General features: G+C 55.2%; 18 protein-coding genes and 2 long non-coding RNA genes across 59 annotated transcripts in view; 10 read left to right on the top strand and 10 right to left on the bottom strand.

Annotated features, from left to right (window-relative positions):
* Positions 1-1,618, bottom strand: part of MUS81 (MUS81 structure-specific endonuclease subunit) — a 6,589-nt gene extending 4,971 nt beyond the window's left edge. Inside the window, exons 1-2 of the mRNA XM_044761925.2 lie at positions 335-1,618; positions 111-240 (exon numbers count right to left, since the gene is read on the bottom strand). Coding sequence (XP_044617860.2) covers positions 111-240; positions 335-469 — 265 coding nt within the window. The 5' untranslated portion in view covers positions 470-1,618. The remainder of the gene's footprint in view (positions 1-110; positions 241-334) is intronic.
* A 1,188-nt stretch (positions 1,619-2,806) lies between these two features.
* Positions 2,807-6,885, top strand: CFL1 (cofilin 1). Of its 2 annotated transcripts, none has more exons than XM_014844819.3 (4): positions 2,807-3,084; positions 5,499-5,806; positions 6,088-6,164; positions 6,394-6,885. In XM_014844819.3, the coding sequence occupies exons 1-4, from the start codon at positions 3,082-3,084 to the stop codon at positions 6,504-6,506; spliced, it is 501 nt and encodes a 166-aa protein (XP_014700305.1). In that variant the 5' UTR covers positions 2,807-3,081; the 3' UTR covers positions 6,507-6,885. The 2 variants fall into 2 exon arrangements, with proteins under 2 accessions (XP_014700305.1, XP_070344297.1); XM_070488196.1 differs by lacking the exon at positions 2,807-3,084 and adding an exon at positions 3,942-4,372.
* A 535-nt stretch (positions 6,886-7,420) lies between these two features.
* On the bottom strand, positions 7,421-19,902 carry SNX32 (sorting nexin 32). 5 transcript variants are annotated; one of them, XM_044761931.2, is made up of 14 exons: positions 19,416-19,592; positions 12,262-12,366; positions 11,777-11,887; positions 11,519-11,640; positions 11,210-11,333; positions 10,950-11,054; positions 10,651-10,756; positions 10,402-10,477; positions 10,131-10,170; positions 9,288-9,374; positions 9,015-9,174; positions 8,838-8,923; positions 7,987-8,109; positions 7,421-7,595 (listed from the first exon to the last, which is right to left on the bottom strand). In XM_044761931.2, exons 1-14 carry the CDS (start codon positions 19,449-19,451, stop codon positions 7,566-7,568), a joined length of 1,311 nt encoding a protein of 436 aa, XP_044617866.1. In that variant the 5' UTR covers positions 19,452-19,592; the 3' UTR covers positions 7,421-7,565. The 5 variants fall into 5 exon arrangements, with proteins under 5 accessions (XP_044617866.1, XP_070344289.1, XP_014700304.1 ...); XM_070488188.1 differs by lacking the exon at positions 7,421-7,595 and adding an exon at positions 19,105-19,217 and having other exon boundaries at positions 7,715-8,529; positions 19,416-19,877; XM_044761930.2 differs by lacking the exon at positions 7,421-7,595 and adding an exon at positions 19,105-19,217 and having other exon boundaries at positions 7,757-8,109; positions 19,416-19,877.
* Positions 19,903-19,996: 94 nt separating this feature from the next.
* On the top strand, positions 19,997-58,098 carry LOC106833561 (golgin subfamily A member 6-like protein 22). Of its 8 annotated transcripts, XR_011495171.1 has the most exons (8): positions 21,559-21,869; positions 23,139-23,194; positions 27,403-27,692; positions 49,173-49,328; positions 49,949-50,061; positions 54,758-54,848; positions 55,993-56,342; positions 57,714-58,098. XR_011495171.1 is itself a non-coding variant. In XM_070488189.1 (7 exons), exon 1 carries the CDS (start codon positions 20,109-20,111, stop codon positions 21,294-21,296), a length of 1,188 nt encoding a protein of 395 aa, XP_070344290.1. In that variant the 5' UTR covers positions 19,997-20,108; the 3' UTR covers positions 21,297-21,869; positions 27,403-27,692; positions 49,173-49,328; positions 49,949-50,061; positions 54,758-54,848; positions 55,993-56,342; positions 57,714-58,098. The 8 variants fall into 8 exon arrangements, 7 of the variants coding, with proteins under 7 accessions (XP_070344290.1, XP_070344293.1, XP_070344291.1 ...); XM_070488189.1 differs by lacking the exon at positions 23,139-23,194 and having other exon boundaries at positions 19,997-21,869; XM_070488192.1 differs by lacking the exons at positions 23,139-23,194; positions 49,949-50,061 and adding an exon at positions 41,363-41,459 and having other exon boundaries at positions 19,997-21,869.
* OVOL1 (ovo like transcriptional repressor 1) lies at positions 48,542-59,880 on the bottom strand. Its single transcript, XM_044762418.2, has 4 exons — positions 59,747-59,880; positions 52,843-53,060; positions 50,908-51,097; positions 48,542-50,618 (listed from the first exon to the last, which is right to left on the bottom strand). Exons 1-4 carry the CDS (start codon positions 59,844-59,846, stop codon positions 50,323-50,325), a joined length of 804 nt encoding a protein of 267 aa, XP_044618353.1. The 5' UTR covers positions 59,847-59,880; the 3' UTR covers positions 48,542-50,322.
* Positions 59,881-59,961: 81 nt separating this feature from the next.
* On the top strand, positions 59,962-71,475 carry AP5B1 (adaptor related protein complex 5 subunit beta 1). 2 transcript variants are annotated; one of them, XM_044762406.2, is made up of 3 exons: positions 59,962-60,096; positions 68,589-68,756; positions 68,860-71,475. In XM_044762406.2, the coding sequence occupies exons 2-3, from the start codon at positions 68,607-68,609 to the stop codon at positions 71,350-71,352; spliced, it is 2,643 nt and encodes an 880-aa protein (XP_044618341.2). In that variant the 5' UTR covers positions 59,962-60,096; positions 68,589-68,606; the 3' UTR covers positions 71,353-71,475. The 2 variants fall into 2 exon arrangements, with proteins under 2 accessions (XP_044618341.2, XP_044618340.2); XM_044762405.2 differs by lacking the exon at positions 59,962-60,096 and adding an exon at positions 68,080-68,187.
* Positions 71,476-90,686: 19,211 nt separating this feature from the next.
* On the top strand, positions 90,687-91,832 carry RNASEH2C (ribonuclease H2 subunit C). Its single transcript, XM_014844830.3, has 4 exons — positions 90,687-90,858; positions 91,048-91,229; positions 91,307-91,426; positions 91,740-91,832. The coding sequence occupies exons 1-4, from the start codon at positions 90,687-90,689 to the stop codon at positions 91,764-91,766; spliced, it is 501 nt and encodes a 166-aa protein (XP_014700316.1). The 3' UTR covers positions 91,767-91,832.
* A 72-nt stretch (positions 91,833-91,904) lies between these two features.
* KAT5 (lysine acetyltransferase 5) lies at positions 91,905-99,116 on the bottom strand. Of its 4 annotated transcripts, XM_014844828.3 has the most exons (14): positions 98,839-99,116; positions 98,673-98,739; positions 98,282-98,350; positions 98,054-98,190; positions 97,609-97,764; positions 97,445-97,519; positions 97,262-97,336; positions 96,693-96,941; positions 96,526-96,615; positions 95,063-95,203; positions 94,891-94,984; positions 92,808-92,967; positions 92,597-92,678; positions 91,944-92,503 (listed from the first exon to the last, which is right to left on the bottom strand). In XM_014844828.3, exons 1-14 carry the CDS (start codon positions 98,848-98,850, stop codon positions 92,369-92,371), a joined length of 1,542 nt encoding a protein of 513 aa, XP_014700314.1. In that variant the 5' UTR covers positions 98,851-99,116; the 3' UTR covers positions 91,944-92,368. The 4 variants fall into 4 exon arrangements, with proteins under 4 accessions (XP_014700315.1, XP_044618343.1, XP_014700314.1 ...); XM_014844829.3 differs by lacking the exon at positions 97,609-97,764 and having other exon boundaries at positions 91,905-92,503; positions 98,839-99,096; XM_044762407.2 differs by having other exon boundaries at positions 98,673-98,865.
* LOC123282078 (uncharacterized) lies at positions 99,069-105,801 on the top strand. Its single transcript, XR_006522004.2, has 3 exons — positions 99,069-99,204; positions 103,910-104,051; positions 105,355-105,801. It is a non-coding gene; the product is annotated as an uncharacterized lncRNA (long non-coding RNA).
* Positions 105,802-118,947: 13,146 nt separating this feature from the next.
* Positions 118,948-122,849, top strand: LOC139040482 (uncharacterized). Its single transcript, XR_011494986.1, has 3 exons — positions 118,948-119,095; positions 119,460-119,640; positions 120,867-122,849. It is a non-coding gene; the product is annotated as an uncharacterized lncRNA (long non-coding RNA).
* An 8,706-nt stretch (positions 122,850-131,555) lies between these two features.
* On the top strand, positions 131,556-141,673 carry RELA (RELA proto-oncogene, NF-kB subunit). The gene is made up of 11 exons (XM_014844831.3): positions 131,556-132,573; positions 133,166-133,192; positions 133,293-133,444; positions 133,604-133,752; positions 135,087-135,178; positions 135,549-135,680; positions 136,541-136,645; positions 136,840-137,052; positions 139,233-139,313; positions 139,403-139,477; positions 140,279-141,673. Exons 1-11 carry the CDS (start codon positions 132,567-132,569, stop codon positions 140,899-140,901), a joined length of 1,656 nt encoding a protein of 551 aa, XP_014700317.1. The 5' UTR covers positions 131,556-132,566; the 3' UTR covers positions 140,902-141,673.
* A 2,869-nt stretch (positions 141,674-144,542) lies between these two features.
* SIPA1 (signal-induced proliferation-associated 1) lies at positions 144,543-155,709 on the bottom strand. Of its 2 annotated transcripts, none has more exons than XM_070488173.1 (16): positions 155,576-155,709; positions 152,460-153,213; positions 151,707-151,834; positions 151,442-151,618; positions 149,465-149,639; positions 148,679-148,782; positions 148,254-148,411; positions 147,555-148,164; positions 147,006-147,280; positions 146,089-146,307; positions 145,861-145,972; positions 145,658-145,766; positions 145,470-145,571; positions 145,324-145,378; positions 145,026-145,104; positions 144,543-144,935 (listed from the first exon to the last, which is right to left on the bottom strand). In XM_070488173.1, exons 2-16 carry the CDS (start codon positions 153,127-153,129, stop codon positions 144,789-144,791), a joined length of 3,120 nt encoding a protein of 1,039 aa, XP_070344274.1. In that variant the 5' UTR covers positions 153,130-153,213; positions 155,576-155,709; the 3' UTR covers positions 144,543-144,788. The 2 variants fall into 2 exon arrangements, with proteins under 2 accessions (XP_070344274.1, XP_070344273.1); XM_070488172.1 differs by having other exon boundaries at positions 152,460-153,208; positions 155,576-155,684.
* A 610-nt stretch (positions 155,710-156,319) lies between these two features.
* Positions 156,320-177,556, bottom strand: PCNX3 (pecanex 3). 3 transcript variants are annotated; one of them, XM_014844834.3, is made up of 35 exons: positions 177,263-177,556; positions 176,709-176,896; positions 176,370-176,469; positions 176,208-176,247; positions 176,013-176,108; positions 174,671-175,798; positions 174,041-174,164; positions 173,778-173,956; positions 173,207-173,297; positions 172,683-172,818; positions 171,263-171,423; positions 170,313-170,466; positions 170,041-170,073; positions 169,586-169,757; positions 169,371-169,481; positions 168,947-169,038; positions 168,681-168,790; positions 168,386-168,491; positions 168,185-168,277; positions 167,882-168,032; positions 166,610-166,754; positions 166,083-166,260; positions 164,987-165,095; positions 164,703-164,832; positions 164,223-164,281; positions 163,904-164,119; positions 162,970-163,223; positions 159,350-159,580; positions 159,091-159,194; positions 158,632-158,779; positions 158,303-158,533; positions 157,951-158,225; positions 157,428-157,561; positions 157,046-157,344; positions 156,320-156,969 (listed from the first exon to the last, which is right to left on the bottom strand). In XM_014844834.3, the coding sequence occupies exons 1-35, from the start codon at positions 177,413-177,415 to the stop codon at positions 156,775-156,777; spliced, it is 6,126 nt and encodes a 2,041-aa protein (XP_014700320.3). In that variant the 5' UTR covers positions 177,416-177,556; the 3' UTR covers positions 156,320-156,774. The 3 variants fall into 3 exon arrangements, with proteins under 3 accessions (XP_014700320.3, XP_014700322.3, XP_044618539.2); XM_014844836.3 differs by having other exon boundaries at positions 171,263-171,384; XM_044762604.2 differs by having other exon boundaries at positions 173,778-173,953.
* Positions 177,557-179,058: 1,502 nt separating this feature from the next.
* MAP3K11 (mitogen-activated protein kinase kinase kinase 11) lies at positions 179,059-194,006 on the top strand. Of its 5 annotated transcripts, none has more exons than XM_044762610.2 (10): positions 179,059-180,358; positions 184,696-184,876; positions 185,057-185,205; positions 185,323-185,498; positions 185,638-185,881; positions 186,406-186,519; positions 187,169-187,304; positions 187,393-187,484; positions 192,112-192,516; positions 193,140-194,006. In XM_044762610.2, exons 1-10 carry the CDS (start codon positions 179,617-179,619, stop codon positions 193,475-193,477), a joined length of 2,577 nt encoding a protein of 858 aa, XP_044618545.2. In that variant the 5' UTR covers positions 179,059-179,616; the 3' UTR covers positions 193,478-194,006. The 5 variants fall into 5 exon arrangements, with proteins under 5 accessions (XP_044618545.2, XP_044618543.2, XP_070344277.1 ...); XM_044762608.2 differs by having other exon boundaries at positions 179,119-180,358; positions 184,654-184,876; XM_070488176.1 differs by having other exon boundaries at positions 179,124-180,358; positions 193,164-194,006.
* A 100-nt stretch (positions 194,007-194,106) lies between these two features.
* KCNK7 (potassium two pore domain channel subfamily K member 7) lies at positions 194,107-198,424 on the top strand. The gene is made up of 3 exons (XM_014844837.3): positions 194,107-195,725; positions 197,376-197,774; positions 198,046-198,424. Exons 1-3 carry the CDS (start codon positions 195,407-195,409, stop codon positions 198,261-198,263), a joined length of 936 nt encoding a protein of 311 aa, XP_014700323.1. The 5' UTR covers positions 194,107-195,406; the 3' UTR covers positions 198,264-198,424.
* A 215-nt stretch (positions 198,425-198,639) lies between these two features.
* Positions 198,640-214,803, bottom strand: EHBP1L1 (EH domain binding protein 1 like 1). 5 transcript variants are annotated; one of them, XM_070488164.1, is made up of 21 exons: positions 214,567-214,803; positions 211,943-212,000; positions 211,630-211,725; positions 211,214-211,267; positions 210,942-211,120; positions 210,723-210,865; positions 210,223-210,258; positions 210,072-210,140; positions 209,824-209,986; positions 208,948-209,692; positions 207,187-207,369; positions 206,585-206,742; positions 206,432-206,480; positions 205,373-206,038; positions 201,400-201,469; positions 201,226-201,281; positions 201,000-201,123; positions 200,616-200,715; positions 199,463-199,536; positions 199,265-199,379; positions 198,640-199,128 (listed from the first exon to the last, which is right to left on the bottom strand). In XM_070488164.1, exons 1-21 carry the CDS (start codon positions 214,668-214,670, stop codon positions 199,029-199,031), a joined length of 3,342 nt encoding a protein of 1,113 aa, XP_070344265.1. In that variant the 5' UTR covers positions 214,671-214,803; the 3' UTR covers positions 198,640-199,028. The 5 variants fall into 5 exon arrangements, with proteins under 5 accessions (XP_070344265.1, XP_070344266.1, XP_070344264.1 ...); XM_070488165.1 differs by having other exon boundaries at positions 207,187-207,363; XM_070488163.1 differs by having other exon boundaries at positions 207,187-209,692.
* A 2,052-nt stretch (positions 214,804-216,855) lies between these two features.
* On the bottom strand, positions 216,856-219,119 carry FAM89B (family with sequence similarity 89 member B). The gene is made up of 2 exons (XM_014844840.3): positions 218,086-219,119; positions 216,856-217,679 (listed from the first exon to the last, which is right to left on the bottom strand). Exons 1-2 carry the CDS (start codon positions 218,383-218,385, stop codon positions 217,401-217,403), a joined length of 579 nt encoding a protein of 192 aa, XP_014700326.2. The 5' UTR covers positions 218,386-219,119; the 3' UTR covers positions 216,856-217,400.
* Positions 219,120-219,146: 27 nt separating this feature from the next.
* ZNRD2 (zinc ribbon domain containing 2) lies at positions 219,147-233,316 on the bottom strand. Of its 3 annotated transcripts, XM_070488184.1 has the most exons (5): positions 233,136-233,216; positions 228,821-228,870; positions 220,153-220,304; positions 219,936-220,020; positions 219,147-219,538 (listed from the first exon to the last, which is right to left on the bottom strand). In XM_070488184.1, exons 3-5 carry the CDS (start codon positions 220,210-220,212, stop codon positions 219,195-219,197), a joined length of 489 nt encoding a protein of 162 aa, XP_070344285.1. In that variant the 5' UTR covers positions 220,213-220,304; positions 228,821-228,870; positions 233,136-233,216; the 3' UTR covers positions 219,147-219,194. The 3 variants fall into 3 exon arrangements, with proteins under 3 accessions (XP_070344285.1, XP_070344286.1, XP_014700324.1); XM_070488185.1 differs by lacking the exon at positions 228,821-228,870 and having other exon boundaries at positions 233,136-233,316; XM_014844838.3 differs by lacking the exons at positions 228,821-228,870; positions 233,136-233,216 and adding an exon at positions 220,401-221,076.
* A 145-nt stretch (positions 233,317-233,461) lies between these two features.
* On the top strand, positions 233,462-251,334 carry LTBP3 (latent transforming growth factor beta binding protein 3). 5 transcript variants are annotated; one of them, XM_070488167.1, is made up of 28 exons: positions 233,462-234,288; positions 237,224-237,553; positions 237,701-237,903; positions 238,088-238,193; positions 238,415-238,507; positions 238,683-238,805; positions 239,277-239,432; positions 239,520-239,705; positions 240,261-240,277; positions 240,354-240,426; positions 240,591-240,689; positions 242,585-242,710; positions 242,795-242,926; positions 243,045-243,173; positions 243,412-243,534; positions 243,801-243,923; positions 246,735-246,857; positions 247,100-247,219; positions 248,066-248,194; positions 248,502-248,669; positions 248,858-248,941; positions 249,208-249,336; positions 249,426-249,563; positions 249,661-249,801; positions 249,948-250,109; positions 250,207-250,287; positions 250,374-250,505; positions 250,657-251,072. In XM_070488167.1, exons 1-28 carry the CDS (start codon positions 233,964-233,966, stop codon positions 250,806-250,808), a joined length of 3,903 nt encoding a protein of 1,300 aa, XP_070344268.1. In that variant the 5' UTR covers positions 233,462-233,963; the 3' UTR covers positions 250,809-251,072. The 5 variants fall into 5 exon arrangements, with proteins under 5 accessions (XP_070344268.1, XP_044618542.2, XP_070344272.1 ...); XM_044762607.2 differs by having other exon boundaries at positions 239,274-239,432; XM_070488171.1 differs by lacking the exon at positions 249,661-249,801 and having other exon boundaries at positions 239,274-239,432; positions 250,657-251,334.
* SCYL1 (SCY1 like pseudokinase 1) lies at positions 251,184-263,979 on the bottom strand. 7 transcript variants are annotated; one of them, XM_014844841.3, is made up of 18 exons: positions 263,769-263,978; positions 263,270-263,410; positions 262,941-263,063; positions 262,636-262,862; positions 262,134-262,224; positions 261,902-262,057; positions 258,697-258,855; positions 257,654-257,761; positions 256,808-256,921; positions 254,487-254,642; positions 253,774-253,962; positions 253,591-253,666; positions 253,144-253,308; positions 252,784-252,926; positions 252,021-252,092; positions 251,716-251,928; positions 251,571-251,625; positions 251,184-251,451 (listed from the first exon to the last, which is right to left on the bottom strand). In XM_014844841.3, the coding sequence occupies exons 1-18, from the start codon at positions 263,877-263,879 to the stop codon at positions 251,327-251,329; spliced, it is 2,424 nt and encodes an 807-aa protein (XP_014700327.1). In that variant the 5' UTR covers positions 263,880-263,978; the 3' UTR covers positions 251,184-251,326. The 7 variants fall into 7 exon arrangements, with proteins under 7 accessions (XP_014700327.1, XP_014700328.1, XP_070344283.1 ...); XM_014844842.3 differs by having other exon boundaries at positions 252,021-252,089; XM_070488182.1 differs by having other exon boundaries at positions 262,936-263,063; positions 263,769-263,961.
* Between the last annotated feature and the right edge of the window lie 3,619 nt (positions 263,980-267,598).

The raw sequence follows: 267,598 nt of genomic DNA, 5'->3' as shown, positions 1-267,598 counted from the left end.
CAACTTGGGGACAGGAGTGCGGAGCCTGAAGCCAGGGGATCCCAGGTAGTTACGGAGGCTGCACCTGGGGGAAGCTCAGGTGACTACCGACCGCTGCCCGCAGCGCTCACCGCCCGATGCTCGGTGCTGCTGCAGCCGGTGGTCCAGCATCCGGCAAAGCCCGTCTCCGAAGTGCTGGAGGATCTTAGCTTCCTTGCCGCTGCGCAGGGGCAGTGGGTACCGCCGGAGGGAGCGCAGCGCCTGGCGAGGGTAGCGGGTAGGAAACTGGGTCAGGGCGGGCCTGGTCGTCTGACTTGGCCAGCACCTGTCCCCATCAGGCCGGGCCGGGACCCACCTTCTGAAACACGAACTGCGTGCGGCGACCCCTGCTGGCTGCCTCGTCCCGCCACTCGGTCAGCCAGCGTACGAAGAGCGGGTTGGGGCAAGCCGGCAGCGGGCGTTTCCGGCCCAGGCGGACCGGCGCCGCCATGAGCCCCAGGGCGGGTCCTTTGGCGCCTCACACCGGCGGGTCTGAGACGCCGCCAGTTTCGGAGACGGGATTCGAACACCTGGCTCGGGAGGTGAGGGCGGGACCTCTCCAACCACGTGGTCCTACGCTTGGCGCTAACTAGAGGATAGCCTCCTGCTGCCCTCCCCGCCCCTGCGCTACTCTAAGTGGTTGGTGCCGACAGCCGTCTCTACGGCCCTTCGCCTCCCCCCGCCCCTCCCGGCCAGACAAGTTTTTTGGGCGCGCCCCACCCAGGCCCCCGGAGCCTTGACCCGCCTCTTCCTCCCACCCCAGATTCGAGAGCGGGGGTCCTCTTTGTGCAGGCGAGAGGAGGGCGGACAGCGCCCCCTGTGGTTGGGAGGGCTGGCTGGGGCGGTGCTTAGCCAAGTAACCTGAGGCTGTCAGTTTCTGCCTCACCCTTGCGGAGAAGGCTAGAGGAAGACTGGGGTTGTGAAGAGCCTGAGAGGTGGGGGGTGGGAGGAAAGTGGCTGCAGGTACCTGTGCAGGAGGGACATCTAGGATAGGGTACAGGGGATAAAGACACAAAGGTAACACAGGAGGAGCTGGAGGACCCTCCGAGGAAATGGTGTCCCGAGCTGGGTGGGGAAGGGTGGGGCGGGGCACCACTGGGCACTGGGGGAGGGGCGCAAAGTCGGGGACGTGCAGGGAAGACCGAAGCTAGGAGGACGGCGAGGGGGGAGGGGGAGGGAGGGACAGAAGACAAGTAGAAGGGGGTACAAATAGGTGCTGGGCATCAGGGCAGGTGGGGGGAGGCTGAGATGGGCACGTGGTTGGATTCGGGGGAGCAGGCTGGGTGTAAGAAGCCCAGACAAGAGTGGAAGGGGAGAACACTTCGCCGTTTTTGTAGCTCATTGGGGGTGAGGGACCCTCTGGGACATTTAAAATGGAAACTATGCAAAGGGGTCTCAGGTTGAGGGACACGAGGGTCTCAAGGGCATTGGAGCAACCCCCAGCTGTTATACGAGAAGTCGCGAGGTGCTTGTCTGGGGCCTTCGAGAAGCGGAGAGGCGGGCGCCGGAGCTCCAGGCCCGCCCCTTCAGACTCCACCTAGCCGCGATCCCGCACCCCCCAGCCAGCTCCGAACTCCCGCCTCCCGCCCGACGCTGCCTTATAAGGAGCCTCCAGCCGGCGTTTGGGCTGGCCCCGCCCCCTCTAGTCTCTTGTCCTAATAAGGACATCTAGGGCATCCCGCGGCTAGGGGCGGGCGAGAGCGCGTCTCCAGGGTAACTGCGAAGTCCTCCTCCCCTTCTCGTTGCTCTTGGAAACCCCGAGGCTCGAAAACGGTGGAGCCAGCCTCTTCTGTCAGGGTCGCTTGCGGGAAGCGGGGGTCGAGCTGCGGCCTCCACCTGGGGCTCTTGGGAGCTCTGTTGGTGGGCGGTGCGGCGGCATGTCCCCAACTACAACCCCCAGCATGCTCTGCGAGGTGCCCTACTCCCGGGGATCGCTCCCCAGGTGGTGAAGACCCGGCTTTCAGCTCTTCATTTGTACCCTTTATTCCGCTTATGGGATCAATGCCCCCGGTTCCCTTGTTTGCGACCCTGTCTTCTCTTCCTGCGGGGTGTGAGGCCATGGTCATTGTTCGAGGTCAACGAAATCTTCCCGGAGTCCCCCACCTCAGCTTATTTTTTTGAAGCTTATCCTCCCACATAGCTTGTGTCTCACTTTGTGAGGGTATTAAATTTAACACGTGCCTGGCTATGAACTAGAGAACGAGATTTAAGTCTGGTTTAATATCTATTTCCTCTTCTCACTGTCAAGTAAAAAGCGTATAATCCTTGAACTGAATGCACAAACCTCTGCCCTTCCTCATTGTCTCGTGAATTTGCCAAACATCTTTAAAACAAGGGCAAAGCTCTATTTTCAAAGATTTCCTCGTAGCCCTTCCCTTGTGCTTTTTTCTCTTATTCTTATTTTATTGACGTTGCATATGGCTTTTTCTCAGGAGACAAGAGTGGCTTTGCACATGGAGGGTGCTCGGTGAATATTGGATTGAAGGGGCATTATACTTGCGATTCTCCTTGTTCTAGGACTGGATTCCAGGCCAATGAATAGTTGCTTGAATTCAGAAAAACAAAATATTAACTCATTCGACATTTTCAGACCCAGGGAACCAGAAACTGCCAAGATAGATCTTAGGAAAACTCTTTCGCTATGGGGTAAAGAGCCGTGAAGTCAGGGCTCATTTTCGGGTCACACTATCCAGCTCGGCGGCCTTTGCTCAGCTCAGAGCGTTTCCTGGAAAATTCGACCAATGGGTGCGCTCTTCATGCCATAGCCCCGCCCCTCTCGGCTGATGCGGACTACATTTCCCGGCACGCAATGTGGCGCTCAGAGGCCCGCTAACTAAAAAGACTCTATTACCCAGCGAGCCCGAGGACGGCGCAGGACCCTCGGACTTCATTTCCCGTCGGCCCGCGCGGGGAGCGCCGGAAGCCCGCCCCGCCCCTCATTGTGCGGCTCATACTAAACGGAAGGGGCCGGGAGAGGCCGCGTTCAGTCGGATTCCGGCAGCAGTTGCAGCCGCTCTCGTCCTTTCTGCCTGTCCGTGCTATCTCCTTTTCGCTTCCGGAAACATGGTGAGCGGCAGGTCGCGGCACCTGAAAGGAGGCGGCTGCGAGTTGGTCGTCTGCACGCGCGGGAGGGAGCAGGCGAGCGACGTCGGCACCCCCTCCCCCAGCGCCCCGGGCGGGATGAGGGTCTCGTGCTGAGGGGCGGGCGGTGCCAGGACGCGCGTGCGCGCCCGCGGGCGCCGTGAGGGCCGGCTCGGACGTCGCTCGCGCGCCCCCTGGACTCCCTTCCCCTCCCCCACTCGCTGGTGCGCCCGCGCGCTCACGGGCCGTGGGGGAGGGGTCCGAGGCGCGCGCGCGCCTGCCCCTCGCGGTGCTGCCTGTGTCGCGCGCCGCGGCGGGGCCGAAGCGAGTTGGTTCACGGGGGCGCGCGCTCGACGGGAGCACGCGGCATCCAAACCGGGCCCGGGGGCGGCGAAGGAAAAGCGCGCGATTGGTCTTGGCGCGCGCGCCCCACCCAAGGGCTGTTCCTGTCTCCGCGTCACCCTCCCTCGGCAGGCGGCTCTGTGTCGAGAGCAGGTGGCAGAGATGTCTGCGCCCGGGAAGGGCGGGGGCGGCGGGGTCCGAGCGCAGGCGCCTGGGATTAGGAGTTTGCACCGCGCGGCACGGAGCGGACACCGCCGAGGCCACGGCCCCCACGAAGCAAGCTGCCTTCTCCGCCTTCTGCCCCCGGCGCGGGCCGGAACGGCGCCGTCGGCCGGCGCGTGCGCACCACTCCGGTCTGGCCGCTGGGCCCGAAGCCCTGGCCGAGCGGGGTCGGCGGCTTTCCCGGATGGGGTCTGAGGGTGGAGCCGAGTTTAGGGAAGTGACCCAGGCGGGCACCGCCCGGAAACCACCCCGCCTTCTGTGTCGGGCCCGAGGGCTGCGAGAGGCGAAGGTTGTGTAACTTGCCCAGGCTCCGGCCCGCAGCCGAGGGGCCAAAAAGCCGGTCGGGGAAGGCTATTCTTTGGAGTTGAGGCCTTGGAGGTGCCGCTGCCTCCGGGTACGAGTTTCTTTCGCCCAGGGGGCCAGGCCTAGCAGATCGCCTTTCCCCGCCCACTCCGGAAGCGGCGGCGTCACGTGGCCGGCTTCCTCTGCAGTTCCGGGAGGGGGGACGCGGCCGCTGTTTTCGTGGATGGTCGCTCCCTCTTCTGGCTAGGTGTCCCCCAACACGACCCAGGGTAGAAGTTTAAAGAACTCTCAAGGGACCCGCCCGGTGGTGCAGCGGTTAAGTTCGCACGTTCTGCTTCGGCGGCCCGGCGTTCACCGGTTCCGATCCCGGGTGTGGACATGGCACCAATTCGCAAGCCATGCTGTGGTAGGCGTCCCACGTATAAAGAAGGGAAAGATGGGCACGGATGTTAGCTCAGGACCTGTCTTCCTCAGCAAAAAGAGGAGGATTGGCAGCAGTTAGCTCAGAGCTAATCTTCCTCAAATAAGAAAAAAAAAAGAACTCTCAAGGACTGTGGGCACTTGAGTTTGGTCTGATAACGTGTGTCAGCCACTTTTGGGGCCTGCACTTTTCCCGGAGGACAGGGAGTTGTCTAGTCGAGCCTTAATTAGGGGTTATGGTTCCTTGGTTGAGGAAGACCCCAGCGGAGAAGAGGATAGTTTCTGTAATAACTGCATTGAGCGGTCGTGATGGACTTGCTAGAACTGTTGAGCATATTGGTGTCCCATCCAGCACTGTTGGGTCCCGGTTGTCTCTTTCCAGGAGAGATGACTGTGATTTGGGTGTATGGGTTTTGATTTAATGTCTGTAAAGTTCTGGGTCAGTATTTTTATCCAAAAAGTTAAGATTGATTTTTATTTTATTTTTTTAAAGATTTTATTTTTTTTCTTTGTTTCTCTCCAAAGCCCCCCAGTACATAGTTGTATATTCTTCGTTGTCGGTCCTTCTAGTTGTGGCATGTGGGACGCTGCCTCAGCGTGGCTTGATGAGCAGTGCCATGTCCGCGCCCAGGATTCGAACCAACGAAACACTAGGCCGCCTGCCTGCAGCAGAGCGCAAGAACTTAACCACTCGGCCACAGGGCCAGCCTCCAAGATTGATTTTTATCCACAAAGTTAAGGGAATGAGTCTGGTACCCTGTGGATTCTTTTAATTCTGGGATCACATGTGAGGCAAGGATCTGCTTCTCACAAGTGTTCCATTTCTAGCCTGTAAAATGGGGTGGGCAGGAATGGTGTTGAGTTAGATCACCGGAGGTCTCTTCTGTGGCTGCCACTCTAGGGTCATGTCCTAGGTGGTCCTTTGACACCTTGGTTTGCTTGGGAAAATAGTGATTCTTGCCTTGGAAAGGGGATTAATGATCTCTTGGAGCTGTGGACTGTGCGTGTTGGCATCCAGATGGATCTCCTAAGATAGCAAAGGAGGGACTATCAGGCAGAGTCCCAGAAACCTTTTCCTTATGAGGTGTGTCTGTGTGTGGCTTGTCCCCCAGGCCTCTGGTGTGGCTGTCTCTGATGGCGTCATCAAAGTGTTCAATGACATGAAGGTGCGTAAGTCGTCAACACCAGAGGAGGTAAAGAAGCGCAAGAAGGCAGTGCTCTTCTGCCTGAGCGAGGACAAGAAGAACATCATCCTCGAGGAGGGCAAGGAGATCCTGGTAGGTGATGTGGGCCAGACCGTAGACGACCCCTACGCCACCTTTGTCAAGATGCTGCCAGACAAGGACTGCCGCTATGCCCTCTATGACGCAACCTACGAGACCAAGGAGAGCAAGAAGGAGGACCTGGTGTTTATCTTCTGGTGAGTTCCTGTGCAGGCATTTCTTCTGTCACCTGCCTTAGCTCTGCCCCACCCCCCTTTCTCAGGATGAGAACATCTGTGGCTCCTGGTTACCCAGAGCTGTGTTTGGGGGGGGCGGGGAGGGTGTTGTAACAAAACACTTGTCAATGAGGAACTTGATAGAAACTTGAATGCTAGAGGCCAGCTCAGGAGTTTCTGGAAGTCATCTCTTGCCTGAGGGCACGTGCTAGACTTGGAGGAGGGGGCTTTGCTGCAAGTTGTCTGCCTGTGTTTTCCTCCAGGGCCCCTGAGTCTGCACCCCTTAAGAGCAAAATGATCTACGCCAGCTCCAAGGACGCCATCAAGAAGAAGCTGACGGGTAAGGGCCAGCATTGGTGGTGCCACATGTCTTTTTGCTTAGGCCTTGGCTGCAGGGTGGGGTGAATGGCCTGGCAGAGGAGGCCCCCTCCCTCTTCTTCCTTGCCTGCTGGAAGGTAACCTTCTCCCTTCCATCTGTTCTGATTGGCTCCTTCCCAGCCACAGATTCCCCCCCCCCCCCCCGACCCCAGTGCTTCCTGCTCACAGATGCCCCCTCTTTTTCCCCACAGGGATCAAGCATGAATTACAAGCAAACTGCTACGAGGAGGTCAAGGACCGTTGCACTCTGGCAGAGAAGCTGGGGGGCAGCGCCGTCATCTCCCTGGAGGGCAAGCCTTTGTGAGCCCCCTCCAGCCCCCTGCCTGGAGCATCTGGCAGCCCCAGACCTGCCCACAGGGGTTGCAGGCTGCCCCCTTCCTGCCAGACCGGAGGGGCTTGGGGGATCCCAGCAGGGGGAGGGCAATCCCTTCACCCCAGTTGCCAAACAGCCCCCCCGCCCCCTGGACCTTCTTCCTCCTCCATTCCTGACGGTTCTGGCCTTCCCAAACTGCTTTTGATCTTCTGATTCCTCTTGGGTTGAAGCAGACCAAGTTCCCCCCGGGCACCCCAGTTTGGGGGGGGCCTGTATTTTTTTTAACGACACCCCAGTTTCCCACCTGTTCCTCCCCATTCCCATGCTGCCAACTTCTAACCGCAATAGTGACTCTGTGCTTGTCTGTTTAGTTCTGTGTATAAATGGAATGTTGTGGAGATGACCCCTCCCTGCGCCGCCTGGTTCCCCTCCCCTTTTCCCCTGGTCGTGGACCACACACAACCATAAAAAGGCTCACTAATGAGACGTTTGTTTCAGGGTTGGGGACCTTGCAGGGGAGGTAGGCTGGGAGAATGAGCAGCATCTTTTCTGTACCCTGCCTCCAGCCAGCCCTACACCTTCATCTGGCCCCAGGGACTGGTCGAGCCTCCCTTCTGACAGCTGCCACTCTTAGATTCTACAGGTGGTGCCACAGTTGGCCCCAGACTGGCTGTATAGGAGGTGGCTGAGCCGGGGCATCTGCTGCTGGCTTCAGGGGGCCTGCGAGCAGAAGGGACTTCCTGGCTGAACTGCTTTCTTCTGTAGCCTTGACCCAAGTGGGCAGCACGGCAGTGAGGCCCATTTTCTGATTCCCTGCTCAGTCCTGCCCAATGTGGGCTGTGAGGTTGCAAGTCACAGATTGCGCCCTGAGCTACTTTTTCCACCTTCCAGGTTCTCTGTGGTCTTTTCTGCCTTTTTTCCTGGATGGCTGACTCATTTATGAGGGCCAGGTCCAGTGGCTGCCGTGAATCAGAAGCTAAGTTGAGCCTTTGGCCTTCTGCACATGTGGCTGGAGTCCAGGGTGGGGCCAACCAGGTGGAGCCCAGGACTTCAGACCCAGGTGTCTTGGCCTCCACCTCCCTGTGTTTAACCAAGAGGGTGTTGGCTGGGGCCTGAGCCTTTTGCCAGCACTGCTTTGGACACTCCAGTTAGTACTTTGGGCTTTCAGCTGCCGAGCAGCTGCCTAGAAGTCTCATTCTAGGGTAGGCAGGATTTATTAACCCCCCCCCCCCACCCCACCCCCCCAGTCAACTGAACTACAAAAGCCTCCTGGAATTAGAGCTGGTTCCTTAGTTCCTTGGAGCTTGGCAGTATCTGAGAGGGAGGCAGGACAGGGTAGTTCCATTTTACTGGTTAGGAAATGGGTGTAGAGGATTTGTGATCAGCCTTGTGTGGGGTCTGTACCAGGGTTTATGGGGGTTGTGGCACGCCTTGAAGACTGCTCCTGGGTTCCAAGTTCTGGGTCTTGCACCTTCCCATGGAGAGCCTGCTGGCACTGGAAAATGGCCAAGGATGCTGCAAGGGTGCCTCCTTTGTTGCCCCAGGATCTGGTCTCCATAGCACCCTGACAGGGTGTGCCTGGTGGACCTTGGAGCTGTGGGAAGTAAGGACAAGCAGACTTACTCGCTATAAAATGTGCTTTATTTGTGAACAGGCTGGGGACAAATGAACTCAGGGACCAGAGGGCCGCCCCTCAGCCCCGTGGGGAGGGAGGTCAGGGCCCCTGGGCTCCCCCATTGGGGCTCTGTTTACATGTGGCCAAGTATGGTGCCCATGCTGCCCTATCTCCCTCTTGCAGGGCCTGGCACCTTTGGGTGGGGCTGGGGCTTGGGCTTGGGCTTGCCCTGGGGGGTCACGGGGCATGGACAGTGGCTGCTGTGGTGGGGAAGGAGGCATCTTGTTAGGGTGGGAGGTCTGGGGGACTTTGTCACTAGAGGTCCCAGCGCAGGCTCTGGCTGCTCTAAGGCTCCCCCTTGAGGGCAACAAGGGTGTTCCGGAGAAGCAGTGTGCTGGCCTGTAGAGGAGAGAAGTCCTTGATGTCCCCTGTTCCCTGAGACAGGGTGCTGCTCTTCCTGTACCTCAGAACTCGGGTCTCTTCCCCACCCACATCCCTGTCCTCAGCAATAACAGTTGCCATCTGAGGGCTTACTGCTGATGGGGAAAAGGGAAGGGTTCTGGCCGAGACGGGGAAACGCGGCCCTGAACTTCAGCTGGGGCTGCTCACAGCTGCCTTTCCCCTTACCCCCAACACACAGTAGCTAAGAATCTGCAGGCCTGGGGGTCGGGGGCAGCAAGAGGGCTCAGTGAGGCGGGAGGGCTCACCTTGGCATGTTTGAGCTCCAGCTCCGCCAACTCGATGAGGTTCTTGCGGAAAGAGGAGACACGGCGGGACTTGAAGTCCATGAGCTCTGGAGAGGAGAGGGGAGAGGAGTGGGAGCCTTGGGAGCCTTGGCAGGGTAGGTAGCCCAGTGGCAGGGGCTCCAGGGCTGTAGGGCTTACCCTGCTTGGCTGAATCGGAGAGGCGTTCAAAGCGCTGGCAGCACAGTTGCTGGTGGCTCTCGGCGGTCCGCACCTCCCGGTTCCTGGTGCGCGCCTTGTCCAGCGCCTTGTTGGCGTTCTCATAGTCAGCCAGTGCCCGCAGCCGCCGGTACAGCAGGTCCTGGGGCCAGCAGGGGCACAAGATCACTTAGCAGCAGCCCTCGCCAGCCTGCCCTCGCCAGTTGCTCCAGTCCCACTGGCGTCTAGCCTTGAGATCTTGGGGCCACCTCTCACCTTGGCTGCCTGCGAGTCTCGCATGTAGTACCTTAGCATGTCCGACAGCTTCAGGTCCTCGTCAGAGGCCATGCGGCCCTCCAGCTTCTGAATCAGGAAAGGGGGGAGGTCTGAGGAGGGAGCTTGCAGAGGGGAAGCTAGGGGCTGGGGGGCTGCTGCTCACCCAGCAGAGTCACTTGGTAACTACTCTAGGTGAAGCCTGATTTTCAGGGGAGCAGGTCAGAGAAGGCTTCAGAGGAGGTGGCATCTGATGTGGATCTTGGGGGTTGAATAGGAGTCAGACAATAGACAAAGGTTTTCAGGTTTGCAAGCCTGGTGTGTGTTCAGGGAACCCTAAGTTCAGTGGGGGGCACTTGGACAGCAGTAGCCAGATTACAAAAGGCCTAAAATGTAAGCTGAGGACTTTGGGCTTTGTGTCTTGGACACTTTCTGGAAGGGGCGGGTCACAGAGGGGCCTTGAGCAGAGATGAGATGTGGTTCAACAGACGTTTTAGGAAGATTGACACACTCCGCTGACTTTATTGGAGAAGAGTTGAGGAAGTGTGCATCTGGGGCAGGAGGCTGGCAGCACAGTTTAGCTGCCAGAGGCACGTGGCACATCCTTCTAAGTGCCTCTCCAAGCCCGGTTCCTACCCACTCCCACATCACCACACACACACATAAGGCTGGATCCCTGTCTCTGCTCCACCTCTTTTAAACTAGTCTGGAGGGTGAGTCCAGGGTGTCACTGGGCCCAAATTATCACTGAACATTCCAAAATGGTCCTGGAGCTACGCCCTCTCCCAAGACTCTTCCCTGTGAAGGATCATTGGGTGGCCTTTCAACACAGAAGGTAATACTCACCCTTAGTCGTTCAAAGAGCTCTGCCAATTTGAGGAAGCTCCTAGGAGGCAGCAGGAAGAGTTAGGGCAGGGGGCTTAGGGGGGTGCTTGAAGCCTGCCTCCCATTAGCCCCCAGCTTGGGGAAATCACCCACTCGTCTCTCTCTCCCAAATCCCAGAAGGAGCTTCTGCACCTCCCATCTAGAGCTGATAGCAGGCTTCTACAGTGACCCCTCATGGGCAGATATGGTATTACAGGCATAGATGGCAGGAGGGGCAAGTGGGAGTCCTCACGTCTTTAGCTGGTTGACTTCCTGTGTTCCCAGACTGCTCAGTGCAGCCGAGATTGGGATATAGTCATCTGCCAGGCCTGTTGGGGAACAGCCCTCCATCAGAGCCCCTTGGTTTGCAGGTCAAGCCCCACCCCTGGTGTTTGTGGCCATGGACAGACACAGGGCAGTCCCTGCTCTCTTCTCTCCCATGGGGAGTAGGACCGCTGGGGAGAGGGGGCAGGGAATCCAGGGCCCCTGGGACTCTGCATACACTTGTGGGAGTGCATGACTCGGTCTGCCCGCAGGCAGGCATCCCTGATGCGGGTGTGGTACTCCAGCAGGAAGGTCCTCTCATGCTCAAAGAAGTCATCCACCTCCTAAGGGAGCCAGACAGGACCCACTTATGCCCAGTCACCAGGAGCATGGCAGCCACGAACGCCCATGGGTGGCACAATCTCCCTCGAGGCCAGGCCCCCCCAGGGGCTTCCCTCCCGCAGCCATCCTGGGCCTCAATCTTTGCTGTGAACTTGAGACCCTGGGTTGAATCCAGAGAGGGACCTCAAGGCTCACCTTGAGCCCTGACATGCCAGTGATGAGGGCTTCATCTGCAGACTTCACGATATTCCTCAGAAAGCCCCCAAGGAGCTCCTTCCGGTTCTTTCCTCGGACACTCAGCTGAGACACAGGTGGGGAGGGTGTGATGTTGGGTAGGCATGTGCACCGCCTACCCCAGGCACATGCCACTCGACAAGCTGATGAGACAGAGGCTTGAGCCCATCTAGAGCCCTGCCCCCACCCCCGGGGTTGACCCCAGCCCTGGTCCAGCTCACATCCTGGCCATATTCCAAAAAGACAAAGAAATTGTGGTCTCGACGCAGGGTGGGGTGGGCTGCCAGGCGCTGCAGAAAGACTTCGTGCATCGCAACTGTCTTCTTAAAGATAGCCAGGTACTCCCTGCATAGAATGGCAGGCAGCTCGAGGGCCCTCCTTGGCTCTGATCATCCAGCCCCCTTTCCTGTGGCAGCCCTGGGGTCAGAGGTCAGAGTCCCTAAAATCCATAGGGGATAATGAGAGAAATCTTGGGGCTCACAGGAGAGGCTGGGGCTTTGTCATAGACAAGGAAAGGAGGTGGCACTCACGCTTCTAGCTCCTGCTTCATTTTGGCAAACTCTTCCCGTGTGATGGAGCTGTCCCCCTCACCCAGCTTCTGCAGCTTTTCTCTTGAAGCTTCAAAGTCTGGCCTTGGAGGGGCTGGGGGGATCTGCTCAAAGGAGGACAGAGCTGAGAAGCCTCTCATTGCTGAGAAGGCCATCACCTGCACCTGGAAGCCTGGCCCGGCCTCACCCAAGCACCCAGGCCTGCCCCTTGCAGCCCCAGCCTGCCCGGCCCCTCCTCACGATGAGGCCGGCGTACTCCTCATTTTCCACGTAGGCATCATGTAGCCAAATGAACTCCTCGTGCTGCCGCACGACTGAGAACTCGGTCTGGGCGAAGTGAGGGAGGCAGCTCTGGAAGCAGGAAGCCCATCTCAGGTCTCTCCTCCCCTCCGCAAACCCTGCACCCATCAAGCTTCCCAGGCACCCACTTTTAGGCCTCCCCAATCCATATGCCAGGTCAGGTCCAAGTTGGGACTCCAGTGTCCATGATGTCACTCAGGATGGGGGCCAGGGGATGGTTAGGACACGGGGCCTTAGGCAAAGGCGATCAGAGACAAGATGCCTGCTTTCTCAGAGGGGCAGGGGGCAGGAGCCAAGTTGGGGAACAGGGCCCAAAGGCTACGCGGGCATCTGCCCACCACCCCCAGGTGAGCAGAGGCTGAGGGAAGCTCTTGAAACCTGCAGCGGCAGCCCTCCAAACCGCCCTGTGCCCCCTGCAGCCTCACCTTGGTTTGAACGGTGAATTTCACCTTGTCACGCTCGCTCACGGCGTCAGAGATCTCCACCTGTAAGGAGCTGTCCCCGTGCAGGTCCACTGCTGTGGAGGAGGGCTGTGGGGGAGGGGATGTCCCTGACATGATTGACCATGGCCCCCGGGCCCATCCTCGCCGGAGGCTTCTGGTCCTCCTGCAGAGCCCACCTCAGCAGCATTGCTTCCCCGCTGCCCCGGCATCACCGGCTGGCCCCAGAAGGATCCTGGTAAGTCACTGCTCAGGGCTTTACAATTAGCACAACACTTTCCCACCCTCCCATCCTCTGAAGCAGGCAGAATTCTCCCCATCTTACGGGGTGGAAGCTGAGCCCACCTGAGAGGCAAAATAAAGTGTCCGAGATCACACAGCTGCAAAGTGGCAGGGCCAGATTTGAACCCAGTTTCTGGATTCCAAACACCACGCACTTTCTCAGCTACCTGCCCACCCCTTCCCCAGCTCGGGTACCCTTTCGTCAGGGCCTAGAGTGAGGTGGATAAGTTTCCACCTCCTGAGAACATTCCATTCACTACTTTCAGTGCCAAGAGGCACTGGCTTGTAGTAAAGGCTGTGTATTTCTCTAAGTGAAAAGATCCGTGGGGCACCAGGCTACCAGTCTGTTCTTGCATTGAGCTATTTGACAAGCATTTCCTAAACACCCACTATGTCCCCGCTATCGTGCCTAAGAAGGGAAGAGGCTTAAAAGCCACTCTACCTTCAAGCATTGCTCACCAGTATTTAAAGTGTCCCCTGCCCACCTGCCACACCCAGAGGCCTCACGCTCTCCTCTCACAGGTTGTGGCACACATTTGGCACATGTTGGGGACCCCCATTCTGACTTCTATCACATTGATTAATTTTACCTGGTCTTGAACTTCATATAATGCAACTATACACTCTATACTCTTTTGTGTCTGTGTTCCTTAGTGAGATCCATCTCTGTTGCTGAGTGCAGCACTAGTCCTTTTTCATCGCTGTGTAGTAGTCCATGGCATGAATATATATATATAGAGAGAGAGAGAGAGAGAGCTTATGTATCCATTCCACTGTTGGTGGTCATTTGGATTATTTCAAGTTTGGGGCTATTATGAATAAAGCTGCCATGAATATATATATATATATATTTTTTTTTTTTTTTGAGGAGGATTAGGTCTGAGCTAACATCTGCTGCCAATCCTCCTCTTTTTGCTGAGGAAGACTGGCCCTGAGCTAACATCCATGCCCATCTTCCTCTACTTTATATGTGGGACGCCTGTCACAGCGTGGCTTACCAAGTGGTGCCATGTCCACACCTGGGATCCAAACTGGTGAATCCCTGGGCTGCTGAAGCGGAACATGCGAACTTAACCTCTGTGCCACCGGGCCAGCCCCTGCCATGAATATTTTTGCATATGTCTTTTGAGGGACCTAAGTACTCAGTTCTGTTGGGCATGAGAAATGCTTGGTCATAAGGTGGGCTTGTGTTTAAAATGCTTTCATAGATATTGCCAAACAGTTTTCCAAGGTGGTTGGACCAATTTATACTCCTCCTAGCATCGTATGCAAGTTCCAGTTGCACTGCATCCTTGTCAATACTTAGAATTGTCAGTCCTTTTTATTTTAGCCATACTGGTGGAGGTATGGTAATAGCACATTGTGGCTTCAACTCGTATTCCCTGGTGAGGAATGATGTTGAACACCATTTGATGTACCTATTGGCCATTTGGATATCTTCTTTTGTAAAGCACCTCTTCAGTCTTTTGCTCCTCCTCTGCTCTCCTCTTTTTAAAATCAGACTATCTTTTTCTTATTGATTTGTAGGAACTCTTTATATACCCTGGAGACAAGCCCCTTGTTGGTTATGTGTGTTGCCAATATCTCCTACTCTATGGGTTGCTGTTCACTCTCTTATTGGCTTATTTTTTTTTAAGATTCTTTTTTTTTTTAAAGATTTTATTTTCCCTTTTTCTCCCAAAGCCCCTGGTACATAGTTGTATATTTTTAGTTGTGGGTCCTTCTAGTTGTGGCATGTTGGATGCCGCCTCAGCATGGCTTGAGGAGCAGTACCATGTCCGCACCCAGGATTCCAACCGGCGAAACTCGCACCCAGGATTCCAACCGGCGAAACCCTGGGCCACCGAAGCAGAGCGTGGGAACTTAAGCATTCCGCCACGGGGTGGGCCCAATGGCTTATAATTTTACAAGCTCAATATATCAGTCTTGTCTTTTATGGTTAAGGATTTTTGTGTAGTCTTGGAGAAACTTTTGCCTACCTCAGGGTCATGAAGATATTATCTTTGTTCTTCTTCTAGAAATTAATAGTTTTAGCTTTTATATTTAGGTCTATTATACATTTTCAATTCATTTTGTATCCAGTATATGGCATGGGTTATAATTCATTTTTTGCCATATAAATAGCCAGTTATTTTAGCACTATTTGTTAAAAAAAAAGACTATCTTTTCACTATTGATTTGTTTGGGGCACACCTTGGTAGAAAATCAATTGACCCCATAAGTGTGATCAGTTCTTTACTCTCTATTCTGTTCCACTGATCTATATGGCCATACCTTTGATAATATCACCCTGTCTTGATTACTGTAATTAATAAGTAACCTTGAAATCAGATGGAATTAACTTTGTTTTTCTTTTTCAAAATCATTTTGGCTATTATAGGTCCTTTTGCATTTCTGCATAAATTTTCAAATCAGATTGTTTCCACCCAAAAAAACGCGCTGGGATTTTGATTGAGATTACACTGAGTCTATAAATCAATTTGGGAAGGATAGATATTTTTACAATATTGAATCTTCCATCCCATAAACATGGAATATCTTTCCAATTATTTAGGTCTTCTTTAATTCTTTTCAGTAACGTTTTGTAGTTTTCTCTGTAGAGATTTTGCACATCTTTTGTTAGATTTAGTCCTAGGTATTTGATGATTTTTGTTGTTCTTGTTCCTATTTTAAATAATATTTAAAAAAATTTCATCTTTGGGGCCGGCCCGGTGGTGCAGCAGTTAAGTTTGCACGTTCTGCTCCTTGGCGGCCCGGGGTTCACCGGTTCAGATCCGGGTGCAGACATGGCACTGCCTGGCAAAAGCCATGCTGTGGTAGGCGTCCTACATATAGAGTAGAGGAAGATGGGCACGGATGTTAGCTCAGGGCCGGTCTTCCTCAGCAAAAAGAGGAGGATTGGCAGTAGTTAGCTCAGGTCTAATCTTCCTCAAAAAAATAAATAAAAGTAAAATTTAAAAAAAATTTCACCTTCTAATTGTTTGTTGCTAGTATACAGAAACACACAATCAATTTTTATATATTTACTTTGTGTCCAGGAACCTTGCTAAATTTACTTACTACTTGTAACAGTTTATAGATCTTCGGATTTCCTACATATACAATCCTATAATCTAAAATAATGACATTTTTAGTTCTTCCTTTCCAAACTTTACACCTTTTATCTCTTTTTCTTGCCTTATTGCACTTACTGGGACCTCTAGTACAATGCAGAAGTGGTGATATAAAGGAAATACTTGACTTGTTCCTGATCTCACAGGGAACGCATTCAACATTTAATCCTGAAGGTGTTTTTTAGGTACTCTATCAGATTAATGAAGTTCCCTTCCATGCCTAGTTTGACAAGAGCGTTGATTTTTATCATTTTTTTCTCCCTTTCTTGAGATATCAGATGGATTTTCCTGTTATTCCGCATATGTGCTGAATTTCTTTGATTGATTTTCAAATGTTAAACCACCTTGCATTCCTGTAAGAAGGCCTTCACCATGAAAGACTATCTTTTTATATATTGCTTATTCAACTTAATCTTTTGTTTGTGATTTTTGCATCTGGGTTCACAAGACATTTTAAACTGCACTGTCCTTTTCTTGTAATGTTCTTGACTGTTTTTTTGTGGTAAAATATATATAACATAAAACTTACCATCGTAACCACTTCTAAGTGTACAGTTAAGTGGCATTACGTATATTCACTTGTGCAACCATCGCATCATCCATCTCCTCTTGACAGGGTTTTGTATCAAGGTGATGTTGTCCTCCTACAATAAGTGGGAATTTTGCCCTCTGTTTCTGGTGTTGGAATAATTTATGTAAGAATGATTCTAGTTTTCCTTTAATGCTTCAAAGAATTCACATGTGAAGTTATCTGTGCTTAGAGAGGTATTTTTGGAAAAGTTTCTAATTACAGCTTTAGTTCCTATAATAGGCATAGACAACTCAGATTTTCTACTTCTTTCTGTTTCAGGTTTGGTAAGTTGCATTTTTCAAGGAGTTTGTCCATTTCATCTAAATTCTCTAATTTGTTGGCATATACTCGTTCTTAAATACTCTTATCTTTTTAATGACTGAAACATCTCTAGAGATGGCCCCTTTATCATTCCTGATATTGGGAATATTTCCTGCCTTCCTCCCTCTTAGTCTCCCTTCTGCTCTCTCTCTCTTTTATCAGTCTTGCTAGAGGTTTATCAATTTTATTAGTATTTTCAAAAAACTATTTTTGGCATTATTGATTTTCTCTATTTGTATATTTATCTTGTATTTACTGATTTCTGTTCTATATTATTTCCTTCCTTTATTTTCTTGGGGTTTAATTTGCTCTTCTTTTTTTAGCTTCTTGAGATTGAAATTTAGATCATTGATTTTCAGCCTTTCTTCTTTTCTAAAATATGCATTTGGAGGTATAAATTTCCCTCTGGACACTGCTTTAGCTGCATCTCATGAGTTTTGATATGTCATATTTCCAAAATAATTTTTTTTCAAGGAATATTAGCCCTGAGCTAACATCTGCTGCCAATCCTCTTTTTTTTGCTGAGGAAGACTGGCCCTGAGCTAACATCCGTGCCCATCTTCCTCTACTTTATATGTGAGATGCCTGCCACAGCATGGCTTGACAAGCAGTGCATAGGTCCGTACCTGGGATCCAAACCGACGAACCACGGGCTGCCTAAGCAGAACATGCAAACTTAACCACTGTGCCACCAGGCGGGCCCAGACTTCAATATTTTAAAATTTGTTGATACTTGTTTTATAGCCCAACATATAATGTATTTTGGTAAATGTTTCATGTGCACTTGAAAAGAATGTGTTTTCTACAGTTTTTGGGTATAGAGCTCTACATAAATCAATTAGATCAAGTTGATTAATCATGTTATTTTAAATCTTCCAAATCCTTACTGATTTTTTTGTCTGCTTGTACTAACACTTATTGAGAGAGTTGTGTTAAACCTCTAACTGTAATTGTGGGTTTGTCTGTTTCTCCTTTTAATTCTGTGATCTTTTGCTTTGCTTATTTTGAAGCTGCGTTATTAGGCGCATATAAATTTAGGGCTTTTATCTTCCTGTTGGATTGACTCTTTAATCATTGTAAGACGTCCCTCTTTATTTCTAGTAATGCTTCTTGTCTTACAGTCTACTCTGTCTGAAATTAATAGAGCAACGCCAGCTTTCTTTTGGTTGGTGTGTTCATGATGTATATTTTTCCATCCTTTTTTCCCAATCTTTCTGTGTCATTATATTTAAAGCATGTCTCTTTTAACAGAATAGTTGTCTTTTGAAAGTCCAATCCGGAAATGTTTGTTTTTTAATTGGAGTCTTTTGTCCATTCATAATATTGTAATCACTGATATCGTAGGCTATAAACCTGCCATCTTGATTTTTGTTTTCTCTTTGACCCATCTGTTTCTTGTTCCTTTATTCTTTCTTTCTTGCCTTCTGTTAGATTAGTCAAGTATTTTATATCATTTCATTTTCTCCTCTATTATATTTTTACTTACATATTCACTTATTAGTATTATTTTTCTAAAGATTTTATTTTTCCTTTTTCTCCCCAAAGCCTCCCATTACCTAGTTGTGTATATTTTAGCTGTGGGTCCTTCCAGCTGTGGCACATGGGACGCTGCCTCAGCATAGCCTGATGAGTGGTACCATGTCCGAGCCCAGGATTCGATCTGGTGAAACCCTGGGCCACCGAAGCGGAGCGTGTGAACTTAACCACTCCGCCACAGGGCCAGCCCCACTTATTATTCTTTTCATTTCTCTATATTTGAGGGGGACTCTTAGAGAAGGCAATGCTTACTCTAGGGAGCAAGGTCTAATAGTGGACTTTCAGAGAGTCTGGCACCTACAAAGGTTGGGGATGCACCCATCAGTTTGATAACCCAGTACGTCTTCAGAACACATAGCATCCCATATGATAACAGTAATAGTAACAATAACAACAACAATAATATAATAGCTAACACTTATATTTGCTCTTCCTATATGCCAGGCACTGCCCTAAGTATTTTATATATGTTAACTAATTTAATCATGAATATGAACATAGATAAATATTGAAAGTTCTTACTTTGTGTCTCTCAGCCCCTCTCACCTCTCCAAACTCCACTTGAACCCCATTCCTCACTTCTTGGTTTCTCTGACACCCCAGGGCAGGCTTTGCCTCTGTCCAACTGTCTCCCCCACCCCCAAGAAAACGCAATCTGGCTCATTGGTGCAGTAGGCCCCCAAATGTCCTGTCTCCTTCCTGCTGCCTTAGTATCTCTGCTCTGACCTGCGCCACTTGCTAACTGCTTGAGAGAGGTGTTACTTCAAGGTTGGAGTACAGCTCCTCCATCCTTATCCTCAGCCAAGGCCACTATGCACATGCCTCCGACCCCCCAAAAGTGAGCACCTCTGTGTGCCCAGCCCCTAACCATCCTTGGGGCAAGGATGCTCAATAACTATTTGTTGAATGAAATCAAAAGGAAAGAATGAAGAATGAATGCTCTCATGATTAGATGAACCCAGATACACAAGTGAAGCCATTAGTGCTGAGCAGGATTCCCCTCACCTTGGGAAAGGTGAAGTCAATCCCTAACATCCTTCCCACTTCTATTTCCCCTTCAAGCCAGCATGAGTCGGTCCTGGGGAGCGGAGGAGTGACAGTGACTGGTTCCTTTCCATCTGTCAGGGCAAAAAATGTAAACCCTACCTCCTTTGGCATCCTCACCAGTCCCCATGCAGGTGCCACCCCCTCGTTCAGGTCTCTCCTCTCTCTAGCTCACGCGTGTGCGCGAACACACACTTTACTGCCCGATTGGGCATCACTGGGTATCATGGAGTGAGGTGGAGGTTGGGAGAGCGTTTGCATCCTTTCTTTACCTTCCCCTCCTTCCCAGCCTCTTGATGCTCCTCCATCACTCTCCTTCTCGGCTGCAGCACACAAGGATTCCGCAGCTGGCCACTGCCCGCGCGCTCCCGCAGCTTCGTCCCCGTTAACTCGCCCGGATGAGCAGACCGGGTGGGGATCTTATCAGGTGACGGAGACACCTTCCCCTCCCTGCCAAGGAGTCACCTGGAGTCGGGCGTGGTTCCCACCCGGCTCCCTCGCAGCCGCGCCTTTTGATTGGGTACCAGGTTTATCGTGCGCGACGCCATTGGCTGCAACACCTGTCAGTCCTGTGCCCAGGCTCCAGCTTTTAAGGGGCAGCGAGTAACCGAAAGGGCCAGGAACAGCGGACAGCGTGGGGCAGGGGTCGGGGGCTCTGGGGTCGCAGAGGTCTCGCGCCGAGTCAGCCTCCGCCCGCAAGTTGGCTGCTCCCGCCCACCGCCGCTCCGGGTCGCGCCTTCCAACGGCCTCGCGAGGTCTGCGCGTGCGCACCAGCCCAGTTTGGAACCTCCAAGCGGTGGGCGGGGCTGCCGGCAGAGTGGGAGGGTGGGGTGGGGTGAGGTGAGGTGGGGTGGGAGTAGGCTGGGGGGGAATGGGGAGCAGGGGTGGGGGTGGTGGATTAGGGGCGAGGGCAGGGGGTAATATCTGTGGAGAAAGGGGTTCCGTTTGGACTTCCGCTCTGCGGCATGAGGGAGCGGCGGGGTCACCGGCGCAGGGGGGTAAGGGGGCGCCGCAAAGCCCGCGGCCAGGGCGCCCAAGGCCAGGCCGGGGTCCGCGGGTGGCCGCAACTGGAGCCGGCAAGCAGAGGGACACAGCTGCTGCGAGAAAAACTATGGGTGCCCTGGAACGGGCTCATTGTGATCGGGAAGAAAATGGAGCTCCTGGGTAGAAACACGCAAAAGCCTAGGATCTGGGACCAGAAGCTTGAGTCTGAGTCCTGGAGACTGGAAGATGTGGAAAAGACGGTGTTGAAAGGGAAGTCAGGCCGGAGTCGGGAAGGGATGGATGTGAAGCTGCTGCACAGTGTAGCAAATGCATTACAGGGTTCAGAAGGTTTGGGGAAAGACAGCCCAAAGGAGGTGTGGGGAAAGCAGCAAGTCAGACGCCAAATAGGGGCTGAATCAGAGAGGGCAGAGACTACAGCAGAGGCTGGGAGGGGGTCTGGGTTGAAAGAGAGTTTGAAGTTTACTGGGGTAGGGACCAGTGGAGAGGACTTGAGAGCCAGAGGATATAAACCAGGGCAGAATGAGGAGGAGCGGAGGTTGAGTGGAGAGAAACTGAGGTCGAGTGCAGAGAAGCTGAGTGGAGAGAAACTGAGGTCAAGTGGACAAAAGCTGAGGGCAAGTGGAGAGAAGCTGAGGTCCAGTGCAGAGAAGCTGAGTGAAGAGAAACCGAGGTTGAGTGCAGAGAAGCTGAGGTCGAGTAAAGAGAAGCTGAGGTCAAGTAGAGAGAAGCTGGGGTCAAGTAGAGAGAAGCTGGGGACCAGTGGAGAGGATTTGAGATCCACTGGAGATAAACTGCAGTCAAGTGCAGAGAAACTGGGATCCAGTGGGGAGAAGCTGGGCACCAGTGGAGAGGAGCTGGAGACTAGTGGAGAGAAGTTGGAGGGTTCAAGAATGGAAAGCATAAATGAAGAGAATGTTGAAAGAATGGTAGAAGTTACTGGTGGTGAAAGATTGTTAGAAGTTACTGATGCTGAGATGGAAATTCCTTTTGGAAGAGTGGAAGGGAGTGATGAAGAGCTGGAAGGGACTGAGAAAGGGGTAGCAGGTGAGGAAGATGTCTTGAGTGGGGCGAATGCTATTACTGATGAATCTGTTTCTATGGAGGAGAAAGAGGTTATAGATGAAGAACCCAGTGATGGAGGCAGATGAAGGACTGAAGCTAAAGAAGGAAAGAGAAGCAGATAGGGGAAGTCCTGCAAGTCAACCAGGAGAAATTAGGACCAAGCAGAACGTTGTTGACCCTGAAGGGGTAAATGTGAAAGAGGAAAGGAGAGCGCCTGAGCCTAAGAGAGGGAGAGAGTGGGAATGAAATGCTGCTGGGGATGGAGGCGGAGATCAGGACAAAGGAAGTGAAGAAGAGTGAGAATGAGGGACATGAGAACATTTTGAGAGAAGGAAAAGGTTTGATAATGTGTTGATAGGTAGAGGAAAAGTGGATATTCGTTTCTTGGAGAAGAGCTATTACCAAGGAGCTTGTAGGGGAATGTTTGAGAAATGGATTTGAGATGGGTTAGAAGGATTTAATTTAACACATGATTGGGTTTATGAGTTGTGAGAGAAGGCAGAATGAGCAAAATGGAAAATTACAGCAAGAGAAAGGAGAGATAATGAAAGTTCTGGAAGAAGATGCAGGCTGGAGCGAGGATCCTGGAGAAGAATGTGGAGCTCCAGAGTGACAAAAGCAAGAGAAGAGATCAGAAAATAAAGAAGTGGAGAAAAAAAGTAAGAAGCCAAATCTCATAATAGTGATTATGTTTGTTGGGTTTTAAAGTTATTTCCTTCGCTACGTCTCTACTCTCCTCTCCCATGTAGCCAACTTTACAGTCTAACGGGACAGGCCTCTCACAGGGCCCTGTATGTCTGGACCAAGCCGGTCCTCACTGATCTTCCCTCTAACTAGCCCCAAAACCATATTCAGAATAATTGCTGGGCCCCACTATTTTAATCACTTTACCATGATCACCATTTCCATGGGTTCCCCTCACCTCCACATCAAATTTGAATTGCTCATGTTTCATTTGAATTCATCTCAATTATTTGTATTATTATTGTGTCCATCTTTGACTTTTAATTATTCGTCTGATCACATGGACTTTTTCCCTTGTGTCTGTCTCCTTTGGGGCTTTCTTTTATATCTTCCACATGCCATCCACCATCCACTGTCATCCCAGGGAAGAGAGGGGACGCCCTGTGGGCCTAGCGTCAAGACTTCAGTGTCAAGACTTCGGCTCTTAGATCCTGTTTGTTTCTTGGATAGGAATGTAAGAGGTGGCGAAAAGCATCATGGATCGTTGGGATGACAGGAATACTTTTCAAAGTCTGTAAAATTTCTAAGGAGTAGAAACTTCATCATATCATAACATAACGCAAGTATCCTAACAAATTTATGATAGCCTCATGGGTTTTTTTTAATTTTGTTTTGTTTTTTTAAAGATTGGCACCTGAGCTAACAACTGTTGCCAATCTTCTTTTTTTTTTTTTCTGCTGTTTCTCCCCGACTTCCCCCAGTACATAGTTGTATATTTTTTTTTAGTTGTGGGTCCTTCTAGTTGTGGCATGTGGGATGCCGCCTCAGCATGGCCTGGTGAGCGGTGACATATCTCGCCCAGGATCCGAACCAGCGAAACCCTGGGCCGCCAAAGCAGAGTGTGTGAACTTAACCACTCGGCCAAGGGGCCGGCCCCCTTCATGTTTTTTAATTACGTTTTCTACATACCCTTTGCTAGTTTTCCCCCAAGGGCTCCAAGGGATCTGTAAATCCCATATTTTTGTTCATATGGTCAAACCTAGCAGATAATCTATCAACTCCATTTTTCCCCTAGAAATTTCCTTCTTGGAGTCCTTCGTCCTCTGGGTCTGATGTCGAGTGGCTGTGTTCTAGGCTGGCTCCATAGCTGCCGTCCTGGGCTTCTTACCGCCTCTCTTGGTTCTTCTGAGTTGGGTCTCCGTCTGTCTGGATCTTAGATCTTCTTCCTCTTTCTTGTTTTACAGCCTCATTTCGGTCAACCACGTCATCTAATAGCTTCCAGATAAAGTGACCCTGGGAGGTAAACTTGTGACACCTTATCTGTCTGAAAATATTGATTCTTCTCTCATATCTGACTGAGAGTTCAGCTGGGTATAGGATCCTAGGTTGGAAATATTTTCCCCTTAGAATTTTAAAGGTAAGGACCCAGTATCTTCTAACTTCCAAGTGTTGCTGTTTATGAGTGCAGTTTTGTTCTTTTTTTTTTTTATTCTATAGATATGACCTGCTTTTTTTCCCTATGTACATTACATGTTTCCCACCACTCCGTGGCTCAGCCTGCACACTCATCCCATTTTCTGTGGTCCTTCATCAGGATGGTGGATCCTGAATTATAGCTCTTATCTTTTTTCTACTTTTGGCCCTCTCTTTTTGTTCTACTCTCTGGACAATTTCATTAACTTTATCTTCTTATCCTTCTATTAAATTTTTTTTATTTTAACTCTCTTGTTCACTGATTGCTTCTTTTTTTTAATATATGGCATTCCTGTTTTTGTTTGATTTACATATTCTCTTAGCCCTCCAAGGAATTTTCCTCTTTGTAATTTTTCTTCTGCTCTTCACATTGTTGCCTCTGAATTCCCCTCCCCCTTTTCTGTTGTGTGTGTGTGTTCACGCATGTGTGCGTGTGTATGTGTTGGAAGTTTTCCTCAAGTGTTTGATCTTTGACTGTCTATTCATATTTAAGAATCAGACACTAAGCAGAGCGAATTGGAAACTCTGTGCACAAATGGGGCTTGTTAATTGATGGCCTTCATCCTCAGGTGACCGGAACAGGCAGATTTTTTATTTGGTACCCTCAAATGTCAGAATCTGTAGATCACGTTGCTGGGACAATTCATCTCCAGAGAAGAATTCTCTAGCTTCCTGTCTGGGAAGTATTTGCATGGCCACCACTCTTGAGGTGGCAGCAGGGCAGGGGGGAAGGAGTGGGGTAGGGACGTGGCTCCCGCATTCAGCATGCGTGTTTTCACCCACTTCTTTGATCTTCAGCTCAGTGCTCATCCCTACCCTCATCTGTGCCTCGTGTCCCCAAGTCAGGGGCACCCCAGCTTTCGACTGTTTGCAGATTCCATTTCTCCAGAGAATAAACCCTCTGTATCCTGTGGGGAGTTGTTGCTAGGCCAAAAAGGGTTAGAGAGAGGATTTGTGAGTTTAACTGCTTTATGTACAGAGTTCTAAGCAATTTGCGTGTTTTGGCCCTATGGCTTCTCCTTCCACCTGAGGTATCTGGTCCCTCCAGGTCCTGAGCTTTTAGGGCATGAGTGGAGTGAACTGTTACTCTTGTTTATATTCACGTCTTTGAACATAAAAGTCCCAGCGTCCTGCTCTCTGCTATCCCGCTCCATCTCCAGAAGTTGCTTCACCTCTCTGATCCACTGTTGTCTGCTCTCCTGTTCTCTTCGTCTTTAGGGTTTTATACCATATTTATTCCTTTGTTTTCATCTTGGTGGGGTTTGGAGATAAACATATGTTCAATCTGCCATGTTTGATAGAAAGTCTCCTCCATGACATTTTGAGTGTTCTTAATTGAATTCTCAAAGAGTAACCCTAATTTTCATCTTGCAGGGGCGCTTGCTATTTTCCTTGCGGGCTCTGCCATGTGAAAGTGCTAACACGATGAACCAGTAAACAGTCCTACTGTGCTACTGCAGTGTACAGTAAACCACTAAATGATTATAAACATGCTGTAATTTCCCTCATCTTAAGAAAAACAAAACCTCTCTTGACTCTGCTTTCCCCTCCAGCTACTTCACCTTTTTCTTGGTCCCTGTGGTAGGCACAAAGGCAGCCCCAAAGATCATTCCCTTCCTAATCCCAGGAGCCTGCGAATATTACCCCATATGGCAGCAGAGTGAATATCACCTTATATGGCAAAAGATATGATTAAGTTAAAGATCTTGAGAGGAGGAGCTTATTCTGGGTAATCCGGGCAAACCCTAAATGCTACCACAAGTGTGCTTGTAAGAGAGAGACAAGGAGGTCAGACACACACAGAAGAGGAGGAGGGGATGTGGCCCCAAGACAGAGACTGGAGTGACACAGCCGCAAGTCAAGAAGTGCTGATAGCCACCAGAAGTTGGAAGGGCAGGGAATGAATTCTTCCCTAGAGCCTCTGTAGGGAGGATGGCCTCTACCAATGCCTTGATTTTGGACTTTTGGCCTCCAGAACTGTGAGAAAATAAATTTCTGTCCTTTTAAGCTGTCCAGTCTGTGGTAATTTGTTACAGCAGCTCTAGGAAATGAATATACTCTACAGGAGAATTCCTCCAAAGTGTTGTTTATGCTTACTTTTTCTAAGTCTTCTCCTCCATTCCATTTTTTAATTTTTTTTTTTTTTTTTTTTTTTTGGTGAGGAAGAGTGGCCTTGAGCTAACATCTGTTGCCAATCTTCCTCTTTTTGCTTGAGGAAGATTTGCTTGAGGAAGATTGCTGAGCTAACATCTGTGCCAATCTTCCTCTATTTTATGTGGGCTGCTGCCACAGTGAGGCTTGATGAGTGGTGCTAGGTCCACGCCTCGATTCAAGCCTGCAAACCCCAGGCCACCAAAGCAGAGCATGTGACCTTAACCACTATGCCACCGTGCCGGCCCCTCCTCCATTCCTTTTTATTTGACTTTTTATATTGGACATTTTAATATATACAGAAAAGTTGAATGATTAGAGCAACGAGCAACTAAATATTCTCTACCTGGATTCAAAGTTGATAACAGTTTGCCCTAATTGCTTTATCTCTGTATACTTCAGAATAAAGAAATTCTCCTACATATCCATAATACCTAAATGAATTAAAAAATGTTTTAATTTAATGAATTAAAAATTAAGAATAATTTCCTAATACCGTCTAATATTCAATCAGTATTTAAATGTCCTTCCTTATCCCAAAAATTATCTTTTGTAACTTTTTTGCCTTGGCCCAGGATCCAATCAGGGCTTGTACGTTGAATGTGATTGTTGGCTCTTTTTAATCTACAGTAATCTCCCTCTTATTTTGTTTTTAACAACTTTGATCTTTTAAAGAATTCAGGCCTATTTTCTTATAGATGTCCAACAGTCTGGATTTATCTGGTTATTCCAGATGGTATCATTTAGTCTGTTCCTCTATCCCTGTAGTCTATGTTCTGGAAGTGTGGGCTGGAGGCCCTGGTCTCTTTCTCCGCAGCCCTCGTCACCTCTGACGCAGAGTTTTCCTTCTGTAGTCGCTCTCTTTCTCTCCCCACTCGCATGGAAGCTCCAGAACAGAATCAGTGGGTGACTGTTGTGTTACCTGTTCTAGTCTGCCGTCTAACCAACACAGAGTGGGCCCTCAGTGTGTACTCGTGGTATGAATCAATCCGTCACATTCAGTGACTTTAGCTGTCTCGATACTATTTAACGTCTATTGAGGAATTGCTGTAGTAATTTCCCCTGTTCCTTAGAACATCTCACGTTTTTTGAAGCCTCAAATGCCTGAAAATGTCTTTATTCCATACTTGAGTTTGTCCAGGGCTAGAATGTTCCCTCAGCAGTGTGAAGGCCTGCCCCTTTGTTTTCTCCCTTCAAGTGTGGCCGTGGAGAGTCCAGATCTCTTTTATGCTTGAGCCATGGCACAGACCAGGTGGTCTATGTATGTGACCTGTTTCTTCTCCTCTCTCTGCTATTTCTACTTATTTATTGTTCAGGATTTTATAGCCTGCTCTTTCTTCCACTCTCTAAGAACTCTGATCCCGTAGGTAGGCAGTAAAGGAGAGATATTGGCTGTGGACAGAGTTGTAAAGATAAGCTGCAGAAGGCTCAAGCCTGGTAGTAGGAGCTTTTTGACAAATGTTGGTAGCTAACATTTACTGAATTCTTATAAGAAGAAGAATAATTGCACAGGCATCAAGCTAAGCCCTTTACATGTTCTCTATCATTTGATCCTTCCAACAATTCTTTGAGATGGGAACAATTAGTCTATCAACTCTACCAACTGGAAACTGCCAGGGTCAGGCCTGCGCCCAGGTAGCCTGTTCCCAGAGCCACACTGGAAACTGTTCTGCTGAGTTGCCTTCTTCGTTGTCACTAGCCAAGCCCTGCAGCTCAGTTTCCTAGCCTGCAGAAGCCAGGTCTGTGATCCCGCCTCAGGGGCTGGGAATGAGGCTGTGGACAACCCTTCCATTCATTCAGTGAATGCTTGTTGAATGAGCACTTCAGTGGCAAGCTTTTAAGAACATAAAGGAGCAAAACAATGATGTTTATTTTCCTTCCCAGATCTCTGCCTTCCTAAGATCGTCCTCTCCTAGACTCCTCTGGTGATTCTCTGAGCGCCGAGAAATTGTTGCCTCTCTCTAAGAGGCCTGCGTGGGCACGAGGTCAAGACGGGCCGTTTTCAGCTGTGTGGGTCTCCAAGATTGCACTGCACTGTATATAAATTATGACCCAAATACTCAGACTTGTTCTTTGGCTGGATTACATTTTGTCCCGGACATCAGACACATCCTACTGGAGCCACAGAAAGAAAAAGTGAAGATCGAGACACTGTGACAAATGGCAGCCACCTTGTAAGTGCAGATATTTTCAATCATCTAGGAAGCTAGAACTTTATATAGAATATCCTTTTTTACTAAAATTAACCAAAATGCACACCTTTCAGGGAATTGAGGGCTCCAGAGTGATTTTATATATTTTTATGATCCTACTCTTTCTTTGCGTTTTCCCAAAGATCCATGTTTCTTGCAGCAGAATGCGTTAAAAGTGACATTATGTTTTGGCTTTTGTTGAAATCCCTTCCTGGTCGGTGCCATTACTTCATTCAGCAAACACTGAACCCTCACTTCGTGCCAGTTGGGAATGCAAAAAATGTGTAGGACCAGATTCTTGCCCTTGGCCTCCTGTCTCGTGTTGAGACAGATGTCTCGACAAGTAGATGGCCAGATTGTGAGATTGGCTAGAAGGTTGCTACATGCTAAGTGCCGTGGGAAACGCAGAGAAGGGAGGGCCTGACCATGGGGGCTGCTTAGGGGAGTGATCAGAGAAGGCTTCATGGTGGAGGTGGCCTTTTTGGCTTGGACTTAGAAGGATGAGAAGCGGTCAACATTGGGTGAGAAAAGGACAAGTAAACATTCTAAGCAGAAAGAGTAGTGTTGCCGAGGTGCGATGACCGGGAACCACATGGCTGGTTCAGGAAAAGGCAAGAGCAGTAATTGGGTGTGGCTGGAGCAGAGGGAGTATGATAGAGACCAGTAGGAGGTGATGTAGGGGAGACCACGGGGCCAGCCTTGATGGCAGGCTTAAGGAAGTTAGCCTTGTTCTGTAGGTGACAGGGAGAACGACACCATCAGACCTTTGCTTTACGTAATTTACCCAGCAGAGAGGTCAAATCAACTAGGCACAGCGTGAGAGTGGGTCACTGTGGGGCACTGAGTAGGTGCTCAGTAAAGCAGGAGGCACGATTAGTAGATGGTTATAATGAGTAGTTCAGGGTAGAGAGGACGAGGCTGTGAACTAAGGCAGAGAAAGTGGGGATGAAAACGAGGATAGATTGGAGAGGGTTTGAAAAGTCCTATTTAACAGGATTTGCTGATTAATTGTGAATGGATGGTGAGGAGCGAGGCACCAGCTGATAGATAATAGCTGATACGTGTCATCAAATGTGCTGACTCGGCAGTTAGGCGCTTTGCAAGCAGTGTCTCATTTAATCCTCTGAGAGGGCTGTAGTATTATCTGCATTTTATAGATGAGGAAGTTGGAGCCCAGAGTGGCCAGTGAGAGTGACAGGGCAGCATGTGGTGGTAGTAGGTAGGAGGAATCAGCGCCTTAGCCACCACGCGGTAGCTTCAGCAGCTGACTGGATTTCAGTGCCTGGTGATTGGCAGGTGAAGTGACCGCCCTGGGAAGCAGTTCGTGAGTGGCAGATTCGGGCCTGGAACCCACTGGAACCACCTTTCTCTCCAGAGCTCACCAACAGGCTACCTGGGCGCCACATCAGGCCATAGACACGTTGTGTTTGGCCCATAGCATACTTTTAAAACAGTTTTTCGTGCTAATTGCTAGCATTTAAAAATCTAGAGATTCACATTAAAACCTGGGTTTCTGGCTTTTCTTGAAAAGTGAGACGCACTCGTCACACTGGGCCCATCCAGCAACCCTTGCTGCCTACTCGCGTTCCCTTCAGCTGGGGCCTGCGCTCCCCAGTTGGCCGCAGCCTGCCAGCCTGCCTGGGGTCCCTGACCCCTCCACAGGTGCCCGAGTTTGCATCTCTCGACCATGAGCTGGTCCAGTTTGATGCCAGCCTGTGCCTGTGCATTTAATCTCGAGTCAAGCCCAGGCCTCCACTTAGGGAATATAAGATAAAAACAACATGTTTTGCTTTGGTTTTTTCCTTCATGCTGTGGGATTGAGAAAAACTAAATACCCACCTATGCTTGAGTGCCCATGGGGAGGAGGGTTACGTCCAGGTAGTGCAGGGCAAAGGTGACTGGTCGTGGTTCCTGAAACGTGCGCCAATTATACTGAAACACCAGTCGTGCAATGGGAGACGGCGAGAGTAACGGCTGCTGTATGAATCATGCTGTGATTTTTTTCTGTTTAATTTGTTTTGTAATTAATAATTTGCTCGAATTTTGAGCTGTGTACTTTGGACGTATTATAAGGAAGCTTTTGAGGAAAATACATGTTTGTGTGTATGCATAGGGTGGGGTGGACCGTAGCTTACACAGGTTGGAATTCTCTGCAGAAATTCGGTTTCAGAACATTTTTTTAAAGTTTTATGCTTTATTTAAGGTTGAAAACATGGTTCAGTACCATTAAGTTAAAATGTGAGGGACAGGACGGCAAACAGGTATTTGTATTAAATATTTTGTTACATCAAAAATGTAACAATCCCAGTGCAGTGGTCAGGTTGGACAAATGGTGGATTTTATGATTGTGTGAGTTTCTCTGCAATTTGTAAACAGCACTCAGAGACACGGGTTCACACAGGTGAGAGAGAGAGAACTGACACCAGAGCTTCAGGAGTTTGACTCCTAATCTGCATTCTTTGTGCGACGCCAGACGATTTTCCATCATACCTGGCCGCCTGATTCAGGAACTGGAGGCAGGTGCTGCTGCTGCTGGGCACGAATTTCTCAGAGGCCACCAGGCACTATTCTGGGATAGCCACTGGGTCTGAGGTTCGCTGTCCATCTTGCAAGAGTCATTCGTCCTGTCAGACCACACTGACCTCGCTCTCAAGAGGCCAGCCCTGCAAGCTTTGCCCTGGGAGCTGGAATTAATCGTACAAGTTTCACACTGCAGATCAGTTTGGTCTCGGGAGCCATTTCTACACAGATTGTAATCTGTGTAGATTACACAGTGCGTAGATTACACAGCGTGGCTTGTGAGGTCACACTCTGCTGCTCTTGGACTCTGGCCCTTGCGCAGCACGTCCTCCCTGTTCCTTTCCTCAGAGACTCCCCGCCCCCCATGTGCACGCGTAGGGTGGGACCTGGATGTGTGTTGCGGCCGGCTCTTCCGTTCTTGTCTGTACCATCAGAATCCATTGTTTCTTACTGATATCATACAGACAAGTGCCTAATACTGGCTACTTAGCACCAGGGAGACAACAGACAGGTGCCCTGCCCTTGGGGACAAGAGGAGCAGGCAGGGACTCATTCGTGAACAAGGTGGCACTCTGTCACAGTGCTCTAACAATGGCTATTTTATCTCAGTCACGTTATAGTTTCATTTTTGTGGTGGAGCCTAAAAAGCCTAGGCTCCTCAGAAGATCCAGCCAAGTTCATGGTAAAATTCTACTACTTATCCAATTGTTTAACAGATATTTCTAAAGCACCTATTATTTGCGAGGTACCATTCCGATGTCAGGATTATAACAGAGAACTGTTCTCTTGGCGCTTACGCTGTCGTGGAAGGAGACAGAAAAATTGTCGTCAGTATGTACTATGAGCTAAGAATTCTGAAGAACAACCAAGCCAGCTAAGGGAGAGAGAATGCTGGAGGGGGTGGGCTGCTCTTTCAGATGGGGCGCCTGGGGAAGGCCTTTCTGGTGAGGTGACGCTTGAAGCAGGGCCAGAGAGAGGCGAGGGAGAAGCGGCTGTTTGGAGGAAGTCCCTTCTGGGCAGCAGGCAGCAAGGCTGGAGCCTCTGAGGGGGCAGCGTGCCCGGCCTCTTTGAGGGACAGGGTCACTAACCGAACGTCTGGGTTCCTCAGTTTCCGCATCTGCAAGGCCCTGGGCTTGTGGGGAGGAACCAATGAAATCATTTATGTGGAAATATTTGTGTAAACCATCAAGCGCTGTATAAAGGTTGTTCTCTTTATGTTGACTTCATCAAGTATTTGTGGAGTGTCTAAATCACCATGGATCATAATTATTATATTACACTTCTACCCTTTCATTTTTTTTATTATTGAGATGAAAATCACATGACATCCAATTAACCATTTTAAAGTGTACAATTCAGTGGCATTTAGCGCATTCACACTGTCTTGTAACCATGACCTCTTTCGAGTTCCAAAACTTTTTCATCACTCTGTCTTTTCATTTTTAATATTAGTTCATGTTACTACTCTGTTTTGTTTTGTTTTTTTTTGAGGAAGAGTTAGGCCTGAGCTAACTGCTGCCAATCCCCCTCTTTTTGCTGAGGAAGACTGGCCCTGAGCGAACATCCATGCCCATCTTCCTCTGCTTTATATGTGGGACGCCTACCACAGCATGACTTGCCAAGGGTTGCCATGTCCACACCCGGGATCCAAACTGGTGACCCCAGGCCCCCAAAGCGGAACGTGCGAACTTAACCGCTGTGCCACCTGGCTGGCCCCTGTTACTACTTTTGGAAAAGGATTTTTTCCACGTATCTGACTTTGCTCTTTCTATTTCTGGCTGGCCTTCACTAATTTCTGTGATTCATCCATGTACTTATTCAACAGATATTTATCAAGGATCTACCGTGCAGTAGGCACTATGCTAGGTAGGTACTGGGGATCCAATGGTGACAAAGGACACACAGGTCCCTAAATTTAGGGGACTCAGAATCTAGTCGAGGATTTAGACCCCAAACATGTAATTACCAGAAAATTAATTTAAATTATGGTAAACGCTTGTGAGAAAAAAAATGCTTTGAAAATTGTGTTTGAAACATATGTGAAGTTATTAAAGCCACTAAAAGTGAGATGCCACTAGCTATTACAGTTTAAAATTAGTTCAGAGACGCTGGAGAGAAAGGTCACCTCAGGGAAGTGACCTGGAGTGTGTTAGGGCAGAGAAGAAGGCAGGCAAAAGTAAAAACTGGTACTTCAGTCATTTCCACCTAATCACAACCCTTTGAAGGAGGCAAGGACAGATAGTGTTACCATCGCTCCCATTTTAGAGATGTGGAAACTGAGACTTAGACGGTTGTGCCTTGCCCTGTGCCAGCTGGTGGGACGTCCGTCCGTTATTTCGCTTTAGCCGGCTAGTAAAGCTGAAAAGCATTTTGTCCAATAGAGGGCAGTGGCGCACGTGGCTGGAAGGAGACCTGTGCGCAGGCGCAGGTTGGTCCCTACGCACCCTGCACACATGGTGTGCTCCCAGCCTTCCAGGAGAGGGCGCTGCTAGGCTGGCCTCAGCGTCACCTCACTGGACCTCCCGGGTCCTGCCCTCCTGCCCCCTCCCCGCCCCCACCGCCACCCCCCGCCGGAGACTCATGACCCAGCAAGCTCGCTGCTCCCTCCGGCCTTTTCTTGCACGCTGATGTGTGCATCTCTGTTTTCCTAGATGATTGTTTCTTAATCACACTGTGGAATAACAAATCAGGGCTAGTAACCAAGTCACCCCGAGTGATGAGGTAGTGATCACCCGCCCCGGGCGGGGAGCCACAAAAACTGCTAGCGTGGTCCTTGCGGCCGCGTGGTGCGGCGGTGCCACCGCGGTGCCACTGCGGCACGTCCCTCATGTAAGCGCAATCTTTGGGTTTCTCTCGGCAGGATGACCTGGCAGCATTTCCACCCCACCCACAGCTAGTTTCGCTTTCCTAATGTTGTTAAAAAGCGCCTTCTAACTGAAGCAGGGTGGTTGAACAGGTTCCAACACTTTACTTAATTTTTTTATATGATCATTTGTTTAAGATTTCTTCTTTCTAGTGGATCTCTTTCCTTTTTTCTCAGGAAGATGCCCAGAACTGTCCTCTTTGGCATTCGCCCAAAGTCCAGCTTCTAATAGCTTTTCAACTGTGGTTTAATTTTTACCATAAAAGCTTCTTTTGGAACAATTACTTTTTAATCTGAAAAGAGCCCGTTTGAGACAGGGCAATAACACCTCCTGCCTGGAATCAGTAGGCGAAGTTATGTTCATTTACTGCTGACATATCGCTTTTTAAAAGGGGAGACTGATTTGGTGGGAAAATATTAAAAATGAAAATCGTGGCTAGGTCAGTTTGGAAGACTGTTTGAAAACTGCTTCAATCAATGTGGAAAACCCCGGGTGTCTGCGCAGAGTGGGCTGGGGAGAGAATTGAGGGACAAAACGGTTGAGAGACCCCTGAGTTCAGCCCACTAAGCTAAACGCAGCGGAGAATGGCTTCTTTTTAGAGCTGTCCTGTGGGCAGCCATGTGGCATCCATTTTCTGGGACAATCTCAATTTCTGAGACAGAGGACACACTGGCGCTTTGCCAGGCCGTGCATCAGACTGCCACCAATTCTCAATTCTGAAAATGTGGTCCCCAGAGAGGCCTTTTGGCAGCAACAGGCGTTATCTCCTTAGGAATGACCTAAGCTGGGCCGTGAAACCTGGGATGTCCAGCGCTCCGTGCGCTCGTCAGAATATGGCCAATTCCTCTTCTTCCCTTCTAATGCAAGCCGTTTGGTAATAATTACTTGCATTTGTAGGACCTTAAAGAACTTTTGATACAGCAAGACAGAAATCGATTACCTACCTTTTTGCAGTTTAGATGGCAGACTTCTTCTTTGGTAGTTAAAAAAAAAATCAAAGATGAAAAGAATATGGAATATGGAATGGAGACTAATCCTAGAAAAAATGATTTATGCCAGCCCCAGCTGAGGCAAATGAATTTGGAAAGCGTTATTCATTTTACAGAAATAGTCTTCACTTTACAGAGGTTAGTGCTTGGACCTATTTAAATATGAAGCTCTTCTGGGGCATTTAAATAGGAGGGAGGACAGAAAAACCAGAGGCCAACTATCAAAAGCTGTTACCAGTGGAAGGTGAGTCTTAAATGAAAATAAAGGGTCTGATTACCCAGCGAGTCAGTGGGGGCTGAGGCTTCCATTTAGAAAAATCTGACCCTGTGCAGACTCATCTAAGGGCAGGTGCATAAAGCCAGGTATAGCCACACTGGCTTGATCAGTCCTGCAAAAGCTCTTGAAGGCAGGGACTGTGTCTTCCACAGCTCCTCAAAGCTGTGGTTCCTTGTTCAAGACACTCAGTGAATGTCAGAGCAACATGTTTATCGGCTATATTTGATGTACGTATGGAGAAGGGTCCATCCACTCGTGACCTCATCTGGCACAGAATCAGAACCCGGTTTCTCACTTCTCTTGCCTCTGGAAGAGGACTAAAGAAGGCAGAAAGCCAAAGTTTCACATGCCCGGAGGAAAACAGGCTACAGAGATGAGTTTAAAAAAAGAAAGAAAAAGAAAAAGAAAGCTGAGCTAATCTGGCAGTTTGATCACCACTAAGAATGCATTTCTGCCTCATCGTTCAGCTGCCAGCTCAGCCTTCCAGCTCAGACCTGTGCAGCAGCATCTCAGGCAGCTCCTTGTTTCTCAGGCCTTCTCCTTACCCCCCGGGCACAGTTCCTCATTCAGATGTGGGCTGCTACATCCCTGGACCCCCTCTTTCCTGAGTCCTCCCTATGTACCAACCAAAGGCAGAGGGATTGGGGTGGCACTCTCAGGGTGAGGCTAGGCTCCCCAAAGGGTGCTGTCACCCCCTAGAAAGGACCTCTACTGGGTGATGTCTCCGAGGAGCCCTGGGAGGTAACCAGTTGGGTTCTGATTCAGGTGGGAGAGAGAGAGAGCAGACAGGAGATGCCTATCTCGTCGAGCTAAATCGGCCTGGGGAAGGGTATGTCTGTGTGTCTGACTGGTTTGGGGGTGGGAGAGTGGCTTCGGGAACTTTTACGTCATGAATTCTTAGGATGTCATGATGGTTTTCCAAGATTCCCTTGTCTTGAGGTTTTTATCCATTCCTCCAGCATACACAGGATTGGGACGTCTCCTTTGTCTTGGTTATATCCTCAGAAGCACGGGAAAACCCATGAGAATGACAGGGTCTAAAACACAAAAGCTCACATAGGAGGCTCAGGCTGTTGGGGCAGATGCCAGCGTTGTGTGGTATTTGAGGGTGACTGTAGACTGACGAGTCCACTGTGAGGGCTGAGGAGAACATTTCCATCTTATCGCTCAGGGAGAAGGTCCCTCTAAATACTCTAATCTTGGAGAGAAAGAACTGGAACCAAAGGCTTAAGCTGGACAGTGTAGTTGCGATAGTTATAAAGTTGTCTGTCTGTTTAATTAATAGATAGTTCCCTGGTGTGGGACAGCAGGGGCACAGACAGCCCTGAATATTAGCAGTGCTGTCCTGGGGCTCTGGAAAAAGTGATAACAAAGTATTCAGCTGCGGGCTTGTTCTTAGCCTCCAGGCTGGCATGGATGAGAAAGAGGAAAATATTGAAGGGGCATCCCAGATATTAGTTCTAAAGAAGGAACCACCCGGAAAGGGAGAGCACCTTTAGATCCAGCCAGGGGAGCAAGGCCCCAGGTGAGTGACGTCACCCACATGTGCCTCGCAGGCGCCCTGCGGCTGTTTGGGATTTGCAGTCAGATGTGGGCCAATACCGCTGACAGTGGTGTTTCCTAAGTTAGATTTACTCTGTCAGCAAGACACTGTTTATGTTATTTGTTTGCCAAATTGTGGCACATTATGCACAATATCTTTTAAGTTCAATTAAATTAGTGTTTAGAAATACTGTAGATGGAAAAGGCTAGAAAAGCACCATGCAAACAATGATTACTGAGATTAGAGTGCTTTGAACTTGAGCGTTAGACAACCCTGCGAATTTGTAGGAATTTAACCAGGACAAGTATAAGAAGCATGTAAGTTTCGAAAGGATGTCAGCGCTGTTGTAAGAGGTATCGCGGCTACCTCTGGGCAGGCGAAGGAGAGAAGGAGAGAGAAAAAACATTGGAAGGCATCTTTGAATACCAAGAGTTATCTCCCCCTGCAAAACACTGGGGCTTGAATTGTCTGGGTCAGTCCCCTGGCTGGAAGGATAAACTGTGAGGAAGAAATCCTCGGAGCGACTCTGGAGGAACTGTTTGGGAATGAATACCCCTAGCACCCTCTTGGATTTCAGAGGTGGAATAGTTGAACCAGCCCTCGCCACAATATGTAAAAGAGTCACTCCACATTTACAAGCTCATTAAACTTGTATTTTTGACTGTCAACACGTCCGGCTTTAGAGAAAACACACAGAATGCTTCCAGCCACACCTCAAACCACTTAGCTGACGGTTTTTTCTTGTAATTACTCTAGTGAGCGTCTCTGTTATTTACAAAGTTTGGGGAAGGCAGGGCGGGGGGCTTTGGGCTTTGGTACCTTCCCAGCACAGAGGGTCAAGTTCAGCCCATCTTTTGAAATTGTCTGAACTGACAGATTACCAGAGACCGCCTAATAGAGGACGTCACACACACACAAAGTCAGCTGTCTGTCTGATTTGCTATGGCTCTCGGGCCAGGGGCAGGGGTTTTGGTTCATTTTACTTCTTCTTTGACTTTCTGGGTGAGTACTAGCTAGTTCACCTGAAAGCTCCCCCTCCTCAGTCACTTTTTTTTTTTTTAAAGATTGCTGCCTGAGCTGACAACTGTTACCAATCTTTTTTTTTCTCCCCAAATCCCCTCAGTATATAGTTGTATATATATATATATATATATATATATTTTAGTTGTGGGTCCTTCTGGTTGTGGCATGTGGGATGCCGCCTCAGCATGGCTTGATGAGCAGTGCCGTGTCCATGCCCAGGACGCGAACCAGCGAAACCCTGGGCCGCTGAAGCAGAGTGAACTTAACCACTCGGCCATGGGGCCAGCCCCCTCAGTCGCTTGTGTTTTGGTGAAATGAGAAGCCTCCTTCCCTTTGCCTCCTTTCTTTCCTTCCTTGGATAGTGGTAAGATCAATGGGATGATGGTCATAAAGTACTGTAAAGTGCTTCAAGAGGAGTGCAGCCCGACACACTGTTACACTTGGGTCAGTTCACAAACCCCCACAGTGCAGGGCTTGCATCTACTGCCCTGGGGATGCTGCCCCAGAGGAAGGAGGAGATGCTACGGACACAACCCCGCATGGTTCTGCTGGTTGGAGTAGCTTCTTCCTGACCTTGGCGTCAACACTCTCATCTCCAGAAATAGGATGAATGGTCGTTCGGCTGCTGCGCCTCCTCATCACGCGAGCCCTCAGTCATCTCCAGCGTGGCTTCCCAGGCTGCATAGTTCCGGCCCCTGTTCCAGGAACTAATAAGAGGTAGAATGAAAAGGTTGTTCTTCTGATGCACTTTTTCAAGATGTTTTCAAAGATGAGGCAGCAGCGAAATTGGGAACGCTGCTCCCTTGTGGGAGAACGCGTCGGAATTCTGCCGGGGACGCCCAGGGAAGCCCCAGCTTCCCGGAGAGCTCTTGCTCAGGACAGCCAGTTAGACAGCTGGGGATCAGGGAACATCAAGGTAACCACAAGCCTTGTAAGCAGACATTGTTGTGCTTTGTAGGCTGATGATGGTGTGACCTGCAACAGCTGGGAGTGTGGTTGAAGGACAGCTGTGGCTTTCACGGGGAGCCCTTTCCACACGAGCTCTTCTTGGGTAATGGCTCTTCATAAGTCTGTGCTATTTCGGGACTGTCAGACTTCTCTTTCCTTCCCTCGTGGTGGTGAAGGAGTTGGATTTCTTAGGAGAAGAATATTAGGTCTCTGTGCCCCAGAGAAGGAACCACTGTATCCATGAGGGTTGTTCACCCCTAGGAGAGCCTCAAGGACAAAGGAATTTTCTAGAAACAATGTGGGAGGTGTTCAGAAGGAGACTCGAGTGAGCCCAGCATCGAGTGGGCGCTCATTAAATCCTGTTGAGAGGAGGGTGGTAGTGGTTTTAGTGAGGAAAGGGAAGCAGAACAGAGGCTGAGAGAGGTTGTGAAGGTGGAGCAATGGCTATGGAGCATGACAGGAGAAGTTTAATTATGTATTAATTATACTGACGAAAAAAGAGTATAACACTTATTTGGTCGCCAAAAGGTGTTCATAGCTGAAAAAAATCACTGACTCTGCACTGGGGATTGACAAAGCCTTGGTAGCCACCACATTGAAGGAGAGAGACAGCGAGCCTCACAGCTATAAATAGATAGTTTCTGTGTTTCTGCCATCCAGATTTGCCAGTTTGATGTCAAATGCGTCTTAGGGTTTGTGTGCAGATGTTTGTGCTGTTAGACTGTCTTCTGAGCAATTCTGAGTTTTAAGAAAATGCTGGCAAAGTCAACAACAACAATTCCAGAGTCTGGGTTCCACCCAGGCCTTGCTCAGGGAAGTGAGGCCCTTCCTCCGGCCATTTACTGTGTGGCACATCTGTCATCCTTCTGGCTAGACACTTGCCCTGTCTCCAGGACAGCCAGGCTCCCAGGCTCCTGCCCTGGTGTGTGTGTGTGTGTGTGTGTGTGTGTGTGTGAGTGTGGTGTGTGCAGGGTGGGGGCGGGAGGGGGGAGAGAGAGTTCTGCTTCTCTGGTGATTGCCACCAGTCAGTTGAAGGCTTTGAGCTGAGCCAGGGTGAAGCAAGAGTGACACCAAGTGCCAAGAGCAGGAGCTGGCTGTGGCATCAGATGTTTTCTCTCCTCAAATTATAAGAGCAGAGAGAAAGGCTGAGTTCCGGTCGGCAGCATCACCTCGATGGGAGGGTGACCAGCCCCCAGAGGCTGGCTTGACATCCTGTGTTCTGCTCTGCCTGTTTGGACGAAGGGATCGGCTCTCTGTGAATGAGATGGAGAACTGGGGCTTTGAATAGATTTTTAAAATAAAAATCAAGGTGAAACGTCTTGGTGGCTAGAAGGCGATGCAGAGACCCAGGTTGCCATTTCAACCCTACAACTGCCCTTCAGCTTCCTCTGGAGAATAAGCGTACCCCATGGCCGTGGTCTAGACTGCTGGTGACCCTCCTTGCTAGTAACAGTGCTCAGGTTACCAGGCGGTGGTGGGTCACCTTTGTACGCAGAGAACAACCCATTTTCACTTGTTCGAAAAAACACTGACCCACTACTCTGTGTTTGTTCTAGAGGCTGCTCCTGGCTCAGGGTCCCTATGGCCAGAAATCTATGCCATTAAGCCATGGGTGGAGAACTAAGATGTGTATTCCTGTGGAATGGCCCCCTGGGGGAGCCTGGGCACTTTTGGGGGCAGAGAATTTTGCATGCTGCCTGGAGAGGACTGCCCCCGGTGCAGGCTGGGCCTGCAGTTGTGGCACCCCTCACACATCTCCCTGGGAGGAGTATGCCGGGTTGGTAGCTGCCGTCTGGCCAGTCCTTGTTCTCAGCTTGGAGCCTACTTGGTTTCTTCCTTCACAGGAGATAAGGAGGGAATAGATTTGTTTATCCAGGTGCCACCAGTCCAGTGACTGTCTCGGGCACAGGAGTGTCTTCAGGGCGTGTATCAGACCTGGTCCCCGCGACATCTCTATTCCTGATCTGGGTGTGCTGTAATCAGCAGGTTGATTCAAAACTAGGAGGCATTGGGAAAGCCCTTGGGCAGGAGATTTCGAAATGAGATTGAGATTAGAGAAAACATAGTGGGGTGATGTTCTAAGGAATGAAGGAGACAGAAAAAACTGCCATCCTGGCACTCAATTGGATAGCGGGGATAAACAGAAGAGCCTAGAAGAGCCTAAAATGGGAGGGAGGCAGCCGAGGCAGCCAAGCCGGAGTGCAAGGCTGTCCTCGACTGCTTCTCCCCATCGCCACACACAAGGAGGTGCGCTGTCTCTCTGTTCACCGGGCGAAACCACACCGGGAAGGCGCTTTCAGTCTAGGGCATGTCAGCACCAGCAAGGAGTAGATAAATCAGAGAGCTCCCGCAGAAGAGGGAGGGGCGGGGGGTGGGCAGGGGAATAGAGTTGGCAGGAATATTAGGAGAAAAACTTAGTTACCAGAAGATTTTGAAAGGCTTGTTGGATAATTGAGGAAGGAACTAGTGAGGAATAAAGCTCAGGAGCCCACAGACGCGGTGGCCCCGATGGGAAGGGGCAGCCCCACGCTGCTGCCCAGTGGCTGTCTTGCTGTCCGTGCTTCCTCACCACACAGTCCTCCGAGCATTAGCTCAGGACGTGCTGGCCTTGGTTGGCTCGGAGTGGCAGGTGCCTGTGACGTGAAGAGCACAGAGGAAGATGCTGGCTAGATCCAGAACCAGGGAGAGGTGGGCACGAGGAGAAGGAGAAAGAAACTGAGGAACAAGGAGGGAAAGCAATTAAAATGATTCCAAAGAAGAAAAGGAGGTAAACAGAAGGAAAGATGGGGAGGGGCATCCTGGAAGGAGCAAAACAGGAAGAAGAGGAGAGTGAAGATTATGCATCTCATTTGAGGGACTTGGAGTGGTGCCGTCAAGAATGAGTCTCCAAACTAGGTCAATGCTTAGAAAGCTTGTCGTCTGATCAATAAATCCCCTTCATCTGGTGGAATGAAGAAAGTGGTACTCTTTGAGGATGTTTGGGGCCACACTGTGTGAAAACCATGCGCGGCCCTGTAAGAACCAGCTAACCGGTTATGAACGAGAGGACCTTGTGATTCCTGAGCGTGCCTACCACCTCCGCCCAGAAGCCATGACTTCCCCGTCTTGTGAAGGGTGGGGACCCATCCAACTGGAACCACTACTCAGCCACTCCCAGTCTCCTTAGATGACAAGCTGTGGCATCCTTGGTCCACCCAACTCAGCCCCCAAGCATTTTGCCAAAACATCAGTAAACAAGTACAGTCATGCGCCGTTTAACGACAGAAATATGTTCTAAGAAATGCATCGTTAGGTGCATTGTCGTGTGGTCATCATAGAGTGCATTTACACAAACCTAGATGGCATAGCCTACTACATACCTGGGCTGTGTGGTACCACTATCGTATATGCGGTCTGTCGTTGACCGAAACATCATTATATGGCCCGTGACTGTATAGGCGAGGGAGCTCTCAGACCTCTGCATTTTGCTGTTTTCTCCTCCTTCCCAGTGCCCAGCACATGACTCACCAGGATTTCTCATCATGGGCTATATATTCTTTCCTCGGAGAGTAGTCAGAAGGTCTCCAGACACCTTCTGAGCTCGGAGTAAGTTTATTTTATTCTTATTTTTATATTATGTAACTATGGACCAGGAAATCCAAGAGTTTGCCTGAGCCATGTGGGAAAGTTGTCCCTCACCTCCGGCATATCCAGCCTTCTCAACCGCCAGCACAAACTTGACCTCAGCAGCTGGCTACCTTTCTTGCTGAAGTTGAACCAGAGATGAATGTTATTAACGACAACATCTGACATTTGCTTAGGGCCTTATACCTTGCCAAGCAAATAATTATCTTATTTAATCCTCACAATAATCCAGTGTTACTGTTACTTCCACTTTATGGACAGTGACTTTCAGAAAGAAAAAGTGTCTTCCTCAGTGTCAACTAATGGACCTCGGCTTCACTCATGGCCTCTTGACCCCAAATCCTCTGTGCTTTCTCTCCAAGGTCGTGGGCCTCCTGTAGATTCCAGGGGAACCTCAGAGGTGAGATTCCTGGATCTCTTTCCTGATGCCCATCTCTGTTCCCCAGGTGACCTCAGATCTCAGCCTTCCTCCCACCCATTCCCACCCCACCCCCACTTCTCTGACCAGCAATTGGGAGAAGAATCGCCGCTTCTTGGTGACGAGTGTACATGAGGCAAAATGATTCTTAGATTTCCTCTGCCAAGGACTCCTTCAATGTCACCAAGAAGGTTTCTTTTCATTACAAAAGCAATATGGGATCATGGTAGAAAGAGTGCAAAAGATAGACAAACAAACGGAAGAAAATAAAAATCATAATTCCACCACTGAGAAATAACTTAGATTTGTGAACATTGTGGTTTTTTGTCTGCCGTAACTTTTATGACATACACGTGGATTTACTTGTGTTTACAAAAATGGAAAACGTGCCTACCCCATTACACTGTTTTGGAACCTGCTTTTTAAACTTAATAGATTGTAAACATTTTCCTGTTAGTATATATTTTTACAATATCATATTGAATGGATACATAATATTTCAATATAGTTTTTAACAGTAGCCTAGAGTTAAATATTTAGATTGTTCTGTGTTTTCATTCTTATAACCAGTTTTCTGGTAGACTTCTATATCTGATTTTAATTTTCATTTCTTTGATTATGAATGAAGTTGAGTTTTTTCATATGATTTTTATCATTTGAAGCTCTTTGGTGAATAGCTCATCCATACTATTTGCCAGTTTTCAATGATGTGTATTTCCTTTTGTTTATTGATATGTGAGAACTCTTTATATTAAGGTTAAAATTTTATCTGCCAAAAACTCATTTTCACATCACATTTTAATGCACCATTTGGAATTTGGGTACATATTGATTTCCGCTGACTCTCCCAACCAGACACGGATGCTTTGTGCTTTTTCCTCTATTTTCTCTTTAACAAATTCCCCCCCAAGCAAAGCAAACTTTGTAGAGGGCTCCTCCTCCAGTGCTCACCCCCAGAAGCACCCTGGCCTCCTTAGGGAATGCCAGTCCTCCCCAGCTGGGCACCAAGCCCAGAAGGGTGGCTCCCATCCCTTCTGCCCTGACTTCCAGAACCTCATTGTCTCCTCTCCTTACACCCGCCTCTGCCTGGTGGGTGATGGAAGACCCCAGAGGTTCCCACATGATGCTTCAGAAACCCTGTCATGAACCTCTCAGAACTCCTGGGAGAATGGTGGGAGAGGACGTGGGGGGAGCATTGTCTAAGAGGGGAATCATTTTGTTGCGGGGGAGGAAGTACTAGTCAGGTCTGTCACGGCAGGATCACAGGGAACCCCACTCTTTAAGGGCCCCTCTGGCTTCTAAGCAAGGCCCTAATGGCAGGGGTGCCCTGGCATGGGGCTGCTGGCGGCAGGCCTGCCCTCCTCTTCCTGAGTCTCAGGTGGGTCCGCTCTTTGCCCTGTTATTACCGCTGGCAGGTTCGTTTGTGCCTCTGGCAAAAGGGACACAAGTCCTACCAGTTCTCCTGGAGTCCTTCAGCAACTCGCCCGCTGTGCGTGGGGAGGGGGAGACGCCCAGGCCTGTTACCTGGATTCCCCCCCAGAGGCAGGGGAGGCCGGGAGGGGGCCCGGCAGAGCCAGCTGGCCTGGATGAGCCGAGGTGGTGAGGACAGGATGAATTTCTTACCAACCAAGATCACTCCTTGGAAAACTGGGGCTGTAGGGAGAAGGTCAGGGTACACACGGGGCGTTCGTTTCAGAGCTCCTGTGGGGCTGGCACGTCCTGACCCATTCTCCATCCCCTGGGCGTCTCTTCCCACCCTTCTCAGAGTTAACAGGAATGTTTAAGACAGCAGTGGCCGCGACTTTAACAGGCACAAGCACACCTGGCGTTTCTGTGGCAAGAGCTAGGCCCCGACACCCTTGGTCCCCTTGTCTCCCTCTGAGGACTTTGGCTTTTCCCCTGCAGTTGAGCTTAGGAGTTTCTAGAACTCTCTTTTCTTATATTTCCACACATTTCCTGGGAAGATGGCGTGATGCCCTAGAGAGAGCTGATTGGCTCTGCCGGGTGGCTGCGGTGACCTTGGCGGTTTGTTAACCTCGAGGCTTCACTTTCCTCATGTGCAGAGACAATAATAGCCCCGACCTCGGGGCTGGTGCACAGTGCCCCAGACAGATGGTAGGTGGGGACTCAATGGTGTCAGGCATTCTCCCTCTTTTCCCTTTTCGCAGCTCTGCTGACATGTGTGACATTTGGGAGCTTCAGAGATCTTGGCTCGAGGGCAGAGCCCGGGGGCAGCCTGGCCCCCTTCCATGTCCTCAGTTCCCACCCACGAGGGTGCCCAGCCCTTCCACCGCACGCACTGGGCCATGTCTGTCTCCCCCCGGGAGGGTGAAATCCAGGGCACAGGGACTGTGCCTTGTTCATCTTTGCGTCCCCGATGTCTCAGCACAGCGCTTGGCCAGAGCCGGTGCTCAGTGTCCAGAGAGTAAAGGAAGAACCGAAAGGAAAGGGGTTCCCGTTTCACAAGCATTGAGAATCTGAGATGCAAGAGCCCAACCTTAGGGTCCAGCTGACTTTACGCCAGAGCCTGGCTTCATCACTTACTAGTCGTGTGACCTTGAGCAAGATATTTAATTTCCCTGAGCCTCAGTTTCTTTAGCCAAAAATAGTAACAATAATAGCTACCTCCTAGGGTTGTTGTGGGGATCAGTGATGATGTCAGAGAGAAGCTGCAGCCCAGCACGCAGTGGAAGCTCCAGAAATGGCAGTCGTGATTGGCTGCTGTAATTGGACTGTTGACTTGTGTGCCTGAAGCAGAACACCTGCTCCAGGAGCTCTGTGTTTAGCAGTGAGTGAGACGCGTCATCTCTCGGGGCCCCAGGAGCCTCTCCTGGGTTGATCTCTCACCCCGAATACCATCCCTCTGCTCTGGGGAATGAGACATGCTGCTGTGACCCTAATGGGCAGTGTGGCCTGGCGCACAGAGCAGCTGACCCTGTGGCACTCGGTCACTCTCTGCCATGGGCAGCTCTGCTCAGGTGTCCTCTCTTGGGGGTGGGGGAGTGCGGGGCATGTTAGCTGCCCCTCAAAGTCAGAGTTGAGGTCTGAGGACAGGTGGGGTGCTCCTGTTTGAGATTTAGGCAGTTACACGGGACAGCTGGCTCCCACCCCTCACATCTCTGAGCACAGTCTTAGATACCGGGTTTGGTTTTATTGTAAAAGATTGATTGGGGTCAAATTATTCACACCCATTTATGTAGAGAGAACAAGGGAGGAACAGATGAAATCCGTCCCTTGATACCCAGCTCTTACATTCAGGAAACAGAACCCGGAAGATGTAATTCTCAATGCACCACCCTTGCCCAGAACTGGAATCTCCACACTTGACTCAACCTCCCCTCCAGCACTGGCCCCGCAGTGGCACAGGCCTGAGCCCCCAGTGTCAGCGAGCCTGCTGCCCTGGAGGAGAGCTGCCAGGCAGGGAGGGCAACTTCAGAGGGAGAACTGAGAGGAACTGACTGGTTGGTCACAGGAACTAGAAAGGCGGGGAGGTATTAGCCTGGGGGATGGGGGATGGAGGTCAAAACAGGCTCTAGAAACTTGGGAAGGGGACCGGCATGAGGAGTGAATGAGGGCACGTTGGTCTTGGACGTGAAGAGGGTGAGACAGCCTGGGTCAGGTGGCTGCCATCACTTGAGGGAGTGGACTGGCCCTGGGGGGCCCAGAGGATGGGCAGAGCCAGCGGCGGTGAGCGGTGAGCCCCTTTCCGTAACCTTGGGGTCTCATCACCCCAAGCCCAGAGGACAGGAACAGCCTCGCAGCTGGTCTCACTCACCAGTGTTTTCTTTTCCATTCCATTCTGTTCACTAGCATTTTCTCCCTGGCTCTGCCTTCTTGGGAATGGTGATTAGGCCTGGAAGTCATGACCACTGAACTTTGGCCTGACCTTTTAGAATTTCGTGGAAAGAACCTCGAAGATGATTTTGTCCAGCCTTCAGTCCTAAGATGGAGTCTCTTTAGAAATTCCTGACAAATGGCTTCCCCGCCCCGGCCAGCAGCCCTCCAGTGACAGCGCCTGGTGTTCCTGCTTCCCCAGCAGCCACTCCACGGTTAAGCCGTGCCAGGGCTTCCTGCACCGGGGTCTGCTCCCCTCTAGCTCTCACCTGTCAGCCCTTGTTCTGTCCACTGGACCCACCTGGAATAAATCTTTTCCATCTGCTTCGAGCCAGCAGCCATATAATTGGTTTTCCCCACTCACAGAGCAACTTCTCAGCCTTGGACACCTCCTCAGGAGTTTCTTCAAGGGTTTTATGGAGATGGGGGCCTGGAGACATAAAGTCGTTATAACAGAAAGGGACTTTCGAACTGAGGAACCCACCTCATTTTATAGATGAGGAAACTGAGAGGGTAGGTCAATTGCCCAAGGCCACACAGACAGCACGAGATAGGGCTGGTCTCCTGATTCCAGGCCACTGCTCTTTCCCTGCCACCCACTGACTGGTGCCTAGCCTAACGCGGAGGGAAGTGATCTTGGTTATTGACGCCACACTTCTGTTATTGGCCAGGATCACGTTAGCTTTTTGGGGAGGGCAGCTCCATCTCCCTGTTGACGTGTTGAACTTCAAGTCGACTAAAACTCCTATATTGCTTTATAACTTAATTTTCTTCTGATTGTAAAAAATAATATATGCTCATTGTAAAAAAATTAGAAAATACATAAAAATATAAAGTATAAACGGTCATAGAACTTCCTGTTGTAAAGGCGTCCCCACCCTGCACTTGGTTGCATTGTTTTTAGGCATAAAAGATAGGACTCTACCTTCGTTTTCCATCAGGCTGTCTTGCTAGGTCCCAGCCAGCTCTCCTGTCTCTCAGAATCTTATTTTGTTATCAGTTCTTCTTATTGACACCTGGGCAGGGCTCAGAAAATGCCCAGGGTGTGGCCGAATGAATGCCACCCCAGCCAGATTGCTTATGGAAATAGTGGGCCCCTCTGCCCACTGCATTACCCACACCTCCTCTCTTCTAGGTCTGATCCCACCCTTGCTCTCCCTGAAACACCTTTCCTCCTTTTTCTTTTCAGATCCTCCCATGTTACCAGCCCAGCTGGACCCCACCTCTTCCAAGATGTCTTTATTCTTTCAGATGCCCAAAACTCCTTTTTGGGTTCCATAGCTTTTGTAGTCTGGCCACACCATTTGTCCTTGGTTATGTATTGACTTACATTAGTCTCTTCTCTTACTTGTCTGGGGCCTGCTTCCCAGTCAGTGGACGGTCCCCATACTTTGCTTGTTTCAGTCCTCAAAGCACCCATCCTACAGTCTGGAGATTATACGCCCTTGAAATGTGACTCTCTTGCCTGAATCTGCTAGGGAAGGGCTCCCCTGAGTGGGGTCCCACCCTTAAGCTCTTCTAAGAAATGGGCAAGAGAGAGCAGAGGCTCAGAAGGAGCCCCAGGAACCCTCCCCCACCCTCATCCCAGGCTTCCTGGAAGCTTGTCCCCGGCTCCTCCTGGAGTTTACATAGCAGTTAATCATCTGGGTTCCCAACAATGGGCTCTGCTCACCTTGGGACATGTGAAAATAGGATGTGGTTGGCCTTTCACATTGGGAGGCTTCTAGAGATAAAGAGAAATCCTCTGTGCCTGGCTGTTTAAAGAGACCTGAGGGTTAGGCCCCTTTCCAATCTCATGGGCTTCTCACAGGGAGCCCTGGAGGTCAGATCAGTGTTCTCCTTTCTCCTCCCAGCACCAGGGCAGCAACCCTCCTGAGCCTCCTGGAACATCACGCCAAGGGCCCAGGCCTGGCAGCGCCCCCCACCTCCTCCTCCTCCATCTGGCAGGGGTCTGATGGAAGAACACTGAGCTGGGACTTGGGGACCAGGGTCCCCAGGGTGATGAGGTCTCCCTGAGTGATCCTGGGTAGGTGATGGGGAAGGCCAGGTAATCTCCAAATGTCCTTGTACTTTGAATTGCTAGAGGTGCCCTGCTGTCTCCTAGTCTCTACGTCGGCTTTGTGCGCAGACCTCGAGCCAGGCTGTCTGGTTTGGATCCTAGCTCCACTACTAGCTAGTGGTGAGACTTTGGGCCAGCTGCCTAACTTCTCTCTGCCAGGTGGTGATAACAGCCCCTTCCTCAGACGGTGGCTGGAAGATCAACCAGCTAATATGCTTAAACACTTACGAGTGTGCCTGGCACAGAACAAGCACTGTGCAAGTGTGGCCGTCCTTATAGCCAGGAGTCTAACGTGGAAGTGATGTGAACTCTGTGCCCTATTATTTGGGAATGCGGCTCTTCCTCCTGTGGTCCTGGCTGGGTGCTGGGAAGAAAAGCCAGGACTGGATGCTGAGTGAATGCACCAGCCCGGTGGAGAGCCAGGAGTCAGGGTGTGGGAGCATCAGGCAGGTGAAGAGAGCCCCTGGGGAGGCCCTGTGGCCGCTGCCGAGAACAAAGGGTGGCCCAGGGGTCATCGGGCACTGACTGCCCAGACCATTGGCAGGCCACTCCATCCATCTGCATCAGGTTCTTGTCTTGACTTGAGGCCCACTGGTAACCATAAAAGGGCAAAGCTTTGAATAGAATGCATCGATTGTTTTGATTAATTTCCCGACGCTGGGGGCCGGGCGGGGGGGGGGGGGGGGGGGGGGCGGAAGCCCTTTAAGACAAAAAAAGCAAAAGTGCAAAAAATGATAGTTCTTTGATTTTAATAGTTGCGAGGAAAGTTATAAAATAAAACAGACAACACAGAGCCTTGTGACTCCCTCAGATCAGCAAAGAACACAGGGATACGAAAATGTAAACAAAACAGAGTTTCCAGATAGTGTTATTTTATACTATATAACTTCCAGAATACAGCAGCTCCCCCACACTCTAAAGTAAAATGAACAAGAGTCTTCCAGAACAATCTGTCCACATTCAGGGAAGTCAGAGAGGCGCCTTCCCCTCAGCCCAGGGCTGTGCGGACGCTGCTCCTTCCAGGCACGAGAGGCCAAGGCCGGTTCTGCTGGGGTTTGGCTTCAGCCCACTGGGTCATGGACCTCTTTCGAGTTTGCCTTCTCATTTTTCAGCAGGCTGGCTCCAACCCCTGCCCGTGTCTCCCTGTGACCCACACCTGTTATTAGCAGGAAACCCAGCCATGCCAAGGGAGCCTGGCCAAGTCCCTCAGATGGAGCCTTAGGTGCTCGAGACCCAGCCTACTCATTTGAAAAACAGTCAGAAAAAAGGCTACAAATAGAACTTGTTAATCATCTAACACTGTCCTCCCTCTCGAGGTTTCTTATGTGTCTGGTTATTATTCTGTTCCAATTTTTTGCTGCAGTCCCAGGGTTTCTGACTCCACCAGGAAGAGAGCAGTCCTGCAGCCTGGCCCGGCTCTTCCCAGCATTTCAGGCCGTGGACTCGGTGTGTCAGACTCATCATCCCACCTGGCTCACCCCTGAAGCCGCAGCTGGACAAACCCTCAACTTCCGGAAGGGTGAGTTATTCCACAAAAGGTCCGTTATCAGGAGACAAGGAGGCTCCCGGTAACCCTGAGAAGCTTGCCTTGGAAGGATGTGGGAGGGAGGCAGAGCCACAGGGGAGGGAAGAACAGAAGACAGGAGGTGCTGTCCCAGCAGACGGGGAAGGACAGAAAGCACAGTGCATCCTCCAGGCCGGGCCGGAGGAAGGTCTTAGGTTAAACATCTCAGGAGGTACAAAGGATGGCGGGGGCCAGCGCAGCCTCCGCAGAACCAAGGCACAGAGGAGGTGTGAAATGTCCGGGATAAATAGAATTGCATGGGAGGGAGAAAAGCCAGCTCCATCCTCGCTTAAAAATACTTATGCCATCAGCACCAAAAATATATTAATATCTGTACATTTGTTATCGTTAAAAAAAGGAAATAAAACCTTGTTGGCACCTTGTAGTGATTTCTTAAGGATGAGATGATACGTGGAAAGGCCTCCTGTGTGTGTGTGTGTGTGTGTGTGTGTGTGTGTGCACACATCTACAGCTGTGCATCTCCCTGTCTGAAGGGCAGAGCCCCCCGCGGCCCTGGGCATTAGAAACACTGCCAGGCAGGCAGCCGCCAGCTCGCCCACCGCTGTTGTTTGCAGGGTGCTCTCTGCAGTACTCCTGACTCTGCTGGCCACAGCCACGGGGACATGCAGCCTCAGCCCTGCACTCCAGAGGCGGCAGGCGACAGGGTCACCCTCACATACCTCCTCTGGTAAGATGTCCTGTCTCGTCGGTATGCTGCTTCAAATGGAAGGCAGCCTCCCCACACCCAGGCTCTGAGCGGCCTCTGCTCATAGGACAAAAACGCCAATGTGAGCAGAGGTCAGGGCAGGGCCGGAGCAAGCACATGCACCCGGGGACTCCAGTCCTGATCACCAGTGTGCCGGCAGGAGGCAGAGGAGGGTGGACTGGCCAGGCAGCCGGCAGGTGACCCCCAGCCGGCTCGGGGCCTGCACAGGCCGGGTGGGGCCACTCAGAGGTGGTGGTTGCTCTGTAGCAGGGAGGTGACGGTGTTCTGCAGGGCCACGGCCACCTTCTTAGAGGTCTTGCGCAGCAGCGGGCTGTCGGGGTGGTGCTCCTTCAGGTGCAGGACGTGGCCCTCCTGGCTCTCAGACGTGCAGCCACACTCCTCGCACACGTATAGCTTGGCCCGCCGCTCCTTGTATGCGTACTTCTGCTGCACGCCGTGGATCTTCTTGAGATGAGACTCCAGAGAGCAGCGCTGCGTGAAGGCCTTGTCACACAGGCTGCATTTGTAGGGCCGCACGCCTGCGGGGAGGACAGGGCCAGGTGTCAGAGACCTGATGGGGGCCTGTTGGCAGCTTCCTAGACAAAGAAAGGCTGGGCCACCTAACTCCGGGGAAGAGGAACAGACGGAGCCCTGCCCAGCTCTGGCTGCTCCAGTGACATGACCGATGAGCTGGGAGGACTCTGCCCTGAGCTCCGCAACACCCCTCCCAGGCCCCCGCTGCCAGGGAGCAGGCTTGCTGCAGCTCCCACGTGGCCCCGGCCAGGCGGGGTCGGGTCGTGTCTGCCTCTAACCACGGGCTCCTCTTACCCGTGTGGGTGCGGACGTGTCTCTTCAGGTCGAAGGTGTCATTGAAGCCCTTCCCACAGTAGGTGCAGAGGTGCCTCTTGACATCATTGTGACACTTCATGTGGCGATTCAGCATTCGCTGGTAGGTGAATGCCTTCTGGCAGATGTGGCAGGTGAAGAGGTCTCCACTGGGACTGTCCCCCAGGGTCACCTGTGGGTGAGGCCAGTGTTTGTGACAGATACCCAGGAGTTGGGGCCGCAGGTTGGCAGACTGGGAGGAACAAACGCTAGCCCCCAGGCCCTCCTGGAAAGCCATGCCCGCCCTCCAGAGGCCACACCTCTGTGCCATTTGCTCACAGAGATATGAAGTGGTGAGGCTGGAAGGAACCTCTGGGTCAATGGTTCAGGTCCCCATTCAGGGCCACCACCCAGCCCCTTCTTTACTAGCTAGAGATGGACAGCCAGCTCACTACAGAAACAGCCCAATTCATCGTCAGCAACCGTCCCTGGGAGAAAGTTCCCTGAGCCCAAATCTTTCTCTGTAGTTTCTGCTCTCTGTTCTCGTTCTCCGCCTAACGACAGGGGAAAATGTCCATGACATGGTCTCTGTGGCAGCCTTCCAAGGCTGAGGCCACCGCGGTGAGCCTGGGATCCCCTCGCAGCCCAGCCCAGCTGCCCGGTTTACTTGACATGGTATGGTTTGAGTCTCTTTGCCACCCTGGTAACTCTCTTGCTGATAAATATTTTTCACTTCTTTTGTAATTACGGAAAATCTCACATCTATTCAGAAGTGGAGACGTGGCCTTGATGCCTCACCTCTGTTAATGTTTGGAGGTTGCTGTCCTTTGTGGGTGGCCCTGTCGCTGGCAACTCCTCCTGAGCTCCCTGGGCATGGGGTGCGCCCTGTTGCACCACACCTCCTTGTTCTGTACTGCTTCTGAAACCTGGTAAATGCCCCTCGTTGCTAGCTAGGCAAGAGCTTTAGGTCAGGACTCCTCCTCTGGCACATCTGCTGTCTTTGCTCACAGAGATCTGAAGTGGTGGGGCTGGAAGAGAGCCTCTGCTCTCTCCCCACGCCCTCCCTTCCCACTGGGGTCCAAGGGCTGGGAAGAAGGGCCTGTGGGGGATCAGGGGCACTGTACTGGCTCTCTGGCCAATTGCCCAGCAGGTGTCTCGGTGGTTTGCCTCCCGTTACAACACCCACTTGGCCTCCGCAGGTAAGAGAGGAAGGAACAGCAGTTCGCTGCCAGCTTTCTCCAGTCTTTTGGCACATAGGATAGCGCTGCAAGAACCCTTCTGCTAGCTCCCTGATGGCAAGTGCTTCCAGATCCTGGAGCTTTCCAGAATGTAGGTGCAGCCAGGGGTAGCCCCGCTATTTGCACTCTTCTTGAAAGCAGGGGCACCCCCACTGCCTCATGCACTCCTTACTGCTTGTGCGGCTGAGCGCAGTGGGGCTGCTCAGCAGGCCCGCGCTGGGTGCACGGCCTTGAGAGCCAATGGGCTGGAAGGAGCACACTTACGACGAGGCGGACACCGCCAGGGACACACCTTGGGGACAGTTAACCACCAAGCGGACTCCAGGCCTCACTCCCAATGCAGCCCAGGAGAAGGTGCTAAGCGGCCTCACGTCTCCCCGCTTTTCCTAGGACTTCTGTGTAAAGAAGTGGCTCCCCGTAAGGCCAGAAATGAAACTCACCAACCCAAGAATGGACTCCAAAGGGTCAAATGTCTTGTGAATCCCACCACTTCTTCCTCATGCAAGACATTCTCACTTTAGATCGACTCCTCTCCTTTTCCGCCCCCTGTCTGTGCCCCAGCCAGGTTCACTTCTCTGCAGAAACCCCAACCCAGATCCAAGGCCAGCCTCTGCCTAGGTCTCATTTGTGCCACATCTTGTGGGCCAGACACAGGTCTACACATGTCTCTGGTCCTCAGAGACAGCGTGAGGGTCAGTACCTTCATTTTGGTGCGCAGGAAGCCATGGTCTCTGCTCTGGGGGTCTGCCAAGCGGCCCATGTCTTCAGAGGGAAGCTGGGCCACCACGCAGGGCCCAGGGACCACACTGTAGCTGGAGTCCCGAAGGCTCATGTCCAAAGCCAGGGGGCAAGAAGGGGGTTCAGCCACCGATGGCTCTGGCTCCCGGTAGGGCTGTGGTGGGCAGAAGCCCAGGCTGACTGTAGAGAGAAGAACAGCCAGGTGAGGGGCTTGGTGGGGAAAAGAGGATTCAGTCAGATTTCAGGAAGCTTCCCTGGCCATGAGCTGGCTGGAACCCCGAGCCTCCAGCCGGCCTCTTGTAGGCATGTGGCAGAGCAGGGCTGCCCCCGCCCACGGCCGCCTGCACTTCCCTCCCTCCCCATCAAGGTAATCACAGGTGACGCCAGCCAAGTGCCATGGCCCACAGGCCTGCCCACTGAGTAATTTGTGTCTTAGCGGAACTGGGAGGACCGAACCTGCCCTGCCAATTATCCCGCCAGAGTTGTCTGCCGGCCCCACCTGGGCCAGTCCCTCTAGATTCCAGGCCTCCTTCACGCTCCTGCAAGGACAAAGGGCGCCACTGGAGGCCCTCAGCCCAAGGACTCATCCCTGCCCCAGAAGGGGCCCTGGTGGTCTGGGTCACTCTGGGCCTCTCTTCCAGGCGGATTTAGTTTCTGGCCTTGGGGGATTGGCTGGTCCCAGCCCCTTCTCCCCAGGGTGGGCCCGTCCCTGCTGTTGCAGCCCTTCAGGGCTCCAGGCTCCCACTCCTGCTGGCCCAGCTTGGCAGGCAAACAGGCCAGGCAGGGTGGAGCAGGGAGGAGGTCAGGGAGCAGCAGGTGGATGCGGTGTAACAGTCTCCTGGGCAGCCTGCCCGGCGGTTACGCAAGCCTCGCCCACAGCCGGGACCGCTCGCTGTGGCCCCGAGAGGGCTGGCAGCCGCCCCCCGCGCAGCACCGATACCTGGCAGCCCTTTGATGGGCCGCTCCCCACAACAGACACCTCACACTGGATGGGGCCGGGGAGGCCTGGCCCTGGGCCTGACCGGAGAGGAGCAGGAAGAATTCTGAGTGACACAGAGGAGACAAGTCTTGAGACTCTTGAGGCAAGTCTCAAGAGCTGGGGCAAACAATCCAAGGTTTCAATGCCATCAGGATTTTTCTTCCAAAAAGGCTAAGCGCTCTACTTAAAACCCATCCACTAGGAACATTTTCCAAGCCTCCGGAGGAAAAACCAAGAAGGGCCTAGAAGAGAAAGGATGAGTGGGCTTCAGAGTTAGAGTCTCAGACCCCTGAACAAGGAAGACCCTGCTGCAGCTGCTGCCCCCGAGCTGGGGACACGGAGCCGACAGCCCCCGGGAGGGCAGCTGCCCTCCCCTCCTCTCCCAGGACACAAGGTCTGAGCAGAGGACAGGATGGGGGCCAGCAGAGGAATGGACTAATGGAGGAGGGAGAGTATGAAAGCACCGAAGTTTCGGGAGAGGCCCCGGCTCTCGCCCCCTCAAAACACAACAAAGGTCTGATGGAAAGAACGCGCCTGCCCGCCGCCCAGAACTCGTTCTGCTGGCACTGGCGTCCGTCTGTCCAGGGACTTTAATGAGCCACCTCATTCTGGGAGTTGATTCACCAGCGCCTGGCCCTGGCCTGGCCTCTGAGCTGGTGTGGACGTGAGGCCCAGGCCCTCCAGGCCTTGGGGTCCCTCTTGTCTTCCTGCAGTGGCGGCTGTCTATGCTCGTGGGATGGGGCCGGGGGAGGACAGGGGCGCGTCACTGTTGGCGGCTTCTGATGCCAGTTTCCCAGCTATTGGAGATCTTGGCAGAGAACTCTAAGCTGAATGACAATTGTCATTTCTCACTCCAGGTAGAGACAGACAGGAACCTCTATCCTCTTCTGTCTTTCAGTACCGGAGAGCGTGAGGAAGACTCCCGAAAGCTGGAGCCGGGCTATGCCGCCTGCCTGCACACAGAGCAGCAGAGGGAGGAGTGACAGCCGGTGAGGACTAACGGGTTTGCGCTCAAAACGAGTGGTCGCTCTGGGCCCCGTTGCTCCACTGGAGGGGGTTCATGGTTAGGGTTCTGGGGATCCACGCCAGCTTGGGAGGAGGCCTGTTTCCCGGGCCTGCCTCTCCCCTCTCACAGAAACCTGGAAGTGATGGTGCTGGGGAACCGGGCGCAGGGAGAGGGCCTGCCTCGTCTGGCCTCTGTGCCGCCTCTACCCCGAGCCGGGGCAGGTGAGGCTGGATGGGCAGCCACATGGCTGCCAGGGAGGGGATGTTGGCCTCATCCCACCCACCCCACCAAACCTGTCTTCCTGCCACCCCCGTGAGCACGTCCCTGCTGCTGCCGCACGCATAGGGAGTGCTCGTTGGTGTGCCGCTCCTGTGGGTGTCACTGAGTGACAAGAGGCAGGAAGCAGAACTGGTTGGGCCCTGCTTGCGCTGTTCTCTGTCCCCTAATTAGATGTTTCCGGCAAGGCGGTGGCCGTTGTGGCCTCTCATTGCCCACCCACAGCTGGGGAATGTGGTAAGGCCAAACCAGCCTGGCCCTCTCCCTCCTCCCTCAGGGGTTCAAGGGTTCCCCTGCTGTTGACCCAACTTGCCTCCACCTGATGACGTTGAGGACATGGGCCTGGAGCAGCTTCCCCACTGAGGGCCTCTCCTCCCTCACTCTCAGCAAGTCCCCTCTCTCTTGGATTGAAAGCTGCTGGCCCAAATACTGGACAGAGTGCCAGGTCCTGCCCCATCCACAGCCTCAGACCAGGGCTGGGCACGAGGCCTGGCCCCCGGCTCTGCGGGGACGGCAGGTGAAGCGGACATGAGCACACCTAGCCTCTGACCACAGCAGGCTGGGGCTGGGGCTGACCTGGGGGAGGTTAACTCAGCTCTGAATGGGGGACCCAGTATGTCAGCACAGCCCAGGTTGGTGTTAGGTGGCCCTGCATCCTTATCAGGAAGGGTGGGGGTCCCCTGTGCCCGTCTCCTCCAGTCCCAGCAGGTCAGCTAGCAGTGCCGGAAAGCAAGCCAGTGCCAGCCAACTGGCAGAGGCGGGCAGCCCTGGAAATATAACGGCGACCTGTTGTTTCCATTCTGTGAATGCCAAGTTTGTCTCTCAGGCAGTATCTTTTCCCCCTTGCCCAGCCGCTTTTCATCCCCTGCCACAATGAAGTCAAAACGGTGTACCTCAGCCCTCACACCGGGGACGACGGCCCTGGCCAGCTGGGAACTATGCTTCTGCTCCCACCCTCCTGTCCCGTGAGGGGCTGGGCACCCCTCTGGGGCTCAACCGACACTTGGTAAAAGTGAACGGCATTAAAAAGGAACCCTGACATCAATAACAGCCACACCTGGCGCCCGTCCTCCCCATGCCCAGAGGACTCGCCCACACCTGCTTGCTTTCTGGGACAAATGGCCTGGCAGGATGCTGCCTCGGGTCACGAAGGCTTGGGACAAACAGCTTGGCAGCTTGGATGACGGCACCCATGGGCCAGGTAGGAGTCCCATAGAGCCCACTGCCTGGGCCGAGTTGCTCTTCTGTCCCCATCCACTGTCTACTCTCCCAGCCTTGCTCCCTGGAGAGCACGACAGACATGTCCTCCACTGCCAACACTTCCGGGGATTCTAAAAATCGTCATCATCAGAGGCCCGGTCTCACCCGGTCCCCCACTCCTCCCGCCCCCAGATGTGTACTCTGGGGTCCACAGCTGACTTTCTCAGCCTTTCGAACTCGGCCTGGAAAGAGAGCTGCCCAGGTTCCCACACTGCCTCATCAGAGCCAGGCTGAGCCTCCAGTCTCCTCCACCTCGGCCGGCTTCCTCCCTGGGAGGGGCGTGTGCTGTTGACCAGGCAGAAGAGACTGCAGAGGCTCCCAGGCAGGGAAGTGGGTTCTGGGGGCCTGAACGGGGCCCTGGGGTGCTCACGGCCTGTCTGGGAGCACATCATCAGTCTACCTGCAAGTGCTTTCCTGGCCTTGTGAGATTTCACTCAGCACGAGCTTGGCAGGCCCAGCTTCATCCTTGCTCCTCAAGCTTCCCCTTCAGACCAAAGAAAGGAATGTAGCCCCTGGGTACAGGTGCCTGGTTCATCCTCAAGAAACCAGCGTTACTCCCTCACTCCAGTCAATATTGACACAACAAAGGAGGGACGCCAGGGCCGCAGCAGTGAAGGGCTCAGGTGTGCGCTCCTGGGCCTCGAGGGCCCCAATAGTGACCACCAAGCCTTTCGATGCTCCTAGTGTGAGTGGAGCCACCTCCCACCCCGTGAGGCCTTCAGCCCCGAATGCCCACTTCTGGGCTTTTCCCTCTGCTTTGGGAGGAGAGTGAGGCCCAGGGGAGAGGTCCTGCACCAGGGGGTGGGCCCTCTAGGATTGTGCCTCAGGGAGAGATGCCAGAGTGCTGGTCAGACTGGGGCCCTCAGTCAGAGCTGCCAGGCTGGGGCCCCGGGCCAGTACAAGCTTCTCCTTCCAGGTGCTCTCTGATGCTTTAAGGGTCTTAGAGGGCCCTGGAGGGAAGGGCAGACCTCAAACCCTTCCCCGTTCCCCGCCCTCCCAGCACTTTCCCAGTGAGAGCGGATGGGGTCAATGCTTAGCTGGTCACAACGTGCGGAGTTTGGGAGGTGGAGTGAAAGAAACGTGCCCAGCCGGCTCCTGGGGTCACGCTCGACTGGTGATGGAATGGCCCAGCCAGGGGACAGGCCACCACAAAACACTCCCCCCACTCTCCAGCCATCTGAGGCACCCGAGCGTAGCCCGAGAACGTTCCCTTTCTCATTTCCAAAAACTGTGGGAAAACTCTCCAGTGGGCCCCACGGCTTTTGAAGCAAAATTAAGTTCTTTAACTTCTACCCTTTACTCCACCCCACAGGACTCTCCCTCGCCAGAGCAATGAGGGCCGATTCTGACCTGCGCCCTCCAGCTTAGACCCCCACCCAACATCCAGGACGATCCTGCAGAGTGAGGGACCTCTCCCCTCACCCGGACGACAGCAGCAGGTGACACAGACCAGCAGAGCCCTCCCCTGCACTTGATGGGACAGCCCCTGGGGTGTAGGTCTCCCCCGCCACTCCCACCACGGCCACCAGAACTGTGGTGGGGAAAATCACTGGGACACAAGGAAGTCAAGGATTTGAACCAACGGAATTTCTCTGTCCTTTGAAAGAGTCAACACATGATCTGTTACTGATTGGGATGTGAAATAAAACTAAAAATAACAGCACACTGAGTCTCGAGCAGGCTCAGCTCACCTTTAACACAGTCCAAGTTCAGTTTATCAGATCCCAAGGAGCAGCTAAGCAGCAAGTCACACACAGGTGAGGGAGGAGGCAGGAGCGAGGAAGGGGCTGGCGGCCCACGGGCGGCCCCTCTGGAGGCGGAACCCCAGTCATCTTGCCGGGGAGCTCGGCAAAGCAAGAAACTATAAACAGAATTCTGGGTCCACACCCTAATCCACCTCAGGGGAGGTTGGCAACTCACTTCCCTTTTTGTCTCAGTTTCCCCACCGGGGTCATCAGGGACCTCTGGCACACTCCTTTGTTTTAAGGAGCCTGTAGAAAAGGGGCCGAGGCGCTTGAGATAAGGTTAAGCTGTGAAACATCCGGGCAGCCTCATAGGCCATTGGATCCTGGTGGATCAGGCCACAGAGACCTCACCACTGCACCCATTGTTGCCAACAATTTACGCAGGAGAGAAACTGAGGCAAGAGCCCTCACAGGGCCCCTCACCGCCCTCATTTTTCCACTTTCCTACAAGGCCTGGGGCGGTGCCAGGGAGCCTCCAGATCAAGGGTCAAAGTCGGTTGGTTAATTACAACCTCTCCCCCTTGGAGGCGCTGGGAGGGAGCTCAGCGCATCCCCCGCCCCACCCCCAGGCCTGGGGAGGGGGAGTTCCGAAGGAAACCGGCTTTCTCCTGAGCAAAGATTTTGTTGGGGGTGGGGGAGGACAGAAGGAGCAGAAAGGTTCTCAGGGCTAACAGAGGAAGATGCACTGGAGGAAGAAACAACTCGGGTTACTCATTCAAAGGTGACGCCGACGCTGTCGAGGCGTCTTCCAAAAATAAACTGGGTGCACCAGCTTCCCCGGGCCCGGGGCCCCTGGCTGTGGAGTGGGCTCCTTAAAACCACTTTCGGCTCAACTGTGTCCTCTCCAAGGTTGGAGGAGGCGCCTTTCTAACAGACAGGAGACCTAATCCCACCTCTGTCTTCAGGGCAAGCGGGGTGCAGCTTCCCCACGGTCTCCGCGCACCCTGTGGGGCCGCCGGCTGGGACCCCCACCGGCCCGAGCCTCGCCGCGAACTTATGGCCACCAGTGGTGGGGGCTAGAACCAGCGATCTATGAAGGCGGCTTCAACTCTTGAGTCTTCTCTCACATTTTGCACAAATCTCGGCCGAAAGTCCAGCTCGCTCCCTGCCCCCCAAAGTGGCATCGCTCCAGTGCCCTCCTCCCGCTTCATAAAAGTCCCAGCTTTCTGGATTTACGACGTGAGAGTGGAGGGTCGCCTGAGCGGTGACACACCCCGTTGCCTCCCCTGCGCCGCGGCTCGGGCCGGTGGAGGGGAGGGCGGCACCGCGCGGACCCGCGCGCTCGGACCAGCCTGCCCCCGGCCCGCCGCGGGACATGGGAACGGCTCTCACCCCCGCCCCCGACGGCCCCCGCCCCCACCCTTCCGACGGCCCGGCCCTGCCCTCCCCTCCCCCCGCGCCCGAAGGCGGCCGCGCCTCGGGCTAACGGGGCCGCGGCCGCTTAAACATTAAATCGGGAGCCTCCACTGCGCCGGCCGCCGGGCTCCGCGTTCTTGCGCCCTGCACGCCCGCCGCCTCGACGGGCCCCGCTGCCCGCTGGGGCGCCGCAGGCTCCATCCAGGGTGGCGGGGGCCTCGGGGCTTGCGGGCGGGCGCCTCACCTGGCACGTAGATCTCGCCGCGCTCCTCGTCTGGGAGCTCGCTCCAGTTCCTCTTGCACGTGGAGACGCACGGCTTCTTCACGAGAAACGCGCGAGGCATTTTCGAACCCTCCTCGGCTGGCACCGTCTGCTTCTGTCCCTAGAGCCGGGAGCCGTCCCACTTTCCCGGGCCGGGCTGGAGGCGGGCGGGGGCAACTCAGGGAAGGAGCCTCCAAAGCGCCCCCACGTTCCGCAGAGAGACCGTGCCCGGGACGGCGTGCGCCGTTTCCAACTCCGCGGCGCTGTCGCCGTCCTCCGTCCGGACGAGGTCCCTCGCAGCCAGGTGCAGCGGGCGGCGGGCGAAGCGGCAGGTAAGCGTCTCCGGGCTCGACTGGCGTCCCCCGCGGCCGCTCGGGAAGTCTTAAAGTGCGAGCCGGACGGACGGGTTCACGCTTTATTGGCTCGCGGCGGTGTGTGTTGGTGGCTGGGGCGGGGAGGGGGGTGATCTGAGCTAATTAGCTTGGAGTGGCCCGGGGAGCGACGGCGCATGCGTTGGGAAATAACGGTGACAACCCACCTATTTGTTACCTGTCGAACCGGTTTCCATTCCGCTGCCGGTGAGGTGGCCTCGCGGCCTGGGCGGGGTGGCCGGGTGGGGGCGGGGGGCGGGCGCAGGGCACCAGCACTGGCTGCCCAGCCTGTCGGGCCGCCGCCCGCCTGGGACCTCCCTGCCGGGAGTGCTAGCGTTCGCAAACGGGAGTTTCGGAGGGAGCGGAGGGGAGGGGAGGGAGGGGGCAACGTTATTTGCACCCGCGCTCGCACGCTCTGCAGGTGATGAAATGAAACTCGCCCCACTGGGCCCGGCCCGGCGCGTCCCGGGCGCCTGGGGAGGCGCGAGTCGTCGGGCGGGAACGGACGGCCCGGCCCACACTTGTTGAACCAGGTGTGGGCCAAGGCGGCCCCGGATCCCAAAGGCCTGGCTGAGCAATTCGTGGTTCCGCCCAAAGGTGTTTCTGGGCGCCGGCTTGGTGCGGGAAGGCACGCGGGCAGCGGGAGCCCGCCGGCCGGTGGGCGGCGGGCGGGGACGCACGCGACCGCGTACCAAGCGGAGAGCTCCCGCTGGGTGCGAGCGCTGAGCCCTGCCGAGATCCCGCCTTCTGGTCGGGGAAGCGCGGACGGCTTCGCGTAGGAAGAGGCGTTTAAACCGCTTTGAGTCCACTGAGATCCTGCAGTACTCCAGAGCCTTAGTCATTGGGGCTTACACATGCGCAAAACCCCTCCGTCATCCTTGTCCCAAATGGCCAGATTTCAGGTGCAGCAAGGCCAGCGGGGAGCTGAGGCCCGAGGACCTCTGGAGAAGTCAGGCCCAACCTATTTTGTCTGGCTACAGCCACCGCAGAGGCTCGTGTCCGCTTCCCCCATAGCCCACCCTTGGGTGCGGTTCAGCCTGGAATGCCCCCTCCAGCCATTCCTCCTGCTCTGCCCAGTCCCCAGGCCCGGCCGGGGGGATCCCCACCCTCCTCAGAAGCTGGGGATGCTTGGTGGCTTCCAGGAGGCATGTTTAGTGTGGCACTTTGGCCGCTGGCCTGGCTGGGCTTTTCTCACCAGCTGACCTAGTCAAGGCAGGGATAGGACCCTCTTCCTCTTTTTAGCTCCCCTGTCCCCCAGTATAAAATAATCTAACGTCCCAGAATCCCTACCACACAGATACCTTTCTCACGTATTAAATGTTTGCTGGGACAGATTCGGAGGAAGTGAGTCTGGTAAATGAATTCACACAGTTCAAAAGTCAGGAGTCAAAGAGGAGCAGCCGGCCCTGGTGGACTTGCAGGCATCTAGTGGGAGAGGATGGTTTTTCAAAGGGGGAGACTTGCAGAGGCCCGGCAGGACTTCTGTGGAGCGCCCCTGGGTGGGTGGGGGGAGCGTGGACTGTGGGGGCAGATGGCCTCCTCCTCTGCTCCTTCCTGGAGCCTGAGTTTGGCCAAGGAGCTTTCCTTTCCAGCCTGTTACTTTGTCTGTCACCGCAGAATCTCAGCTACCTCCCAGGTCACTGTGAGGGGTGATGTGAGCTCTGGCAGGGGCGGTAATGTGTGCCCCCTTCCCCAGGGCTCTGCCTTCCCGATGCCCACCCTCCACTCTGACCCTGGACCCTGTCAGTCAACTGACATTAAGTGAGCACCTGTTTCACACTTGTCTTTTGAGCAAATCCTGGAGAAACAACATTGACTAACACAGTCTGTCTAGGAGAGAGGTGAATTTAGTTCATTCATTCAACAAATATTTCTTGAGCATGTGGGTTGTGCCAGACTCTGGCCCGGGCTGGCACACAGGAGGTGCTTAGTAAATGCTGCGGGCAAGTCTTCAGGGATGACCCTGGACACAAGGGACAGCCTTTCTCATCGGGGAAACAACGCAAATGTCTCCCCTTGTGGAAAGCAGGTTAATCTTTTTTTTTTTTTTTTTGAGGAAGATTAGCCCTGAGCTAACTGCTGCCAATCCTCCTTTTTTTGCTGAGGAAGACTGGCCCTGAGCTAACATCTGTGCCCATCTTCCTCTACTTTATATCTGGGACACCTACCACAGCATGGCTTGCCAAGCGGTGCCATGTCCACACCCAGGATCCGAACCAGTGAACCCCTGGCCGCAGAGGCGGAATGTGCTCTCTTAACTGCTGCGCCACCGGGCCGGCCCCCAAGAAAGTTACACAGTGTATGGAATGAGGCCCCAGGAGGGAGGGGTATTCGTCCACGCTGTCCACTGCTCTCTCTCTGATATCTGCAACTGTGCCTGGCGCGTAGCGGGTTATCAATAAATATTTGTTGAATGAAAGAATATCCTATTTCTCTTTTTTCCCCAATTATTTTATTGAGAGCATAATGGTTTATAACATTGTGTGATTTGAGGTGTACATTATTATTTATCAGTTTCTGTATAGACTTCATTGTGCTTATTTCTCTCGACTCATGTGACCCATTCAGGCTTTCATGTTCCAATTTTTGGTAGAAGCATAGAAAACAGAGCATATTTCTTTATTATAAGGAAAATAATAGTGCAAGTTCAGTGATGAAAGGCAGCTGACCCTGGCTGTCAGGGAGAGATTAGAGAGTGGTGGGGTCTGTGGAGAATGTCCCTGGTGAAAGGGGCAGTGACAATCACGTCATTCGAGCACAGAAACCCAACATGGGCACATCTATTTTCCAAGAGAAGCTGGAAATCCAGATTTGTATGTGAAATCGGCTGTTTTTAAATGTTGACTCAAATTTTTTTGAAACATGGAATGAGTCAAACAAAATCCCTTTGTGGGTCAGATTCGACCCACAGGTTTGACCATAGGCTGCTGGTGTGTGGTCTGTGGTTTGTGGGCAGCTCTGGGACCAGACAATGTGTGTGAACTTGGGTAAACACCCAGCTGAACTGTGAGCTTCACGAGGGCAGGCACCCTCTGGGCTGCTCACACGGTGCCAGTGAGATGTCATTCGTTCATTCCTTAGTTCAGTCCACAAATATTGATTGAATACCCCCCACGTGCTAGGCACTGGGGATTCTGAGATGCAAGGCAAACCGACAAGCAAGGCAACTATTAGTGCGATGTAGGACGTTTAACTAGAAGCAGGATAGTGACAGGTGGGGAGTGCTGAGATCTGAATGAGAGGTAGGAGCCAGCTGGGCAGCACAGGGAAAGGCCTGATCCGAGGAAGGAACAGCTGGTGCAAAAGCGCCTGAGTGGGACTGAGCCGTGTGTGTGCGTGTGATGAACCGAAAGGCAAGGTGGCTGGTCCGTGAGGGGCTGGGAGGGTAGGAACTGAGGTTGGAGAGGCAGGTCAGCCACGTCATGTGAGGCTGAGTGTGGTGGGAAGCCTTAGGGTCTGCCAAGGGGAGAATGGAGTGTGGGGGTCGGGGGGAGGGGTGGTGAGGGTAGCAGTAGGGAGACCACTGAGGCTACTGCAGTGGTCCAAGCAGGAGGTGATGGTGGCCTGGGCCAGCTGCAACCAGAGCCCGGAGGGCTGATTCCAGGTCTTCCGAGTGGACGTCTCTCTGGTACAGCAGACAGAGGGGTGAAGGAGGGTTGAACCCCAGCAGGCAAGTAAGGACTACACTCCCCGAAGAGTGGTGGCCGGCACCCGCCTTCAGTGCTCGGCTCCCATCCCGAGCAGCCTGGGAGAGATAGGGCAGGAGTTGGATGGAGAAAGTTTGGAAAAACCCCTTCCTGTTCTCAGAGAAGGCTTCCCAGTGGGGCCAGGGTGGGGTGGGGGTGCGGCGGGGGCTGGGAAGCGTGGAGGCCAAAGGCAGAAGGGCTTCTGGGAAATGAGCTGTGAGGACAAGCAGGAAAGAACACTGGGCCTGGAGTCACGCTGCCCCAGACTCAGTCCCAGGGACTTGAGCCAAGCTACCTAAGCTCTCAGGACCTCAGTTTACACATCTGTGGGGTGGGGCTCCTAGTTCCAGCTCTGCTACCCAGAGCTGTCAAGAAATGCTGTCAGTTTGTTTTTGCCCAGAAGCCTAGCAGGCCCTTGAAATTGGACTCAGCCTTAAAGCAGGCCATTGGTGCCCCCAGCCACCAAGACCTCTGCTTGGCTCAAAGGGTGGCCTTTCCAGCCCTGTTTGACAGTAGTCCCATGGAGGCTGCAAAGGCCTGACAAACTGTGAAGTGCTGTGGGTGACACTGACTGCTCCATCTCTTGCTGAGTTTCTGCCCACGGGCCTCCCCATCCACTGCCAGGGTGGGCCAGGGCCCCTTAAGGCCTGGCAGGGAGCAGGAGGCTGCCACGTGGGCAGAAAGCTCCTGAGGAGGAGCTGGGGGCGTGGGCAGAGGAGGAGGCTCCCTGGGCCTCTGGAGCAGTGCTGGGGGCGTGAGTTCCTGCTGGAGGGGGCGGAGGAACCGCGTTAGGTTCACCACCGTGGCCATGGGTCTGGTCTGCCAGACTTGATTTCATCCTCACAGTTCCCACAGCCTTCTCGGTCTCCGATACTGGAAGCATCAGCCCCCCAAGTACTCAGGGCCAAAGCCCAGAGTCATCCACCTCCCTCTTCCCTCACCCCACACAGCCACCCACCAGCAAGTCCTGTCAGCTCCAGGTGCATCTGGCATCCATCCACACCTCCATCTCCATGGTTACCAGCCTGGTCCAAACCCCAGCCCATCTCACCTGGACCACAGAACAGCCTCTTGGCCAGCCTCCCCCTCCCCCCCCAGCTGTCTCCCCTCAGCTCAAACGCTTCAGTGGTTCCCATCACAACTGGAATAGGGTCCTTGAGGCCTGGCGCACCCCGGCCCCTGCTGGCCTCCTGACCCTGTGCCTCTCCCTTCCCGCTGGCTCTGTATGGACCAGCCACACTGCTTGCCCTCTGTCCACTGAACAGGCCAGAGCCTGTCCCCACTCAGGCCTCTCCTCTGCTGCTCCTTTGGCCTGGAACGCTTTCCCCACTTGATGACTGGCTACCTCTCGTCACTCAGGTTTCTTCCCAGAGGCCTCTCCAGCCACCCCTAGCTAAATCCTCGTTCCCCGAGTCACCTCTGTCCCATTAGCCTATTCTGGGCCTTTTGCAGCATCTTTTACTCCATGCAGTTTTGGTCTGTCTTGTTTCTTGTCCGTTCCCTTCTCCCCCAGTGTGAGTTCTGTACATGAGAGACTTCTTTTAACACCGTTTTCAGTAGTTTTATTTAGATATGATTCATATACCATAAAATCCACCCTTTTAAAGTGTACAATTCAGTGGATTTTAGTACCTTCACAAAGTTGTGCAACACTCACCCCCGAAAGACACCCTGAACTCATTAGCAGTCACTCCCCATTCCTCCCAACCCCCAGCCCCTGGCACCCACTGCTCTGCTTTCTCTCTAGGGATCTGACTGTTGATGGGTTCTTTTGAAAGCCTCTCTGTATCCCCAGCGCCCAGTGCAGTGAGGACGGGTGAGTCACATCCCCCATTTTACAGATGAGAAAACGAAGGCTCAGGACCCCCAGGAAACTGACTTCCACTTTTCCAAGCCTTTCGTCTAGTGTCTCCCCAGAACTGGGCTGCGCTGGGGAACGTGGAAACTCAGCAGGAAGAGAAGGAATGAGGTGTGGGCACGGAGTGGGGAGTTCCCTGCTCAGCTCTCACCTCGGCCCCGTCACTTGGGAAGTCACTCTCCAGGGCTGGCCTGCTGACAGTGGACTCAGGGAACATTCATGCCCTCAGTGCCGGTGGGCTGAGCTCAACTCTATGCCCAGCCTGTGCCAGGGACAGAAGCAGCCCCACCCTCCCATCGGGTCGCAGACATCCAAGCAGGCAGGTGCGAGCTGCGGGTAGCCAGTGTGGGAGGAGGGCCAGTCAGGGCCAGCAAGGGGCCGTTTGCTGAAGTCCAGGCTCCACCTTTTCGGAGCTCTGTGATTTGGGGCGTGACTGCACCTCTCTGGGCCTCCCTTGCCTCCTCGGTGAATGGTACCCATCCTCAGGTACCTCGGGGTTGCTGTGAGCCTCGGTGAGTCCATGTGGATGCTCCCACCACAGCAGCAGGAACCACACATGGATTCCCTCCCTGCAGACCCCGGGCCCCAGGGAGCCAAGGCTCAGAAAGGCTGGCGGCCGTGAGAGGCTGAGCAGGGGCCAGAGCCAGCATCGGATTTCCTAACCCTTTGAAGCCTGTTTCCTCAACTGTAAAAAGGGTTTAATAATCATTTCGCCCTCCCTGCGACTGGGGAGGGCCGGGGCGGTGCAGTTATCAGGACCCTCTGGGCCTCAGACAGGGCAACCAGACAGGCTCCTTGTTACTCCCAAGCTGCCTTCCCTCCCCAGGCTGCTGTCATCCTGGCCTCTTTCATCTGAGGTCTAATTAGCCAGGCTGCCCCACCCCACCGCCTCTTGGGCGGGAGTCAGCACTCCCATTTTATAGATGGGGAAACTGAGGCACCTAGAAGGAAGTAGTTTGGGGCTGCCGCCTGTGAGTCAACTGTGGAGCCAGGGCCCAGAGGAGCTGGGACTGGGCTTTCCAGCTGGACCTGTCCCTGGGGGTGGATCCCTGTCTCCAGCCCCCTGGTGCCCCTGGCACCCTGGGCACCCACACAGCCTCTTCTCCAGCCCTCTCCCCCCCACCACTCTACCACCTCCCATCTGAAGGGCAGCAGGATGGGGTAGGGAAGGGCCTTTGAAGCCTGAGGGAAGGAGAGCAACTAGTTGGCAGCAGCAAGCATGGGGGCTCAGGCCTGTTTCATCTTCAAAGCGGGCTAATTAGAGCCAGAGGCGTTAGTCAGGCTGCGGGCTGTGGGGTCTGGATGCCGGCGGTTCCGTGCCCAGGAAACCAGTGGTCAGTGGGGCATCTGCTGCCTGCGTCCCCGGCCAGAGGCTGCTCAGAGCGCGCCAGGCCCAGCCCCTTAAAGCCCCCAGACAGCCCTGATCCAGCCTCTGGAGGTCAAGAGTGCTGGTTTGGGCCGGCCCCGTGGCCGAGTGGTTAAGTTCCCGCGCTCCGCTTCAGCGGCCCAGGGTTTGGTCTGTTGGGATCCTGGGCGCGGAGATGGCACCGCTCATCAGGCCATGCTGAGGCGGCATCCCACATGCCACAACTATAAGGACCCAACTAAAAGTATACAACTATCTACTGGGGGGATTTGGGGAGAAAAAGCAAAAAAAAAAAAAAAGTGCTGTTTCGGGCACTGGTTGGCCCCAGGTCTTTGGCGGCGAGGCCTCGGTTTCCCGGTCGGTGCTAGGCGTGCGTGCCATGAGCCCCGTGATCCGCCGGGCCCTGCCAGTCCGCACGTCTGCAACCCGTTGTTTTCCGGCTTCATCCCGGCTTGTCCTCGCCCCGCCAGCTTCACCTCGGCCGGCAGGATTGCGCGACGCGTGCCGACCAGCGGCGGGGCCGAAGGCAAAGGTCAGCAGCTTCCGCCCGCCGCGACCCCGGCGCCAGCTCCGCGCCCCCAAGCCGCGCGGGTGGGGGCCGGGGCCGGCGTCGGAGAAGCGAAGCCAAGCCCCGAGGCGCCCGCCTGACCGGTTCAGCCGGGGCCGCGGCGCGCACTTCCTGCGGGCGCCCTGGGACCGCACCTTGCACACGCCCCAGCGGCCACCCTGGGAGCCCGAGGACCGGCACCCTACGCTACCCCCAGGGGCCGCGCGCGGTGGCGCCGGGTGCGGTGCGCCCGGGCGCCCTCCTCTCCAGCCCAGCGGGCGCTGTCCAGCGGAGGCCCCGGGATGGCGGCCCGCGCGCGGGGGACCCCGGCCTCCGGGAGCCGGGACCCACCCCCCTCCGCCGCCCCTGCCCGGGCCTGCGGCGGTTTCGGGGAAGGGGGGCTGCGCGCAGCGGGACAGTTACTCAGCCCCAGCGAAACCTGCAGGTCGGCACCTGCCGGCCGGGCGGGAGGGGGAGGCGGCGGCCCCGTTACGGCCCCGCCCCGTCTCGGCCGCCCACGCGCCGCCCCGCCCCGCGCCGCCCGCCCGGAAGGAGCCGGCCGGCCCGAGCGCCCGCGGCGGCTGAGTCAGGCGGGGTGAGAGCGGCCGGCCCGTTACCACGGGCGCCGGGGGCCGGGGCGGTGCTGTGGTTTCGGTGCCGGCCGCGGGCGGGCGGCCTAATGAGCTCTCGGCACGCACCCCGCGCTCGCGGCCCGCCCGGCGCCCCGCCTCTGCTCGCCCGCGCTCCTGCCCCGCGGGGACCCTGGCGGCCCGCCCCGGCGTCACCCCCGAAACCTCTGGGTTTCATCTCGAGACCGATACGCGGGGTCCCCGCTGGCGTCTGCGCGTGGCCGCGGAAGGCTGGGATCTGCGGGGCGGCCCTGGGTGACCGCAGCCCCCTCGGGCTTGGCGCAGGGGCTCGGGCGCCCTCTGGTGGCCTCGGGACCCAGCGCGTCCCTCGGCCAGCGGCCCGATCTTGCTTCGCTCCTCCCTGCAGGGACCGGCGTGCCTGACCATGGGGCCCCCGAGCCGGGAAGCCTGGGCCCAGCGCCTGAGCGCCTTCCGGGCCAGCCCGTCCGCCTTCATGGCAGGTCCCGAGGGTGAGGATCTCGGTCGTGACCTGCTGAGCGACCTGAGGAGTGAGAAGCTGAACGAACAGACCAAGGTAGGCCCGGCACGCGCCCCTTGCCCTGGCCCCTATGGTGACCTCAGTCCTCTGCGCCCTGAACCTCGTCCTCGTGATTCTCACCCAAGTCCCCCATCCCCAGGTTTCCTTGCTGGCCCTGAGCTTGGAGTACCCAGCCCAGCTGTGGCCGGACGCCCCTGCGGCCGAGGCAGCCGCCTCCTCCCTGTTGGACACCCTGGTCCTTTTACCCCCGCGGCCTTCAGCGCTGCGGAAGCCCCTACTGCTGGCGGCCACCACAGCCTTGGTGGCAGGAGGCGCGCTGGGCCCCACCTCGGGAGCCTCCCTCCGGCTCCTGCCCCTACTGCTCGGCTTGGCCTCCGGCCGAGATCTGGGGCGAGGCTTCGGCCCCGCCTCGGAGCAGCGCCCCCTGCAGGCCACGGCGTGCGAGTGCCTTCGGGAGCTGGAGAGCTGCCAGCCCGGCCTGCTGGGGGGCTGCCTGGGGCTGCTGCGGGGCCTGCTGGGGCAGGAGGGCGCCGTGGGCCCGGTCCAGCCACTCAGCCTGCTGCTGGCGCTTGCTCTGCGGAACACCTTGGTGATACAGGCCAGGGCGGGCGCTGGCCTGCAGGGCCTGCTCGTAGCCGGGAGCTCTGGCACCGGAGGCAGTCCCTGGACCTGGACACTAGCCGAAGAGGGCGCTGCCCACCTTCAGCCCCAGGCCCCCAGCTGGCTGGCAGCTGAGGAAGGGGAGTGTGGCCTTGCAGCACTAGAGCCCAATCCTGAGGAGGCCCGGGAGCTGCGGGCCGCCGTGGCCCAGCTTCTGGACACCTCCTACCTGCTCGCTCCTGTGGCCCAGGCCCAGCTGCTGTGGCTGCTGGGCTGGGCCCTGCGGGGTCTTCGGGGACAGCTGCCAGTGCTCTTCAAGACGCAGTTGGTCCGGCTGCTGGGCACAGCACAGCTGACGCTGCTGCACGCCGTGCTGGCACTCAAGGCGGCCTTCGGGGAGGCGCTGTTCACGGCCCAGGATGAGGACCTGCTGCTCCGTCGTCTCACCGCGGCTGCCCAGCACCCAGCCGTGCCCCCGCCTGCCCATCTCTTCTACCTGCACTGCCTCCTGCACTTCCCTGAGAACTGCCCGCTGGGCCCCACGGGCGAGGAGGCTGCCCCGCTGCTGCTGGGGCCCCAGCTGTGCCGCGGCCTTCTGCCCAGTCTCCTGCACGACCCCATGGCTCTCCTGGCCCGCCTGCATCTGCTGTGTTTGCTCTGTGCTGAAGATGAAGAAAAGGAAGAGAAAGGCCAGGGTCAGAGCCCCCAGCTCTACTTAGAGGACCTGCTGGCCGGCCTGCGACAGAGGGCCGCCCTGGATGGGGCCCCCCGGGCCTTGGCCACTCTCTGCTTCCAGGCCTCATACCTGGTTGCTCACTGCCTGGCGGGGCAACCGACGATGATGACAGCCTTGACCCACGGATTGGTCCAGCTGTACCGAGACCGGCCTGTGCTGGCTCCCCATTTTGTGGACCTCTTGGATCAGGTGGGCCCTGAGCTGGGAGAGCCCCTAAGGGTGGCCCTGCAGCAGGAGGTGGTGGCCAGGCCAGGCAAGGATGAGGCCCTTCGTTGGCACCTGCAGATGCTGGCAAAGGTGGCAGACGGGGATGCCCAGAGTGGCACCCTCAGCTTCCTGCAGGCTGCAGCTGCCCACTGCAAAGACTGGGGCCTCCAGCAGGCCCTGCTGCAGGTCTGCCGGGCTCTGCTGCGGGCGGGCGTCGGGGGAGGCCTCGCGGACTTGCTGCAGGCGCTGGCATGGCAGCTGGAGGACCCTGATGGGCGGGACCACGCCCGTCTCTACTACGTTCTCCTAGCCCACCTGGCAACGCCGAAGCTGCAGGTGGCCCTGGGCCCCTCACTCGTGGCACCTGCACTGCCCTCTTCACTGGTGGCTGAGAACCAGGGCTTTGTCGCGGCACTGATGGTGCAGGAGGCCCCGGCCCCGATTCAGCTGAGCGTGGGGCCCCGCAGAGCTGAGGGCCCCATCCCCGTGCTCCAGCTCCAGGTGGAGGTGCTGGAGCCGGTGTACTCTTTGGAGCTGCGCTTCCGCGTGGAAGGACAGCTCTACGCGCCGCTGGGGGCTGTCCACGTGCCCTGCCTGTGCCCCGGCCGCCCCGCCCGCCCTTTGCTCCTGCCCCTGCAACCCCGCCGCCCAGCCCCCACGAGGCTGGATGTGCGAGCCCTGTACACCACACCCACTGGCCTCACGTGCCATGCCCACCTGCCGCCCCTGCCCGTGACCTTCGCTGACCTCTTTCTGCCTTTCCCGCAGCCCCCTGAAGGGACAGAACTGGGCTTCTTTGAGGAGCTCTGGGACTCCTGCCTGCCAAAGGGCACCGAGAGTCGCCTGTGGTGCCCTCTTGGGCCAGAGGGGCTGGAGGCCTTAGTGTCCCGCCACCTGGAGCCCTTTGTGATGGTGGCCCAGCCCCCCAGTAGCTACCACATAGCCATCCGCCTGCCCCCAGATTCGAGGCTGCTGCTGCGCCTGGAGGCAGCCCAGGCCGATGGAGTGCCTGTGGCCCTGCGGACTGATGACTGGGCTGTGTTGCCCTTGGCGGGGGACTACCTCCGTGGGCTGTCGGCTGCTGCCTGAGCCCCAGGGCCGTGCCAGGCGGGGGCAGGACTGTGGCCCTCGTAGGGCTTTGTCTAGAAGGGCTTGTTGAGGACCAGGACATGATCCTGTGGCTCCTTTCTAAAAAAATGTACATTCACCGTCTTTTGCTGGTTGGTTTTCTTTTGGTTGGGGGCAGAACCACTGGGGTGGGGGTCAGAGGTCCCAAGAAAGTTTCTAGATGAGGAACTGCCAGAGAGCAGGTCTCTGAAGTTCCTTCCTGCACAAATAGAATTCTCCAGAGTCCCTGCCCAGGAGGCAGAAGAAAAAACATGGTCATCTCTGCTTCCCAGAGAGGGTCTGGCCTGCCCAAAGCCACTCAGCAATTTGGGAACGAGGCTGGAGCTGGACTGGGGCCTCCTGACCTGTGGGCCAGAGCTTTTCAATTCCCGAGGTTTGCAGGGGCTGCCCCAGGGGGCTCAGGCCAAATGGGACCACGGAAGGATGACCAGAAACAGTGAGAGGAGGCTGCAGCTGCCAGCGGCCCCTTCCTTGGAGAGGGAGGCCCCGGGCCGTCGTGACTGGAGCCTCTAGGAAGGGCCAGCTGGTATGTTTCAGGGCTCAGAGGGCCACGTGATCTGGGCTAAAACTGAGCTGGCCTTTCCTCACCCCAGCCCCTCAGAAGCCTCGCCTGTGGACCTAGGAATCTTCCCAGGTCCGAAGAACTAGCTCTCCCACTTCTTTTTCCAAATATGTGAGTTACTTAGGCTTCCAGCGTATTGAGGCCAACTCTGCTGCCAGTCACCCAGCCAGTGTTTTCCACGGACGCTGCCTTGTTTCATCTTTGCAGCAGCTGGGCAGGGCCCCATGGATGAGGAAATGTGGGCCAGAGGGTTTGAGTGATTTTCCTGCGGTCATCTAGCTAGTTGGCAATCGGGTTTTGTCACCCTGGAGCAGGTTTCCATTACCACACTGTCAAGCAGAGCTCTGCACGGGCTGCAAGGCACAGAGTCCCCAGCCCTCTCTGCCCTGGGCCAGCCCCCGGGAGGCTGCAGGAGCAGCGGTCAGCAGTGCTGGGTGGAGAAGGACCGGAGGCTCGGGTCCTGCTGTTCCGGGGAGGGCCTCTCCAGCGGCCCTGCCTCTTAGGCTCCCAGCCCACAGGTTCCGATGGGCCAGACTTGCCCCTCCTAAGTGCGGCAGGCTAGGGGAGGAGAGATGGGCCCGGGACAAGGAAGGCTGTTACAGGGCAGGTCGGGAGCTCGGTCCCAAGCTCAGGTCCGGCAGTGACTTGCTGTGTGAGCTGGGCAGGCCATTGCCAATCAGGAAGGGTTTGGTTCCAGGAAACAGAAACTTCTCCAGCTCTTTTCAGCAGAAAGGGATGTAAGACAGGTACTTACAAACTCACGGGGAAGGCTGGAGAAGGGAGCCTCCAGGAGGCCACCGCGGGAACTGCTGAGTTCCAGAACGTGCTGCCCTGCCTGCAGTGCAGCTCTTCTCAGTACCCAGAAGCTGGGCCCCGACCCTGGCACATGGGGTGGGGCTGCCACCACTGCCTCTTGACACCAAAGCCAGAGAGCTGACACTGTTGCGGAATAACCGAACCTTCCACGGCCAGCAAACGGCCTTCTCTCCGTCCACATCGTGCAGAGGCATCTTATCAGTGGAATATATTTCTCACGCAGACCTCTAGTGGCAAGGGAGGCCAGAAGACGTACTTGTTTTCTTTCTGACCTCAGATGCAGAAGGTGGTGGTAATCCTTTGACTAAGATGAAGATAATTGGCCCCTGGAAGGACTCACTTGCTATCCTTTTGTCTGTCTGTCTCACCATTCACACATCCATCCCGTTTTACCCACCCACTCCCCCAGTGCTGGGTACCAGATGACCTCCAGCTCCCCCCACCCACCACAAGTTTGCCGCTGTGGACATTCTTCTCTGTCCTTATGGACTTATGTGACAATCTCCCTGGGATGCGTATCAGGGGCAGAATTGCTGAATTGTAGGGCATGCACACGCATAATGTGACTAAGCGATCTTTGCATCCTCGGTATGCTCAGGAAGGCATGCCAGGAGGTAGGCATGGACACCACCGTCCACCTCTTTGCATCCTCCGTATCCACATACTTCTGCTCATACTTTACCTTCTCAAAGATCATAGCAGCAACAACAGGCGCCCGCCTAACCACCCCTCCTGCAACCAAAACGGGACGCCCAAAGTCCCATCAGCCTCTGTCCACCTGTGTGGGTGTTACCAGTGTTCACTAGTCCTGGCTCTCCACTTCCAGGCACGCTTGTACCCTTCCCCACTTTCTCGAGGCTAGGCCTGGCCGTGAGACCAGCTTTGGCTCAGGAAATGCGGAGAATGTCAGTTCTAAGGCAAAACATCTGATGGCCAGTGTGAAGCCATCCCCGCCACCGTGGCAGGCGTGGAAGCGCACGTCGATGGGACATGCGGAACAGTTTATCTCACCGTGATATCCCACAGCAAATGCAGCGGAGTGCAAAGTCAGTCATCAAGAACACGTTGTACGAAACAAGAGGAAGACGTGGGGAAGGATATTGGTTAATCTGTCCTTTACTCTCAAGGAAGAAATGATTGTGCAATGAATTACAAGGCCATAATTAGAGCCTCCAGCTTTAGCAAATAAAAATAGTGTAGAGGATGCCCCGTTACATTTGCACTTCAGAGAAAGAACAAATAATTTTGTAGTTTAAGTATGTCCCAAACATTAGGACATACTTACACTAAGAAAAAATTAGTTGTTTCTCTGAAATTCAGATAAAACTGGGCATCCTGAATTTTATCTGTCAACCCTAGAGTGGCATTTATAACTTACTTTTTCCACTACCTCTCTTATGTTCCTTATGCCCTCAGGAACCTTTGTCCCATGAGGTGACCTTCATTCCTGAAGCATCGGAGTCCATGGGAATTCTGCCTGATGGAGTCCAGTCTTTGATGAACGTTATCCCCGGACCTGCCAGTCCTGTGTCCCCGGGAATCTCCTGGGTACCACCCTCCCCCGTCCCTCCGATGTGTGACAGCAACAATTTCTTCCTTGATAATCAGGATCATCCACCTTTTAGAGCTGTTGGTTCTGAGGCATGAAGAGGACAAAATGACAAAGGAACTGGAAACTTCACTTCCAGTTCAAAAGAACCACTGCTGCGTCCATTAGTGGGAGCATTCTCTCTTGGGAACTGAGGATTCGAAGCCAGCAAAGCCCAAAGCTTTGGAGGGATGGGGAGCAAATGTTTTGTGAGAGATTTCCAGGAAGACCGGGGCCGCAGCGTAGGTCCCCGGCTCCCCTTGAAAAACAACATAGGACAAAGAGAAGAGAAAGATTACGAAAACCAAGCCCTCGGTATAACTTGAGGACGGAGAATGCTCAGAGTTAAAAATAACTGTGAGTAGAAACAAACAAACAGCAAATGAGAGCCACAGTCCTGGTCGCGGCCCCACGCCGCATGGGCTCCGGGCAAGCAAAGGCGAGCTGAGAAAAACCGCGGGGAGAAAGGGAGAGTGGAGTTAGCAGTGGGGCCCATGCTTGATCTAAGACCGTGCCAGCAAGACCTCCCTAAGTCTGAGAATGAGAGTCTGGGGCAGGTTAGAGCTCGGACTACAGGGAAGGGACAGCTTTGAAACACATAGATTGGGGGCAAAAAGGAAGGGAAGTGCCTTTTGGCATCAGAGTGTGAAAGGGGAAGCAGAGGAGAAACTCATGGTTCTGCAGGTCAGAGAACAAAATCAGAGGACTGGGCTCCTCCCCGCTCTCTAAACAAACAAACAAACAAGCTGACACATCCAGGAAAGTGTCTGGACTTCGCATCGTTGACAGAAGAGGGAACATCAAGCCAGAGATCTATGAAACACCCAACACCACAAAAACGAACAAGAAAAAGGCTCCCAGGTTCATACGGAGTGATTGCAAAATATCAGAAAATGAATTTCATCCATACAAACCAAGGAAAATTCACACGCACCCCTGAAAAAACAGCCGCGAAGCAGGAGAAAGCTGTGCTACGACACGCTGAACAGAACTAAATATGCTCAAAACCAGCATCTGAAGATGCGTGAGACGACCTTGGGCGAGAAACTTAAAAACAAAGAACAGAAAGAGACAAAACCTAGGAAGAAATGAAAAGAGAATTGATTGAACTCAGGGTAGAAATGGAAGAAGCAGACAAAATTATCTAGAAATAAAGATTAAGGGGCTGGCCCGGTGGCACAGCGGTTAAGTGTGCACGTTCCGCTTCGGCAGCCCGGGGTTCGCTGGTTCGGATCCCAGGTGCTGACACAGCACCGCTTGGCAAGCCATGCTGTGGTAGGCATCCCACATGTAAAGTAGAGGAAGATGGGCATGGATGTTAGCTCAGGGCCAGTCTTCCTCAGCAAAAAGAGGAGGATTGGCAGCAGTTAGCTCAGAGCTAATCTTCCTCAAAAAAAAAAAAAAAAAAGATTAAATTACAAGATGCCCAAGGGAGAACAGACTGAAATAAAAATTTAATAAGGGGCCTTGAAGAAAGAAAGAATATCAATCAAGAGAGTGAAAATGAGATAAAGAAGGAGAAGGGTCAGAAGAAAGTAATAGAACCAAGATAGAGAAGGAATCAGATGTGTATTATTGGAGTTCTGACAAAAACCTAAACAATGAACCAGAACTGATATTTAATATTATAATCCAAGAAAACTGTCCATAAATCTGCACTTTGAAAGGGCCCTCTGGGAACCTTGGAAAATTAACCCAGAACAATCCACTTTTAGACATATTCTTGCAAAACTCTTAGGTTTCAAAGATTTTTCTTTTTTTTTAAATCCTCAAGATCTCCAGGCAGAAGGATCAAATAACTTACAAAGGCAAAAGAATTAGGATGGCATCAGGCTTTAAAAAATGAACATACAAAGCAAGACAACAAGGGAGCGGCATTTTGGAAACATTCTACTCTTGAAAGCTCGAACCAAGGATTGTATATTCAAACAAGCTGTCCAAGCGTCAAGGCTACAGGAAAGAGTTGTCTGCCTTTCAACAAGTACTGATGGAATTCTGCACCTGTGCGCCAATCTGAACGAGAACGCACTTCATCCAACCAAGACACGACAGGTATGTATGTAGGATCTGAGGCTAAATCAAGGTGGGCATGAGGGTAAATAACTAAGTAAAAATGTCATATATCGTGATAAAGTAAAAATAATGGAACTCAAAGCATGAGACAAGAAGGGAGAGAAAATGAGGAAAATAGGATAATTTCACTGATGGCGGTATAGGAGCCTCTCAGGTCCAAATTCACTCTTCATTGCCTGCTCCATAAAAATGGATCTGGGCCCTTTAAATATCTTTCTTTGCTAGCTGGCTCATTGTTGGTTTTGTTTTTTTGTTTGTTTGTTTGTTTTTGTAGATGGTGGAGACCAAATTTGGGCTCAGTTGGCCTCTTTTTTTTTTTTTTTAGATTGGCCCTGAGCTAATATCCGTTGTCGATCTTTTTTCTTTTTCTTCTTCTTCTTCTCCCCAGAGCCCCCCAGTACATAGTTGTATATTCTAGTTGTAGGTCCTTCTAGTTCTGTTATGTGGGACGCCACCTCAGCATGGCCTGATGAGCGGTGCCATGTCTGCGCCCAGGATCCGAACCAGCAAAACCTTGGGCCGCCGAAGCGGAGCATGCGAACTTAACCTCTCGGCCATGGGGCCAACCCCCTTTCCTGCATCTGATATGCTCACTAGACAACCTCCAGAAGCTTCTCTGGTACCCAAGGCTCCTCCAGCATCAAGCTACTGCAGGGCTCGTGGCCTCTTCAGCACCAAGCTCCTGCCGCACATGGCAGCCCACAGTGGCCAGCAGCACCCATCGGTCAGCAGCTTCCCCCAGCACCTGCCATGGTCAGGGTTGCAGCCGAGTGTCTCCAGTGAGACAACTCTCCATGATCGGCTTTCCCTCGCCCCTAGAGGATGGCTTTCCAGCATGTTCACAGCACTGCAGTGACTTCTCTGTGACCCTGGGAGCCACAGGCATGCTCTGTCCAACCAGGTCTGGAGCTCAGACCTGCAGGTGGGAAGGGGCGTGCTCTCCCTTGGGTGCTCCGTCTCAGCCCCAGGGATGGGGGCTGCTCCTTACAATCGGTTTTTCCTCTATTCTTTGCAGTTCTTTTGTCTCTTACTGGCCAAGGACTTCAGTCCCCTGTTAATAGTTCTTTACATTAAACTTCCACTCAGGTTACTGTGTGGTTTCTGCCCTGATTGGACCCTCACTGATACACGAGGCAGCAGGTGGGGGTTAAAGGTACCAGTACAAAGGGATAAGCCAGACAGAGTTTTGAAACTGAGAGTGTTTTTTAAAAGGTATAAGTACAAAGGTAAAGACAAGAACAAAATACAAACCTTCCTAAATACCAATTTATTTTGTAAATTAAAGATCAAAGAATACACAGCTCATAGAGAAATATAGCAAAATACACATAATTACAAAATATTATGATAGAGAGTTGAGACCAACCACATCAATTGCATTGATAAACATAAATGGGCATAACTCACCTATTTAAAGAAAAAAGTTTTTAATTTGGCTCGAATGGCAAGTCTCAACTCTCTGCTATATACAAGAGAAACACTAAAGGAACCTGATTCAGAGAGGCTAAAGATGAAGGGCCGGACAAAGGGATACCAGGCAAACGGAGACAATGACAGGGCAGAGGCAGTGATCCTGATATCAGACAGTGTATAATCCAAGCTGCAAGGCACTAAACATGACAAAGAAGGGCACTTTTAAATGCTAAAAACCAGAATTTACAGCAAAGCTGTAACACTTATGAATATTTATGCACCAAATAGCATAGCAACCGCTTTTAAGATATAAAAACTACAGACGATGCAAGGAAATATAGACAGACATACATGAATCATAGGAGATTTTAATATATTGCTCTCAATATAAGACAGATGAAGAGGACCAGAGATAAGTAAGCAGATAGAAGACACAAACAATGTCATCAATACAGTCGATCAGGTATCGGCCCCATGGCCGAGTGGTTAAGTTCACGTGCTCTGCTGTGGTGGGCCAGGGTTTCACTGGTTTGGATCCTGGGTGTGGACATGGCACCACTCGTCAGGCCATGCTGAGGTGGCGTCCCACAGGCCACAACTAGCAGGACCCACAACTAAAATATACAATTATGTACTGGGGGGACTTGGGGAGAAAAAGCAGAAAAATAACATATAGTCAATCTCAAGGATATTTATTGAACTCTATACAATAGCAATAAACAATCCAAAAAGGAAATTAAGGGAAAAATCCATTTATAATAGCATCAAAAAGAATAAAATACTTTGGAATAAATTTAATCAAGGAAATGCAAGACTTGTACGCTGAAAACTATAAAACGTTTCTGAAAGAAATTAAGATGTAAATGTAGTCATGCCTCACTTAACTACAGGGACACATTCTGAGAAAGATGCATCATTAGGCAACTTCGTCGTTGTGAGAACATCCTCGAGTGCATTTACACAAACCTAGATGGTATAACCTTGTAGGGGAAGAACACATTTCCTCTACACACTCTGGGTCCTTCTGGCCAGAAAACAGATTAAATTCACATGAGACAGCATAACAGGAGAAGATTAAACAAAGCTTTACAACATGTATACATGGGAGAGGCTCAGGAAAACTGAACAACTCCCCAAATGGCAGAAGCTCTCACCTTAAATACCACCCTAAGGTAAAGACAAAGGAGGATGTTGGGGATGGGGGGAGTCAATCATGGGAGGTTACCAAAAAAGGACAGTAAACAAGGGTAAGGTTATTATGCAGATTTGAGTCCTTGCCTTCCTCAGTGATTAAGAGTTTCTAGAGATAAGGTCATCCCTCCTTCTTCCTGGTACAGAGAGGGAGACACCTTTACAGATGGAGATTTCCTTTACAAATGTAAATGTCTCTTAACAAAGGGTAAATCAATTCTACTTTTCAGAGTTTCTTTCCTGTCTGCAGTTTTTAAAAGTATCCAGCCCAAAATAATCCTCATGCCAAAGAGACATATCTTGGGGTGGCCAATTCCAGTCCCCCACAACCTACTACACACCTAGGCTGTATGGTACTAATCTTATGGGACCACCATCGTATATTTGGTCCGTCATTGACTGAAATGTCGTTACGCAGCACATGGCTATAATGGGAAGGCATCCATGATCATGGATCAAGAAACTTAATATTGTTAAGATAGCAAGACTCCCCAAATTGACCCATAGATTCAATGTAACCCCTATCACAGTCTGAGTCGTCTTTTTTGCAGAAATGGAAAAGGTGATCCTAAAATTCATATGGAATTGCAAGGGCAAAAATTAGCTGAAAATGGATCAAAGACCTAAATGTTCTTGCTAAAGCTATAAAACAGAAGGGAACATAGGGGTAAGTTTTCACGACCTTGGATTTGGCAATGGTTTCTTAGATACGACACCAAAAGCAAAAGCAACAAAAGAACAAATAGGTAAACTGGACTTCATCAAAATATTCAGAATTTGTGCCTCAATGGCCACTATCAAGGGAGTGAACAGACAGCCCACAGAATGCAAGACAATATTTACAAATCATATATCTGAGAAAGGTATAGTATCCACAACATATCAAGAATTCTTACAATTCAACCTCCAAAAGACAACCCGATCAAAAAATAGGCAAAGAACTAGATTAGCTGTTTCTCCAAGGAAGAGATATAAAGGGCCAATAAGCACATGAAAAGATGCTCAGCATCCTTAGTCATTAGGGAAATACAAGTCAAATGCAAGACAGAGTGAGGCCACGTGGGAATCAGTGCAAAGACGGCCACCTAGAAGCCAGGAGGAGAGGTCTCACCCAAAACTGACCCTGGCGGCACCTCGATCTTGAACGTGTGCACTCCAGAACGGTGACACAGACAGACTTCTGTCGTTTAATCCACACAGTCTGTAGCATTTGGTTACGGCTCATGGTAGCATCATTCACAAGGACCCCAAAGTGGAAACAACCCAATGTCCATCGAAAGATGAAGAGAGAAACAGAATACGGGGTATCCACACAATGGAATATTATTCAACCATAAAAAGGAATGACCAACTGATCCATGCTACGACATGGATGAACCTTGAAAACGTTCTGCTCAGTGAAAGCAGCAGACACAAAGGGCCACATACTGTATGAGATCATTTTTATGAAATTTCAAGAACAGGCAAATCCATAAAAACAGAAAGTAAATTAGTGGTCGCCAGGGGCTAGAGGAAGTGGGAGATGGAATGTGACTGCAAATGGATACGGCATTTCCCTTTGGGCAATGAAAATATCCTGGAATTAGGTAGTTGTGATGGTTTCACAATCTTGTGAATGTACTAAAATGACTAAACTTTATACTTTAAAAGGGTAAATTTTATGGCACGTAAATTATATATGAGCAACGTTTTTTTTTAACGATGGGGACTTGGTGAATGTACGAAGGCAGGGAATCTGAAGGAGCTCTCCATGGCCAAAGCTGGAACGAGTTAAGCAACAAAATAAATAATGATATTAATGGATTAAAACCTACTGAATTGAATAAATAGATGAGAGAGAAGGGACAGCTCTGGAATTCCAATTAATAAATGTCTACACTTGCTAACGTAGGAATGATGGAAACAGAACATTCCACTAGGCGAGCGCCACTGTAACTGTCAGGCGAGAACCATCGATGAGTGCTAACAGTCGGCAAAAGCATCATGCAGAACAGATTGTTGGCATGGTCTCAAAACATCTCCCTACAAGACACTTACTCATTCTAAAATGAAATCCGGTAACTTTACAGGGGGTAACGCTCACAGCCGCCCTCCCCACGCGCTCAGAGCTCACAGCCCAGCCAGCAGCGCCGCGGCGGCCCTGAGACGTGCACAGAGCACTTCTGCCGCAGACTCCCAAGTTTCTCCTGGGAGGAAACACCAGGTAAATCCAGACTAAGAGACACTCTACAAAATACGTGGCCGGCAGTCTTCAAAAGTGTCACAGTCACAGAAGAAATAGAATGACTGGGGAACTGCCGCACACAGCTGAAGACTAGAAGTCATGACAGCTAGGTGCAATATGGGATCTTAGATGGGATCCTGGACCAGAAAAAGGGCATTGATGGGAACACTGGCAAAATTCTGATATCTTCTACAGATCCGTTAATAGGATTCTATTTATGCTAATTTCCTGGGTTTGATCATTGAACTCTGGCTACATAAGACGTGACCATTAGGGGAAGCTGAGTGAAGGGTATCTGGGAACTCTTTCAAGTTCTCTGTTGGGGCGGGCCTGGTGGCACAGCGGTTAAGTACACACATGCCGCTTCTCGGCGCCCCAGGGTTCATGGGTTCGGATCCCGGGTGTGGACATGGCACCGCTTGGCACACCATGCTGTGGTAGGCATCCCACGTATAAAGGAGAGGAAGATGGGCACGGATGTTAGCTCAGGGCCAGTCTTCCTCAGCAAAAAGAGGGGGATTGGCAGCAGATGTTAGCTCAGGGCTAATCTCTCTCAAAAAAAAGAAAAGAAAAGAAAAGAAAAGTGAGAAAACAGCACATAATATAGGTCATTGATTCAGAGCACTGTTCTTTTTTTGGGGGGGGAGCTTGATTAACTAATTAATTTTTTAAAATGTCATAAATTTGACATGTTACAACTTGTAAATTTAAGATGTACAGCATGTTACTTTGATACATTTCTATATTGTAGTATGATTGCCACTGAAGCAGAATTTGTCACATTACATCATTATATACAGTATCATTGCCCATGTTAATTACACTGTGCATTAGATCTCTATGGCTTATTTACTGCTCGTTGTAAGTTTTTACCCTTAAACACCATCAATCTTATCCCCCCACCCGTGGTAACCACCATTTTCTTCACATGTTCTGTTTTTTTTTTTTTTTTTGAGGAAGATTAGCCCTGAGCTAACTGCTGCCAATCCTCCTCTTTTTTGCCGAGGAAGACTGGCCCTGAGCTAACATCTGTGCCCATCTTCCTCCACTTTATGTGTGGGATGCCTACCACAGCATTGCTTGACAAGCAGTGCCATGTCCACATCAGGGATTCAAACCAGTGAACCCTGGGCTGCCGAAGCAGAAGGTGCGAACTTAATGGCTGTGCCACTGGGCTGGCCCCTGTTCTATGTTTTCTTAGATTGCATATTTGTCTGTTCAGCATCCACTAATTACAGGACTAAACTAACAGCGAACGTTGTTTTCCTGTCCTGTGTGCTCCGGAGCCTATGCTCTGAGCCACTTCCTCTACCCACCTCTCAAACACCAAGCCACTGCCCTCTGCCCTAAATCAACCCAGGGCCAGGTACCAGACAGCCAGGGACAGTCCCTACGCCACAGTCCACCAGCATTATTCAGACTAGCCAGTCCTGAGCTGCTCACCCTGCCCTGCTTTGCCTTTGCCCCAGAAGCCCGGATAAAGGCTGTGGTCTTTGCCGTCCCCTGGCTCCTTTCTGCCTCCTGACCAGCTCTGGTGCTTCCCCATGTGGCCCTGAGAGGCATGTGGCACCTCTTGTTTCTAGGGGAACTGTAAGTAACACTGAGCTTTTCTTTCAATGGCATTGACCTCACTGTGTCATCACTCGGTCACCTCTATAAATTAAAATCCATGGGTACAATTAGCACAAGACACACCACATCCTATAAGACAGCTGCCTGAAGCTAGCAAGATACTGTCCCCCAGTGGACAGCATAACTGAGTTTTCAACAAGCACGCCACTGTCCTATCTGCCCGCTGTTCTGAGACAGGCTCATGGTGAGACCAGTGATGCCCAGGGTTCTGATCCCATTGTCTCACTTCTTTTGTAACCAAAAGAGATTCCACACTTGGACGCAGTGCTGTGGGGGATACCGCCATGAAAATACTGGTCAAGGCCCCATGGTCAGGGAAGGCAAAGCCATCTCCAGAATAAGCAACTTGTAGTAAGGGATTTCGGCCACCTCCATAATGGGAGGGATCCAGCGTAATCAACCTGAAACTGAGTGTCTGGATTCATTCTGTTATACCAAATGCCCCTCTACAGGACAAAAGATCCAGTTTCCCCCACCAAATTGTATTAAAAAAAACACAGAAGGAACCTAAAAATTAAAATGGACTTTAAAAATCTACACCTAGGCATATCATATTCAGACTGCAGAAAACCAAAGATGAAGAAAGAATCTTGAAAGAAGCCAGAGGGGGCATAAGTCTTACTATAGAGGAATGAGGATAAGAATCAGACTTCTCATCAGAAGCCACGCAGGCAAGAAGAGAGCAGAGTGAAATATTTCAAGTGTTGAAGGAAAAAAAATAAAACAGCAACCCGGAATTCTGTATCCAGTGAAACTATCCTTCGAAAGTGAAGAAGACTTTCTCAGACAAACGAAAACTGAGGGTATTTGTCACTAGTACCTGCCTTGCAAGAAATGTTTAAAGTTCTTCAGAGAGAAGGAAAATTATATAGGTCAGAAATTCAGATCTATATAAAGAAAGGAAGACAGAGAAGGAATAATTAAGGTAAAAACAAACCTATTTTATTTTTATTATTCTTAATTGATCTAATAATTATTTATTAAAGGTAATAACAGGGCTGGCCCCATGGCCTACTGGTTAAGTTTGGTGCTCTCCACTTCAGCAGCCCAGGTTTGGTTCCTCTTGGTGGTGGCCATGCTATGATGGCATCCCACATACAAAACAGAGGAAGACTGGCACAGATGTTAGCTCAGGGTGAATCTTCCTCAAGCAAAAAAAAAAGAGGAAGATTGGCAACAGATGTTAGCTCAGGGTGAATCTTCCTCAGCAAAAAAAAAAAAAAAAAGTAATAATATCAACAATCAAAATATATTGGACAATTATAGGGATAAGTAAAATGAATGAGAGCAATGTGATAAGGGACAGGAAGCGGAAACTGGGAACACTCTGTTATTAGGTATCTGCCGCTACCATGAAGTGGAGCATTGTTATTTGAAAGTGGACTTAAATTATAAATGTATATGGCAAACTCTAGGGCAACTACTAAAAATGTTTTTTAAAGCATAATTGATATGCTAAGAGAGGAGAGAAAATGAATCATATAAAATGCCAATCAAAGCCAGAGAAGGCAGAAAAAGAGGCGAAGATTTCAAAAAAGAAACAAAAGTGCAATGAAAACAGTTAAACATGGCACATATTAATCCAACTATATCAATAATCATTTTAAATGTAAACATACTAATTAAAAGAGACTGTCATGGGTGTGGATAGAAAAAAAAAAAGACCCAAGTCTATGTTGTCTACAAGAAACCCACGTTAAGTACAAAGACACAGAAAGATTAAAAGTAAAGGATGGAGAAAAATCCACCAGGGTAACACTCATCAAGTGAAAGCTGGAGTAGTTATATTAATTTCAGACAAAGCAGACTTCAGAACAAGGAAGATTATCAGGGATAAAGAGGGGCATTGGATAATGATAAAGGGGTTGGTTCTCCAAGAGGATATAACAATATTTAATGTATATGCACCCAACAACAGAGCATCAAAACACGTGACGCAAAAGCTTGCTAGAACTGCAAGGAGGAACAGTCAAATCTACTCCAGAGATGGAGACTTCACCACCCTTCTATCAGCAACTGACAGAGGCAGCAGGCAGAAGTGCCGCAAGAGTGTAGTTGATCTAAACAGAACCCGGATCAACAGGATTTCATTACAGAATACTTGTATAAATTATAGAATATTCGTAGATTATAGAATATTGCATCCAGCAATACATGTTAGATCAGCAGAATACAGCCTGAAGAACAGCAGAATACATCTTCTTCTCAAGTGCATATGGAACAGTCACCCAGAGAGACCACATTTTGGGCCATAGAACACACTTTAACAACTGAAAAGAACAGAAATCATACAATGTCTGCTTCTGGACCACAATGGAATTACATGAGAAATCAAGAACAAAGGTAGAAGCCGGCCCCGTGGCCAAGTGGTTAAGTCCGCACACTCCACTTCGGCGGCCCAGGGTTTCACGGTTTCAGATCCTGGGCGCAGACCTGGCACCACCCACCAGGCCATGCTGAGGCGGCGTCCCACATGCCACAACCAGAAGGACCTACCACTAGAATATACAACTATGTACTGGGGGTTCTTTGGGGAGAAGAAGATGAAAAAAAAATGATTGGCAACAGATGTTAGCTCAGGTGCCAATCTTTAAAAAGAAAAAAAGAGCAAAGATAGCTGAAAAATTCCCAAATACTTGGAGGTTAAACGACACACTTCTAAATAACACACGGGTCAAAGAAATCCCAAGAGAAAATTTAAAATATCAAACTAGATAAAAATGAAACTATGACATCAAAATCTATGGGATTCAGTGAAAGCAATACTTAGAGTGAAGTTTATGGCATTGGATGCATATGTCAGAAAAGAAGACCTAAAATCAATAATCTAAGCTTCCACTTTAGGAAACTAGAGAAAGAAGAATATAACCCCAAATAACGAAAATTAGAGCAGAAATCAATGACATTGAAAACCGGAAATCAAATCACCGAAACCAAAAGCTGGTTCAATGAAAAGATAGTAAAGTTGATAAACCTCTAGCCGAGCTAACTAAGAAAAAAAGAGAAGACACAAATTGCTAATATCAAGAATGAAAGAGGGGTCATTGCTGCTGATCCCAGGGACATTAAAATGATATTAAAGAAATATTATGGGGGCCGGCTCCGTGGCCGAGTGGTTAAGTTCGCGCGCTCCGCTGCGGTGGCCCAGGGTTCAGATCCTGGGCGCGGACATGGCACCGCTCATCAGACCACGTTGAGGCGGCGTCCCACATCCCACAACTAGAAGGACCTGCAACTGAGATATACAACTACGTACCGGGGCGGGGGGGGGGGGCGGGGGGGGGGTTGGGAAATAAAGCAGAAAAAAAAAAGATTGGCAACAGTTGTTAGCCTAGGTGCCAATCTTTAAAAAAAAAAAAGAAATATTATGAACAACTCTGTGCCCACAGTCTGATAATTTAAATGAAATGGACCAATTCCTTGAATGACACAAAGTACCAAAACTTACACAAGGAAAAATAGATAATCTGAATAGACCTGTATCTATTAAAGAGATGGAATAGTTACTAATTATATAGCATATAATCACTAATATTACATATTATTAATATATAGTCTAATAATAAATCTGTGAGGCGATGGCTGTGTCAATGAACTGGACGGGTGGACCCCTCTCACGACGTCTACATGGATCAAATCATCATGATGTCCACTGAATATCTGACAGCTTTGTCAATATGCCTCAGTAAAGCCAAAAGAAATAAAAGTCTCTTTTAAAATGAACAACAAAAAATAATTAATAACCTTGCAAAAAAGAAAGCAGGCCCAGATGGTTCCCCTGGTGGCGGAAAAAAACATCTAAGAAAGAACAACAATTCTCTACATTCTCTTCCAGAAAATAGAAGCAGAGGGAACGCTTCATAACTCATTCCATGTGACCAGCATCACCCTGACACCAAAACCAGCCAAAGACATCACAGAAAAGGAAAACTACAGACCAGTGTCTCTCACGAACATAGGCACAAACATCCTCAACAAAATATTAGGAAGTTGGATTCAATATACATAAATTTCTGCTAATATTTTAAAAGAGTAAACAATGGAAAGATAAACTAAAATATTTTAAAACGTTACCTAGAGAGGGCAGGAGAGAAGAGTTGAAGGGGACGGGGGAGAGAGATATATTTCTCTAAAAATATCTTTGTAGGTTTGGCCTTTGGAGGTCTGGTGGTTAAGATTCAGCTGCTCTCATCGCCTCCACTCGGGTTCGTTTCCCAGTCAGGGAACCACACGTTGTCAGCTGTCATACTGTGGTGGCTGGGTGTTGCTGTGATGCTGAAAGCTGTGCCACCAGTATTTCAAATACTAGCAGGGTCACCCATGGTGGACAGGTTTCAGCGGAGCTTCCAGACCAAGACAGACTAGGAAAAAGGACCCAACTACCCACTTCCAAAAAATTGGCCATGAAAACCCAGGGAATGGTAGCGGAGCCGCGTCTGATACAGCGCCTGAAGGTGCGAGCGAGGATGGCGCCAAAAGACCAGGCTGGGTTCCCTCTGCTGTACACAGGGTCACTAGGAGTCGGAACCATGAACAGAAGATCTGGAAACATGTAAATAATCACATACTTACAAAGCAAAAGTAAATTTTTTAAAAGCTATCTCAAAATGTTAAAAGCAAAAGGAAACGACTGATCCTAACCATGTATCCAGGTGGTGGCCTAACCACAGGGAGAACGATTTCAAGCGACTTTGAAGAACAGCAGTGGGATTGCACATCCCTAGTGGAATATACCTGAAGGTAAAAAAGAACGACAAGAGAAATTCTTAAACTGTGATCATCACATCCTTGGTTGCAGCGTTGTCATTTTTCTTCTTTGTTGTGTATGTAGTATGGAGAAAAAAGATACAAATGTAAGAGCAATGAGGTCAGAAAAAACGCTGTAGTCCTAGAAGTAACAGTATGAACTCATGATGTATTTTCCCTTTAAAAGAGTGAAATACATACTTCCTGGCTTCGTCCACTGAAAACACCTAGAAACAATAGCCAACTGAGTAGCAGTGAGCAAGTCTGATGTCAGGCTGGAGTAGCAAATATCATTTCCTAGCAAAAGGCACCAGGGAGAAACAGAGGATTCCACGTCTGGAGCAGGAACCGCAGTAAATGAGCCAGGGACATCCTGTGGTTCCAGAAAACAAGTCAACCTCTAAGAGACTACTAGGGTCACATCAAAAGACTCAGGAGCTAACTGGAAGAGGCTGCTAGTGGCAAAAGGGGCAATAGTGCCCCATAATATGGGACAATTTGAGCATTAAGAAGAAGAATAAACACAATTAACTGAAACATATCAAAATGTTAAAAATTCATTATTTAATAATGATACTTTTCTTGAAAGGTTACCACTGGAGCACGCTCAGGAAACAACTTATTTTAAAAACTGGGACATAAAAGGAAAAATTCAAGCAATTATTTTGCCTTTCTCATACTCACTATACCAATGGGCAACCAAACAGTTAATGAGGGGGCGTCTTCCTTCCAGACGTAGCCCAGCTGGTAAATGAGGACGAAATGGTGGACTTAACGACATCAGTTTTGTCACCCCTGATGAATTAAAGGATCCAGACCCCGATCACCTATGACTGCTAACCTCACAAAAAGGACAGACAGGAGGTATTACGTCCCTCCTGATGGAAAGACACACCGCTCCCCTTGAAGAAGTCTTGCCCCCCGCCCCCCACCACCAAAAGAATCTGATGAAGCTTCTAGATCTAATTACTAGTTCACAGGAAGTGTAGGGCAGATGAACACACTATAGGAATTCAATCACTAAAATCTAGGCTATGAGAAACTTACACGATCAAATATATAAAAATAAAATCCCACATCTACTCCTGAGTTAAAAACCCCTTCGAAGTACAGTTTTAAGGAGAGACAAGTAACAAATTGAAAGGCAGCTTCCTGATTATCGGGGAAACAGCAAAAGCATCCTCATGAACGTTTCAGAAAGAAGGAAAGGATGTCCGTGGATACTAGGAAGACTTGAGATTGTTCTGAAAGTGCCAGAAAACAAAACAAATTACACAATGTAATGAAGAGGCAAAATTATCATTATTCGGAAGTGAGATGACTAATTCTGGGAGGACCAAGAAAATAAAATGAAAACTATTAGGAATAACAAAAGAATTCAGCAGATATCTGGTTAAAAAATTAGTATGTAAGAATCAACAGCTTTCCCAAAAACTATGGCCTGTTTGTGGGCAGGCCAATCCAGCCCGCTGCCTGTTTTTGCAAATAAAGTTTTATTGGAACACAGCCACGTTTATTCACTTACATATTGTCTGTGGTTTGTTTTTTTTCACCCCAAAGCCCTAGTACCTAGTTGTAATCCTAGTTGTAGATCATTCTAGTTCTTCTACGTGGACACTGCCACAGCATGGCCTGAAGAGCGGTGTGCAGGTCCGCACTCAGGATCCCCAGGCGCTGAAGCAGAGGGCACAAACTTAACCGCTCGGCCACGGCCCGCCCCTCCATGGTTGTTTTCATGATACAATGACAAAGTTGAGGAAGTGTGACAGAGACTATATGTGAGCTCTGCAAACCTCTGCTATAAATAAAAATCAGAAAATAAAACGAAAGAAAAGATCTAATTTGTAATTGAAACAAATATAAGCCATCAGGAATAAACTTTAAAATATAAAAATAAACTTTAACTATTATAAATGAAGAAAACCTCACAAGTGTACTGAGAGACATAAAAGGAGACATGAATAAACAGTATTACGTATTTTATTCTTGATAGAAAACTAAAGCAAGACTCTCTAGATTAAACTGTCAATACCCTCCAGGCAAAGAGCACCGAACACATCTATGGCTGAACAAACGGGTGTATTACTCTTGCGCTGTGGGGCATCTCAGTAAGCGGGTGTTAGGAAGGATTTATAGGATTTGGGCTTGTGTTAGGTGATTTGGGGAGGTTTAAGGAAGTGTGGCTTTTCTCTGGCCGGGAGGCTGTCAGGAAGTGGGAGTATTTCTATGATGGGATATGTTAAATCCTAACTAGACGGAGGCTAAAGCTGTAATTCATAAAGAAGCCAGAGTCATATTATCCAAGATAGAGGGATGTTTCCTCTTTCCTGTGGTTTGGACAATGTTCGTGTCTTTGTCAGTGTTCACGTCATTTCAGGGGACCTTGTTTTTGTCCCGATCCCTCATGTCACAGAAGGATTTCGTCTGAAGTCAATAATCTTTGAAATTGTTCATGTTCAACAGAGCACCAAGGCCAGCTCCTGGATGTTGGGGATGTTTTTCTCTTTCTCAAATCTAAATTAAGTGCAAATTTAATCTTAATCACCAGTTTTGTATGTTTTATGAGAGAACTTGACAACACATATGTTAGGTACCTGAACAAATAAACAATAGGGAAGAGTTAAACCAAAAAAGAGAGCATTGAGAAAACTAAGAGATATCAAACGAAACGGTTGATAAGTTTGACTACGAAAAATAAGTGTCTTGCATGATAAAAATCACCTATACACGGGTTTGGAAGACAAATCACAAACTCGGATAAAATATCCTCAACAATTTGAGAAAGAACTAACTCCCTACAAATCTATATAAAAAGTATACTCGGAATCGTTTTAAATTTTTTTTACAGGAAGAATGTGCATCTGAAAATTTTTCAAGGAAAAAAACTGGGGACTTGAACACAGAGAGGCGGGGCTTGCAAAGGATCTTCAGGGACGGACTACGCTTCCCCGGAGGCTCTGCGCTGACTGCCCCTGACCTCCCGACAAGCTCCGCGCGCTTTCCGCGCCAGCTTTGGCCATAGCTAGTGAGCGATCAAACCGCGGCGGAGGATGGAGAGCAGCGACGAGGTAGCCGTCCACAAACACCGCATCCACTTACGCACCGCCACGCTCCGCGACGCCGCCCCCGTCACGCTGCACCTTCTGCCCTGCGAGGTCCCGGTTAACCAGCCCGCCCCCGTGGGGCGCTTCTTCACCCCGGCCATCCGCCAGGGTCTCGGTGGTGAGCGCTCGTGGCCGGACTACGGCTCCCGGCAGTCCCCGCGCCGGCACCGCGCTCTTCTTGGCGAGGACCGGCGCGAGGGCTCCTGGGGATCGTAGTCCACCGGAGGTGGCGGGGAGGCCGCCACCGGGCTTGCCCCGCAAGGCCTGTATCAGGCCCTCAGTGAGGCCATCCGCCTGCCTCCTCCAGGACTCGAAGTGTCGTTTCGGGGCCGCAAACTACGGGGCGAGGAAGTGTCGGTGCCACCCGGCCTGGTGGGATACGTGATGGTGATGGAAGACAAGCATGACTTCTCGGAGGGTTCGGAGAATAACGAAGAGCAAGGGGAACAAGAGCTGGTGGAATCCCCGGAGGCGCTGGAGCGGGACTTCGTGAGCAAAGGGGGACAGGGTTGGAAGGGGGTGCGGGCGAGCGCGCGGCCCCGTGCTGAGCCGAGTCCCTTCCCCAGGACTGCTTTATCGGAGCCACTGCCAGTTTCAGCCGCTTCACCCTGTGGGGCCTGGAGACCATCCCTGGCCCGGATGCCAAAGTGCGCGGTGCCCTAACCTGGCCCAGCCTGGCCGCAGCGGTGAGTACATGGATGGGTCCTCTTCCTTCCAAGCCCCATCCATTCCCCCTCTCTGACTTCAAGGTTATTTCCCGGGTTGTCTAGAACCTTGCTCCTGAGCGGATATGGGGCTTTGGGGCTGGGCAGCACAGGGGGCAGATGGAGTCCCGTCTGCTGGAGCCTCAGACTGGGTAAGGGCAGGGTAGCTTCCCCACCACTCTTCTCTGGCCTGTCTAGAAGGGGCTATCATCCTGACCAGTTGGGGCCCTCCCCGAGTACGCGGGCCACTCAGCCACTCTCAGAAATCCAACAGCAGTGGTGACTCCTGTTGCAGATTCACGCACAGGTGCCTGAAGACTGAGAACCACAGCTTGAAACTGAAAGCCACTGACCCCTTCACCCCAATAAACCAGCTCTTCACTTTGAACCCACTGATCCCATCACCTCAATAAACACGCTCTTCACAGCACCTGTGAGTTTTCGGGCACCATGAGCCCCTAAGCCAGCCATGCCCTGACTCCCACAAGAACCTTCCACGGCTCTGGCCTACAGAAACAATTTATTGCCGGGGGGGGGAGGGGCAAGAGAGGGGCCAGAATTTTAGCAGCCAGTACCCACCCCAGTCCCAACTCCTACTTTACAAAAGAAATTTTTACAGCCACCAGCTCTCTGTACAGAGCGCTCCCACCCCCCATCTCACTGTACACAGCTGCCTGGCTCTCTCACGTCCCTGGTTCACAGCAGGCCTGGGCCTTCAGCGAGCTGACCTTGGAGTTGACCTGAACCCTGAGCTCGCCTTGGTGCTGGGTACCAGCTGGCTCCTACCAGGCCTGTCCTCTCCTCGTGGAGCTGTCCTCAGCCCCGTCTCCCTTGGTGTGCCTCTTGCGGGCCCCAGTGGGGGCGGGATCAGCTGTCAGCCCGGCTTCTGCCGACTTTGTTGACACGGCCACAGGCAGTGCCCCGTCACCACTTTCCCCTCTTGCTCCAGTCCTTGGGAGTGAAGTGGAGACACTTGGAGTCGATCCGAAGGAGCCGCTTGAGCATAGCCCGTTCATGCCCATCCACGATGTCCTCCGACAGTGTGAGAATGTACTGGCCCTGGATGGGAGACGGGGCCAGGCAGGTCAGCCCATATGGGGCCTGCAGCGTGCACCCCTACACACACCTGTCTCCCCCTACCCGCCTCCCTACCTTGTAGTAGTTGATGAGGTTGAGGTACTGTAGAGTGGAGATGACATCCTCCTTCTTGATGCTGGTGATTTCACTGATCTCGCTGTGAGAAAGCAAAGATCAGGTCCCGTGGGGGCCTTCACCTCTGCCCCAGGCCCCCGGGAGCCCCAGGGGTGAGAAAGCCCCGGAAGAGACAGGGGATGCACCCCCCGGTACATGGGGCCAGGCTCACTTGATGGTGATCTGTGGCCTCTCCCCGCTCTCCGACTTCAGCCCCATCAGGATCTCCAGGATGGTCTGGGACCAGTAGCTTCGGTAGGATAGGAGGCCAAGATCTGAGAGGGGCTTCTCAGGGGTCCCCGTTTTCCCTTCCACTTTGGAGAGTTCATAGCCTAAAACAATGAAGCAGGAGTGGGTGGGGAAGCGGTCACAGCTTCATGCAACCAACGTTCAAGAGCACAAGTTGCAGAGACAGACTGCCTGGCTCCCATCCTGGGAACCGTGCCTCAGTTTCCTCCTAAAGGACTGATGAGCATTCACTCTTCACCTGGGTGCTGAGCACAGTGGAGGGTGATAAGGGCACTGCGAAGAGTAGCTGCAATCACCTGGGAGGGGTGCTCAGGAGCCAGTGAAGGCTTATGAATAGGGTAGGGGAGTGCAGAGAAAATGGTTTATGAAAAGAAAGTGCCTCGGATTTTCCTGTCATCCCACACACTCTGCGCCTGGGCACGTGAGGAGGGAAGTGGGGCAGACGCCACCTCTGGTCCAGGCCTGAGGGTGCTTGGCTTCTCACATGAAAGTCCACTGAGCTTGACCTAAGGAGCACTAGCGGCTCGAAGACCAGGCTGGCCTGACCCGGTGGCTGTGAGGATGCCAGGAGAGGAGCACCAGTCAGAGGCAGGCCCTTCCTCAGCAGGTAACGGACCTCCCGTGGCTCCACCCCTCCCACTCTGCTCTGCCCTCCTCCACCGGCTGACTCCTGGGCACTGGCAGCCAGTTGCTGGTGAGACCCTCAGGCCCTGCAAAACCCTGAGTGGCTTGGTGTCTTTGGGTAGAGTCTTCATTCTCCCTGTCAGGCTCTGCGATGTCGCCACTACTTCCAGAAGCCCTTCGCACCCTCAGTCATAACCAGCCTCATGTTGGACCATCGCCCTTTCTGTTTTCCCCGCCTTGATACATCTCTATCAGCCAGTCTTACCCTCTTGCCCAACTTCCTGTGACTTCCACCAAGCAGCCCAGTGGGAGAGGAACAGAGGCTAGTGCTTTAGAGAAAGGAAGCACAGAGGAGGAAGCCAGTCGGACACCTGGGGTCCGACTCAGCTTTGCTGGGTCCAGTGTATGTGGAATCCTGACAGATCAACTGGAGGCCACACTTGCCTCCTCCGTGGTAGGGAACTCCTGTCCCCTCCCCAGTGAACACCCGCTCACCCTGTGAACTGTCCGCCCAACTGAGCACGCCTCCTTGGTGGCCCCGCCCATGGCCTGTCTCCACTGAGGTCTGAGCTGCAAGGCTTGAGCTGAGTTTAAGCACCTGCCTGCTCCACCAGGCTGAGAGTTTCCTGACGATATGATCCCATCTTGGCATCATTCTACCAACAAAATTTCTCACATGGACCGTGACCTTGATCGAGTCAAGCCTCCGTGTCTTCCCCAGACAGACAGCTAAGGCTCCCTCCCTGTCTCCCAGGTCAGAGCCTGATGACCTCAAGGGTTCAGTGAGTGGTGAGTTGAATGGGACGGGGGAAGAGGCCTGGAAGCAGAGGGTGCTTGGGGTGACACTGACAAGTTCATGAATGACAAGGAGCAGAGTTCCTTCTGGGCTTTAAGAGACTGACCTGACTGAATGCAAGGGACAGGGGCCAAGTTCATGCAAGTCACTGCTTACATCGTCTGCTGAGCTGACAGCATTTTGAACATCTATCGGCAAGGCTCAGGGATACCTGCGGGCCTGAACCACTGGTCCTTGCCCAGGAGCTTGTATGATGACACAGTACCAGACGGATGAGCAACAGTGGCTCACTCGGCTTCTGCCCACGGCCCTGGGCAGGAGCAGATGAGTCAGATTGGGGAAAAGTTGGGTGGTGCTTAGAAGCTTGGCCGAGGCACAGTGAGGGGCTGAGAACCTAGCCCAGATGAGCAGGGCAGCCAGCCTGCGGACGGAGAGAGCCTTGGGAGAGTCCCATCTCTATTTCTGGCCAGCTTCCCTGTGGCTGGGCCGCACAGCCAGAGCTGAGGATCATGGCAGCCCTGCTCATGTGCGTGAGGCCGTGGTGGGAGCACCCCCGCAGCCCCTGGCCGGGAGCACGGGTACTTACTGAACTCTATCAGCAGCTTGCCGTAGCCCCGGCGCTGGTAGGGAGGCAGGGTCAGGATGCAGGCCACGTTGTAGTCTTCCGTCGACTCCTTCTCCTGGGAAAGAGGGGCGGTGAGTGTGAGGGAAGGGACGTGGCGCAGGGCAGGGCTGCGGGCAGCTAGCCCAGCACTGACCTTGGAGAAGTAACCCACGATGTGGAAGCCCTTGCAGTCATACTCCGTCATGACGTAGAAGAGGAAGGGGTCTGTGTCATAGTACAACGTCTTGTGGTCGAGGAAACACTTTGCCAGGAGACACAGGTTCTGCGAGTAACTCTGCAGAGGAAAAGGCCTGTCACCACTCTGAGTACCCACTCTGAGGGTGGCCGAGGGGCCAGCGTCAGCCAGGAGCTTCTCTGTACCCCAAGGTGACAGGTGATGAGCCTTCCTCCCTGGGGCCCACCTAGTCCATCGGCCAGGCTGTCCCTGCTGCTCAGACAGGGCCACTTCTCAGTGTCGAAGAGCCCGTGAACCAGCTGTTTGACAGCCTGCCTCCCCGGTGAGCTGGGCAGGCTTCCCCCGGCTCCCTGGACCCCCACGGTCTGGCCTGGGGCCCTCCACTGCCTTCCACTGTTATAGTTAACAGTCAACAAACGGACATATTCCCAGGAAGAAAGACTGACCAAAGCTTAGGAGGGAAGCTCTGCCTGTGTGACAGTCTTAGGAGCCTGGCTGTCAAAAAACATAACTCTCCCGCCTACGGTCACACCTCCTGGGAACTGATCCATTCCACGACAGAGGTAAGGAACTCTGAAATTGAACCAACAGTAGCCTGAGGAATTCCTCAGCAAAGTTACTAATCTTGCTCGTTTATTTTTCCGTGCTTTCTCCTGCATTCAGAGCTGGCTTTTTGCCACCTGCTGGGCACTGTCATTTGGATGCCCAAGTCCACAGTGAGGAATACAGAACAGTCGTTACAGCAGCATCTTCCTCTCATGCTCCCCCAGCACCCGAGCCAGAGCTCTCCCCACCAGTCACGGTGCCTGCCTCTCCCTCCCCTCCTCCTGCCCCCGGAGTGGGGGAGTCACTTTCAACGGTCCCTCCAGGTTACTCCCTCCTCCCTCCCCACAGCCACAGACTGAAGCAGTTTTGAAGCCCCAAACCTGGGAGTGTCCTCTACCCCGCCCTGACTGATCTCATTCCCACCACCTGTGCTCTGTCCCTTGTAACAGCCTGGCCTCGTCCTCTCTGCCCTTCAGCCAGAAGCTCCTCACCTTTCTCACACTCGGTCTCTGTGCCCCCAAGCCTGCCCTGCAGGATTCCCTTACCCACCTCACCCTCCATGTCAAGGCTCTAAGGTCACCTCCTCTGGGAAGCTTTGCTGACCACCTCCCCTGGGTCCTGATAACCCACCCTGTGTTTCATGACACTTGTCAGAATGGGATCTAAGTGGCTGTTGGCACGTCTGTTTTCCCCACGGACTGTGAGCTCCCAGAGAGGAGAGATTCTGTCGAATCCCTGGTTGTCTTTGTACCTCCCAGCACGTGCCCTACAGCAGGAACTCAGTAAAGATGGGAGTGTTGGCCAGACTGGTTAGTGTGTTCCTGGGCAGGAAGAAGCTGCTCATTTATTTCCCCCAGTGCCCCTCAGCCACCCACCTTGTTCTTACGTCCATCGATCTCAAAGAAGGATATGGTGCCCTTGCGGTAAATCTCGTTGCCTGGAGGATGTCGCAGGTCACACTTGGTCTGAGAAAGAGAGGAGGATCAGGGGTGGGGGCAAGGAGGGGAGTGCTAGGAGGGCAGCCCCCTGGGACCCCTCGTACCAAGTGGCGCTGCAGACACTTGAGGCTCCGGCCATACTTGAGGCAGAACTCGCAGAGGTAGAGGACGGGCAGCGTGGTGAGCTCCTGCGGGTACGGGGAGAAGTACCACGGCTTGAGGCGGTGCCGGCCCAGCTCGATGCACTCGATGTTCTTCATCCGGGTGACGATGTCGTCGTGGCTCCGGTCGGACACCAGGCTCCCAGTCATGCGTGGAGCCGACGGTATTCCATCTGAGCTGTCTTGGGAGTCCTGCCCAGGGCCAGTGGAAGATACCAGATTACAGAAGCAGGACACTACCGCCTACACACCCCTTCCCGAGGTTTCCTTATGCAGGTCTAACAGCAACCCTAGGTAATATCATCCCCTTTCCAGATAAAGAAACCAAGACTTGGGAAGTTTTCATTCAAAACTTGGAAAAGATCTCATCTGAATGAGCTCTGCCTGGTTCCTAATCCCACCAACACCACAGCTGCCCACCCCTCCTTCTTTATTTTCAAACCAGTCACTAAATGCTCCACCCTGCCGGTGTCCCCTGCTTTTCACCCAGCCTCCCCCATCCCCAGACCCACCTCATCAGTGCCCAAACAATTCGATTTGCGCTTCCGTCCAGGCTGAGCTGCCACTGCCCTACGGGCTGATCCATTCTGCAAGTAAGATGGAAGGAACAGAAGGGGGGCTGTGAGATTAGCCTCAGAGGGGCCGCCAGGAGGTAGAAGGAAGGAAGGGAAGAAGAGATGGTTTAGGGGACTCACCTGGGGGAAAACTGAGGTCGGGGCTGTCTCGCTGGGCACGGGAGTTGCCGGTGAAACCACCTCCACCTTCCGTTTCTGTAGAGAGAAACCAAGAAAGGTGGGTCAGAAGGTAGAGAAGGTGGGACCTGAGAGGAAAGCAAGGTCCCTGGAATTGCTGAGGGTACCGTTGAGCGGTGGTTGGGCTGCAGGCAGGAGCTGGAGGAGAGCGGCTGGTCGGGCTCGCCACCGGGAATGGCCTCCCGCTCCTTGGGCAGGTTGAAGCGGAGTGTGATCTGGACCGGGATTGGCAAGGTCTTCCCGCTGGCCTGGGCGGAGGCCGGCTGTAGAGATAGGTCCAGGGTCTTCCTCTGGGGTGGGCTTGGTGGTGGGATGGGAAAGGGAGTAGGGGCCCCTCAGCATAGAGTGATTAAACCCCACCCTCTGCCCTCTCAAGGACACAGGAATAGCCACTGGACTCTGAAAGCTACATCTGCAATTTGGCCCCCATCCTTTGTGAGCTGAAGCCAGGGTGGGAGGGCACTGCCTCCTGCCCATCCAGGAGCCACTGAGGCCTAGAGATGAGAGAAGTAGGAGGCAGGAGAGAAGACGTGAAGCAGGGGACCTACTCACCACCTCTCTCTCTGGAGAGCCGGGGCGGGACCCAGGAAGTCCGTTCTTGGTGGGGGTCTTGGCCTCCTTCTTGGGGAACTGGATCTTCTTTAGGTCCAGCCGCTCGTGGGTCACCCATTCATCCAGGCGTTTATTGACTGCAGCAGGGGGGATGGCTCAGGAGGGAATGCCAGAGGCTGTCCCCCAACCCTGCCCTGCAGCCCCACCTCACCGCAGCCCAGAACTCACAGTCAATGTAATGGACGTAGAAAAGCTTCCGGCCACTGATGTCCTTCACGCTCAGGATCTCGGCCAGGGCTGTGGGAACAGCACAGACGGGGGCCTTAGATAGGCCTGGCCATGAGGCTCCACCCTCCCACGACCTAAACTCCACCCCCGGCCGAATCCCTAAGCCCCAGCACTTGGAAGCTCTCGCCCAAGCCCCCGTTAGTCACCAAGTGCCGCCCTCTCTCCAAGCCCCGCCCTGTCCGTCTCGGAGCTAAAAGCCACGCCCCTGCTGAGTGTCTGCGTCCCGCCCGCCCAGGATTCTAGAGGCCCCTCCCCCTCCCGAGGGTTCGGTTGACTCTCTCCCGCCCCTCGCCCTTAGGTTCCTTAGCCCCGCCCCCCCGACGTCACTCACGCCACTCATCTTCGTTGTCCTGGTTCCGCCGCAGCACGGGCAGGCGGCAGCCTTCGATTATCTCCCCCTGGGGAGACAGCGCGGCGCCAGGGTCGGCTACTGGGGGGCCTCGGGCTCTACCCACCTCCCCTGGTTCCCTCCGCCCCGCCCCGGGCACCGGACTCACCACCTCCGCCATCTTCCCTCCCTCCACTGCCACTTCCGGCCCCTCTGGGAGACGTCACTTCCGGTACTGAGCCCGCTGTAGGCCTCGGCCTCAAGAAGCCGTTTTGGAAGAGGCCCCCAGAGAGACACCGCCGCCCAGCTGGAAGCAAGGAACCAGCCCGCCTGGGCGCCGGGAGTATGGGGTGTTTTAAGTCTCGGGCCTGGTTCTGGGTGGAATCCCCACAACGTGCACAGCGATTGGAGGAAAGCTGAGTCCGTCACGTGACGCCCACCGAGTGCGACGCCGGTCACGTGGATGCGGCGCAGGTCACGTGCGACTGGTGTTTGCGCTTTGCAGGCTGTTGAGCACGGGCGCCTCCTAGTGGCGGTGAGAGGTGTCGCCGGGGGTGAACTGCGCGTCCGGGGCGGGGGGCGGGTCTGGGGGGGTTTGGGAGGCTGGAGAGGTGGGCGGGACCGTGAGGGGACTTCAATGCCTGGCCAAGTTTGTGGACTTCCTTCCTTAGGGATGGGGACTCACGGGAGATGTCTGGGTTTTTTGTTTTGTATATTGGGTTTCTAATTTTAAAAGTAATATGACATTCATTCATATATTCAGCAAATGTTTAGTGATCCTCTACCGTGTGCCTAGCACTGTTGTAGGAGCCTGGAATACATCAGTGAACACAGAACCCTGCCCTCCTGGAGCTTACGTTCTTGAGGGTTGGGAAGAAAAAGACGGGTATAGATAATAAACAAGTATATTAAAAAGTAAATGATTTAGTCTATTAAAGAGTGATAAGTGTTATGGGAAACCAAAAACAATGAGCAAAGTAAAGGAGATGGGTAGATAGATTGCAGTTTTGAATAGGTTACTCAGGGCAGACCTGGATGGAAGTGTGTTAGTTGAGCAAAGGTTTCACATTAAAACAATAATCGTGCCTGAGATGTGGCTCTCAAAGCCTAAAATATTTACTGTCTGGCCCTTACAGGAAATGTTTGTCAACCCCTGCTTTATAGACTCTTGTGCTGTTTAATACAAAAATAAGCTCTCACTGTGTATACTGTTCTGTGCCCAGTCGCTAAATATTCCAGAGCACTCTTTTAATGGCTGCATAGTATTCTGTTTAGATGCATCCTGGCTGCCATAACCAATTTCCTGTTGTTGAAGTCTCATGTTATTTCCAATATTCTCCTATTACAAAGAGTACCACAAAGTACACAACTTTCCACATATTCATCCCAGCGTGATTTGCATTTAAGATATAAGTGGAGAGTGATCCTATATGTGTTTTAGAAAGATCCCTTTGTGGCAGCGTCCTTGGATTGAAGGAGGGAAGACCAGAACAGGGCCATTCGGAAGGCTGTTGAAATCGGCTATTCACCAATAACAGTCAATAAGTGTTTGTTCAGGGCCTGCTATGTATGGCAGTTAGCAAAGTTTCAGTCCCTGCCCTCTTGTCAAAGTACCAGTGACCCCCACAGTGTTACTCCACTGGTGCTTCTCAGTCCTCTTATCAGTAGGATTTGGCCTGGCTGGTCCCACCCTCTTCCGTGAAATGCTGTTGCCTGGCTTCCAGGATACTGGCCCCTCCTTCCAACTTCCTTCCAACTTCCCTGGCTGCTCTTTATCTCCTTTGCTGGTTCCTCTTCCTGTCCACGACCTCAAAAACATTCAGAAATCCCATGTTCAGTCCTAGACTTCATCTCTGTATCCACGCTCACGCCTTTCATGATCCCCTGGGGGCTCCTGGCTTTAAATATCATCCATATGCTGAGGTTTCTCAAATTTGTGTCTGCAGCTTAGATCTCTGCCCTGAACTCAGCTCTCACCGCCCGCTCAGCATCTCCATTTGGATGCCTGGGGGCATGTCCAAAACCAAACTCCTAATTTCCCTTCCTTACCTGCTCCTCCCACTATCTTTCTTGTCCCCATCAGTGATCTTCATCTGTCCAGTTTCTCAGACCAAAACCTTGAAGTCCTCTGACTTCTCTGCTTCTCTCACATTCTACCAGCCAGCGAATACTCTAGGCTCTGTCACTTCTTCGGCCTTCACCACTGCTGCTCCCCAGGACTGTTGCAGTAGCCTCAGACACAGAAGCAAGAGGAATTGTTTAAAAATACACTTCAGACCATGTCACTCTGATGATCAGAATCCACCAAGGGTTTGTCCTTTACTCTCAGTAAAACCCCAAATCCCTGTATAAGTCCCGCCCCCGTTACCACTTGGCCCCACCTCCTCCTGCTGTTCTCCCCGCTCACTACATTCTAGCCCCACTGGCCTCCCCGTGTTTCTAGCACATGGCAGGCGTGTTCCTCTCTCTGGTCCTTTCCTGTTTCCTGCCTGCAGTGTTTCTCTCCATGGATCCACTTGGCTGACTCCCTCAGCTCATTCAAGTCTTTGCTCAAATGCCACCTTCCCAATGAGGCCACCTCTAAGCTCCCTAGTTATATCTGCTCATCCCCCACCCACCTCATCTCCCTCCTCCTCCGCTTCACTTTCCTGCACAGCATTTATCCCCAGTTGTCAACTCGCCTGTTTTCCTCATTCACTTGTTAACTATCTGTCTTTCCCTCACTAGAAGGTAAGATCCATGAATGCGGTATTTATATTGTTTGGTCCAGTGCTGTTTTCCCAGCTTCTAGAATAGTGCCTGACTCATAGTAGGTGTTCAGTTAAAAACTGTCAAATGGATGAAGCACATGGTCTCGCTGGGGAGCGAGACATTCCAGGATGTGAGGACGGCAACAGCAAAAAAAGAAAAAAAAGGAGAAAAGAAACAGCTGGCGCACAGGGCATCAGTCATGCACCAGCATTAATTGAGCACCAACTGTGTGCCACATCCTGCAGGAGCCACTTCAGTGAAAACAGACGAGGCCCCTGCTGTATGGATGGACAGGAACAGTTAACAAAACAAAGCAAAAATAGTCCCTTTCGATGGTGGTGTAAGTGCAGTGACGATGATGAACCAGCGCGATCTGGCGAGGGGTGGGGAGTGGGGCTTCTCTAAGGGCTGTCAATCAGGTTCCTCCTGCCCACCAAGAGTCTCGCCATGCCCTGCTCCCCCGGCTGGCTTAATGAGGGACCAGCTGGCTTAATGAGGGACCGTCTTGGTCCATGTGGCCCAAAGGCATGCAGGGCTTCAAGATGGCTTCGCCTGGGGACTCAACAATGTCATGGGTGACACACTTTCCACTCTGGCCTCCTCAGGCTTACCTTCCTCCTCATTAAGGTGGACTCCTCTTACAGTTGCAGGACAACTGCCCACTGTCCTAGGGCCCACGTGTGTCTGAGGCCACGTCTGAGGAGAAAATCTCTTCCCCAGCTGTGGGAGTAAAGTCCTGGGCTTCCCTCCGATTGAACCATCTTAGGGCACGTGCTTCTGCCTCAGCCAATCCCTGTGGCCAGGGGGATGGAATTCCACCGGTTTAGACAAACCGGGGCGCACCCGGCAGCTGAGCCAAGGCAGCCCCATCCAAGCAGCACAGCGGCTGCAGCTGGGAGAGGAGGGAGCAGCTGTTAGGAGGCAGCCGGTGTGGCCCTGCAGGCGATGACCTGTGACCTAAGACCTGAAGGATGAGGAGGGACAGTCTTAGAAGATGTGAGGGAGGCGTTTTCCAAGCAAAGGGAATGGCAGAATCAGAGGTCAAGTTCAGTGTATTCCAGGAAGGCGAAGCCAGTGTGGATGGAAGGGTTGACCAGCCAGGAGGCAGAGAGCTGGCAGGGCCCCATCACGAGGCTTTTCCTGGCTTTTTTGTAAGGAAGTCACATTTTGCCATAAGTGCCACAGGAAGCCATTGGAGAATTTGAAGCAAGAAAATAATGTGTCTGATTAAAGCTTTAAAAGCTGATTGAGGGCATGAGGGTTGTTGGAGACACTACAAGAGTAACAGCCTGAGTACAGCTAGAAGGTTCTCGCTGCCGTGAAAGCAAGGATTGAAGGGGGCTGGAGATTGAGGTGTGACCAAAAGCGTGGTGAGAGGAAAGGGTCTGGTAGGGACGAGAAGACAGAGGCCGTGATACGGTTGGGGGCCAGCGGTTCTCCAGCCAGGCCCCAGATCTCCGGGGGTCTCAGATTCTGCAGGAGGAGAATCCGTCCTGCAAGAACTTATTATCTCCTCGGGAAAAGTAAACATGGACTTCTCTTTTCCAAATGCATGTGCTTTGGCTGTGCTTAATAACCTCCAAATTCATTGAAATGCTTGCTGAGTTCAATGTAAGGCTAAAGGCTCCTTGGCTGAAGGCTTGGTCTGGGAATGCTCAGCATGGACAGCCACAAGGCCAGGAGAGTGCCCATTGGCCTGGGTAACTGAGTGGTCATCACAGACGTTGGGGGGTGCTGTTTGCAGAGAAGAGGGGAGGAGAAAGCCAGATTATGTAGGGGTGAGGAAATGGAAACAGCACAGATAGACACTCCTTTAGGGCAGTTCGAGTTTGAATGAAAAGTTAGAGAAGCTTAAATGAAAAATAGGAGACAAATTGCAAAAAATTATAAACTTTTTTTTTGGAAGGAGGGGAGCAATTGGAGGGGAACCAGAGGGGGCTGCAAGGAGGAGGAAGCAAGTTTCTTTAGGACATGGAGCACTTGGACACTCTTGGTTGTAAATAACAGAAAACCAAGAATAAACTGGTTCAATGAATTGGAGTTCTTACCTCCCTGGAGCTCCAAGGCTGTTGACCCAGTGCCTCACCCACCTAGGTTTCTTCCATCTCTCCATGCCACCAACTTGGTAGGTTGGCTTTATTCTCAAGGGGATTCCTTTTAAGATGCCTGCAGCAGCCACTGGGTCACATGCTTCTGCTTTCGTGTTTCCAAGCGGGAATGACTTCTCAACATTTCTCAGGAAATTTGTGTCTTTCTGAATCCTGAGCAGGGCTGATTTCATGGGCATGAGACCTGTGCAACTGTGCAGGGCCCAGAGCTTAGAAAGATCCTGCACTTCGTTTAATGCTCCGTCATTGCCATCTTGAAAATTCTTAATAATTTTTGATCAAGGAGCCCGCGTGGGCCCCACAAATTATGTGGCTGGTCCTGATCCTGAAAAAAATCAGTCAAAAAAGTCAGGTAAAAATATTATAATTTTCCTGCCACAGTTAAAGCTTAACAAGCAATATGGAGGCATTATGGCTTCAGAAGAACCCACCAATGTTAAGAGGAAATGCGGAAACAGGAGAGAAAGTCATCATCATGGACTCAGTCTTGCTGTGGCTGATCCAGCAGCTGTCTCTGCTAACAGTGAGTCATTCGTTTTTTTTAAATTGTGGTAAAATATACATATCATAAAATTTACCACTTTAACCATTTTTACGTGTACAATGCAGTGGCCTTAAGTACATTCACATTGTTGTGCAACCATCACCGCCATCGATCTGCAGAATCTTTTCATCATCCCCAACATAAACACTGTCCCCATGAAACACTAACTGACTCCCCATTCCCCCCTCCCCAGCCCGTGGTAACCACTATTCTGCTTTCTCCCTCTAAAAGTTTAGGGGCCAGCCCGGTGGCGCAGCAGTTAAGTGTGCACATTCCGCTTTTGCGGCCCAGGGTTCGCTGGTTTGGATCCTGGGTGCAGATGTGGCACCGATTATCAAACCATGCTGTGGCAGGCATCCCACATATAAAGTAGAGGAGGATGGGCACGGATGTTAGCTCAGGGCCAGTCTTCCTCAGCAAAAAGAGGAGGATTGGCAGCAGATGTTAGCTCAGGGCTGATCTTCCTCACAAAAAAAATAAATAAATAGAATAAAAGTTTAACTCCTCTAGGTACTTTGTATAATATAAGTGGGATCATAGAATGTCTGTCTTTTTGCATCTGGCTTACTTCACCTAGAATAATGTTTTCTTTTTTTTTAAGATTTTGTTTTTCTTTTTTCTCCCAAAGCCCCCCGGTACATAGTTGTGTATTTTTAGTTGTGGGTCCTTCCAGTTGCGGCATGTGGGACGCCACCTGAGCATGGCTTGATGAGCGGTGCCATGTCCACACCCAGGATTCGAACTGGCGAAACCTGGGCCGCTGAAGTGGAGTGCACGAACTTAACCACTCGGCCATGGGGCTGGCCCCTAGAGTAATGTTTTCAAGGCTCATCCATGTTGTAGCATGTGTCAGAATTTCATTCCTTTTTAAGGCTGAATAATATTCCATTGTGTGGATAGACCACATCAGTGAGTCATTCCTGCAACTAAAATAAATATTAAGTTTATATGCAGAGTATCCTTTATACAAATCTTGTGAATGGTATTCTGAGAAATAAAGGCGTTTAGAAGTAAAATAAGTCTTAAATTGGTTATTTCGATGTGGGCTTCTGTGTAGTACTGCTAATCTTGCTAGGAGATTCTGAAGTTACATTATTCAAATACTGCTCAGTAATGTTCACTGGAGTACTCCAGTATTTAAGTATTTGCTATAGGCTACGGTTCTTCGTGAATACTTTAAGAGGAGAAATGCAAAGAGATGAAGATGTGAGTGTTGCGAACTGTCTCAGCAGGGAACCAGAATCCGATCTGAAATCTGAATTAACAATATCGATTCCAACAGCAGAACCAAAATTAGGACAAGCAGACAAAATGTCTTCCTCATTAAAAAAAGGAAATGAGCTTCTGTGAAGGAACATATAGACCCAAGTTGAAGATGCTGGTGGACGCCCTCTCGACAATTTGACCAGGGTCACTGCAAAATGAAAGAAAGGTTTTTACATCTGGAATATTTGTTATGAAACAACTGTCAAGACTATCGGATAGGGCAATCAATGCTTTGTATATTTTAAATTTTCATTTTAAGAGTAGTAACTTCTAAATATTAAAGATTTAATTAGTATTATTTCTCAATAATTGGCTTTTAGTTGACATTTGTGTTCATTTCTGTTATTTTGATCTTTTCTATTATCAAATGTCTGAATCAAGCAGAGATTATTTTTACTTGTCATTGACATATGTAGATGTGTTGTGATACATTGATTTATAATAATAAATCTTTCAATTATTGTATCTTGTTTTTACAGAAACCTCTGAAACTTTGAGTGCAAACGTATTATAGGAAATGATTCAGTGTTTATGTTCATTTTTTTAAAACATACAAAGTATTGTGAGAAGTACACAGTAACCTAGGGTTTTGGCAGGATCATCCATAGAAAGGGGTAGGAGACAGAGAGAGGGAGTGGCCCCCTAGAGGCTGCAGACAGGCAGGGGCCGATGCCTTTCACACGGTGTCCAGGACTCATTTCCTTCCACCCACGTGCCTTCTCTCCGACCTCACTGCTCTTCCTGTCTGCCCCTCCTAACTCTTTCTCAGCTCAGATGTCTCTTCCTCCAGGAAGGCCTCTGGACCTCACTGCCTGGATTGCTTGAGATCCAATGATGTGTATGTTTCCACCCTCCCTCCCTGGACTCAGGCTCCATGGGGCTGTGTCTGCGTCGTCCATTCCGATTTCCCCAGCGCCAACATGGCGCCTTCACAAGGGAGGCTCTGAGTGAACAGTGGCTGGAGGAGTGAATCTGACCCCACAGTCACCCTGTGAAGGGGTTAGCTGCTGTACCCAACCCACTGGACAGGTGAACCACGAAGGCTCAGAGCTGTGGGAACTTAAACCAAGTCATGGATGCGAGCATTAACAGAGATGTCATTCGAACACAGACCCCACCTTCCAATCCACTATTCAGCCTACTGCCAGGCCGGCTCCTGGAAGCCCAGAGCCAGCAGGTCAGGGACCTCAGAAGCACAGACCCACCTCAGCAGGGAAGTGAACGTCTGTTGCCAATCTTCTTTTTCTTCTGCTTTTTTTCTCTTGTTCTCCCCAAAGCCCCCCAGTACGTAGTCGTCTATTCTAGCTGTGGGTCCTTCTGGTTGTGGCATGTGGGATGCCACCTCAGCGTGGCCTGATGGGCAGTGCCATGTCCATACCCAGGATCCGAAGCTGCCCTCACAGAGGGCGCGAACTTAACCATTCGGCCGGCCCCTCAAAATTTTTATTTCACCCCTAATGTACTTTTTTTGCTCTAAAACATTTCTATTCTCTGATTATCCACTACTGTATATCCTCCCATATTTTACCCATACATTTTATTATAATTAAGAATGAACCTGTATATATTCGTAAGTATGTGCAAATGTGTGTACACAAGATGTGTTTTTCATTTGGTTTTTTTAGTCATTATAAGGGCTTTTACCAAATGCATTTTTCTTTTTTTTTTTAAGGAGCATTAGCCCTGAGCTAACTGCTGCCAATCCTCCTCTTTTTGCTGAGCAAGACTGGCCCTGAGCTCACATCCGTGCCCATCTTCCTTTACTATATATGTGGGACGCTGCCACAGCATGGCTTGAAGAGTGGTGTAGGTCCGCACCTGGGATCCGAACTTGGGATCTGGGCCACCAAAGCAGAGTGCACGGAACTTCACCGCTACGCCACTGGGCCAGCCCCCGTTTAAATTTTTTGTTTAGTCAAATACGCGTCTCCTTCCCATCATAATTTCTGGGTTTCCAGTCTTGGTTAGGAAGGTCTTCTCATCTTTTCAACTTTCTCGCAAGGTTTTTATTATGTTATTTTTAACATTTAAGAGTTTGATCCTTCTGGAATTTATTTTGGCGTAAGAGTTCAGCCCAATTGTATTTTCTTCCAGATGAGTAGTGAGCTGCGTGCCGGCACCTCTCAGTACGTAATTCAGTCCTTTGTGTTGAATCAAAATGTCACATGTGTCATATATTAAATCCTAAAATGAACTAGGACTCAGTTCTATATTCCTAATTTGGCTCCATGAATCTTTTTGTCTAGTTCTTTGCCAATATCATATTGATTTGATTATAATGTCCTTATAGTGGTTACTTTCTGGTAAGGCAAGGCCCCTTCACTGTTCTTTTTCATATCTTTGACTATTTCCAGGCTTGTATTCAAGATAAGCATTAGGATCATTTAAACCAATTAAAAGAGAAGACTTGTTAGAATTTGAATTTAAATTGCATTAAATGTATCTATTAATTGTGGGACAAGTGATAATTTTACGCCGCTATATCCAACCGTCGCTAAACCTGAGATATCTTTCTGTTTTTCCCTTTTTTAAAGTGTCTTTCAATATGATATAGTTTTGTTCGTATGGGTGGGTCTGCACTTTTCTTGAGAAATTTACATTTATCTTTGACCCATTTTGAGTTAATTTTTGTATATAGTGTAAGGTAAGGGTCCAACTTCATTCTTTTACGGGTGAATATCCACTTTTCCCAACACTGTTTGTTGAAAAGACTGTCTTTTCCCTATTGAATGGTCTTGGCACTCTTGTCAAAAATCCATGGACCATAGACATGAGGGTTTATTTCTGGGGTCTTGATTCTATTCCACTAGTCCATATGTCTGTTTTTATGCCAGTATCAGACTGTTTTTGGCAGGTTTGGTTTTTTAACCTTATCTGGCACTTTACGTTTTATTGCAAGCATTCAGTCCCTGACATTTAATGTAATGAATGATATACTTGTAATGATTATATTCTTTCAATATTACTTTATGATTAGAATTTACGTTATTATTTCTTTTGCTTTTCTTTATTCTTTTAATTTAAAATAAATCTTGTCTATCTTAAAAATGTTTTAACATACTATTGAGTAAAACTGATGCTCTGGAAGGAATCCCTGCTCTGCCACTTATTAGCTATATGGTTAGACAAGTAATTCAACTTCTCTGAGCCTCAACTTCGTAATCTATAAAATGTGCATAAAAACACCTCTTTCAATTGGTAGCTGTGAGAAATAAATAACTATTGAATATAAAAGGCCTAGAGATGGGGGCCGGCCCCGTGCCGAGTGGTTAAATTCGCACGCTCCACTTCAGTGGCCCAGGGTTTTGCTCGTTTGAATCCTGGGCGTGGACATGGCACCACTCATCAAGCCATGCTGAGGCAGCATCCCACATGCCGCAACTGGAAGGACCCACAACTAAAAATACACGACTATGTACTGGAGGGCTTTGGGGGAAAAAGGAAAAATAAAAAAATAAAATCTTTAAAAGGCCTAGAGAATAAGTCCACAATAAATAGTAACTAAAATAATTTTTTGAAGAAGAAGAAGATTAGCCCTGAGCTAACATCTGCTGCCAATCCTCCTCTTTTTGCTGAGGAAGACTGGCCCTGAGCTAACATCCGTGCCCATCTTCCTCTACTTTATACATGGGATGCCTACCACAGCATGGCTTGACAAGTGGTGCCATGTCCGCACCTGGATCTGAACCGGTGAACACTGGGCCGCCGAAGCGGAACGTGCTCACTTAAGCACTGCGCCACTGGGCCGGCCCCTAAAATAAAATTTATGGAACAAAGACTGCATGTTTATCTTGTGATGTCATGGGGTTTGGCGCTGCTGAAGTCTCCCGAGGTTTGAGAACCTCTCCCTCCATCTCTGATTTCGAGGAGCAGGAGACCAGGTGGTCTATTGAGAGCACGCATGGGTGTAGAACGAAAAAGAGGTTCAGGTGTGGAATAGTTGAGACTGGGGATTGCAGAAAGAGCTGCCAAGGCATGGGCTGAGATCAGGATGCAAAGTGTCTTCTTTGTGACAGTCAGGGGGCTTCTGGTAGCCTCAGAAGATGGAAGGATCAAGGAGAGAGTAGGGACTTTGCTGGGCAGAGCATGTAGGACCCGGCTGGAAGAGGACGTGCAAGAGAGCCTGGGAGAGTGGCTGATAAGAGTGGTTTAGAAGTCAAGAAAGAAGGAGCTGCTGTGGGGCAGGCTGACAAACAGGGAGCGCGGGAAGAATAGAGTGGGGTCTGTCTGTGACATTAAAGAGCAGCCAGCCAGCCAGCCAGCCATGCAGCAGTCACATGTTGTGAGAGCAGAGAGCCTTTATTTTCTCCATAATTCAGCTTAACCTCATCTTTGGGATCTGTCATGCCTAGGGAGTGGGGAACTCAATCTCAGTAGTTTCTAAGATATAGACCTACATCTAAGGCAGAGATGGAGCAAAAGGAGGGGCTTGGTGGGGCCGTGGTGTTGGTCATTTGACCTGGTGGTTGCATGCCATAGCTCTCTTTGGAACAAGAAATATTGCCAGGGATAAAGAGAGGCATTGTGTAATTATAAAGGGGTTATTTCATCCAGAAAACATAAAAGTCCTAGCTATGCATTCAATTAAGTGTTTCTAAATGCATGAAGCAAAAACCGCCAGACTAAAAGGAGAAATAGAAAAATCCACTGTTATAGTTGGAGACTTCCACACTCCTCTCTCAGTAATGATGGAGCAAGTACGGAGAATATCAGAAGTATATAGAAGTCCTGAACAAGACTGTTGACGAACTTGACCTAATTGACATTTACAGGCCAAAGATCGTGTCTGTTCCCGCCGGTCAGAATGGAAGACTTCATAACCTTTGAGGCGTGGGTCTTAGAAGGGTCTTGCCTCGGTAGTGAGGAATAATTAGCCCAGACTAAATGCTTCTCTGGCCCCACCTGTCAGATCTCTGTTATAATAAAAAAATGTATTCAGTCTTTGTCCTGGTTCCTGGCACAGAGCTCCTAAAGCCCTTGGAATTTTCTGAGTGATGGGAATGTCTTTTGTTATTCATAATAAGGCCCTTTCGACCCTACACAAATGTGTGCTAATGAGGTCACTATTGATGGGCTCTGGACTGGCTTCAGGACTGGAGCTTGTAGCCAGAGGAGCCAACCATGGGAACAGAGGGTTGGAGCTTTCAGCCCCACCCTCAACCTGGAAGGAGAGGATAGGAACTAGATGTTGAGTTTGATTACCAGTTGCCAGTGATTTGATCAATCACGTGTACATAATGAAACCTCCAGGAAAACTCTTAAACAACAGGGTGCAGAGTGTTTCCAGGTGATGAACACCCGGTGCGGGCAGTGTGGTGTGCCCAGAAAGGGCATGGAAGCTCTGCACCCACCATACCTTGCCCTACGCATCTTTTCCATTTGGCTGTTCCCAAGTTATATCCTTTACAATAAACCAGTAACTGTAAGTAAAGCGCTTTCCTGAGCTCTGTGAGTTCTACTGAATTATTGAACCTGAGGGAAGGGGCTCATGGGAACTGCGAAATTTGTAGAAGGTCAGGCAGAAATCTGGGTAGCTTAGGCATCCCATTTGCAACTGGCATCTGAAGTGGGGGCAGTCTTGTGGGACTAAGCCCTTAACCTGTGACGTTCGTGCTAACTACAAATAGTGTCGGAACTGAAATGAATAGTGGACACCCAGTTGGTGTCAGAGAATTGGTGGAGGTAGGAAAAAAATCCTCAAAATCTTAAAAACATGACCGCAAAGCATCAAACTATTTCAAGTAATTTAACTGTGTCCCAGAACACAGCTCAAGAATATTTATAGGAATACAAAAATATCTTAGCACCCAAAAAAGTAAAATTTGTAATGCCTGGCATCCTACAGAGGATTACAAACATGCAGAAATGTAGGTATATATGACTCATAAGGAAAAGAAAAATCAATCAATTAAAACTCATCCAGAGCTAATGATGTTAGAACTAGCAAATAAGGACACTTAAAAAAAATATTATAAAGGCTGGCCCCGTGGCCAAGTAGTTAAGTTCGCGCGTTCCGCTGCAGGCGGCCCAGTGTTTTGTTGGTTCAAATCCTGGGCGCGGACATGGCACTGCTCATCAGACCACGCTGAGGCAGCATCCCACATGCCACAACTAGAGGGACCCACAACGAAGAATATACAACTATGTACCGGGGGGCTTTGGGGAGAAAAAGGAAAACAAATAAAATATTTAAAAAAATATATATATATATTATAGGGCCAGCCCCGGTGGCCTGGTGGTTAAGTTTGGCACACTCAGCCCCGGTGGCCTGGTGGTTAAGTTTGGCACACTCAGCCCCGGTGGCCTGGTGGTTAAGTTTGGCACACTCAGCCCCGGTGGCCTGGTGGTTAAGTTTGGCACACTCAGCCCCGGTGGCCTGGTGGTTAAGTTTGGCACACTCAGCCCCGGTGGCCTGGTGGTTAAGTTTGGCACACTCAGCCCCGGTGGCCTGGTGGTTAAGTTTGGCACACTCAGCCCCGGTGGCCTGGTGGTTAAGTTTGGCACACTCAGCCTTGGTGGCCTGGTGGTTAAGTTTGGCACACTCAGCCCCGGTGGCCTGGTGGTTAAGTTTGGCACACTCAGCCCCGGTGGCCTGGTGGTTAAGTTTGGCACACTCAGCCCCGGTGGCCTGGTGGTTAAGTTTGGCACACTCAGCCCCGGTGGCCTGGTGGTTAAGTTTGGCACACTCAGCCTTGGTGGCCTGGTGGTTAAGTTTGGCACACTCAGCCCCGGTGGCCTGGTGGTTAAGTTTGGCACACTCAGCCTTGGTGGCCTGGTGGTTAAGTTTGGCACACTCAGCCTTGGTGGCCTGGTGGTTAAGTTTGGCACACTCAGCCTTGGTGGCCTGGTGGTTAAGTTTGGCACACTCAGCCTTGGTGGCCTGGTGGTTAAGTTTGGCACACTCAGCCTTGGTGGCCTGGTGGTTAAGTTTGGCACACTCAGCCTTGGTGGCCCAGGTTCGGCTCCCAGGCGTGGACCTACATCACTTATCTGTCAGTGGCCATGTGGTGGTGGTGGCTCACATACAAAAAAGAGGAATTTGGCAGTGGATGTTAACTCAGGGCGAATCTTCCTCAGCAAAAAAATTATATATATATAATATACAATATATAAAATAATAAAATATATAAAAATATATAAAATAATAAATATAACTGTATTCTATATGTTCAAAAAGCTAAGTAGAGACACAGAAGATATAAAAACCCCCAAAATCAAACTTCCTGGGATGAAAACTACAATGTCTGAGATGAAAAATATACTGAATGGAATTAATGGCAGATTAGACATTAAAGAAGAAAAGATTAATGAATTTGAAGATATATCAGAGAAACTATCTAAAATGAAACATAATGGGAAAAAAGAATACAGAAATTGAAAAGTGCATGAGTGAGCTATGGGACAACCTCAAGTGGCCTAATATGTGTGTAGTGGGGGTGGGACAAAAAAATATTTGTAGAAATACTAAGCAAAGATTTTCTAAATTTGGTGAAAACTGTAAACCCACAGATGCAAGAAGTTCAACTTACTTCAAGCACAAGAAACATGAAAAAAGAAAAAAAAATCAAGGCACATCATACTCAAAGTGTTCAAAACTAGTGATAAAAAAATAACCATGTTACTTACAGAGAAATAAAGATAAGGATGACACTAGATTTCTTTTCTTTTCTTTTTTTGAGGAAGATTAACCCTGCGCTAACATCTGCTGCCAATCCTCCTCTTTTTGCTGAGGAGGGCTGACCTTGAGCTAACATCTGTGCCTGTCTTCCTGTACTTTATATACAGGACGCCTACCACAGCATGGCTTGCCAAGCGGTGCCATGTCCGCACCCAGGATCCCAACCAGCGAACCCCAGGCCACCAAAGCGGAACATCCGCCCTTAACCACTGCACCACCGGGCCAGCCCCCCGACAACAGATTTCTTGTTGGTAACAATGTAAGCAAGAAGTGAAGCAACATCTTTAAAAAAGAAAGAACAAAGCTGTCAGCATAGTAGAGTCTTATACCCAGCAAAAATATTTTTCAAAGATGTTGACAAAATAAAGACTTTTTAAGATATAAAATCCACACTATAAGAAATATTATGAAAAACTTGTTAAGTCCTTCAGGGAGAAGGAAAATGATATCAGGTGGAAATATGGATCTACAAAAAGCAATGAAGTGCACTAGAAATGAGAATGACATTGGTGAATATATAAGATTTTTTCTTTTTTTTTTTAGGAAGATTATCTCTGAGCTAACATCTGCTGCCAATCCTCCTCTTTTTGCTGAGGAAGACTGGCCCTGAGCTCACATGCCTGCCCATCTTCCTCTACTTTGTATGTGGGACGCCTGCCACAGCATGGCTTGCCAAGTAGTGCCATGTCTGCACCTGGGATCTGAACCAGCGAACCCCGGGCTGCCAAAGTGGAACGTGTGCACTTAACCGCTGCGCCACCAGGACGGCCCCAAGATTTTTTCTTATTTAAATCTTTTTAAAGATTTTATTTTTTTTCCTTTTTCTCCCCAAAGCCCCCGGTACATAGTTGTATATTCTTCATTGTGGGTCCTTCTAGTTGTGGCATGTGGGACGCTGCCTCAGCGTGGTTTGATGAGCAGTGCCATGTCCACACCCAGGATTCGAACCAGCGAAACACTGGGCCACCTGCAGCGGAGCGCGCGAACTTAACCACTCAGCCACGGGGCCAGCCCCAGGTGATTTTTTTTTTCTTCTGTGTTCTTTTTCCATGCACATCCTCTGTTTTGAGATTTGGAGAAGCCAGACGGGGCAGGCCAGCCCCTAAATCTTTTTAAAAGATAAAAAACGATAATAAGAAAATATTATGAACACTTTATGCCAATATATTCAATGATCTATGTGAAATGGACAAATTCTTTAAAAAATACAAATTACCAGAATTGACTCAAGAAGAAATAGAAAATAGAAACAGAATAGTCCTATGTCTATTGAAGAAATTGAGTTCATAAATTAAAACCTTCCTACAAAGGAAATGCCAGGTTGAGATGGTTGAATGATGAATTCTATCACAGTTAAGGAAGAAACAATACAAATCCTACACAAATTCTTTCAGAAAACAGAAAAGGGTACACTTCCCACCTCATTTTATAAGGCCAGCATTACTCTGAAACCGAAACTATAGCTACCACAGGGAAAGAATTCAGGGACCAACATCTCATGTGAACATAGATAAATATTCTTTAACAAAATATTATCAAATAATTCCTTTTCTTCATCAAATTTAACTCTACTTGATATGTTGCCTATGCTTGTGTTTATTACCTGTAGCTTCCGAGTATAAGTTCCCTGAGTGCAAGGACTTTATTTGTTTTGTTCATGGCTGTCCTCTCCACATCACCATCCCAGGGTCTGGACCAGTGCTTGACCAACACTACATGCTCAATAAATATTTGTTGAGTGCTTGAGTGAGAGATGGACCCCCAGTTGGTTTCAGGAGACACATTGTTGCTCAGTAAGTCCACGTATAGTCAAAGATAACGGGGCACATTTTAAAAACAGATTAAAATGAAGATCCCAGTCTTGGCTACCCTCCTACTATTCTATTTTAAAATGCAGCTAGATATATGCCATGAGTTTATTAATAAAGTTTTGATTCTTTTGTTTTTTTGGGGGAAGATTAGCCCTGAGCTAACATCTGCTGCCAATCCTCCTCTTTTTGCTGAGGCAGACTGGCCCTGAGCTAACATCTGTGCCCATCTTCCTCTACTTGATATGTGAGACGCATTTCAACATACACTCTGTACTGTGAACAATAATTCCCTATTTGTGCCTCCCCAACCCCTGGCGACCTCTATTCTGCTTTCAGTTTCCATGAATTTGCTTTTCTAGGTCCCTCATACGAGTGGAATCATACAATGTTTGTCCTTTTGTGTCTGGCTTATGTCACTTAGCGTAATGTCTTCAAGGTTCATCCGTGTAAAGCATGTGTCAAAATTTCATTCTGTTTTACGGTTGAATAAAATTCCATTGTATGTATATACCACATTTTGTGTACCCATTCATCTGTTGATGGACATTTGGGTTGTTTCCACCTTTTGGCTGTTGTGAATAATGCTGCTATGAACATTGGGGTACACATATCTGTTTGAGTCTCTGCTTTCAATGTTTTTGGATATCTACCTAGAAGTGGAATTGCTTGGTCATATTTTGTTCTATATTTAACTTTTTGAGGAATCACCAAACCGTTTTCCACAGTGCATGCACCATTCTACATTCCACCGGCAATGCAATTTCTCCACATCCTTGCCAGTACTTATATTTTTTAATTAAAGATTTAACTGTAATAATTATTCAGATTGCATCAAGTTTGGTTGCCCCATGGCTACAGTGAATAATGATATATTTTAGAAATTTGATTGAAATGGACACTGTTTCTAAGCAGCTTTTCTCCTTTTGAGAATGAGATTCAATTTTATAGATTCCAAAAAGAGTACCAACCAAAATCTCAGCAGGCTTTGCTGGTAGAAATTGACAAGCTGATTCTAGAATGTGTACAGAAATTCAAAGGACAGAGAATAGCCAAGGCAATTTTGAAAAAGAAGGATGTGATTGGAGGACTTTCGAGACAGTGTAATATTAGCGTAAGAACAGAAACATATGTCAAAATGCAGAACTGTGGAACAGAATAGAGCCCAGAAATAGATCTGGACGTGTATAGTCGATTGATTTGCAACAAAAGAGTCAGGAGAATTCAATGAGGAAAAAATAGTCTTCTTTAAAAAACTTTGTATTGCCATTATGATAGTTTAGAACCTTGTGAAATTTCAGTTGTAATTATTGTCTGTCAGTCGTGTTGTAGGTGCACCACTTCACCCTTTGTGCCCACCCCCTACCCCCCCTTTCCCCTGGCAGCCACTGATGTGTTCTCTTTGTCTCTATGTTTAACTTCCTCCTATGAGTGGAGTCATACAGAGATTGTCTTTCTCTATCTGGCTTATTTCACTTAACATAATTCCCTCAAGGTCCATTCATGTTGTTGTGAATGGGACGATTGTATCCTTTTTTATGGCTGAGTAGTATTCCATTGTGTGTGTGTGTGTGTGTGTGTGTGTGTGTGTGTGTGTGTGTGTGTATACACCATATCTTCTTTATCCAATTATCATTCACTGGGCACTTAAGTGGTTTCCACATCTTGGCTATTGTAAATAATGCTGCGATGAACATAGGGGTGCATGAGACTTTTGCAATTGCTGATTTCACGTTCTTTGGATGGATACCCAGTAGCGAGATGGCTGGGTCATATGGTATTTCTATTTTTAATTTTTTGAGGAATCTCCATACTGTTTGCCATAGTGGCTGCACCAGTTTGCGTTCCCACCAGCAGTGTGTGAGATTCCTTTGTTTCCACAACCTCTCCAACATTTGTCACTTTTTGTTTTGGTTATTTTTGCCATTCTAACGGGTGTAAGATGCTATCTTAGTGTAGTTTTGATTTGCATTTCCCTGATCATCAGTGATGATGAGCATCTTTTCATGTGCCTATTGGCCATCCGTTTATCTTCTTTGGAGAAATGTCTGTTTGTGTCCCCTGCCCATTTTTTTGATCACGTTGTTTGATTTTTTTGTTGTTGAGTTGTGTGAGTTCTTTATATAGTATGGCGATTAACCCTTTGTTGGATATATCACTTGCAAATATTTTTTCCCAATGGATGGGTTGTTTTTTTGTTTCAATCCTGTTTTCCCTTGGCTTCAAGAAGCTCTTTAGTCTGATGAAGTCCATTTGTTTGTTCTTTCTCTTGTTTCCCTTGTCTGAGAAGACATGTGTCTGAAAAGATCCTTTTGATATTGATGTCAAAGAGTGTCCTGCCTATAGAAACAATAGGCTTTTTAACTAATGAAGCTGCAGCAGCTGGATATCGATTGGAACAAAAAAATGAGCTTTTGATCCTTACCTCACACCCTATACAAAAACTAATTCAAATGGGTTGCAGACCTAGATGTGAAACTAAAGCTATTAAACTATAGCTACAAAGCTAAAAGTATGCTTCTAGAAGAAAACACTGGAGAAAGTTTTTGTGACTTTAGGGTGAGCAAAGATTTCTTTAGTAGGACATAACAAGCATGGACCATAAAAGAAAAAAATCCATGAAATAAATACAAATCTACTCTTAAAAGACATTGTTTGCTAAATGAAAAGGCAAGCCACAGACTGGGAGAACCTATTTGCAATACACACATTGCAAATTCAAAAGACTCGTATCCAGATGTATAAAGAACTCTAAAAACTCAATAACAAAACAAAAAACAAAACGCAAGAGCCAGTAATTTGAATAGAGACTTCACAATAGATGACATATAAAGCTAGACACAAAAGAGTACATATTGTATGATTCCATTTTTATGAAATCCTAGGAAAGACTAATAAAATTAATAGCGGCAGAAAGCAGGTCACTGATTATTGCTTGGGAAACGGGGTGGGTGTGGGGATTGACTGGGAAGAGGCACAGGGAGCATTTGGGGCAACGGAAATGTTCTTTATATTGAATGTGGTGATGGATGTATGGATGTATATGTCTGTCAAAACTCAGTGGACTGGGGCCGGCCCCGTGGCCGAGTGGTTAAGTTCATGCTCTCCGCTTCGGCAGCCCGGGGTTTCACTGGTTCGGATCCTGAGTGCGGACATGGCACCGCTCATCAGGCCATGCTGAGGTGGCGTCCCACATGCCATAACTAGAAGGACCCACAACTAAAAATATATATACAACTATGTACCAGGGGACTTTGGGGAGAAAAAGGGAAAAAAAAATCTTTAACAAAAAAAAGAAAAAAACCTCATTGGACTGTATACACAAATCATATGAATTATTGTATGCAAATATATCTTAATAAAATTGATTTAAAGAAACAAGTGAAAATATCTGCCTTGCCACTTCTGTACTGTCTCCTTGACTGGGTGTCTTCACTTCATGCATCTGTAAAATGGGAATGATAGTACCTGACTAGGTTGTTTTGAGAGGTAGATGAGCTTCATTCATGTGAAAAGTTGTGTTGTGAGCACTCCATAAAGGGGAGATAACATCATCATTGGGGGAGGGGCATCCAGCCCCTGCTGGCGCCCATGGAAAGTTACTTGGTCCCTTCTATGGCATCTTGGCCCTCCCCACCCTGAGGGCAGGGCCAGTCCAGGTCTGCCAGCACCTGATGCCAAGATCACACAACTCTTGGTGGCCGAGAGAACCCTTTTCCTGGGCCCCGATCCCTCCCGATGCCCAGGGGCTCTGTGAAGCCCCTCAGATTGACTCCCAGGCTCCCATTGGCCATCATCCTTGTGGATGCCCTTGACCTTGGCTCCCGCCCAGAAACACAGCGCAGACATCAGGGTTGTCAGCAACCCATCTCTCTGAGTTCTCTTTTCATTTCTACACCTCAGCCAGGATGGGGGCCCATGGAGACGGGGACATAAGCTCTTCCTGGGGACACCCCAACTTCTCCACTCCTTTCTAAAACCTCTGCTGTTCCTCTGTTCTCCCCTCTTTGTCCTTTTATTAGCTCCCTCGGTGGGGGGTGGTAAGTTGATCCACTCAATATCTGAGCATTCATTTTTCTGAATCTGTTGTTTATGATGCTGAAACCAGCACCGTGACTTCTTTGTTCCACTGTGTCCTGAGTCAGTGACTAGAGACAGAGGGTCACAGGATAAAAGGAAGTGTGTGTGTGTTTGACTTGTGATACTATCTCAAAATGTTCTCCTGTTCCAAATCTCTGTGACGGCAGCGTTGGGAGCTGGGGAGGAAGCGTGTAAGTCTGAGGGAACAGCACTGACATTTGATCTTGGCCTATGGCTGGACTGGAGAGAGATTTTAGAGGCAGAAGAGGCCAGAAGACGGGGGAGGGCCTGAGACAGGGGCGGCATAGGGACAACATGGTGCAGTGAGAATAGGCAAGCAAGCTTTGGGCTGGAGACGGGCAGAATGTGGATTTAGTCAGAAGTGCCCTGGGGATCCGGCTGTGTGTGGGGTGGGGTGGCAGGCGGTGGTTGCGGTGTGGGAGGGCTCCAGAGTTTGGGAGAGGGTAGGGGGGCTAGTGAATTGGGCCTGTCTGGCTATTTGCTCCTTTGGTGTATGGCAATGGAGAGGCTGGATTTTCTTTCCTTCTTTGCCAGGATTTGGCCAGACTGAAGCTCCGGGATTGCCCTGGACTTGTGGCCACTCCAAGCTCCAGGAACAAACCAGGGCGTCGTGCAGGGAGTCATCCCAACCAGCCCTGTGGCCCTGTTCTTTGTGCGGTTACCTCATCTGGGACCACATTTCCAAGGGGTCTTAAATCTGGAATGATCCAGAAAGGTAGAAGGGGGTGGGGAGGGTGTGTGTCACTGTCAACATGGAACTTATGGTCTGTCTCCCCCTTTGAAGTGTCAACTCCCCCAGGGCTTCAACTTTGTCCTCTCACTGCCCTGCCCCAGGCACATTGTGGGCCCCCGGTAAACAGCTGTTGAATGAGTGAGTCAGGGTCCGAGGGCGTTCCCTAGGGTGCGGAGCAGCCTTCTGTCTTCTAGAAGGCCCCATAGGAAGCCAAAGGGAGACAGATTTTGACCCTACATCAGAAAGGACCTTGAAAAGCCAGAGCCGCTGTGCGCATCCTGTCGCCTGGGCTGACCATGTGGGAGCCAGAGGCAGACCTGAAGGGCCCCTGAAGGTCCTTCCAGCCACTACATGTGGGACTTGGCTCCGGGGTCACATTGTGGTAGGTAACTACAATGACATGTCAGTTCTTGAGTGAGACAGAACTGGTTTTAAATCCTGGCTCCTCCGTTAAGCTGTGTGACCTTAGGCATGTTACCCAATGTCTCTGAACTTGTTACCTTGTCTGTAATGTGGAGAGACTATTGGTCCAACACCTACCTCAGAGGCTGGCTGCACGCATTGGATTCAAATGCTCACCCCTGAACAGCACTTAGCTCCACGTCCGGCTCGCAGCCAGCACTCAGCCGACATTAGCTATTGTTACAGCGCTGGAGACGGGCCAAAGGGGCTGGGTCCCAGGGTTCAGTGAACTAGGACAAATCACATGTCGTGTAAGCCAACTGGATGACAGCCAGGAAGGGGCATGGCAGTGCTCTCTTTAAATATCCAAGTCTTGGACATTAGTTTGATACAATTTTGATTCATGTGCTCCCAGATGACCACTGGGAGGACGAGACCCAGAGATGGGAAAGGCGCCATTTCCAGGAGAGTCACAGAAACAGATATTAAATCCATAACTGGCGCAGCTATTCCTCACGTGTGTCGGGAAAAAGACGGATAACTTGGTTCCAAGTTTCTCACCTAAACAGGGAGGTTGGGGACTGGATTTCTCTTCTCTATTAGAACAACCAGCTCCAACAACAAAACTATTTTGATGGTTTTATGGACAATATTTACACTGTTTCATTCAACTCGGTGTTAATATAAAGTGAATCATTTATAGAAACGGCCATTTTATCAATAATGACAATAAAATTGCAAGTTTGTAATATTTTGAGTGTTTAGCAAACATAATTAACATTAGGCCGACATTTTCAAATTCTCAGAACAAGATCAAGGATAAAGCGCTGACTTTGAGACTCCCACTTGGAGCTAAACCCACAAGAGAGGCTGAATTAGTCCTAAAATGGATTCAGCGTTCCCAGGGCTCCCACGCCCACCGGAGCGACCAGCAGAAGCAGATGGTCCACGAAACAAAGCTTGCCCGAGTTAAGCCTGTGACTGTGGCCTGCTCTCACAAACCACCGCCAAACACAGGAAAGTAAACTGCCACGGGTAAATATCAGCAGAAACAAGAAGCCACTTATGACACTATTATGAAAAAGCTATAAACATCCTTGTACTTTTTGTAAATGTATTTTTAAAAATTTATATTGGGAAAATGCGTAAGAGTAAAATTGCTGGTCACAGGGCAAACACAGACTCAACTTTATAAGCGCTAAACAGTCCCCCAAGGTGGTTGGACCATTTTACATTCTCACCAGCAAGAGTTCCAGCTGCTCCACAACTTCTCCATCATTTGATGTTTTCGTCTTTTTTCTTCTAGTATATGTGAGGTGGTATCTTACCATAGTTTTTTGTTTTTTTTTTCTCAAGGAAGATTGGCCCTGAGCTAACATCCATGCCCATCTTCCTCTATTTTTCATATGTGGGACGCCTGCCACAGCATGGCTTGACAAGCAGTGCCATGTCCGCACCTGGGATCTGAACCTGCGAACACCTGGCTGCAGAAGCAGAAAGGGTGAACTTAACTGGGGTGCCACCGGCCGGCCCCTTATGGTAGTTTTAATTTGCATTTCTTTGATGACTACCTTTTCATGTGTTTATTGATCGTTTATTTGTGTATCTTCTTTTTCTTTTTTTTAAGATTTTTTTTTTCCTTTTTCTCCCCAAAGCCCCCTAGTACATAGTTGTATATTCTTCGTTGTGGGTCCTTCTAGTTGTGGCATGTGGGACGCTGCCTCAGCATGGTTTGATGAGCAGTGCCATGTCTGCGCCCGGGACTCGAACCAATGAAACACTGGGCCGCCTGCAGTGGAGCACGCGAACTTAACCACTCGGCCACGGGGCCAGCCCCGATTTGTGTATCTTCTTTTGTGAAGTTTCTGTTCAATTCTTTTGCCAATTTTTACTGCTTGTATTTTTATCGTTGATTTGTAGGAGTTCTTTATATACCCTGGATACAAGTACTTTCTCAGATACAGGCATACGTCAGAGATATCATGGACTCAGTTCCAGGCCACTGCAGTAAAGCGAATATCACACTAAAGCAAGTCAATGGATTTTTGGTTTCCCAGTGCATACAAAAGTTATGTTTATGATATACTGTAGTCAGTTAAGTGTGCAATAACATTATGTCTAAAAAAAACAAGGTACATACCTTATTCAAAAAATACTTTATTGCTAAAAAATCCTAACCATCATCTGAGCCTTCCACAAGTCATGATCTTTTTGCTGGTGGAGGGTCTTGTAAAAAATACAATATCTGCAAAGCACAATAAAGCAAAGTGTGATAAAATGAGATATATTTGTATATGTGTTGAAAATATTTTTTTTTCCTGTGGCATATCTAGTAATTTTATTAGTCAGTCCCAGAGAGAAAATATGGAAAGCATGGAGGAGAGGTAATATATTAAGAGATACCGGATATGAATTTTTCACAACTGATGAAAAACATTAATCCACAGATCCAGGAAACAGAATTTATCCCAAAGAAGTTAAGTAGAAAGAAATCTATGCCTAGACAGATTCTAGTGGAACGGAAGAATATCAAAGACAAAGAGGAGATCTTAGAATCAGCCAGAAAGAAAGGACAGGTTTCTAGCAAAGGAGTAGCAGCAAGCTTCTTGGCACAACAAAAGAAGCCACAAGATAAAGGAGTGAGATCTGTAAAGTGTGGAGAGAAAATAACCAAGTTAGAATTGTGTAGTTACCAAAATTCTCTTTCAAGAATGAGGGTGGGATAAACCCATTTTCAGATAATCAAGAACTGAGAGTTTCATAGCCGGAAATCTGCTCAAGAACATTTTAAAGGATGTATTTCAAGAGGAAAGGAGGGGCCGGCCCAGTGACACAGCAGTTAAGTTTGCACGTTCCACTTCGGCAGCTTGGGGTTCACTGGTTGGGATCCCGGCTGCAGACATGGCACCACTTGGCAAGCCATGCTGTGGTAGGCGTCCCACATATAAAGTGGAGGAAGATGGGCAAGGATGTTAGCTCAGGGCCAGTCTTCCTCAGCAAAAAGAGGAGGATTGGCAGCAGATGTTAGCTCAGGGCTGATCTTCCTCAAAAAAAAAAAAAGAGGGAAGGAAATTATCCTACAAGGATGGTTCAGGTTATAAGAAGGAATGATGAACTAAAAAAGTGACAAATATGTAGTTAAATCTGAATACACACGGTTGGTTAAAGCAAGGATAATAGTGTGGGGCCGGCCCTTTGGCCGAGTGGTTAAGTTCTCTCGCTCCCCTTTGGCGGCCCAGGGTTTCGCCAGTTCAGATCCTGGGCGCAGACACGGCACCGCTCGTCAGGCCATGTTCACGTGGCATCACATGCCACAACTAGAAGGACCCATAGCTAAGATATACAACTATGTACTGGGGGGATTTGCAGGGAAGAAGAAGAAGAAAAAGAAAAAACAGAAGATTGGCAACAGATGTTAGCTCAGGTGCCAATCTTTGGGGGGAAAAAAAGAACTTTAAAGAATAATAGTGTCTAATTTATGTAATTAAAACAAAAAGTGAAACTGAGATATTCAGCGACGCCTCTCTACAGATCATGGTGGGTAAGATAAAAACCAAAGAGATTTTTTAAGGTCCTTTCATTGTACGGAAGTGAGTGGGGCAGTTAAGACAGTGTTTTACATTAAGAATTTATTAGGTTAAATACATATGTTCAACATGATCATCTCAACGGACGTAGAAAAAGCATTTGACAAAATCCAACACTCACGACAAAAACTCTCAGCAAAGTAGGACTAGAAAGGAACTTCTTGAACCTGATTAAAGGCATCTATAAAAAAACCCTGCAGCAAACATCTTAATGGTGAAGAGAATGCTTTCCTCCTAAGATCTGGAAGAGGCAAAGATTGCCGTTGTCACCATCACCTTTTTTTTTTTTTTTTGAGGAAGATTAGCCCTGAGCTAACATCTGCTGCCAAGCCTCCTCTTTTTGCTGAGGAAGACTGGCCCTGAGCTAACATCCTTGCCCATCTTCCTCTACTTTATATGTGGGACACCTGCCACAGCGTGGCTGGACAAGTGCTGCGTATGTCCGCACCCAGGATCTGAACCGGCGAAGCCCAGGCCAGTGAAGTGGAACGTGCACACTTAACCGCTGCGCCACCAGGCTGGCTCCAATCCACCCTCTTTTATTCAGAGTCGTGGTGGAGGTTCTAGCCAGTGCAATAAAATAAAAAATAAAAAAAAGAAAGAAGTTAAAAGACATCTGCATTGGAAAGGAAACAGCAAAGCTGCCTTTATTTGCAGACAAAATGGTCATCTATGTAGAAAATCCTAAGGAACTTACAACAAAAAAGCTACAATAACTAAAATGTCAGTGCAGCAAAGGTGCAGGATGCAATATCCAAAAATAAATCCTATTTCTATATACAATAGCAACAAACAATCAGAAATTGAAAAATATTTAAAATACCATAAAATAGTGGCCGAGTGGTTAAGTTCGCACGCTCTGCTGCAGGCGGCCCAGTGTTTCGTTGGTTCGAATCCTGGGTGCGGACATGGCATTGCTCATCAAACCACGCTGAGGCAGCGTCCCACATGCCACAACTAGAAGGACTCACAACTAAGAATATGCAACTATGTACCTGGGGGCTTTGGGGAGAAAAAAGAAAAAAATAAAATCTTTAAAAAAAAAAAAAGGGGCTGGCCCTGTGGCCGAGTGGTTAAGTTCGCGCGCTCCGCTGCAGGCGGCACAGTGTTTCGTTGGTTCGAATCCTGGGCGCGGACATGGCACTGCTCATCAGACCACGCTGAGGCAGCGTCCCACATGCCACAACTAGAAGGACCCACAACAAAGAATATACAACTGTGTACTGGGGGGCTTTGGGGAGAAAAAGGAAAAAATAAAATCTTAAAAAAAATACCATAAAATATTGAATATTTAGGGATAAATTTGACAAAAGATATGCAAGACCTGTACACAGAGAACACAAAACATTGCATAAAGGAATTAAATGAGTGTAGAGATATACCTGAGATCATGGCTGAGAGACTGGATATTAACATGTCAGCGTTCCCCAGATTGATCCGTAGATTCAGTGCCGTGTTGTAGAAATTAACAAGCTGATGCTAACATTTATAAGGAAGTGGAAAGGACTGGAAAAAAAATAAGAGGAAAGTTGGAGGATTTACACTACCTGATTTCAAGATATATGATAATGCTACAGTAATCAACAGTCTGTGATATTGGCATAAAGATAAATAAACGCAAGAGGATAGAGAATCCAAAAATGTACCCACACATGTATGGTCAACTGGTTTTCAACTCAGGTGCCAAAGTGATTCAAGGGAGAAAGGATAAGTTTTTCAACAAATGGCGCTGAAACAATTGGATAGTTGTATGCAAAAAAGGGAAAAAAAGAAAAAGAAGGAAGCGTGCCGTTTCCTCACACCATGTTACATACATAATACAAAAGATAACGCAAAATGGATCATAGGCCTAAATGTAAGAGCTAAAACTGTAAGACTTCTAGACTTCTAGAAAAAAACAATGGAGAAAATCATATTGACTTTGGGTATGGCAAAGATTTCTTAAATATGACCCAAAAAGCATGAAATACAAAAGAAAAAAATCAACAAATTGAACTTCAGCCAAATTGAAAGTTTTTATTCTGCAAACTGTTTTGAAAATGGAAAGGCAAGACACAGACTGGGAGAAAATGTTTGCAAAACACACATTCAGTGAAGGACTTGTACTTAGAATACATAAAGACACTTGTAATTCTAAAAGGTCCACCCAGTTTTCTTCTAAAGGCAAACATTTGAATAAACACTTCACTAAAGAAGACATATGGATGTATGGTGATGTATAAAAACTAGACTATGGGTGGGGAACACGATGCAGTCCACACAGAAACTGAAATATAATAATGTACACCTGACATTTACACAATGTTATAAGCCAACATGACCTCAGTAAAATAATTTTTAAAAAGAAGATAAATGGATAGCAAATAAGCATAGGAAAAGACTCTCAAAAAACCTCTGGCAAGACTTACACAGAAAAACACAAAGTACAACTCCATAGTGTAATGAGTGAAAAGAGAAACATAGCTATGGTTTCGGCAGGTATTAAAAAGATAATAAGAGAATTGTCGCCAACTTAATGCCAATAGATTTGCACACTTAGATAAAAGAAATTCCTAGAAAAATACAACTTTTCAAAATTGACTCAAGAAAATAGAATAGTCCAATAAATACTAAATATTCCTATATCTTAAAGAAACTGAAGTAGTAGTTGAAAATTTCCCCACAGAGAGGTTGTTTTTTCAAGAAATCCTTATATGTAGATATACATAATTCTGTATTTACCAGTTAATATAATGGCTACTTTAACATACTCTAGGGGGCCAGCCCAGTGGCGCAGCGGTTGGTTAAGTTCGCACGTTCTGCTTCTTGGCAGCCCGGGGTTCGCTGGTTCGGATCCCGGGTGCGGACATGGCACCGCTTAGCAAAAGCCATGCTGTGGCAGGCGTCCCACATATAAAGGAGAGGAAGATGAGCATGATGTTAGCTCAGGGCCAGTCTTCCTCAGCAAAAAGAGGAGGACTGGCAGTAGTTAGCTCAGGGCTAATCTTCCTCAAAAAAAAAAAAAATCAAAACTCCATAATGAAAAGGTAAAAATAAATAAATAAAATAAAATCTATCTATAGAAAAATCAGCAGCTCCAGTCAGTTTTACTGGTGAGTTTTACCAATCTTTCAAGGAATAAATCATTCGAAACTTACCTAGACTCCTCCAGAGAACAGAAAGGGAGGGATTTTTCCTCAAATCATCCTATGAGGCTGCTACAACTTTTTTTTTTTTTAAAGACTTTATTTTTTTCCTTTTTCTCCCCAAAGTCCCCCTGGTACATAGTTGTATATTCTTGGTTGTGGGTCCTTCTAGTTGTGGTATGTGGGACGCCGCCTCAGCGTGGTTTGATAAGCAGTGTCATGTCCGCGCCCAGGATTCGAACCAATGAAACACTGGGCCGCCTGCAGCGGAGCGCGCGAACTTAACCACTCGGCCACGGGGCCAGCCCCGAGGCTGCTACAACTTTTATACCAAAATTAAACAAGGCCCCCCCCCCCCAAAAGGAAAATGACAGCCATTTTATTTGCAAATACAGTTGCAAAATCCCCTCCTAAAATATCAGTGAATCAAATCCAACCATATAACACACCATGAGCAAGCTGGGTTTATCCCAAGAATATAGGATGGTTTCCTCCTGGGAAATCTGTGTTGTAATCTACGCTAACAGATACAGGAGGAAAATCCTATGATATGCTCCCTAGATGGCGGAAAAGCACTGGATAAAAATCAACGCCTATTTATCACAAACATTCTTAGGAAACTAGAAACTAGAACCCGATGATGGATATATACCAAAAAATTGTATATAACCTAAGGACAAGAACTGTAAAAATATATCCTTTTGGGTAATCACATTATTGGCGGTAGGGTTGGTATTGTTCTTCTGAGAGTGTTTTGTGTATCGTGTGAGATAGACCAAATGAGTAATTGGTTGGTGTCATTGAGAACTGAATCTTTTTATTGTGGTAAAATATACATAACAAAATTTACCATTTTAGCCATTTTTGAGTGTACAGTTCAGTGGCATTACGTACGTTCACATTGTTGTGCAACCATCACCACCATCGATCTCCGGAATCTTTTCATCATCCCCAATATAAACTCTGTCCCCATGAAACACTAACTCCCCCTTCCCCCTCTCCCCAGCCACGGGGACCGTTATTCTACTTTCTGTCTCTACGAATTTGACTACTCTAAGTATCTCATATAAGTGGAATCATACAATATTTGTCCTTTTGTGTCTGCCTATGTCACTTAGCATAACATCTTCAAGGTTCATCCATGTTGTCGCATGTACCAGAATTTCATTCCTTTTTAAGGCTGAATGATGCCATTGTATGGATATACCATATTTTGTTTACCGATTCATCCGACCATGGACATTTGAGTTGTTTCTACATTTTGGCCATTGTGAATAACGCTGCTATGAACATTGGTGTACGAAATCTGAGTTCCTTCTTTCACTTGTTTTGTGTATATGCATACCCAGAAGTGGAATTGCTGGATCATAAGGTAACTGTGTTTAATTTTTTGAGGAACCGCCATACTGTTTTCCACAGCAGCTGCACCAGTGATGCACCAGGGATCCAATTTCTCTACATCCTTGCCAACATTTCTTTTGTTTTTCTGACAATAGCCTTCCTAATGGGTGTGAAGTGGTATCTCATTGTACTATTTTTTTTAATTTTATTTTTTATTTTTTCCTTTTTTGCCCCAAAGCCCCCCGGTACATAGTTGTGTATTTTCAGTTGTGAGTCCTTCTAGTTGTGGCATGTGGGATGCCACCTCAGCATGGCCTGATGAACGGTGCCATGTCCATGCCCAGGATCTGAACCAGTGAAACCCTAAGCCGCCGAAGCGGAGCACGCGAGCTTAACCACTCGGCCACGGGGCCGGCCCTCATTGTACTTTTTGTTTGCATTTCCTTGGTAGCTGTTGTGTCGAGCGTTTTTTCATGTGCTTATTGGCTACTTGATATCTTCTTTGGAGAAATGTCTACTCAAGTCCATTGCCCATTTTTGAATTGGGTTGTTCGGGTTTTTTTGTTGTTGAATTGTAGGAATTATTTATATATTCGGGATATTAATCCTTATCAGACATGATCTGCGAACATTTCTTCCCATTCTTTAGGTCACATTTTTACTCTGTTGAGGGTATTCTTTGGTGCAAAAAAGTTAATTTTGATGAAGTCCAATTTGTCTATTTTTCTTTTGTTGCCTGGGCTTTTGTGACATAGCCAAGAAATTACTGCCAAATTCAATGCCACGAAGCCTTCCCCCTATGTTTCTTCAAAGAGTTTTATAGTTTCAGCTCTTTAATTTAAGTCTTCAATCCAATTTGGATTAATTTGTATACGGTGTATATGGTGTTAGGTAAGCGTCCAACTTCATTCTTTTGCATGTGGATGTCCAGGTTTCCCAACACGATTTGTTGAAAGACTGTCCTTTGCTCATTGAATGGTCTTGGTACTCTTCAAAAGTCATTTGACCATTATAGGGGCCGCCCGGTGGTGCAGTGGTTAAGTTGGGGCCCGGGGTTCGCAGGCCCAGATCCCAGGTGCGGACCTACCACCACTTGTCAAGCCACCCTATGGCGGCATCCCACATAAAATAGAGGAATATCGGCACAGATGTTAGCTCAGTGACAATCTTCCCCAAGCAAAAAGAGGAAGATTGGCAATAGATGTTAGCTCAGGGCCAATCTTCCTCACCAAAAAAAAAAAAAAGATCCAACCATTATATGCGAGAGTTTATTTCTCCAGGCTCTCTATTCTATTCTCTTTTGTTGGTCTAGCCATCTCTCTTTATGCCGGCACCACATCGTTTTGATTACTATAGCTTTGTAGGTTTTGAAATCAGGAAGTGTTGCTCTTCCAACTTTGTTCTTCTTTTTCCAGGTTGTTTTGGCGAATAAGGTTTTCCTGATAGTCCATATGAACTTAAGGATAGATTTTTTAAATTTTTGTAAAAAGAGAATCGAGATTTTTTTGACATGAGAGAAATATGTAAGATAATTGAATTGAAACACTGTAATCCTAAATTTGAAAAGGAGATATCAGTATGAACTCCTGATGCAAGTCATATAAAAATATATACAGGGGCAAGCCGGTGCTGTAGTGGTTAAGTTCGGGTGCTCTGCTTCTGCGGCCTAGGGCTCACGGGTTCCCATCCCGGTGCTAATGTACACACCACTCAACCAGCCACGCTCTGGCAGTATCCCACATACGAAAAATAGAGGAAGATAGGCCCAGATGTTAGCTCAGGGCCAATCTTCCTCACCAAAAAAATAAAAAATAAAAAAAAATATATATATATCTATATATATGTATATGTATATACAGCCTAACTGTTCGCTGAAAAGGACTACAATGACTGATCCAGTAGCAATAAGTATCGCTAGCACTCAGACTGTGGTCATTTCCCATTAAGAGAAGAACCAGGACTCCTTAGAAAGCCGTCTGATTCCAGATCTCAGACACTACTGGAACTGTGTCAAAAGGACTAAAGAGCTGCTGGCCCCATGGCTGAGTGGCTAAGTTCGTATGCTCTGCTTCGGTGGTCCAGGGTTTCGCCAGTTCGGATCCTGGGTGGGGACACGGCACTGCTCATCAAGCCATGCTGAGGCAGCGTCCCACGTGTCACAACTAGAAGGACCCACAACCAGAAATATGCAACTACGTACCGGGGGGCTTTGGGAAGAAAAAGGAAAAATAAAATCTTTTTTTAAAAAAAGGACTAAAGAATCAACTTGAAAAGGTTCCCACAGCCAAAGATGGAACAATCTGAACTTCAATAAGAATAATAGTTGCAATAGATTAAAGCATATCAAATATGTTTAAATCTATGCATTCACTGACAATTTTTTTAAATGCTTATTGATCAACTTTGGAGGATGCTAGAGAAGGAAAGAATTATTTTGAAAACAGATGAAGGGAAATTCTTTGCCCGAATAAGTCACTTTTAGGTATATACCTAAGAAAACTCCTGGATACATGTCCAGCAGGAGACATTCACAGGAATGTTCTTAACCACACTATTTAAAATAGCGAAAACCTGGAAACCCAAATGGTCATCCTCAGGATGAATAAATAAATAAATGGTGTGCGGCATATTTACACAGCAGGATAGTATACAGCAGCAAAAAGTGAATCAACTGTGAAATGGATGACCCTTGGTAATATGTTGAATGAAAAAAGGAAATAAAGTACAAAAAAATATGATACGCTCTTCATAAAAGTTCAAAACTAAGCAAAACCAAACAACATATTGTGTAGGCACATATATGTGAGTAAATTTTTTTTCTTTAAAAGTCAAGGGAGTAACAAACGTAGAATTCTGGATGGGGGTGTCCTGCCCACGGGATAAGGAAGGGATGAACAGATTAGAGGCAGGAGGGTAGATGTGAGTCTTGCTGGGGTTCTATCCAGCCCCTGGAGTTTTGCAGTGGGTACACCGGAACTCAATATATTAATTTAAAACTTATAAATACATATGAATTTTTAAAAAGAGGATCATGCAAGGATCAACGACGATTGTGTGTCCCTAACCAGATTATAATTAATCCATCCTGTTGACCCGAAGTAGGCCTCCTCAAAAAAGTTAGCTTACTTTTCTAATGGGCTGAGCCACGTGAGAAACTGAAATGAGTGGGAGGGGTGGTAACTATTTTCACTTTTCTCTTCCTGTTTTTTCAGAGCCTGGGAAAGCAAGTCAGAATTTCCAATCTTTTCCAATTCCCACATGATTCCCTAATTTAGAACGAATTTAGAGAAGATAAAAAAGTCTCCATCTGGGGACGACTCCGCCGCCTGCCTTGGAGCATCCTTATTCTCGGATGAGGAAACTGCCTAGGGTCGGGGCGGGGGTGCTCCGGACCCTCCCTCGCTCTGCACTAATGCGACTTGGGCTTGGCCTTAGGCACGATACTCCCGCCGAGGGGTCGCCTGACAGTTACTTAGTGGAAATGCTTTGGCCAACGATTGGACCCTAGCAGGAGGACCTGTGGAGGCGGGTGGGGGGCGTGACCCACAGGGTTCAAGCGGCTCCTCGGGTCTCGGACCTTCTGGGTCACAGGCGTCAGGCTGCGCAGACGAGGCCTCGGACATTTACTCCTGGGCGCCTCCTGCCCACCCACTGCCCCCGATGGCCAGCAGGGTGGATGCATCTTAAACCGACGAGCCCGCGGCCCCACTCGCCGGCGGGAGCGGACGCGGCACGGAGCCTCGGTCGCCCCTTGCGTGCAGCAGGCTCCGCGAAGCCCCCGATCCAAGCACAGCCAGGTGGAGAGGTCCGGGCGCTTCCCTTTTCCCCGCTGCATCTCGATTGGGGGGAACGGGAAATTAAAAAGTGCTTCTGCGGCGACAGCCACCAAGAGCACCTTCAGCGATTAAGAAACCGTGCGGAGGTCAGCCACCGGCCTTTGCGGGCGGAGCAGGCCCGGGCCTTTCCCTGCGCAGGGCGGGCGGCCACAGCCCAGCAGCCCTGGCTCTGCTCCAGACCCGGCCAGGGGTGACATCACCAAACTCCTCCGATCCGCGGGAGGGGGCCCCGAAATCCCCTAAAAACATTGTGAGTAATCGTTGGGCCCGCCCTCCAGACGAGGCTCAGCCCCGGGAGCAGCCGAGCCGCCCCGCCAGCCCCGGGAGCAGCCTCCGGGCGGGCAGCCTCTTCGTCTCCCGCGCGGCGCACACTTGTCGCTGGCCCCCGGCGGCGCGGCGCGCGCGGCCTCTTCGTCCTCCGTGCGGCACGCACTTGGCCTCGGCCCCCCGCGGGGCGGCGGCAGCGGCGGCGGCGCAGCGCGCAGGCGCGGTCGGATTCCCGGCAGTGACGCGGCGGCGGGCGCGCGCAGCGCATTTCCGCCTCTGGCGAATGGCTCTGCTGTAGCGCGCGCCGCGGGCCCAGCTGCGACCCCGGCCCCGCCCCCGGGACCCCGGCCATGGAAGGTGAGGGCACCCTCCTACCCCGCGGGTGGCGGCGCCCGGGCGGCCGGGCCCGCAGCGGGAGCCCCGCGCCGCCTTCCGCCCCTTCCTGCGCCGATGGGCGCTGCGCAGGGAGCGGCCGGCCGGATGGTGGCGTGGGGCGGGGCAGGCGTTAGGGGTCTGACTCAGTTTCCCCTCTGGGTGGAGGGGGCCTTGACTCAGTATCTTCCTGGGGTGGGGATGTGGGGTGAACTTTGACTCAGTTTCCCCACGAGGCCCGTGGAGGTGATTCTGACTTAGTTTCCTTTTTAGGGGGAGAATGTGTCTGACTCAGTTTCCTCTCGGGATGGAGGGTGGGGAGTGCCCTTCCTTAGTTTTCCTTATGAAAGTACAAAAGGCCCTGACTCAGTTTCCCCCAGTAAAGGGAGGACGCTATTCCCAGTTTTCCCTGTGGAAACAGATGTTTCTGGTTCCTTTACCCCCGCCCCTGAGTTTCACTGCAGGCTCCAGGTAGCAGGCCCTGACTCAGTTTCCCTCGGAGGGAGCCTGGCTCTCTTTCCTCTCCGTGAGGATGGGAAGTGGGCTTGTGCTGACCCTTGTCTCCCTCCCCTTTCAGACCTGTTCCCCCTCATCTTCCCTTCGGGTAAGTGGACCATCCTTTCTCTGCTTCGGGAGGAGCTCCCCAGGGTTAGGGGCCATGGGGTCGGCCGCCTGATGGGGGCTGGCCGGTGTCTCCCCCACAGAGCCAGCCCAGGCTTCTGGCCCCTATGTGGAGATCATTGAGCAGCCCAAGCAGCGGGGCATGCGCTTCCGCTACAAGTGCGAGGGGCGCTCAGCGGGCAGCATCCCGGGCGAGAGGAGCACGGATACCACCAAGACCCACCCCACCATCAAGGTCAGCCCTGGCTCCGCGGGTGGCGGGGGAGGCACAGAGTCAGCCAGGGTGGGACTGTGGACTGCCAGTGGGCTTGCTTCCAGGCCCCCGTGCAATCTGTGTCTGGAAGTTGGGTCTGGAATTCCGGAGTCTCTAGGATGCTCTCTGTACTTTGGACAGATCAATGGCTACACGGGGCCAGGGACAGTTCGCATCTCCCTGGTCACCAAGGACCCTCCTCACCGGCCTCACCCCCACGAGCTTGTGGGGAAAGACTGCCGGGACGGCTTCTATGAGGCTGAGCTCTGCCCTGACCGCTGCATCCACAGGTGAGCTGCCCACAGACAGGCGGAGCGGGGAGGGGGTGGGGGGAGCACCAGGCGGGGCAGTCGTGTAGCTGTTACAGTGTTGTTCCTTTCTGGTCAGAGGGTGGAATTCCTCCCCAGCTCTGCAAGCAGATTCCCTTCGTCTTTTTTTTTTTTTTTTTTTTGAGGAAGATTAGCCCTGAGCTAACTTCTGCCAGTCCTCCTCTTTTTGCTGAGGAAGACTGGCTCTGAGCTAACATCGTGCCCATCTTCCTCTATTTTATATGTGGGACGCCTGCCACAGCATGGCGTGCCAACTGGTGCCATGTCCGCACCCGGGATCCGGGCCGGCGAACCCCGGGCCGCCGAGAAGCGGAACGTGCGTGCTTAACCGCTGCGCCACCGAGCCGGCCCCCCTTTGTCTTGAAATTACCTGTTTGTGTGTCCACTCCCTCAAGCAGGTGTGAGCTCCACGGGATACGGATGGGTCCCTAGTCATCTCTGAACCCCTAAATCCTGTGGCTGGCAGGGCCAGTCCCTCAGTATCACATCTCTTGTAGTGAGAAAGAAAACCAGTGAACCAGCAGTCTCCCCTGGAGCTTACATACAAGTTGACAGAGACAGGCCATAAATAAATAGACAAATAAATAAACGAGATACCATAAGAGTAATAATTTTAATGCTGAAAATAGAAGAGTGGTAGGTTGGAAGAATAGCAGGGGAGTTGGTCTTGTTTTACTCTGGATCTGGAGGTCAGAGGGCCTCTCTCAGGCAAGATCTGAGTGGTGAGGGGCCGGCCCGGTGGCACAGCGGTTAAGAGAGCACATTCTGCTTTGGCGGCCCTGGGTTCGCCGATTTGTATCCGTTTGGCAAGCCATGCTGTGGCAGGCGTCCCACATATAAAGCAGAGGAAGACGGGCACGGATGTTAGCTCAGGGCCAGCCTTCCTCAGCAAAAAGAGGAGGATTGGCGGCAGTTAGCTCAGGGCTAATCTTCCTTGGGGGAAAAAAAAAAGACCTGAGTGGTGAGAAAGCAGAGAAGCACAGAAAGAACATTCCAGGCAGAATGAACAAGTGCAGAGGCCTTGAAGTCGGAGTCAGTTCATTGTGTTTGGCGAACGGAAAAGAAGCCCCTGCGGCTGAGGGCAGGGAGCCGGCAGGCACTATGTTTAGAGTGGGTGGCAGGGCACAGGGGCTTGTCAGCCAGAATGAGGAGTGAGTTTCACTGCGGCACACTGGAAAGCCATTGGAGGGCTGAGCATCTGGTGAGTGGGTGGGGAGGAAGGGGTAGACTGGGCGAGGCAGTAGGGCCCAGACTCTGCTGGAGACAGTGGCGACTGACGCCGGGGGGGACCTCAGCTTCCAGAACCTGGGGATCCAGTGTGTAAAGAAGCGAGACCTGGAGCAGGCCATCAGTCAGCGCATCCAGACCAACAACAACCCCTTCCAAGGTGAGGGGTGAGGGAGTGAAGGCCTGGGCCTGCCTAGAGCACCCCTACCCTCTGTCGCCCTTCTGAGGCCACCTTCCCTTCCTCTCTCCCCCATTGGCCAAGACTCACAGTATGGATGAAATCTTGATGCCCATTCAGTACACACTCCCATTTTACCATTGGGGAAACTGAGACCCAGAGAGGGGATATGACATGCAGGGTCACAGGTGGAGTCAGTGATGGGTCTAGAACCTTCTCTTCCTCCTCCTCTAGGACTCCTACTGTTTCACAAGCCTTCAAATGGCTCTCTCAGCCCAGAGCTCCCTGCCCATTGTTCCCTGTCTCTCCCACCCCCAGCCCCCGCTCTCCTGACCCGCTCTTCTTCTGGCAGTTCCCATAGAAGAGCAGCGTGGGGACTACGACCTGAATGCGGTGCGGCTATGCTTCCAGGTGACAGTGCGGGACCCGGCAGGCAGGCCCCTCCGCCTGTCGCCTGTCCTTTCTCATCCCATCTTTGACAACCGTGAGTGGCCAGGGAGTGCAGGAAGGGGAGAGGGACGGGCCTGGGAGGAGGAAGGGTGGGACGGGTGTGGCCTGCGAGAGGAGCTCTGGCTGCCTTCGGTAAGCAGGCAAGCAGGCGTATTTGTCTTCTCTCCTGTGCCAGCTCTGCTGGCTGGGAGACAAGGCGGAGGAGAGCCAGAGCTGCCCTCGAGGTGTAGCTTCCGGGCTGACAGGGAGGCAGAGGGGAGACAGGCATTTCCAGTATGTGCTGAGAGGATCGTGTGGCCAGAACTGTGCTAAGGACTCCAGGAAATGAGCTCCCAGGCACAAGATAATATTCGAGAGGAGTAATTCAGTGGTGAAAGCTCACAGGAAGTTCACAGATGGATTGGGCAGACATTGATCAACGTGCAGTCTCTACTTAAGTAACCAGCGGGATGAATGAAAACGAAAGGGCCCTGGAGCCCCAAGGACGGGAAACCAGGATGAACGGGGGCTCAGGAGGGAAGGGTTCCTGGCCAAGGTGGGTATGAACTGGGCCTTGAAGATTGCTTGGTCAAGTGGACAAGGAGGAGGTGTGACCACATTGGGTCCCACTAGACTGTGAGCTCCGTGGGCGCAGAGCGGTGTGGGTTTTGTGCGTTGTCGTGTTCTCCGTGCTGTGAGCAGTGCTGGGCGTACAGCCGGTGCCAGCAGGTCAATAGTTGGTGAATTGGTTGGGGAGAGGAGCTAATGAGCATGGGCGAGCCTTCACTGCAAGGTGCAGTCAGCAAGCTCTGGATGCCCCTGACTCTGGGCGGGGCAGGGGCCTCGCGTCTCCTGCAGGCCAGCCTCGGAGACCTCTGGCGGTTCAGGGCTTCCCTTGTATCCCCACACCCTCAGGCGCCCCCAACACTGCTGAGCTCAAGATCTGCCGAGTGAACCGGAACTCCGGGAGCTGCCTCGGGGGCGATGAGATCTTCCTGCTTTGTGACAAGGTGCAGAAAGGTACTCACTGGGAAGCAGGGCTGGCCTCTGGAGCAGGAGTGAGGGGCAGGGCTGAGCAGTGATGGCGAGTGTCAGGGAACTGGCTTTAAACACTGCCCCCAATGCCTCATGGACAAGTATCGGCAATTGGGGAATGTGCTGGGCTGTGGGTGGGTTGGGCACACTGACCCACACTGCCACCCCATCTCCTGCAGAGGACATCGAGGTGTATTTCACGGGACCAGGCTGGGAGGCCCGAGGCTCCTTTTCACAAGCCGATGTTCACCGACAAGTGGCCATTGTGTTCCGGACACCTCCCTATGCGGACCCCAGCCTGCAGGCCCCCGTGCGTGTCTCCATGCAGCTGCGGCGGCCTTCGGATCGGGAGCTCAGCGAGCCCATGGAGTTCCAGTATTTGCCAGACACAGGTGCACAGCTGGGGAAGGTGGCAGCAGGGCCCTGGGCTCCAGCCAGTGAGAGCGAGGCCAGGGCCGGATGTCTGGGGCTGCAGTTGGGTGTCCAAAGCTGGAGTCAGGCAGGGAGTTACACAGCAATGAGATTCTCTTTCTTGCTGAATTTAGTAATAATGATACCCCAGGCTTATTGGGTTCTTTCTTATTACATGCTTGGCCCTATCTAAGTATGTCAGTGAATTAGGTGATTTTATTCTCTCACGAACCTTTTGAGGTAGGAGATAGCATCTGACTTGCCTCAGGTCACATAGCTAGTGAGCTATCTGGCTCCAGGGTCCCCTGGCCACGCTGTGTGTCTCTTGTCACTGCCACACAAACATAGTTTGGTCATGGCTTTCAGGCATCTGACCACAGTAGGAACAGCCAGAATGATCCTTTTTCCGAAGCCCAGCATCTCGCCTAAGAGTGTTTTCTCCCTGGGAGCAGTCTCTTAGGGCTCAGAAAGCAACCGCAAAACAGCCGTCAGTTCCTTCCACAAATAATGATTGAATTCCCACTTGGTGCCAGGGCCGGTGCCAGGTATTGTGAGTACAAAGATGAGTAAGACGTGTTCCCTACCCTTCGGAAGCTCAGTCACATGAGGAAGACACATGCAAAACAGATCCTTAAGTCACAGAATGACATGTGAAAGAGGGAGGTGTGTCAGAGTGCCGGGATGCTGCAGACAGCTGCGTGGAGGAGGTGGCATTTAAGTTGGAGAAAGACAGAAGCGCATTCTCCAGGCAGGTGGACCAGCACCTGGAAGGGCAGGGGTGTTGGAGGGTGCATGGCACGTTAGAGGGCAGCTTTGTGGTGGGAGCTGACGTTGGGCAGCGAGCAGGCCCAGGCAGGAGGGCCTTAAATGTTACGCTCAAGGCATTCATCCAAGGTTTCATCCTGAAGGCAGTGGGGAGCCACTGAAGGTTTATAAGCAGAGAAATGACAGCAGATCGGGAGGCTCGTTCTGGCGGCAGTGGGTAGAGGATCAGAGAGGGAGACACTCGAGGCGGATGGGGGGTCCATTTTGGAAGATGTCATGGTTCAGGAAGAGAAGACGCAGGGTGAACGTTGTAGAGGGAATGACAAAACGAGACGATTTCATCTCCCGCCGTCCTCCTTGGGTATCCTTCAGCCCCACGAGCCCTTTTGTGTCCAACACACACCAGGCTCAGTGCCGCCTCTGGACCTGGGTTCTAGCTGTCGCCTCTGCTTGGAAGGCTTGGCCGTCAGATCTTCTGTGACACGCTCACACCAGTGCTTCCCTCACCACCTCTAAACTAGCCTCCCTGACCTCACTTCCGGTGCTGTTACATCACCCTGTGTCTCTTCCCTCAAAGTTCCTGTCACTTGTACATGGTTGTGTCCTTGCTCCTCGGACACTAGGATGTCACCTTTGGGGAGCAGAAACCTTGTCTGCTTCCTCAGAGCGGTATCCGCAGTGGCTAGAGTGGAGCCTAGCGTATAGTGGATCCTTGGTAAATAGGTGTCGAGTTAGTGAATGGTGGGGAGGGAGAGAAAGGAAGATGCTGAGGATGATTCCAAGGTTTCTAGCTTTGGTGACTGGGCAGACGGGTGGTGAGGGAACACGGGAGGAGAAAGAACCAAGTTTTTGGGGAGAGGTGATGAGGCTGGCTTTGGGTGGTGGTGAGTACTTGAGTTAGCTGAGTGCTGCGGTAGTTAGTTTTGAAAGCTCTAGACTGAACTATCGAACCATCGGAGACAAGAATAAGAGGGTCTGTTGCAGTCATAAGCAAGTGTGTGGTGCCTCAGCTGCCCCAGAGTGCCAGGAGATCATCGCCAGGCCTGGGTCAAGGCTGGAGAGGAGCTAGGACGTGAGCAACGCAGGGAAGTGAAGAGGCTGGAGACTAGGGCCCCAGGAGGGCTCCTGTCCCCCAGATAGCATGGCCCCTTTACGTGGAGGCACCCATGTGGCCTTCAGAGGGGCACATTCAGCCAACAGAGGCCTTCTCCGAAAGCTGTGGGACTCAGAATTGTTGAGAGGCACAGTGTCACGCAGCCCTTCTCATTGGCTGGAAAGCTTTGGAGAAAGGGTCTCAGGAAAGCTTGGCTCATCACCTTCCTCCTGAGGGTCTTTTGAGACCTTTGGGGGTCCAGCTGAGGAGAGTGAGACCCACTTCTCCCCGTTATTTTTCCAGATGATCGTCACCGAATTGAGGAGAAACGCAAAAGGACATATGAGACCTTCAAGAGCATCATGAAAAAGAGTCCTTTCAATGGTGAGAGGGGCAGTGGGGAGATTGAGAAGGCAGTAGGCAGGGGAGGGGAGACCCTGGGGACCGGGAACTGACCCAGCCTTGCCCTGCAGGACCCACCGACCCCCGGCCCCCGCCCCGGCGCATTGCTGTGCCTGCCCGCAGCTCAGCCTCCGTCCCCAAGCCAGGTAAGGTTTTCTGATGTTCCGGCACTGCAGGCGCAGATCTCTTCAGCCCGTGGTTTAGACACCTTCTTGGGGGAGACGAACAGGCAGCCTGGCCAGCAGGTGTCTGAAGCCTGCTCTCTGTTGGGGTGTTTCTCAGGGTGTGAGGCCTAGTTCCCCATGTCAGGGCCACCTTGAGGGGGTTGGTGAAGATTCTGATTCCTGGGCCCCATTACAGACCAGCAGAATCAGATGCTTCGGAAATGTGGCCCAGGAACCAGCAACTTCCTGGGGACACTAACGCATGCTGAAATCTGAGAACTGCTGTGCCCATTAAACCCCATATTGGATACCTTGGGATATAGAAGTTAAAAAACGCACAGTCTCTGCCCTCAGTTGAATTAGGGGAAGAAAAGAATCAGCTCCAAAGTAACAGAATGTATGTGCTGGGGTGGGCCTCAAAAAAGAGTGACAAAGTCACAAAAGTGTGACGAGTGCCCTGCTTCAGGCCACTACTCACTGGTTGCGCCTTGGGCCCAGGCCCTCTGGAGGCTTGGTTTTTTGGCTGTAAGGAGAGGTTTTACCAGCTGATAGCTTCCTCTGAAAGACTGGGAGAGCTTTGTGGGCTGGAGTAGACAAGGAGGGCTCCACAGAGGAGGTGAGGCAAGAAGTAGACCCTACAGGCCAGGTCAGATTGGGTGCTAGGAGGAGGGAGCTCGGGTGCTGGCAGTGACTCCATAGCACTGTTGACAGGGGCTGGGGTACAGAGGACAGGGTGGGTCTCTGAGGCTTTCTCTGACCCCTGCCTCTCTGTCTCTCCTCCAGCTCCCCAGCCCTATCCCTTTACGCCATCCCTCAGCACCATCAACTTTGAGGAATTTTCCCCCATGGTCTTTCCTTCTGGGACGATCCCAAGCCAGACCTCGGCCTTGGCACCAGCCCCTGCCCCAGTCCTGGCGCAGGCCCCAGCCCCTGCCCCAGCCATGGCATCAGCTCTGGCCCAGGCCCCAGCTCCCGTTCCTGTCCTAGCCGCAGGCCTTGCTCAGGCCGTGGCCCCGCCTGCCCCCAGGACCACCCAAGCTGGGGAAGGGACACTGACGGAGGCCCTGCTGCAGCTGCAGTTTGATGCTGATGAAGACCTGGGGGCCCTGCTCGGCAATAACACTGACCCGGCCGTGTTCACGGACCTGGCATCTGTCGACAACTCTGAGTTTCAGCAGCTGCTGAACCAGGGTGTCTCTATGGCCCCCCACACAGCTGAGCCCATGCTGATGGAGTACCCTGAGGCTATAACTCGCCTGATGTCAGGGTCCCAGCGGCCCCCTGACCCAGCTCCCGCTCCCCTGGGGGCCTCCGGGCTCCCCAACGGTCTCCTCTCAGGGGACGAAGACTTCTCCTCCATTTCGGACATGGACTTCTCAGCCCTTCTGAGTCAGATCAGCTCCTAGGGAGGTGACACCTGCCCTGCCCGGAGCACTGGGTCACAGGGGATTGAAGCCCTCCAAAGCAGGCACTTACGGATTCTGAGGGTGTGTGCTCCAACTGCCCCCAACTTCTTTGGGTGACATTTTCCTGGGGAGGGGGGCTGCATTTTATTCTTTTATTGGCAGTATCTATATCCTTTTGGAGGTGCTTTAGCAGAAGCATTAACTTCTCTAGAAAGGGGGAACCTCAGAGGACTCACACACTTCTCTCATCCTGATGTTTAGCTCCCTTGTCTGTAGAGGGAACTCTGGGGGCTCCTGTCCCCACCCTCCAGCTTCTAATACTCTCCTAGAGAGAAGCACAGGCTGGAGCTATGGCCTTTGAGGCTGCAAAGCCTTATTACCAAGTGTTCTCAAATCATGGATTTACACCTTGAGCCAAAATAATGCCCTGTTACCAGCCCCTGTGGTGCTGGTATTGTCCTTGTGCCTAACACCAGCGTTTGAGGGGCCAGCCTGCCTGCCCTGCAGAGGTCTCTGCCAGTTCTTTCCTTGCTCATCTGGCTGAAAGGAACTGGTGGGACAGCACTGGCCCTCTCCAGACTCTAGGGAGGTTTGGTCTGCGACTTCTCGGTTCCCCCTTTTCTCAAGTGCCTTAATAGTAGAGTTTGGAGAGTGGGGGGAGGGCAGGCTGGCAGCTCTCCAGTCAAGAGGCTCAGTTTTTACAGAAGATTCAAAGCAGCTGGACTCTTGCTCTTTCTACTGTCAACTAATAAATTCATTGCCAAGCTGGCCAGAGATTTGCCTTCTTTCAGCATTCTGCACACTCTTTGCTAGTCATGTCAGGCTGGACATTGTTGATACAGAGTTGGATGAATATTTATACTGTCATCTGGGAGTTTGCAGTCGAGAATGCCCTTGGAAACCCCTGGTTACGATCCCATGGATGAAAGCAGGCTGGTATGGTGGGTGGGGACCTGCGGAGTGAGAGGGCCCAGGGCTGTGGGGATGGAGCATTTTCCGGAAGGGCTTCACGGAGGCTACGTTCGCCTCGGGTCTTAGGTTAACAGAGGAGGGTGGGTCTCGCAGAGGGGCTGGCCAGCGTTTGGAAGTGAGCGGGCTCAGAGAGACGATGTTGGGAAAGTTCGATGGGGCCAGGCTGTAAAAGATCAAGAACGCTGGGCCACGCGTGCATCTCTTGGTGGTCAAGGGAAGATTTGCATCTGTTAGATGCCAGGTAAAGGTCTATGGTTTGATACTCTCTTCTGCTTCTGGGAGGACCGAAGAAATCTTAAATGTGTTAGCTCCAGGAGGCCTAAACAAAAGTCACGTAACAGCCAGAAGGCTGGAGCTGGAAGTACTTCCGGCTTGGCCTGACGCACGCGCAGTAAAGCAGGGTCGGCGACAGGCCGCGGCGGGCTGGGCCCAGCCTTCTCAAGTGCGCATGCGCAGATGTTATTCTGCACGGTGAGGCCAGGTAACGCGCTGCCGAAAAAGTCGTGTGCTGAGGGCAACGGGGTCTCTGTTCCGGGCTTCGCACTGTTGCGGGAGGGTGAGGGCAGGGGCAAACGGGTTATCAGTGGGACGTGATGCGGAAGCTGCCGAGTCCCCTGGGAACACAGGAGGCCCTGGGTGCAGACTCGGATGGACCGTGCCTACGAGGGAAGATGCCAGCGGGCGGCGGAACGTTGGGGAACCTGAACGCGTCTAGAGTCGAGCTCGCGCTCCAGCCCCTAGGCCACGGGGCGGGGCTGAAACTGGGAGGGCCACTCAGGGACCAGGCCCAGCCGCACTTCCGCGCGAGGGGCGGCACCCGAGCGTGTTGGCCGGGTCGGGACCCGGGCGAACCTGCTGGGGAGCTCCCGCGGAGGGAGCCCGGGCGCTGGGGGCGGGGTCGGGGCGAGCGCGAGGACCTGGCGGCTGCGGAGGCTCCTAGGCCCAGGAAGCGGATGGCGGAGCTGCCCGCAGTGGGGCCCACCTGAGGCCCAGAGGGGAACGAGTGAGCCCAGGTCCTCCAGCCCCGGCCGTGGCTCGCTCTTGGCTTTCTCAGCGTCCTGCGGTGCCCTCCGGTGACCCCCGGAAGCCCGCTCATGGCCCTTCCCACGCTCCGTGAGTGACCTCATCGTGCTCTTGGTTCCCCCGTCCGAAATCCTTGTCTCCGGCCCAGACCTTTCTCTCCTGCGCGCCAGCTTAATGGACATCTCACACTGACATCCTTCAAGCTTCAAACGCACCCTGTTTCAAAAGATCGGGGCCATACCCAGCCTGCCCCAGCCCTCCCTGTCTCGGCCTGGGCCCTGGCATCCTCCAGGGACTCCAACCAGAAACCTGGCCACGGCAGTAGATGCCGCATCTTCTCCCCTAGTGACCCCAGTCCACTCCCTTGCCAGGTCCTGGTAAGTCTGCCCACTTCTCCCGATCTTCAGCACTATCACCTCGTTTGAGACACTATGACCTCCCACTGGGGCTTCTGCTACAGCCTCCTCCTGGCCCTGCCTTCCTTGCAGCAAAGGGCCCTGACACCCAAACTTTACCTCATCACTCTCCCTCTGAACATCTATCAAGCACGGGACCCGATCCGAGTTTTCTGCAGACACACCCAGAGAGTGACCAGAGCCTTCCACACTGCCCCGTGAGGGCTCCTCACTGTAGTTCACAGCAGCTAAAAGCTGGGACACAGTGTCGGGAACTGCTGGTCCAGGATCCCCAGTGCACCTTTCACAGCCCTTTGACTGAGCTCCAGCTCCTTTGCCCTTGGATCCCTGTCCTATAGGCCCCAAGCTGGTCCTACCCAGGATGGCTTTGACTTCTCTGCCTGGTCAACTCCTACACAACCTTCAAAACCCAGCCCTCACATTACCTCCTTCGTGAAGGCAGATTCCCCCAAAACTTGCTCAGAACCTAGCTCATCCTACCAAAGCCTAGTGGGCCCAGGGCCTGGGTCTCAGCCAGCCTGGGGAAGGGGCTGGACTAGGCATGGGATGCTGGACAAGTCAGTACCCTGTCTGGCCTCAGATCCAGAAAGCAAAGGGTTTAGACAAAATCCACGTTTGGACCTGCTGATGCCACTCACGGGAAAGGGCCTGGCCTGGTGAGAAGAGAAGTGGGTCAAGGACTGATTTCCCCCGGGACATGAAAACATCTCCCAAGCAACTAAGGCAGAGAAGCTAGCCCCACTGGAACTGGGCCCTGCAAGGTCTGGCCAGGTGGTCAAGGGCGTGCCAGGCTTGGGGGCTCAGTGATTACAGAGAGAGGTGGGGCCTGCACTGGGGCCAGGGCCTTGCAGGGTGATAGGGCCTTTATAAGGGGGCATGGTCAGGCTGTCACTGACCCCTGAGCTCTGTCTCTCCCTGTCCTGCAGGTCCACCTTCTGCCCCTGATCTCAGCCCCTCAGTTTGGGTTCCATGGCAGGGGCCTGCCTGGGCCTGGCTCAGACGATGAAGCGGAATAGGTGTGGGGTGCGGCCACCTGCTTCCCAGCAGACCAAATCAGTGTTTGCGAGAGAAGCGAAGGGGTGGCTTAGCCTCAGAGAACCCCTCTGTGAGTGCCATCCCAACCCTGAGCCAGTGTCACCAGGGCCTGCTCATCTAACTGGTCCCAGGAACTTGGCTGGAGCCGCTGGGGCAAAAGCCCTTCCCCTGTCATGTCATGAAGGCCCAACCAGACACAAATAGCAGTGGCTTCTTTACTCCCTGAAGTCCTGGTTTCTGCACAGAATATTTACAGATGGGATGTGGCAAGGGCAACTTCGCCACCACATAATGGGCCGGGCAGTGGGGGCAGTGCTAAGATGCGCCTAAGCGCAGGGACAGTTCCTGAGGAAGGCCCAGGGCCCCGTGGGAGCCGGTGCCCTGAAGGTCCTGGGCGGTTCTGAGCAGGCCCGCGGGCAGGCCAAGGCTGGACAAGATGGCTCAGGCCAGGTCGGGGCTGGGAGGGCCCAGCTGCTTGGAGGCCAGCAGCAGGCGGGTGGCCGCACTCTCGGATTCGGCCTGCAGCCGCCGGTTGTTGTGCCGCAGACTCCGTACCTCCTCCTCCAGGGCTGCCTTGTCCGCCTTCTCCTAGGGGGTCGGGGGAGCGGGAGTCAGAGGGGCCCGCCCCTGTCCTGGGGTAGCCCTGTAGTCCCTGCCGACCCCAGCCCACGCCGTCACCTTCTGCAGGTCGTCCTGCAGCTTCCTGAGCATGGACTCCAGGTGAGAGACCTTCTCTGACAGGCTGCCGGGTTCTGGCCTGAGGACATGAGGTCAGGACTCAGTGGGACCAGGGCAGGGGGCAGCACCGTGGGCTGGCTCCCAGACCCACCTGAATGAGAGGGGCCCAACCCCAGTCTTCTCAAACTTAGGGGTCCGTGAAGGCAGAGCCCCGGGACAATGCTTAACTCCAATGGGTGGGCACAGACAGTGGGCACCTAGCTACAGTGAGGGGGCTAGATGGGGCGTGGAGCCTTACTCAGCATCAGACTTTGGCGTTCCCTTGGCATCTCCACTCTCTGGGATGGGCTGTCCTGTGGGGACAGAGGGACCGTTTGGACAGGCAGGTAAAGGGAATTAAGAGCCCCATCCTGGCTCCTACCCCCAGCGCCCTGGTAGCCTCACCCTCCCGGGACAGCGACTCCAGGATGGTGTTACAAGTGGAGGCGATCTCTGAGATGGACTGCCACTCGTCTTCCAGGGTCTCACTGCCTGCCTCTGACATGACTGTGGGCATGAGGTGGCTCAGCCGGGGAAACCCAGGCCAGCCTCCCCCTGCCTGCCTCCTATCCCTCACCTTGCTCCAGACTCACTTTTGCTGATGGAGTTGCGCAGAGACAAGGTGCGTGGCAGGAAGGAGGCCCTCAGCTCCGGGGCCGGGTTGCCCCTGTCCTCATCACCAGTGGGGCTGCCTGGCCCATCCTGGGGGGCAGAAGTGGGTATGAATGCAGTGATGCCCACCATCACCACTGTGCTCTCACCCCTTGTTGGGCTCCGGAGCGTCGCTTGTGCTCACCTGGGTGGGGGGAGTCTCCCTGCCAGTGCTAGGTGTGGCTGGCTTGGCGGTGGTGGCCAGGAGGAGGTCCGGGGTGGTGTTGGGCAGGACTGGGACCTCGTCCGACAGGGAGCTGGAGAGAGCAGGGACAGCTCAGCACTAGACGCTGCGGCCCGTGGCGCCTGCTTTCAGAGGCCTGCCTGTCCAGCCTCACCGGGCTGGAAGAGAGGGAAGGCCAAGAAGGCGGACCTGCGGGGTGATGGTGAGTTCTGGCTGTGCAGGAACTCAGTCCTCTCCTCGGCCAGGTCCCCAGGCCCTGGAGGACCGCTGCCATTATTCAGGCAGAAATGTAGCAGCTGCTTCGTGGCGGGCAGCAGGACCAACCCCGGGGCCTCATCCTGCACAGGCTCTGGGGCCCCCCGTCGGCTGGGCTCCTGCAGAGACAGTGTGTACAGCTCCGAAAAGCTCCTGGGGGGAGGAAGGGGCAGCGTCAGGCAGGAACACCCCGCCCCCAGCAGCCCACATGGCCAGCCCCTCTCCCAGCTGCGCCTGAGGCTCACTTCCAGGAGGAGGAGAGCTCTCCAAACTCCCTGACAACAAGGAAAAATGTTTGCCTGGCTACTGGCCATTTTTCCAGACGTAGGTTCAAATCACAGTGCTGTCCCTGTGTATCCTGGGCAAAGCGCTCTGAACATCAGTTTCGCCATCTGTGAGATGGGGATGATGGTGCCGGCCTCACAGCTTGCCGTAAGCATTTAAATAATAACCCAGGCGGGTCTCTTAGCATAGAGACCCAAAAACTACTGCCTGGGGACCAAATCGAGCCCGCCAGGCCTTTTTCTTTTCTGTTTTAGATGTGCCTGTTTTTGTACTCCTGCAAGCTAAGCATTGTCTTTACATTTTAAAATAGTTGAAAGAAACCAAAAGAATATTTCACGACACGTGAAAATCATATAAAACTCAAATGTCCGCATCCATAAATAAAGTTTGAGTGGAACACGGCCACACTCGCTCATTTACATTGTCTCTGGATGCTTTCGTGCAACAAGTCGGGTTGCTGCAGCAGAGACCAGATGGACTCTAGAGCGCACGCTAATGCCAGCACCGAGCCCCGCGCGGTGGCCGGCCGCCCGCTCCTCCCACCTCCCCGCGCCCGGCGCCCTGACCTGCGCGGCCGGCCGCTCTCGTCGGGGGGCAGCACGGTGACGCAGACCTTGGGCGCCGAGCGCAGCAGCTGGCCGGCGGCCTCGGGGCCGAGGCTGGGCAGCGTCTGGCCGCACACGCGCAGCAGGCGCGCCCCGGGCCGCAGTCCCGCCGTCTCGGCGAACGTGAAGCGCTCCACTTGCGTGACGAAGCCCTCGGCGTCCGCCTCGAAGCCCAGGCGGCCTTGGCCGTCGCGGGGCAGCGCCAGCTCGCGGGTCTCGCAGCCGCGGCTCACCAGCTGGGGCGGGGCGGGGCGTGAGAGGACTGCGCGAGGAGGGGCCGCCCCCGCGCCAGCCCCGGAGACCCCGTCCCAGGCCGCCCAGCCGTTTGCACACTCTGGAGAGCATCAGCAACCAGCCGGCCGATGAGGGCGTGAGGCTCAGAGACCAGGGGCTCCAGTTCCAGCCCTGCCAAGCTCCCGGGCTGGGGCCGCACCCTTGACTTTCCCCTAGGCAGGAGGCAGCAGGAGCGAGCGGTTCCAAAGCCGGCTCCGTCCCTACTCCGGGCCTCACCTGCAGCCGCGCCACGACCTCACCCACGGCTTGGCCGGGGGGCCCGTCGAGCCGCAGCGTGATCGCCTCCCCGCGGCCGTGGTACAGGTCGAGCTGCTGCTCGGAGAAGGTCCAGGCCAGCACGTCGCGACAGGCGCAATTGAAGACTACGCGGCCGTCACGCGGCGCCACCAGCACCAGCGCTTCCGCCGAGATGCCCAGCAGGCAGGGTACCTCGGCGCCGTCGGGGCTGCCCGTCTGGGCCCCGGCCGCGCCCCGCGCCCCGGGCGCCGCGCGCACACCCCACACCAGCGCGCCCGCCGCCTGCAGCTCGGCGCCGGGGCCCCGAGGGGGCGCCCGCCGCCTCCCACCCAGGGAGGGCAGGCCGAAGCGCGAAGCCGAGTCCAGCGACGTAGTGGTCACCTCGTTGGTGGCCAGGTCCTGCAGGTACTGCTGGCGCGTGCGCGTGGCCATGGCGTGGAACTGGCCCGCTTGGCTCGCCGCCTGCTCGCCGTTGAGCGCCTTGGCCAGCAGGAAGGCCCGGAAGTCGGCGTTGGCCTGGAAGGGGCCTCCGCCAGGGGGCAGAGCTGGCCCAAAGGCCGGGGTGTCCTGGGTGCGGCTCACGGCCACCCTGCGGGGAGGGAGGCGGTAGTCAGGGGCAACAGGGAGGGTCCAGGAAGCCAGACCCCGTGGCAGAGCGGGCAGCACGCAGGCGCCCACCTGTAGGAGGTGTGCGGAGTGCAGGGTGCGTGTGCCCGCACCACTAGGAACACGTGCTGGAAGTGTGAGCGGATGGTGGTGGGGCAGAAGGGCTTGCTGCCAGGTTCCTGGAACACGATGGTCACAATGTCGTTGCCGATGTGGCGCTTCCGCAGGAGCTGGGGGTTAGATGGTAAGGGATGTGAGCGGGCCCCCCAAGTCCCTCCTCATTCAGGCAGGGCAGAGCCTGGGCACCAGTGGCTCCCCCACCCGCCCCTGGACAAGGCCTGGGGTGCTAAGTCTTGGGAGAGACACCAGCAGGGAGAGTTGTTGGGGGTCAACAGACCTGAGAGGAAGGCTCAAATACTGCCACCCACACAGCAACCCTCCCTGCTTCCCCAGAAAGCCCTGGCCACCCCCCCCCAGGACCCCCAGCCCCCTCACACCTGCTGCTGGTTATTGGGGGTGTAAGGCAGCATCGTGGACACGTGGAACATGATCTCGTGGTCCTGGTATGTGGTATAGAGGGAGTGCGTGCCCGTGGAATCCGCTGTGGCCAGGGAGTTGGGGACACAGAGGGAGACCAAGGGGAATCAGGGTGGCTTGAACTTGCCATCCTTGCCGGCAGTCTGGAGCCTCTGTGTCCCCAACCAGCAAGTGGACAACCCCTTCCTGACAGGAGGTCCAAGGGCAGCCTCGCGGTTCCCCTCCCCCTCCCCCCACAGGCTCCAGCCTCCAGCCTTGGGGTTGGGGGGCATTGAGACAGAATGACGACAGAAATGAGAAATGGCCTAAGAGGGATGTGGGGGCAGTGTCCTAGGAGGGGACAGATATTGGCCCCAGCACCAGCATGTGTGGAGCAGCTGAAGGAGTGGAAGGCAGGCAGGTGCTCCATGAAACACCTCCCAGGGGCCCTTCCACCCAGGGCGGCAGGGGCGCTCCCCAGGAGGCCGGGCTGGTGGAATATGCGTGTTGTATGGAGGGGGTGGCGTCCCCAAACCCTCCTGGCCCCAGCTCAGCCAGTAGGGGACCGGGCCCTTGGGGGACAGTCCCAGCCCCTCTCCCCAGCCCACGGCTTGGCATTTCCTCCCCTGACCCACATCCTCAGCCTCCCCAAAGAACTCTCTACCCTTTCCACCACCAGCCCCAGGACAACACGGGACAGAGAAGTGACAAGGCAGTTGGTTCTCATCAAGGCAGCCTGCCCCCGCCCCCAGCCCCCTGGGCCTCACTTTTGGTGTCCAGCTGGGCCCGGTAGCTGTCGAAGCCTTTGAGCCGCACCACGTCGCCCAGCAGGGTGAGGAACTGCGTGAAGGCCGGCCCTGCCTCCTGGTTGTTGTACATCTCCTCCTCCGAGCCCTGGCCCTCCCGGCAGTACAGGATGCCCACCTTGCGCTGGAAGCTCAGCTGAGAGGCAGGGTACAGGCAGAAGGCACAGGCCTCAGTCCCCCAGCCCCACCCCCACTGGGCCTTCTGGAATGGATGGGACACTGGCCTCGGGGCTGGACTGCCTTGATGTGTAGCTCTGAGCACCGCCCTTTCCAAGCCGCCTCTGTCCTCACCTATCGGGTAGGTTCAGTCTGTCCTGCTCCCAGGGCCCAGGAGGGAAGAGGGGGTCACAGGTGGGACGGGACCAAGAGGGGGGTGGTTCTCATGTGACCACAGAGGAGCAGATTCACAGAGAGGACCCTACACATGGTGTGCTCAATCCCAATCAATGTTCCCATTGTCATCTTCTTTATCTCAAGGTTAGCCTGTCCTCCCCTCCCTCGGATCCCGGGCGCCCCGCCCCAGCCGGCTCCCACTCTGCTCCTGTCCCCTTTGGCTCATTCCCATCGAGGTTAACCGTGCACAGCTCCGGGTGCTCTGAGCTGGTGCACATGAGCCCAGCGCCCCTGCAGCTCTGGCCTCCCTTCTTCCTTCCAGACTCAGTCCCCACCTTCCTCCCCGCTTCCAGCCCAGCCCTGAAGCCCTGGCTCCCTCTTGAGGAGCGCATGGCCTCGTACTTGCACCCTCTCACCATAGTTGGCTCTTAGGACAACGGGAACCTCACTCTGCCTGAAAGCCAGGGACCCCACCATCTCGTGCCTGGGCCTCTTCTCCACCCGTGCTGTTTGTCTTTAGTGGCTGCAGTAGCTGTCTCCATGGGATGACACTCAGGTCTCTGCCTCCAGCCCAGGCCCTTCTCCAGAGCTCCAGACCCAGCTGCTTGGATGTCCTTCCAGCACTTCAGCACCCTCACTTCCTGTGACTCTTCCATCCCGCCCATCCTCCAGGATTCCAGACTCCATAAAAATACCACTCCCAGGGGCCAAGAAGCTGGGGAATCTCACAACACCTCCACCTTTCAGTTAGTGACAAAGGCTACCTACTACCCCAGGACTGCCACCTCCTCTTCACCTCTGCCATCATTGCCACCAGGTCTGGCTTGCACAACTGCAACAGCCCTCAGGCCTGGCCTCCCTGCCCCTTCCGTCTAGCACCTACTCTCAGATCTTCCATGGCTCCCCAGTGCCCTCAGGACTAAATGCAAGCCTTTCCCACCCCTTCCCCCCCAGCTCCACTCCAGCCACACTGAACTGCCTGCAGGACCCCAGTGTGACCTGCTTTCAGTCTCTAGACCTTTGCACAAGTCGTTCCTTCTACCCAGAATACACCTGCTCTTCCTGGCTCAAGCTCTTGCCTTTCCTCCATGATGCTAACCCCTTCACCAAAGAAGGGCTGTCAGCACTCCCTTGGTGCCCCACAGAGCCCTCAGCATTCCCCTTTCACTGTTATCCTGCTCCACGATTCTCTGTGGGTCTCTCTCCCCGACCTGGCTGTGAGCTCAAGGACAGCACCTGGTCTGGACATGTCCCCAGCAGCCAGTCTGGGGCCTGGCACCAAGACAGTGTGAGGAATGTTTGTCGAATGACTGATGTTGAATGACACAGGAAGAGAATCAGGGCCAGTGGGCAGCTTTCCGCACAGGGGAGGGAAGGACTTGCATTTCTAACAAGCTCCCAGAAGATGTGGATGCTGCTGGCCTACAGACCTTCCTTTGAGAGGCAAGGCTCCAGATGACCTCTGATGCCCTCTCTCTGAAAAACATGCGCTCCTGGGGTCATCGTCCAGCCCAGGATCAGGGTCAGGGCTGGGCAGCTGGGAGCTGGGCAGGCTGGGTTCACACCAGGTCGAACTGTAGGGCTGGGGACGCCCCGGCCACTCACCACTTGCTCGTCCAGCGTGAGCAGCGTGCGTGGCACCTTCGGTGAAGCTGAGCCCAGGCGCAGGCAGGTCGGGCTCAGCCGCGGCGCCACGTGCTCCAGAAGCTTCCTTGGGGACAGGCCCCGCGGGGGCCCCGGCGGCAGCGCGTCCTCTGAGATGGTGCCGCGGAGGGTCCGGAGCTGAGGAGGGATGTAAGAGCTCTCGGGATCCGTACAGGTTGGCTGCCGAGGAGGCAATCCGCGTTCTGACCCCACGATCTCGGCTCACCTGCGTGGTCCGCACGATGATGCGGTAGCTGTGCAGAGTGCCCCCTCCGCTGCTCTCTTTCTCCTCCCGCCGCAGGCTCACTGCCACCGGGCCCAGCGCCTCGTCCAGTCCGAAGAAGTTCTGGTGTTCTGGGGGGCCGGGTCGTCGATGACCGGTCCTGTCCCCACAGGCAGTCCCACCCTTGCTCGACCACGTCCATCACTAAGTCCCGCCCCGGGTCGCATCTCCTCACCTTGCGCAGATCCTAGACTAAGTACCGCCCCCTCCGCAGCCCCGCCCACATCCCACCAAGGCGAATCCTGACTGGTGCCTGCTCCCATACACTCGGCCCTATGCCCCGCCCCCCTGCGGCCCCGCCCCTATCACACCTGGCCCTGGCCCCAGATGGCGTCATGCCCGCCCCCCATGCCCTCGTTCTTCTCCAGGATGTCTGCCCACTCCATCTGGGCACTGATGAGAGCAAGGTTCCCGGAGGCAGGGGTTTTCAGGCCTCAGTTTTCACCTCACGGAAATGTAGATGGGAAATCTCTCCCCAGCCCAGAGCAGGAGGAGGATGAACCAGAGGAGGCAGAGGGTGTGCCTGGCTGTGGATGGAGGCTGGGGCTGGCCTCCAGGAGGTGGTGAAAGCTGGGCCCAGCGAGGCAGCTGTGGCCTGGAGGCAGAGCCTGACTCTTCATACGGCCCGGGACTTGATGGGGACAGTAGCCATGAGCCCTCCTGTGAGCACTGCGGGTGACAGAGCCCTCCCCTCACCTTTGCCGTAGAAGTACTTGCGGTAGTAGCCAGCGCCCAGGTCTGCGTGCTCCAGGCTGTAGGCCAAGCTTCGGTTCTGTGGTTCCTCCAGGACGGACACAGCCGCGTTGGGCAGCGCAGGGGGCACAGGTGGGGACACTGGTCCGCCCAGGCCCAGCTCGCCCTCGCCGCCGAGCTCACTCACGAAGCCAGGCGCCTCGAGCAGCAGGTCCGAGCTGCCCGTCTGGTCCTCAGCCGGGGCGGGGGTTCCAGAACGGGCGTCTGCGCGGCCCCCCGGCCCCCGCGGCCTCGGAGCCCAGTCGAAGAGCAAGCTCTGCACGTCGTAGTGGGCGAACCAGCGGGGCTCGGGCACCGGCGGGAAGGCGGGCTCGGGCTCCTCGGCTGGCAGCCCGAGCAGGGCCAACGGGTCGGTGAAGAGCCGGGTGGCGGCGGCGGGCCGGCTGGCGTCCTCGTGGCTGTGCGCCCGGGCGCGCGGGCTGGCGGGCGTGGGGGGCCGGGCCTCGCCGGCATCGCTGCCGCTGCGCAGGAGCGGGCCCCTGGCCGGCCTCGGCTCGAAGGTGTGCGGCGTCAGCGGCGGCCGCGCGGGCTGGCGCAGCTTGCGGGCGAAGAGGTCATCGGTGGGCGCGGGGGCAGCGCCCCGCCGCGGGCTCCCCACGCCGCCGGCCCACATAGGCGTGCCGCGGGCCTGGCGTGGGCGCCGGGCCGCATCGGCGGGCACGGGTGCTCGGTGCCCGGCGGCAGGCCGGCTCCTGCCCTGGCGGAGGAGGGGGCTGCTCAGAGGGGCCTGAGAAAACAGGAACCCGGCCCGCGCCCCGTCCTCCACCTCGCCGGTTGGCTTCCGGCCCCCTCCGTGACCATCAAAGCCGCTTCCGCTTTCCTGGCCACTTCCTCGTCTGCCTGGGGCTGAGGTTTCCAGCCCCCTCCTCCAGCTTAGCGCTGGGCTGGGCCCGGGGCACGCTGTCGGGGCCTTGACCCTGAGGCTTGTGAGCCTGGGCAGCCTGGGGCTGACAGGGGCCTCCAGGTCTCACTCCACACCTTGGCTTTGTCCTGGACCCAGAGTGAGGGTCCCCTCCAAAGCCTGGCCCAACCGGACAGATGATTTGTCTCATCTGGGAGGGAAAACCCGTGGGGCCACTGGTGTCTGGGTCCTGCTCACTTGACAAAGGGAGGACGTCCTGTCCCCAGAGACCTTCCTCCCTGCCCCTCCCACTTCCTCCAGGATCCCTCAGGAGCTGAGCACCCAGAGCCTGGGTCTCAAGGCCCTGGCCCTCACAGCCTCAATACCTCAAGGACACAGGGGATCCAAGGGCCACTGGCAGGGCAGCAGGCACAGCAAGAAGCCTTCCTTCAGCACAGGAAGTGGCCCCAACTCTGGGCCCAGCCCCCTGCCCAACCCCACATCCTGAGGAAGGTGCTGGGGTCACACCAGCTCAGTAATAGGACCCAAGTCACCCTGGCCTGAAGGACAGGCCTGGGCTCACCCTCTGGCAGGGTACTGTGGCCATGCCTGGGGGCAGGGGAGAGAGTCATGCTGACCGGGCCCCTTTGCTGGAACTGAGACCCATGGGGACCTCTGCCTACCTGGCCTCACTGATGCTGACAAGGAGGTCTGAACCCCATGTGACAGATGGTGAAAGTGAGGTCCAGATAAGGAGATGCTTTTGCCTAAAGCAATTCTGTCACGGCAAGAATTTGAACATGGGTCTGTCGATCTCCCGGGCTTACACAGTGCTGTGCCTCCCCCTCCTATGCTGTGTGTAGCTGTGGTGTGAGTTGGGGGTTGGGTTGAGGCTCAAGGTCTCACAGGATGTAAAACTGAGACACCCAAGGCCCCAGAGACCTGTGAAGTCCGGAAATGTGTCGAGGCCAGGGGCAAGTGCAAAAGGTGGTGTGAGAACCTGAGGGAAGCCACCCCCAGGTGAACCCAGGATGGAGTGGGCAGCTGCGGGAGGGATGTGGGGACCCTCCACTAGGGGTGCAGACACCTGCTGGTGGGTGTTCGTGTGTCACCCAGTGACACTGTGTGAGGCTGGGTGAGGAGGAGGTGGGGGCAGGGGCTCTGTGCACCCCTCAACTAATGCTCCAGAACGAAACAAGGATAGGCCTGCAAAGCTCAGACTGCCTTGTTCCTAAGTTTCTCCTAGGACAAGCTCTGACACTGACCCTGAGGCTAGGTTCTCTCATCTCTAAAATGAAGTTAACCATCCCTGTCCTCTCCCAAAACTGCTGGGAGATTGAAAGGTGGGGGAAGCGAATGAAGCTGGCCATGTGTTAAGTGTGTGGTGGCAGATGCAGGCCTGGCTCCATGTGCCAAGCTCTTGGGCTGCGGCTGTGGTGTGTGTGATGGGGGTTAGAGGGGACCCGAGAGAGGGGTCTGTGCTAGCTCCTGCTCTGTGTGGGCTGAGCTCTGTGTGTGTGTGCGCGCACAGCCCACGGGCTGCCCTTTGTTCTGGCCCGGTGCCGGGCTCTGGCCCTGCCTTGAGGGGTGTTCTTGAGCTCTGCCCCCCACCCAGCAGCTTCACACAGGGTCCATTGAGGCCAGGACATTCCTCGCGGCCTGTGTCACTCGGGGGGAGGGGGCCGGCCCCGCCCCCACGGATCCGGAAGGCCTGGCTGCCCCAGGAGGAGGCGCTGGACGCTTCCCAGCACATCTGGAGGTCATGACCCCATTTCTACTGCCAGGGGGCGCGACAGATGTTTCCTCCCAAGCCAGGCCCGGGATGGGGGGCAATGTGCAAAGGCTGGGTAAGAGAGCGCCCAGGGAGAAGGGGAGCCCCAGAACGGGGGGGGGGGGGGTCCCGCACACAGCTGGCAGCAGGGACGGTCGCCAGTGCCGCCGAGGGGAGCTGGGGGCCGCCGCATCCACTCTCCCGTACACCGGCCGGGCCGGGCCGTCACGCAGAGGAGAGAGTGGGGGCCGCCAACCGGAGCCAGGGGACCGGACATGCTGACTCGGGACCGGAGCTGGCGCCAGCAGGGAGGTGGGGAGGGCGTCGGCGACGGACGCGGCGAGGACCCCCCTCCCATACACACACACCACGAGGGCCCACGCCAGGCCGCCACCTCCCCCGTCCGGCCCGACTGCGGCGCCTCCGCTTCCCCTCTCCCACCGGTACCTTTGGGGCTCCCGCCGGCGGCCGCCTCCCGCGCTGGGGTCCCGCTGCCTGTTCTCCCGCTACCGCTCCGGGCGCCGGCTCCGCCTGGGGGCGGGGCCCTGCCGGGGGCGGGGCCGCGGCGGAGGGGGCGGGGCCAGCCCGGCAGCCGGCTGCGGCGGGAAGCGCAGCGGGCGGGGACTTCGGGCCACCCCGGAGCCCAAAACGAGCCAGGCCCAGCCCAGCCCTTGGCTGGGAACAGCAAACAAGTGTGCCTGCCTTCCAGACCAACCGGAGGGCTAGAGCGGGACACCTAGTGTCCAGCTCCTGCCGGTCGCACTGCAGGTGCTAGGACCTGCGCCCGTTCATGCGCTCTTGCTAAGCACTTGGGCCCTCCTCTACACACTTTCTCATTTATTCTTAAAACACCGTAGACAGGTGTGTCTCTTTATAGAGAAACTGAGGCTCAGGGAAAGGCTTTGGCCAAGGTCAAAGCTGCTAATTGTAGGAACCAGCCATTGAAGCTGGAAGTCTTGGAATATATGGGGTGAGAAATTGAACAAAATGAACTTCAGATCAAGGCTTGAAAAGGGATGAGGCTTGTGAGGAAGGGGACCCATACCTACCTGAACCCCACCGTGGTCTGACCTTGATCTCCATCATGATCCAGCCCCATATCCTTTGTCCCCTTCTCCATCCTCATCCACCCTGACCTGGCCACCTCCTCTAGCCTCCACCCAAACGTTCCCAAATAGAAGAAACCACCAACCAAAATCAAAAATAGTGTTATTAATTCTGGTGTCTCCGAAGCACGGAAAAAAAAAAAAAAAGACAAAAAAAAGACAAAGAAACCACCCTTCCCACATTTCAGCCCCAAGTCCGGGCCAAGGGGCTGCCCCTGCAGGCAGTGCAGGCCCAGAGGCCAAGTTAGTCCTGGCCACGGGCTTCAAGTGGGACCAGCCCATGGGTTTGGCTCTTAGGGCCTGGCTGGGAGGCTGCCTGCCTCAGTTTGGGGAGCCTAGGCCCTAGACTAGGGATGAGAGATCAGGGGTCAAGGTCAGAGGTCTGGGCCACTCAGTTCTGGTGCTCTGGCTAAAGCAGCCAGAGGTCAGGGTTCAGATGCGGAGGCCAAAGCCACTCAGTTCTGTGGTCCAGCAGAGAGGGCCAGAGGCCAAGGGTCCAAGTTACTGAATCCTGGGCTGGGATCCAGGGTAACAGGCCACTCAGTACTGATGCTCCAGCAGGGGCTGGGCGGCCGGGCTCTCGCGTTCCTCAGCAGGGACAGGCCAGTCACCCAGGGCCCCAGTGGGTGTGCCGCTCTCGGGAGCACTGCTGTCCAAGCAAGGAATGTCCTGGGCCGCTCTGGGGGGCGAGGTGTTGGTACTGATATCCGGGCTGAGGCTGAGGTCTAGGGGCGCCTAGGGGAGGGGAAATAGGTTGGTGGGAGAGCACACCTAAGCTGCCTGTGACTCAACCTTCCCATAAGACCCTTACCTGAGATTTGGGGGTGCCTCCTTTGGGACTCCCTGAGGCCGGCTCCCCTTCGGATGCCCCCAGGCCCTTCCGACCCCCAAGGCTCCACTTCCCACTGGGACCCTCAGAACTGAGGGGACCAGGGCCAGGGGGCCTTGAGGGCCGGGGACCCTCGGTGGGGGTGGGCGAAGCAGGGGGCGGCCCAGGCAGCCGAGGGGGAGGCCACTGCAGCAGAGGAGGGGGGCGTCCATCACCAGAGCCACTCAGGGAGGGCCGCGGGCCCCAGCCAGGGCCTGGTGGGAGGGATTGGTCGCCACTGCCTGTGGGAGACAGATAAGAGGGCAGAGACCTCAGCCAGGCTGTCCTCCTCACCCACTGGTTCAGCCTGGTCTCGCCAGCTCACCTGCTGTGTTCTCAGGTGTGGTGTGTGCCAAGGGGGGGTTATTGCTGAGGGAGGTCAAGCCACCACCTCCGCCACAGTCCGAGTCATCCACGTTGCCACCACTATTGCAGCCAGCACCACAGCCCTTATGAAGCCTGGGGAGGTGGGGCAGCAGTGGAGAAGAGTTGGCGGGGGTAGGGCCAGAGAGCTCACGAACATAAGCCCCCAGCCCTAGGACAAGTCACCTAACATCTCTGAGCTCTAGGGTCCTGTCTCTAAGAAATTTTCCCATCAACTTTGTGGGCTCTTTTAAGGAAGACATTATCAACGGCTGTTAAGGACAAAGGCCACCTTCAGCTCTGTGGGGGGAGAGGGGGCGGTGGAGTCAGGTCAGCTCTGGGAGGGGGTCAGCTCTCAGGCTCAGTCCTGGCTCCAGCACTTCCTCACGCTGAGAGCAAGGAGGGAGCGGCTTCGTCTCTCTCAGCCTCAGTTTCCTGCTCCATGAACCTGGCTTCACGGGCTAGGGGCTGCATTCAGGGCTCACCTCTCCCAGCTGTGCAGAACCCAGCGGGCGATGGCACCCAGGCTGACGGGGCCCCCCCACAGCGCCCGCAGCTGGGGGTGGCTGCCAGCCAGCGAGGTGGTGAGGGGCGACACGTAGATGGGGTAGCCCAGCGGCTGGTCGCAGGAGGAGTTGATCATGTTGCGCAGCGCCTGTTTAGCGTTCTGGATGCTGCCCCGCTCGGGGTTCCGGTTGCGCAGGAACACCAGCTCCTGCTGCTGCCCGGCCCACAGGCCTCGCACACACTCGCGGTTCACCTGCGGGCAGCCACACGCAAGGGTCAGGAGGCTGGCACCAGGGAGGGGGCCGGGTCAGGTGGGTGGGCCATCCCCACCTTGATGACTCGGAAGCTAAGGTGGCGCCGGTTGAGCATGATGATCTTGTACTCATCAGAGGCGTCATCCAGGACGTGGCGCAGTGCCAGCAGCGAGGGCGTGTTGCTGAGGATGGCGCTGCGCCAGGCCGGGTCGCCCTCGTGTGAGATGACCAGCCGCTCCTCGTTGGCTGCGATGGCATCATACAGGGCAGCTGGCTCCTCATACTCATCTGGGGATGTGAAGTGGTCCTATGGGCAGGACGTGGGGGCCAGGGTCAGTGGTCCCTGCCATCAGGAGGGGCTTCATCCTCTACTCGCCCACCCTGCCCAGGCACACCTCTCCCCACCTGGTGAAGCTTGAGGGCCATGCGAACCCCAGGCGCCACCACTCGATGAAGCAGGTCCATGTCGGCAAAGACCCACTCGTCTCGTGGGGAGGTGATGCGGAAGTCCCCCTTGAACAGGGCGTGCAGGCCATAGAGGAAGGGCTCCAGGCTGGGGAAGAAAGGCAGGGAGTGAGCGCGAAGGTTCAGAGCTCTGGCTCTACGTGCAGTGGTCTGAGCCAAGCCCTGTCTTCATGCTGGGCCTCAGTTTCCCCATCTTGACAAGGAGGTCAGTCTCTGCCCAGCTCCCTCACAAGGTGGCAAGGAGCAGGCAAGGTCACAAGTGGGAGATTCCCTTGCCCACAGAAAAGAATCACATGGAAGGAAGGACTGATGTGGTTCCTGGGGGCCTCTGGCCCGGAGCTCTTCACAGAGTGGGTGGAGGGGAGAGCAGTAGGCCCAGCTGGACCTGTGCGCACTCACCTGGCAGACATGCTGTGTGAGGCTGTCCCCAGGGCCCGGCGGCCCAGCACACACAGACCAAAACACAGTGTAACCAGCGGGGAGTTCCAATCCTGGTCCACGGGCTGTGGCACAAAGACCCCATCCCCAAGAGCCCAGCTCAGACCTGGGTCAGGTAACTTGGGGTGGGGGCCAAGGGAGGCCGAGGGTGAGAGGACCCCACACAGGGAGGGGAGAAGCAGAGTGGGGAGAAGGCAGCCCCAGCGTAGGGTGACCTGACCTGGCTCCGCCGAGAGGCGCAGTACTGGATCCACTCGAGGTGCACCGCGCAGAAGGAGGGCAGCGAGAGGCCGGAAAGGCGAAGGTCATAGTCCTCATCCACGCTCAGTGAGAAGGTGGGGTCCGAGTCCGCATAGCCAGGCGCCCGCACAGGCCGCAGGGCTGCTGCAATGCCTTCGTGGCTTAGCCACGCCTCCAGCTTTGGTGAGCGGCTCACATAGTAGATGATGCTCTGGAAGGAGAGGGGAGGCGTCAGGGTTGGGACCAGAGACAGGGGCAGTACCCTAGCCCCGCAAATGGAGCAGAGAGCGTCAGGGTGAAGAGGCTTCCCCTTTGACTGAGCTGAAGTCTGCTTCCTAGGATGCCTATCCTGTGTCCATCTCAGCTCCCTGAAGCCACAGGGGCAAGGCTGTGCTGCTCCACCAGGCCAGGGAGGAGGAGCGAGGAAGCCAACAGAAGCAGTCCGCCTCACAGAGTGGCCCCTGGAGGGTCCTTCACTGCGCCAAGGGCTTGCATGCTTGCCTCAGAAGATGCCCCATTTGTGAGGGAAACTGAGGCTCAAAGACAGGGCAGGCTTGCCTGAGGATACAGAGCAGGGCAGACTGAGCTGGGATCGGAACCCTGGGACCCTGGACACCACGAGGCTGTGGGATCCAGATCTCAGAGGCCTTGGAAGGTCAGGCTGAGATGGTGGGGCTGCCTGCAGGCCAGGGAGTCTAAGTGCCCCTGGGTCACAGGTCCCTCTAGGCAGCTGAAGTGTGACAGCCACAAGGGTTCCCCTCAGAAAAAAGATAGAGGCACAGCGTCCTGTGTCCAGTTGGGGCTCCTGGACCCGTTAAGAGACTGCAGGTTTCTAACCAGGGGTTTGGGCAAAGGGAGAGGAGCTTGAGGAGGGCAGGCAGTTGGCAGAGCCAGGACAGATGGGCAGTGCAAGGCTGGCAGCTGGCAGCCAGTGGTTACTGAAATGCCACGTACCGCCCTGGGATGGAGCCGATGGGGCTGGCCCTCTGCCTGGCTAAGGGGTAGGGAGTCCAGGGCTGGGGAGGGTAGTGCAGCTGGCCACAAACAGAGGGCATGCAGGAGTAGAAGCATCCAGCAGTGTGGCTCTGGGGGGCCGGGAGAGGCCAAGAGCCTGCGCAAAAGGACCACAGTACAAGCTGGGAAGAACCCAGGGCCTCAAAGAGCTCCCTGGGGGGGCACCTGGAGGCCACAGCTACGGGGGGGCTTGCCTGGCAGCTGGGAGCCTGGCCCCAGCATCAGCTTGGCTGTGGGCAGGTGGGTGGGCAGTCTGGGGAGGGCTGGGCTGTCCCTTTAACCAGAGGAAGGAGGACCAGGAGCTGAGTGGGGTGAGTAGGGGGAGAATGGCTGTGGGGAAGCTTCCAGCTCCAGGAAGACCAGCTCTGGACTGACCTTGTTGCCCAGAGGGCGTCTCAATAGTCCCACCAGAGGCCCCAAGAAGAACCAGAAAGGAAAACCCTCAGGGGTGGAGGGAGGAGCCTGTCTGACAAAGAGTAAGTGCTCCCTTAACTTCTGCCGCTGCCACTCTTCTGTGACACCCCAGCTGTCCTGGGACCCAGCCCTGGCGTGGCTCTAGCTGTAACAGCTCACACCTGTGAGCGTTCGCTGGCGTCTGCTCAGTGAAACCGCGCAGGCCTCACGACTGGGGTGCCTTTCCTGCTCTCAGCCCCACCTAAGTGCAGAAGCAGGTCTGTGGCCTCAGTTTCCTCAGCTGTAAAAGGGGCCAAGTGTATGGGCCCTGCCTCTTCTAAGGGTTGCTAAAAAGATCAAACAGGATAACTAACAGGCCTGGGCTTGGAAATGTTGCGAGGACCCCGAGGCGTGGCTGCGGGCGGATGTGGGGGCCGGTATCTCCACAGCTGCGGGGGCTGCACCGAGTTTCTCACTTAACTGCACTTCATGACTCCAGGGGAGGGGCGAGGTGGAGAGGGGACAGTGAGGGGGCTGAAGCCACACAGGAGGGGCTCTGGCTGCTCTGCCAGCCCCGAGGGCTGGACCAGACACATCCTTGCACTCCCCCAGGCTGGAGGAGCTGTCCTGCACACCTTCCCCCCCAGGCCCTGCCCACAGCAGCCCCTACTCTTCCTTCCAAACTTCACCCCACACTCCGTTTCTGGTCCTCCAGGCACTTCTCCCCGGCTGATTCTGCCCAGCCCTGGCAGCAGCTCTAGCCGTGGCAAGTTGGCTTCCCTGTGGGACTATACACTTGGCAGGGGTGGAGCTCATCTCAGCCTGCCAGCCCGGGCCTGGCCGGGCGCCTGGGGCCCAGCTGTGAGAAGGCTGCATGGGCCTGGAGCGGGGCTTTTGGGAGGCAGCCGGGTGACCTGGGAAGAGCACCTCTCTCGAAATGGGAGAGGAAGGTGGGCAGGCCCATGACCCCTGGGTGCCCCTGGGCTGGGAATGTCCCTGTCTGGACCACAGCCTCTTTTTTGGTGAAAGCGAGGGGTGGGGGGCTGACAAAGCCTTCCCTAAGAATGGATGCGTAGATGGAAAAAACGACAGAGAGATTATAGCTTCCCGGACGTATGGCACAGATGGGCTATCCGCTGGAGGCAAAAGGACAGCTGAGGGATACATAGGACCGCCCTCGAGAGAACTTCAAGGAGCAGGTGCAGGCTCACCTGGGCCCCAGAGGAGGCCCCTCCAGGCCCCTGACAGGGAGCCCCAGAACAGATGCTAAGAGGGCACAAGGGGACCCGGACTGTGACCACCAACACACCCGACTCCCACAGTGGGGGCCACAAAGCCTCATCATTCCTGCCTTCTCACAGAACTACAATAATCCCCACATCTCAAGGGGGTAAACTGAGGCAAAGCAATGGAGGTGACATCCCAGGTTTCTCAGAACTCAGTCCAGGGCTCCTTCTGGACCCCACACTGTGCCTCACGATCCCCACCTCCCTCAAGAGGTCTTGAGACCCCCAGGCACAGCTTGGAGCACCCAGGCTGAGGGAGGGAGGCCCAGGCCTGGGTCTGGGTCTATGCCTGGCTCTGCCACCTTCTCTTGATTCTGGAGCCTCAGGCAAATCGCTTTCCCTCTGCAAGCCACTTCCACATCTGAGACAGTGGGACCTCTCCTGGAGGGTGTGGTGGGCCTCACCCAGCTCAGGAGAGGTGCTTGCCACACAGCCTGACCCGGGGGAAGCACCACTGCTTGGCAGCTGCTCCTAAACTGTCACTAACATCACCAGTATTAGCATTATCGCCATTCTACACTGGTGGGACATGCGGCATGGGGCCTGGTGGTCTAGAAGGTTGGCTTCACAACTGCCCCTCCTGAGACCAGCAGCCCTGAGAGGGAATCCATGCACGTGCTGCCCACCTGCCCCCAACACTTCCTGCCCAAGGTGAGCCTTCTGGAAGAGGGTGACAAGGAGCCCCGTCCCAGGCACCCCACTGTTAAGAGCCACACAGGCCGCGAGGCCCCCGAGGCCAGTTGTGCAGTGGTGGCACCCTGGGGGATGCTTATACTCTCAAAAGCCTCAGCTTCCCCTGAGCAAAAGAAGTTCTCAGTGATCCAGAAGCTGGCGCTCAGGACACTCCTGGTTAGTGCGTGGTCGCCGGCAGGGACCCCGCTGCCCAGCCGCCCGCCTGCCACCGTACCTTGACGTAGTAGGTGATGAGGATCTTGCGGAGGTCGAAGACCTGAAGCATGGAGGCAGCGTTGTTGTCGCTGATGCTATAGCCCTCCAGCACGTACTTGCTGGCTGTCACCTCCCAGGCCAGCCAGCGCTGCCCGAAGGCGGCATTGAAGGACAGGACCCGTGGCAGGTGGCCAGGTTCACAGCAGCAGCAGCCCTCGTCCTCCTCCACGCCCTCCGTGATGGCCTCCACCTCGCGCTGCTGGCAGTACGTACCTGCGGGGGAGGGGCGACCAGTGAGGGGGCCTCCTCGCAGGCGAGGGCCCAGGCGTGGTGCCGGAGGCCCGCGCCATTCATCCTCCCGCCTGGGGTGCCGTGTGAGGAAGTGTTACTGAATGAAACAAGAAATAAGTCCCTTTCTCTTCCTGACTCCCCGCAGCCACAGTGGGTGGGGAACAGGGCTCTGGTCCCTCATTTATAGAGGCAAAAACTGAAGCTCAAAGACAGGTGACTTGTTCAGGTTCATGTGCTCATCAGCTGTGCTTGGAGCCCCTGTGCACGCTCAGGGGCCTCTTCTGATGCTGGCGTCAACATGTACGTCCTCCTGAGGGCAAGGAGCTGGCTCACTTACCAGGGGTTATGTGTGGCACCCAACCAGGGCCATGCCCGAGACCACAGAGCAGGCCAGTGGGAGCTGGCAGGAGAACCCAGAGCTCCAGACCCAGGCATTCACCACAGCAACAGTTCAGTCACCAAGGACCCAAAGTTAGGGCAGGGACAGGGTTGGCCCAAGGAGGCCCTGCCACGTCACTGCTCAGACTGGGAAACCCAGGCCCAGGGAGGAAGAGGCCTTGCTCAGGGTCACCCAGCAAACCAAGGCAGAGCTGGACTCGGATCCAGCCCTCAGGCACTAGGAAACACAGTGCCCCACGTCAGGCCCAGGCCCTGCGGCTCACCCCGGAACTCAAGGCCACGCAGCTGGAAGGTGACGAGGCCATTGCCAACCTCGATGAGGTGCACCAGGGCGTTGAGGTAGTCGGAGGCCAGGACGAAGCAGTCGCCAGGGCCGTAGTTGCCCCAGCGGCCCAGCACCAGGTCCCCACACAGCGTGTGCTGCAGCGAGCGCGTCAAGTGCTCGTAGAAGATGGAGTTGAGGTTGTTGTCGTCAGCGCCTGGGACCCAAGACAGACAGACACATGGACAAGGTGACAAGTAAGCAAGGCTCCCTCCCCCAGGAAGCTCCACCCTAAAGCCCCTGGATGGCTGCATACACACCGGGGTTCCGGTCCAGCTGCGTGACTAGGCGGGTGTTAGAATGATCCACACGTTTAGTGCTGTTCAGAGACAGAGCAACAACACAGTTGGCTGGGAGGGTGAGGCTGCCGGGGGTTCCGATGACGATTCCCCGCTGGCCCACCATCGAGTCCTCTCCAAGCCCACACGCCTGCGCTCTGGGAGGACGCCATGACAGCGCCATCACACAGGAGGAGACTGAGGCTCAGGGACAGGAGCACACAGCCAGGGAGCCCAGGGTGGGAGCCCGAGGCCTTGGTGTGGCTCGGGTTTCACCCTCATCAAACCAGCCACCTGAAGCCCACCGTGCCGAGCTCTCAGGTCCGCGCTGTGGGACCCTCTCTGTGGCCCATCCAGCCTTGGGTCCAAACTCACCCTCCCTCCCAGCAACCTTTCCCACCCGCAAGGCCCACTCCTCCCTGGGTCCCCCTGAGTGACGCGCCTGTCTGCCACGAGACTCACTTGTAGTCGCGCTCCCAGAACTTGAGGGGCCTCGCATAGGACATGATGAAGACGGCGCTGCCCAGCAGGGGGTTGAGTGGCGTGGAGAAGAGTGCAGAGAGGAGAGCCTGAACGAACAGCATGGCCGAGTCTGGGCCCGAGTCAAGGAGACGGCAGGCACACAGGACCCTCCCCAGCCTCCCTCGCCACCCCTCAGCTCCCCGCTAGCCCACCCCGCGCCCCTCATCCCTGGCCATGGCCCTCCCTGCACCCCCCACCCAGGCAGCGGGTGGCAGGCCAGGTACGTGGCACGGCGAAGGGCTGGGCAAAAGCGTGGAAAGCCGAGCCCCAGGTGATCTGCCAGGGCGCGATGTAGGTCAGCACAAAACGCAGCTTGTACAGCAGGTCCCACAGCTGGCAGGCCGGAGAGGGGAGGAGGTGAAAGACACGCAGGTCACTCACAGAGGTGGGGCCTACCAAGTACGCATTCAAGGCTTGGGGGCCACCCCACCAGCTGCCCACATGGGAGGCTAGCTCCAGATCACTCCCAGCTCTTTCTCTCTGGACCTGGCTCAAAGCCCCTGTGACCACCATTAGCAACTCCCAGCAAAGCAACCACTCGAAGGGGCATGAGCCATTTAATTCCCGCGATCATCCTGGGAGCTTCCCACTGCTGTCCCACTTCACAGATGGGAAAGTTGAGGTTTGGAGAAAGCAGAGCAGATAAACGACTTGCTCAGGCCACGCCACTCAGTCAGTGATGAGGCTGGGCCTTGACTAGGGGACTGAAAGTCAAGAGACAGTCCCGGTCCTGCCCTCAGAGAGGGACAGTTTGGATCTTCCCTATCCTGAGCCAGACCAGAAAACCAGACTAGAATGCCCGAGTAAGGAAAAGGCTCCAGCCTGTGCTGGGACCCCACTGAAGGCCCCCAGTACAGTGCCAGAGGACAGTCCTTTGTTCACAGTGACCTCCCAGCCCCGGCTCAGGGAATCCTGCAGTGTGGCGGAGCAGTTCACAGACACCCAGGCCCCAGGGCTTTCTGAAGCTTGGCTCTGAACTGCTCTCGAGGGCTGTGGCTGACACAGCGGCAGAGCCCAGAGGACAAAGGCCAAGTCCTAACTACATGAACTGCTTATGAGAAAGGTGGTCAAGTACAGTGATTCAGAGAAAGGGCTGTGAAGTCAGACAGGCCTAGAGTCAAATCCTGACTCGCCAGCAATTCTCTGGGGGACCTGAAGCGAGTCACTTAAACCACAACTTCCTGTGAAGGCCCACGGTGGGGCTAATACGCAGCAGCAGCTACAGAGGCTGAGGGCCCTGAGCAAGTTCCCCCTGACCAAGGCAGAGGAGGTCTGCTCCTGCCGCATGGCCTGGAGGCTACCCCACGGCCTCCAGCTCACCTTGCTGCAGAGCAGGGACATGAGGAAGTAGTCAAGCAGAAAGCCCTGGGAGAGGCGCGGGTAGTCGAAGTGGAAGAGCAGGACGGTGAAGGCCAAGGTCAGGTACTGCTGGGGCGGGCAGCAAAAGGCCGAGCGCAGCAGCTTCAGCCCAGCCACAGTCATCAGCAGCGCCCGGCAGCTACGGGCAAGGAGGGCGGTGTTAGGGGCCGGGCAGGGGTTCCGGGGGCAGTGTGTGTGGGTGCCCATCACTTGCCCGCCCTGGCCTGGGCTCTGCTTGGCTGTACCCTGCTCTTTTGGGCCAATGTCTCTTAGCGTCCTCCTCTTTAGGGTCACCCCCTTTAGACATGTTTGGGCGATACATCTGCTTTCAGAAGCAACTGCTTCAGTGGAAAGTGTGTCAGGAGCTGGAGTCCTCCTTTAGCTCACTGGGCAACTGAGGCAAGTCTCATTCCCTCTCTGGGCCTCAGTGTCCCCACTGTCACTTGGGAATATAGACGGTGGGATGGTAGGGAGTGGGTGGCCCTCACTAGAGGCAGAACTTGTCCGGGTGGCTGACAACAGCGTGGGCATCCACCGTGAGGGCGTTGAGCACCACGGCAGGGTAGATGAGATACTTCTCAACGCACTGCAGGCCGGCGTACAGCTTCTCAAACCACATCACCTGGGCAGCGCCTACAACAGAAGGTGGGCCTGTTGGCTGCACCTGGCCCTCCACACTCCCCTTCCAGTGCACGGCCGGGACAGGTGCGCTCTCAGAGGGAACCCTGAGAGAGGGCAAACCACAGGATGTGGTGTTCTGGGTCCCTAGAGACTTCGTGGGGGAGGCTGATCTTCAGCAGCCCAAACACAGGCGACGAGGCCCCGACAAGGCATGTCAGGGGCTTGGGGCAGGTGTTCTGCCCGTTCTGCTGTCTGCGAAAATGAGGCTGACAAGGACATCGCAGATGCCCACCAGAGCCAGGGCAGGCTGGGTGAAGTCCAAGTACATGGTGACCTGAAAATGTAGGCCCCTTCTGGGCTCAAGCTGACTGGGGCCACATGCTATAATGTGGCACAGATGCTGGCCCAGTGGGCAGAATCTTTTATTGTTTAAGAACAAGAAGACGTGGGTTTTCATGTAACAAATCCAGGTTGGGTTTTTTTTTTTTTTTGAGGAAGATTAGCCCTGAGCTAACATCTGCTGCCAATCCTTCTCTTTTTGCTGAGGAAGACTGGCCCTGAGCTAACATCCGTGCCCATCTTCTTCTACTTTATATGTGGGACGCCTGCCACAGCATGGTTTGACAAGCAGTGCCATGTCCGCACCCAGGATCCAAACCGGTGAACCCCAGGCTGCCGAACAGGAATGTGTGAACTTAACTGCTGTGCCACTGGGCCGGCCCCAAATGCAGAGGTTTAAACATCACCTCAAGGGTGACTCTGTGGCACAACCCAGGTGAAAATGTGAGCCAGGCAGATCCAGTCCCTTGGCAACCAGGCTGTAACTCTGGACAAGAGATCCCATTAGGGCCCTGGAATTCTACTTTCTCCAACTCCTCAGAGAAAGCAAGGCGGGCAGAGCAGACTGGGTGAGAACAAAGCAGGGCCGAGCTGGGGCACAGCCGGCAGGAGAGGGCACACAGGGCAGTGAAGGGCCACAGGGACAGCGAGGGCCAGGGCCGGCACAGACAGGGCAGTGTGGGCAGAGGCTGCCCCCTGCTGGCCCTCTGAGCGGAGGACCCACTCCCATCAGGCTGGAGGTGAGCCAGGAAATGAGGGTGGCAGGGGAAGAGGGGTCCCAGCCCAGGGCGCACACTCACCGCGCACTTCGTACTGGCTGTACTCCAGCGGCTTCAGCACGGGCTGCGACAGGCAGAACCAGGGCAGCTGTTTGCGGAGCTGTGGCAGCAGGTAATGTGTGAAGAAGCCCACGGCCCCAGCCAGCGCATACAACACGAAACCCAGCACTGACTGCAAGAGGGAGAGGCCAGAGCTCAGCCAAGGGGAGTGGGCCAACGGGCAGGAGGGGCGAAGGACACGAGGCCGGAGCTGCCCAAGACCCTCAGATCAGACTGGCTCCTGCAAAGACTAAGGGGGCGTGGGGGGGCCTGTACCACACAAACCTTCAGGGCAATGAAGACGGTGCTGGCGCTGATGGCAAAGGTGAGCACAGCGATGACAACACACATCACTAGGTCGGAGTGCAGGACCTCACGCTGCAGGGCCAGGAAACACCAGCTGAGGCGCCCGCCGCCAGTGGCTGACCATACCCCCTCTCTCAGCCCCGGACCCCAAGGCTAGAACCCCACCCCCGGGCCCCTCACCACCGACTGGCGCATCTTATCCGGCAGTGGGTCTGGGGGCTCAGCCCGAGCTGTCTCCAAGCTCCGCTCCTCCAGCTCAGGGAACAGCTTGCTCCGGATCAGAGACCTAGCGTGGGTGAGGAGAGTCAGGGGCCCAGGTCTGGGGAGGCCGCCCCCTTCTCCCACAGGCTTCAGGGTCAGTGGGTGGCAGGCACATGCACAGACCCACAGACCCCCCCCCCCCCAAGCCCCTGCCATGCACAGACACACACACACACACGTGTGTGCATACGGACAGGCACATGCAGGCACCCACCAGAGCACAGTGGGGTCACTGCTCTGCCGGCTCAGGTGGTAGGACAGCGCCACCAGGAGGCCACAGAAGACGGAGAAGAGGACAGGGACGTGCTGCTCCGGCCAAGGAGTCTGGGGAGAGAACCCATGCTGGTCAGGGGAGGTGAGGGTAAGCACGGGGGGGTGCCCCCCACGGGAAAAGCCACTGCTGAGGCCGATTCACAGCCCTATCCCAACGACCCCCCCCCCCGGGCCTCAGCATGCCCCCCACCCACAGGTCACCTCTACCTTGATGGCCCCAAGGCAGAAGCCATAGAGCAGAGCAGCAGCCAGCAGGCTGCGGGAGAGGCTGAAGACAGCAGTGAGCGGGCTGGTGGCGGCTGTGAGGGGAGGAACAGCAGGTGAAGCCCAGCTCCCCCCTTCTGGCACCCGACTCCCCACCAACTGCCCCTCAACTCCCAGAGGCTAGTCTCCCCGGGACCCCGGCCCCAGGCCATTGTTCTCTGCCTCCCCCAGCCCTGAGAGGCCCTCAGAGTTTCTGGCGCTCTCTGGTTTAAAGGACTTGCCTGGGGAGAAAGGGGAAAGGATGGGTGAGGAGTCCACAGTACAGATGGTGGAAAAGCTCAGCTAAGGGCTGGAACCACAGACCTAATCCAAGGCCCCTCCTGGCCCCACACTGCCCCGACTCCCAAGCCCTCTGTGGGCCCCATACCTGTGCCCCCAAAGCCGTGCATATCTATCTGCTCCAGCAGGTACATGAGGCAGGTGTTGACCTGCGGCAGGAGGCCCAGGAGGAAGACGAACGGGAAGCAGAGGGTGAACACTGGCAGAGAGGGGAAGTGAAGGCCTGGTCAGCCCGCCGGCCACCCCTTGGCCCACCCTTGGGGCCTCACTTCCTCCAGCCACCTCAGCCCTGTCCAGTCTCACCAGTGGCCACGTCACGGGCACAGAAGAAGAAGGAGGCGGAGAAAAGGGTCAGGCCGTAGAGGGAGACGGGCGGGAAGGGCTGAGCTGAGCCCAGAGCGTCCAGCAGCCAGATGAGCAGACAGCAGATGCAGAAGTAGACAGGTCGGCTGTACGCGATCACCCAGTTGTGGCCCTGGGGAATGGGGCCGTGAGGAGCTGGGCCTCCCCCACTGACCACTTCACATGCATGTGCACACACTCATGAACACGCTCCTGCATGCTCACATGCCCCAGTCCAGCCCTGGATCAAAGGCTGAAAGCCTGGTGGGGTTGGGGCAGCTGGACCGAGGTTCTGGGGTAATAGGGGTGCTGTGGAGCCCTGCCCCTCTCCCACTCGACTCCCTCCCCACCTGGCCTCAGGCCCCCCCCACCAGGGTCCAGGCCCGAGCCTCCTGGGGAGGGACGCTGAAACTCACGTGCATGGGAGATGCCGCATCAGGCTGGACGCTCTGGAAGAGACAGGAGCTACACTGGCAACAAGAGCCAGAGCCCACGGGAGGGTCAGAGGCCCCAGGACCTGCTCAGTTCCACCACTGGGCCATTATGAGTGACCAGGGCAGGCTCTGGTTACGGGGGATCTTAGGCATCTTATCTGCTTTCCAGCTCATACTCCTCAAAATGAGTCATGGGAAGGTGTGGTCTGGGAAGAGGTGGGTGGGGCAAGGAGACCCAGGGAGCCGGGCCTAACCTTCAGCAGGGAATACTGGCAGGAGGCAATGACCAGGCAGAACTGGAAGACCCAGATGTCAGTGAAGAAGCCCTTGAGCAGCAACAGGTAGCCCAGGAAGGCAACAAGGCTGCTCAGGCCGACGCCGAGAATGTTCTCCACCAGCCCTCGCGTCCTGGAGAGACAGCAGGGTCAGGGCACACCCACCTCCTCGCCCACGAGTGGGGTGAAGGGTGGGCACTGGGGAGACAGGACCTGGTCTCAAAGGCTCATGTCTGGGCGTATGGCCCTGCCAGTCCTCACCGTCTGAACATCCGAACTTCTGACCTCTCGGGGACGAGGCCAGGTTGCACCTGCCCCACGTTGCTCCTCCTGCATCCCAGTCTTTGCCCTCCTAGACCCCAAGGGCTCTAGGCACCACCAGTCCAGGACTTGCCCACCTGCGGCTCCCGCATGCTGCATCAGTCACCCCACACTACGCCATGGGCAGTGCCTAACCCACCCCCACCAGGAGAAAGCCGGAGCCTGGGAAGCCAGGACAAGGGTCTAGGCCCAAGGGGTCCACAGACAACAAAAGTCATGCGACTTCTCTACCTGACTTTCTGGGCCTCAGTTTTCCCTGAGAAATGGAATAGCTGAGACAAATGGTTTGTGAGCTTTTTTAGACTACAGGACTCAATTTAAATCTAATACAGAAGCACAACAAAAACAACAGACCGAACAGGAATACTTTGTTGCGAGGAGAACTTTGGGACATAGGGAGTGACTATAGCACCACCCATGGGGCCACCCCTTCGCTCCCAAGAAGAACCTAAAGAAAGCCCACTGCAGACCCCAGACCCCGAGGCACCCTCAGCAACCCCCAGCGTCAGGTTCTCTGATGCCATGAGGCCTCCACATGTTCCCAGGATCTGAAAGGCCAAGGGCCAGGGGCGATCCAGGGATTAGGGGCCGAGGCGGCAGGCTCTCACCGGTCTAGCAGGGCCAGCAGGGCAAGCCGCTCGTAGCGCACGGAGGTCCAGCGGCCAGGAAGGAGCCAGTACTTGTAGCTGTGCTGGGCACGCGGCGGCGCCTCCTCCATCAGCGTCTGCTCCTGGGATTCGTGCAGGGAGTCCTGGTCCAGCAGGTCAAACTGCGGTCCCCACAGCCGCAGCCATCAGCCCCTCGCCCCCCACATGGTCGATCACCACAGCCCCCCACCCAGCACACACTCGCTGGTTGGCCATTTCCTCTAACACAAAGTCCACACCATCTAGCGGCCCTGTGGCCTGCCCTGACCTTCCATCACAAGGGCCTGCTCCTTTCTCCAGGTTCCCAGGACACGACTCAATGGCTGCTGGGGACTGCTGGGGATGCTGGCAGCCAGAGTTACAAGATCCGATGTCTGTTTTCCCCACTCAGGGAGCATCTCCTGCCTCTTCCTGGGCTCAATGAAATCCACCATGTCCTTTGGGACTTGGCGCAATCACTACTTTTCTCCTGGACAGAGCCATCAGGGTCACTCTGACCACATTACCCTGGAGCACACAGAGCACCAGCCCTGAGGACAGGCCCAGGTGCCAATGCCAGTGCTGCGAGGCCCTGGGTGAACTACTTGATCTCTCTGGGTTTCTTGTGTCCTTCACTCAACAAGCACTTACAGGGTACAACTATGGGCCTGGCCCTGTGCTGGGCCGTAGGGAGACAGTGGAGAGGCAGACACACGGCCCCGCCTCTGGAGGTGGCCGTCAGCTGTGTTAGAACAATGCCCACCCCATAGGATGGTAAAGCAGAATCAATGCATCGGGCAGGGGCGCGTGGGGCTTCTAGGCGTCGCTCCTGGGGCTGTCTGCAGCGCTGGGTGATAAATGCAGCAGTGCTCCTTATATGACTGTTCTTTACACTCTCGAGTCTGTGTTTTGCGCATTCTCAGTACTTTTGCTATTACTAAGCTGACAGCATAAATTATGTCCAAATCAGGATACTTTCAGAAGCGCAAAGGGGCACTATGAATAACTGCTGAGACGATGATCGTGAACAGAGGGCCTCAGGCTAACCTGTGTCAGGTGCCCAGCACAGGGAAAAGCATAGTCACGTTGGGTAAGTTTTACTGCCCCTTCTGCAGGTATCATTGTTAACACCCATCGTCCTCACTAACTGTGGGCCCTCCAGAATAAAGAAAATACTCCAGATAGGTTTGCTAAGTAAGCAAATAAGTGATCCCTTGGGTCACTCAGATCCAGAGCCTGCACACCCTGTGCCAGGCATCAAAGGTCAGGACAGGCACCTTCGGGCCCTGAGAGCCCACACTCAGAGCGGCCTGCCCCTTGGTACCTGGGCGGGTGTTCAATGATCTGCCCCCCCATCACTGCCCGCCTCCTGCAGGTCCTTCCCCAACAGCTGGCTCCTCACCTCTGGGATCTCCAGGGGCACTCGGCGCACCTGCATGCCCTGCAGAACCACAGGCCTTGGCTGTAGCAGGTTCAGGCCACCTGTTGCCTCTGGGACATCAGCTGAGTGGAAGCTGGAGGAATGCGAGTGGCGGTCCCTATGGGAACGACAGCCGTGAGGGTGAGGGCCATTGACATACCCTGGAATGGGGTGGTGTTGAGCCTGAGGCATGGCCATGACTGGGGGCCCAAGGGGACTTGGATACACCAGAAGCAGCACAGGGGGTCCAGGAAAGGCAGGTGGCAGAGGCACCTCCATCCCAGGTCCTGGGCTTCTGAGAAGGCCCTGAAAGCCTTCTGCTTGAAGTGCCATATCCCTACAGTATCAAGGGATCCCTGTAGGCCTGCCCCTCACTGCTCTGCACCCTTCCCTACTCCTAGAGGTTCTGAGCTGCCCCTGCCCCAGCCCAGTGAAGGGAGAAACAATCCCCAGAAATGGCAGCCTCCCAGGCCACCGGTCCAGGAGAGCCCACCTGGGAGACTCACCAGGCTCCGTTGGCTGCCTGCTCCCCCTGCTGCCCTACTGGGTTCTCGTAGCCGCCTCCAGCCAGGCCAAAGGTGTAGGAGCGCCGCACACCTGGGGCAGGGGTGTGGGACACGAGGTAGCACGTCAGGAACAGGAACATCAAGGCCCAACCCACATGGGCACCAGTGCCATCAAGTGGGCAAGAAGCCTGTGCTGTGTCCCCCTAAATGGCAGCCCAGTCCCTGGGGACCAAGAGCTGGAGAGGAGCAGGACTGCAGGTCAAGGGCCAGGCCCTGAACTCAGCCTGCCCTGGGTTTGGATCCCTGTTCTACCACTCACTCAGCCTGTGACTTCAGGCTGTGCCTCAGTTTCCTCATGAGCAGAACAGGAATGATGAGGCTACCCACGCCTCAGAAAGGCTGCAAGTTTGGCGTCAGGCAGTGCAGGTAAAGTAGTCACCACGGGGCTGAGGTATGTATCCAAAAGAGTGAACACTGCTGCTAGGATGACGAAGACCCCCAGCAGAAGAGAAACGGGGTGTTGGGCCAGCCAAGGTCAGAGGCTTGGCCCCCGGACTCCGGAGGGGCTCACCACTCTCATCGTAGAAGTAATGCACGGCACCCTCAGAGGTGTCGTCAAAGGTGCAGGCCTCGTGCACGTTGGCTCCAGCCCGGGTAAGCAACAGCGACGAGGCGAAGTGCAAGGCAGAAGGCAGCGTCAGCGCCCGGGAGTGGGAGGCGGCCCGGCCGCGCTGAGCCTCCTGCAGGCTGCTGGGGAGGGGTCAGCCCACAGGTCAGCACCACTGAGAGCCAGCTGGCCCCCACCGTGCCTCTGACCAGCCAGCAGGTGCTCACCTGGGGGGCGAGCCCATGACGGAGGCTGGAGGAGTGGGGTTGCTGCCTGCATTGTGGCGCCTCCGGATCGCCTGGGTCCGCCTCACATTGCTCGAGCGGTCCTGTTTGCCAGTCTCCTCGGCCGCTGCCCAGAGAGAGACCCCCGACCGTAAGTGACAGAGGTTTAAACAGAGCCTGGGAGCAGGCAGCAAATGCTCCTTCATGGAGCCAAAGGTCAGGTCTGCCCATAGAACAACCGTGTCCTGCCTCTGGAGCCCAGCCAGGTCACCTAACCACTTGTGCCTCAGTTTCCACACTTGGAAATAAGGACAATGTGACCCGCCTTGCCCCACTGGTGGCCCAGAATAAACATGGAAGCTGAAAGTCCTCAAACAGCAGCAGCTTTGCACTAACTGCAGGACCTGGAGCCAGGTGTCTGAGGGCTCTGTGCCTCAGTCTCCCCATTGTTGGAGCCCTGCTTATCCGAGGGGTTTGGCAGGCATCACTCAATCGCTGAGTCCACATCCATCTACTGCTTGAGACACAAGCTGAGACGACTCTGACCAGGTCCCCTACCAGCCTGTCCCTTGCCTAAAGCCAAGCCCCTACCTGGCTTGCTTCCCCCACCCCAGCCCTGGAGCCGGCACTCACCTCCTCCCACAGCACCTTCCTCCTGCAGCTCCCCCCGCCAGCCGGGCTGGTTGGCAGCAGGTCCCCTCCGGGCCTCAGTGGGCAGCACAGCAGGCTCACCAGCAGCCAGCTCCACCCCTGCCTGGGCCTCCAGCTCAGCCTTGGAACCAGCCAGCGGGGCCCTCAGGACATCACCCCCTGCCCCATCCATGCTCAGCACACGGGCATGTGTTTTGGCGCTGGCGGTACTAGGCGTCCGCTGGGTCCCATAGGGCCGCTTGGGGGGCACAGCAGTCCCCTCCTCAGCCCCATGGGGGGCCCGTCGCTTCCGGGGTCCCCCTGCTGCACCCCGGGAGCTCTCGGGGGAGTAGCAGGAAGTAGAAGAGGAGCTTTCAGTACTGTAGCGGCGCTGAGATCGGAGACTGGAGGCTGGGCTCAGTTCGCTGCCCTCGCTGGTGTCTTCGTCCTCAAAGAAGCCCCCGCCTTCAAGCAGGGGCCGCCGAGGGGCATGGCCGGGTGGGGAGTGTCTTCGCACGGGTGGCCGCCGTTTGCCAGGCCGCAGCAGGGCCAAGTCCTTGGGCCGGACAACCAAGAGCGGCTCAGCTGGGCCCGGCGGCGTCCCTGCTCCTATGACTGTGTCAAAGGAACGCAGCGTGTCGTCAGAGGGGACTCCAGCATCTGGTGAGGCAGGCAGCTCAGCCTCAGAAGGTGGGTCTGTGTCGCTGCCCTCAGGGGCCTGCCCACCAGGGGGGCTGTCCAGGTGGGTGGAGTTGGTCTTCTCACTCTTGAAGCTGCTCAGTGTCTCCCGGTCAGTGCCACTGAAGCAGGAATCGGAGGAGCCGGCTTTCTGGGGCAGGGGCTCACCTGAGCCCCGCCGGTCCAGGGGCTGGTAGCCGCCCGCTCCCCGGCGTTGTTCCCGTCGACTGCTGGTCCTCACCAGGGCCCGGTCAGGCCGCGTCAGGGTCAGGAAGCTCTTGCTCAGCTCCTGGCTGAGGCTCCCCTTCAGCAGGGGGCTCATGGGAGTGTCAGCCATACTGCTCCCACTCCAGGGAGCTCCATCTCCAGCCAGGGGAGAACGTTCTGAAGAATCCGTGCTCGGGAGAGAGGGATCTGGGGCAGCTCCCGGGGGCGTCTGGGGAAGGTCTCCAACTATCAGAAGAAACGAAGACAGAAAATGAGATAACGGCATGCTCCAAGAACTGCTGGTCCTATGACCTCCTCTCTCCAAGAGCCCAGCTGGGACAGGACACTGAGGAGGCCCCATCCAGAAGGACAAAGAGAGCCCCAGGGGAGCAAAAGTTGGGGTGACAAAGACAAGATGGCTAGTCTTCCCCCAAGCCCCTGCTACACCATACCCACTCACTCAGTTTCTCCTGAGAGTTTAGCTTCAGCATCTCTCGATCAGCTGAGGTCACGATCACGTTGTTGCTGCCCTGCTCTCGCACTAGCTCCTTGATGTCTGCAACCATGGCCCCAGAGGTGTCAGCAGGACCTCGAGGCATCTGCATGCCATCCCCTCTTCCACCACCACCTTCACCCCTGAGCAGGAGCCACCTACCTCTGAGGGGCCCGGAGTCCTCCATCCGGGGCAGCAACTCCTGAGCAGACAAAGAGAAGCAAGAAGGTGCAAACAAGGCCAGAAGTAGGCTCAGGACATACCCACAGTGGGGACGAGCTCCCAGAAGAGGTACGGGAGAGGCTGAGGGCTGACACCACTCACCGAGACCTGGTTGAAGCCAAACACGGAATGCTGGGAGCTACAGCGCACTGGGGGTGTGGAACTCACTTTCCGAAACACTGTCATCTCCACTCCAGGGTCCCTAGCAGTGAAAAAGAGCACCAACTTTGAACTAACCTTTCCTCTTTATACAGTACTTCTTCTGCCACCCCCATCACTCCTCCATTCTCAACGGTGCCCTTACAAGTCCAGGGCCGACCACAGAACAAGTGTGCACCAGCTCATAGAGCCAAGCTTCCCTAACCCCCTTCTCCATCCTCCAATGCTCAGGCCCAGACACTAAGAACCCTCAAGTCCCAACACAGCTGCTGCGCCACCCACCTGGGCAGACTGCTGTCCCCCTGGGCGGGCGCTTCCTCTGGCTCTCCTATGGTAGAGTTGCGCTTCTCCACAATCTCGCCCTGGTCGAACATGGCATGCAGCCGATAGTTCACAGTCTTGATGGTAGCGAAGATGACAGCCACCACAAGGCAGTACACACCAGCCACCATCAAGCTGGGGGGCAGGACCTGGGGGTGACAGCCAGTCCGGTCCTTCCTCACACAGCCTGGCGCCCTGGGATGGACCTACCACCAATCGTGGCTAGGATTCACAAGTTCACAAGGTTTCCTCACCCTTCTTTGCAACTAGAACAAAGACCCTGTCAGGGAGCTCTGCCTTTTAACTGGAAAGAGAGACTAAGCGAGGGGCTCAAGGTCACCCAGCCCAGGAAGGGAAGAATCTGGTCTCTCCTCTACACACCCCAAACTCTAGATTCCTCTTTCCACACGCCAGTCCCCGAGACACAGCCCTGAATCCCTACCAGGCTGCCACCCCTCCGTGACATCTGCCCTCCCTTTTCCAGGAGGGAGTTACAGGTGGCGGCAGCATCTCACCATGTACAGCAAGAAGGGAAAGGTGAGCAGGAAGATCCACACATAGAGATGGAAGCAGTTGGAGAAGGTGCTCTGGTGCGGGTCGAAGAACCAACCGCCGGTGAGCGAGGCCCACACCCCCTGGCGCAGGATCTGCAATACCTGCGACCCCATGGCCTCGCCGCTGCTGCGCGCGCCCCCCTCCCGGGACCCTCATGGGGGCGGCCCCCGGCCCATGCCCCGCCTGGCGCCCGAGGGCCCCGGGGCCCGGCCTCGCGCTCACGCCATGGCCTCCCCCAGCGGGGGAGAGGGGTCGGCCGGGCGAAGGTGCGGGCAGGGGGCGGGGCCGGCCGAGGCGGTCAACGGCGCGAAGCTCGGGCGCGGGGGTGGAGCCGCATCAGGGGCGGGGTCTGGGCCCCCACCCCCGGCCCAGAACTGCTCCGAGGGGCCGAGCCGGCAGGCAGGCGCGGGGCACGGGCCGGGTACCCGTCGGCGGCATCCAGAAGTGGGCGTGGGGTGGATGCTCCGGGGGTACAGGTGACGGCTCTCTCGGCTCCGGCCCGGGAGAGCCCGGGGACACTGAGGTCCACTTCCGGGGTCACAGGTCACTCGCTTCGGGCTCCGCGTTCGCCCCGCTTCTGCGGGAGCCGGCCCAAGGGGGAGGCCGGAAGCAGGAGCCGCGAGCCGCCAGCCTGCAGTGGCGCATGCGCCCGACGGGCCCAGTTGGGACCCGGAAAAGGAAAACCTTACGGCATGAATGCGCAAGCGCAGGGAGGTGATGGAGCGATAAAAAGCGGCGGAGCCCTGTGGGCGTGCGCAGAATCTAGGTGCAAGGGAAAAGATCCAAAAGTAGAAGCGCTTGAGCGCATGCGCACACCTAGGCAGCGCCAAGCTCGCGGAGACCCCCGGGCGGAACCGAAGGGATAGTTGGGTGGCCATTGGGTAACGGCGGCGTTAACTGGCGTAAAGCTCTCCCAGTGAGTTACAGGAGGCGGGGAAAAGGATGGAGGCGTGGACTCCCCAGGGGTAGGGCGAGAGCTCTCCGCTGCCGAAGCACGCCCCTCTTGGTCCGCCCTTTTAGTGCTGGACCTCAAACGTCATGACCGTCTCTCTGCCCAAGCGGCCTCTACTTCCGGGTCAGAGCTCAGACCTAGCGTGTAGAGGAAGACCCTCGAGAACAGGCAGGAATAGTCGAAATAGGAAAGCGTCGTCTTTCTTAAAGTGACAGGCTCAAGGCGATTGGGGGCAACCCAGCGGTTGTAAGGGACGCTTAGCTATTCTGAACCCTATCACGGGGCAGATTTCGGGACAACAGTCTCAGGTTTCTGCCCACTGGGGAAGGGGCGTGAAGAAGTGGATTGTTTCCCAGGTGAGGAGAGCCTTAGACGACCCCCTCCAAGAGCTTGAGGTGCAGCCAATTCCGTCCTCCTCCAGTCTTCGCCACCCCCATCCCAGCAGCTGTGGAAAGCGGAGCTTCTGGCCCCTACTTCAGATATGAAGAAAATGAGGCACAAAGAGGATGGGTCACACAGCCCTGCAACTTCGTAGCCAAGAGCAGGCTCCGGTTCGCCCCACTCCCAAGCCAAGTTCTTCACCCCATTTTGCTGATGCGTATGCAGAGGGCGGGGATGGCCCGTCCTTAGCAGAGACCAACTTCGACCCTAAACCTGCTGTGATGGGGCGTCGGGCCTACCTTTCCCCTCCTTCTGCCCCTCCTCGCCTGCCTACCCTGGAACTCCCCGGCCCAGCCGCCTGCAGCCTCTGGGAGGGGAGCGGTGCTACCCGCTCGCGTCATCTGATGCTGTTTCCTGCAGGAGGGAGAAGAGCGGAAAAAAGTGAAACTCCACCCTCCACCTCTGCCTCCCGCCCCCGGGGCCAAAGTACAAAGGGAGGAGGAAGAAGAGAACGGGGTTGGAGCCGTCGGGCTGAGGGAGCCGGGCCGGGAACAGGCAGCTCGGCCCAACTAGGGACGCTCCAGCCACCCCCTGTGCAAAAAAAACCTAACCGGAATCCAGGCGCTGCCCCTCGCTGGCACCACCTTACACTTGGCGGGTGCCAGAGCCAGGCTCCCAGGACTGCTCCGGAACTGAGGGACGCCCTGGCCCCTCCGAGCTAGCCATGGTGAGACGCCGGAGGCCCCGGGGTCCCACCCCGGGAGCCTGACCACACTGCCCTGGGGTGCCGTCCTCTAGAAGCCCGAGATGCGGGGGGCCGGGAGGCGACACTCCTGGCTCCCCAGAGAGGCGTGGGTCTGGGGCTGAGGGCCAGGGCCCGGATGCCCAAGTTCCGGGACTAGGGCCTCGGCAGCCAGCAGGGGTGGGGACCAGGGACACCCAGGGAAGGTCCCCCACACGCCCCAACGCCGGCTCCCAGCCATGGAGCCCTTGAAGAACCTCTTCCTCAAGAGCCCACTGGGGTCATGGAACAGCGGTGGCGGTGGGGGCGGTGGGGGCAGCAGCGGAGGAGGCTGGCCGGAGGGGTCCCCGAAGGCAGCGGCTTATGCCAACCCTGTGTGGACAGCCCTGTTCGACTATGAGCCCAGTGGGCAGGATGAGCTGGCCCTGCGGAAGGGTGACCGTGTGGAGGTGCTGTCCCGGGATGCAGCTATCTCAGGCGATGAGGGCTGGTGGGCGGGCCAGGTGGGCGGACAGGTGGGCATCTTTCCATCCAACTATGTGTCTCGGGGCGGCGGCCCGCCCCCCTGCGAGGTGGCCAGCTTCCAGGAGCTGCGCCTGGAGGAGGTGATCGGCATTGGTGGCTTCGGCAAGGTATACCGCGGCAGCTGGCGAGGTGAGCTGGTGGCTGTGAAGGCAGCTCGTCAGGACCCTGATGAGGACATCAGTGTGACAGCTGAGAGTGTGCGCCAGGAGGCCCGGCTTTTTGCCATGCTGGCACACCCCAACATCATTGCCCTCAAGGCCGTGTGCCTGGAGGAGCCCAACCTGTGCCTGGTGATGGAGTACGCGGCCGGTGGGCCCCTCAGCCGTGCCCTGGCTGGGCGGCGTGTGCCCCCCCATGTGCTGGTCAACTGGGCCGTGCAAATTGCCCGTGGGATGCACTACCTGCACTGCGAGGCCCTGGTGCCTGTCATCCACCGAGACCTCAAGTCCAACAACAGTGAGTTTTGGGGAGCGTGGTTGGAGGGTGGCATGGCCCAAGCACACACCCACTGCCAACTCTCAGTTGAGCCTACCTGGGGACCTGCATGAAAGCAGGAGCTCCTGCCCTAGGGGAGTTCCACTTGACCAGAGACCTTTGTGCCCCAGCCCCAGAAGGAGTCCTTGACCCCAGCTTACAGCTGCCAAGTTAAAAAGTTGGGATCGCTCAGGTGGGCCATAATCATTCTGCCTAGCCACGGCCACCACCTCAAGGGAGTAGAGTACTGGCTGCTGGCATTTCTCATCTCCCCTCCCCTACAGTTCACACTTGTGCTGTTGGTGCCCGGCTCTCCCCTCCACTTGTGGTGGGTAGCTCCTCTTGAACAGACATCTCAGAGGCGATAGCCACCCTTGGTGGCCAAGGCTGGGACCAGGGCTGGACCCACCCCTCCCCTGGCTGCATGACCTCTAACGGGTAATTTCAACTCAGAGCCTCGATTTCAGATTCTGTAAAAAGGGAGTGACTGGGAGAGTGAAACCGTTTCATGGACTAGGGAAACCCGGGCATCTGATGCCCGGCGCGCCGTGGGTCCTCAGCTGTGGATATGGACATTCGAGGGCTGGATCGCCAAAAGGGCCTCACCTGGCATCAGCACTTAGAGTGGGTGTGGTGGAGACTGGAGCAGTGAGGCACTCCATCTCCAGCCATTTCAGGCCCCACACGCTGCGCGGCATGGGCCCGAGACAAGCAAGTGACAGGTTTAGAGGGCTTCCTGAAGCAGGCAAGCTTCAGACCAGAAGAAAAGCAGGCAGCGTTCAGAGAGGCCCACAGTTGTTGGCAGGGCCTGATGAGAGCAAGGGTGAGGAGGTAGGACCCAGCACAGCCATGGGGACAAGGGCTGAGTCTGCTGGGACCCAGCGTGCAGGCTGTAGAGCAAAATGAAGTACAGAGGGGCCAGTGGGGTTACAGGAGAAACATGGGCGGCTCTTGGAGGGGTGACCATGGATATTTTGAGCCTCCTTGCTTGGGCTGGCCACAGATAAGGGGCTTGAGGGGAGCAAAACACCAGGACCCAGTGCCATGGAGTCAATGCCAGGGCTAGAGGAGCTGGGGAGGCCTGCCAGCCCTCCCACCCACTCCTCTCACCCATAGTAAGGGACAGTGGCCACCCCTCAGCCTCACTCCTGGACCCTAGCCATCTAGGGACCCCTACTCCCTGCCCCAGCCTGAGGGGGATTCCCCGAAGGCCCGGGGGGAGGGGACTCTGTCTTCTGTTTTTCCTCTAGTTTTCTTTCCAGAGAAAATGGAACAATAGCCCAGGCCCCTGCTCCCCACCCTCCCCACCGCTTCCTGCGTTTCCTGCTGCCCCTGAGCCGGCTTCCTGCCCCTGCTCCAGCCTCTGCTCCCTCCCCAGCCCAGCTGCCTGCAGGAGAGGAAAGAGCTGGGGGTGGGGGGTTTGTGGGAGAGGAAGGAGCCAGGGCTTGTACCCCTACCCAACCCCCCCCATCCCCTGTGTCCTTCCAGAGTCTGGCTGGTGGTAAAGGGTAGCCAAGGTACCCTCAACCCCCCAAGCCTGGCCTCCCACCTCGCAGACCCCAGTCCTAGGCCCGGGGTGCTGTCTGCGGGATTGGGGGGGGAGTCCCTGGGCTGGGGGTGCGCAGGCAGGAAACAATGGCGTGATTTTCCTGGACAATGGGGGCCTTGTGAGGAAGCCTGGCGGGGAGAGGAGGGGGAATTCTCCAGGCCCACGAGTCACAGGACTGACCAGCCAGCCCGGCCTGGGCCTGACCTCCCCTAATTCTCCCCCAAAAGGAGCCCCCCCGTTTGAGACCTGGCCCGGGCCTCCCAGAAAGGAGAAGTAGGGACCATGGCAGGGAAGCGGAAGAGGTGTGAGCAGCCTAAGCCACTCCCAAGCCCCACAGAGGCCAGCCTAGGAAGGGGACTGGGGACCAGGTCCCTTGTAGTGGCCAGGGAGCCAACAGTGGGGGCTTGGAGCCTGGGGATCTCTAGCCCCCTCTCCTCCAGGTGGCCCCTGACCACCCCAACCCCAAAGGGTACAACAGACCCCAGAAGAGCAACTCGGGTTGGGACAGATTCGAGGCACTTGGAAAAACAAGTGGGGACATGGATGTGAGGATGAAGATGAAGGTGTCAGATGGAGCTGGGGGCAGGAGGTGGCAGAAAGGCCACCAGTACAAAGAAGTCCTGAGACTTGGGGTGAGTTCCTGCCCCTCCCTGGGCCTCAGATTACCTGACCGAAAGGGGGAGGCTGGCCTCCCAGCCTGAGATACTGGTGCAGAAAGGGCTTCTCCAGCCTGCGAGGTACCACAAGTGGCTAGAGACCCAGCCAGGAAGCAGCAGGGATTGGTCTTCAAGAGGATGGGTGGGTCCTGGCACCAAAGGAGACGGGAGTCCGTCCCTGACTCAAGCACACAGACCCCTCTGCCTGGTCCCACTCCAGCCACCTGCCCCCAGCCTACTGTGATTCTTTGGAACGACCTTGTATAGGGCTTCCTAAATGGTCCAGTTCCTAGCCTCCAGCAGCCAGGGTGGAGGCTGTTGTGAAGGGGGAAGTAAGTTGTGATAGAGGATGGAAAGGACGGAGTTGACACGAGAGATGTCAGTGGGCAGAATGTTTAGGACCACTGGCATTTAGTAGTTGCTCCCGCCAGATGTCAGACCCCGAGCCAAGGCCTTAGACAGTGTCATCTTGTGTAGTACTCAGGATGACCCTCAGAGGTGGGTTTTGTCATCATCCTTGACTTTATTTACTGTTCAGGACTCAGCCCCGGTCTGGCTCAGAGGAGAGGGTAGATGCAGGACCATTCTCTGAATTAGGAGAAATTGCAGGAAGATTTGCCAGGCACTGTGGGACGATGAAGGTGGTTGTTGAGGGCACAGGGCAGCTGTTGGGCAGCTGAATCGACTTCTAGCCTAGAACTCCAAACGTGGGAGGTGCCAATGGGGAGGGGGCAGCCGAGACAGCCCGGGGGCGGTGGCAGAGGTTCAGGAGAGGCCAGGCTCTGAGAGCATTGAAAAGGCTGAGGGTGGGGAGGCCCTGGAGGAAACAGCACAAGCAGCCAGAGGCCCCAGGAGCCAAGGACAGCAGGGAGGGGCTGGGCGGCAGTGCCAGATGCCCCCATGAGGCCCAGAGAACTTGGCCAGCAGCAGGAGCAGGGGTTGTGGCTTTCGGCCTAGAAAAGTGAATATGCTGGTTCTGCCACCTCCTCTGAGAAGTCTTCCCTGACTCACCAGGCTGGGTTAGGCGCCCATCCCCTCTGCCCCACCCCCAGTACCCTGAGCTGCCCTTATTCTGGTGCAGTCACCCCGAGCAGGACTGCTGAGAAGTGTGCCCAGAAACAACACATGTTCAAAAATGTCCTTGGCTTGGATGTCATTTCTCTGTGATGCCGTCGGCTCTACCCAGAAAAGCAGAGAGGCCCCTTCAGACTCTTGATGACTCTCTGATTTTGTCCTCTTTCTATTCCTCTAACACTTCTCTCATTTGAGCCATGTTTGTCTTGAGAGATCTGCAAGCTGTTGCTTCTCCTCTCTGTACAGAGTTTGGTGGCCCCATTTGGGCCAAAGCCATGAGCCCCTGCCAAGTCTGACCATCCACTCCTACATTAGCCCCAAGCTCCTCCTTTCTGGCCAAGACCCATTACTTTCTTAGACCCTGCCTTTCTCCTCCATCCAACGGCGTCAGCAGATAAGTCTTAGAGTCTTTCTCTCCCCTGGGAGTGGCTGCACTGGCCACCATGCGATATGGGTGCCAGGGGTCTGCGGTGCCTGCTGGGCCTCCTTCTTGCCAACGGTTTCCCGCCTGCTCCCCACTGAGGGAGGTTCTGATTCACACTCCTGCCTCAGCATAATGACAAGACATGGGTTTCTCTTGAAATCGGAGCCACAAAAGCTGAGAGGCTGCCATATTGCCAGTTTCTATTCACTCCAGTATTAGGAAAAAGTTACAGGACTGGCCTTGGAACCACACAAACCAGGTTGGAATCTCTGCTTTATTTGTGTATGACCTTGGCCAAGTCATTTCCCTGCTATTTCGTCATCTGTGAAATGGGGATAATGGTGTCTACCTCACAAATTTGTGTGTGCGTGTGTGGATGCTAGAGCTGAGTGTAAAAGGTCTGGCCTCTAGTTGTCCCTCTGTAAATGATTCCTGGCATTTTTATTTTTGTCTGATTCTACCCCAACCCCAGCTGTGAGCTCTGCAGGGCAAGATCACCTCAGTGCCCCCACTGCCCAGCCAGGATGTCTGTTGGATGACAATTTGCTCCCAGCTCTTCCCTTGTCCCCACCAGCTGAGCCTGGAGCACCCACAGTCCTGCCCTCCTCTTCCCCAGTTCTGCTGCTACAGCCCATTGAGGGAGATGACATGGAGCACAAGACCCTGAAGATCACGGACTTTGGCCTGGCCCGCGAGTGGCACAAAACCACGCAAATGAGTGCTGCGGGCACCTATGCCTGGATGGCTCCCGAGGTTATCAAGGCCTCCACCTTCTCTAAGGGCAGCGATGTCTGGAGGTGCGGCCTGGGTAGAGGCTGGACTGGGCCAGCTAAGGGGCTGCAGAGGGCAGATGTGGCTGCCAAAATCTAGGGCTGGGCAGACAGGCAGAGCCCAGAGGGAGGGACCCTGGTTGCTTTGGGGTGAAATGGCAATGAGTGAGTAGAGGAGGGGACACAGACCCTTTGTCTCGCCCACAGCTTTGGAGTGCTGCTGTGGGAATTGCTGACTGGGGAGGTGCCCTACCGTGGCATCGACTGCCTTGCTGTGGCCTACGGAGTGGCAGTTAACAAACTCACATTGCCTATCCCATCCACCTGCCCCGAGCCCTTCGCACAGCTTATGGCCGGTAAGGGGACGGGGCAGGGGGGTGGGGGTGAGGATGAGTGGAAGAGTTCCTTGGCCCAGGACACATCCACCCACGGACTCTTTCTTATTCTGTCCCTCCGCCACTCCGTGTCCCCAGACTGCTGGGCGCAGGACCCCCACCGCAGGCCCGACTTCGCTTCCATCCTACAGCAGTTGGAGGCACTAGAGGCGCAGGTCCTGCGGGAAATGCCGCGGGACTCCTTCCATTCCATGCAGGAAGGCTGGAAGCGTGAGATCCAAGGCCTCTTCGATGAGCTGCGGGCCAAGGAAAAGGTGGGAGGAGTCGGGGTCTCAGGGTTGGAAGGGAACGCCGGGAAGGAGTGTCTCCCCGATCTCCGTGGAGCAGAGAGTGGGGGTGGGCGCCAGGGTGCGTACTCGGCTGACCCCACCGCCTTCACTGTCCCGGGCCCAGGAACTACTGAGCCGCGAGGAGGAGCTGACCCGCGCGGCGCGTGAGCAGCGGTCACAGGCGGAGCAGCTGCGGCGGCGCGAGCACCTGCTGGCCCAGTGGGAGCTCGAGGTGTTCGAGCGCGAGCTGACGCTGCTGCTGCAGCAGGTGGACCGCGAGCGGCCGCACGTGCGCCGCCGCCGCGGCACCTTCAAGCGCAGCAAACTCCGCGCGCGCGACGGCGGCGAGCGTATCAGCATGCCCCTCGGTAAGGGGCGGGTCCCAGCACGCCGCCCGCCATTGGCTGCGTGTCAGGGGGCGGGGTCAGGCCTGTGTGCCGGCCGCACTGGGATTGGCTTAGGGTGTTGGTGGGTGGGCCCGTGAACTGAAGGCTGGGAGGGGCGGGACCAAGCGTGGGTTTTCTGTCTGTGGGCGGGTCCTGGCGGAAATGTTTGCAGGTCGGTCTGGGAGTGGCTGCGGCCGGGAAGGGGCGGGGCCCTTGAAAGTTCTGGGGAGGCCGAGGGGCGGGGCGGGCCGGCTCCCGGGAATCTGCTGCTCCGCCGCTCTCCTCTGGGTGGTGGAGTCCAGGCGGTGGCTTTCCTTACTGAGAGCCTGGGGCGCGGGAAGGCAGTGAGGCTGGCCCCAGTCACACAGCCACCGTCCAGGCCCGATCCTTGCACTGCCTGCGTGGCCGGGGAGCCGGCCGAGGGCCCCGGCGAGTTGGGATCCTGGTTGGGATCCTGGCTCTTCTTCACCACAAACCTGCACCGTGCTTCCTCCTCTCAACCCCAGACTTCAAACACCGCATCACCGTGCAGGCCTCGCCTGGCCTGGACAGGAGGAGAAACGTCTTCGAGGTCGGGGCTGGGGACTCACCCACCTTCCCCCGCTTCCGGGCCATCCAGTGTAAGAAACCTTGCCTTCCCTGCCTTTCCCCATACCCGGTATCTTTCTGTCAAACCTTGTCCTCGGAGGTGGATCCCACCCACTATCTCCTCGTCTTCCTCCCCGCACCCAGGCTCCCTCTCCTATCCGTCTAGATTGTACTTTTCAGTTCCCCAAGCAGCATTTATTTTACTAATTTTTTTAGCCAAACAATTGTATGACACTATGCACCACTCATTTTCCTTAATGCTTTGCTAATGTTAGCTTAATTCCTCACAATTATCCTGTGAGGTAGCTATCATTAGTATTATTATCTCGGTTTTATAGATGAATAAAGTGAAAAAAGTAACTTGCCCAACGTCACATAGCTAATAAGTGGCAGAGCCAGAATTGGAACCCAGGCGGTTTGCCCCAAGGTCTCTACTAACTACCCAGCAGCAAATGCCAGCTGAAGGACTAAATGAGATGTCCTACCCCACTGCCAGCCCCGGGACCCAAACCCACCTACCCTGTCCCAGTTCTGTTCAGTTCTCTGTGGCCCAGAGCCCACTCTGGGAATGATACGGGGCTCAGCCTGCTCCCCTGCCCCTGGAGCTTGACTTTCATGATGGGAAGACGAGGATCAGGGCTCCTGAACTCAGCTCAGATTCTACTGGTTTTCCCCCCACAGTGGAGCCTGCAGAATCAGGCCAGGCGTGGGGCCGCCAGTCCCCCCGACGTCTAGAGGACTCAAGCAATGGAGAGCGGCGAGCGTGCTGGGCCTGGGGTCCCAGTTCCCCCAAGCCTGGGGAAGCCCAGAATGGGAGGTGAGTGCCTGAGTGCCCCCCACCCCAGCATCACCTGCTTCCCAACAGTCCTGAGACTCACAGAGCACAACTCTCCTCCCCTCCCCAGGAGAAGGTCCCGCATGGACGAAGCCACGTGGTACCTGGATTCAGATGACTCCTCCCCCTTAGGATCTCCTTCCACACCCCCAGCACTCAACGGTGAGTGGTCTGTCTCGCCCAAGCAGGCTCTTGCTGTACTCCTTCTGTGGGTACTATGGGGAGGCCTCAAGAAGCCAGCAGGCAGGGCAGATCATTCCTAGAACCCAGGTCTGGCCCATGACTGAGCTGGATACAGCCCAGACCTCAGAGGGCCCAGAGTCTGGTCCCCCTGTTCAGGCCTGGCCCTGTGGCAGCCACTGTGCCCTCAGCAGGCTCTAGGGAGGGAAGGAAGACAGGCAACTGTAGGAAGACAGGGATAGTAGAGGGGAAGACCCCCCATTTGCGACCCAAGGGAAGCTGGGCCCAGAGAGGGGAAGGAAACTGCCCCTGTGGAGTGGAGCCAGCCAGGCAGCTGTGCCACACTGTGCTTCTCAGAGTCCCTTCTGGGGAGCCCCAAGGAGGAGAAGAGGGTAAGAAAGCTGAGCAGGTGGGGATCCCAGGCCCATTCTCCCTGCCTCTGGAGCAGTTCTGGGCTTTCCTGTGCCCCATGATGATACAGTCCTGTGAGGGAGGTGCTGTTATCATCTCCACTTAGAGATGATGATGCTGCTGAGGCTCCGAGAGGTGAGCTTACCTACTAAAGGCCCCAGCTGAGCATTTGAACCAGAGATAGTTTGGCTCCCATGCTCATAGCGAGCTTGCTCGGAAAGGAAGCTCTCTTGAACAAGGGGTTTCTCTCCTATAAACTGCCTGGAAGCTAGGGGGTGGGGCAGCGAGCGGGGCTCCCGTGTCAGAGGGATGAGGACTCAGCTCAGCTCTGCCCAGCATTGGTGAGAGCTAGAAAAGTGCAGCCTCCCTCGCTTCTGGCTCTTTCAGCGTCCCCAGCTACACCTGCTTCTCCCAGCCAGAATATAGGGCCCGGCCTAGCTGCCATCAGAGCAGAGTCCTATTTGGCGAACAACTGAGCCTCGCTCCTCTCACCCCACCCAGCCCATCACCTCCGCCATTACCTAACCTGCTTTCAATAGTGGTAACAGTTGCTAACGTTTATTAGGTTCTTTTTACATGCCAAGCAATACTGTGAGTGGGTACTATTATTAGCTCCATTTTATAGAGGAAGAAACTGAGGCACAGAGAGGTTAAGTGGTTTGATGTAGGGCACACAGCAGAACAGGGATTGGAACCCAGATCTGACTCCGGAGGCAGGGCCCTGGACCCCCATCTGCTGCACCATTTGCTGCCCCAGCAGTTGCGTTGCCCCAAGCTGGCTGTGCTTCAGGCACTGAACTGAGAATCAGAAGGCCAAGGGGGCTGCCTGGATTCACCTGCTCTAGAAAGTACCGGGCCAGAAGGGCCAATGGAGGACGTGAATCAGTCTTGTCGACCCAGGCATGTAGGTTGAAGCAGCGCTGACCATGGTCTGCAGATCCCCTTGGCCTTGCCTCTCTGAACAGGCACAGGGACACAAGCGTCTGGACCCCATCCTTCTCAAGCTTGCTCCCTTACCTGAAGGGACGTCACCTGCTGCAGCCCAGCTGCTAGCTGAGCACTTGGGTCCCCTAGCTCAAGCCCACACTCCAGTCACTATCTTGGGCCCACGAGAGTACGTGACCTTGACCTCCCAGCCACCTACAGAGTCAGAAGCCTGGCTGAGAATCAAAGAGGGCCCTATGAGATTGTCCCAGGCATAAGCCACACCACTGGGAAGCCCCATCTGTCCCCCCCACCCCACCCCGTCCCACCCGGACATTCTGGCCCCCAGGGAGCTGGTCACAGTGGATTGTATGTTGATGGTATAGTCAGTCTACACTGGGAGGATTCTCGCCCTGGAGCCACTAACTCCACGGGGGCCATGTCCTCTCCCTGAGGCCGCACAGAAGCGATTTCACCTTCATCTCTGGGTTAAGCATGCTTGTGCCGTTTTCTCCTAAATAACAGGGTTGCCAACTCTTACTGCCAGGAAGCTTAGAGGTGAATTCAAATCCTTGCCCAGTGACCTTGGGCAAGTCACTTAACTCTTGGAACCTCAGTTTCTCAGACCATTGTCTGCAGGAACCTCGTTCCACTCCTTTTGTGTACTGGCCTCCGGCTTCACTTCTTTTTGTCCCATTTCCCTTGCTTATTTTAAATATGTCTTTCCCTTGTTCTGTTTAAACTCATTATAAATTATCAGTTTCTTCACCTGTAAAATGACATAATAATGATAATCTTATGTGGTTGTTGCCAGGATTATAAGAATGGATTCTTCCATCAAACAGGTACTGATGCATTTCGTGAGCCAGGCATCAATGCATTAGACACCCACAGTGGCCTGGGAAGGCTTCGAGAAGAGGAAAAAACTCTGGTTTTCCTCTACACACTACTCCACTTCTGACACCAAATATTCGAGATTTTTCCCCACATTGACCAGTTCTCCGGGCGTCCTACAATTCAGTTCACTCTGACACTGTCTACCTGGAGTTTGCGGCAGAGCCCAGAGGTCAAGGGCTCAGTCCCACAACACCGCTCCTCCCCACTGCAGATGCCAGTCACAAGTCCGGGGTGTCGTCTGTGCTTTTGACCAACCTCCCACGACCCCCTCCTCAGGTTTAATAATTTGATAAACAGCCCCCAGAACTCAGGAAAACAGTTTACTTACGAGATTACCTGATTATAATAAAGTACACAGATCCAGAACAATCAGATGGAAGAGATGCATAGGGCACAGTGTGTGGGAGGGGGCACAGCACTGCCCTGCCCTCCCCAGGCACGCCACTCCCAGCACCTTGATGTGCTCACCAACCCAGCTCTCTGCACCCTTTCGATTAGGGTTTCTTTGGAAACCCTATTTCATAGACCTGATCGATTGATCCAAACACTGGCCACTGGGGGACTGAACTCAATCTCCAGCCCCTCTCGCCTCCCAGAAGAGGGTGGGGGCTGGAAGTTCCAACCCTCTAATCACCTGTTTGGTTCCCCTGGCAACCAGACCCCATCCTTAGGGGCTGTCCAGAAGCTCCCTCATTCATTTGAACTCAGGTATGGCTAAAAGGGGTTCCTTGTGAATAACAAAAGACACTCCTCTCACCTTGATTGCTGTCACTTAGGAAATCCCAAGGATTTTAGGAGCTCTGTGCCAGGAATGAGATGAAGACCAACTATATATTTCTGATTATGAATCACACTATCACAGCTTCATGGAGGAGGTGACATCTCAGCTGGGTCTTGAATGGTGAATAAGGGATCTCTGTAAGCTGAGGTTGGACAGGTGTGCTGAGCAGAGGGAATAGTGTGTGCGCAGGTGTAGGGCTCACCAGACCTGAGGAAGAAGAAACCTGGCTGGAACTCAGACTGTTGAGAGCCAGGGAGTCCCCGGCCTGCATCCCCCGGGTCTGTGGAACCCAGTGCAGCTGCAGGACATGGGTCAGCAGATGTTTGTTGAATGACTGAGTGAATGAGGCTGGCAAAGCAGGTCAGAAGCAGCTCAGGAAGGGCCTGGAACTGATGGGAAGTTCTTAAGCAGAGACTTGGCTGTAGCAGATTTGCATTTTATAAGGCAGTGGCCATGGGGATGGGGCGTGGGAGGGGTGGATGAGAGTCAGACTGGGTCAGGATTGCGGCCGAGAGCAACCGCCCCAGTCAAGTCCTGGTTCATAGTAGAAGCTCAGTTTTCCCAGCTTTGCATTTCTTCCCCTGGACACCCAGCCCAGTGCTCCATTTCAGGCAGGCCCACTCCATGCCTGGCCCGAGGAGGAGGGAAGAGGCTTCGAAAGCCCGGCCAAGGAGCCTGGACTCTATTCAAGTGGCAACAGAGAGCCATGGCAGGTTCTGGAACCAAGGAGGGCCTGACAAGATTGGGGTTTGTGGGAGGCCATCACAGACCCCCCTACCTCCTCAGTGATGGGTTCCCCAGTCCCAGCCCAGGTGCTCTAGAGTGGAGTCAGGCCAACCCTAGGCCCACAAGTAGGACACGGATGTTCTGAAATCCAGAGCAAAGACTGGGGGCAACTGGTGGAGAGCAGAGGCTCTGCCGCCCCTGCCTGGAGTGAAGTCAGCTCCACCCCTCACTGGCTTTGCAGCCTTAGACAAGAGCCTTAACCTCTCTGAACCCCTGGCACAAACAACTGACCTCTCTGAGCCTCGGTTTCCTCATTTCTGGAATAGGCACAGTGATGCGTCCCTCCTGGGGCTATTGTGTACGTTGCAGTTGACCTGTGTGGAAGCCACTGCTGGAGTAGGGGCAGGTGTGCAGAAGGGCCAGGGCTGCCCAGCCAGGAAGACATGGGCCCAGGGCTGCAGGACCAGTCAGTGGGGCCAGCCATGTCCCTGGGGCCCTGCAGATGCCCCTGGCTGGCCATTGAGGCCACTGAGGCCCACTGTGGTTTGACAGCTTGCCTCCTGGGGGGCTCTCTTTCTCGGTCCATGGGCCATCTCTCAGCTCCAGGGCGCCTGGCTGCTTCCCAGGCTTCCCTCCTGCTGGTTCCTCAGCCTGCACTGCCCTCCCCACACACCTGCTTCTGCAAGGCCAGCGTGTGTGTGCGTGCGTGTGTGTGCGAGATGGGCAAGGCAGGTGGGCTGGGGGAGCACCAGAGCCAAGAAAGAATGTTGGGAGCGGAACTCAGTTCTTATTCCACGGCCAATGAGAGGCCCCTTTGCCCCCCGCTCCCCGAGATGGCCTAACCTGTGTCCCCCGCGCCCCCACCGGCAGGTATCCCCCCGCGGCCGAGCCCGGAACCCGAGGAGCCACGGCGGCCCAGCCCCTCGGAGCGCGGCAGCAGCTCGGGGACGCCCAAGCTGATCCAGCGCGCGCTGCTGCGCGGCACCGCCCTGCTCGCCTCGCTCGGCCTGGGCCGCGACCTGCAGCCGCCGGGGGGCCCCGGCCGCGAGCGCGGGGAGCCGCCGCCAACGCCCCCCACGCCGCTGTCCACGCCGTGCGCCGCCGAGCCGCCCCCGTCCCCGCTCATCCGCTTCTCCCCCAAGACGCCCGACGCCCCCGCCTCCCCGCTGAGCCCCGACGCCCCCGGCCCGCCCACGCCCGCGCCCCTGCTGCTCGAGCTGGGTGTCCCCGCGGGCCAGCCATCCGCCAAGAGCCCCCGGCGCGAGGAGAGGCGCGGTGAGTGGCCGAGGCAGGCCTGCGCGGTGGCATGGCAGGGAGGGGCTGATGGGGTCATGCGGGGCAGTGAGGCGGGACGCAGCTGTCTGCTGGACCTCAAACCGGACCCTCAGGGCGCTGCGCACGGATTTAGGGAACTGAGTTCTAAGTTAAGACCCCCAGTGGCCAGGGGGTGAGGCCGGCCAGGCCAGTTGTGAAATAATAGAAGTGTAATAACAATGGTGACAACTATGATGACAGCACACTCCTACTGGTTGCTTCCTTGTGCCATGTACTGTCCTAGTGCTTTAGAGAGATTCACATTTAACTGTAACAGCCCTGTGAACTCGGTACTCCTGTCATACCCATTTTTTCGATGAGGAAAGTTAAGGTACAGAGAGATCCAAGGAGTCAGGGCTCCCACCAGTAAGTGAAAGTGAGCAGAGCTGGGATGCATGCCCTGGCCGGTAACCACAACATAATAAACAGATGCACCATGGGGCATAAGGGAATGAGGAAGTTACAAGTCAAGTAGCTCACTGTACGGATGGGGAAACTGAGGCCCAGAGCAGGGCAGTGCCTCCTGGGAACACCCAGGAGTTGGTGGCTGTCTGACCCTGTGCCCCCTCCCCCATCCTTCATAGGAAGCACTGTCTCGCCCCCACCAGGGATATCTCGCTCTGCTCCTGGCACCCCAGGCACCCCACGCTCACCGCCCCTGGGCCTCATCAGCCGACCTCGGCCCTCACCCCTTCGCAGCCGCATCGACCCATGGAGCTTCGTGTCAGCTGGGCCACGGCCTTCGCCCCTGCCCTCGCCACAGCCTACGCCCCGCCGGGCGCCCTGGACCTTGTTCCCAGACTCGGACCCTTTCTGGGACTCTCCACCTGCCAACCCCTTCCGGGGGGGCCCTCAGGACTGCAGGGCACAGACCAAAGACATGGGTGCCCAGGCCCCATGGGCACCGGAGGCAGGGCCCTGAGTGGGCCAGGCTGCTCCCCCACGCTCCCGCTGCCCTGAAGGAGCCACAGCATACACTGGAACAGGAGCCGGGCACGTCTCTGTAGTTGCCTTGGTTTCCCCCAGGGACCGCCCTCTTTGGGGATCAGGAACACTACACTGCACAGGAAGCCTTCACACTGGATGGGGGCCTGCACCCCCCACACACCTGCAACCTGTGGGTCCCCCGACTTACCTGCCCCACTGGGGCCCGACACTGTACCCAGCTGGTTGGGAGGACCAGAGCCTGTCTCAGGGAATTGCCCCCAGGGGTGGTGCAGGGAGGAGGGGAGGTGCAGGGGAGAGGGGCCGGCCTCAGCTGTCACCAGCACTTTTGACCAAGTCCTGCTACTGTGGCCCCTGCCCCAAGGTTCAGTGCCTGGACCCCCCCTGCCCTGGGGGTCATCTGGGGCCAGGGGTCTCTGGGTGCCTTCCTGCTGCCCCGGCCAGGGTTGGGGCCTCGGCCTCGGGATCCAATGAAGCCAAATAAACTCCCCAAGCTGTCTCCCCAAGCACAGCCTGTCACCTTTCTTAGAGGTAACCGGGGAGCCAATCTATCACATGACCCTGGTGACCTCTTGCCCCCAGCACACTGGGCAGTTGGCTGGGTTTGGGCGGGGATGCCTCGCGCCACCCCCCTCTCCTGGGATCGAGTCCACTGGCCTCAGGCACCCACACACGCGCTGGCCTCACCCACCTTCTCCCCACCTTGCAGGCCTTTCCCACCGTTTCAAGTGACTGCATTCACCTCGATTGTTCCTGCTGCTGGGTGGCCCCCGCTTGTCCTGGGGGTCCAGCTGCAACCTCTCTTCCCCTGGGATGCCTTCCCTGGCTGTGCCGCTCCTACCCCAGGCAGCTGGCTAAACTCAGGGGCCCACAGCATCTTTGGGTTTGTCTATCCCATGGTCTGGATGCAGGAGGGGTGACCCCCCTGGTACCTGGCTCCACTCATGCTTCCTTACTGCCATGGTTTATGGGAGTAGAATCCTGGCTCCCCCTCCCTTGTGCGCGCCATGGCAGCCACAGTCACTGCTCCAGCAGGTTCAGCGGGGTGGGGGCTCGGGCACCAAGGGTTCTGGGGAAGGACTTGGAATGGAGCATCATCTGTTGGGGCTGTGCTGGGTGTCCTGCCCCCTGTGCCCACCTGCCCATCCCCAATCCCACCATTTCTCTCCCATTCTGCTGCTCAGGCTGCCACCCATCCATCCAGAATGCCTGCAGTAGCCTCTCCCCCCGACCATGGGTCCCCTGGACCACACTTGTCCTCAAGCTTTGTGTCCTTACTCCCTCCCCCTCCCCCACAGCCAGCCCCCTGTTCCTCTCACATCCCAAGCTCTTTCCCCGCCTTGACTGGCTTCTGTTCTGCTGAAATGTCGCTCTTTAGACTGGTAGCCTTCCCTGTGCCATTCCCCTGCCCCAGAACTCTCTCCTTCAGGGAGCTTATAACAATGTGAACTTGTCACGTTCCCCTGCTGACAGGTTTCTTGTGTGAACCCCAGGAGGGAAGGGACCTGTGTCTGTGGTGTCCTCAGATCTAAGCACCTGCCGAGTGGATGAATGGAGTACGTATGACTGAATGAGCGTGTCCTTGACTTAGCCACTGCAGTGTGATTCTGAGCCACTTAGCTCTCTGGGCCTCGCCTTCCTCCACCCCGCCCCCACCACCCCAGCTGAGGGGAATTGGGCAAATAACATCTTGCCCCCGAAGCTGGGCGGAGTGATCCAGCTCACTTCCAAGTCCGAGCTGCGTCCTCTCCCTCCATGCACGCTCGGCCCAGCTTGCGCCCTGGATTCCCTCCCTCTTCAGCCGCCCACACAGCACTTCTCCCAGCCCCACCCTGCCCAGCCCCTCCCAGGTGCCTGCAGCGGAGCAGCCAGCTCCCACAGCACCTCGGACTCCGGGCGGCACACCATGGGGGGTCTAAGGCCCTGGGCCAGGTATGGACTACTGGTTGTGGCCCACTTGCTGGCCCTGGGGCTTGGGGCAGCGGTGCTCCAGGCCCTGGAGGGGCCTCCAGCACTCCGGGTCCAGGCCAAGCTCAGGGCTGAGCGGGCCACTTTCCAGGAGGAGTACGGGGCCTGCCTGCCACCTGGGGCACTGGAGGAGCTGCTGAGCACCGCCCTGGCAGCCCAGGCCCATGGGGTCTCCAGCCTGGGCAATGGCTCAGGGGCCCGGAACTGGGATCTGCCCTCAGCCCTGCTCTTCGCTGCCAGCATCCTCACCACCACAGGTAAGGCCGCCAGGCAGCCGGGTAGGAGGGGGCCCCTGGGGTCCCTGGGGGTGCAGCCCTTCGCCCAGCCCCAAAATGCCAGACAGAACCCAGGCCCTCTTAGACCTGACCTCACAGCTCAGGCTCCCCACACCAGCACACCCCAACTGGTACCTCAACTTCAGCTGCCAGGAGGGGTGTGGCCTCTACCCAGCCTCAGTGCCAGGCACTCTGTGAGATCCAGGAAGGGTGCCCAGACTCCACGGGCCTGAAGCAAGGCAGGGAACACGTATTGTGGGAGGGGTTCTTGGATGCAGGGAACTGGAGGGAACCCGGGGGGGTACAGATTAGGACCACCGACTCAGGGAGGGAGTGTGAGGGAAAGCTTCCGGGGGAGGCAGTCCTGATGAGGCTTTAGCCAAGGCAAGAGGGCACAGAGATGAGGGATGAAGGAATGCCTGGCAAAGAGAACAGCATGTGCAAAAGCCCAGAGAAATAAAGCAATGGGACCCACAGCTCTGGTGTTTTTAGTCTCGCAGTGTCTAAATATCTTTTGTTTTGTATCTAAATATCTTTTTTTTAAGATTGGCACCTGAGCTAACATCTGTTGCCAGTCTTCTTTTCTTCTTCTTCTTCTCCCCAAAACCCCCCAGTACATAGTTGTATATTCTAGCTGTGAGCGCCTCTGGTTGTGCTGTGAGGGACGCCACCTCAGCATGGCCTGATGAGCGGTGCCAAGTCCGCACCCAGGATCCGAACCAGCAAAACCCTGGGGCACCGAAGTGGAGCATGCGAACTTAACCACTTGGCCATGGGTCTGGCCCCCTAAATATTTTTTATTGTCTAAATATTTTTTTAATTAAAGTCTGTTTTCCAACTTCTTTTGGAAAAATCGAGAAACCTATTTGCACTGAGACAGAATCCCTGCAAGGCAACATACTGGCTGGAGTGGAACAGGGCCTGCCCTTTTGGGCAGAGCACATGTTCTCCAGTCCACCCCAGTCCCCACCACTCCCTCTTGTCTCACATCTGGCTCCTCTAGACGTCTGAGTTTACAGCCTCTGGACTAGCTGATCCTGTTCTCCCAGCACACCCCACTCTCTCACCTCCCCTGCCTTCGCACATGCTTTTCTGGCCTTGGAAGCCCTCTCTCATGCACTCATGTAGTTCTTCAAGTCAAGCGTCCTAATTTTCCTGCCTGCTTCCCCCACCAGATGGCAGGCACTGGACAGACTCAGATTCCAGTGCAAGCCCTAGCACACAGGTTGACTTGATACACCTTTGGGGAATGAAAGAGTTGGTGGCATTCTGCCCAGTGAATTTGGAAGTATCGGTCAAGGACAGAGCTGAGGAATCTCTCAGAAAGCCAGGCTCCCTCTGGGGCAGGACAGCAGTTCTCAGAATTGTTCCAGCTACAAGAGGCCTGAGGGGACTGTCTCTTTTAATCCTTTCATTTTCCAGAAAAGAAAAGAGTGGCCCAGAGAGGTTAAGGGACTTGCCCAAGACCCCCAGTGAATGAGAAGCAGGACCAGACAGAGCGTGGGCCTGAACAGGTCCAGCAATCTTGGCCACCAGAGGGCAGCCTTCTGCCAGAGGCAATGCTGGGGGTAGTGGGGACCCCAGCAGGCATCCCACTGAAGTGTTCATTGCCCATGTGTCTCTCCTTGCCAGGTTATGGCCACATGGCCCCACTATCGGCAGGTGGAAAGGCCTTCTGTGTGATCTATGCAGCCCTGGGGCTACCTGCCTCCCTAGCTCTTGTGGCTGCACTGCGCCACTGCCTGCTACCTCTGCTCAGCCGCCCAGGTGCCTGGGCTGCCAACCGCTGGCAGCTGGCACTGACCACGGCTGCGCTGCTGCAGGCAGCTGGACTGGGCCTGCTAGTGGCTGGTACCTTCGTGCTCCTGCCAGCACTGGTGCTGTGGGGCGTGCAGGGCGACTGCAGCCTGCTGGAGGCCATCTACTTCTGCTTCAGCTCGCTCAGCACCATTGGCCTGGGGGACCTGCTACCTGCCCATGGCCGCAGCCTGCATCCAGTGCTTTACCACCTTGGCCAGCTTGCTCTTCTCGGTGAGTCCAGCTGCCAAGGAGCGCAAGGGGGAGAAGAGGAGGGAGGAGGAGCCTGGACTACAACTCCCATAAACCATTGGGGAGGCTGAGCCTCATTGGTAGAGGGACCCTGGCTAGGGTGTGGTGTGGGGAGTTGTAGTTGGAAGAACCCAGGTGGCAGTGTTAAGAGAACTGTGAGTGGCACCAGGTGCCAGGGTGGGTCAGAGGCTGGAAGATGGGTGGGGAGCATCTTGAGCACCCTGAGACTGCCCCAGCAACCTCTCCTCCCCAGGTTACTTGCTCCTGGGGCTCCTGGCCATGCTGCTGGCCGTGGAGACCTTCTCAGAGCTGCCACAGGTGTGCGCCATGGTGAAGTTCTTCGGGTCCAGTGGCCCTTTGACCACTGAGGACCAAGGTGGCATCCTGGGTCAGGATGAACTGGCTCTGAGCACCCTGCCACCCTCAGCTGCGGCCCCAGCTGCACCCTCAGAACAGGCCCCAGCTTGCTGACAGGTGGCAGGTGATGGAGATGAGCTCCTTTCAGGTGGAGAAGCCTGAGGAGGAAGCAGTGTGAGCGGTTGGGGAAGCTTCCGCAGAAGGGAAGGGGAGGGGGATGTGAGGACCTTGGGGAACGTGTTAATAAAAAATAAAATGGGCAACAACCCCCACTGTGTTTAGTCTCTTCTTTCGAAACGGGACTTCATTCCAGCGACCAACAACCCAAACCCCGTCATCCCTCGAAGGCAGAGATCCGTCCGCCGCTGGCATCTGGGAACCTGAGAGGCGGCACAGCCGCATTTAGGATCGCAGACGACCTCGTCGGCCCAAGCCCCGCCCCTTCCGTCTATTGAAAGACCCCGGCGTCCCGAGAAAGGCCGGCGCTGTGTAGCCTTCCCGAACTTTATTGCTCTCCAGCAACAGGAAGGGGAGGGCGGGGGCGCGGCAGCTCGCGGTCATCCCTCTCCCCGGGCCGGTCGGCTTGGACCTTGCCGTCGGGGAGGGTTCTGCGCGGCGCTCCCGGGCCCCAGCCCCGCCAACACACCCACACCCACTCACACTCACACGGACAATAAATACGGCCCGGACGGCGCGGCCGCCCAGCCGCTCCTGTCCCACGGGGCCGAGGGGCTTTCCTACCCCCTCCCCGCGACGGGGCCCCTCCAGGCCGCGCGCGGCGTCTGGGAGGGTCCGGTCCTCCGGAGCGCAGGCCCGGGACGACGAGAAAAGCTGCGGTCCGACGGGCCGGGAGGGCGAGGACTCCCGGGCCCCGCGGCCTCAGCTCAGCGCGCAGCGTTCGCGCCGGCTCAGCTGGCGGCTCAGCTTGCGGCGCCGCTGCTCCAGGCCGCGTTCCAGACGCTCGTCCTCCTCCAGGGCGCTGGGGGGAACCGGTTCAAGTCAGCCCCCGCGTCCCGGGTGAGCGCCACCCCTAGTCCGCCCCCGCGCCGGGCCGAGCGCTCCGCTCGAGCGCCCTGGACCCTCCCCAACTCCCAGCGCATCCCGGCCCCGCTCACATCCGCTCCTTGCGGTCCAGGTTCCGGACCAGCTCGTCGCGCTGGTTCACCAGCGACACCAGCTCCTCCAGCAGGAGCTGCTCCCTGTGCTGCTGCGCGGCCGTTTTCCGCCAGTCTGAGGGCGGAGGAGGCTGCGAGTCAGAGGACGCAGGCCCATGCCTTGTCCTGGCCCCCAGCCCCTCCGGCCCCATCTCCCACCTTCGATGGCCAGCATGGCCCGTAGCTCCCGGCTCAGCAGCTCGAACCTCCGCTCCAAGTCCTGCTCCTCGATGCTGCGGGAGGGGTGGGGGGCCAGGTCAGGGAAAGGGGAGCCAGAGGGGCTGCCCAGGGCTGGGACCACTCCCTGGTCCCCATGCCGCCTCACCACCAGTTCCCGTGGAGGCCCGGGCTGCCGGCAGAACTATCCCAGTCCGCAGTCCCAATCATCTCCATTCCCACTGCTCTCCAATCGCTGGACGTTTACAGTCTCTTCCCACACCCACTAACCTTCTTAATTATTTTTTTAGATAAGAAACAACTGGGCAGGATTATTTGGATGAACATTACTCATAAACAGCAAGTATTAAATTAAAATTTAAAGACTAAAAATTATTCTTAAAGACTAAAGTTATTGTGAAAAATGATCCAAAATGCAAAAGGGAGGCAAACCTGCCTCCACCATGCACACTCTAAAGGCAGTGAGGGCCACAGTCACTTCTGACCCCACTGGGGAAACCAGCTGCGCTCTCCTCGGCCTCAGTCCCCCTCACTGTAAAGGCAAAGGGTCACACTGGGCCACTCAGCCCTGACCTGCCTGCGCCACATTTTTCTTTGGGCCTCGGTTTTCTGATTCATACAATTAGTACCAATTTAAAGAGGAATATATATTATTCCAATTTATAGAGGAAATATATTCTTCCAATATATACCAATTTATTGGTGTATATATATATCAATTTATACAAGAAATGAGATAGGAAACAAATTAATAAGATGGCTGAGAAATTTTTCAAAAAGATCTTTGTAGAAATAAGCAAGCAGGGGCGGGCCTGTGCAGCGGTTAAGTTCGCCTGCTGGTTCGGAGGCACAGGGTTCACCGGTTCAGATCCCGGGTGTGGACATGGCACCGCTTGGCAAGCCATGCTGTGGCAGGCGTCCCACATATAAAGTAGAGGAAGATGGGCATGGATGTTAGCTCAGGGCCAGCCTTCCTCAGCAAAAAGAGAAGGATTGGCAGCAGATGTTAGCTCAGGGCTAATCTTCCTCAAAAACAAAAAAAGAAAGAAAGCAGCAAGCAGAGAATATCCCGAAATAGCCAAGGCTGTCTCAGCTCCGCAGGCCCCAGGTGGGCAGGGGCGGGGCCAACACTCACAGCAGCTGCAGCTGATCCTGCCTCCGGATGAGAGCATTCTTCTTATTGACCAGTGTGAACCACTCTTGGATCAGCACCTCCTCCTGCAGCCTGTTGGCACCTGAACCAGCCATGACAGTCACCAGACCTGCCACTGACTGGTGTCAGGAGCAGGGCGGCTGGAGGTGGGGGAGGGGGTTTGCTCCTTTGTGGCATCCCAGAAGTCAGAGCTGTGTGCCTCCAAGCAAGCTGCTTCCTGGCTCAGGGCCTCAGTGTGCCCAGCTGTAAATGGGGACGATGACCCCAGCCTGCCTCCTCCCCACTCCGCCCAAGGCCTGGAGGAGCTGCAGGGCGGGCAGATCTGGCAGCATGTGTCGGGGAGTGGACTCCAGAAGCTCACCCCACCTGACTCCATGAGGCTCCTCAGCTGTGTCTCCACCTCGGCGGCCCGCCCATCTATCTGCCTCTGCTCCTGTTCCAGGGCCTGCAGCTCCGCACACACATACTGACTTGTGTCCTGGAACCGTTGCTGGGGTGGAAAGAGGGGGCGGCAAGGGAAAGCGTGGGCTCAGGCCAGGCCCTACCGAGGAAGTGCCCACCCATGAGCTCCTCCCACCTCAGCCCACCTTACCAGCCCAGCCTCCTCCCCTGGGCTTGGGGGTGGCTCCTCCGACGGGGGACTCCCACCTGCAGACAGACCAGGCTAAGGCATCCTCAACTGACACCTGCCCCCAGGAGGTCCCCAGCTCAGGATCCGTCAGCAGCCCGAGCTGAGCTGGCCCACCGCCCCTTCAAAACTACTCACCAGAGAGCTGCTGCGGGGCTGTGGCTGTGGATGGGCTGGGGGCAGGGCTGGGAGCAGGGTTCAGGCCTTCCTGTGGAGGAACAGGCCAGTGAGGGCCTCGAGAGGCTACCCAACAGCCCCACCCCGGGGCCAGCCAGAGCCTCGCACATGGAGGGGAGGAGGGGCCCTCAACTCCACGCCCTGCCCACCATAGCTGCTTCTCCAGTCCTACATGCACAGACCTCCTCCCCCAGACCTCCCCCCACCCCTTCTAGAACAAGTGCTTCCTCAAGCAAAGGCCACGGCCTTCACCCTCCCTGGCTCTGTGGTCGGGGGTGGGGGGGAAAGGCTCTGAAGAGCCCAGCTGGGGCCCCTCCTTCCCCCTCTTCTCCCCTTCTCCACAGACTCCCTCAGGCCACCTCCGACTCCCATCACCTAGTGTTGGCATCTCCATCATGGCCAGGGCCCACACGGTCACACTGAGCAGAACAAATCTGGCCCTATCTCCAGACCTAGGGTCATCCATCTCCTGGCCAAAAGGGGGCGCTCTCCCACCTTGTCCATTCCCACACCTGGAGATTGTTGTGCTCTTCACGCCACACTCAGGACAGGACAAGTTGGCTGGACCTACTAATTTCAGCCTGGAAGGACAGGGCTGGCCCCTGATATCCCCTGCCCTGGAGACTTGCTGGGACTGTCAGCCCTGGGGGCCCCCAACTTCCGGCTCAGCTGAGAGCCTGGCCCCCTTTAATGGTACAGGCTCTGGCTACTTTTCTAGGTCACCGGGCAGGGAAAAGGGGTGAAGCTACCCCACTATCCGCCCCACCCTGCACCTCTCTGAGAGCCAGCCCTGGACACGCCCAGCTCAGGTGCCATCCTCTGGCCTAGGTCAGTGGCAGCCTCCTCACCATGCTCTGCCTGCGGACTCTACCCTCAAGCCTCAACCGAGGGGTCTTCCTAAAACCTTCACCCAATGGTGTCACCCTCCCCACATCCCCCTCTGCCCCCAGCCTCGTTACCAAGGCCTCTTGGCAGCTCCAGCCTCAACTCCTGTTACCCTAAACCCCACCCTCCAGCCACAGCGATGGACTTTCGCTTCCCCAAATAGCTTCCTCAGCCTGGAGCCCGCCTCCGTCTTGGGCTGCTGGACACCAACTCGACCTTCACGACCCGGCTCAGCTCCGCCTCCTCCAGAGGCCCCTTGGGGCTCCCAGGCTGCCTTCTGCCTCTCTCCCTGACCTTCATGTCTCCTGAAGCCTCGTCTGACCCCCAGGCTGGGCAGATGCTCTCCCCTTGGCCCCCCTCATCATGGCTGTTGGCGACCCATGTCTCCCTGACCAGAGCCAGCCCCTGCAGCCAGGGTGGGGCCCAGAGAAAGCACTCAGAGTACCCGGATTAACGATAATAGCTGATATCAATTAAGTGTCTATGTTTGGGGCACTGTGCTTGTATGCACTCAGTTCTCCCAACAACCCTGTGAGGCAGGGACGATTACCATCCCCACTTTACAGATGAGGAAACTGAGGGTCAGAGATGCGGCTCATATAGGGTCTGGCCTAGGGCCCAGGGCTGTCTAATCCAAAGGTTTGCTCCCAAGCTTGACTACCAATATGCTGTTTGCCTCTGGGCCAGTCACGCCCACTAGGCCTCTGTGTCCTTGTATGTAAAATGGGGAGAAATCCCAGCCCTGTGTAACCTGGGGGTTGAGGGCGCCAGAAAGGCATCTTTTTAGATAGCACCCCAAAGTCACACCTCAAGGACACTTTGCAATAAATGTTCACGTATTTGCTTCTCATCCTCAGGGAAAGAGCACGAAGAGGTTAAGTGGCTTGCCCCAGGGCTGGGCCCAGTAGAGGGCACCATTTAAGAGTTGAGGCTCAGGGGCCGGCCCGGTGGCGCAGCGGTTAAGTGTGCATGTTCTGCTTTGGTGGCCCGGGGTTCGGCGGTTCAAATCCCCGGTGTGGACATGGTACCGCTTGGAAAGCCATGCTGTGGTAGGCGTCCCTCATATCAAGGAGAGGAAGATGGGCACGGATGTTAGCTCAGGGCCAGTCTTCCTCAGCAAAAAGAGGAGGATTGGCAGCAGATGTTAGCTCAGGGCTAATCTTCCTCAAAAAAAAAAAAAAAAGAATTGAGACCCAGAACCTGGGTTCACGTCTGTAGCAACTCCCTTTGCCTCTGTCTTCATCTCCCTGAGCCTGAACATTCCCACCTGGGAAATGGGGTAGTCATTAGTCCCTGGAAGGGACATTGTGAGGAATCAGTGAGGAGCTGATGAGGGGTTGTAGTGGCAGGCACACAGCGAGTGCTCAACCGACAGGGCAGGCAGACGCAGGAGAGCCGGAGATTGGAGAAACCCCAACCTCAGCAGCAGCCGAGCTTACTCATGCCAGCCCTGATGGGAATTCCAACACTTCCTCGTGTCTGACCCAAATTCCCCTTTTTACACCCTCATCTGTGGTTCCTCCTCAGGAAACCTTGCTAGGCTGAACCAGAGGCACACTGCTCTCCTCATGGCGCTGCTTCTGCCCCACCCCAGCTTCAAGCTGCCTGACTTCATCCCACTCTAAGACTTTGGGAGCTCCCACGGGTGGGGCTAGGCCCGACATGCTCCCACTGCACACACGGGGGATGGGAGATGAGAGTGGCCAATGAGGAGGAGTCCCCTCCAGCCCCACGGGTCAAATATCTCCTGTGGGACAAGGGCTGGAGGGGGGCCCGGCTTGGAAGGACCAGAAGTTCAGACTTGAGCCAAGAAGGGTGTAGGATGGAGCCTCCCCTTTAAGATTTAAAGAGCCACTGACACACATTAATCGGGCTGTGGCCACAGGCCAACAGACAAGCCAAGGGTGCTCTGTCCCTCTGACTCCTGCCTATCACATCTCCTGTGGGTGCCTCTGGTGCCCTCCCTGTCTCTCATTCACAGGCGCAACGCTGCGCCTCTGACCCTACACTCAAGGCTCCTGCTCTCCAGCCCACCACCTGCGGACCTTACCGGAGATGACTGGCAGTTCCCCAAATGAGAACTGAGCTTTCCAGCTGCCACATCTGTGCTTGTGTGGGTCCCTCCACTAGAGAACCGCACCCCCGCCATTCTTCACCAGGGAAACCTGCCCCTCTGATCAGCCTAGCTCAAAGGGCTGCTTCTTCCAGAAAGCCTTTCCCAGTTTATTCCTTTTCTCCTTTCCTTAGAACTCAGGGGTCATCCCCGGGGAGCTGAAGGCTCACAGCTGCCTGACAGAGCTGCCTCTGCTGTCGCACGCAGAATGGGACAGTGAGCGGAACCCCAGCTGGAAAGCCCACGGCCTGGACTTCAGTGGTTCTGAGTCCTTGAGCAAATTCTTGCCCTCTCTGGGACCATGTGGTCTGAAGTGACCACAAGCCATCTGGGAGACTCTGACGGGAGACCTGCAGGGGTTGGGGAGACGTAGGTACCCAGCAGGGTCTCCCATCTCCAATCTCCCTTTATCAGAGAAGAAAGGACACTGGCCTCCAGCATCTGGAGTTCAAGACCCGAGTCAGAGAATCTGGGGGTTAGGAGGCCCTGGAGAGACCCCTTGAGTATGGAAACCCTGCCCTCACTTTCCTGGGCCACAGTGGCTGCTGGTTGACCTCCGGCCACCCGCAGGGAAAGAAATGCCTCAACCCACTTGCCAGTCCGTAAACAGCACTGCGCTGGGTGCTGACAACATGGAGCCTTCTGGGAACTTCCCACTGCAGCCATGATTCCATTAACTGAGTGCCAAGTGTTAAAAATCACTAGCATGTATTCCAAGGCTGGCAGCAAAATCGGGACTCTTGTCCCAGCAGCGGCTGTGGGCTCGCATGCGTCCCCTGATGAGGAGCTCACCACCTCGCCAGGGGACTCTTCCGCGACACCACGGTCCCTCCAATCAGAAAGCGCCTCCCCACGTCCAGCGTTGGCCTGCCACCCTGAAGCCTCCACCTGTGCCCAGGTCTCTGCACCGCCCGCCCGCCGCGGGAGGGCACTCACCGCAGCCCCGGCTCCGGCTCCGGCGCCGGCAGCGCCCGCGGCTCCCGAGTCCGGCTCGTCCCCGGAGAAGGAGCTGCTGTGCCGCAGCCGCGAGCGCCTCTTCTTGAGCAGGTCGGCGTCGCGCACGTGGGAGAAGGAGCCGTGCGCCCGGGGCGGGGGCACGGGCCCGGTCTCCCCGTTGACCGACGGCCGCCGAAGCCTCACGCAGCCCCCGGCGCCCGGCGCCCCCGCCCCGTTCGCCAGCCCCTCGGCGGGGGGCACGGAGGCCCGGGCTCCGGCGCCGTCGGCGGGGGCCTCCGCGGCGCGCGCCTCCTGGGCGGCCTCGGCCCCGTGGTCCTTGGAGGCCGCCTTAGGGGCCGCCCCGTCCGCGCGGCTCGCGGCCTCCCTGGGCTCCTCGGGCGCCTCGGCCCGGTGCTCGCGCAGCCGCTGCGCCAGGCCGCCGGCGTCCAGGGCGTCGGGTGGGCTCGGCTGGGCGCTGGCCACGCGGTAGGTGCCAGCGCCGCCGCCGCCCTCCAGCTGCACCAGCTGCAGCTCCTGCCCCGTGCAGAAGGCGCGGATCTGGCACAGGTACGTCATGACGATGAGCTTGTCGGGCACCGACAGCAGCACCATGTCCGCAGGCTCCAGCAGCCGCGACACGCCCAGGGCCGCGAAGCCATCGAAGGCCTGGAAACCGGGGCTCCGGGTCAGTGGCCCCGCCCAGCCGAGGGGGTCCCCGCGACTGGCAAGCCAGGGTTTGCCTAGCAACGCCTTTGCCCTCCCATTGGGGGAAACCTAGCAACAGGGCCTGCCCTGCGTTACCCAGCAACTGCACACCAAAGGTTGGTTTTGGAAAAACCATCTAGTGGAAATATGCTTAAAAAAAAAAACCAAAACTAAACCAAGGAAAACGAACAATTTAAAGCCCAAAAGGGGAGAAAGTGGCAGAACTTCCAAAAGCCACGGCTGGGGTCCTACAGCCGACAGATTCCTCTCCTGACAGATGGAACCCAAATCTTGGACCCACAGCCCGGCTCTATACCCTCTTTCCCTGCAGGCATGGCTCCCTCCCCATCTCACCTGCTTGTTGTTCTGTTTAATGTTGAGTGGGTCCAGGGACGCATAGTCACTGCGGAGAGAGCACCGGTCAGAGGCTGGATGCACACTGCCCTCCCAGAAGGCTCCCCCGTTCATTCCCGCCCCACCCCACCCCACCCCACTCCCGCAGCTCACATCTTGTCTGGGTAGAATCGGTGCAGGATGGCACAGAAGGCCAAGCCATTGCGCCACGATGTAGTGAAGTTGGTGACTCGGACTCCACGGTAGCCAGCAGTGACTTCCTGGCACCACTCCAGCAGCGACTGGCTGGAGCTGACCAGGGCAGGTGGTGCCTGGGGACACAGGGAATGTGAACATGGAACCTGTGCCCTCTGCACCTTGGGGACAAAACAGCCCCAGGTCTTGGTTTGCAGGGGTCACCAGAGACCACGGGCCAGAGCCTCGGGGCCAGGCAAAGGGTTTCCAGCTCTGGGGTTATCTACCAAGGTCACCTAAAAGATCAGTGACCCCCAGGCAAGATGAGAGTTCATCAGCAGCCACACCTCAAGTTCAGCCCAGAAAATCAGCTTGGGGGGGGTCCCATTCCATGCAGCCCAGGGAAGACAGGATGGGGGAGCCAGGGCATCTGAGAGAGGAGGGGGTGAGGGGGCTCCATGAAGCTGAGCCCCTGTGCACCCCACCCCAGTCGACCAGGTGGGTCCATGCAGAGCCGCTGTTCGCTCAGCCCCAGGTTAGTGGGAAGCAGCAGACTGGCCCTTGGCGGCCCCCATCCCTACCTGGCTGCCCGGCAGCCTCCTGTCCTCTTCAGGCTCCTCTGGGGAAGAGGCCCCCGAGGGCCTGGGCACCCCAGTCCCTGCCCCACTGGCCAGCTGAGGCTCAATCAGGCTGGCCTCTGTGAGGTTCCCCTCAGCTTCTTTTCCCTTCTCGGTTCCTGAGACCCCAACCTCTGCTTCCTGGGCCTCAAAAATATCAGATTGGTTCTCTGGAGGCCCTAAAACCTCCGTCTCTGCTTCTTGGGGCCCCCAAACCACAGATTTGGCTTCTGAAACCCCCAAAATCCCATCCTCTGCCTCCTGGACCCTCAAAACTGTAGTGTCTGCTTCTGCTCCCTCAGTGCCTAAAACTCCACGCTTAGTGACCCGGGCCCTTAAAGCCTCGTATGTGAGGCTCCCCAGGAGCCCTGCCTCCTGGACCCTCGAAGTCTTAACCTTTGCCTTCTCAGCCTCTAAAACTGTAGGTTCCGTCTCTTGAGTCCCTAGTCCCTCAGTCTCTGCCATTCCAACCTCTGGCCCTGAGACCCCTGAAGCCCCCAGCTCTGTCTCCTGGGCCCCAGCTATCTCAACTTCTACCCTCAGTACCGCTGAATCACCACACAGCTCCTGGGTCCCCAGCCCCTCAGCCTCTGCCCTCCCAGCCTCTGTCTCTGGCACCCGAGAACCCCCCAGCTCTGTCTCCTGGGTCCCTGCTATCTGAGCTTCCATCCTTGAGGCCCCTGAACCCCTGGCTGCTATCTCCTGGGTCCCCAGCACCTCAGCCTCTGCTGTCTCACTCTCAAACTCTGGGACCCCTGAATCCTCTACCTCTGTCTCCCGGATGCCTGCTCTCTCAGATTCTATGCCTGAGACCCCTGAAACTCCCACCTCTGTCCCCCGGGCCCTCAATATTTCAGATTCTGCCCTCCCAGCCTCTGTCTCTAGTACCCGGGAACCTCCCACCTCTGTCTCCTGGGCCCCCAGTATTTCAGATTCTGCTATCTCAGCTTCTATCCTCAGTACCACTGAATCACTAGACAGCTCCTGGGTCCCCAGCGCCTCAGCCTCTGCCCTCCCAGCCTCTGTCTCTGGTACTCCTGAAACCCCCACCCCTGTCTCCTGGGCCCCCAATATTTCAGATTCTGCTATCTCAGCTTCTATCCTCAGTACCACTGAATCACTAGACAGCTCCTGGGTCCCCAGCGCCTCAGCCTCTGCCCTCCCAGCCTCTGTCTCTGGTACTCCTGAAACCCCCACCCCTGTCTCCTGGGCCCCCAATATTTCAGATTCTGCTATCTCAGCTTCTATCTTCAGTACCGCTGGACTCCCAGATATCTCCTGGGTCCCCAATATCTCAGTCTTTGCCCTCCTAGTCTCTGTTCCCAGAACTCCTGAGCCCTCAGCCTCTGTTTCCTGGGTCCCCAGGACCCCACACTTTGCTGTCCCAGCCTCTGTCCCCAGGGCCCCTGAAATCCTCACGTCTGTTTTCTGGGTCCCCAGTTCCTCAGGTTCTACCATCCCAGCAGCCTCTGACTCCAGGACCCCTGGAGTCACGGTCTCTGTCTCCTGGGCCCCCAATATCTCAGCCGCTGCCGCCCCAGTCTCCGTCTCTGCGAACCCTGGTCCCACTGCTTCGCTCTCCTGGGTCTGCAATACCTCTGACTCTGCCACCCCAGTCTCTGTTTCCAGGACCCTTGAGTCCCCAGCTTCTGCCTCCCGGACCCCCAGATCCCTAGACATCACCCCCTGGTCAGCTGCTGGGGGGGCCCCCTGGCACCTGCTCACCTGGGGACTGGCGCTTGCTGCTCCAACAGAGGGCCCCTGCTCCAGGCCTGTCCCCCCAACACCAGGGGCGCCGCCCCTCACCTCTGCATCCTCTCTCTCCTGGCCTGTAGCAGCCCTGGCCCCTTTGAGGTCACTGAAATGCCCGGAGTGCCCTGCAGACTCTGCTAGGGGTGGGCTCAGGACTGTGGGAACCTCATCCCTGGTCCTGACCCCCATCCTCCCCTGAGAGCCCCTTGGAGGAACCTCAGGAGTTCCCTTGAATCTTGCCTCAGATGTCACCCCTGTAGCCTCTGGTCCCTTACTGTCCACCTGTCTCACCTTTGACCTCTGCTCAGCATCCACTTGACTAACGTCTGAATTGTCTTCAGTCTCCCCAGCTCTGACCTCTGACCTCTTAGTGTTCACCTGTCTGACTTCTGACCCATGCTCAGTGTCCATCCCACTCTCCTCTGGCCTGTCCCCAGCACCCTCCTCCTGCACTTCAGGCTTCTGCCCTCCTGAACAGTCTCTGGAGCCTCTGTCCTCAGCGCCTGGGGCCGGCCCAGCTGCAGGGGCCTCTGTCCCTTCCTGAGGGCTTGCCTGGGCCTGCGTCTCCCCAGCAGAACCCACGCCTGCTGGGGGAGCCCCTGAGGCTTTGGGGGCCTTGTCTTCCCCTTGGGGGACTGGGGGCCAGGGGGCATCAGAGCCTTTCCGGAGCCGAGGAGCTGGGGCTGGGGCCACGTCCTGGCCTGGCTGTCTTGAGGACCTGAGGAGACAGCAGGAAGGGGCATTGTGGGGGTTCATTTGGCCCCCTACTCTCAGCCCCACCCCCCACCCTTCTGCTTGCTTCCTAACAGTGGGCAGGGGATGGGGAGTGGGCCTGGTTCCAAAGCTCACCTCGTCTCCAGTGGCATTCCCGGGGGCCTTGGGGCCTTAGGCCCCACTGGGCCCCCAGCCACAGTAGATGGTTCTGCCCCCTGGCCCCGGGAGGCCCTGGCTGGAGGCGCAGGGCCACTCACAGGGGCTGGGCTGGTATCCTCAGCACTAGCAGGGCTGGCAGCTGGGGAGGAAGGAAGGGAGCGGGTACTGAGGCTGGGGCCCTGTGACGGGAGGTCCAGTCCCCCCTACCCCAGCCTGGGCCTCACCTGCCTGCTGGGGCTGTACTCGGCCCTCCTCCTCCTCCTCACAGAGTGTCCTCAGCTCCCGAGAGGGATCTGGGGGATTTGGGGAGCCAAGGGTCAGCCCAAGGCAGGCCCCTGCAGGACCCCCTCCCCCCAACTAGAGCACCGGGCCTACCTGAGGAACGCCCCAGCCTCAGGGCACCGCCCCGGCCTGCGAGAAGAGACAGGCCCACAGATGCAGAGAAAAAGAAAGAGAGAGAACCACAAGGACAGACAGAAAAAAAGCCTTAACAAGCACAAGGAAGGGATGAGGAAGCTGGTGACTGCGCATGAGGGTGGGTGGTGGGGGGTGGCGAGCAGGGCCTGCAGCCCCTTTTGGCCCAGCTGTCTCAGGGCGGGTGGAGACCTGGGGCAGGCCCCCTCTCGGGGGTGAGGAGAGGGCCAGGGGCATGGGCAGCCACTGGGAGCCCATCCTGCAGGACTCAGCTAAGCACCCAGGCCACCGTGGGACCAGGGGCCAAGTTTGGCCAATCGGGGCTACCAGCAGGCTATGAGTCCCATTACTGGGCGTGCACAAGCTGGCCCGCCCAACACAGCAAGTGGCTTAACGGCCTGGGATACCCCCACCCTCCCCAGGTCTTGGTGATGTCAATCCATGGCAGGTTGTAAGCCCACCTGGTGGGGGGACACGAGCCCGTGCCTCAGGGGGCCCTGGACCATTAGTCTCCTCCTCGTCACTCTCTGCAAAGTCGTCCAAATTGCCCACGTCACTAGGCTTCACGCTCATGAGACTTGCAAGACTCTGCATGTCATCGTCCCTGGGGGCGGAGGTCAGGGTGAGGGCCGCAGTCAGAGCTGGCAGACCAGGGCCAAGGAGGGCGGGTGGGCACTCACGTGGCGCGGCCCTCCCGCAGCAGCACCCCGGAGAGAGTGAGGCTCAGCTCGGCATGCACCACCTTCACCGACTTGGGCTTCAGCCGCAGCCGCAGCGGGACCTGGGCAGGCACGGGCCCTGCGTGGCGTGCCAGGTCCACCTCAGCCGTGGCCAGCACCTTCCGCTGTCCCTTGGACTCCTGGGGGCCGAGGGGAGGGGCGGGGGAAAGGACCATCAGTGCTGCCCCCGAGTTCCCGAGACCCCCAGGCCGCAGCCCACCCCGGCCACTCACATTCTCAATAATAAATGTCCACTCTTTGGCCTCATACTGGTCCACGTGGGGGTCCTAGGAAAAGGAGGCACTGGTGAGTACAGGGGTTGCTGGGGTGGGGGCCATGCAGGGGGAGGGGCCTGCACTGGCTCTGGAGGTGTTTGGTTGGAGCCTTCACACATGCTGGTCCCTCTTGCCCAAGAAGCTCCCCAGCTTCTCCTGATCCGAGCTGTCTATCATCCTATACATGGCGGGTAAATGCTACCTCCTCCAGGAAGACCTCCTGGGCTACTCGTGCTGAGTAGGCACCCTGCCTTGATTCTTGGTCTCACCCACCTGTTCTTTCCTATTTGGAGGGATAACCCTCCACGGCACCCCTGTAGCTGCCTGGGGTTGTAATCGCCAGCCCATTCCCATCTATGCAGGAGGAGACTCACCCTGTATAAAGTCACGGAGATGTCCACGTTCTCCGGTACCATCCACACCACGGTGCCCCGGTACGGGTTCTGGATGCCCGGCTGCCAGCTGTGGGGCTGCAATGAGCAGTCTGCGTCCTCCCTCCAATCTTAACTGTCCCCTTCACCCCTTGCCCCTATTTCCAACCTTGACCCCATCTTTCTCTCCATTCTGTGGATGCTGATCTGAACCGGAGTCTGACTCCATTTCCCCATCAGGCCTCACCTGCTTTCCCCACACTCCCCCATTGGCCCCACCCCCCAACCTGGAGCGCCAGTTGACATCCTCCCCCACCTTGGAGCAGATGCGTCGGTTCCGCCGGGTCCATACCACCACCAGCTTATCTGGTTGCCTGTGGGTGAAGAGGGGGCTACTCAGTCAGGCCTACCCAGCCTCTCCATCTCCTCCAGGGTCTCCCTTCTGCCCTCATCCCCTTCCCCTAGGAGAGGGCCTGGATGGCCCCTTATCTGGGGCCAGAGAGAGCAGGGTGGGGCTGCTAGGCAGGGTGGGGCCTGGGACAGAAGGGCAAAGGCCCGAGCTGGGTCAGGGATTATGAAGAAAGAGAGCAAGAGAATTAGAGACCTACAGAGACAGGCACACAGAGAGACACAGAGCTACACAGAAACACAGCAAGGACCCTGCAAGAGACACACAGACTCAGACACACAGGGAGAGACAGACTGGGAGCAGGAGGCCATTCACTCACAAATATTTATGGAGTGCATTCTATAAACCCAGCCCAGTTCGGGGGCAGAGCAGGGCAGAGGAGAGGCAAGACCCTTCTGGGGCTGAGGGCAACGGAGGTGGGAGAAGAGCGCCAATCAAGATGGGACACAAATTAACAAGCTGACTCAGGGAGACAGGAGAGAGCCGCTGGGTCTCCCTGAGGTGGGTATCTGAGCAGAGGCGTGAGTGCGGGAGGGATGGGCCATGTGAGGTCTGGAGAGGGCGGGCTCCAGGTAGAGGGAATGGCAAGGGCAAGGTTCCGAAGTTGGGGGGAGGCGCATGGTCAGAGTGGGGCAGAGGGTCAGCTCATCATTAGAGACCCTCCCTTTGCTGGGCCCAGGGGCCCTGGGAGTCAGCCATGCTCCCCACCTCTCAAACCCAGAGCCCTGCACCCTAGCTCTGCAGGGTCTCTGACTCCCACGAGGGCATCCAGGAGGACTTCCAGAAGGTGACATCTAAACTGAACAGCATAGACCGGGGCAGACTGGGGCAGAGGAGAGGCAGAGCGATGTGGGGACACAGACAGCGAGAGGAGACAGTCGTCTGCCACGTGGCTGGGCCTAGGAGGGTGAGGGCCCCTTTGGGTTAGAGGGTCAACCACTGCTCAGGAGGTTGGGGACAGTTGAGGGGACCATCAGGCCGAGGGCAGCACGAGAGCCCTCCTTGCCTGTACCCACTGCCATGCCAAGAGGCTCAGGTTCACCCAGCCCACTGCCCCGCTGGAGGTGCACAGTGCAACTGAGGATGCTGGGGCCCAGAGAAGTTGGGGGCCAGGGAAGGTCACACAACCAAGCCTAGAGCCAAGCTCCCCTCCCCAACCCCAAACTGCAGGCTATGGCTGGGTAAGGGTAGCCACGGGGCCTTCCCAGAAAGGGGAAGCGGACAGGGCTGCCTAGGGAGGGCGGGGCCTGGCTAGGCAGCCTGACTCAGGCTGGGTACGCCCTCCAGGGGAGGTGCGACCTGGGCAGGGGCAGCTTCCTAGCCTAGGCTCCAGGCTAAGAAGCCCTGGTGGCCCTGCCCCCCCCCCCCACCGGCCATGACTCACATGCATTGACACTGTCCCACAGCTCCGCCTGCTCTCCCAGACCATGCCCAGCGTCCTCCTGGCCTCACCCAGGATGCTGGGACAGAAGGCATGAGCCAGAGGCCATGGTTCAAGTCCCAGCCCTGTGCTGTGTTACCTCAGCCAGCCCTTGTGCTCTCTGGGCCCAGCCAAATGAACTAGACAGCCCTCTGGCTGGCCCAGTCAAGATCGGGGATTTGGCAGCTGCCCAAGGGACCCCAGTCTCCTTCTCACTCCCCTCCCCTTGGACTCCATGGTTCCTGCCTGCCGAGGCAGCCCTTCCTTTTGGGAGCCTAAATTTAGCCCCGCCTGGCGGGTGAGGCCCCCACAGCTGTGCCCTAATCCAGCCAAGGGAAGCTGACACCATGAGCACGTATATTTAGGGTGTGACGCAGGGGCCCGGGCAGCTGCGGGTGGGAGCATGTGAAGGAGATGCCCCTGGGCCCTCTGGCAGTTGGGGCCAGATCCTGCACCCCCTCATATATCTGCCCTCACCCCACCACCTCGCCCTCCCCAGGCCCTCACCTCCCGGATCCACACCCTACGAGGCCCTCAGGCCCCTTTAAGCCGCTCCCCGCCTCCCTTCTCATCCCTCCCAGTGCTCAGTTTCCCCTTTTAAGGACATCGTGGAGACTATCCAGCCTCCCAGCTTCCACTCTGGCTGAAGCAGGGGGGTTCCTCTGGCTCAACAAGTAGGCAGGGGAAGAGGGGGCAGCATCCTTGTTCTGAGCTGGACGCAGGTCCAGGGAGGTCTCTGTCCCAGCACTGCCACCCACAAACCTCAAAACTTGCTCCCTTTTCTGATGTCATCCTGAACCATCCCTCTGGTCAAAACCATGAGGCTTCCCTTCGCCAGCCCCGAGCACGGCCAAAGAAAGTGTGGGCACAGATAGATTCTCAGGCCTAGAAGTCTTCCCCTCCACTGGCCCAAAGCTGCCCACACCCCCAACACTAGGGGTCCCATAAGCTGCAAGGGCACTTTTGAGTCACTGTGGCTGCGACACCAGGGCCCAAGCTGGGGTAGGGGCCCCTTTAGCTACTGGACTGGAGGCAGGGTTCTCTCAGGCTCCAAAGGCTGGATAGGGTCCCAGCCAGTCTGGGGAGTCCCCCAGGCCTCCCTCCCACTCACCATTTCTTGGTGCACTCCACCACCAGCTCGTGGTAACAGGCCACAAACTGGAACTTGGCGGCCCGCTTGCCCACGCGCTGCAGGCGCTTCCACACCGAGGTCATGGCCCTCGCCGCCCCCGCCGTCCGCTCCTCAGACCCGGGGCTCCCGCTGGCCCGCGATTGCCGGCCCGGCCTGGGTCCCCATGGCCTCCGCGGCTCCTATCCGCGCCGCCCGCCCCGTCCGTGCGGAGGTGTCGTTGTCTCGGACCCGGGGCCGCTCGGGCCGCTAGCGCGCCCGGGGCCCGCCGGGTGGTCTGGCTGAGTCGGTGGGGTCGGCTGGGGCGCGCCGGGTCGCCGGAGCGCCGAGACGCGAGCGCGCCGTTTCCTGGAGCCGCACCCCCGTCGGAAGGCGGGCGGGGCTCCGGCGGGGGCGGGGGCCGGGCGGCGGCGTGGGGGCGGGGCGGCCCGGCTTCCGGGGCCTCGCGCGGCGACAGCGGTGGGGGGGACGAGGGGCACGAGGTGGGACGCGGGGACCGCAGCGCCTGCTCGATGCGCGCCGAGGCGTGTGGACGCGCGGCCCTGGAGAGGGCACCCGGCAACTTGGTGCCGCCTCCCTTCCTGCCCGCAGCCCTGGGAGGTAGGTATTCGTGGCCCCATTTCACAGGCTGGGGAAACAGAGACTCAGAAAGGGGAAGAGACTTGCTCAGGGTCACACTTCGAATCTGGGCCAGAGCCAACTGTCCTCAACACTGCGGTGGCTGTCGAACTCCTGCTGCCACCCATGTCTTAACCAAAGCAGAAAGGCACAGGGTCAGGGGCCAAGCTGGGTGGCCCTACCTGTGGGCAGCATCCATTCGCTGGTCCGGGAACCTGACTCCTCAACTGTCAAGTGGGAAGATGGTTCCAACATCCCACAAGGAGCTCCTTTCAAGTGTGTGACCTTGGGCAGAGCGCTAACACTCTGAGCCTCAGTTTCTGCCTCTGTTAAATAGGGATAATTATAGTTCCAGCTTTTACAGAGTCCTTGAGTGGCTGAAACCTTGGAAAGCATTTAGTAGGGAGCCTGGCTGATTTTGCGAGGTCTCATTAAATGGAATCCGTTATCATGGACAGGAAGGTGCGTGTGTGTTTACTCTCCTTCCCCTGAGATGCCTGTCACAGGCGTTAGCCGCTCTGTTCACACCTAGATTAGAGCCCTTATCGCCTCCCCACCGCCTTGTGGGGTAATGAGCCGCTGTGGGTGTCAGGGCGGGAGTTAGAGAACTGCCCTGGGGCCAGAAGTGGGCCGGGCCCCTCCCCCGGTGCCAGCGCTCTGCAGGGTTTGTGAATGGACGGAAGCCTGGTGCTTGGTAAACACTAGGTTTGAACAGGACATCTGATCTGCCAGGAGTGCCAGCTGAGTTGTCTCCGGGAGGCAAGTGACTATGCAGCAGAACTCGGGGATGAGAGGCCTGTGAGCCTAAGTGTGCAATTTCGAGGTCCGCTCTTCCTCTCAGGAAGTTATGGGGGTGTTGTGTGTGTGGTCTGAGCCCCCACTGTCCCCAAAGGTGCAAGCTTCTTTCAGCGCACGTCACACTGGGTTTGGCTCCCAGTCGCAGAGGTGTGGTCCTCCATGTCCTCTGTAAGAGAAAGCCTTTTATCTACAACCCTAAAGGTCCCAAGTACTGTAGGGGGAGCCAGGCGGTCTGTCTGGGACCCCAATCACCTCTCAGCGCCCCTGGGATCTCCTGCACCAAATCTGGGGCCCTTCCCCCATCTCCTCTCCAGGGCTTGTCTGGCCTCTGGGGAGGCCTGGGGCACCACGACATCATCTTCTGCCTCTGCAGCTCTTTCCTCCCACCCATAGGGCACTCACTAGCTTCCAGGCCTTCTTGGAGGCGCCTTCCCCTCTCCCTCTCCTGCCGAGGGGCCCCTCGGCCCGCCGGCCAGGGCCCACCCATTTCCTGTGCCGCCCCAACTCCGCCTCCACTCGGGGTGGAAAGTTTCTCTCCTCAAGATGGGCGGCTCCTTCTCCTTCCTTCCCGGCCGGCCAGGAAAGCCCAAAGCGAGTGGGGAGGGGAGTTGGGCTCCCAGGCCTCCGGCAAGAGAGGGGAAGTGACTCGCCCACAGTCACACAACCGCGGGACCAGGCTTAGCCAGCTGGGAACGCTGGGCACCCCCGCCCGGGGAGGGAGGCTTTGCACCGTGCCACCGCCACGCTTCGCTTCCAGTCGGGGTCTCGGGCGCCACCTGCCGGCGGAGCGCGGGGCGGCACTTGCCAGAAACTCCGCGGTCTTCTCACCCGAGAGCCAGGCAGTCAGAACACAAGAACGCTGAGAGTATTTATTTATCTATGCACCCAGGAGGCTGGCCCCTAAACTTAAATATCCAGCACGGAGCCTTGGCCCTCCCCGCCGTGGGTGGGTGCAGGAATGGGTTCTGGAGCCCTTGTCCAGGGCAGTGGAACCCAGGGACCAAAGGTGGGATGCCCCTGAGCCAGCAGCTGCCAACAGCAGCAAAAGGTGAAAAGGAGGTGGGAGCCAGGAACTCCTCCTAATGCAGAGGCGCCAAGGGGAGCGCAAGATGCTTTGGGCCCCACCGCCAGACTGAGGGTTGGCCAAGCTGGGGTGCACACATGTGGGAGAAGTGGAGGTCCAGTGCCGGGGGCAGAGGCTGTAGCCAGGTGCCCACCCCAGTGCCAGCTAACCCAAGACGGGGGAGAGGGGTCGGCAGTTTTGCCTCTGAGGGGCGCAAGCCTTGAGCTCCTTGAGGTGAGCTGGTATGGGGAAAGCAGGCACTATAGTCTGAATCCTTGCTGAGGGGTGAGTTTCTGAGCCTTTTGCACGGGTGCATGCCCCTCGCTCCCCCAGCTCTTCAGAGGCTGATGTGGAAGGCGTCCTGCAGCCACTGGTCACGGGCATTGTGCGTCTGGGGCACAGTGAGGGGTGGCGGGTCCGGGGGCAGGCTGGCATCAGGAGGCTCGTCGTCATCAGACAGGCCAGCATCAGGTGGGTAGGAGCTGTCCGAGTGCAGGGAGGATGACAGGTCCTGGCACAGGCTCAGGTCTTGGCACAGGTGCTTGTAGTCCTGGATCGACTCGTACAGGCCCCACAGCTGGCAGAGCAGGGACATGTCCAGCTGCCGCAGCCCCACCTGCAAAAGACTGAGGGTGGGCTGGGGTTGGGGTCCAGGCCACCCTCAGCCCAAGCCAATCTTCCTGTACCTTCCCCAGAACAAGTTTTTGTGGACATCAGATGCCACTTGCAAGCTACGAATCTTTAGACAAGTCACCGACCCTCATCTGTAAAATGGGGACAACATTCATCTAACAGGATGGAATAAAATAACACAAGCAAAGCATTTAAAAATGCACGGCAACTTTCGCTATAAACGGTAACTATAATTACTGTCACCACATCCCGTCTGACCCCACGGGCTTCTGCAGGTCCTGAGACCCAAGCCGCATACCTGGTTCCCCGCCTCTGCGCTCTGCCCCGCGCCAGGATCTTCTGCCCGGCGGCAGCCCCCCGCCCAGCTGGCCCGGGACCCAACTACTCACCATCTCCTTGCGCAGCGCCGCTAGTGCCGAGTCCAGGTTGACAGGGCGACGCGGGCCGGAGGGGCCGGCGGCGAGTCCCGCGCAGGCGGCGCCGGCGGCGGAGCGGGGCCCGTCCGGGACGCGGGCGGCGCGGCTCAGCTCATCGTGGATGCGGCTGCGCTGGCTGTAGACGCGCTCCAGCTCCCGCCACGAGCCTCCGCTCGCGTTCAGAAGACCGCTGAGGCCGCGCGGTAGCGGCGGGAGCCCAGCCAGGGCGCAGCCCGCGCCGCCCGGCGCCTCGACCGAGGGCAGCCCATTCATGGCCGGGCCGCCGCGGACGGCGATACCGCCGCCCTCCCTCCAAAGCTCCGCCGGGGCCGCCGCCCGCAGGCCGCGCTTTGTTCCTTCCCCGACTCCTCCGACTCCGCCCCTGCCCCACCCCCTCCGGGCGGGCGGGGCCTCTCTTAAAAGGGCAACGGCTGCGGCACCGACCGAAGGGGAGACGGAAAAGGGGAGGAGGAAAGAAGCCAAAAGCGGCAGGCCCGGTTCCTTCACGACTCTTTTTCCTCCCCCCGCCCCCGAAGACTGTGTTAAATTATTCTGCCCAGTTATAACTCCCAAGGAAAAGGATCTAAAAGTGGTGGTCAAGAGACTGGGTTAAGTCCACACTTGGTCACTACCGTGCAATCTGATGCCCTGTCAGTGTCTGAGTACCTGGGCTGGGCAGGAGGGTATCAGGCTGCTCAGGCGAAGGAGGAGAAGCTACCAGGAGACTGGAGCCCCAAATCTCACTCAGGGGTGGGGATGAGCACAGCACGGCGGAGAAGCCTGCAGGGGTCCTGCAGAGGTCCATCCCTCCCTTCGAGGACGCTGTGGCCTCCTCCTCAGAAAAAAACTATCACATAGCCCTCTCCGTCCCCCCTCAACCTCTGAGTGGGGAAACTGAGCAGAAACAAGCCCAACTCATCTCTCAAGGCATCAAGGAGAGCAGACAGTGGTAGGGGGAGAGGCCAAAAGCAAGAAAAAGGCGAGTGGAGCTGGGGTGGCATGCACGCTCAGAACCAAGAAAAGAACAAACCACACAAGAGGAACAGCTGTTTTTCTGGAGGGTTTTTCTCAGCAGGGGATTCTTAGTGTTGCAGCTGCCGCAGGCTGTGCAGAGCCTCAGCACATGCCCGGATAAGGCTGCACAGCTGGATGCTGGTCTCCAGGGAGGTGCTAGAGCCCAGCTCCGTCGAGGCCCAGGTCAGCTTCTGCAGGAGGGCCTCCTGGGTGCAGGCCACGACAGCTGCATTTGGAGGCACAGCAGCAGGGGGTGGCCCCTGAGCTGCCTTGAGCCCTGCTGCAGCTCCCTCACAGTGCTCGGGCCGGGGTACTGGGGGCTGAGGGGCAGGCCGAGAGCCCAAGGGGAGCTCCGAGGCAGAGGCGAGCTGGTGCTCCCGAGCTTGGGAGAGGGCAGCCTGGGCATTCAGAGCTAAAAGAGGAGAAAGTGGGTGGAATGGTCAGGATGCCCAGCCAGCCTCAGTCCTGAGCCACCTCCTTACTCTTTACTGCTCTCTCTGTGCTTGAGATGTTTTCCTTGCCCCTCTATAAAGCAGCTCATCCATTTTCTTCTTTGTATCAGAGTTACTTATGCCCTTGCTTCATCTCTCCCATCAGGACTATGGCTGATTGAGTTCAGACTCTCCATAGTGTCTGGCACACAAGACGTGCTTGGAGCTGTTACTGAATGAATGGGCCTTTCTAGAGCTGAAAGGGGAACGCACCTTACCTCGGCCCCACCCACAGACTCCACTGTCACCTCCCAGGCCCACTGTTCCCGGGCCTCTAACACCACGCTTCTGCCCCACCAAGCACACTCATCCTCTCACCCGGATTATCTTTATCCACGTCTGAGTCGAGCTCCTGACAAGCCACGCAATAGATTTTCCGCTGTTTGTCTTGGAGGAGGATCGTCTAGAGAATAGAAAGCACAGGGGGCAGGGGTGAGACGCTGGGCAATGAGGTCCAGAAGGGAGAGTCGGGGAAGGGCCGTGCGGCCTAGTCCGCGGCCCCATGCCCGATCCCACGGCCCGAGTCTCTGCTCACCCCGCAGTCCGCGCACGTCTCCCCCAGCATGCGGTAACCACGCAGCAGGTAGTCGCCCATGAGTCGGGAGATGCGATCCTGCCGCTCCCGTCGCGCCTGCAGCACCTTCGTCTCCGCTTCGGTCGGAGGCTCCCAGGAGAAATCGTCGGCTTCTGGGGGAAGAGAGGCACAAGGGACCGGGGGGTCTCGCCTGAGCACGCTGCCTCCCGTACCCCACAGCCACAGGCCCTGGCAACCCAAGTCCTCACCAGCGCCGTTTAGGGCCATGTTGCCGTTGTCGCCGCTAGGCTCGCCGGAGGTGACGCTCAAGCGGCGCGCCTTCCGCCGGCCCCGCCCCCTCCTCGTTGGGCGGAGGCTGAGGGCGGAAATGACGCTCGCTGTGCTCCTCCGAAGTCGCGCTGCCCAGAGTGGGGCGTGTCTGCTGCCGACTTGGCCCCGCCCCGTTGGCGCGCCCCTCCCCGGGAGCCCAACCGGCAAAACTTTCGACTGGCCAGGCCTCGGGAGGGGCGTCTCCGTGGTAACGCCGCTCAGGTCGCAGGACCCGGAAGTGGCTGCGCAGGGTCGCCCTTCCTGCCCGCCGCGGGTGGTGGGGAGCCCCTGGCTTGAGAAATCCCTGCTGGCCTTGGCCTCCCTTGGGGGTTCCCTTTCCGCACACACCGGACTGGGGGCCCGCAGGGCCGTGGCGCTCTCACAACAACAACAGCACCCGTGATAGTGACAAACGGCCCCTTGCCCGCGTGCGGCCTCCTCAGGCCCCAGTGCTTCTCGCTTCAACCGAGGCAGGCCAGGCGGGGATCGTCTTCGCTTCACCTTTCATCCTATTTCAAGACTCCTCCCCTTCAGCCGGTTCTGTGTCCCATTCTGCCCACCCTCTACCCCCAGGGCCTGGGACTGATGCCACCAGCGAAAAGCCTGCTGACCGGAAAAGCGCTGTGCTGGGCATGCGCAGTTCCGGTCCTGGCTGCAGCTGAGGGATGTCTGCTGGAGGGTGGTGATGAGGGCTTATTACAAATACTTGTGACTGTTATGTTCTCCTTGAGTGGGTTGCTATTAAAGTTACCAGTGCTCCCTGAACATTGACCTTGGTGATTTTTTTCTCTCTCTCTTTTTTTTTTTAAGATTTTATTTTTTTCCTTTTTCTCCCCAAAGCCCCCTGGTACATAGTTGTATATATTCTTCCTTGTGGGTCCTTCTAGTTGTGGCACGTGGGAGCTGCCTCAGCGTGGCTTGATGAGCAGTGCCATGTCCGCGCCCAGGATTCGAACCAACGAAACACTGGGCCGCCTGCAGCAGAGCGCACGAACTTAACCACTCGGCCACGGGGCCAGCCCCAGGTGATTTTTTTTTTTTCTTCTGTGTTCTTTTTCCATACACATCCTCTGTTTTGAGATTTGGAGAAGCCAGATGGGGCAGGCAGCAGTCCCCGGACGTGCAGCCTGTGCCTCAAGGCTGTACACCACGGCAGTGGAGAAGGAGCTGGGACTTAGACCATCCTAATCTCAGCGGCAACCTTCTTCTTTGACCGGACAGCACACGCTTTCTCCGTCTTACCTGAAGATTGAGTGCCATCCCCCTAGCCCCATCTTCCTCCTACATAGACTCCCCGGGACTGCCATTTTCTGACCCTTGCTGCCTCCTGCTTACCTGGGGAGCCCTATTCCCCTCTTCCCTCTCTCCATCGACCAGCAGACTTTCGGGCAGTAGTGTACCTGACGCAGGGCCTGATCCCAGGTCAGTTCTGCCAAGCTGGCTAGAGGGACTCTTGGACTCTAGTCTGTATGCAAAGACCCTCCAGGTCCTTACCATCTTTGGCTCTGAGCTTGAATTCCTCAATGTGCCCTTCTGTGTGGTCATCATCATGGCCAATATCCAATGTCCATCATGGCCTATTCTGCCTGGTACCAAGACCCTTACTCATCCTCCCACTTAATCCCCTTGCATTTACTCCTCATGACCTAATGGGGTAGGTACTACTGTTATCCCCATTTTACAGAGCAGGAGACTGAGTAATTCTTTTAAAATATAAATCAGATCATGTCACTCTTTTGCTTAAAACCCTCTGGCATCTCCCCATCACATTTAGACAAAAATCCAAACTCTTTACGATGGTCTCCAAGGTCCTACAAATGGGCCTCTGGCCCCCCTCGTCTCTTCCCACTCTCCCTGCATTCCTCCTCTCCCACTCCTCAAGGGGAGTCCCATCATCTTTGTCCCCTCAGGGCCGCTCCCTGCCTCAAGTTCCACAGGCAGGTGGACAAGGCACACGCCTGGAATCAGGCAGGCCTGGGTTTGATCCTGAATCTGCTGTTTACTGGCTGTGTCACCTGGAGTAATTTACTTGACCTTTCTGGACTTCAACTCCTCATCTGTAAACAGGGCTGGTTATACCGACTCGGAGGGGTTGCTGTGAGAATTTATTGAGATGTGAGGGCAGAGGTGATAGCAGCTAGTTCTCTCCCAGTCTCTCGCATTTCTGCAGGTCTAGTCAGCAGAGGCACCATCTTTGTTCTGGGCTGTCTTTTCCCAGATCTTTGTATAGTGGACAGCCTTGGACAACAGAGATGGTGGCTCCCTCTAGAGCAAAGGGCAGGCAAAGTTACTGCCCACTACACAATATTTGGGTGCCCTAAGCTCAGAGTCCCTCTCCTGTAACACAACATACCATGTGTGTAGACATCTGTGTGAGTCCATCTGCACTGCCATCATGAGACTTGAGGGTAAGGGGAAGTGATACAAATACACTCACATTCCTAATGCTTGTTGTGCTGTAGTAGTCCTTTGTCTTTGATCCAGAAGTCTCAGGTCTTCTGCCAGCATCCATGAACTTGTGTCACTCTAACTTATTTGTTTGAAAATAGGGTAAAATCAAAGACTTTTCACAGTTCTTGATCGTTTTGGCCATGAGGGTGGGATGCTGACAGAAACACGGTTTTCTGTAAGAGGAAGGATGAGGACCTCATGGGCTGATTAACATGTTTTGAGGAAAGACCAAGGGAATCGCAGCACATATGTTGACCCAATTGTATAGTCAACCAAACAATAAAGGTTCTTCAGTTTCATTTCTTGTTCATGAGAAGGAATTAGTAAGGGAGTTGCAGGTCGAGTACCAGGAAGTTGGCTTTGAAGCAAAGTCAGTTACCAGGCATCGCCCTGGTAGTTGCTAATCTCCTCTGGGTACGGTTGGGGAGAGGTGGGGTAGCTCCTCACCAACCAGTGGTCGGCCTCAGGTCTGCGTCATTGTAACAACCAGTACTAAGACTCATCCTGGGAGTTCAGAAGTTTCCACCCCCCTTCAGACAGCACTTATAGACACAAACATACACTAAACATGAATGGATGGAAATTCACTACTGCTATGGACAAAACCCAGATGAATCATTAGACCTTTGGTTGGCTCACTTGGGAGATGAGGAGCAGGGCATGTGATGCTTGGTAAGGAAGACTGGCAGGAGCTAGACCATCGTACAGCTCAGCCCCTCCTACAGTCTATCACGCCAACCTTGTATCCATTCCAAGATGACAGTAAAAGGTCTCAGGGTTTTTTTTTTTTTTTTCCACTGGGTCCTGTCTGCTACAAGGGAGCTTCATCCCTCTTAGGGAGATTTCCTTGAGACAGACAAACTTCCATAGGAAAACACAGATGAGGCATTGATTATTCTTTGGGCTCTTATTGTCTTAGTTTAGGTTTATGATGCTGATAAATGTGACGCAGAAAACCCTAGATAAATTCTTGTGATCAGCTCCACTGCCCTGGAAGACTCTCCTAGCCTTTATATTAAAACAAGGCAAAAACAAGAGATGTTATTATGACAATAGGACAGAAATACCCTCTATCAAGGTGGTCTCCTTAAAAAAGAAAAGTCACAGCTGTGCAAGTCAAGCCTGAGTCCTGAAGGACATCTATAGAATACTCCACCCAAAGACAGCAGAATTCATATTATTCTCAAGAATACATGGAAAACTCTCAAGGAAAGACCATATGTTAGGCCATAAAACAGGTCTCAGCAAATTTAAAAGGGTTGAAATCATACTGTGTTCTCAGATCACAATGGGATGAAATTAGGAATCAATAACAGAAGGAAATGAGGAATTCACAAGTATGTGGAAGTTAAACAACATACTCCTCACTAACTAATGGGTCATAGAAGAATCACAAAAGAAATTAGAAAATAATTTGAGATTAATGAAAATGAAAACACAACATACCAAAACTTATGAGATGCAGCCAAAGCAGTGCTTAGAGGGAAATTTATAGTTGTAAATTCTTGTAATGAAAAAGGTCTCAAATCAATAACCTAAGCTTCCATCTTAAGGAGTTAGGAAAAGAAGAGCAAACTAAACCCAAATCAAGCAGAAAGAAGGCTCTAGTAAAGATGAGAGAATATCAACTAACTTACAAGTTAGTTCTTTGAAAAGATCAACAAAATGGACAAACCTTTAGCTAGACTGATCAACTCAAGTCCTTGTCAGCAAAAGAGTGTGAACCTTGCATCTCCAGCAGGAAAGCAACGTGGCTATGGTTGCTGAGTCAAGTAATCCCCAAATGTGAGATAGACAATATCAGTAATAGAAATTGTCTCCTGCTCAGTAGAGGGCTTTGGATGGCAATGTTTTCAGCTAACTGTGGAAACAAATCACAGCTGATCAACCATCTAGATCACTTATGTAGGTACCCATGCTAAGGGCCCATTCTCTGATGAGACTGACAGGAATCAAGGTGTTGATCGAGGCTGTACTTCCCAGATTGTCTCCCTTTCTGCCTGGATCCATCATCATAACATACATGGCAACATGTCCACCATCATGGAGTGGGCACAAAGTAAAGGACTCTATGCTTCTGATGCAGAGGTTACCATTCCATGCCAGACTTGTGATTCCTGCCAAAAGTTCACCTGTTTGCCCTGCAAAGAGGGAAGCCACAGTGTATGTGGCATTGCGACTAAATGCACAGGACCTTTGACTTCTTGGGGCTATCAGTGGTGCCTCACACTTTTTCAGGTTGAAGTGGAACTGTTTCAGTCCAATCAGCCAACTCTGGCCACACCATTGTGGTTCTTGAGACTAATCTGTGTCATGTTTTTGACTTTCTGGACCGCTTGAAGCCTAATGATGGTGCACCTTTTATCCCCAAAGCTACTCAACATCGGGCTGATGGCCTAGCTATTTGGCAGTCCTTCCATACTCCCCATCATCCACAGTCATATGGTACTGTTGAGCATTGAAATAGCCTCCTCAAAAATCAACTCAAAAACATTTCTGGCTCTCCCTCCTGGTCCATACACCTCAGTATGGAAGTTCAATCATGAATGTGGCTGTCCTCAGGATGGGGTCACATCCTCTTGGCCATGTCCTTCATAATGATCAAGATGAGAGGGGTGAGACCAGTTTTGAAAATTCAGGATTCCATGCTCACCATTCCTGAACATAATGCTTCTTTCTTTCCCCTCACAGCAGCCCCAGCCAGACTGGTTGGTGCAATTCCCAGGTGGCAGCCCAGTCAAAGAGGGGCCTAGGAGACTCAAAGTGAATTATAGTTCAACCACATGGATTCTGTTGTTGGACTGATGTGGTCCTGGATCATGAGAATGACTAGAGCACTCAGTGTGTACACCCCTCTCTTTGAGTCCCCCAACAGTGGGCCAAATGTGGAGTGGGGACATAATGAGTCTCTGTAAGTTTTATAAAAACGTCCTGGGGCTGGTCCGGTAGTGTAATGATTAAGTTCACGTGTTCCGCTTCAGCGGCCCTGGGATTTGCAGGTTCAGATCCCAGGTGCGGACCTATACACCACTCATCAAGCCATGCTGTGGCAGCATCCCACATACAAAATAGAGGAAGATTGGCACAGATGTTAGCTCCGGGACAATCTTCCTCACACACACACACAAAATGTCCTGTCCTTCTTGTACCTGACACTTCCGGATGAAAGGTGTGAGTGGCGGATGATTGGAAAAATGGTGACGTTCTAGTTATTGGACTAGAACACATCAATTTTTGCGACAGTAGAGGGAGAACAACCTTGGCACCTGGGGAGGGAACATGTCAGGCCCGGGAGACATGGTAGAAGGAGAGACATTAATGATCTTCTCTTTCCAAACCACCTGGAGCCTTCCTCACTGAGAAAAACATGCTGGCCCAACTCTCCCAAACTATGGCAAGTGATTTAAATTTAACTGATGGCAGGGTCTGCCATGCTCCACTAGACAGTTCTTACCTTGATTTGGTTGGCGTTCAGCTTAACCTTACGAAGAGACTAGAAGCAACGAGGGGGAGCCTCAGCTCCTGTACCTCCACATAAAACCCTGTCAACGCCAACACCTCGGATATCTTCCCCATCCCCAATCCTGTAGCCATGATCACTCAGTCATTCCACGGGGTGGATGAATGCCATCTGGCTGGTGGCATGGACAAATGGGACAGATTGGACTGACTGTCCTTATTCAGTTCCTCCAAAAACAAGGACTAGACTCCATCATTTGAATTGGACTGGGAGCCCTAAGGCCTACCAGCCTGCAGGGAGGCCACGTTGGAGGCACCGTCAACCTGGGCTCCCCTAACCGATGTAGGTCTCACTCAGGGGGCACCATGTTTCTTCCCAGAAGCACCACATGCATCCTTGAGACGGCACGACTTATGTGGAAGTCACACATTAACTTGCCTTTCTCCTGAAAACAGGGTGACTTGTAATTTATCCCTGACTTTAGCCAAAGTGATCAACGACACCACGTTGGCCTGGAAGGCATTCAGGATGGCCTCAATTCACTGACCAAGGTTGCCATGGCTGATAGAATTTCCCTGGACTTCTTCCTTGCAGGCCAAGGCAGAATCTGTGCAATTGTTCATATATCCTCCTGTACCTGGATTAATGCCTCAGGCCAGTGGAAAGGTGGATACAGAGACCTAAGGAGCAAGCTACCTGGCTTTCTAAGGTGGGTCTAGGGGCATGGTTGAGGTCAGTACTACAAGTTGGTCTCATCCTGCTGCTTGGAGCCCTGGTGATAGTAGCGTTAACTAAATGCTGGGTGTGACAGATTGAAAAGATTTGTCCTAGCGTCTGTTGATCAGATTTGCCAACAGAGTGGTGAACTCGTGGGAGAATTTTCCAAAAGCCAAGCCAGCAGAAATGAGGGGTAGATATTATTGTAAGACAATTATCCAGGGGTCTCTTGACTTTCTGCATGCTTTTCAAGCAAGGCACCGACTGCCTTTGTCCTGGACTCTCTTCTCAAGGTTGTTGGTACAGTGAACAGCCAGAGAAGATGGAGACAGTGTCTCCCTCCAAAGCAAAGGGTAGCATGCTTACTGGCCATTGGAAAAGATTTGGGTTCCCTACGTTTAGGGTCCTCTTCCATACTGCAATCCACTGTGTGCAGGCATCTATCTGAACCCCTTGGTGCCACCCCCATGGGACTTGGGGACAAGGGAACTGACATCAATATGCTGATGCTCATGCTGTTTACTGTGCCATGAGTAATAAAGTCCTTTGTCTCTGACCCGAGAATCTCCTGTCTTCTCCCAGCATGCACGAACTTGTGGCTGGGTCACTTGTTAGTTTGCAAGTAGGGAAAAATCTCAGACCTGTCCCTGACAAGGGGTGGGCACACAGAAGGTTCCAGAAGTGCTGGTGGTAAGGCCCGTTTACAGCAGTCACGGTGGGCAGACTAGCTGTTGGGAAGCAGTGGGTTGGGCCTCTTTCAGACCCTTGCCTACCATCATGTGAGCCAGCCCAACATCTGTCCCTATCTGTGGCAAGGTCGACACGACAGCAGTCAGGCCATTCCCAAGTGACAGCAAACACCATGGCAGCATATTCACACACAGCTCAGTTACAGGCGCCCCTTGACTGCCTCAGTTCGTGGGCCAGGTTCACAGGGCCTGCCAACAAGTGGCCTATGCCGTGTAGCCGTGGCTCTGAAAATCATAACTTATGTTATTGTATTTTCACACGAACAGGCACCCAAAGGGGTCAGCTTTTCTTCCTGTTTTTCACTGCAACGTGAACGGACCTGACATCTCTGTGAAACAGGAAAGGGCTGGATGATACAGTGATAAAAATAATAATACTCAACTTTTGGTGTCTGTTTTCTTTGGGCCAGGCACTGGGCTAAGAGCTTTCCATGACATCTCATTTAGTCCTCAGGACAAAGCGTGACTTAGGTCTTATCATCCCCAATTTGCAGGTGCAGAAAGTGAGGCTTGGATAGGTTAAGAGACAGATCCAGGTCACCCTGCTGGTATGTGGCAGGGCTGGGACTCCATCGGGCAGTGCGCATTGAGTCCCATTCTCTCTCCTGTCTTTGAAAGGTGGACAGGAGTGGCAGGACTGACGATCCGCTCTGATTTATCAAGCGTGAAGACAGGTTCATTTCACTTGCCAATCTCATCTCTCAGCGCCTTCATGTGGCGCATCAGAGGGATTCAGTGACAGCCACTTTCAGGAAAGTGTCTTCGAAGAGAGATGCTTCAGGGCAGAATTGTTCCCTCCAGGCCTCCGAAATTTCCAACCCTCATCTTTAGAATCCACCCACTCCCAGAGCCATTTCTTTCTTCAGAGCCTGGAAGCTTCCCAAAGACACTGAGAACTCACAGGGGTGGCGCAGAGCCTGGCGCGCGGTCAGCCTCTCTCAATGGTCGCTCTCCTCCTCCCCCAGGACAGCCTAGGACTTACCTGTGGCCAGGGTCCACGAAGGGCTTCCTAAATGTCACCTGTTTGACTTCCTGTTTAAAAATGAGGAAATGGAGACATTGAGAAGTTGAAGAATTTTCCCAATTCACAGCTGGTACGGGATGCAGCCAGGAAAATCTAATGCCAGAAAACGAGGGCTGTGCTCGCTGCCTCCTGAAACACGACTTCCGTTATGCAGGCTGCTGCTGCCCTGTCCAGCCAAGCCCCCAACGAGGCACCCGGAGCCCCGGGTCTGAGTCCTGCCTCTGCCACTGACCGGTTGTATAACCTCGGCCAGGTCCCTTGCTTTCTCTGGGCCTCAAGAATCACTCTGCACAAAGGGGCCCCCTAACATTCAAGCAGGCTGAACATGCCTAGGCTTGGGTCCTGTGGCTCCTTTTTGTCCCATTCCAGCAAAACCCCTTGTTGCCCTCAGGGCCCCACCCACCTATCCTGAGGACATCTGTGGGAGCCTCTCATCCCTCCCTCCCAGGAGCACTGCGTGGGTTTGGGATCTGGCAGGCTTGAGTTCAATTATCACATCTCACTCACCAGATGACCTGAATCTAATTGTTTCATCTTTCAGAGCCTCAGGGTCACCGGGAGGATGAAATAACGTAACAGGGTAAAGGGCACAGTAAATGGTGGGCGCTCTGTGGTCTCGCTCCATTAGTCAGTCAACAAACTTCAGCATCCTCTGCGTGCCAAAGTCGTGTGCTAGGATCTGGAGACAAGGTTGTGCCTTCTTGGGAGGGCAGGGAGACAAATGATAAGCAGTAAAGAAACCCCTGAAGAAGAACATTTCAGGCTGTGATGAGGGCCAGCAAGAAACAAACAGACGATGTGACCCAGAGGGCCGGGTGGCTGTTTTACAGAAAGATATATGGAACTTCTGGAGGCAGGGACCCTAGACATAAAGGATTGGCCCCAGGCCAAGGACTGGGTTCAGCACCTCTGGGGCCCAGAGGACCTTGCAGGCCCAGGGAAGCTACTGGAGCTTTTATAAGCTGGGAGGAGCATGGTTGGAATTAGGTTTTAAAAGGTAACCCTGGCACCAGGTGGAGGAGGGACCAGAGCAGGCAGAGCAGCGGTGGGGAGACCTGTTAGGCGGCAGAAATGATCTGGAATGACCACAAAGGTCATGGTCTCCTTGAACTGACAGGAGAACTGACGTCTAGGAGGAACGAGAATGTGCCGGAAGATTCTAGCAAGATGGGGTGGCTGGGTGTGGTGACACAGGAGACGAGGCTAGAAAAGGCGGACAGGCCAAGGATCCCACGTGTGTTGGACTGTCGCGATCTGCCCTGCAGATCCACCCTGCGTGCATGTCCTCCCTGCTCCGGGCCACGAGGCTGACCTCTGTGCTGCACCCCCAGGCTCCTATGCCCGCAGGCTCCCTTTAGGGTTCAGCCCCTGGGAGGCCTGGCTGGACAGGAGATGAGGGCAATTTTTATTTCCCCAGCTCCCTCCCCGCAGGCTGCAGGCGGACAGGAGCTGCAGGTGTCTGCCGAAGTCACAGCTCTCGTGGGGCAGCCCTCTCCTGCAGCTCCAGCGTCCCCTCAGCGGGGCTCAGGGCTGCCCTCTGATGCTAGTCCCAGGGCTCCAGCAGCCCTTGGTGGTCCCCTTAGCCCTTCGTAAACAGTTCCTCCATTCTAGTCCCCTCCATCACCCGCACGAGGGTGACCTCTCTTTCCTGCTTGGACCCTGACGAGCTTCAGGAGTCTGCTAATGACAATAAGTAACAGCACTCAGTATGGGCCACACACTGGGCAGGGTGCTTGCGTTCATAGTGACTCTGTGTCACTGAGCCCCCTCAGCAGCCCCTAAAGAAGGGCTGTCATTACCCCCACCCGACTCAGCAGCATTAGACACTGTTGGCCGCACCCTCCTCCCTGAACTCTCTCCTCTTGGCTCTTCCTGCGTCACGCTCCCGGTTTTCCTCTCTGCTCCTTCTGAGTCACTTCTGCCCCTGCCTCCTTCTTCTGACCTGGGAGTGGTAACCTCCCAGGTTCGCCCCCAGCCCTCTTCTCTCCCGAGCTGAGCCCATCCTTTCCACGGTCCTAAATGTCCCTGTATGGTGAGGATTCCGAGTCATTGTCTCCAGGCCAGACGTCCTGTCTGAATTCCAGACCCCTGGGCTGAGACATCTCCACTTGGATAACACAAACATTTCAAATTCAGCAGGCCCCAAACAGAGCTCTAGATCCTTCCCCGGGTCTTCCTCTCCTCTATCATCTTCCTTGGCCACCCAGGGACTCAGGCCAGAAATCTGGGAGCCGTTCACGCCACCTGCCTCTCCGGCACCCTCCCACTTCACCCAGTCTTGGAGTCTACCTTCCAAATACACGTCCACCGCATCCAAGTTATCATCTCTCCTGGGATGACGGCAACAGCACCCCGACACAGCCCCATCACAGGGAGAAGAAAAGCCCGGTTCCTCCCTGGGGCCTCGCACCTTCTGCTGCTCTCTCTCCCTGTTGCTCTGCTGGCCTTCTCTCGGTTCCTACAAGAACGGACTCTTTCCCATCCCTCAGCCCTGCCTGCCCCTTTGTAAACCATCTCTTCATCACAGTCCCCTCAATCCCTCGGGCCTCCTACAGGCTTCCCTCAGCCTGCTGGCTGCGCAGCCTGCTGACTCCTGCTCTTCCTCCAGCTTCCGGCTCAGAAGTCCCCTTGTTAGAGGGGCTTCCTGGACCTCCAGGTCCCCCCACTGCCCTTGTTCCCGGCTCCCAGCTCTTCTCTGCCGCAGCACTGACTTCTGTTGTAGCCACGGACATCTGCGATTTGATTTGTCACATGTCTGTCTCCTCCAGGACAGAAGCTTCAGGAGGCCAGGGATTGGTTCTGTTTGTTAGCAAGAGCATGGCCTAGGGGCCGGCACCATGGCCGAGTGGTTAAGTTCTCGTGCTCCACTTCGGCGGCCCAGGGTTTTGCCGATTTGGATCCTGGGCGTGGACATGGCACCGCTCATCAAGCCATGCTGAAGCGGCGTCCCACATGCCACAACTAGAAGGACCCACAACTAAAAAACATATACAACTACGTACCGGGGGGCTTTGGGGAGAAAAAGGAAAAATAAAATCTTTAAAAAAAAAAACCCAGCATGGCCTGTGGTAGGTTTCCAGTTTGTTAAATGAAGAGATTCCCCATTTCACAGGTGAGAAAACTGAGTCTTAGAGAGATTAGGACTCCACTGCTGGTTTGTGTGACTGTGCTGTGTTCCAAGGTGAGCCACAGCCTGCTCCTCAGGCGCAGAGGAGCGTGAGGAGAAAATGCCTGTAAAATGCTCAGCCCTGCCCTAGGCAGGTGGGAAGCACTCAGTATTATTCCCCACCTCAGTGTGACCCCAGGAAGGGTGGGGCTGCCCCTCACACCCCCACGCTGGATTCCAGCAGCAGGGGTCCCCTGGGGACACGGGATCACCCCGCCCCACCCCTGCAACACCAGGCTATAGGAACAGGGCCCCTGAGCAATTCAGGCCCGGGCTCCACAAAAGGGTCTTCCTCAGTCCCCGCGAAGCCACCCAAATGAGCCCACCCTTAAAGTAAAAACCACGAGTTCCTCGCACAGGTGTACTGAAGGCAAGTCCCTACTCCCAGCCCAGGTCAGACTGCCACCCCTCGTGCCCAAGAGGACAGGGTTTGGTGCCACCCTGATTTGGCAGTGTCCTGCTCTGGATGTGCCTGGTCACACCCACCCCCTGCTGAGTTCTGAGTCAGAGACAGAACCCTGGGGTCTCCTGCCAGGCACACCCCCTAGGGCCTGGGCCCCAGGACACTGCAGCCCTCCAGGGCCTCCCTTCTAGACCAGAGCACAGACCTGGCTCCTCTCCAGCCCTGACCAAACTTAAGGCCCCTCCCAGCCCCTGCCCACCCCTGCCCTGGGGCCCTGCTGTGCCCCTCCCCAGCCCCCTGAGCCCTCAGGCAGCACCCCCCTCCTCCCGGCTGTTAGCCTGGGAAGGGGGCCAGGCCCTGAGCTCAGACCTTGGCCATTCCAGAGTGTCTGAGGCCCAGAGCCAGCCCCACCAGCCCAGCCAGCCCAGCCAGACAAGGCGAAGGGAGGGAGGCAGAGTGGGCACCAGGAAGCCGTTTAGAGGGGGGCTGGCAGGGAAGCTGGGTTTCCAGCTTTGTTCTTACTGTTCTTCTGGACTCCAGGTTCTTCTAGGACCTGGTCCAAGGGTGCCCCTTCCTTGAGTCCTCTCCTCAGAGGGAAGTGGATCAGTACTCATGAGAACTGACTTGGGGGTTGGGCTGGGGTGAGACCCCCACAAGCGCAAGGGAAGCTGGGGAAGGGCTGAGAGCCTGGGTTCCAGTCCCACCTGGCCTCCCATCGTCCGCGTGCCCCGGGCGAGGCCCGGCTTCCTCCCCCGACCTCGGTTTCCCGCTTGGATGCGGCGGGCCCGGCGGGTGGAGGTCCGCGCCCGCCTCCCCGCCCCGCCCGGAGGAATCTGCGGGCCGCCGGCGGTCCCAGGTGAGGGCCCTCTGGCCGGGGCCCCGCGCGGCGGCGGCGGCGGGCGGCGGGTTCCGGCGGGGGCGGGCAGCTGGGGAGGGGCCTTCCCCCGTCCGCCCCCCCCCCGACGTACTCCCCCCTCCAGGCCTCCGCCCGCCCTCACACCCTCGCTGCTCCGGGCGGCGGCGGCGACGCTTGCAAGAGAAAAAAGCTGTCTCTCTGGCCCGGGGCCAGCGTCCCAGCCCCCTCGCCGCCGCTCCGCCAGGGAAAACAACTGCTCACTTCTCCCTGCGTCCGCCCCGCGCGCTCCCTGCTTCCCGCGGCCGCGAGCTCTGCCCGCCGGGGGAGGCGCGGAGGGGCCGGCCGCCGGCCCTCCCCCTCGCTCCTCCTCTCCGCCTCAACTTGCTCCGGCCTCCGCGCTCCGGCCGCAGTTTGGGGCCTCCGCAGGCCCCCGGCCCGGCTCGTGGCTGGGCTCCTTCCTGGGGCGGTGGAAGTTTCTGGGCTCCCCGCCATCCAGCCTCCATCTCTCGGCCTCTCACCGGCCCCTGCCTGCTGTCCCCTCCCCGCGCGCTTCCTCCGTGCCTCTCCTTCCCCCGCTGCCCCCTCACCCGTCCCCCGAGGCCCCCGGCTTGCTCCCCCCTGGGCGCCGAGACCATCGCCCCCGCCCGGGCGCGCCCCCCGGGTCCTGCGGCCCCGGATGCCCGGGCCCCGTGGGGCTGCTGGCGGCCTGGCCCCTGAGATGCGCGGGGCGGGGGCGGCGGGGCTGCGGGCGCTGCTGCTGCTGCTGCTGCTGCTGGGCCCGGGCGGCGGGGCCGCGGGGGGGCCGGCGGGCGAGCGGGGCGCCGGCGGGGGCGGGGCGCTGGCCCGCGAGCGCTTCAAGGTGGTCTTTGCGCCGGTGATCTGCAAGCGGACCTGTCTCAAGGGCCAGTGTCGGGACAGTTGTCAGCAGGGCTCCAACATGACGCTCATCGGAGAGAACGGCCACAGCACCGACACGCTCACGGGCTCCGGCTTCCGCGTGGGTGAGGGCCAGGGGGCACGGGCGCGGGGAGCGGCCGGCAGGCCCCAGCACAAGCGGGATCTATGGCAGAGCAGGCCACATGACCCTGGGGGCCAGGGGGCCAGAGAGCAGAGCTCCGGCCCAGAGCCCCGCGGGCATCAGCGGGCTTGGGAGGCTGGAGCCCTGTGGCCAGAGCTGGGAGGGCCGCGGGCCCCCCGGACTCCACAGCTCTGGCTTAGGGTTGAGGCCTAAGGTGTGGGGTGATGCTGGGGTCCCGGATGACACAGGCCTCTAGGAAGGTGCTGGGTTCTGAGAAGGAGTCAGGGTCAGCACACAAGGGCTTTTGAGGGATGTGAGCTGGAGGCAGGTGGTCTCAGAGAAGGGATTAATATTTCCCTGAGAGAGATCTGCTGGAAGAAACAGGAAAAGTCTTTAAAAAATGTCTAAAGTAGGGCCTGCCAGGGGTAGACACCTGCATTCTCTAGGAGGAGGAGTTAAGGGCAGGGCTGGGGGTGAGAGAGTTAGTTACTGGCAAGCTCTGGGAGGGGAGGGGTTTGAGGCCTCACCAGCAGGGGACAGGCCTGGGGGCAAGGGCTGCTTTGGGTCCTGGTGCCTCCTTTTCCTGATGCCCATCCATCCCTCTCCCATAAGCTCTCACCTGCTCTGCCTCAGGGGCCCTCAGCGTCTCCCCGCAACAAGGCCTAGGAGTCCCCAGTTCTGGCTGGAGCCCACCCCTTCCCCAGCATCCCTCTTCAAAGGGCCAAGCCTGGGGCTCTGCTCTCCTCCCTCAGGGCCCTGTGGGCCAGGCAGGGGGAGGTGTCCCAGCAGTAATTACCCTCCTGGACAGGGTAATTAGGCCAGGCCCTGGATGGCACCAGCAAAACAGCCCCTCTTACACATTCCTGTACTCACCTACCCACTCGCAGGCCCAAGGAACCCCACTGATGTGGTTCACAGGTCTCATGAGATATGTGTGTGTGTGTGTGTGTGTGCACCATGGCACACACATGGGGCATGCATGGGCTTTGGAGTGGCACACTGTGATTAAGTACCTATTTCTTTGTGTTGTCGTCTTGGGTGCGTGTCTCCCATCACTATGGGAATGTTTACGTGAGCTTGTGTTGGTGTCAGAATGAGTCTGTGCATGTGTGTGTGTGTCAAGATGACTGTGCGTGTGAGTGTACGTGGGCCTGGTCTCCCAGGCCCCCTGGCCATCGTACTCAGGCTGCTGTCTCCATCCGTGCTGCCCACATCCCCCAGGCTCAGTGCCCAGGCCACAGTGGGCGGGTGTCACTGGAAGGTCACCCTCACCGCTATGGGTGACTCACTGGCAGGCAGGAAGGAGAGGATGCTGCCTCCCCCTGGCCCAGGACACACCCCTCCTGCCCTGAGAGTCCTGGCCCCGAGAAGCCAGGCAGGATGGGCTGGGCTGGGATGCCCTTAGCCAGGCCCTGATGGCCATGGATGTCGGCTGTCCCTCAGGTGTCCAGGAGAGCAGCACCCCGACCTTCCCATCCTGGGAAGTGAGGACAGCCATGGGCAGGCAGGAGAGGGGCTGGGGCTGGTGCATGAGCTCAGGACCCCCAAGGCTGGATGTCAGATGTGAGCGTGCGTGACAGAAAGACACAAGTCCCATCCTCTCACTCAGTCATGCCTTCATTCGTTCTCCCTGCACCTCCTCTGGGACGCAGAGCTGAGGCAGCCCCAGAGCACCCGCTATGGTATGGGAGACAGACAGGCATATAGCGAAGTCAAGCGCCACAGGGCACTTGGGGCAGAGGGTGCTAACTCAGGAGAGGGAACAGGGTGGGTGGGCCATGAGGAAAGGCATCCTTCCTGGAAGAGAAGCTTAGCCTGGAAGGATAAGATCTGAATATGTAGGGGGACAGGGCTCTGAGGCGGCAGGAAGGACATGAAGAGGCCTTGGCGGCAGAAAATGTGGCACATTGGCAGGAGGAGGGAGATGCGCCCTGGAGCATGGGATGCAGGAAAGCACAGAGGGGGATGGGCTGAAAGAAGGTCTGTTCTGGGCCAGGAGAGCCTTAAATGGCCCCATACGGAAGCAAGGGGTGAGTAGGGGTGTGGTTCTGCCAGGGCTTTGCCTTCGGCAGGTTTCTGGGGGTGTGCTGGGATGGGGAAAGGCAGGGGCAGCGCAGAGGGCATGGGGAGGAGAGGAGATGCATTCATGAGACAGTGCAGAGGCCGGAACTGGGTGGGGTGGGAGGGGGAGAGATGGAGCCTGGAGGCTCAGTTATGAATGACTGGGGCAGGCAGAGGTCCCAGTGGTGGTCCAAGGTCCAAGGAGGTGGGGAGGCAAGGATGCTGATTTCCAACAGAGTGGAGGTCCCAAGAAAGGTGTCGGAGAGGTGGAGCTGGAAATGGCAGTGGTGAGGTGTGGGTCCTGGGATGGCAAGACAGAGGGAGGGAGCACGGGAGAGCCCGGAGAGAGCTGTGGCCTGAAGCAGGGAGAGAATTTAGAACAGGAGGAAGCACCAGGTAGAGATGGGATTCCCAAGAAAGGCTATTCCATCAGCAGCAGCATCGTTTACTGCTACTTACTAGGCACCCTCTGTGTACCAGACACTGTGCTAAGCATGTGTACAGGCATGACCTCAGGTGACAGACACAACATCCCTACAGATGAGGACACGGAGGCACAGCCAGGGGAAGTGAGTTGCTCAGGGCCACACAGCTGGCACATGGCCTCCTTCCTAGGTTTTAAGTCCAAGACTTAAGACGCCAGAATCCAACATGGGCAGAACGATGTTGGGGGATCCAGAGGGTAGTTTCCCTGTGCGCGTGATGTGTTACAAAACCCAGCTTCCCAAGGAGGACAGAACGAGTGGGTGGCAAGGAAGTAGGGAGGAGGGGGGCAGAGACAGGATGTGGGTGAGGGGCTGGGCCAGGGGGCTGCGGGTGCGCGTTGGCCTGGGCCCTGATCCACCTCCCCTCCCCAGTGGTGTGCCCTCTGCCCTGCATGAACGGCGGCCAGTGCTCCTCCAGAAACCAGTGCCTGTGTCCCCCGGACTTCACCGGTCGCTTCTGCCAGGTGCCTGCCGGAGGAGCTGGGGGGGGCACCGGCGGCTCAGGCCCTGGGCTGGGCCGGGCCGGGGCCCTGTCCACAGGCGCGCTGCCGCCCCTAGCCCCGGAGGGCGAGTCTGTGGCCAGCAAGCACGCCATCTACGCGGTCCAAGTGATCGCTGATCCACCGGGCCCCGGGGAGGGCCCCCCTGCCCAGCACGCAGCCTTCCTCGTGCCCCTCGGGCCAGGACAGATCTCAGCGGAAGGTACCAGGCGACGGGCTGACCCGGGGAGGCCGAGGTGGGCGGGCACCAGGGCGGCGGGAGCCGGGTGGAGGCCAGCCCTGGAGGAGCTCCGCACTGCTACCGGCACAGTGCGGGACAGCCCTGAGGCCACCGTGCCCTGCCCCCCAGTGCAGGCCCCGCCCCCCGTGGTGAACGTGCGCGTCCACCACCCGCCCGAGGCCTCGGTCCAAGTGCACCGCATCGAGGGGCCGAACGCCGAGGGCCCGGCCCCCTCCCAGCACCTGCTGCCGCACCCCAAGCCCCCGCACCCACGGCCACCCACTCAGAAGCCCCTGGGCCGCTGCTTCCAGGACACGCTGCCCAAGCAGCCCGTGAGTGAATCCACAGTCCCGCCCGCCCCGGCCCTTCCGTCCGTCGGGGATGCCCTGTCCCAGCTCATCGGGGTTGCTCCCAATCCGGGGTCGTAAGCTGAGTGGGGGAGGAGGAAAAGGGCCTCAGGAGGGAGGCCCGCAGGGGCTGGGTACCTTGTGACCCTGCCCATCCTCCTCCCCCTAGTGTGGCAGCAATCCCCTCCCTGGCCTCACCAAGCAGGAAGACTGCTGCGGGAGCATCGGCACCGCCTGGGGCCAGAGCAAGTGCCACAAGTGCCCCCAGCTGCAGTGTGAGTGCCTGGGCTCAGGGACCCCCCCCACCTCACCCCTCCCAGCCCTGCAGTGAGGGGGCCCTAGCCCCGTGCAGCCTGAGTCTCTCACTGCCCACCAGATTCCTCTCAGCATCCCACTCTGCCCTCCTCAGTGCCCTCCCTTCTCTCCTTGCAGTCCTCCAGTGTCCTCACACTCCCCACCCCCCACCCCCCGCCACCATGCTCTCCTCTCTTTACAGACACAGGGGTGCAGAAGCCAGGGCCTGTACGTGGGGAAGTGGGCGCTGACTGCCCCCAGGGCTACAAGAGACTCAACAGCACCCACTGCCAGGGTATGGCCATCCAGGAGATTCTGCGGGCTGGAGGGGCAGGCCACTTGTCACTGGGGGAAGTCCCAAGGTGGGCAAGGGAGGAGGCGGGGCTGGGGCAGGACCCTGAGGTTCTTGGAGCAGCTTGCTGTTACCCTATGGCCCCAGACTAGAGGGACCAAACTCCTGCTTACCACAGACATCAACGAGTGTGCGATGCCAGGCATGTGTCGCCATGGTGACTGCCTCAACAACCCAGGCTCCTATCGCTGCGTCTGCCCACCTGGCCATAGCTTGGGCCCCTCCCGCACGCAGTGCATTGGTGAGACTGAGGGACCCTGGGAGGTCACAAGGCATGGGTGGGAGGGATAAGGCTCCAAGCAGTAAGGATCAGAGGTCAGAGTGGGGTCAAAGGTTACTGCAGGAGGAGCCAGGCCCAGAGCAGATAGGAGCAGGGATCAGTGGGGTCAGGAGTCAGATGAGATCTGGGGTTGGAGGTCACATGGGGTCAGGATTTATGTGGAGTCAGGGTCATATGAGATCGCGGGCTTTATGGATAGAATGGATAAAGTCTGGAGCAGCTAGAATCGGGGCAGCGGGGTCAGTGGTCACAGAGGTTTCAGGGGTCACATGAGGTCAGAATAACACAGGTTCAGGGTCATTTGGAGTCAGGGGCCACGTGAGGGTCAAGGGTTGTCTGGGCCAGAGAGGCAAGGTCTGGAGCAGCTGCGAAGAGGGACATGGGCACTGTGCAGGCCCAGATGCCCATGCCCACCACTGGCCTCTGCAGCAGACAAGCCGGAGGAGAAGAGCCTGTGTTTCCGCCTGGTGAGCCCTGAGCACCAGTGCCAGCACCCGCTGACCACGCGCCTCACCCGCCAGCTCTGCTGCTGCAGTGTCGGCAAGGCCTGGGGTGCGAGGTGCCAGCGCTGCCCGGCTGATGGCACCGGTGAGCCTGGGGAGTGTGGAGCCGGGGGTGCTGTCTGTGTGCTTGTCCAGGATACGCTGACTTCCCTACCCTTTGTTCTGGCCACAGCTGCCTTCAAGGAGATCTGTCCAGCTGGGAAGGGGTACCACATCCTCACCTCCCACCAGACGCTCACCATTCAGGGCGAAAGTGACTTTTCTCTTTTCTTGCACCCTGATGGGCCCCCCAAGCCCCAGCAGCTCCCTGAGAGCCCCAGCCGGGCGCCACCACCTGAGGACACAGAGGAAGAGAGAGGTCTGGCCTGACCCCTTCTGTGTCCTGACAGATGCTGAACCCCTAGACCTGACCCCTTCCCCCCGATCCACAGAGATGACCTCAGAGTCTAACTTCTAACTCCTAATTTCTCACCTAACCACTGACCCCAAAACCTGACCCTCTGACCCCTAACCAAGGTTGTAACCCCATGATTTAACCCCAGATCAACAGGATCTGACCCTCCATTGCCCTCCAGATCCAACCCTCTGACCCCAGAGCCACTTTGATTTCCAGACCAGGGCATTGATCAGCCCAAATGCTGCCCATAGATCTGACCCCTGACCCTTGATCCAGGGATTTGACCCTTGATATAAGCTAACCCTTGTTCTCTAACCCAAGGACCTTGTCCACCCATTGCTCCCCTGACCTGTGATGGAAATACTCCGACCCCAGGATCTAACCCTTGACACTTGACCCAGAGACATGATCATTGAGCTCCTAGAGACCCTGACCACAAATACCCAACTGCCAACCCCTGACTCGACTCCCTTCTCCCAGCCCCACACTGAATGGCCCCATCTTCTTCCCTCCTAGGGGTGAGCACAGACTCAGTGAGTATGAGAGCCCAGGCGGGAGGGGCAGGGAGGCGAAGGAAACACGGAGGGCTCATGCTGCTGTCACCCGCAGCCAGCGATGGAGGAGCAGGCAGCGCAGCAGAGCCACCCGACCGCCACCACGTCTCCTGCCCGGCCCTACCCCGGTGAGCTGGGCACTGCAGCTGTCGCTGCGGGAGGGGGAAGTTCCCAGCCTAGGCACTAGGGGGCGGTGAAGCTGGGTGTGAAGTTCCCAGGTGATGACCTGCGGGGAGAGGGGCAGCCCTCCCACCCTCCTCGTCCCCTGACGCGTGTGCGCTGCTGCCCGCAGAGCTGATCTCCAGGCCCTCGCCGCCCACCATGCGCTGGTTCCTGCCGGACCTGCCCCCGTCCCGCAGTGCGGTGGAGATCGCCCCTACTCAAGTCACCGGTAAGGCCCGCCCACCTAGGCCACGCCCCGGGTAAACCACGCCCCGCCCGTTTTTCTCCTTCCCTACCTCCCTTCCAGGCCTTCCAGAGCGCTAACACTTATCCAGGGCTTACTGTGTGCCTGGCCCTGGGCTGGGCGCTTGCGGCGGCGACCCCACTCTGCCCTCAAATGAGCCAGGTATTATGGTGGTCAGCCCAGTCCTAAGGCATTCATTCATTCAACAGATATTTATTGAGCACCTCCTGTGTGCCAGGCACGGTCACGTGCTGGGGATACAGTAGTAAACAAAACAGACAGAAATCCCCTGTCCTTGCGCAGTAGACAGACAAAAGGTCAATGAGTAAAAATCTAGTATGTCTCATAAGACCTATAAAAGAAATAAATCAGAAGAAGGAAGGAAGTCTGAGGGTTGTGATAATGTGGGGGGGGGGCGATGAGACAAGGCTTTCTGAGCAGGGCTTTAAAGATTCTGAGAGATTAACGAGGAGAAGCGGGGGAGGAATGAGCGTGCAGGTTGGGGAAAAGAACACTCCAGGTGAAGTTTGGGCAAAGGCCCGAAGCCATGAAACAGGGGAGGAGGGAGAAACCGCACACAGATCAGTGTTTCTGAACCAGGGCAGGGCCGGCGTGCAGAGCCTTGTGAAGAGGCTTGGGTTTGATCCCAAAGGCTGTGGGAGGTGTCTGCAGGGTCTGGGGCATCATAATAACTGCTAGCTATGGCTGAGCCATTACTCTGTGCCAGGCACTGACGGAAGAGTTTTACAGACTAAATTTCATTTAACCATCTCATACTCTGAAGTGGGCACTGTCAGCCTCATTTTCCTATGAGAAAACTGGGGCTCAGAGAGGTTCAGTAACTTGCCCCAGGTCACACAGCTGAGACAGATTCAAACCCATGTCTGTGTGGACTCCCAAGCCACAAGGGAGCTGCCAGCCAGATTGAAACCCAGAGCCTAGCTGAGCTCCTGGGGTGAGGGCTTGGGAGGAAGGTAGCTGTCCTGGAGGCCTGCACAGGTTAGGACAACCCAGTGACAGCCCTGGGGTCTGTGGGAGTGTGGAGAAAGAGGCCTCTGGGAGGCTTCTCAGAGGAGGGGGTGTTAAAGACATCCAGGAGGAAGCGCTGGAGGCAAAGAGAAGGGCCTGCAAAAGCCCACTGGCCTGGTGTATTCCGGGTGGGGCAGAGTTCAGCATCGAGGCCTGGGCTGCATTGTGGCGGGGGAGCAGCGGGGAGACCAGAAGGAGGAAGAGGCAGGAGGCAGGGAGTCCTGGAACTGATGACCAAGAGGGTGAGGGGGGTTCCTGGATCTGGCCACCTATGCACAAGCTTGCGCCAGCCAGGATTCCCCGGAAACCAGCTCCTGCTACCACAGGGCAGTAGGCCTTGGGACGGGGAGGTAATCAGCCATTCTGCAGTCGGGGCCCCAGGTCCCTGAGTTAAGAGGTGTTGGGGTCACTGGGCTAGAGGATATTGGTGTGAGTAAGGCTGCAGGGTTTAAGGTATTGAGGTGACTGGCGAGAAGGGGGTTTCAGAGCCCCTTGGGTAGGGTATTGGGATGACTGAGGGATCCCCAGGGGATGTGCTTGGGTTTGGGGTGACTGGGGTCAGGGTATAGTGAGGGGGACAGAAGTATCAAAGGTCCTGGAATTGAGGAGATAAAGCTGTCGGGGACCTGGAGTCATGGTTTGGGGCAACCTGGGGTGGTGATATTGGGGCTACTGGATGAAGGTGTAGGAGATTCTAGGATTGGAGGATGGGTGTACAGGGACCTGAGGTCGTGGTATCACCAGGCTCAGGTATCTGGGTCATTAGGAATGGGGTATGGAGGTCCGCCCTGGGGATGGGGCAGAAAGCGCGTGCTCCCTGCTTGCCCCCTGACCTGGCTCCCGCCCCGCAGAGACAGACGAGTGCCGACTGAACCAGAACATCTGTGGCCACGGAGAGTGCGTCCCGGGCCCCTCGGACTACTCCTGCCATTGCAACCCGGGCTACCGGTCACACCCACAGCACCGCTACTGCGTGGGTGAGCGCGGCGGGTGGGTGGCCCGGAGGCGGCCCTGGCTCGCTACCCGCGTCTGACGTCTCCCTGCCCACGCGTCCTTCTCAGACGTGAACGAGTGCGAGGCGGAGCCGTGCGGCGCCGGCAGGGGTATCTGCATGAACACCGGCGGCTCCTACAACTGCCACTGCAACCGCGGCTACCGCCTGCACGTGGGCGCCGGGGGGCGCTCGTGCGTGGGTGAGCGCGCCGGGCTGGAGGCGCTGGGCTAGGTGGAGGCGGGGGCTCTCCTCCCGACCGCGGTGTAATCTCCTCCGCCACCCCTTGCATCCCCTCGCGCCCCCTTCTTCCCGCTTAGACCTGAACGAGTGCGCCAAGCCCCACCTGTGCGGCGACGGCGGCTTCTGCATCAACTTTCCCGGTCACTATAAGTGCAACTGCTACCCCGGCTACCGGCTCAAAGCCTCACGACCGCCCGTCTGCGAAGGTGGGGGAGACCCCGTCCAGACCGCCGGGAGGGTCCTCAGCTGTCCCTCGACCTGTAGTGGGGGTGGGGGGCCTGGACTCCTGTCTCTGCCCAGCTCTGCGCCGGGAGCTCTCAGGGAGCCCAGAGGGCTCGGTTCTCCTTGTTGATCTGTGATGGAGGGAAGCCCTGCCGAGGACTCTGAGCGTTCGGCCGGCCACGTTGTCGCCAAAGGTGTCCTCCTTCTCTCCCTCCCGCGCAGACATCGACGAGTGCCGAGACCCTGGCACCTGCCCGGACAGCAGATGCGAGAACAAACCTGGGAGCTTCAAGTGCATTGCGTGTCAGCCCGGCTACCGCAGCCAGGGGGGCGGGGCCTGCCGCGGTGAGGGGCGGGGCCTGGGCCCCGAGTAGGGTAAGGGGAGGGGCTTCGAAGGCAAGGGGGCGTGACCCGTCCTGGAGTTGCCCCCGCGGTGGGGCGGAGTCGGGCTCTGGGTGGGGCGGGGGCGGGGCTAGTGGCGGTGATAGTCGCCTCGAGGGAGGGGCTTCCTGGGAGTGGAGGCCCCCCAATTCCCGGTGGAGGGGACCCCCACGCCGGCACTGTGCAGCATCCAGTGGGGCGGAGTCCGAGGCGAGCCTTTTCCGCCGCAGACGTGAACGAGTGCGCCGAGGGCAGCCCCTGCTCACCGGGCTGGTGCGAGAACCTCCCGGGCTCCTTCCGCTGCACGTGCGCCCAGGGCTACGCGCCCGCGCCGGACGGCCGCAGCTGCCTGGGTGAGCTCCAGCCCTCCCCCCAAGGCCACCCGCACCCACTCACGCGCCGAAGCTGGGGGGGGGGTCACACCTGTCTGTCACACAGGTGGGCAGGAGTAGCTAATTCACCGCCGCCCCCCGCCCAGTTCATTGATCATTCACCCATTTTCTTAGCGAAACTGAGAAAGGGCCCACCAGAATTCCTACGTAGGAAGGGTCTTAAAGGTAAGGCTTGAAGCTGCGTTTGCAAAGCATCTTACTTAAATTTGAAGGAAAAAATGATATAAAAGAATGGGGGAGGGGGGCGTTGGTAGTCCCTCCTGCGCTAGTGTTTCTTACGCACCTAGAGGCAGGCAGGGGCTGGGATTCAGAGAAACTGGGGAACATTAGACACAGACTCTAGAGCGCAGGGCGGTAGGCCTGGATGGAGTTTGGGTGCTTCTGGGAAACGCCGGTGGGGCTGGGAGGAGGGGAGGCCTGAATTGTCTTAAAGATCAACAGGAACTAGCCAAGCAAAGAAAAGTGAGAGGGAACAGCATAGCAGGCAGAGGGCTCAGCACCAGAGGATTCAGAGGAGAAAAACAGCATGGAGTGTGCAGGGAGCTGTAAGGCACAAGCAGGGGATGGGGGCTGAGGCTGGCTGGTGAGGGTCAGGTCCCCACTCCCTGGAGGGTCCCCTAAGCCCTGCCCAGGAGGTTGAGCTTCATCCTGAGGGTGTTAGGAGGCACCTGAAGCATTTTAAGGGGAAGAGTGACAGGAGTCACCATTTGCTTTAGCAAGTTCCCTGATGTCGAGTGTGGAGAGTGGCTGGAGGACTCTTGGAACAACTTGGGACAGAGACGGTGGTGGATGGACGTGACGAGAGTAGTGGCCTCAGGATGGTCCTGAGATGCTGTGATATTAGAGAAATAGCATAGCACATCAGCTGGGCTTTGAACTGGATGGGCAGGCGAGGGAGATGGGAGTGAGGCACCCTCCAGGCTTCCAGTTTGGGTGACTCAGTGGGTGGTGCTGCTCACTGAGATAGGGTCCCCAGGACTGGGGCATACTTGAGAAGGAAGATCCTAAGTTTCATGTTGGACAAGCTGAGTAGGTGGTCGCTGTGGGCCTCTCAGCTGGAGATGCCAGCAGAGGATGGGCCATACGGATTGGAAGCCTTGCACCAGATACTCTCACCCGGAGCTGTGGATTGTGGGATGTGGAGCCTTGGGGTGCGCCTGCTCAGCCAAGGAGGAGGGTCCAGTGAGGGGAGCCTCAGCAGAGCCTGTGGACACTGCCACATCAGCGGAGGGCAGAATAGGAGCGGGAGATGGGTCGGGGGAGGGCCCAGGGAGCACCAGCTGGGAAGCCGGAGAGGGGAGGCTTCCAGGGCAGAGGAGGACGAGCTAAATGCAACAGGGAGTTCCTGGGAAATAGGAACTGACTGGAGAGATGAGAAGGTCCCTGGTGGCCTTGGCAGGGTGGCTTCTGCAGCATGACGAGAGGCCAGGAGATGCAGGCAGCAAATGAGGAAGAGAGACCTGGGGTCACCAGAGTGGGGTTAGGGCTGTAGGCTGAGGAGGAGATGCCAGGAAAGCGGGCAAGGGGATGGTAGGGGCAACTGAGAGAGGAGCCATGGACAGGAGAAGGGACATCTCTTGTTCTAACAGGAGCAAGAGGGGAATGGATGTAGATAATGATTTTCAGGAGGTTAAAGGAGATTACTCTTAATTCTCTCAATAAACAGTGAAGGGCCTGAGTTGAGTAGGGGACTTGAGGGAAACAGTAGAGGTTTGGAACTGCCCAAGGGCATGGGAGCTGCCTAGGGGCTTTCCAGGAGTCTAGGCTGGAGAGGATGGAGAGAGGGTGGTGCTGGCCACGCCGAGGATCTGGCCGGGCCAGAGGCCGCAGGGAGTGGCTGTGGCCCAGTGTGCTCAGCTTGGCAGCTGCCTCCAGCTCCTCCCCAGGATCTGGAGGCTGAGAGGCAGGCCGTGTGTGACTTCACCAGACCAGTGAGGAGGAAGGAGGGGTGTTCAGGGGTCCCTGCGAACAGCAGAGGCAGGGGGAAGGAAGCCACATCTGAGATGCCCGAGGAGGGGCAGATCCCAGTCCCTTGTCCTGAGAGTGGCTGGCATTGAGTGAAGGTCACAGAAACTGAGGGATCAAGGAATGCAAGGTCAGAAACTGAGCCCAGCTGTCCACATGGATGTTGACAACTCCTCGGGTGGGGAGGACAGAGGGAGCGGGACTAGGAAGAGGGTGTTGACAGCAGTAGAGGAGATGGAGGCTGATGTGGGGGCCAAGAGCCCCTCCGAGGAAGAGCGTGGTTGGGAAGGGCCTGGGGTATGGGCAAGGACCCGCTTCCACCAGGAAGGACGGCAGAGAATTGTGTTCTCAGGAGAGCCAAGATCCTTTACTGCACAAGCAGAAGAAATTATTTTGTGAGAAGGACAAACACATGGGGAAGCTTATTTACATGGGAAGAAAGGCAGCCATGGCAGGTGGGGGAAGGGTGAGAACAGAAATGAGAGAAATGAGAGCAGCTGGGGCAGAAGCCCAGGGTAGGAGAGGAAAAACGGGGTATGGGAGGGGCCTCTTGTTTGGTGAAGATGGAGGAAGGATGGGGAGGCCCAAGCTCTTTGGAGTCAGACATGGCCCATTGTCCCTGGCAGCACCAGGCCTGGTCACTAGTGCATGGTGTGCCACACGGAAGCGAGGTGAGGGTCCCGTGCTTCTCTCGAGCTGTACCGGCCTCAGCTCTGGTGCTCCAGGCCATGGACAGGAATCAGAAAATGGTAGCAGAGGCTGGACACCACCCCATCCTGGCCCTCTGACACCCCCTGTATCCTGCAGATGTGGACGAGTGTGAGGCTGGGGACGTGTGTGACAATGGCATCTGCACCAACACGCCAGGCTCCTTCCAGTGTCAGTGCCTCTCTGGCTACCATCTGTCTAGGGACCGGAGCCGCTGTGAGGGTGAGGGGGGCTGAGAGCTGGGGGGCTGACCTGTTCCTCCCTACCCTAGGACCTCCACTGCCCGGGCCCCAAGCCCAGGGGCCTGCCAACAAGCCAGGCACTCCCATGTCCAGCCCCCATCCAGATCGAAGGTGGGGCATGGGGCGTGGGCCTGACCCAGGACTCTGCAGGAAGCCTCGATAGGCTCAGGCTGTGTGAGAGGGGTCTGCCCCTGAGAATCTCCCCTCTTTGATCCCCTACAGACATTGATGAGTGTGACTTCCCTGCAGCCTGCATTGGGGGTGACTGCATCAACACCAATGGCTCCTACCGATGTCTCTGCCCCCAGGGGCATCGGCTGGTAGGCGGCAGGAAGTGCCAAGGTATGGGGGCATTGGCTGAGAGCTCCTGAGGAGGACTGGCAGGGAGCAGTAATCTTCTAGAGACACTGTTGATGTGTCTTTCCATCCATCTTTCCATTCACTCATTCCTCCACTCTTTCACCTAGAATAACAATGATAATGACAGTAATTAGGTGGTACTTACTATGTGCCATCTCACCCTTACATGCAGGCATCCAACAAGTTTACTAAGAACCTGCTATTGGCCAGGTTCTGTCCTATGTGCTAGGTATTGAGCAGTGACCCAGGGCGTCCAGCTAGGGGAGGCGGACATGTAAATTAATTCTTACAGTTCAGGGTGCTGGGTGCCAAGAGAGGCCTGAACTAGTGTGATTAATTGCAACAGCTGAATTGGAACTTGAAGCATAAATAGGTTCCCTAAGCAGACAAAAACATGGGATGGTCTTCCGGGCCCAAAGAACAGTATTTGCAAAGCAGAGAGATCTGGAGGGAGCCAGTTGGGTTTTGGGGGAAGAGTAGACACCTGCGCCCTTGCACAGGGTGGAGGGGGTTGGTGGTTTAGAGTAAAGGGTGATGAGACTTAAAGATGTTGGGGGCCAAACTGAGAGTCCTCCGTTGCTGAACTGAGCATTAGGACTTCCTTCTGCTGGCAGTGGGAGCCACTGGAGGCTTTACGAAGAATAATGCAGTGAATGTGCACACATCTCCCACATGCACAGACAGGAGCAGACTTCCCGTTGTGCCGTACTTGGAAATCAAAGTGGAGATTCAGGTTCTGAACTTGTGTGAGGCCTTTGAGGCACAGACTCGGGAAAAGGGGGCTGGTTTCCCTCTGAACGACTCTTCCTGCTCCCCTCGCTCCCACAGACATAGATGAGTGCAGCCAGGACCCGGGCCTCTGCCTCCCCCACGGGGCCTGCGAGAACCTGCAGGGCTCCTACGTGTGCGTCTGCGATGAGGGCTTCACGCCCACCCAGGACCAGCATGGCTGTGAGGGTGAGTGCCCTCCCAGCTCCCTCTTCCGACCAGACAACTCTGAGCTGCAGCTGGGGTTCCGAGATGCATCCTGGTCTCACCCCCTGGAATCTGAGGAACAGGAAGAAATCTCTTTTGCCTGGGAGAGTCCGGTGGGGCCGGACCTCGCAGGAGGGCCTTGAATGCCACATTGAGGATGGAGCTTGGCTCTCCTAGTGCTGCTGAGGGGATCCTGGGAACGTGGGGGAGTAGAGAGATGAGGTGGGTGGGCAGCACCGACTGGCAAAGACAGTCTGCCTGACTGTCAGCGGCCCTCCCCTCCCCTCAGAGGTGGAGCAGCCCCACCACAAGAAGGAGTGCTACCTTAACTTCGATGACACGGTGTTCTGCGACAGTGTACTGGCTACCAATGTCACCCAGCAGGAGTGCTGCTGCTCCCTGGGGGCTGGCTGGGGAGACCACTGCGAGATCTATCCCTGCCCAGTCTACAGCTCAGGTCAGGAGCCGGGCAGGCCCTTTCCCTTCCCAGAGCCTCAGTTTCTTCATTTGGAAACAGATTGGGGGGAACGGCCCCTCCCTCGGTGGGTGGGAAATGAGGCGGAGAGCTCCGACCTGAGCCTGAGGGCCCCCACGCACGCGCCCAGACCTGCCTGCGTTCTTCCCACGTCCGCTCTCTCCCCGCAGCTGAGTTCCACAGCCTCTGCCCGGACGGGAAGGGCTACACCCAGGACAACAACATTGTCAACTACGGCATCCCAGCCCACCGTGGTAAGCCCCAACACGGCTCCGCCCCCGAGGTTTGGACCGCCGCGATCCCGCCCGTGCTGGCTAGGTCAGTTGCGCGCACTGGGATAAGCCCCGCCCACACTTCGTCTGTCCCGCCCCCAGTAAGCCCCGCCCCGTCACTCACGTCCGCGCACGTCACTGGGTTCGCTCCTCCCCGGCGGCAGGCCCCGCCCATACTTCCCCGCTGCGGCGCCTGAGCGGGCCGCCTGGTAGAGTTTTCCGGGCGCCCACGGCTTGTCTCCCCGCAGACATCGACGAGTGCATATTGTTCGGGGCAGAGATCTGCAAGGAGGGCAAGTGCGTGAATACGCAGCCCGGCTACGAGTGCTACTGTAAGCAAGGCTTCTACTACGACGGGAACCTGCTGGAGTGCGTGGGTGAGTGCAGCCGTGGGACCGCGGCTGGGACACGCGCACAAGCCCCGAGCCCGGGCCATTCCTACCTCTCGCACCTTTCCTCCCCGCAGACGTGGACGAGTGCTTGGACGAGTCCAACTGCCGGAACGGAGTGTGTGAGAACACGCGCGGCGGCTACCGCTGCGCCTGCACGCCCCCGGCCGAGTACAGCCCGGCGCAGCGCCAGTGTCTGAGCCCGGAGGAGATGGGTGAGGCCCGGGCCTGCCGGCTGGGGGAACAGAAAGGGCACGGGGGCCCGGGCCGAGCCGTGACCGCCACCCCCACCCATCCCCTCGCTGCCCGCAGACGTGGACGAGTGCCAGGACCCGGCAGCCTGCCGTCCTGGCCGCTGCGTCAACCTGCCGGGCTCCTACCGCTGCGAGTGCCGCCCGCCCTGGGTGCCCGGCCCCTCCGGCCGCGACTGCCAGCTCCCCGAGAGCCCGGCCGGTGAGGGCGAGCGTCGGCCCGGGCCGACTCCAGGGCCCAGTCCACCGTGTGGAGCTCCGGGGCCACAGCCCCCGCGCGGATGGGTTGGAGAGGGGCTGGCTGTCCCTGCTCCGGGCCTCTCCCTGATGCCGGGTACCCCTCCGCAGAGCGTGCCCCGGAGCGGCGGGACGTGTGCTGGGGCCAGCGCGGAGAGGACGGCATGTGCGCGGGTCCCCTGGCTGGGCCCGCCCTCACCTTCGACGACTGCTGCTGTCGCCAGGGCCGCGGTTGGGGCGCCCAGTGCCGCCCGTGCCCGCCGCGCGGCGCCGGTGAGCCGGCCCGAGAGGAGTTGGCTGGGAGGGTATGGGGGGCGGGAGCCGGGGTGCATCGACGCCGCTGACCGCTGCCTGCCCCCGCCCTTCCCAGGGTCCCAGTGCCCGACGTCGCAGAGTGAGAGCAATTCCTTCTGGGACGCGAGCCCCCTGCTGCTGGGGAAGCCCCCGCGAGGTGAGTGTAGTGGGAGGGGACAGAGGCGGAGTCGGCGGCGCTCCGCTGGTGGCGTGTTGACCTCTGTGTTCTCCCGGGCGCCGCAGAAGAGGACAGCTCGGAGGAAGATTCGGACGAGTGCCGCTGCGTGAGCGGCCGCTGCGTGCCGCGGCCCGGCGGCGCCGTGTGCGAGTGTCCCGGCGGCTTCCAGCTCGACGCCTCCCGCGCGCGCTGCGTCGGTGAGCTGGGCCGCGGGGGCGGGGCCGGGCCGCGGGGGGGCGGGGCCGGGCCGCGGGGGGCGGGGCCCTGCGGAATCCGCCGGGACCGGAAGTTGAGGCTGCGCCGCTCCGGGACCGTCGCGACGTCCGCACCTGTTTCCCGCACCTGCAGACATCGACGAGTGCCGAGAGCTGAACCAGCGCGGGCTGCTGTGCAAGAGCGAGCGCTGCGTGAACACGAGCGGTTCCTTCCGCTGCGTCTGCAAAGCCGGCTTCGCGCGCAGCCGCCCGCACGGGGCCTGCGTGCCCCAGCGCCGCCGCTGACGCCACCCTCGGCCCGGACCTCGGCTGTCACCGTAGGGTTTCCGCCCGACATTCGGGGCGAGCTCGGCCTCTCGCTTCTGTCCCGACTCGGGGCTCGGACCCAGGGACCCTCCGGCCCGCAGACCCCTTCCCGCGCTCGGTGCCCCAAGGGCGCCCATACGAGCTCCGCCCGGGTTCACAGGCGGATGTTGGGTCTCCGGCGCTGCCGGCCTTCCTCCCAGAGGGCGTTTCCTAGAAACTGATAAATCCGATCGTGCCACTTTACTCTTGGCTTTCGAAGCAAATTTGATGTTCACGTCTGTGGTGGGCGCAGCATCCGCAGGGCAGCGCCAGCCCCCAGCCTCCTCGGAGGGGCTACACTGAGCCCAGCACAGGGAGTGTGAAATAGAATTTATTGTGGCTCTGAATATGTACACGTGGGATGCGCCTGGCCGGGCCGGCCGGGCTCACATGGTTTGTACAATAAATACATCCGCGGTGCCTGCTCTCCGCGGCCGGGAAGCGGCCACATCGGAGGTTCAGTCCAGCTTCCGCGTCCCCAGTTTCATGGGCCCCTTGGCCGCCTTCTTCTCGGCGCGTTTGGCCTCCATTTCCCGCCGACGCTCCTCGCGCTTCTTCCGGGCCAACTCAGCCTTCGCCTGCCCTGCGAGCAGGAAGGGGAGGCGGGCTGAGGGCGTCAGGACGACAGGGGGTCTCAGCTTCCCAACCCACGCCTGCGCCAGGGTGGGTAGCCCTAGTCAGCCCTCCCAGGGGGGCACTTACGGCTCTCCATCTCCAGGCCCTCCCAGTTGTCATCGCCCCAGGAGTCTGGTCTCGGCTGAAAAGAGAAGTGTGGGCTGGAGTGGAGGCGGCCTCCTGGCTAAGGTCTACCCCAGGTCTGCACTACCGCCTGGCTGGCGCTGAGTACCTGGGTGTTAGCATCCCGACGCGCCGACAGGGCAGCAAAGGGGTCGCCTTTGTCGCTGGGCTCTGGGCCACCCCAGTTATACTCGCTGGCCAGCCGTGTGCCCTCAGGGGGTGGCTCTGGGGAACTTGACTCCTGCCAGCCCTGCTCCCATGAGCCCTCGGCCTCCCAGCTGCTCCAGTCCAACTCCGAGGATTTATGGTCAGGGTTGCTGGTCTGCAGAAAAGTGGGAGGGGGAGGTAGCGCCAGACCAGGAGAGGGCCAGCCCGCCCCCCATGCATACATATATGCCGTCTGACCCCACTCACCTGCCCAGCACGACTGGTTTGACCCCCAGAACTCCAGTCGTCCTGCTGAGCCAACACAGACTCGGCCTCCTGCTGCAGTGTGGCAAGGAGAGTAGGACCATGAACCCTACCATGCCCCACCAAAAAAGGCAAGGGAGCCCCCCATCCCTTCCCAGCCACGGCTCCACTCTTTCTTCTTTTGCCTTCCGTCTCATTTGCTCCTCATGCCCTGTTTCCCATCTATAAAGTGGACACTTCGGGGAACGAGATCTAGATGTTCCACAGCCCTCCCCACGGCCTAAGGGGCCAGAGGCTGCCGTCAGCCAGGTGGGGAAATTGGGCTCAGAGCTCTGCCCCCATTCCCTTCAGGGCAGCCCCACTCTGTTCTCAGCCCATTCCAAGCCCACCCCTCAGGCAGGACTGGGGTCTGGTTCTAGGCATGGGAGTGGCCTCTCCTTGCTGGCCACTGGGGCTGGGTGGGCACTGGAGCTCGTGGAGGGGAGACAGGGAGTGGAGGAGGAGAAGGAAGACCAGTGGGCTGCCCCAACCAACCGCCCACCTGGCTTCTCATTTTGGACCCTGCTCCTGGAGGCCCCTGCAGTTGAGTGGGGCCTCAGCTGCCAGCTCTGGCCCACCATGGCTGCTCCATGAGGCCTACGCACCAGGGATGCTGTGCAGATAAGGACAGGCCCAACTCCAGCCACACCCTCCTGGGCTCCTTGAATGGCAGCCTGTGACCTTTGAGCTGGGGTCCCCCCAGGGAGGCCTCCTCAGCCCCATTCACCTCTAAGCTGCCCCAGTCTTCGTCATCCCATCTGTCAGCAGCACTGCTGTCCTCTGCTGTGTCCTTGTCCTCCTCTTGTGTCTCCCAGTGGCCTGAGCTCGTGGGTGTGGCAGGGACAGGGGTGGGGGCCGGGACAGGAAGACCTGGGGAGCAGAGACTCACTGAGCTCCCACACATGGGGCCCCAGGAAGGTCTCAGGATAGGGCAGATGTTGCTGGTAGGGGTGGGGGAAGCTCACAAGGGAACTGGACCCTACACTGTCCCCTATGTCCCCTTTACCACCCCAGACAGTAACAGTTCTTGGGTGCCAGCACTTCCAAGCCCTCTCACCCACTGATGTAGCCAGTCTGGGACACTCACCCTCAGGCGTGGGTCTCTGGGGAACACTGGCCTCGGCCGGGGCAGCCGTAGGGTGTGCACGGATCAACTTGGAGGTGAGCGAGGAGACCCCTGTCACGGCCCAGCCTGCCCAGCTGGCTGCGGCTCCTCCCACTCCAGGGCTGGAGGCTGCGTGGACGTCCTTCTCTGGGCAGTGATGGAGAGAGAGGAAGGTATAGGCACCTCAGGCTCCCATGGGGCGGGTGACAGGAGGTTAATAAGTGAGACAGAGCAACCTGTGGTGGAGCCCCCTCCTCCAGGCCTGCATTCTCCCGTCCGTGAGATGGGGGAGGGGGAGGAATGCTGCCAAGTCTGCTCTCCAGGCTTCTTCCAGCTGTTAGATACTCCAGTGAGGTGGAAGGGGGCCATGACAGGTGACAGTCAAGGATGTGGCAGGAGGAAGAGGGAACACGAGTGTGGGCCACTCACCCACTTCGGCCAGCTGGGTAGGGTCCTCTGACACAGACTCCAGTTTGGACAGGAAGCTTCGAATGGCCTTGAAGGCCTGCGGGGTAGCAAGGGGTAGAGCTGGGGCGTGAGCCTGCCAGGCCAGCTGGGGCCCAGATATCCCCTGGCGCCCAGCTCCAGGGCCCGGCCCCAGCCGTGCCTCACCTGGTCCCGCACGGATTTCTCCGGATCCACAGTGAGGCCGCAGAGCACGGGCAGGATCTTGTGGGCACAGTCGTTCATCGAGTAGAGGTTGTGGGTGGCAGCAAAACCCAGGACACCAGCGACCCGGGATGGTGCAAAGGGGTCCTTAGTGGCCCGGCTGAAGGCAGAGGTGAGGACCCTGTGTCTGGTCTGGGTGGGGCAGAGAGAAGGAGGGCTCCTGAGGGTAGGGTCAGTACTGGGGCCCAGAACCGCCAGGCCTTCCTTCCCAGAGCAGAGGCTGTCCACGGGGCCCCCAGGGTCGGGAAAATGGGAGTTAATCACAGACAACTGAAATGGGGAGAATCTACTGAAAACTCTGGATCTTGGCTTCTCCTCCCTGATTCCTGGGCTCATGCTGCCTCAGGGCCACAGGGGCTGGGGTCTGTGCCTCCCTTCCCACCTGCCCTGCTGACCTGATTCCTTCATTCCTGTTAACTGTCAGGCCGGCAGGTGTCTGCATTTACAAACCCTGGCAGAGGGGATGCACACAGGCTGTGGTCGCAGACCCACTGCCTACTGGCTGTGTGACCTGGTGCAATTCATGCCACCCCTTAGACATCAGGGCTGAGAGCCTCTGGGAGGATGATGGCCCACAAAGCAGGAGGCTCGGCCCTGGAGGAGGCTGTGGTCCCGTGACAGTGACAGAACTCCTGGCATCTGCGCAGGGCACTCACGCTGGCGCTGAGGTAGGAGCCGATTTTGCCCAGGCAGACAGTTGTGTTGCAGCGGATGGGGCCCTGGTCATCCTTGGCCTGCAGCCGCGCGAAGTGCTTCATGAGCTCCACGTTGAGGTTGGCCTCATTCAGCTTCGGGGCCAGGAGCAGCATGGACTGCAGGGTTGGGGACAGCGGAAACTGTGGGCCAGGGCCGGCAAAGGACCACACGCAGGAGTGGGCTCCTGGGAGGGTATGGAGGCCACCAGTGGCCCTGGGTGCTGAGGAGACCTGCCAAAGCCCTCCCCACCGGGTCCTGGCCCCCACCCAGAATGCTGAGAAGGGCACCCCCATCTCTCTGTCCCCTTTACAGCAAAACCTCCACAGCACTCCTGTCTCCCGTCTCTCTCCTGCATGCACTCCCCTTAAGACTTCCATAAAAACCCCCTCCACACGCTCTCTACCCACTAGCTTGGGTTGAGATCACCAGTGACCTCCTGTTGCTAAATCCAATGGCCAATTCTCCATCCAAACCGACCGTGACCCCTCAGCTGCTTTGACACCCCCGAGCTCCCCCGCTCCTCGAAACTTCTGCCCTGGTCTTCCAGGACCCTCTGCTGGGTCTCCCCCGACCTCGTGGCTGCTCCTTCTCAGTCTCCTTTTGCTGAGATCTTACTGGGCGGGCTGTCATCTCGCCCATTTCATGGCTCTGAAAGCCCCTGTTCGCTGACAGAGCCCCTGGGGGCGCCTCTGGCTCAGACTTCTTCCTAAACTTCACACGCACATAAGCAGTGACCCACTCGACATCTCCAGCTGGCTGGCTAACACACGGCCAAGCCCGGCCTGACCTCCTCCCACAAACCTCTTCCTCCCAGTCTTCTCAGAAACTTAACCTTCCAGTTGCTCAGGCCAGAGACCTCAGCACCGTCCTTGACTCCACATCCATCAGTAAATCCTGTCAGCTCCACCTTTGGAACATGACCCCTTCTCTCCACCAGCTGCCACCACTCAGATCTGAGCCACTGACATCTCTCCCCCTGGGCCACTGCCATAGCCCCTAACAGTGTCCACCCTTGCTCTGACAGTTAGTTCTCACACAGCAACACAGCGATCCTTTTAAAACAAGTCAGACCAGGTCAGTGCTCTACTCAAGCCCTCAGTGGCTCCTCTCACTCCAGTGAATGCATCAGGTCCTTGCCCGGGCCCCCAACCCCAACGTTACCTCTCAGACTCCACCTCCCACAACCATGCCCTCAGCCACGCTAAACCTCTTGCTACTTCTACACTCTAGCACATGTGAGCCTCAGGACCTTTACACATGCTGTTCCTTCTGGAGGGAGCATATTTCTTCCAGATCTCCACATAACTCAATCCCTTGCCTCCTTTCCCTAAATGACATTTCCCCAGAAAGATCTTCCCTGACCATTGTCCTTAAAACTGCAAACTCTTTTCTTCCCACTTTCCATCACTTTCTAACACAATATGTATTTTCTAATTCTGTTTATTGTCTACCAAGCCCACTCCCTGTCTCCTCAAAAACAAGCTCCATGAGAGATTCCTCAAAAAACTAAAAATAGAACTACCACACGATCCAGCCATCCCACTACTGGGTATTTATCCAAAGAGCCTGAAGTCAGCAATCCCAAAAGTCCTGTGCACCCCAATGTTTATTGCAGCACTGTTTACAATAGCCAAGACGTGGAAGCAACCTAAGTGCCCAGCAACAGACGAATGGATAAAGAAGATGTGGTACATATATACAATGGAATACTACTCAGCTGCAAAACAGAACAAAATCATTCCATTTGCAATAACATGGATGGACCTTGAGAGAATTATGTTAAGTGAAATAAGCCAGCAAGAGAAAGATAATCTGTGTATGACTCCACTCATATGAGGAATTTAAAACTATGGACCAAGAACAGTTTAGTGGATACCAGGGGAAAGGTGGGGTGGGGGGTGGGCACAAAGGGTCAAGTGGTGCACCTACAACGTGACTGACAAACATTAATGTACAACTGAAATTTCACAAGATTGTAACCTATCAATAACTCAATAAAAAAAAAAAAAGAGAAGCTCCATGAGGGCAGGGAACTTGGTCTGCCTGGGCACAGACAGGTGCTCAGCCAGCGTCTGCTGAAAGGAGGACTATAGGCCGTGCCCACCCTGCGCCCCCCACCAGCTGCTGAGCTGAACCCACAGCCTGGACTCACAGCAGGCCCAGGCCTGCCCTGCCCATAACCCACCCAGACCCACAGGCCGAAACCAAGGCCTCCGTGTCCTGGGATAAGCCCCCTCCAAGCCTTGGAAAACCAGGGGTGGCTGAGCCTGGCCGCACCCACCTTGACCGTCTGCTCCCGGATGGCAGGGTTGGTGTCCAGGAAGCCATGCACGACGTGGGGAAAGATCTGGGTGTTGACTGTTGGCTCATCAAGGTATTGGATGAACTGCTCCATCTGTGGCCCGGCGGTGGGGAGCGTGAAAACACAGTCAGCTCCTCCACCACCCATCAGAGCCACGGAACCACTCTTGGCTTGGTTTCTCCACCTGGCAGGCACCGCAGGCCAGGCGAGTCTCTGGAACTCCCACCTGAATCTGGCCTCTCTCTGGCCTCAAGCCCACGTGGAGGGGTGAGAAGGGGCCAGGAGGGCTTGGAAGAGCCAGGGACGGGGAGTAGGAGGGCCTGGCTTCTGGTCCTGCTCAGCAGGCAGACTGTGTCACACCCCTGTTAGAGCGGCCCCCCCACCTCTTCTATAAAAGGCGGTAACCCCCACCCAGGTGAGTGCTGTGCGGGGGGCTGGTGCCTTTGGCAGTGGGAGAGGGAATGAGACCCGGGAGCCGCCAGGCACTTCCTGGCTCACCAGGGGGCTCCATCCTCGAGCCCATCAATCCTGTCTGATGCTCCCAGCTACCCTGGGGTTGGCAAGAGAGACACGAACCCCACTCTGCAGGGCCATGACTGAGAAGATGGGGACGTTTGAGCCTGCAGCCCGGGCAGGCTGGGCATTGCCAAAGCTGCCATGAGCCCTGTGACTATGCCCACTTCCTGAGGGCACTGGTCCCTTAGCTGGGTGTATGTTCCGGGAGGGGTTTCTGGGATGCCAGGGCAGGAGGTGAGGCAGGGGCCCACCAGCAGCCGGGGGGGGGGGCCGGGAAGGGGACGGGGAGGGTCTGGCCACGGCCCCTACCTGCTGCAGGAGGCGGATGCGCATGGCCCGGTCGGTGGAGGAGAACATCTTGACCACCACGGGGATGATCTTCTGCTGATACTCCTCGGCGCTCAGGAACTTGCCCACCTGAGGGAAGGAGCCACAGAGCTCAGCTACATCCACAGGAGTAGGAGTGGGACGGCTTCACCTGCCCCTGCAACTTCCTCGGGCCCACTGCTGATTTCCCAGAGTGGGCATCGGGTGATGTGGGGGGACAGGCGTTTCCTCAGCAGCCCCTCTGCCCACACGCCCTCTGTTAGCCCTGCCCTTCACCGTTCTGGGTCAAGGCCTCTCTTAGGAGGCTGACGAAAAGCTCTGTGCCCCTCCCTACATCCAGGTACCTGTAGCCAACAGGAACCCACATGCACGCGGCATCCTGCCCACAACTGCTGGGGATCCCCAGCTCTACGGAATTAGCTTGCTGTCTCCCCCTCCCCCCAAGCCAAGTTCCTTCAGAAGAAGGGCTTCTCCTAGGGTGGGCAGAGAGGGGAAGGGCAGGTGCCCAGGTAAGGATGAGCCAGGGTTTGAGGAATGGGAGAAGGATCCAGCCCATAGAAACCAGGAGAGCTGAATGCCGAGTAGAAGAGGGAAGATGGGAAGTGGGGTGGTGAGCAGATATTCCCCTGGGCCCTGGAAAGCAGGGTGCATAGGTCAGACCACGGGGGCTATCTTGGGGAAACAGAGGGGGGATTGAGGGCTCTGAAGCATGAGGTCTTTGGAAGAAGAATTTTGGAGGCACAGGGATTCCGCTCCCCAAGGGCAAGAAGTCCCCACAGCCTCCCTGACAGCTGGTCAGGTGGCCCTGGCTTGCTGACCCTCGGGATGTCAGCAGGAAGCAACTCCTCATGTGGGCCGGGGTCTGCCCTAACCAGGCTGCCCCTCCCCAGGATGCAGGGCTGGCCCCCACCCCAGGGCCCGCTCTTCTGTTGTTCTGATCTGCCCAACCAGTCTCTGGGCCCCACGGTTCCTGAGGCTCCAGGCCTTCCAGGCCTCCCCTCGCTGAGGCTCCTGGCCCCGCTCACCTTGAAGAGGGGCGTGAGGACCACGGCCCCCGCGTTGCCAAACTCAAAGGCGGTCAGCAGCTGGGGCAGCACCTTGTGGCGGCAGAAATCTTCGGGGAATGAGTCCAGGCTCTTGCTCAGCTCTTGGAAGAACTTCTGCTTCTCAGCAGGCTCTTTGATCTGGGGGATCGAGGACAGGGTGTGGGGAGGAGGAAGTCAGCCTGGTCACAGCTCCCTGCAGCCATGGGCAAGGACAGCGAGTCACCCCTAGCCTGAAGGAGAACTTGAGCTTGTGGGCTCCGGAACCCAACTGCCTGGGCTCCAATCCCAACTCTCCCCTTTATTAGCCGTGTGACCTAGGACAAGTTCCTCCATCTGTAAAATGGGATAATAACGATACTACCTCAGGGGGCGGTTCTGAGGATTCAACCAGAAAATGCACGTGAAAGCTGCCAGCACAGTGCCTGGCACAATCAGTAACTGTCATTGTCACCACTGCCACCTGACCTGCTGCTGGGAAAGCAGTCACGAGGAGGATCAGGCCCTTTCTCAGGGTTGCCTGTCCTCCTCACAACAACTAAGGTGTGAGTATCACACAGATGGGGAAACTGAGGCTCAGAGAGGTGAAGGGGCTTAATCCATTCCCCTGGCCCTGGCTGAGTCGGGCATACCTGCAACCCTATGCAGGGTGGACTTCACGGCAGGCAGGGGGAGGCAGGTGCAGGTTACCCCCAGACCTGATCCTCCCACTGAGCCCAGATGGTCTCCTTTAGTCCTCCTGACCTCCCGCTGAGGCCGTAATACCCACAACTCTCATTTCTTGAGCACAGACTATGAGCCAGGCAGGGTCACGCCAAAACCTTTACACAGATTAAACAATCCTCCCCTCAGCTTTACGAGGTAGGTGCCAAAACAATCCACATTTAGTCCAACAAGGAAGCTGAGGCACAGAGAGGGCAAGGAACTTGTCGAAAGTCACACAGCTAAGAGGAGGGTCAGGGAAGGGTCTGACCCAGAGGTCTGGCACCTCTGCTGTGCTGCACCCTGTGAAGAGGTGCCGTCACTCCCTCATTTACAAATGAGGAGGCTGAGGCTCAAGGTCACCACCCAAGAGTGACCAGGCAGGAATTATAACCCAGTCTTATATGCTTCCAAAGTTCCTGTGCTTTGTACTGTGCCCTCACGCCCATAGCCTATGCCTGGCCCAAAAGAGGCGGCCTCTGGCTGGGGACAAGGAGGACCTGGTTGGCCCTGCAGCAGCTCAGTCCAGTGTGGGAGGCGGGCTCGGTGCTCTGACAGCAGGGTTCAGAGAGCCAAGGTCCAGAGAGAGACCAAACCACATCCGAGGTCACATACGGGGAGTCACAGCTGGGCTCTCTCCACCGCTCTGCCCAGTGACAGGAGAGGGGCCTCTGGGCACTGCCCTGCCCCATTCTCCCCAGCACTGGCCAGGAGCGGCCCATTTCCCATGGGGCACAGTTAAAGGAGAAGGGCAGCCGGGCAGAGCCAGCCATGTGGCACACTCCGTGTAACAGAGTTCCTGCTGTCCCCACATGCCCAGAGGCAACAGGGCTCTGCGCTGCCAGCGCTTCTCCTTCAAGATGCGGCGCAGGTTCCCACCCTCTGAAGGCTGGCCAGTTCTCATTTGAGTCAGGACTCCACAGAACAGCCAGGTCTGTGGAGCTGTCTGTCACTCCTCCCCCAGGCCAGACTCTCAGTCACCTCTCTGTGCCCCACACATGGCTGGGTCAGAGCAGCTGTCCAGAGCAGAGTCACCCTCCCTCATTCCCTACAAGGACCCCAGGGGCCAGCAGATACTACAGTTGACCCCCTAGTCTGCAGGGGAGACATTCCAAGATGCCCAGTGGATGCCTGAAATCATGGATGGGATGAGCCCTATATATACGATGTTTTTTTTCTATATATTCGTACCTATGATAAGGTCTAACTTACAAATTAGGCGTGGTAAGAGATTAACAACAATAACCTAACAGTGAAACAGAACAATTATAACAAAATACTGTGATAAAAGTGACCGTCAATTTTAGCATACGATTTTTTTCCTTTCCTTAATAAGTTGAGAACTTTCACCTTTTCACTTAAAGGAAGCACTTTATGGCTTCTCTTCCGCATATCTGAATGGCCAGCATCACCGCTCCTGGGCTTAGGGGCCATTATTAAGTGATATAAGGGTGACTTGAACACAAGCACTGCGAGACCGCAATAGTCAATCTGATAACCAAGGCAGCAACTAAGTGACTGACGGGCGGGTGGTGTATACGACATGGATCCACTGGATGATTCACGTTGTGCAAGATTTCTTCACACTACTCAGAATGGTGCGCAATTTAAAACTTACGAATTGTTTACTTCTAGAATTTTGTATTTAATATTTTCAGAGCATGGTTGACTGCAAGTACCTGAAACCTCAGAAAGCCAAATTACAGATAAGGGGAAACTACTGTATTGTTATCCCCATTATACAGATATGGAAACTGAGGTTCAAAGGGGTTAAGGCGAGGGCTCCCGCCTCACCATCTTTCCATTTGCTCTTCCCTCTGCCTGGAACGCTTTTCCTGTTACCACCTCCACGGCTCCCACCTTGATGCACGACAGGTGTCAGCTGAAACGTCACCCTTGAGAGCACGCTGCCCTGAGCACCCTGCCCCAGCTCTCCTTTCTTCCCAGCACGTAGCCCCATCCCAGGGAGCACACATTTCCTCATGTGTGTTTTCTGACCCTCTGCCCTCAACGAGAGTCCCCAAGGGTGGGGACCTGGTCCGTTTACTCCCTGCTAGATCTTTGAGGGCCGGCATCTGGGTCCGACTCCCCCTCCTCCTCTCTCTGCTGCCCATATCACAGCCCAGCGCCAGGCATGGCCCACATCAGAGACAGGGCCAGAATATATGTGTGGCATCAATGAAGTGCCAGGAGCAGTCATAAAGCACCTACCATGTGCCAGACACCATAGTACACCCTGTGAACTCACTGAATCCTCACCATGCTCCTCTGAAGTAGGTAGTCAAGCATCATTAGGACTGAGCTTCAGCCAAAGGAAGTCACACAGGAAATAAGAGTTGGGAGCCAGACTTTGACCCCAGAGAGCCTAGCTCCGCAGTCCATGCTTGTCTCCAAGGGTCTAATTATGAGGGAGCCCGCACAGTGGGGAGGGGACACAGGCGTAAAAAACGTAGGGCCAAAGCCCAGGGTGGGTCAGGGGGCTCACCTGAATCTCCTCCAGGAAGAGGTTGGTCTCCACAAAGCGGTTGTTCATGAAGCCACCGGGCGCCCGGCAATTCTGCAGGAAGCGGGCTGGGTTGGGACGCACCTTGGGGTTGGCTCCGACCAGCTCGCAGTAATGGGGCACCAGCGATTTGGGGATCTGCAGGAGAAGAGCCAGGGTCAGGGCAGGGCTGGCTGGCAGGCAGGGAGGGGCTGGGATGGGGTCCGACACTCACCTTCCCAGGGTTGCGCAGGGCGGCTGCCCGAGGTAGGGGCCCATTGAAGACTTCCCAGATGAGGCAGCCCAAGCGCCACATGTCAGCTGACCTGAGGCAGGGACCACAGCTGCTCAAGGCCCTGCCACCTGCCTGGGCACCAGGCACTCACTGCATGGCAGATCCTGGGCTGTGTCCCTCAGCTGATCCTCCCCCCAGCCCAGAGAAGCAGGTTTCCTTAGCCCCATTTGACAGATAAAGAAACCGAGGATCAGAGAAGCAAGGACATCGCCCCAGGTCATACAACTTTCAAATTCAGAACCACCTAACCTCAAAGCCGCATTTATTTTGCCCTACCTTCCCTGAGGATCCTGGGAGCAGAGGAGCAGACCCTACCCTGAGGACCCTGGTTCCCTCCCCAGCTGAGCAGGGGACAGGGGAGTGCCAGCTAGCCTAGGGGTCCCAAGGCTGCAGGGGCTTCCAGAACAGGGCAGGTCAGGGCATGCCACCTTCAGTCACCCACCACTTCTCTCGGACCGCTCTGCCACTGCTATCAGCCAACTCCGGGGGGTCGTACTGCTCCAGCTCGGGGATCCCCTTGCTGGGAGGTCCCCCGCCATTGCCCTGGGCCGAGTACATGTAGTCCAGGCCCCCGAGCTTCCATTCACCAGCACGGTCCACGAACACGGCGGCCATGCAGACATTGTTGTGGATGAGGCTGCAGTCATTGACCAGGAAGCTGAGGGCTTTCTGGGGACAGAAGGAGCCATCACACCCAGCACCTAAGGCCCCCACCCCTGTCCTCATCACCGCTGCCCCCCACCTTACCACAATCTGATGCAGCCCCCAAGAGAGCTCCAGCTCCTTCAGACCACCAGCCTCCGCTCGCGCCTTGAGGTACATTCCCAGTGGGGTCACAGCCTCTGTCACTATGTGGAGGCATTTGTCTGTCTGAAGAAGGGGACACAGGGGTATCAGGGTGGGATGGGGGGAGAGGAAGAGGAGGTGAGAGACACGATGGAGAGACAGGTGAAGGAGAAATCAAATCTGGGGGTGCTGAGGCCGAAGGGGTGGAAACCCAGGGGCAGGAAGACAGGAGTGGGAGACTGGGAGAGAGAGAGTGAGGGCAGAGGTGGGACAGGCCGGGCAGCAGGTACCTCCAGCCCATCGATGTAGGCCAGAATGTTGGGGTGCCGGAGAGTTTTGAGGCGCTTGAAGGCGGCTTTGGCCACCTGGGTCAGCTCTTCGGCGCCGGGCTTCACATCATACACGAAGATGGACACTGGGCTGCCTGTGGCCTGGGGGAGGGCAGAGGAGCCTCAGGGGTGGGCGCCGGGCTGACTGCTCCCCCGGGCTGGCCGCTCCCACTCCGAGACGGTCCCCAGAGCTGTGAGTGCAGAAGGAAGGGCCGCCAGCCGGGCTCTCCTCAGGTCAGCCCTTAGGGACTGAGCCGAGCCCACGTGACCCCGGTTCCGTCCGCCTGTCGGTCCTTCGGTCTTTCCGCCCGCCACGTCGGCACGGCTCATCCCCCTCCCCCGGCCTGTTGCCCCAGGAGCTCCGCAGCCACGTCAGGCGGGGCGCGACGCGGAGGGGCCGGCGGCGCTGACTAGGCGAGGCCGAGGTCGGCCGCGGCCTGCGGATCGGGGCGGCGCTCACCTTCTTCCGGCCGCGGTGCAGGGCCCAGGGCCCGGGTGGGCTGCCCTCGGGGGGCTCTGGGCTGAGCTCGAACGGGAAGTCCCGGACCGGGTCCCGGGCAAACAACCACATCGTCCCCGCCGCCGCCGCGCCACCGCCGCGGGCTCGGGAGCCTCCGCTCCGGGTCCTCCGGCCTCCCGAGCCGGGGCGGGGCGGGGCGAGGGCGGGGCCGGGCCGGGGCCGGTGGGCGGAGCAGAGGGAGGAGACGCTCCGGGGGCGGGGCAGGTAGGCGTGGCCAGGGCGAGGGCGGGGCCTAGACCGGTGGGCGGAGCAGAGGTACCGGGGTGGGGCGGGGCGAGGGCGGGGTCGGAGGAGGTGGGCGTGGTCGGGGCGGGGCGGGGCCTAGACCGGTGGGCGGAGCAGAGGGAGGAATGGTGCAGGGGCGGGGCCTGGGGCGGTGGGCGGAGCAGAGGCCTGAGGACGGCCCGCAGCGCGGAATCCAACCTTCCTCCAGCTGCCGGGAGGAGCGGGCACTCGCTGGGCGCCGCCACTTGTCATCTGCGCTGCCCTGGCAGGTCACCGAAACTCTCCGAGCCTCCGTGTCCTTATTTCTAAAATGTGGTTGGTAATAGAGTCCACCTCCCTGCGTTATTATGAGGATGAGAGCTTGAGAAGAGACAGAATGGGGAAACCGAGGCAAGGAGGAGAGATAGGGAGGCAGATTGAAGAGGAAGTCGACAGACAAGAAGGGATGCAGTGAGGAGTGAGGTGGAGGCTTCGGGAGGGCGATTGTCCCCGAGCCAGACGCTCTCTCCCACCAGCCAGTGAGCGCCTGCAGGATCCAGTGGGGCATGAGTGTTGGTGGAATGACAGAGTAACAAGGGGAGAGGCACAAGGAGGCAGCCCCTGAGAAGGGAGGAGGGGGAGAGTGAAGCAAAGGTCCAGAAGAGATTCAGGAACCCTGAGGCGGAGGGAGGGGACCTGGGGAGAGAAAAGGCAGTGACCCCGGGAAAGGAGAAGAGTGGAGGAGGAACAGCCGAGCAAGTGCAGAGGAGGCCACAGGGCCAGGAGGGGCCCCTGCTCTCCTGGGCCCAGCAGACCTGGCTCTCTGGTCTACAGGACCAGCATCTCCCCTAGGCCCCCCAGAGCCTGTACAGATAGGGGCTATCAGTGGCAAAGCAGGGTCAGTAGTTCAAATGCCAGTCATACTGGTGGGGACTCAGCCCATTAGCTGGACAGAGCCCAGTATCTAGGAAGGGCTGGGCAGGCATTGGCCCCTCTGCAGGAAGGGTCTCAGCGGACCCAGGGCTGGGGACAGTCCTGCAGCCACACCCTACAGAGCATGGGTGAGAGCCTGGAACTGATTCTGAAGTGTCTGGTTGGAATGCCTTTGGGAGCAGATTCAAGGGCAGGGACGCCAAAATCAGCAGAGCTGGGTTCAACTCATGGCTCAGCCCCTCTCACTGGCTGTGGGAATTCACCTTACCCTCTGGGAGCCTCAGTTCTCCCATCTATAAATTGGGGTGAATGATGCCCTGCACCTCACCTGACACAGAACAGCTACTCAGCAGAGACTCCTTCTCTCCCTTTCCTTGTCCAGAGACTTGTGTGGGACAGTCACTCAGAGGGAGGATCAGACACGGTGTTCACTGCTCGGGGCAGAATAGAAATAACAACTACAGATGCTCCCGAATGGCTTCAATAGGAAGACAGTGACAACATTGTGAATGTGGAATTGGCAATATTGTGGAGTGGGGAGCATCCTGTCACTGGAAGGGAGCAAGTAGAGGTCTTGAATCCCAGAACACAGAGTCTAGAACTTTATGCTACTGAAGAGGTGAGCCTGAGCTGCGTGTTCATGGAGAGGGAGAGGCTAGGTGGGGTGGTGCTGTGGGGTGGAAGTCATACTTGGAGGGGAGGGTCTAAGAACGTAGGGTTCACGTGGTGGCATTTACTTGGTGGCACATTCTCTTAGCACATACCAAATGGTAGCCATGTGCAGTGCACGGAACCTCCCCTGGAGAGGAAACGGGTGCAGGAAGGGCTGGGGGAGCTCTGGGAGACCCCAGCGCACAGAAGAATGGCAGGAGGTCGGCGCCAAGCCTAGGACAGGCTGGCCAGAGCACGCCAGAGAGCACAGTGACAAAGGAAGAGTCAGAAAAGGGAGCTGCCCCATCGCTTCTGTTAACTAACGCTGCTTCTAGAGCGGAACTCGGCGCAGAGAGGCTGCCGTCTTAGCAACGGGACAGCAGCCCTTTCCCAAGTTCTCACCTTGCGCCTGCCCTGCCTTCACACGTGAGCCTCCATTTCATCAACTGTAAAACGGGGATAATACCAGCTCCTCATCACTGCCCACGAGGAGACCAGTGTTGTTTCCATCTTACACATGAGGAAAGTGAGGCACCGCAAACTCATGCAGTAGGAAGTGGCTAGGCCTGAGCCACTGTGCTGCTGGCTGCCTCCCTCACCAGCCAGGTTGCGTCCAAACAGCCCTTCAAGCCCCATCCGATCTGTGGATGTCCCAGGGAAGGCGGGCATGGGGTCTGCAGGGATGCCAGGCGGCCAGTGGCTCCAGAGGAGATACAGCGGGATGTCCAGCAGGCAGAACCTGCGGGCAGATGCCTCGGTTTGAATCCCATTTCTCTGGGATCTTGGGCAAATCACGTCACTCCTTTTCCCTGTCTGCAAAATGAAGGCTATAAAAGTATCTAGGTGTTTGCCATTGTGGTTAGAAGACGTGTTCGGCTGCATATACACAGCACCCTGGGAAGGGAAAAGGAAGGCCTTGAAAAGGAGGTTGCAAACAAGACTTGTGGTGTGGATGCAAAATAAAGAGGGAGTGACCAGAAAGGCGCAGTGATGGAAGTGACTTATTAACCAGAGACCTTCAGAAGACGACACGGAAGACGAGAACATCCGACAAGGAGAGCGTGCGGAAACAGAGCTGGAATCCCGGACAGCACCAGGACAGTATTTTCAGCCTTGAAATATGTTAGGGCGACCCAATGTTTTTATTTTCTCCAGGAACTGATGTTCTTTATTCCCACTGCAATTTTTTTATTATTATTATTATTAGGAGAGTAATGTTCCTCTCCTTTCATGAAAGAGAAACATTCTCAGTTACTAAATTGATAAGTTGTCAAACATCCTTGGGTTTTGTGTATTCAGGTAACATTGCCCTCAGCGCATCAAGAGCTGAGGCGAGGAGGGACTCGAGATTTCAGGCGCCGCTGCTGGGAATTTATCCGCACAGCTGTGTGGAAGGACCAGTTGGCGATACCTGTTAAACTCTTTGCCCCAGGAATTCCGCTTCTGGAATCGTGCCCTACACAAACTCTCGTTCAAGTATGCAGACATTTATGCAAAGTTGTGTAGTTGTTAGAGCCCGGATTATGAAGCCAGACCGCCTGTATCCCAGCTCTGCCACTTAGGAGCTGTGTGACCTTGGGCAAATTACTTGCTCTCCTTGCACCTCCGTTTTCTCACCTGTAAAATGGGTGGAATAATAGTATCCACTCCATAGGTGTGTAGGCTGAATGATGTCTGCTCAGATGTCCACCACTTAGTCCCTGGAACCCGTGAAGACATTACTTTGTACAGTAAAAGGGACTTTGCTGTTGTGATTAAGTTAAGGATCTTGAGATGGGGAGATTATCCTGGATTGTCTGGGTGGGCCCGATGTAGTCGCAAGGGTCCTAGTTAGAGGGAGGCAGGAGGATCACAGTGAGTAGTAGGAGGTATGACGATGGGAGCGAGAGGGTGGAGTGACGGGAGGAAGAGGTCACGAGCCACGGAACACAGGTGGCCTCCAGAAGCTGAAAAAGACAGATTCTCCCCTGCAGCCCTCGGAA

Source organism: Equus asinus, chromosome 17 (genome assembly GCF_041296235.1).
Source record: "Equus asinus isolate D_3611 breed Donkey chromosome 17, EquAss-T2T_v2, whole genome shotgun sequence".
NCBI classification, from domain to species: Eukaryota; Metazoa; Chordata; class Mammalia; order Perissodactyla; family Equidae; genus Equus; species Equus asinus.
The sequence above is the reverse complement of the archived record's forward strand: the minus strand, read 5'-3'. Positions and strand labels throughout refer to the sequence as shown.

Coding starts and splice junctions, on each gene's coding strand:
- CFL1 (XM_014844819.3), top strand. Junction 5,807..6,087: donor GACCTGGTGTTTATCTTCTG/GTGAGTTCCTGT, acceptor GTTTTCCTCCAG/GGCCCCTGAGTCTGCACCCC. Junction 6,165..6,393: donor CATCAAGAAGAAGCTGACGG/GTAAGGGCCAGC, acceptor TTTTCCCCACAG/GGATCAAGCATGAATTACAA.
- SNX32 (XM_014844816.3), bottom strand. CDS start 19,451: ATGGAGGAGCATCAAGAGGCTGGGAAGGAGGGGAAG. Junction 12,367..19,415: donor AGGCTGGGAAGGAGGGGAAG/GTAAAGAAAGGA, acceptor CCTCCCCCACAG/CCCTCCTCCACAGCAGTGGA. Junction 11,055..11,209: donor TTTTGGAATATGGCCAGGAT/GTGAGCTGGACC, acceptor CCTGTGTCTCAG/CTGAGTGTCCGAGGAAAGAA.
- LOC106833561 (XM_014844820.3), top strand. CDS start 20,109: ATGAGGGAGCGGCGGGGTCACCGGCGCAGGGGGGTAAGGGGGCGCCGC.
- OVOL1 (XM_044762418.2), bottom strand. CDS start 59,846: ATGCCTCGCGCGTTTCTCGTGAAGAAGCCGTGCGTCTCCACGTGCAAG. Junction 53,061..59,746: donor CGGCGAGATCTACGTGCCAG/GTGAGGCGCCCG, acceptor TTCTCTCTACAG/TCAGCCTGGGCTTCTGCCCA. Junction 50,619..50,907: donor ACACGTCCGCACCCACACGG/GTAAGAGGAGCC, acceptor TCCTCCCCGCAG/GCGTGCGGCCCTACAAATGC.
- AP5B1 (XM_044762406.2), top strand. CDS start 68,607: ATGGGGCCCCCGAGCCGGGAAGCCTGGGCCCAGCGCCTGAGCGCCTTC. Junction 68,757..68,859: donor AGCTGAACGAACAGACCAAG/GTAGGCCCGGCA, acceptor CCCCATCCCCAG/GTTTCCTTGCTGGCCCTGAG.
- RNASEH2C (XM_014844830.3), top strand. CDS start 90,687: ATGGAGAGCAGCGACGAGGTAGCCGTCCACAAACACCGCATCCACTTA. Junction 91,230..91,306: donor AGGCGCTGGAGCGGGACTTC/GTGAGCAAAGGG, acceptor TCCCTTCCCCAG/GACTGCTTTATCGGAGCCAC. Junction 91,427..91,739: donor GGCCCAGCCTGGCCGCAGCG/GTGAGTACATGG, acceptor CTCCTGTTGCAG/ATTCACGCACAGGTGCCTGA.
- KAT5 (XM_044762407.2), bottom strand. CDS start 98,850: ATGGCGGAGGTGGTGAGTCCGGTGCCCGGGGCGGGGCGGAGGGAACCA. Junction 98,351..98,672: donor GGACAACGAAGATGAGTGGC/GTGAGTGACGTC, acceptor CTGTTCCCACAG/CCCTGGCCGAGATCCTGAGC. Junction 97,765..98,053: donor GCTCTCCAGAGAGAGAGGTG/GTGAGTAGGTCC, acceptor CTATCTCTACAG/CCGGCCTCCGCCCAGGCCAG.
- RELA (XM_014844831.3), top strand. Junction 135,179..135,548: donor CAACAACAACCCCTTCCAAG/GTGAGGGGTGAG, acceptor TTCTTCTGGCAG/TTCCCATAGAAGAGCAGCGT. Junction 137,053..139,232: donor CCAGTATTTGCCAGACACAG/GTGCACAGCTGG, acceptor TTATTTTTCCAG/ATGATCGTCACCGAATTGAG.
- SIPA1 (XM_070488173.1), bottom strand. CDS start 153,129: ATGTGGGCCGGCGGCGTGGGGAGCCCGCGGCGGGGCGCTGCCCCCGCG. Junction 148,412..148,678: donor CCCCCAATAACCAGCAGCAG/GTGTGAGGGGGC, acceptor TCTAACCCCCAG/CTCCTGCGGAAGCGCCACAT. Junction 145,379..145,469: donor GGAGTCGCTGTCCCGGGAGG/GTGAGGCTACCA, acceptor CTGTCCCCACAG/GACAGCCCATCCCAGAGAGT.
- PCNX3 (XM_014844834.3), bottom strand. CDS start 177,415: ATGGGGTCGCAGGTATTGCAGATCCTGCGCCAGGGGGTGTGGGCCTCG. Junction 166,755..167,881: donor CAGCCAGTACGAAGTGCGCG/GTGAGTGTGCGC, acceptor CTTCTGTTGTAG/GCGCTGCCCAGGTGATGTGG. Junction 158,534..158,631: donor TGGCCCTCAAGCTTCACCAG/GTGGGGAGAGGT, acceptor TCCTGCCCATAG/GACCACTTCACATCCCCAGA.
- MAP3K11 (XM_070488174.1), top strand. CDS start 179,617: ATGGAGCCCTTGAAGAACCTCTTCCTCAAGAGCCCACTGGGGTCATGG. Junction 186,520..187,168: donor CCGCTTCCGGGCCATCCAGT/GTAAGAAACCTT, acceptor TTCCCCCCACAG/TGGAGCCTGCAGAATCAGGC. Junction 187,305..187,392: donor GGGGAAGCCCAGAATGGGAG/GTGAGTGCCTGA, acceptor TCCCCTCCCCAG/GAGAAGGTCCCGCATGGACG.
- KCNK7 (XM_014844837.3), top strand. CDS start 195,407: ATGGGGGGTCTAAGGCCCTGGGCCAGGTATGGACTACTGGTTGTGGCC. Junction 195,726..197,375: donor CAGCATCCTCACCACCACAG/GTAAGGCCGCCA, acceptor TCTCCTTGCCAG/GTTATGGCCACATGGCCCCA. Junction 197,775..198,045: donor TGGCCAGCTTGCTCTTCTCG/GTGAGTCCAGCT, acceptor TCTCCTCCCCAG/GTTACTTGCTCCTGGGGCTC.
- EHBP1L1 (XM_070488163.1), bottom strand. CDS start 214,670: ATGACCTCGGTGTGGAAGCGCCTGCAGCGCGTGGGCAAGCGGGCCGCC. Junction 211,121..211,213: donor GGACATTTATTATTGAGAAT/GTGAGTGGCCGG, acceptor CTCGGCCCCCAG/GAGTCCAAGGGACAGCGGAA. Junction 210,141..210,222: donor GAGGCTGGGGCGTTCCTCAG/GTAGGCCCGGTG, acceptor CAAATCCCCCAG/ATCCCTCTCGGGAGCTGAGG.
- FAM89B (XM_014844840.3), bottom strand. CDS start 218,385: ATGAATGGGCTGCCCTCGGTCGAGGCGCCGGGCGGCGCGGGCTGCGCC. Junction 217,680..218,085: donor CGGCGCTGCGCAAGGAGATG/GTGAGTAGTTGG, acceptor AGTCTTTTGCAG/GTGGGGCTGCGGCAGCTGGA.
- ZNRD2 (XM_014844838.3), bottom strand. Junction 220,021..220,152: donor AGACGTGCGCGGACTGCGGG/GTGAGCAGAGAC, acceptor TCTATTCTCTAG/ACGATCCTCCTCCAAGACAA. Junction 219,539..219,935: donor CGTGGATAAAGATAATCCGG/GTGAGAGGATGA, acceptor CTCCTCTTTTAG/CTCTGAATGCCCAGGCTGCC.
- LTBP3 (XM_044762607.2), top strand. CDS start 233,964: ATGCCCGGGCCCCGTGGGGCTGCTGGCGGCCTGGCCCCTGAGATGCGC. Junction 240,690..242,584: donor CGCCCCTACTCAAGTCACCG/GTAAGGCCCGCC, acceptor CCCGCCCCGCAG/AGACAGACGAGTGCCGACTG. Junction 249,337..249,425: donor GAACCTGCTGGAGTGCGTGG/GTGAGTGCAGCC, acceptor TCCTCCCCGCAG/ACGTGGACGAGTGCTTGGAC.
- SCYL1 (XM_014844841.3), bottom strand. CDS start 263,879: ATGTGGTTGTTTGCCCGGGACCCGGTCCGGGACTTCCCGTTCGAGCTC. Junction 253,963..254,486: donor GCTCCTACCTCAGCGCCAGC/GTGAGTGCCCTG, acceptor TGCCCCACCCAG/ACCAGACACAGGGTCCTCAC. Junction 252,093..252,783: donor AAGACTGGGGCAGCTTAGAG/GTGAATGGGGCT, acceptor GCCACACTGCAG/CAGGAGGCCGAGTCTGTGTT.